The sequence below is a fragment of the Phyllostomus hastatus genome, unplaced genomic scaffold (genome assembly GCF_019186645.2).
Source record: "Phyllostomus hastatus isolate PE091 unplaced genomic scaffold, TTU_PhHast_1.1 phas_scaffold_585, whole genome shotgun sequence".
In the NCBI taxonomy this organism is placed as follows: Eukaryota; Metazoa; Chordata; class Mammalia; order Chiroptera; family Phyllostomidae; genus Phyllostomus; species Phyllostomus hastatus.
Genome location: NW_025334037.1, coordinates 18701062 through 18918163, shown reverse-complemented (window position 1 = coordinate 18918163; position 217102 = coordinate 18701062). Strand labels below are relative to the sequence as shown.

Sequence of the window (217102 nt, the reverse complement as noted above, 5' to 3'; positions counted from 1 at the left end):
TAATCTTCTGTAGGAGGATTGAATCTACCACATACCTATTTAAAATGCCCAGATATTTTCTATTGCAGTAACTGGGGTAGGGCAAAGGGAGGGGCGAATTGCTGCATATTTAATACCAAACATTTACTCTCTGCTACTTTACAAACTGGGAGTATTTTAGAAGGTGCCTTTAAAAGAGAAAAGCATGCAGTTGGAAATTAGGAAGGCAGACAGTTGGAAATAAAATTTTCAAGTAGCAGTTGTTTTCTTCAAGTTAAGGAGGATAACCGGCTGAACTGTCTTCCAAAATAGAAAAACAATGAGTGTCCCTCAGAGCATGGTAGCCATTCCTTTTTACTTAGTGTTATTTACTTTTGATTTTAAAACAATAGTGAAAAGAACTGCCCCCCCCAAAAAGGATGAAAACATTCCTTAAAAGGATAAAGTTACAGTGATAGAAAATAAGTTAAACAGGAAAAATATTCCACTAGAACTTCAAATTTTCAGAATTTTTGCAAAGCATTTCTCTAGATCACCTCTAACTGAAGGCTTCCATTCTCCTGTTATATGGCATTGCTATATCTGTGAAGAAGCTGAAAATGGGAAAGTTTTTTTTCCCCTTTCCGTCCCTGACGTCCCTGACATTGGTATTTGAGACACACGAGACGTTTGTAAATTCCAGGAAGGGTTTCTGTCATCCTTTTCTTAACCATTGCATTGCCAGTGCCTAAGAGAGTGACTGTTTTATAGTTGTATTTAGTAAACGTTGATAAATAAGTAAACACTATTAATTCAAGTCGTCTTCTTTACCTGTTGTCTCAACTTAATCTCCTACCTCTTTCCTCTTTAATCCATTCTGAACACCAACATCCAGGAAATTTTTCAAAGCTACTGAGTTAGCCATTTCATGAAGTTTGTGAAAAAAAAAAAAAAAAAAGGGTGATGTCCTCCCTCCCATCCCCCTCTGCTCCCCCCCACCCAGGTATCTTACCTTTAACTTTATCCCAAGCTCCAAGCGCCTTTCTTTGCCTCTGTAACTTTATAAACTTTCTCTTATATTTTGAAAAAAAAAGGAAAGTTTTTTTGTAGTCTTAAGTTCTTTTTTAAATGCAAGATATAAAAGCCATGTAGGAAAAAAAAGCCATAGAGAGTAGAAATTTTGAGAGACTCAGTTTTTATAGTCAGAACGAAGTTAAATCAAAGCAGATGAGGGTAGAGGGAGAAGCAAAGGTCAGACTGAGGTTTAGAAATTTATTCAACCAGCAAAGGGAGTTGTCACAGGTGGGCACAGGTAGCCAAGTTCTTGGTGTTCGGGACAAAGAATTGAACAGAACACACAGAGTTTTTATAGCAGAGAACATGGGAGCACCAAGTTCAAGCAGAGATTGACCTGATGGGCTGGAGGGATTCTATTATTATAGGGAGGATCCTTCCTGGCTAGTTTTGGCGGGCTTTTATTGCCCATGTGCAAGTAGCTGTATTACTTTAAAGCTACTGCGCATGTGGTCTCCCATGATTTTCCTTGATTGGCCACCAGAGAATGGATCGCACAATGTTACTGAATGGACCCTCCCTTCTCCTGGGGTCCCCCTATACTAGGTTTGCCTTGCCCGCCACCAGGGAATTATAGTTCTCCATGCCAGAGATTGGTGAAAAGGAAAGGAATTATTTATTCAAAAATTATACAGACTTAAGAGTAATGACTTAATGTCTTCATTAAAATCCCAAAGTGCCTTAAAACACACACAAACACACAGTACTTCCTTCCCCCTTTGCCCAGTCCGGGGTTCCGTATCTCAGGAAAAGAAATACAAGTCCATGGCTCAAGTAGCCCCTGGTTCTTCCCAGTAATCTATGCTTAGCTGGCAGGCCTCCCTCAGTTCCCAGCACCATCAACTGTGTCACTGGGATCTCGACTTCTTAATCCAAACCCACATGGCACCTTCTCCTGGCCCACCAGCAAGGGTCCTTTCACCCCTGTCCTTCCCTCAGCGTCTCTCCTGCATTCTTCCAAACTGCTGAGAGCTCAGCATTGCTGCTACATCTTACTTTCCAGCTTCCTAAGCTGTGTGGCAAAGGGAGACCCACAGCCATGTGGTTCTCCCCTGCTAAAGTCACATGGTTCTTCTCTGCCAGAGCCATGTGGTTCCTCTCTACTACAGCAGCGTGATTCTTCTGTCATGGCTGCTGTGCCTGGGTTTAAATCCTAGCCCCAATCTTCCTTAGCAGCCCTATTTCCAACTCCTCTTACATTCAACTACACTTACCAGCATTTCCATATTTTTCCAGCTTTACTGGGCTGCCATAGTAACTGGGCAGGCGTGGCCCTGTGGTGTGGAGCCAATCATCTCCAACCTCTTACACAGCCTCCGTAACCAGGGGGGGTTGCCTCTCAGTTACAGCCTGGGTGGAAGTCACTCCCATTCCCCTAGCTCAAAGCATGGCCACAGCCATTTAACATATCTATGAGACCAGTTAAAGGTTATAGATATGTTAACTGACCATTTCTGAGGTTATTTGCAAAACTATTGCCATGCAAAACAATTCTCAATGGCCCTGCTCCGGTGTGTCCCATCCCCCAATTCAGACTTGTGGGGATGAGGATATCCCATATTTTTAATATTTCCTGGACACCCTGAGTTCTGGACCCCATTACAAATCCCCCTGGCTGCCCCCTCTTACAAAGCTAGTGAAAGATTTTGGAGGGGCACGGTATGACCAAGCTATTGGCTTTGAGTGAGGGAACTGAAAGGATAAAGTTGGCCCTATATGCTATTGTGGCACCATTTGCCTAGCAGGTCTATGACCTTATTAAAGGTGACTGCCATAAACTCTTCTGAGTTTATGTCCCCAGGACTGGAAATTACTGGAAAACAAGAAAACAACCACCCCCTACAGCCACGGGTGGAAGATCCATTGGAACAAATTGCAGCCTAGTGTTACAACACCCCAAGAGCCCAGAGGCCACACAACAGAACCCCCCACCCTTTTTAATGCAATTATAATCCAATAAAAGTTCAAAGCCCTGACCCCTCAATGCTGGTATATCTCTCCATATCCTGCCCCTCTCCTTTCTTAGAGAATGAATAAAAACTTTACTCACTACACTTCCTTGTCTTTGTGAATTTTTTCACAGCCTGCGACACTGACCACCCTAACAGGCACCATCTACTTTTCACTTTTTTTGTGTTTATAAAATTTTCCTTTTAGTCCAGGAAGCTCAGAGAGTCCCAAAAAAGTTGGACCCAAGGAGGAGCACACCAAGATGCATCATAATTAAGTTCCCAAGATTAAAGGTAAGGAATCTTAAAAGCAGCAAGAGAAAAGGGGACAGTTACCTACAAAGGAGTGCCCATCAGATTGTCAGTTGATTTCTCAAAAGAAACCTTGAGGGAAGAAACGGCTAGAAAGAACTATTCAAAGTCATGAAAAGCAAGGACCTACATCCAAAATTACTCTATGCAGCAAAGCTGGCGTTTAGAATAGAAGGGCAGATCAAGTGCTTCTCAGATAAGGTCAAATTAAAGGAGTTCATCATTACCAAGCCCTTATTATATGAAATGTTAAAGGGTCTTATTTAAGAAAAAGAAGAAGATCAAAACTGTGCATAGTAAAATGACAACAAACTCACAACTATCAATGACTGAACCTAAAAAGATGAAAACAAACTGAGCAAACAACTAGAACAGGAACAGAATCACTGAAACAGAGATCACAGGGAGGGAGACCAGCAGGGAGGGAGTTGGGGGGAATGGGGGAAAAGGTACAGGGAATAAGAAGCATGATTGGTAGGCACAAACTAGATGGGGGAGGTTCAGAACAGTATAGGAAATGGAGAATCAAAGAACTTATACGTGCAACCCATGGACATGAACTAAGGTGGGGGGAAATGCTGGGGGGAAGGGGGGTGCAGGGGGGGAGGGGAATAAAGGGGAGAAAAAATGGGACAACTGTAATAGCATAATCAATAAAATATACTTTAGCCCTGGCTGGCATAGCTCAGTGGATTCAGCGTGGGCAGCGAACCAAAGTGTCGCAGGTTCGATTCCCAGTCAGGCCACATACCTGGGTTGCAGGCCACAGCTCCCAGCAACCGCACATTGATGTCTCTCTCTCTCTCTCTCTCTTTCTCCCTCCCTTCCCTCTCTAAAAATAAATAAATAAAACCTTTAAAAAAAGGAAAAAAATAAAATATACTTTAAGAAAAGAAAGTTTATGAAGATTATAACATGCTGGCCTTTCTAGATTCATCATCTTAAGAAGGAATCTAACAATCACTACTCAGTTTCTTACTAGAAACTCAGTTTTTCTAGAGCCCTCAGTTAAGTCTTTAATTTCTCCAAGACAGTGAAGACAAGGTCAAAGTAAGAAGTGTCCAAACCTGTAAGAATTTTTATGCATTCATTTAGGCCAAACTGATGCCAATTGCAGAGAAGCAAGATCTCAACAAAGTGGGAAAATGGCAGTTTTGCACCTTATTTTTTACATTAGAATCAAAAGGTATAAGAGGGCTACATGAAATCCACTGGTGATAGATTAGGGAGCCAGGAGAAAGCAAAACTAAGAAATCTCTGGGATTGGATAAAAAGTGAAACAGAAACATAGTTCTTTTACATTGGTGGATACAGGATAGTAAACAGATAACAATTAATAGAATAACAATATAATGAGGGGCTCTGTGTCTCCTGCTCTGATTGGGGATTGTCCCTGAAGGGTCTGGAAAAAGGAAATTACCCTAACATTCCAAAAGTATGTTATGATAGATGCAAAAAGACAGTGACAGGCTCACTTAAGGTAAAGACTGACCTTAGTCAAGGAAGATACTAGCTGAGGACGTGACTACCCACTATGACTTACTTTTAGTTAGGAAGATTTAATTTGAGACCATCTTACGTGGTTGCTTTAGGTGTCCGAGCTTGTGATGCCTGCCCTACAAGCTCCCCTGAGCTTGTCAGGTTTAGCATGTGGCCCCTTTTTTGTCCACGACACCCAAATAATGTTGCCATGATTGGGGAACCCTTAAAATTCTTGGCGCATTATTTCCATGGGTTTTGCCAAAATGTAAGGCTCTCCTCCAGGTTGGATTGAATCGTTGCCCGCAGACATCAGCTCATGGACTGAAATGGCCTGCCTGCGCCCCCAGTGATTAGGTTGTCCTTTGTCTCTGGAGTTTCTGGAGTTTAATTCCAAATGTCAGAAGCGAAATGGACTTACAATGCAATATAACAAACTCTCATAGTTTTTATGTTAGAAAAAATAAACTTAAGGAAATGCAAAACAGGCAAATAAAATAACCACCCATCTTGTTTTGATCTGGATATTTCCGCACTCACACATTGTCACACTGTTTCACCTACTAAAAATGTCTGTATTTCTTAGTTTGGCTGTGAAGGCACATTACAGTTAGAGACCATAAAACCTTTTTAACCATTTTTTCCTATACAGCCTATTAACCCACTAAAAATGTATTTTTCTCTTTCCCTAGTGACAGCCTTTACTTCTCCATGCGAATACCATTTCCTTCATCAACATTACCCTCCCTCATTGAAATCCCAACCACCCCTCAAAGTCCAAAAAGCTTTGATTTAACATGCCATCCCTAAGTGATATTCATGCACCCCACAAGTATTTTCAGGTCCTACCAACTGCCAAACACTTCTCTGAATGTTTTCATTTAATAACTCAAGGATAACTATCACAATCCTCATTTTAGAGGTAGGGAGATTGAAGCACAGAGAGATTAAGAACCTTGTCCAAGTTACACAGTAAATGATGAAGCTGAATTTATAACCAAACTGTGCGGCCTTAAGCATCTGCCCCTAAATCAAAGATTTTTACTAAATGCATTCTTGAAAATGTTTTTATAAAACAAGTAGTCATAAAGGAGATTATAATTCCCTTTGAAAAGAGTTCAAACTGAAGATTATTTTCCTGACAGGTGTCAACATCAGATCATGGCTATGACGAATATTAAGCTCTAGGAGGAAAGTAGAATTTTATAATTCTCAAGTTCATCAGGAGAGCAGAGGTTCAGATGAGTGAGCACAGAGGATCAGACCAGTTTCATTCTTTACCCATAACTGTACAGGTCTATTCACCCTACCTCAATTATCCCACCGGATTCATTAAAATGACCGTGTTCCCAAAATAGGAACTCCCTGATTGATCCCCAAATTCCTCCTTTTCTTTCTTTACACCTGAACTAGGGAAACAGTCCAGTTCCTCCATATTCAGTATTGACTGCCTGCCTCCAGGTAGTAAATTACCCATGCCTTCTTTCTGAGCTCATGCGTCATAGTGGGATGCATAGAGAAGTATGCAAGGATCAACCAGGAGAATCTGTGCTCACCCAACAAAAGTGGGGTGTTCAGTCATGCCTAGGCAGTTAACAACTGCAACAAAATACAACTACTACAAAAACTCTACCTGTTAACAAAAACCCTAGATTCCTCTAGGTTAGTGACATTTCAGGCATTTAAGAAAAAATTCTCTGTCTTCATGTGACATCACAACCTACTCTGCATATGTGTCAATCAGGTCTTCTAAAGGACAAAAAGTAGGGAAATGCTCCAAGGGCCCTGGTGTGAATGAGGCAAGGGAACACCTGAGGATAGCTGCCTTTGAGATTTTCAGAACAGACAACAGAGGGGGCCTAGATAAAGTTGTGAGGTTTGAATTGGTACTCTCCTATGGACAAACAAAAGGGGCTCTATAATCAACTTTTTTACTGATTGATTTTAGAGAAGGAGAGAGAAAAGAAGGGAGAGAAAGTATCAATTTATTGTTCCACTTATTGATGCATTCATTGGTTGATTTCTTGTTTGTGCCCTGACCAAGGATGGAACCCACAACCTTGGGCTATTTTGGATGATGCTCTAACCAACTGAACTACCCTGCCAGGGCAAGGGACTCTATAATAAATCTAACCAAAGTAAGCTCACAGGGTGATCTGGTGATAAACTCCTAACTTGGCAGGTATTGGTGGGCATTCCCACCTCAGGACTATAACTTTCCTGAAAAAAGATTATCTTTGTGTTAAGCAGGCCTTGTGCGGTGTTGTTTTTGTGCATCTAGGTTAACTTGCCTTTCAAATGCCACCCTCAAGAGGACATGTAATCTTGTTAACAGTCCTATAATCCAATCACAAAGATTTCCCTGCCTTGCTTCTCCCACATTTATGTAATCTTCCTTAATTCCCAATGTATAGAAGAAACTACAAACTGTCATCCGAGAAGCATTTTTATCAGTCTGTTGAGACCTCGCTTCCAGGAGTGTTCTCTGTTTGCTCAAATTAACTCTAACAACTCTTATAAAAATTTTCTACAGGTTTTAACATTGTTTCTTTTAAAGATTTTATTTATTTATTTTTAGAGAGAGGGAGAGACACATTGATGTGAGAGAGAAACACTGATCAGCTGCTTCTACCATGCTCCATCTGGGGATGGAAGCAGCAACCCAAGCATGTGCCCTGACCTGGAATCAAACCCTCAACCTTTTGCTTTGCCGGGTGACACCCAACCAACTGAGCCACACCGGTCAAGGCTGGACAGTTTTATGTTGACATTCCTTTCTTTCTTAGTGCTCTGTTCCTATGTACTTGTGATGCCCCTTATATTACATTCCCTCTACATACCTAGTCTTCTCCTTCCTCTGTTCAATGACACTCCCTTAGAACTGCTCCAGATTAGGCTCTGGCTACCAGAGGTGCCCCACCCTGTGACTCTGCAATTCCCACCTAGCATCCAGAGATCCTTAACATCAAAATTACTTCTTTCCTTGATCAAAATACCCATTCCCCAAGAAACGTCAAGTTTAATCTTAGGGAAATATGCTACTTACAACATTCTTTAAAATTTTATGTTTCAAAATAGCCAAAGCAGCCAATAGCCCAAAGTCTTTATTGAAATTAGAAAAGGCACTTCTCATGACACCTTGCTTCCATCTGTCAGAAAATTGTCTTAATACATTAGTTTTGTTAATGGAACACACTTTTCTGCCGTATGTCTGAAAAGTGCCATAATAAACATACAAATCAGTGGTTTCTGCCGTGTGACTCCTGCATGGCCGAAGCAACAGCCCTGTTGATTTTAGTCTTCTATTTTTGTCCTTTGACACTCCTGAGAAGTGGTGGAAGGAGACTGAACAAGGAGGAATCAGCAGACTGCTCCATTATCTATGAGACTTTGGGCACATTTCATACCTCCCTAAGAGTTTTTCCCCATCTTTGAATTTGAGATAGTAATGCATACATTGCAAAGAAGCTGAGGATTAAATGAGATAGTTTATGCAAATTCAATATATGGCAAACTCAATGTAAAGGTTAGGCCAATATAAATGTTTAAGAATGTTGCCCTGACTGGTGTAGCTCAGTGGACTGAGCCCCGGCTGCAAACAAAAGGGTCGCCTGTTTGGTTCCCAGTCAGGGCACATGCCTGGGTTACGGGCCAGGTCCCCAGTGGGATCCATGTAAGAGGCAACCACACAGTGATGTTTCTTTCCCTCTCATTCTCCCTCCCTTCCCCTCTCTCTAAAAATAAATAAATAACATCTTTTAAAAAGAAAGAATGTCTAATTAGTAACATTTCAGGCTGACTGGAGAAGATATTTAGGGTCACATTGCTCAGTTTATGTCCCCTTCGAGATCAGCCACAGGAGGCAGGGAGAGAAGGGGAAGACGTGAGCTACGAAAGGAAGCACTTGTCTTTCCTCAAAATTTCCCCTCTGCTTGCCTTCATCTTCTCTTTTTAGACTGAAAGGAGGAATTAGTCACTCTTATGCTTAACCCTTTCTTCTTCCCTCTTACTACGTTCAGTTTTATGTGTGGACCACCCTTTTTAGTTGTTGCTCTACTTTGAAAGGGGCAGTTTTCCTTGAAGAAGAAAATTGTCTTGCCATAAATGCAAAAAATTCTGAAGTCTATCCTAGTAGTATCCCCAGTGAGAAAACAGAGAATCCCAACTGTCTGGATTCCTCTCAGTTAATAATAAAATATCAACTGGAATTTCTGCTCAAACCTAGTTCACATTTCTCTTATCTCCATCTAACCCCCAAAATGCTTAAATTGCCTTCAATAAATATGAGTATAGGTATTTATGTCACTTGCTCACTACCGACCCATATGTCTAAGTTACTAGTATCACAATGATTATGGATGTCATTAGATATGCAGGAGATTAATGCTGTGGTACATCTTGTTCATTTCTTAAAATACTGATCCCGATTAAAGTCTTTTCAGTCTTCATAGTTTGTTTTCTTTTTGAGTAGCAGAAGCACCTGCTCACATCTTTGAAATAAATAATGGAGGAAACTTATTCCTAAAATTGCTATTGGGATTAACACAGCAATACGGCAAAACACGTTTGTAGAAAGAAGGAAAAGGGGAAAAGAGGGCTGTCATTCAAAGGCCTATGAGATTATGGGGGAAGCAATCAAATGTGAAAGCAAAAATACAAATGATGTAGTTCTCTATGTAGTGTATGGTTTGTTGGGAACTGCCCTGCCTGATTTCGGGAGCTGTAACCCTGCCATGCGAAGGCTGAGTGAGTGACCTTCGGACCAAAAGCCACTTAGGAAACAAAGCTTATCTTCCTCGTAGATGCACCACCTCTGCCCCCTTTCTCTTCACCAGGAGGATGACGGGTTAGCCAAAAACAGGTAAGATTCCTCAAAAGAGGGACGACCTAAGACAGGCACGATCATGAAGGGGCCCTCAGGGAAGGACTTGGGGGGCTATAGAAAAAGGGGGTGATGGACCCTCACCCCTCAGCTTTGACATAGCCTGAGTCCTCATTCTGTCTGCAAGAAGTCTCCTAATCTCTTGGCTGCCTTACTTCCCCTGCTTGACTTAAACCTGAAACAATGCCTTAAGCCTGAAACAATGCTGGAGGTCGGTGTGGCCCTGTGCTCCTCATATAGGGAACCCGGATAGGGTGGGTTCCCTAGGGCAATCAGGCCTAAGAAAGAATGCATAAAATCCTGTGAAACCTACTTTGCTAAGACCCTCAATGATAAAAGTCCAAGCAGGAAGTGAGTTTGTTCCCCAAAGTTTTATGGCCTTCAACTATCTGACCCTGACTCAGAATAAACCCTCAGGATTCTTTGAATGTTATTTATTGTTTAATCATTACTGCCTGACAATGATGGATGAGCTTTATGTATACACCCTGCATTCCTATGCAAATTGAATCCAGTAATTTGTCCGGGCAAGGGTCCGACGCTCTCCTCTTGAGAGAGTGGCTGTGCTGTCCCTTTTCCTCCACAGGACTCGGTAGTCCATGTGGATTTGTCTCATGTCTCATTCATAATGCCTCAGACACTGCAGGCCAGTGTCTGCATCAATAGTTAGTTCACATTGCAATAAAATTAAATAAAATATGCAATAAATTCTAAACAAGCATTGCTTTTAAATCAGCATAGTAGAATTGCAATGCAAAGGTCATTTTTGATCTGCAATCAGTCTACAGAATTTCATTCAAAATGAAGAAGACAATTGACTCATTCTTTGCATGACGAACAGTAGAATATTTCAAAACTGCATAAAGGAAAACCTACTTTGTTTACATACAGTTTATTTTATTTAAAATAAATTATTTAATCAAGTAAAATAATGGTATGTTAATGTAGTTCTTATATAATTGACATAATACTAAATCATATACATGAACCATCTAGATTCAGAATAAAAACGATTCAGTTGCTTGACAGCACTGCACTAAGTTTTGAGGTTAAAGATATACTTATTCAAATAACTGAAAAACAAAAATAAATTTTTTCATAAAATCCACAAAATATTAAAAATACTCATGATTATCCTTACATTTATAAATTTATTACTTCTTGCTCCAAAAACATTTAAAATAAAAATTTTAAAAACCCTGGTTTTATCCTCATAATAGCAATGTACTTCTATTACTGAAGAAAAAGGAGCGTAGATAAATCATGGAATTCTATAATATCATTGGAATAAACTTAGAATCTAGAGTACATATTTATGAGTATATTATCTTGTATGTCTGTGGCATTATCTTCAACGAATTTAGAGAATCCTGTTAATACCTTATGCTCAAGGGTGTTATGAGTTGGGATCACCAATCAGGGAACATGCAGGCATTGAAATCTTCCCAGCCAGAGCTGGTGTTAACTGTTACATTAGATCATCTTTTGCCTACACTGCTGTTCCTTAAAGTCTCTGCCTTCTTTTCCTCATCTGTAAAATAAGGAAAATAGAATGAAATATATATCATAAGTTAGTTCTGAGGATTAATGAGTTAATGGCTGTAAAGCACTTGGGCCAGTTCCTGGCACAGAAAATTAATTAACAAATGTTGAATTAAAAAATCATCATCATCATCATCATCATCAACCTTGTTTTTTCTGTTCCTGCCCCCTATAGTCCATTCTCCACACAGCATCCAGAAGGATTACATAAACATATAACCCAATTTAGGCATCCTTCCATTCAACAAATATTCATTGATTTCTGTGTTAGTTTTTTAATATGTCCACAAATTCTTGGAAACGTCTCCCTTTAAGAAGTGGACTCTAGTTTCCCCTGTCTGAGTGTGGGCTGGACTTAGTCACTTATCTTTAACACAGAGAATCGAGCAGAAATAATAGTGTGCAACTTCAGACACTAGGTCATAAGAAGGTACTGCCTTGATCAGTGTCTCTCACTCATCACTTTCCAGCTTCTAGGTTGACAGCAGCCCAATGGAGAAATGAAGGAACTGAGGCCTCTGGCCAGCAGCCATATGGGAAAGCTTGGAAGCATACCCTCCAGCTTCACTCAAGCTTTCAGATGACTGAACCCCGGGACAACATTGAAACACCTGAGCCACAACATCCCAGCTTAGCCCATCCTGAATTCCTGATCCGTTAACACTGTAAGATAATAAATCCTTGCTGTTTTTAGCCACTAAGCTTTGGGTAATATGTTCCATGGATAACAAATTAAATTACCCACTATGTGCTCCCAGGGATATCCAACCCGCAGCCCAGGGTGGCTATGAATGAGGCCCAACACAAAACCATAAATTTACTTAAAACCTTTTTTTTGCTCATCAGTTTTTGTTAGTGTTTGTATATTTAATGTGTGGCCCAAGACAACTCTTCTTCCTCCACTGTGGCCCAGAGACGCCAAAAGGCTGGACACCCCTGTCAGTGTCCTAGGTGCTAGGGATACAATGGTGTACAGCACAGTCAAAATCCATGTCCTCATGCCCTATTCATATTCTAGTGGGGCTGACAGCATATAAACAAGAAAATTTTAAATTCTGGTAGCAATACTCTGAAGAAAAATAAAGCAAAAGAAAGATATAAAGCATCCCCAGAGATTGGAGAACAGACATGATGTGTAGGTACAAATGAAGCATTTTTTTTTCAAGATTGTATGTGTGTATGTATGTATGTCTTTATTTATTTATTTATTTATTTGGAGGAGAAGGGAGGGAGAAAGAGAGGGAAAGACACATCAATGATGTGAGAGAGAAACATCAAACAGTTGCCTCTCACATGCCCCTAACTGAGAATCGAACCAGTGACTTCTTGGTTCACAGGCTGATGCTCAACCCACTGAGCAACACCAGCCAGTGTGGGGGGTGAAGCATTTTTAGATAGGCTGTATGAGGAGATGGCTTTAAGCAGAGACCTAAATGATGTGAAGGAGGGAGTCACATCATTATGTAGAGAAATAGTGCTTTTGTTTTGGGTTTTTTTTTTTTCAGGCTGGTCAAATAAGAAATGTGAAGACCTAAGGGCAGAAAAGAGCTTGACATAATCCAAGAAGAGCCAGAAGGCCGGTGTAGCCAGGGAGGAGGAACCAGGGAGAGAGCGGCATGAGCTAAGGCCAGTGAGTAGCCAGGGAGACCATGTAGTTTCCCTGCCTGAACCAGCCCAAAGCCGACCATTGAAAAGGGAGTGACAACATGCTCCTTCCCATGGACCACAGGGTCATAAGGCCTGCCTCTCTAACCTCATCCCCTACTAGATGCCTCTCAATTACTGCATCCTGGCCTTTGCGGGAGGGCACCCAACCAACTGAGCCACACTGGTTATAGCTAGAATAGAGTTTTGAGCTAGATCTATACAGTTATTTTTAGGATAGTTGTGATATAAATGATGATAAGCAACTATTAAGTATTTAAAAGACTGTACTAATGTGTAACTCACCTTAACACCATTTTGGGAAATACCATTCTTCAGTTAAAAATATGGCTATTCATGAACCTTAACCTGAGGATTAATTAACTGATTTGGGAGGGAGCGAGGAGGGGAGAGAGAGAAAGAGAAAGAGAAAGAAACATTGACCTGTTGTTCGTCGTGCATTCATTGGCTGCTTCTTAGGTGTGCCCTGACCAGAGACCAAGCTAGATATCTTGGTGTACTGGCATGACACTCTAACCAATGGAGCTACCCAGCCAGGGCCTAACTCGAGGACTGAAAGAACAAAAAAACACCATCACTGGTTCATTAAAGGTACATAAGTTAAGCCATGGCTAAAGAAAAGGAAATGTATTTAATAGCACCAGGTGTGTCCACTTTAATTCAGTTTCTCTCTGTTAGTTGCAAATGTTTAAAGAATGAATTGACTTTCATACTATTTTTCTACAATCTTCTATTACGGGAGTTCTGGCCAAGATGGAGATGTAGATACATATGCTCCTCCTCTTTGCACAACCAAAAGAAGGAAACAATCAATTTAAAAACAAAACAAAACAAAAAACAACCAGAACTGCCAGAAAATCAAACGGTATGAAAATCCAACAACCAAGAAGTTAAAGAAGAAACATTTGTTCAGGTAGCAGGGGGTACCAGGCAGAGGGGGACAACAGAGAAAAAAAAGAATGGGACAACTGTAACAGCATAATCAATAAAATATACTTTAAAATGAAATAAAATCTTCTATTACATTACGTACATACACTCGGTCCACAGTCAGAGGCATCTATGTATACACACACATGACCTGTTTCAGCCCATGTCACAACAGTCCTTAGCTAGAGTTGACATTATTCCAAATTATGTGAGCACCATGCTAAGCAAATTAGGAAATGTTGTTTTTCCTGTATTTGCAAAACAAACCCAACATTTTTAAAATACAGCCCAACATTGTTCCAACTGTTGAAAGGAGGAAACAGATGACAAGCTTAAGGAAGTCCTACACTAGATATTTATAAATTCCAAAGATATCCCAGTCGTTGTGCTCCTCTTTAAAACAAGCCTTTTCTAAAGAAGTATGACTAATTAGGTGTGAGTGCATGAGCATATGCAGGAAATTGTATAAAAATCCTACAAATCAGGGAACAATCCAGAAAATCTCTTGGGGGTTATGTTCCTTTGCAAGTAGATAAGCATCTTTCTAAAGAGTAGTGTTTTTTAAAGAGTTCTTCAAAACTGGCGTCATAGGAAGATGGCACCATTCAACATGTAATGTTTTGCTATTCTTTTTTTGTCAAAATGAAAAATACTTTGAAAAGCAAATAAAATTAATTTGTAAACATTGAGTGTAAAATGGTTAAAATTTTTTAAATCTGGAGTTGCAGGATCAAAAATAAACAAGCTCCTCAGTATTATCTAACGTGCTACAACAAAAATTTGCTTTAAGATTTTGCAGATCACAACTGCTGTGATGCCAACAAAAGTATCCATGGTTCAGTAGGGCTTAACTTCTCAATTAACTGTTATAGACCAGTAGTTCTATTTGCTGCTGAGATACTGGACTATATTACAGCTTTGCATCTGTCTCTGGGAATTATGTTACACAAGGCTCAACTTTGCTTACGTTTTTCTTTGTTCTTATGCTGTTTAAGAATGTCATTCAGGAAAAAAGATAAATTACTGAAAGTGACAAAGTATCCAGTTGAAAAGAAGTTTGCTCACATAGTGGACAAATACTAAAAGGATTATTTTATTTCATAGGATCAGCACTATAAAAAATTTAATATGCCCATACAGATTGATTCACTGTATTGTAAAGGAAAATATCATATTAAATAAGGAAATTTCAGCTAGTAATCCTCACCTGAGATGTATATAATTCCTTCTTTCCCTCAGAGTATGTACATTCATAATAATAAATTTAAAATTTAATATAGAAAGATTCCAAGCCACTTTGAACACAAATTTTTAAAACTTAGGGACTCATATGTAAAAGGTTAACTTCCTTTATATGAATATACAGCTTCTACAAATCATTAAGAAAAAGACCAACTTAATTAAAAAAAAAAAGAAGATGAAGAAGACAACAAAGTATCTTACAGGCCTGACTGGGGTGGCTCAATGGAGTGGGCATCGTTCTGCAAACAAAAAGAGCACCAGTTCGATACCCAGTCAGGGCACACAGCCTCAAGCCCAGGCACACTCTCCCCAGGCAGCCCTTAGCCAATGACTGAGCATGGTTGGCTTGGGGTCTGGAGCCTGGCCATTTTCATCCAACACAGGACTCCTCTATTCATATTCTTTGCATTCAACTCCCTGTTGGAAGGGCCAAGACTTTCTCAGAGCTGCACCATCTTCCAAAGCTCTTCCTAATCAATTCTCAGTTCTCAGCTTGCTCCTCTTAGAGGTGTCAGACTTTCGTCACAGACTGACTTCTCCTGTTCTCTCCCTTTTGTCGTTCGCAGGACTTATCCCTAATAAATCTATGGCACTTCTAATCTGTCTTGATGTTTGCTTCCAGGGCACAGGAACTGAAATATGTCTATTAAAAATATAATCACTATCTTTATAATACATTTTAATTCACCAATACCAAACACATGATCTTCACTCATCTCTTTTTTATTTTCTTGTTTGGCCTTTGCAAATAATCTAATTTATATAGCCACACTGATATGCTGGCTCCCTGTTGCCCCTCAATTCATTAAAAGGATGCTACCTGATACACCAAGGTTGTAGGTTTGATCTCTGGTAAAGGCACATACAAGAGGCAACCAATGAATGCATAAATAAGTGGAACAGCAAAATGATGCCTCTTTCTCTCTCTCTTAAAAAAAATTAAGTTAAATTAAATTTTTTTTTAAAGAGGCCCTGAACCAGTGCTCTTTTTGATGCAGAACGATGCCCAATCCTCTGAGCTACCCCAGCCATTCATGGTGTGGCTCAGTCGGTTGGGCATCATTCAGCAAGGCAAAAGGTCAATGGTTCGCTTCCCAGTCAGGGTTTGATGTACGGTCAGGGCACATGAGAGAGGTAACCAATTGATATCTCTCCTTCTCACAGCAAGGTTTCTCTCCCTCTCTTTCTCCCTCCTTCCCCCCTCTCTAAAAATAAATATAAAAAAATAAAAATCTTTAAAAAATGAAAAAAATAAGCACCTATTCTGTGCTTGATCTTTTTTTAAAAAGGTTGCTACCTGTAAGCATGTGCAGTTTGAAGAATCATTTCCCAAATAGTCCATTCCATCTTAGCATTACTCTATAGCTCTTTTCTTAACAAAGATACCTACACACTATACTATTTTTTAAAAATATCTTATTTATTTATCTTTAGAGAGAGGGGAAGGGAGGGAGAAAGAAGGAGAAATACATCCATTGGTGGTTGCCTGTCACACACCCCCAACTGAGGACCTGGCCTGCAACCCAGGCATGTGCCCTGACTGGGAATCAAACCAGCAACCTTTCAGTTTGCAGGCCAGTACTCAAGCCCCTGAGCCACACCAGCCAGCCCCACCACCCTTTTTCTTTTATCATGAAAGTGATACAGTCAAGATTTGCTATAAGCAAAAAGTTTCTTTCCATTTGAGACAATAACTCAATATGTTGAAACAAGTGCTTACTGTAAATTCAAAATGTTTATTACTTTTTAAAAAATGTTGGAAAAATTTGCAAAGATGATTTTTTTATTTGTTGGTTGTGAATCCCACATTTTAAATTGTCAAATATTTAAGATTCAAATCAAAAACAGAATGTGGAAATCAGTAGTAATTGAACCAATTTAGTAAACATTTATCAGTATTGCTTACCAAGCCTCCACCTAAAATAGAAATTTCCAGCTCTTCCAGAAACTGCAAACTGTCAGACATTGAAGCATCCCTGTGAGATCCATCTGCCTGCCATGTTCATTATAAGTAAATACTCATTTCCCAGGAAATGGCCTCATAGAACTCCAAAAACACAAGAAAGGAAAAGCTACATCCTTTCAGCAGTACCCTACCAAAAACTCAGAGGTAAGTTTCATTTGAGTTTGTTTTCTGACTGTTGAAAATAGGCTGGTTGCAACAGAGGTGTCAGATTGGTTCTCTGTGTCAACTTCACGTTCAAATTTAGGAAGTTATTCTGCCATCAGAACATGTTGTGCAAATTAACAATAGATTTCTAAGCCAAAAATACATTTTCACAGATCTAAATTTTGCCTAGGTTGTTCTGTCTCCCATCTCATTATAGGTGCTTTGTAAGGGTGGTCGTTACTCCCATGATTCACTGGGGGCAAAATAACTCATCAGAGTTGACATTTGAAAGAATTTTCCAAGAACAACAGAGTATTCTTGGTTTTCAACGTTTTGAATGCTCCTAGCAATAGACAGTCTTGCCAGTAAGATACTGGAGGGAAGTAACAGTTGATTCCCTCTTATAATTATTTCATTAAATTAGGTAATTTGTGTAGCGAGACAATAAAGGAATAGGACAAGGGACAGGTAAGTTTTGACGAGCAGAAAGTGTGAAGCATGCAGCAGTACTGGGAGAGGGAAAACAGTCACAAGAGTGAGTGGAGCCCACGGTGGTAGAAAAGCTTGGGAGTATGAGATGGTTCTGGAAGTTGTATGAACTCACTAGGAAACTTCAATAGGGCACAGTACCCTTTTTAAAAGCTGGAGCTTTATGACAGAGGGTGCAGCAATATGCTTTCTCTGTTTCTCAGCTTGTGTAGGCCTGATCCTAGGAATCAAATTTGAGGACATATTATGCTCCCACTTTGTAAGTGATTTGGTGATGGAGAAGGCACTACCGCCTAATGGTACCCCAGGGGGCCTGGAAGAACTAGTGCCCCTCCCTGAATCACTTAGTTTCCTAAGTTTGGTTTTATTTTAGATTTTATTTATTTATTTTATTTATTTTTAGAGAGGAAAGGGAGGGAGAAAGAGGGAGCAACATTAATATGTGGTTGCTGGGGGCCATGGCCTGCAACCCAGGCATGTGCCCTGACTGGGAATCGAACCTGCAATGCTTTGGTTCACAGCCCATGCTCAATCCACTGAGCTACACCAGCCAGGGCTAGTTTCCTAATTTTAAAAAAGCTGAAGACAAGTATGTTTACTCAAATGAAAAACCTTTAAAGAATCAGACTTTTAAATAATGAATATACAAAAAATATTTTCTAAATCAGTGCATCACATAAAATTTTATTGGCAAGAACATACAAAACTATGCCTAAATAAGTCTTTTGTAAATTTGTATTTATGCATATTAGTAGAGGTTAAAAGTCAAATGCCAGCTTCTGTAGAATATGTTTTTACGAGAAAGCACTACGAAGTGAGAGAGAAATAAGTGTTATGCTCAAATACTTTAAAATGAAATGCCTGAGCTGAACTTGTTTCCAGAGTGTTAGTGAGAACTTAAAGAAGGTGAAATTGCAACTCCATGAACACAGTTATACTGTGGTTACTGGTAGAAAGGGTGAAAAAAAAGCGTGACCCAGGATTGCATATTTCCAGAAGCTTGTTTCTGCAACACGTTTAGGTCATGTTCTATTTTTATAGGAGCCTGAGGGAATCAGGACCGGGAAATATGTCTCTAAGGACACTTATCAGAGTAAGTTGTTCTCAAGTCCACAAGTACTTCTTGAGTCTTTTGTGAGCCAAGCACCATACTAGACACTTTGGGCTTTACAAAAAGAAGCCTAAAATCTAATTTTATGTAAAAACAATAACAACAAACACCCAGAAACTTGATGGTTCCCAAAACCCAAGTTCCCTTTTCATCAGGTGACTCCTATGTTGTAAAGTTTCCCTAAATGTATGTATTTGCTGCTGTGTTTATCAACGTTGAATGTTATGTAACCTCACGTGGCAGCCACCACAGGCCAGTGTAAAAACGGGGCCAGAAATGAGGTTCTGCAACGGCTTAGAGTGCTGTGATTCTAACTAGTATGGGGAGTCACCTAAAAGTTAAAGTGAACATACAGCCTATGACTTTAAAACACTTCAGAGAACAAATTATTGTAAATATGTTACTCAAGAACATAGTTGAGTCCCCAACACTTCTTTCAGAAAAAACAAAAACAAAGGTAATTGCACAACTTTGTGGTTTGATAGAAAACATTGTTGTATGGTTTTAAAATTCCCTCTTCCTCTTTTGGTTTTTTTTGTCTTTCTTTACATTTATAACATGTACTCAGTTAAAACTGAGAGGAACTTAAGTTCTAGTCTACTGTTAATGCAAAATTCAGAAACAGTTATTAATCTTATGGACTCATTAGGAGTTATAGAAAGGTCAGACTTTTATTTAAACTTAGTATTTGCAACATAAACCCCTCCTAATAGTGTACACATTCCTTTTTGTTTCTTTGTTAAATATTTACTGATTTCTTTCTTTGGTCTTTTGAACTCAATATAGCAGGTCTTCACATTAAAGACACTGTTTGGTTCCACTTCATTATAATGTTGACGAGATGCTACAGAAACTTAATTCTTGTTTATATCCATTAGCCTAAAGTAAGATAGGTTCCATTATCCATCATTTTGCCTCAGGCCTCAGAACTTATAGACAAAATTAAGTGAGGATGTACTGTACAAGAAAGTTCTCTTCAAACAAGTACATAAAAATTCCCTAACACCCAGGAAGGAAAGCTTAGAGAAGGTATACGAAAGAAAAAATATCAGTAGTTAAGCTCAGCTATGGTAAGGGTAAGGGACTCTCCAAACAGACTGCACAGACAGGAGCAATATTATATCATAGTTCTACAGTAGGAGTAAAGAAATCAGTAAATATTTAACAAAGAAACAAAAACGAATGAGTACACTCCTGGGAAGGGCTTATGTTACAAATACTAAATTTAAACAGAACCCTGTACTTCCCATAAATCCTTTAAAATCTTTTAAAACCAGCAGTCTGGGTATCTCAGAGGGCCAGAAATATTGTTTATGACTTGCAGCTTCTTCAAGTTCACTCATTTCAAGTTAGGTCCTTTTTCTTTTTTTTTTTTTTCTTGCCCTGGCTGGTATGACTCAGTGTACTGAGTGCCAACATGGGAACTGAAAGTTCATGGGTTTGATTCCCAGTCAGAGCACATGCCCGGATTGCAGGCCAGGTCCCTAGTTGGGGGCCTGCGAGGTGCAACTTATTGCTGTTTCTCTCACACATCAATGTTTCTCTCCCTCTCTTTTTCCTTCCCTTTCCCTCTCTCTAAAAGTAAATAAACAAAATCTATTTTTTAAAAAGTTAGGTCTTTTTCCTTCAGAGGTACAGCTTGACTATTTTTTCCCCTTTTCCAAAAGTTTCAAACAATACAAAAGTTTATAGAATATATCTTAAGGTCCCTCTCTGGTCCTGCCTGTTTATAATTCACTCCCCAACATTAACCACAGTTAACAGTTTAATGGGTATCTTTGTAACTGAACAGCAGTTGGGGTCCTGCTGCCCACTGCCACCCTCTAGGCAAAATTCCAGAGGCAAAGGTTTGGTGATAAAGGAAAGGAGTCTTTATTCCAAAGCTTCACAATTTTGTAATAACAGTTTTCCACATACATTAGTCACTTAAGTATCAGTTAAGGCTAAACTCTTTAACTCTTTAGTTACAGCACTAATCACCTAAACCTATCAATTATAGCTAAACTCTAACACCTGAGTTCTATCATTTCCCTGTTAGTTTTAATTATCTTTTTTCTATAGGGCTAGCTTACAAATTAAAGCAACACAAGATACAAAACCTACACAATTTGGGAAGAATGGAAAGCTTCTGCCTCAGAGCCTGTTCTCTCTAGGACACCCAAAGAATAAACCTGCCATCCTCTGCCAGGCCGGCCTGATCCTAGACTGTGCCTGGAGTTCCTTCCCATCCCAAATATCATCTGCTGGGAAATGCAGGCAGCTGCAGCACGATCATCCAGGCATCCTCCAGGAGGAAGAGCTTCAGAGCCAAAGCTGGCTAGCCCGAGAGCCCGGAGAGGCTGAGATTGCTTTTCTTATTTCCAATCTTCTCCGCCAAAATTCCAGGCACTCTGGAGGCATTCAGCTTCTCAGCCAATCCCATCCTAGACTGTTTACCATTGCCTTGGGCAACCTCCTCCTAAGGCCCCTTCCTACTCCTCCCCAGTGGTCTGAACAGATTTCTCTGTATTATTTAGAAGTTTCTTCTCTATTTATACATATGCACATATACGAGGTCTATCCAGAAGATATCCAGTCACGTAATATGAAAAAAGAGACATTTATTAAAGAAGATACAAGATACTGTTAGGTAAATGAGATGGCTAAGAAAGGACTGGGAGCCGAAAGGTCCAATTAAGGGCTTTTATTCAAGGCGGGAGGCTGCAATCAGGCAGGCTGAGTACTAGCAGATTACAGTGGCAAGGGAAAGGCTGGAAGGGTTTCTAAGGGTGTGTAGCAGACCCCCGGGGAGGGTGCGTCACCCTGCTGATTTGCCCCAGGTGTCCAGGGTGTAGGTGTTTGCAAGACAATGTCCTCTGATCAGGTTGGCTGATATAGCAGTGGAAAGTTGGGGAGTTTTATGGTCTTGTTTCTGGGAAGAGAGGGGAGGGGCACTGAGGATTCAACCTGTTTCCAGCAGGATGCCAGAGGCTATGCCTCAGTAGCTTCTGATAATGGGGAATCTCCTGGTCAGGTATTTAGCCAATGACACATAGCTTCTTAGTTCCAGCATAGGCTATGGCTTAGGTCCTCCATGTCCCAGTACATTCTAGCTGTACCCAGGACAATGATGCCTCAGTCCCCTTCAGAGTAGGCACATTGAGACCTCACACAGTTCTCCCAATCACCATCAGCTCCCTGGTCCTGTTTTCCTGAATCTCATCCATGGACTGAAATCACTTCCCTTTAAAAGGTGATTTTAATTTTGGGAAAAGCCCAAAGTCACAGGGCACCAAATCTGGACTGTAGGCTGAGTCACCTGGGTGATTTGCTGTTTCACCAAAAATTCTGCATGAGACATGATGTGTGAGCAGACACATTGTTGTAATGAAGCAGCCAATCACCAGGTGCCCATAGCTGCACCCTTCTGAGTCATCTGAATACTTTCTGAGGAGGAATGTTCAAGCCTAACACAAAATGTGATGCAGATATGTTGCTCTACTCAGCCATTTTGAGTGTGATAGCCACTCAGTATACATGCTCACTCAACAGCATCTACCACCCCTCTGACAAGTCCAATGAAGTCGTCATTGTTTATGCATGCGCATTCCAGTCCACTCTCCTTGGCTGCCAGGTTACATCAATGTCATGCAAACCATTCTCATTATATTAATAATGGCTGGACTTTTTCAGGACACGCCTCATACTTTTTTCACTTGCTTTTTTTCACGTTATTTATTTTTTAAAAATTTGAAATTTAGAGGAAACTTGCAAGCACAGTACACAGAATTTTTCCCCTCAATCACTAGAGAGTAAGATGCTAAAATAATGTCCCAATCCTGACCCCCCAATACTGAAGTGTGTATATTTCCTAATAATAAGGACAATCTAAATAACCACAACTCAACATTTTAAAGAATTAGCATTAAAACATTACCACCCTCTAATCCTTAGACCCCGTTCAAATTCAGTCAGTTTTCCTAATAATGATCTTTATTGTCAAAGGGGTTGCCATTTGCCATTGCTATTTCAGAGTCACATGTTTCATTTAGTTATGTCTCATTAGTTTTCTTTAGCCTGAAACAGTTCCTAAATCTTTCTTTGATTTTCATAATTATTACATTTTTAAAAATTACAGGACTGTCATTTTGTCTTTTTCTGATTTTCTACAAATAGCTTCAGATTATACATCTTTGATTGACTATGACTGAAGTAATGCTGTATTCTTCTGTTGCAACCTATCGGGTGGCACACAATTTTGATTTTCCCATAAATGATGATATTCGCTCTGGTCAGTTGACAAAGCTGGTACTCACTAGACTACACTGTGAAGTTATTCTTTTCACTTTTGTAATAAATATTTTGTTGGTGTTTTTTGAAACTATGTACATTTCCCATTCCTTTGTGAAATTTTCGATTTATCCATTTATTTATAACAATATGAACTCAAGGTTTCCTATTTATTCAGTGGTTTATAACCTGTTGTTATTATTATTTTACTTAGATGCTTAATTTTCCTCCAGTAGGCCAGTGGGAGCCAATTCACGCTGGCTTCCGTGTCTTTTGACATGTCTCCATTATTCCTTGAACATTTCTTTGTTTCTGACATAAAATAGTCCAGGCTATCTATTACTTCCTCTGCACCATCCCTGCAACCAACCATTTCTTCAACAAACTCTGGTTCCTTTTAGTAGACAATGGTGAAGGGAACCAAGTTTTGTCACCCTGAAGCTGCCTTTTGGGGACACTGATTTTAAGCTGTTTATTAAGAAATAAGACTTGGAAAGAACCTTTTGACAGCCCCCCTCCCCTTTACTGCTCAAGAGCCTCAGACAGAAAAACCTACTTTAGGAAGGAAATCTTAAAATGTGGAGTAACCTAATTTGAATTAAGTATGGTAAATAGCTGAGCTTTAGGCAGGGGTCTGTGAGCTAGATACCTACTGTGTTCCATTGTTTCTGAGTAGCAGAGCTCAGGCAGGGTGGCTCTGGGCAAAACACAGGTGTGCACTGACCTCAACCAGCACCACCTGGGAAACCCCAGAACCTACACACCCAGTGGACAGCTACAGACCATGTCAGAGCACCACTACTCTGCCCCTGCACAGCTGATCCTTCATGGAGGGTGGAGATTGGTAGTCAGTGGTCACAGCCATTCTTTGCAGTAGACTAGCCTGGGTAAATCCCTCCCATTGACCTGCCAACAGCAATCAAGGCTTAACTACAAGAGGAGGGTGTACTCAGCCCATACAAAGGGCACACCTCAAGTACCCAGCTTAGGCAATAGAGGAGGCTGTGCCACTGGATCCTATGGGACGCTTACTACATTAGGCCACACTACTAGGACAGGGAGTCATAGCAGCTCTGCCTAATACATAGAAACAAACAGGGAGGCTGCCAAAATGAGAAGACAAAAAAACATGGCCCAAATGAAATAATAGACCAAAAGGCCAGAAAAAGAGCTAAATGAAATGGAGATAAGCAATTTATCAGATGCAGAGTTCAAAACACTGGTTATAAGAATGCTCAAGGAACTTAGTGAGGACCTCAACAGCATAAAAAAGACCCAATGAGAAATGAAGGATACACTAATTGAAATAAAGGGCAATTTACAGGGAATTAACTATAGAGTGGATGAAGGTGAGAATCAAATCGATGATTTGGAACATAGGAAGCAAAAAAGAACAAATAAGAACAACAAGAAGAAAAAAGGATTAAAAAAAATGAGGAAAGTGTAAGCAACCTCTCAGATAACTTCAAGCATTCTAACATTCATATCACAGGGTGCCAGAAGGAGGAGAGAAAGAGCAAGAAATTGGAAATCTATTTGAAAAAATAATGAAAGAAAACTTCCCTATTCAGTGAAGGAAATAGACATGCAAGTCCAGGAAGCACAGAGAGTTTCAAACAAGATGGATAGAAAGAGGCCCACACCAAGATATATCATAATTAAAATGCCAAAGTTTAAATATAAAGAGAGAATCTTAAAAGCACCAAGAGAAAAGCAGTTAGTTACTACTGAGGGCGTTCCCACAAGATTATCAGCTGATTCTGCAAAAGAAACTTTGCAGACTAGGAGGGGTTGGTAAAAAATATTCAAAGTCACGAAAAGCAGGGACCTATAGCCAAGATTGCTCTACCCAGCAAAACTATCACTTAGAATTGAAGGGCATATAAAGAGCTTCCCAGACAAGAAAAAACTAAAGGAGTTCATTATTACCAAACCATTATTATATGAAATGTTAAAGGGACTTATTTAAGAAAAAGAAGATCAAGACCATGAACAATAGAGGGCCAATAAATCCATATCTATCCACAATTGGATCTAAAAACCAAACCAAGCAAACAAGAACAGAGACAGAATCATGAATATGGAGAGTGTTTTGATGGTTGTCAGATGAGATGAGGGTGTGGAGACATGGGCAATGAGGTAAGAGAGGATTAAGAAGTACAAATAGGTATTTACAGAATAGCCCTGGGGATATAAAGTACAGTACAGGAAATGGAGTACCCAAAGAATTTATACACATGAACTATGGCCATGAATAATGGTGTGGGGATTGCCTTAGGGAGTGGGGAATGCTGGGTGGGTTGGGGTAAAGAGAGAAAATTGAGACAACTGTAATAGCATAATCAATAAAACATTATTTAAAATATAATTTTAAAGGCAAGAGATAAAATTGTTATTTAATAGACATTGAGTTAATGGGGCATATTGCATAAAGGTTTTTTGAAAACTAATGATAGGTTAATCATGTGATCAAAATAAATTATGCTATTGTAGTCACCATGTTTAAAAAAAATCAGCACCTGGTCACACTAATCATGATCATTGCTGTTGGGTTTCAGTGCTCCAAGTTTCTCTCAATGGACAGAGTTGGGCAATAGATGTATGCATGCACACATATATGTGTATATGTACACCCACTTACATCTATAGTTCCCACTCATATCTAAATATAATATATTTATATCATTGAGATATAATACATATAACAAAATTTACCATTTTAAAATGCACAGTTCTATGGCTTTTAGTATCTTCTTTTTTTTTTTAGTATCTTCTTTATGTTGTACAAACATGACTACCTTCTAATCTAATTCCAGAACATATATTCATTCATATCTGTGTGTGTGTGTGTGTGTGTGTGTGTGTGTGTGTGTATGGACATATATTTCAATATAATATATATTTCTACATGTGTAACACTTCTATGGGGTTGAATATAATTCTACTATATTATAATGTATAATATATTAAAAGCCATGAGTTTACATTGATACTTCTAACTCCAGTCTGATAAATAATACAGGATTTATTCAATCTTTCTTTCTGTCCACAGTTGTACCTCCCTTTTCCAATAGCAACAAACTATTCTCTCATTGTCTTTATTACATTACTTTATGGACCCCTGTGTATGACCTATTCCTCATCTCTCCCACCAACCCCTGCCCTATAAGAAGCTCTCTTACCCTGCTCAGGCTCTGACCCCAATCCAGCCTCACCGTAAGTGGACATCTTCACGCTACTCAGTCTTCAGCAACCACCCTGCTGTGGCAGCCACGGCTTTCCAAACCAGCCAGGCATAAGTGTCACCTTGCTCAGCCCTGCCTGAAAGCTCAGGGAAGGAGGGAAAAGAAGAGAAGGGAGGAGGGAAGAGAAAGAACAATGATTGGGGATTTAACCACTGAGTTTTGGGGGTAGTTTGTTAAGTAACGTTCTTTTGGCCTGCTACTCCTGCTCTTATAGTGTAACCTTGAGCCATAGCCTACTCTGTATGAACCAGCTTACCTGGTTTTCTACTTCAGTATCCAACTTCATACATGCATCTTTTCACCCTTAAAGAGAAGGGAGATTAGATAGTCAGTTCTTCACCAAGAACAGTTAATTCTATCTGTTAGATAACTTTGAACAGCTAAATTAGACCTTGGCAGTGGGGGTGGAGCCAGACTAAATCATGTATTATCCCTTGGTGCATTAAAAGGGCTGAAGTCAGACCAAATACTAGAACATCTGACTTAGAGAGTAAGGATATAAAGAGGGAAATATGAATCTTTTAATTATAAAATTATTTAAAAAACCAATTCTCAGCCTTGGCTGGTGTGGCTCAGTGGATTGAGTGAGGACTTGTGAAACAAAAGGTCGCTGGTTCAATTCCTGGTCAGGGCACATGCCTGGTTGTGGGCCAGGTCCCCAGTTTAGGGTGTGCAAGAGGCAACTGATCAATGTATCTCTTGCACATCGATGTTTCTCTCCCTTTCTTTCTCCTTTTCTTTCCCTATCTCTAAAAATAATTAAATAAAACCTTTTAAAAAATCAGTTCTCAGTAAAAGTAACAAAAAGATTATATCAGCATTCATGATATCCAGTGGCAAGCAAGTCTTAACTCAGGATAAAATGTAAGTGTAATGTAGAGATCAAACAGGCTAAAAACATGAGCTGAGGCTGTGTAGCCTAGCTAAAAACATCAATGGGTGAAGTTTCATTAAAATGGAATCAGGAAATTTATTTTGTAAATGACTCTGGTTTCATGCATTTGATTTTATTCTTTGTTCTCTTTTTTCTTATGAAATAAAATCCAACCTTTGGCACTATAAATTGGAACAACCCTTTCACAACTTGGCATTATATACTGATAGTTTTTAAAATGTTTATACCCTTTGATCCAGTAATTCTACTCACTCTTGGCAAGATGTCCTTGGAGGAAAAAATCATAAGTGCATGGGATTGCAGCCCTAATTATGAGTGCTAGGTTAACAAACTGTAAGTGAGCAACAATAGCAAAAGGCACAATTAAATATGGATTAATTTGCAACCACAAAAATTTGTAAATATGGAAACTATGTAGCCAACTTGGAAAAGAGCTTATGAGATAATGTTATTTGAAGTAACCAGGATACATATGTATACATACACCATGTTTCAACTATTATATTTTCTGCTGGGAACTGCCCTGCCTTATTTCAGAAGCTGTAATTCCCCATAGCTAAGGCTGAGTAAAGGACCTTAGGACCATAAGCCACTTAGGAGACAAAGCTTATCTTCCCCATAGAGGCACCACCTCTGCCCCCTTTCTCTTCACCCTGCTTGGCCCCAGGAGGATGACGGGTTAGCCAAAAACAGGTAAGATTCCTCAAAAGAGGGACGACCTAAGACAGGCACTATCATGAAGGGGCCCTCAGGGAAGGACTTGGGGGGCTATAGAAAAAGGGGGTGATGGACCCTCACCCCTCAGCTTTGACATAGCCTGAGTCCTCATTCTGTCTGCAAGAAGTCTCCTAATCTCTTGGCTGCCTTACTTCCCCTGCTTGACTTGAACCTGAAACAATGCTTTAAGCCTGAAACAATGCTAGAGGTGGGTGTGGCCCTGTGCTGGATAGGGTGGGTTCCCTAGGGCAATCAGGCCTAAGAAAGAATGCATAAAATCCTGTGGAACCTACTTTGCTAAGACCCTCAATGATAAAGGCCCAAGCAGGAAGTGAGTTTGTTCCCCAAAGTTTTATGGCTCTTTAACTATCTGACCCTGACTCAGAATAAGCCCTCAGGATTCTTTGAATGTTATTTATTGTTTAATCATTTCTGCCTGACAATGATTGATGAGCTTTACATATACCCCTGTAATCCTGTGCAAATGGAACCCAATAAAATTTTGTCAAGACAAGGGTGGAGGTGCCCTCCCCTTGAGAGAGTGGCTGTGCTGTCCCTTTTCCTCCACAGGACTTGGTAGTCCATGTGAATTCATCTCATATCTCATCCACAATGCCGCAGACCCCAGGAGCCGGGATCTGCATCAATTTTCAAAATGAGACAAAAGGGACACACGTGGAAAAAGAAGAAAATTTGGTTACATAGTAAAATTATTAGGCTTTTTAAAAACAGTTTTGCCCTATTGTTGCACTGTTTTGTTTGTGCTATATATATATAAAAAAAAGGTGGAGTGATGGGAAAAGCAATTTTAGTTTAGCTGAATTAAAAGGATAGGATGGTTAAATTGGGAGTCAGAGTGCCCTCAGTAGTAAGTAATGAAAATTATCATCAGCAGCACTGTAGCTAACATTATTGAGCATTTACCATTTTCCAGGCACTGAATTAAGGGTTTTTACATGCAAGTTGTATACCTAGTCAAGATCTAGCTATAAAACTATAGAATAAGGTGGCCAACTGCCTAGTTGACATCTTTCAAATGTCTTATAAGCATCTCAAACTTATGTCTAAAATGAAACCTGATATTTCTTCCCAGACCTGCTCTATTCACAGTCTTGCCTGTCTCAGTTGATGGCAACTCCAACCTTCCAATTGCTCAGGACGAACCCCTGGGAGTCATACATCCAGTTCTTCGGGACATCTCAAAAATCCTACCTTCAAAATATACTCAGAGTTTGACCACTTCTCACTGATTCCACTGCTAACAAGCTGGTCCATACAATCTGGTTGTTCCCCAGTGACTATAGTAGGCACCTAATGATCTCCCTGCTTTCACTCTTGACCTTTCTCCAATCTACTCTCAACATATGGAAAATATTCAGAGGGATCCTTTTAAAACCTGTCAGATCATGTCTCTTCTCTGCTCAAAACCCTCCAGTGTCTTCATACACAAAATGAAAGTCAATGTCCTGACCCTCTCGGGTAGCTCAGTTGGTTAGAGCATCATCTGGATGAGGCGAGGTTGTGGGATTGATCCCCAGTCAGGGCATATGCAGAAGCCAACCAGTGAATGCATGGATGAGTGGAACAACAAATCAATCTCTCTCCCTCTCTCTCTCTCAAATCAACCAATAAAAAATATTTAAAAAGAGTCAAAATCCTAACAACAGCCAACAAGGTTCTATATCACCTATGTTCCCCTCACTTCTCTGACCTTATCTTTTCATCTTCTCCCTTTCCATCACTTCACGCAGCCACAGCACATTAACATAGCTGATGGTCCTAAAAATACCAGTCATTCTCCTGCCCTAGTACATTTGCCCTAAGCCCTAGCTGTTCCTCTGTTTGTAATAACCTTCACCTATACACCCACGTGGCTCACTCCTTCATTCCCTTCAAATCTTTGCTCACACGTCATCTTCTCCATAAGACTGCCCCTGACCATCCTGCAACCCTGCAGCCTGCCCTCATCCTCCCAATGTACAAGATCTTCCTTACTCTAATTTTTTCCAGAAGATGTAGCAATCATCTTTTAACATGCTACATATTTTAATTAATCTATTTTATTTTGCTTACATCCCTGTTACAAAGTAAGCTCCATGGGGACAGAGACTTTTTTTTTTTTTCAGTTCTTATAGATTAAGAAACATAACCACATTGCTGCCATTTGGCGGAACTGGGAATTTTCCTAAAGGCATAATCCAGAGCCATTATGCTATACCACTTCAACTACTCCAGCTCAGCCACCTGGGACAAAAGTAAAGCTAGGGCAGACACAACAAGCAAGAGCTGCAGACGTGAATCCTTGTCTAGAGTGTGGCCTGTGGGAGTCCTAATCATTAGTCCTCATGCTCTTTCCTTCTGAAGTTCTTGGGTCTAATTGATTGTAAAAAATGGAATGGAGTATGATAAGTTAAAAGAACAAAAAGCAGTAAGTCACTGAAACTTTGTCACTGAAACTTCCTGGACCACAAAGACTGCCTTGACTGGGAAAGACAATTCTGTCTTTCTCTTCAGTCAGGAGCTCTGAAGTCATTAGAATGTATTTTGTGGTTTATGTAAATATCTCCTTCCTCAGTGTGCAGACCACAAGTGACTCTGTCTTAGAGCTAATTTGCCATCTTGACATCTAGATGAACCTGGGGCCTTAACCCCCTCTGCTATCCCCGGGTAGAGCTCTGGAATATGTGCACAGAGCTCTGGGCTGATCACAGGATTCCCATGAACTCTCTCTCCGGGATCAGCACCGTAGATGTTCTGGACTCTGGCACCAGAGCCTTCCAGCACCTGATCCCTCTGATCATCCACATGTTCTCACTGCTTTTAGCTATAAACCACAGAGTCTGGTGGAAGGTGGAGGGAATGGGGATCGATTCAACTTGCTACTGTCCTAGACTGCCTTCAGTATCTAGGTTCCCTATTAAATTCTTTAAACTGACAAGCTGGACTTGCCTGCCTCATTCTTTGTCCTCTCAGCTCCCTCAGCATTCGGGGTCTGCTTTGCTTCAATGGCCCTTTCAAAACATTCATCAAACTTTCAGTTTATTCAATAAATTTGACTACTCTGGATACCTCTGTAAGTGGAATCATACAGTATTTGCCCTTTTAGTGACTGGCATATATCACCTGTCATAATGTCCTTGATATTCATCCATATTGCAGATATGTAAAAATTTTCTTCCTTTTTAAGGCTGCATAATATTTTATTGTATATACCACATTTTCTTTATCCATTCAACCACGGATGGACACCAGGATTGCTACCACTTTTTGGCTATTGTGAATAATGGTGCTATGAACTTGAGTACAAATATCTCTTCAAGATCTTGTTTTTAATTCTTTTTTAAAAAATTTATTGATTGAATTTTAGATGGGGGGAGGTGAAAAGAGAAAGACAGGGTTGGGGGGACATCAATTTGTTGTTCCATTTATTTATGCATTCATTGATTGTTTATTGTATGTGCCCTCACCAGGGATTAAGCAGCAACCTTGGCATATGGGGACGATGCTCTAACCAACTGAGCTATCTGGCCAGGGCTTGCTTTCAATTCTTTTGTGTATATAACAAGAAGTGGAATTGCTGGATCATATAATAATCCTACTTTTACATTTTTGGGAACTATCATACTGTTTTTTTAATAGCAGCTGCAGCATTTTACATTCCCACCAGCAACACACAAGACTTCCAATTTCTCTGCATCCTTGCCAGCTCTCCCTTCCTTCCTTCCTTCCTTCCTTCCTTCCTTCCTTCCTCTCTTTTTCTTTTTCTTTCTTCCACACCAGTAAGTGTGAGGTGCTAGCTCACTGTAGCATTGATTTTCATTTTCCTAATAATTAGTCATGTTAGACATCTATTAATGTGATTGTTGGCTATTTGTATATCTTCCTTGGAGAAATATCTATTCAACTCCTTTGCCCATTTTTTAAATTGAGTTATTTGGTTTTCTGGTTGTTGAGTTGTGGGAGTTCTACATACAGGGTCTGGCAGAACTAACACCTGCTTGATTGTGGTTGGTAGGATAATAATATGGGTGTAATAATTTATAGTTTTCATTTGAACATTTCACCTAACATGTATATGGTGTGCTTGAGTGTGATATTGTTATGTTATAGAGTTACATGCTTTTGATTTTGCAATAACAGATTTTGTAATAAAAAGGGATGTTATTTGTGCCAGACCCTGTATATACTGGATACACTTTGCATCCTTTGATACACAGAAGTTTTTTATTTTGACATAATCCAATTTATTTTTTATGTTTGTTGCCTGTGCTTTTGTTTTCGTACATAACTAACCATTGCCAAATCCAATGTCATGAAGCTTTACACTTATACTTCTTCTAAAAGTTTAATAGATTTAGTGCTGCATTCTGGACTTTGGTCCATTTTGAGTTTATTTTTGTGTAGGGTGTGAAGTAGGCATCCAACTTCATTCTTCGAATGTAGATATCTAGTTATTCCAACACCAGCTGTTAAAAAGATTGTACTTTGTTGGGGACTGCTCCATGTGGTTTCAGAGACTGTAGCCCTGCTGAGGAAAGCCTTGGGAGGGGCCAATAAGTCTCCCTGAAAAACCAGGAAAGTGAGTGGCAGACATGATCTGGTACTAACATGGAGGGTTCCTGTGGGAAATCAGACCTGAAATACACATTGTATCCATTGAAGCCTGCTCTGCCTAGCAATAGCCCTGTTGGTATAAGCCAGATGTTTCAGTTCAAAGGATAAGGAGTGAACTCCTTATCTCGTGATCACACCTTAATGACCACCTGGTGTCAGCATGTCTCCAAGACCTGAGACTATCTCTGTGTTTCTCCAATTGTTATCTATAGATAATACCTGTTTTCTATTAACTATAGCCCTCGGGCATTGATTGATGAGCTATGTATGCATGCTGTATACCCCTGCACATACTGATCCCAATAAGACCAGTTTCAGAGAAGGACTCGGGGCATTCTCTCTCCACCAGAGGGAATCGCCACTCCCTTTCCCGCCAGAACAGCAGATTGTGTCCAGGACAATTTCTTTTCATTCGCCTGGGAGAGCTCTGCTGGGCGGAGCCCCCCACGGTACTTTCCTCATTTAATGGTGTTGGCACCCTTGTTGAAAATCATTTGACTGTATATGATAGGATTTATTTCTGGGCTCTCTATTCTATTTTATTGGTCTAGATGTCTGTCATTATGCCAGTACCACACTGTTTGATTACTGCAGCTTTGTAATAAGTTTTGAAATCAGGAAGTATGAGAAGTCCAATTTTATTTTTCTTTATCAAGACTGTTTTAGCTACTTGGAGTCCCTTGAGATTATATATGAGTTTTAGGGTGTTTTTTTCTATTTCTGAAAAAAAAAATCCCATTGAGATTTTAATACAGATTGAATTAAATCTGTAAATAAATTCGGTAGTATTGACATGTTAACAATATTACATCTTACAATCTATGAACACAGGAGTTTTTTTTATTTATTTGTGTCTTTTAAAATTTCTTTCAGAAGCCCTGGCCAGGAAGCTCAGTTGGTCAGACCATCAGACCCATATGTCCAGATTGTGGGTTTGATCCCCGGTTAGGTCACATATAAGAGCCAACCAATGGATGCACAAATAAATGGAACAACAAATCAATGTCTGTCTGTCTGCCTCTCTCTCACTCTCCCTCTTTCTAAAATAAATAAATAAATAAATAAATAAAATGTCAGCAATGTTTGCAGTTACTGTCTTATTTTGCACAATTATGGAATCTTTTTCCATGTCATTAAATGTTCTTGGAAGATAATATTAAATATTATCTTTAATATTTAATGCTATAATAACTTATTGTGTGGATATACCATAATTAATTTAACTAGTACTATACTTTGTATACATGATTATTTCCAAGTTTTCTCATTATAAAGAATCCTGCCATGAAAAAATCCTTCTATGTATATCTTATCCCTTCTCTAGGATAAATTTTTGAGTCAAGAGCATGCAAACATTATTGCCAAATTGCCCCTCAGCAATGCAGTACCAACGCAGTCTCACTGTGAGTATAAACACATGGTTCTCCCTTCGAGCCGTGGCCTGCAGAGGCTGTAGAGTGCTATCGGAGCACCAAGCACCTCACGTGGCAGACCGCCCTCTACTATCCTCACACTGTTTTATCCTCTCCGAATTCCTGTCAAATGAAATGGCAGCGATTGGCATCCATTATTTTAATTAGCATTTAACTAATGGTGAGATAGAGCTTTTCATTTCAGACCTCAAAAAAGCATTTTATTCATTCGTTCATCTATTTATTTAAGGCGTACTAAATGCCAGCACTGTATTTGGTTCCAGTGTGATACAAATATGAAATAAGTTCAGGCCATGCCCTGGGGTACATGGCAAGGTACCCTAAAATGAGTGGTAAAGCAAGGCATCTTCCTAGAATGCACATGTTTGGGGTGGGAAAGGAGAAGTTGGGGAGATCAGTAGATTGTTAACAGAAACACTTGATTAGCCCTGGCTGGCGTAGCTCAGTGGATTGAGCTCGGGCTGCAAACCAAAGTGTCGCAGGTTCGATTCCCAGTCAGGGTACATGCCTGGGTTGCAGGCCATGACCCCCAGCAACCGCACATTGATGTTTCTCTCTCTCTCTATCTCCCTCCCTTCCCTCTCTAAAAATAAAAAAATAAAATCTTTAAAAAAAATATATCCTATCTTTAAAAAAAAAAAAAAAAGAAACACTTGATTACCATATAAAGGACATCTTTAGCCAATGCTGCTCCAGCGTTTATCTCTAAGACAGAGGAAAGGGAATGCATGGTTCTGATGGTCTGAGGGTGGCATAGAGGAGGGGAGAGGGAGGAAAAAGGATACGCATGCAAGAACATCAAGAACTAGGAATCTCCCTAGGTCACAAGCTTTATCCCAGACATTTGTGAATATTCTGAATTCTATTCCATGAAACCTCCACATTTGTTATCGAATTAAAATATTTGAAAATCACCGTTCAGAAAAGCTGAGGGTCCCAGGAGATACTCCGTGTTTACCCTGTTGCTTCCCCATCACACAGCTGCATGTTTCAAGGGATATGACTTCTAAATGGCCAGCCAACTCCACTTGAAGAAGCACAAGGCTAATATTAGGCTAAGAGAGCTGGAATTTCCTTTGGGGAGCTGCTGAATAATGCCCTGCCCCTCCCCCTTTTAAGCTCCCATACAGTCAAGTGACTGGAACAAGACTCACTTGGAGGGGTCAGAGTGTAACAGCACGGTTGGAATATGGAAGGGAAGGACACTATTGAGTGAGGACAGCCTTCCAGGCCAGCCCCAGGTGCCCGTGTCAGATGTCCAGAGACAGTGACCTGGAATAAAGACCAAATAAGGTGTTCTCCCCCTTGGGAACCTTTTTCCCTCCTCTATTCTCCCAGGTACATTACCTTTGCCTTTCTCTCTAAGCTCCAAGGACCCTTTCTTTCCCTCTGTCACTTGCTTCCTGAGCTTACACAGCCCAGCTGGCTCACTCTTAACTACCCCTGTAACTTTCTAAATAAACTTTCTCTTATAATTTGGAAAAAAAAAAAAGACCAAATCGAATAAAATAGTTGCTGTCCCCTTGAAGGGTGGGAAACTGGAAGCAGAGTCACCCCAAAGGCGACACTTCAGCCCCCTCAGCCAGGCCACTCTGTGAGAAAACCTGAACAGCAGCCAGTGGCCATGGAAATAAGGCAGGGAGCACGCAGGGGCAGGGGTCTTTAGAGGGGGCTAGAGAAAAGGCAAAAACCACCAGCAAGGAAGCTGAGCAGAGTCCCTGGAACCAGAATGTAGGGGATTTCTAGGGGATGGAGGTTAGGATTGGGGAGCTGAAGTTCTAGCAATTTCATTGTTGGGACCTGAGCCAGAGATCTGAAATTTTCCAATGCATTCCCAGTGGAAGGCTATAATGAGCAGGGTGGGGTAAGGCCAAGAGCTGGAACTATTCAAATCTGATCCTTAATGGCTGTGTGACCTGGCACAAATAACTTAATCTTGATGAGCTCGTTTCCTCATTTAGAAAATGGTGGTGGTGTGAAATAATCATTATAATGAAGAAAATATTTCTGGGAAGTTTCGAGTTCCCCTGCCTTGATATAATAACATTTTCTTTAAAGTGGTGATTCTCAAAGCAGGTGGAACTTCTCCAGGGGCATTTTGGCGTCCGTGGGAGCATGTTTAGACGTCCTAATGAGAAGCACTACCGAGATTTAAAGGACAGTTGCCAGGGACCCTGTCCACTCCAAAGAATTATCCGGAGTCCCTCACAACTTTTGATGTCTCTGCAGACATATCAGTGAAACACCTATTTATAATGGCCCGAGTCTACAAGCTACCCTCGTTTTTCATATGAACACAAACTCTAATACACACCAAATGTTCTGAAACACCTTTATACCTTGTAGGTATAATGTGGGAAGGCTGTGTTTTGTTTTGTTTGGAATTTTACAAAGAATTTTTCACCATCTCGAAAATCAATGACAGCCACAGTACTCATGACACTCAAGTCACTTGTTCAACACAGTCGTAGCACTCTGAATTGTTAGCTGGTACAGGCATACTTCCAAGCAAGGGTATACCTGTAAAAACATCCAACTGCTTTATGATCTCATATTGTAGTCATGCCTAAGCATTGATATATCAAAACACATATTTTAGTATAAAATCCTTTCCCTTCATGTTTCTTTTATATTCAAGTTAGGACCTTGATAGTTTTTTAAAATTATATGTGTGAATGGGTTATCGTACCAGTGGCTTTTATTTCAGGATAATAAAGTAGATGTGATGAAGTATTTGTATTTGTGAATGAAGGATAGCCCTGTAAGAACTACTGCCTTCAAAGGAAAACTGCCTTCCTGATAACAGTGGTCATGATACTCGAGGTGCAAATGAATGGTCCTCTGTCTTGTGTAGTCACGTCTGCGGTTGCTTTGTGTACGTGCTGAGTGAATCCCCATGCGGTACACATCGAAGAAAATCACAGTGTTCTCCCATCCACCTGCCAGTCAACGTTCTGAACTTGAGTAACCAGATTAAAATGAACTCTCAGGAGTCAGGTTTCCCTGGTCTGAATGGGAGGCTGAAGCTGAGAATAAGGGGCGGCAAAGAGAGAAACTCCTCAGAGCTCCGGGAACCAGGCAGAAATAATGATAATGCCAGCGAACGTTACTGAGGCTTATTATGTGCTAGGATTTTACCTCACATTTCAAATGTTATCCCATTTTATCTTTATATCAACCTTATGAAACAGGTGCTATTATTACTCCTATTTACGTACAAAGAGACTAAAACTTAAAGAGTGTGAGTAATACCCTCAATGACACACTGATAGTAAGTGCTGGAGACTCACTTCCCCTATGTGAGATGGAGAGCACCATTATTGGAGAATAAGCAAAACTTTACCCAGAACTAGGGAAACACAGTGAGGAGAGTGAATGAAGGGGGCGCTAAACTGGCATTCAGGAACCCCAAGTCTCAGGCTTGTTTTCTGCCACTGACTTGACCCCTGAACACAGGGAGGCAATACCACACAATGATTTAAGAGCATGAGCTTTGTTTGGAAAGTGGACGCTCTGGGTTCACGGCCCAGCTCTGTCACTTGCCATGTAACCTTAGACAAGTTATTAACCAGCTGTTCCTTACTTTTCTCTCTTGGGATATAGGGATCACAGAAAAGCGCCAAACATAGGACAAACATTCAGTGAGTATTAGCTACCATGCTAAGGCTGGCTAACTGAAAAAGAGGCTCTGTGACACATAGACCACTGGAGCAGAACAGAGCTCTGAGAAACAGACCCACACAAGTAGAGCCAACAGATCATTGGCAAAGAAGCAAAAGCAATTCACTGGAGAAAGAATAGTCTTTGGAATAAGTTTGTGCTGAGACATTTGGGTGTTCAGATGCAAAAAAAAAAATTAATACAGTTTTGGTCAAGACAGCCATGTAGGCAGACATGTCTCACCTCTTTGCACAACTGAGACAGGAGGTAGTCAGGAAGGAAGCTCCCGAGGCCCCGCAGGGCTGAGGTAGAAAACATCTATACATGACAAAGACCCCCTAAGACGGGTTGTTCCTGTTTTCTGGGATAACTCTGAATCATAGAATGCGCCTGCGCGCTACTCCCCTGATTCATTATAATATCATTATAATGAAATAACATTGTGGGACTCCCTTCTCCAGTAGCCAATCAAGAAAGTCATGGGAAACCACACATGCACAGTAGCTTTGAAATCCAACTCCTTGTACCTGCGCAGGAAAAGCCCGCCAAAGACTAGCAGGGGGGCTTCTGCCCCTATAAGAATAGAATCCCCCAGCCCATGTGTCCCTTTTTTCCTCTGCTCAGAGCTGGCTCACTCCCGTGTCCTGTGGTATGTACTATCACTTAATAAACCTCCCCTCTTTCTTTATGCTATAAACTTTGTGTGTTCGGTTCAATTCTTTGTCCTCCATCACTAAGAACCTGGTTACCTGTGCACACCTGTGACACAATCACATCAAAATTACAACTCAAATCAATTACAATTACAAATCAAAATACAGAACAACCATCACTCAGGAATGTCAGAAATCAGGTTGAATGGAAGTCTGACAACTACGGAATTAAAGAAACAACATCCATCCAGACTTGCAGTAGGGGTGCGGACACGGAACAGGCTGGCCCCACAGCCATGTGGATAAAAATTCCGGGGGATGGCTTGGGAGTGAGGAGTCCCAGCCCCACGCCAGGGCCCCCAGCCCAGGATTCCAGTGCCAGGAAGATAAGTCCCCACAACTTCTGACTGCAAAAACCAGCGGGGATTGAGTTGGTGGAGGAGGGTGCTGGTACCCTAAACAACTCCTCTTGGGAGCCCACACATGGACCGACTTACTCACACTCGCACCCTCTGAGCTCCAGCACCAGGGTAGCAGTTTGAAGGACACCAGTTGTATACAGGGAGAAACGGAAGTGTCTGGTATCGGGGCGAGCAAAGGCGGTTTTCCCTTTGCTGAGCCCTCCCCCAACAGGCCAGTAGGGCAGTGCCATGTCTGAGATTCCATCAACCTGGCTAACACTGTGTGACCCTCCAGGGAGATCCACAGAAACTCAAGTTGCTTTTCCATAAGAATGGCTGGTAAATCCTACTGGCTCCTAAATCCTATCAAACAAGCAATAGCTGGCTTCAGGGAGCCATAGAAACAGCCAGGTTAGAACAACTTGGCTTCACCTGGGCATCTCCAAGCCCAGCACACGTAGCAGCCATCTCACATTGTTTTACAGGTCAGGCAGGATGGCCCCAGGCAAAACACAGGTGGGGTCTGACCTTGGTCTACACTACCTGGGAAACCCCAGGGCCAGCGCACCCAGTGGACAGCTACAGACCACGTCCAGTGAACCAACACCCTGCCCCTGCACACTTGATCCTCTATGGAGGGCAGAGGTTGGTAGTCAGTGGTCACAACCAGTTTTTGCAACACACTGGCCCGGGAATCCCTCCCATTGATCCACCCACAGCAACCGAGTCTCAACTATAAGAGGAGGGTGTACTCAGCCTATACAAAGGGCACCCCTCGAGTACCCAGCTTAGGTGATAGGGGAGTGCCATTGGACCCTAGAGGACACCTACTACATCAGGCCACACTTCCAAGACACAGAGTCAAAGCAGGTCTCCTAATACACAGAAACAAACAAAGGGAGGATGCTGGAACAAGGAGAGAAAGAACCATGGCCCAAATAAAAGAACAGATCAAAACTCCTGAAAAAGTGCTAAAAAAAAAATTGGAGATAAGCAGTCTATCAGATGTAGAATTCAAAATACTGGTTATAAGGATGCTCAAGGAACTTAGTGAGGACCTCAAAGGCATAAAAAAGATCCAGTCAGAAATGAAGGATACACTAATTGAAATAAAGAACAATTTATAGGGAAACAACAGTAGAATGGATGAACCTGAGAATTAAACTAATGATTTGGAACATACGGAAGCAAAAACAACCACACAGAACAAGAAAAAAAAAAGAATAAAAAAAATGAAGACAGTATAAACAGCCTCTGAGACAACTTTAAGAGGTCCAACATTCACTTCATAGAGGTGCAAGAAGGAGAAGAGAAAGAGCAAGATATTGGAAATGTATTTGAAAAATAGTGAAAGAAAACTTTCTAATTTGGCGAAGGAAATAGACATGCAGGTCCAGGAAGTACAGAGCCCCAATTATAATGGATACAAAGAGGCCCACTCTGAGACACAGCATTATTAAAAGGCAAAAGATTAAACATAAAGAGAAACTCTTAAAAGCGAGAGTAAGGAAGTTAATTACTGGAAGGTCGCTAGATGGGAGTGGGGAGGTAGAGAATAGGTGAAGAGGTGAGAGGATTAAGAAGTACAAATAGGTAGTTACAGAATAACTATGGAGATGTAAAGTACAGTGTAGGCAATGGAGAAGCCAAAGAACTTTATAGGCATGACTCAGGGATTTGAACAATGGTGTGGGGATTGCCTGAGGGGGTGGGAAGTGCTGAGTGGAAGGGGGAGAAAGGGGGAAAAATCAAGACAACTGTAATAGCATAATCAATAAAATATAGTTAAAAATAAAATAAAATAAATGAATCCAGACAAAGACATTACACTTTTCACCAAAGTTAATTCCAAATAAGTCACAGAACTAAATAAAAAATGCAAAACTATAAAACTTCTAGAAGAAAGCATTCCTAATTTCTAGGTGGCTTTGGTTTGGCAATGAGTTTTTAGATACAACACTAAATCCACGATCCATGAAATATATAAATCAAGTTTGATTTTATTAAAATTAAAAATTGCTTGTCCCGGCTGGTGTAGCTCAGTGGATTGAGTGCTGGCCTGTGAACCAAAGTTTCGCCAGTTTGGTTCCCAGTCTAGGGCATATGCCTGGGTTGCAAGCCTGGGTTGCACCCCAGTAGAGGGTGTGTGAGAGGCAACCACACATTGATGTTTCCCTCTCCCTCTCTCCTTCCTGTCTCTAAAAATAAACAAATGAAATCTTTTCTTTAAAAGAACCTGTATCTAAAAGACACAAAGAAATCTTAAAACTTAATTAAATAAATAAACAATCCAATTAAAAAAAATAAGCAAAGGAGTTACGTAGACACTTTACCAAAGAAAATATACAGTGGGAAAATAAGCACATAAAAAGATGCTCAACATCATTAGTCTTTAAGGAAAGCAATGTAAAAACATGATGAGATATAGCTATGCCCTCCATTAGAATGGCTAAAAATCAAAAACATGTGATAGGCTGGCAGTCTCAAACAGTGCTGGTGGGAATGCAAAATGGCACAGCTACTTCAGAAGACGTCTTGGCAGTTCTTAGAAATGGAGATGCTGTGACTACCACCACTGTACTCTTTCGGTTTCAAAAGAGTGGTCTTACGAGGCCAACAATATTATGAGGCCATTACTCCCAGAATGTGATGACATTTTTTATTTACTATCTTGACTGGTAGCTTTAGAACCATGTCCTTCACTATGACAGCTGTTATCCTTAGGCCGAGGATACAAAATCAGAGTTTATTCTGGAGTCTTCAAGAGATTAACCATGGGGAAGAGTAAAGGAGGCAGAATTAGGTAGAGGGAAAAGTTGAAGTGTGACGCAATCACAATAACCCGAGGGAAGCTTTGCGGCTGGAATGATTCTTTAGAGTTACTCCAAATTGGGGAAGTACTTGCAATGACCCCTGCATCCACTGGATGTAAAATGACTGGCCCCGGAAAGTCTTTGGGTGAGTTCTCTCTCTTCAGTCAAGGGCAATTTCTGGAGACAGGAGCTCAGTCAAGGCTGTCATCTGCCAATAATCTCACCAGCTGAGAAAATAAGTGTTTCAGTTCTAAAGGAGGGGAATCTGAGCAGTATACCCCAAAACACAGCAGCTTAAATAAATTAGAGGTTTGCTTTCTCTCCCTCTCTCTTTCTCCCCTTCCCTGCCTCCCCCTCCCCCTTCCTTTCCCCCTCCTTCCTTCTCTTCCTCTTTCTTTCCCTCTTTCTCTAGCTCCAGAGTAGGTGGATCCAGCAAAAAGTAGAATGGTGTTTACCAGGAGTTGGGAGAAGAGAATTGCAGTGATTTTCAACATTTTTTTATCTCATGGCACACATAAACTAATTATGAAAATTCTGTGGCACACCAAAAAATATATATTTTTTGCCGACCTAACAAAAGAATAGGCATAATTTTGATTCATTCACACCAGATGGCTATTGTGTTGGCTGTTGTCATTTTTTTTATTTGACAATCTAAGGGAAAAGAAGTCAGGGCCCTGACTAAATAGTCAGGTATTGCATGTTTTAAAAATTCTTGCAGCACACCAGTTGAAAATCCCTGAGGTATTGTTTAATGGGTTTAGAATTTCAGTTTTGCAAGGTGAAAAGAGTTCTGGAAATGGATGGTGGCAATGACTGCAGAACAATATGAATGTACTTAATAACACTGAACTGTTCACTTAAAACACTGAACTGTACTGTACTTAATAACACTGAACTGTTCACTTAAAATAGTTAAGATGAGGCCCTGGCTGGTGTGTTTCAGTGGGTTGAGCACTGGACTATGAAGTGAAATAGTTAAGATGGCCCTGGTCAGGTAGCTCAGTTGGTTGGAGCATCGTTGTGATGCACTGGGGTTGGCAAATTCAATCCCAGTCTGGGCAGAAGTAGGGAACAACCAATGAATGCATAAATAAGTGGAATAATAAACTGATATGGGGGAGTTTAGTATTTATTTTAAATTTTATTTACTTTTAGACAGAGGGAAAGGAAGGGAGAAAGAGAGAGAGAAACATCAATGTGTGGTTGCCTCTCACACGCACGCTCCTGGCGACCAGGCCCACAACTCAGGCTTGTGCCCTGACTGAGAATCAAACTGGCGACCCTTTGGTTCTCAGGCCAGTGCTCAATCCACTGAGCCACAGCAGCCAGGCAAATTGATGTTTTTTTTTTTCCTCTCTCTCTCCCTTCCAATCTCTCTAAAGTCAACAAATAAAAAAATAAATAAAAATAGTTAGGATGGTAAATTTTATGTTCAGTGTATTTTACCACAATAAAAAACTTGCAGAGGGAAGGGGCAGGTAGAAGGTAGCTATCAGGGTACTTCAGCTTCTGACAACCAGGGACCCTAATTCCTTCTATCTTTGACTCCATGCCAGGGTACTGGTCTGGGCCTGTTGGTAGCTGAGCCACAAAGCAGAAGATGAGCTTGAACATAATGTGCTTAAATGAATCATCCTGAAACCATCTCCCCCACCCTGGTCTGTGGAAAAATTGTCTTCCATGAAACTGGTCCCTGGTACCAAAAAGGTTGGGGACTGCTATGTAGTTCTCTCAATCTTTAATATAACTGCAAATCACATGGGTATGTTGTTAAGTAGTCTGAGGTGGGGCTATTTTTCAAGTTCTTTTTGGGAAGTTCTGATGCTGATACTACTAGCCCATGGACCACTCTTAAAGTAGCAAGATGCTAGAGCATTGTTTTTGTCTGAATGGTCCAAGTTCTGTCACTATCAAGTCTGATTTCCAGTTCGAGAGAAGGAGGAAAGAGAGGAAGTGAAAAATAAGCAACTTCCTTTTAAGCAAGTGATCTGGAAGCTGCACAAATGACTTATGCTCCCTTTCCATTGGTAAGAATTTAGTCATGTGGCCACACCAAGCTATAAACTTATTACTGTGAAAGATGGGGAAATAGATTTTGGAGGATAACTAATAGTCTTCCATGGATCTTAGTGTAGGTCTCAGTTTCTTCATCTCTTGAATCAGGACCTTTAAGCCTCTCATATTTGGGGGTTTTGTGATACCAAATGTCCTCAACTGCATAAACCTGGATTCTGTGTTTATTTATTGCTTTTCTTATGCTTTATGCTATGTTTTATTTATTGCTCTAATGTGACAGGACAAATTTCCATCTTAAAACAAGTAGATTTTAAATTTTGTTTATTACTTGCTTTCTTTGAATAAAAACACCTTATTAGGGTCACAGGGTTTCATAAGTGCAGATACAAAATTGAAGGAACTGAGAGAGTTGAATTGCTCTGTAGGAGAAAAAGGAGAAATTTAGGAGTTTGGAGAGAAGATCTCAAAGGCTGTAAAGCTGATTGTAACAGGATAGACTGCCTGAAAAGTGGGCTAGAAGGGAGGGAAGGTATCTGGTATCCAGAGATGAACTTGGGGAAAGAACAGAACTGGTTAATGGGGATTTTTATTAACTTTTACTATATGTTTTAGGATGTAACCCTCCAATCCATTTTCCCTACAAAATCTCTCCTCTAGTGCCTTGTAGAATGCATTTTCTTTTTGAGATGTAAAGTACTGACTCCAACCCTAAAGGTAGCACAAGGCAAGAACAATGGCTGCCACTGGCTATATAATGCAGTAGATATTCTCATTTATCTTCAACACTTGCTTCAAAAATAAAAAAAAAAAACAGCCCTTGCTGGTGTAGCTCAGTGGATTGATCACAGGCTGCGAACCAAAGGGTTGCTGGTTCAATTCCCAGTCAGGGCACATGCCTGGGTTGTGGGCCAGATCCCTGGTAGGGGGCACATGAGAGGCAACCACACATCGATATTTCTCTCCCTCTCTTTCTCCTTCCCTTCCCTTCTCCTTTCTCTAAAAATAAATAAACATAATCTTAAAAAAATAAAAAAACATACAAAAACAAAAGACAGTCCCCCACACCAGGAAAGCAGGCAGGCTCCACTGCACTCTAAAGGTTTGCTGCAGTATCTTCTGCTGTGATGACTTACTTGAGGGCTTAAGTTTCCTCATCATCCATGACCTAAGGAATAGTTGACTATTAATTTTTAAGTTTCCTTCCAATTTTACACTTCTGTGACTCAAAATCAGATGTTAAACAGAATTTAAGTAAACTAAGTCAACCATAACTTATCAGTTTGGTGGTACCAGAAAGGCAGAAATGAGCAGGGAAGAACTAAGACAATAACATTTGGTTCAAACAAAACAAAATGCAGAGCTAAGATATATGGAAAATTAAAGATATCGTTCCTTTTTTGGCTTTGAAAGCTATGCAATTGCATCAATTCTTCATTTTGAGCATTGAGTGATTTTGTTTGTAAAAAACAAACATCATTCTTTAGTGTGTTTTTGCTCTGACTTTACAGGGGGAAATGTCTTAGAACAAGATTATTGTATGTATGGAATAGATAACAAATTCACTTGATCTAAAAATTTTTAAGATTTTATTTATTTGCCCTTGCTAATGTGGCTCAGTGGATTCAGCGCTGGCCTGCGAACCAAAGGGTTTGATTCCCAGTCTGGGCACATGCCTGGGTTGCAGGCCAGGTCCCCAGTCAGGAGGCACATGAGAGGCAATCACACATTGATGTTTCTCTCCCTCGATTTCTCCCTCCTTTCCCCTCTCTAAAAATAAGTAAATAAAATTTTTTTAAAAATATAGTATTTTATTTGTTTATTTTTTTTAGATAGAGGGGAAGGGAGAGAGAAAGAGCGGGAGAGAAACATCAATATGAGAGAGAAACATTGATCAATTGCTTCTTGTAGATGCCCCATCCAGGGACCAAACCCACAACCTAGGCATATGCCCTGAGTGGGAATTGAACCAATGATTTTTTGGTTTGCAGCACAATGCTGAACCAACTGACCACACCAGTCAGGGCAGTCTAAAATTTTCAAAGTACAAGAGGTTATACAGTGACATATCTCCCTCTGTTTATCTCTCCCCCAGCTCCTCTGGAGGCAAGCACTTGTTTCTTGTATATCCATGAAGAGGTATTCTCTGAATATACAGGGTGGGGCAAAAGTAGTGGTGAGTAGTATTCACTGTTTACACTGGTGAATATGCGAAACAGTTTATTCTTGTATTATTATTTATCAATTATTGTATTATTTTCTATATGAACAACTGTAAACCCCACCCTGTGTGTCAAGTAGGATGTTATAATGAGACCTTTCTGTCTTAATTTCAGCTGCAGCTCCTTAAAATTTGGAAGAAAACAGTATATACCACATACACTCATATTCCAAAGAAAGTGGCCAAACACGACTTAAAAGGCAAAAATAAAAAACTGGCTTTGCAAACTTTAGCCAATCTCAGGGATATTAAAGGCTTTAAGTTGAACTGGCCAGAGAACAGGATTTTCTCTGGAGAAGATTGACTTATTTCTGTGTTTTCCTCATGCCCATGGGGATCAATAGGATGGTGTTCTCCCTCACCTTAAACCCAGAAGATGCCTTCAAAGAGCCCACTTCCAAGGCTGGGCCAGACAGCATTCCCCAGAGTTTGGGGAACATGGGGGAATGGTGTTTGATGAACACTTAGGGAATTTAAGGTGAGAAACTATGGCTTTAGGCCTGAAGAGACAGGAAATGAAGAGGCCAAGCTTACCCAGGAGTGAGCTGAGTTAATGTGAAGGCCAAGTACATTCACGGGCAAAAACTATGTTGAAGTTGGTTTAAAAGCAATATTGCCTAATTGGGCTGCCCAAAGGGGCAGGAGACCCCCAGCAGAAAGAGTGTGTGTGTATAATCATAAGACACTCAAGGGCTAAGGACCAGAGATAGAAGTGGCCTACCAGAAAAGAGCGTCAACCATATTACAGGAACTGCAATCAGAGGTTCCTGATTGCAGAGGTTCCTAGTTCGAGGATCTCTGAGAAAACCATAGAGGAGGTCCAGAATCAGAACCAGAACCTGCTACTCCTGGCAGACCAGAGGAGCTTAGAGAAGCAGAAGAGAGGCAGTAGAAGACCAAGGCTGAGAAGCTGAGAAGCTGAGAAGCCTCCCAGCCTGCCCCTTTCCTCGTGTTTAATAAAGTGCTGAGCTGGAAAAGGAAGAAGCTCTAATCTACACAGGAGTTTGGAACTGCAACTATTTCACTGACTGGCCAATTTAATTACAGAAATGAAACTATTATTGGAAATAAAAGTGCTCTGAAGACTTTTAATGTTCTAAAAGTGACTAAGAAAGTTATGATCTTGCACAAGATTTTCTTCGAGGTTTAAAGGGATAGTGAGGAGAAAGAATGAGGTTGCTTTTTACTTTTACCTTATTTTGAGTGTGACCCATTTAATAGGATTGTTACAAAAGCATATATGTGCATACCATACATTCTGTTCTACAATTTCCTTTTTTATCATAGTATAGCTGGATGCCTGTTCCATATTATTATAGTATATATAATTTTACTGCATTCTTTTAAACAGCTGCTAGTAGACCATTATAAGGATGTATACACTTTATTTTAATCATTCCCTTTTAAATTCTTTTTAAGAGAAGATTGTATTTATTTATTTTTAGAGAGAGGGGAAGGGAGGGAGAGGGAGAGAAAGATCAATGAGAGAAACATTGATCAATTGTGTTTTGCATACCCCTAACCAGGTACCTGGCCCACAACCTAGGCATGTGCCCTGACTGGGAATTGAACTGGCAACCTTTTAGCTCACAGGCCAGCACTCAATCTGCTAAACCACACAAGCCAAGGATAATCATTCCCCTTTAAAGTGTCAATATGTTAGTAAGTCTTAATCTGTAAAGGAAAATGTAGGAAGAAATTTAAAACACTTTAACCCTTCTACTGTACCTAAACATATACTTTCTAAGCATCTATTTTATGTGAAAGGTATTTCCATTTCACTATTTTATTTTTATTTTAGATATTTTTCACTTTAGAGAGGCTTTGTAAAAAAAAGAAAAGACACTATTGACACTCATTGCTAAGCTTCAGAGTAATCCACATCATAATTATCCACTGGATGGTTGTTATGAGTGCTTGAAAGCTGAAACTGAAAGCATTCAATATTGGGCAAAGCAATTATGATTAAATTTATTCTGGAACTTGGCTGAACCGCATAAAAACGTTTTTTATTACAATATCTTAATACTACCTAGGCAGGAAGAAGTTAATCAGTTATTTTAAAAATTACTTTGTCTGTTTAACCATTTTGTGCTTGTTAAGTGTTGAACTCTGTTCTAACTTCATTCTTAGTATAAACTTATTTAATCCTCCTAACAACCCTAAGAAGTATTGTCATTACCTCCGGTGTACAGATGAGAAGACCGAGGTCTAGAGAAGCTAAATAAATTGACGAAAGTCACATAGCTAGAAAGTGACAGAGCAAGGATTTGAATACAGGAAGTCTGACTCTAGAGTTCATGATCATAGTCAGCACACCATATTATCTCCCTGTAGGCTAACTATAAGTCTACCGTGTCAATGCAAAGATTAAGACTTATGGAGTGCTTTCCTAAAGCGGAACTAGTTGTCAAAGCCATAATCTTCAACACCATCATCATTAACAACAAAATTTGATGATGAATGCACATTACACAAAAGACACCATCTTGGCATTGTGGATAAAAGATACAACATGGTTGCTGTCCTTGAAGGGATTTAATCTAATTTTCCTGTTGGGTCAAAGGAAATTGCCAGAGCCAGTATTCTATGGAGTTACCAGGTCAGTTCCAAGGGGGTGTGTGGAATATGAAACCTGATAATTATATGCAAATGAGGAAAAAATAAGAAAACTGGGATGCAAATTCAATCAGCTTTGGACTGGAGAAGAGCTAATATATGAGAGGGTTCAAAGGAGACTAAGCAAAGAGATCTTGAATCCTTACTGGGTGAGAGTTTAGGTGTTGGCCACAGATTGTTACCAGTGACCTTTGCTGTGGGAGTGGTGAGGACAAAGAGTTATAGAGTTAAACCAATGGGAAAGGGTCATGTTTGCCCAGCCCCACGGGAAATCAAAGCTCCAACATACTACTGCCTCCAGGTAGTACTCTTTTAATAGTGTACACAAGAAATTTATAGACATGATTGGCTAAGCTTGATAAGCATTCAGTTGAGAGAGATCTAAGGCAAGAAGGGAAAATTTGAACACCTACAGAGTCCAGGCTGGTGACTCTGAGTGAATGTAGCAGGTCGAGGTAGCCAAGTGACCAGTGTTTACTGCCTTTGACACATTCAACAGCCCCTCTGGGTGCAGCAGCTTAGGATTTTATTGTTTAACTATTTCATGCCAACTATCATTGTGTTTGCAGTAGGAAGCTACTCTAGGCAAAGTGACACTTAGCTGAAAAGTCAAACAGCTTAAAGAGAAGTTAAATAAACATTCCGGTTTTATTTTTTAAGGATTCTAAGGAGTAGTCAGGAACATGAGGGTTGATGGGTCTCCAACAAAGGATATGCTTATGACAAAGGTAGACAGCTGGATTCTGGGTTCATCCTGGCACTTTGTTTTCTCAGTGTATAAACAGCCTTCACACTTATTTTCAGAGACAGAAAGGAAGGGGCAAAGCTAAAGAAACTGGGTCAGACCACAACCAGTCTTAGGTGGGATGGGGTGGGGGAGGAACCCCAGGAAATAGAGCAGGTGGTGACAGCTGTGAGGAGTAGAGGAATGAGTGCCGAATCCCTAGGGAGCCTGCTGAAAGCAAGAAACAGACTTGGGGGGAGGTGGCCTAGAAGTGGGAATAAAGCTGGCACTTCTTAAAAGCCTTGCCCGCGGGGTTCTGGGATAGTGCCCAACGTAAACATTTTTAAAGCAACCAAACTGTAGAAACTATGAAACTCGGCCTGATCGAATACAATTAGTTAAAATTAGCTGGTGTAATGTTTAGGTCATTTGGCTTAATTTGCCCAAGTTGACTCTGCAAAGGATGCCACCATTTAGCATGAAATCATGTTCCACTTGTCTTTAGGGGTTTACTTGCAGTCAAGTAAGAAATTTCACTAATGAATAGCTCAACCATTATCTTGTCTATTTAAAAGACTGTCCTAAATTGATTTCCTTCATCTCCTACATATCTGAAATTTTTGCCTTCATCTTATCATGCCAAAAATAAGCTTCTAAAAATAATGAGCCCTGGCCAGAGTGGCTCAATGGGTTGGGCATCCTCCTGTGAAGTCAAAGGTCACCAGTTCGATTCCCACTCAGGGCACATGCCTGGGTTTCAGGCCTGGTCCCCAGCTTCCTACCCCCTAACCTCCCCCCTCCACTGCCACCCTGTTGGGGAGCAGACTAGAGGCAACTGATATGAAAGGCAACTGGTTAAGCTCTCTCTTTATCCCTACCTTCCCCTCTCAGTAAATAAATAAAATCTTTAAAAAAATAAAGTAGTGAAAAGTCTTAAGGAGGAAAAGAAAGAAGGTGATGAAATTTGTTAGTTTTACAAGATTACAAATAAGAAATCTTCAGGCCTCTAATCTAAGAAGTTTAGACTTTTACGTTTAGCACTGTATTCCTATTTCAGTAGGTTTTGTTTGTTCCAAAAATTCTATATATAAATTTTAGGAAAATAAGTATATATGGCCACCATAGTTATCCTGTTCCATATGCCACAATTTGGAAAAATAAAATACTTATTATTTTAGAGAGCAGGCAAGAAAGTACTTCAGACAGTGACTAAAGTCAGAAATGTAGTTCTTCATTTTGGAAATGTATCGATTTAATCTATAGTGCATTTAAAAAATTTAAATGATAGTCTTAAAGTAGACTAAAAAATTCTGGTAGAAAATAAGATATTTGCAGCTTTCCTCATTGAAAAAAAAATACACTGGGCTTCTAACTAATGGCTAATTATACACAAGTAGATTTACCTAAGAAAGCCTCTGCTTCAGAGATATCTAGAAGTTTGTTTTTTTTTAATCCAAATTCCCTGTTAGATCATTTCAAGGCACAGTACAGCTTATTAAGTAATACTATTTTCTAAAAAGAAGTCAAATATATTATAATGGTCTACCAAATTACTTAATATACATGGCGTTGCCTTCTTAAAATATTCCTGTTGAAAGGGTCCACATATTGTTGGTTACCAAAAGCCCCTGTGGCTATAATTAAAAATAATACTTTAAGATAGCTATCAAAATAAGTAATTTGGTAATCACCTTTTGAAAATAAATTTAAGCAATACCTTTTTAGTTGCGTAGCAAAATATTTATTACAAAAAAATTATGTTCAAAGTAACTATGTGTTAAAATATAGATATTCCTTAAAGGTCTTCCCCTCCCCTTGGATAAATTTACCCTCTCTAACAAAAAGATTCCAGAATGTGGCAGGTGGGTGGTGCATGAAGTCTTACAGCCTAAGCAAAGCAAACTTAGGAACAGATTTTAAAAAATAGATTGAGTGTTTTCTAAGCTACTGCTTGCCTCCACTAGCCAGCTGAAGGCTTTAAATAATTTAATCCCTACAACAACTGCCAGCTCCAAGTGGAAGCCTGAGACAAGGCCTGGAATCACTGAGGACCCCAACAGGTGCAGTCTAATAGTGCTTCCCTAAATCTGCTGCTGACCTATGTTTGCACATGTGTAGGACGCCATATTCTTAAATTCAACAGGACACTAATGAAATCAATCCAAGTGCCTCTTCTTTTGTCCCATCTTCCACTATTACCTAAGACATTCCTCTATTTTTTTTTGTCCTAGAGAAATACTTAGCACAATTTGTGGCAGGCATATGAGTCTGTTTTTAGTGTTCCTTTTCTAAGCAAGATCCCTGTTATAACAGGTTAAGTTTGGGAAAAGAAATTAACTAATAAATTACTTTCTTCTTACTGTTATTGCTCTTTCCATCCAACTAACTTGTCTATATTAGCACTTATGAAGTACCATTAGAATAGCTCAGATATTTTTTCTTTTATACATTTACAAGATGTACCGGAATGTACTTGTTGCTTATGTATTCAAATATATTTACAGAGAAAATTCACACATATCTTTTATATAACCAAACTGAGAACTTTTCCTATCAAGTAATACCAAAACAAGAAAAACCAGAAAAGAAAAGGTGACTATTATGCACTCAATAATCAATATATTGTGATATTATAATAAAATCTTTGCCAGACATGCAAAAAAGAAAGTTTAAAAATCAGTAGCTACTTGGATATTCACATGCAAAATAATGAACCTGGACCCTTACTTTATACCATATACAAAAATTAACTCAAAATTGATTAAAGATCTGCCCTAGTTGAGTGGCTCAGTGGATTGAGTGCTGGCCTGCAAACCAAAATGTCACTGGTTCAATTCCCAGCCAGGGCACTTGCCTGGGTTGCAGGCAGGGACCCCAGCCTACAGTTGGGGGTGTGCAAGAGGCAGCCACACATTGATTGATGTTTCTCTCCCTCTCTTTCTCCCTTCCTTCCCCTCTGTCTAAAAATAAACAAATATATATATATATTTTTAAAAAGATACCACCTCACACCTGTTAGGATGGCCACTATTAAAAGAACAAAAAATAACAAGTATTGGTAAGTATGCATAAATTGGAACCCTTGTGTTCTGTTGATGGGAATGTAAAATGGTGTGACAACTATGAAGAACAGCATGGAAGTTCCTCAAAAAATAAAAATAGTTCTACCATATGATCCAGCAATCCCACTTCTGGGTATACAGCCAAAAGAATTCAAAACAGGATTTCAAAGAAATATTTCCACACCTACTTTCATTGCAGCATTATTCGCAGTGGCTAAGAGGTTAAATAAAGCAATGTAAATGTCCATCAATGGAGGCATGGATAAAGGCAATGCTGTATACACATGACCCAGCTATTCCACTTCCGGGTATTTATCTAAAGAATATGAAAAGACTAATTCAAAAGGATATATGCGCCCCTATATTGCTATATTCACTGAAACATTATTTACGATAGCCAAGATATGGAAACAACCTAAGTACCCACTGATGGATGAATGGAGAAAGAAGATGTGGTACATACAATGGAATACTACTCAGCCGTAAAAAGAAGGAAATTTTGGCATTTGCAACAATATGGATGGACCTTGAGGGTATCACACCAAGTGAAATAAGTAAGAGAATGACAAACACTGTATGAATTCACTTACATGTGGAATCTAAACAAAACAAAACAAATGAACAAACAAAACAAACTCACAGATACAGAGAACAACAGACTGGCAGTTACCAAAGGTGAAGAAGTTTAGGGGGTGGGCAAAAGGGATGAGATGGATCAACTGTATGGTGATGAGTAGTAACCAGACATACAGGGTGAACACTAGGTAGTATATTCAAATATTAGAACATACTGTTGTTCACCTGAAACACATATAATCTTGTATACCAATTTTACCACAATAATAGACAAATTAAAAAAAAAATAGTGGTATCTGCATATAATGGAATATTATGCAGCTTTAAAAAATAAGAAAGTCTTATTATATGCTACAACATGAATGAACCTCAAGGACATTATGCTAAGTAAAATAAGCCAGTCACAAAAGAACAAATATCGTAGGATTCCACTTTTATGACATACAAAAATCGTAGAAACAGAAACTAGAAAGGTGGCTATCAAAGGCTGGGAAAAAGGGAAGGGGGAAATTAACGCTTAATGGGTATAAAGTTTCAATTGTGCGAGATGAAAATGTTCTATAAAAGGTCTATTGCACAACAATGTGAATATAAGTCCTGGAGCATTCTAACTTTGGGAGATAAAGGGTACTCATTTAGCAAAAGAGACAAAGAAGGAAGATCATACAAGTTCAGATCGTCATAACTACCTGGTGCTAAATTGCCATAACTGGCAACCACACTGATCTGGTCTCCATCCTATAGTTTTTCCCTTTTCAGAATGCCATGTAACTGGAATAAACCAGTATGTGGTCTTTTTTAGTCTGGCTTCTTTCACTAAGCATAATGTATTTGAGGTTTATCCCTATTATTCCATATATCAATAGTTGTTCCTTTTAATTGCTGAATAGTATTTCTTTATATAGATGTACCATAGTTCATTTATCTAACACTAATTGATGGACATTTGGTTTGCTTCCAGTCTTTAGACATTATGAACAAAATTGTTATAAACATTGATATATGGCTTTGTGTGAAAACAATTTTATTTATCTTGGGGTAAATACTCAAGAGTGGGATTGCTAGGTCATACAGTAAGTATATATTTAACTTTTTAAAAAGATTGTACTTATTTATTTTTAGAGAAAGGGAAAGGAAGGGAGGAAGAGAGGGAGAGATATATTGGTTGGTTGCCTCTTGTACACGTCCTGACAGGGGACCAAACCCTCAACCTAGGCATGTGCCATGACCAGAAATTGAACTGGCAACCTTTCACTTTATAGAACAACACTACCCATATGAGCCATACTAGTCAGGGCAGTATACATTTAGCTTTATAAGCTATTGCCAAACTGTTTTAAAAAGTATCTCTACCATTTTGTATTTTCACCAGCAACATATAAGAGAGCCATCTGCTTTGCATCCTCATTGGCACTTGGTATTGTCAGATTTTGTAGATTTGCCATTCTCATGGTTTCAGTTGGCCTTTTCCTAATCACTAATGAAACTGAGCATCTTTCATATGCTTATTTGACATCTGTTTATATCCTTTTGTCATGTAGCTGTTCAAATTGCTTGCTCATTTTTTAATCGTGTTGTGTCCTTATTGTTAACATTCAAGAATTCTTTTTTAAGATATTTATTTATTTATTTATTTATTTTTAGACAGAGGGGAGGGAAACACCAATGTGTGGTTGCCTCTTGCCTGCCCCCTACTGTGGACCTGGCCTGCAACCCAGGCATATGTCCCAACTGGGAACTGAACCAGCAACCCTTTGGTTCATGGGCCGACACTCAATCTGCTGAGCCACACCAGCTGGGGCTCATGCCTTTTTTATATATTCTGGATATAACTCTTTTGTCAATTGTATCATTTGTCAATGTTTTCTCCCAGTCCATGGTTTGTCTTTTTTATTCTGTTAATTGGTGTCTTTCAAAGAACAAAAACTTTAATTTTGACAAAATTCAATTTATCAATATATTAAAAATTTTTATTGATTTTTATTTTTAGAGAGAGGGGAGAAGGAGAAAGACAGGAAGAGAAATATCTATGTGGGAGAGAAACATCCGTCAGTTGCCTCTCTCACACCCCCAGCTGGGAATCTGACCCACAACCCAGGCATGTGTCCTGACTGGGAATTGAACTGGCAACATTTCAATCCCAGGCCAGCACTCAATCCACTGAGCCACATCAGTCAAGGCTATCAATATTTTCTTTATGGATTAAATATGCTTTTAGAATCCTATCTAAGGACTCTGACTAATCCAAGGCAAAATTTGTTTCTCCTTTTTTCCCTAAAAGTTTTATAGTTTCACTTAGGTCTGTGACCCCTTTGAAGCTAATTGTGTATAAAATGTGAGGTACAGGTCAAGAATTAGTTTTCTGGCCCTGACTGGTGTGGCTCAGTGGATTGAGTGTTGGCCTGTGAACTGAAAGATTGCCGGTTCAAATGCCAGTCAGTGCACATGCCTGGGTTGCAAGCCAGGTCCCCAGTTGGGGGCATGTGAGAGTTAATAGATGGATGTTTCTCTCCCTCTCTTCCTTTCTTCCCCTGTCTCTAAATACAAATCATTTGTTTTTAAAGATTTAGTTTTACCTATGGATTTCTGAAAATTCTAACACTATATGCAGAAAGGGCTATTCTTTCTCAGTTGAATTACCTTTACACATGGTAAACATCATTTGGCTATACATGCATGGGTCTTTTTCTAGACTCTATTTCCTTCCACTGGTCTATGTGTCTGTGCTTTTGCCAATATCACACTGTCTAGGTAAGTCTTGAAAATCAAGTAGTGTAGGACCCCAATCTTAGTTCTTTTTCTGTACAACCTTTAGATCGACTCATCAACATTCTCAAAAAATCCTGCTTATATTTGGATTATAATTGTTTTGAAACTATATATCAATTTGGGGCAATTGACAACTTCATGTGTACATTGACTTAAACACAAGAAAACACATCTGAAAAATTGCATTACCATTAAGATGCATCAGTAATTGTTGATTTAGAATCATTTAGGAATTGTCCATGTATATATTTAGGCAGTTCTTTTCTGTATTATACTAACCAGTGTCTGGATAAAAATGGTAACTTTATGAATCTACTGTCAATTGGATACATATTTTATTTAATTTAAAGATTTTATTATTTACTTTTACAGAGAGGGGAAGGCAGGGAGAAAGAAAAGGAGGGAAACATTGATGTGAGAGAGAAACATTGATCAATTGCCTCTTGTACATGCCCCAACCTGAGACCAAACCGATAACCCAAGCATGTGCCCTGACCAGGAATTGAAACAGTGACCCATCGCTTTGCAGGACAACTTCCAACTGAGCCACACAGGTCAGGGCTGGACAAGCATTTCGAATTATTTTTCCATTATAGTGATGTATTTTCACAGAATATTTTATTCTCTTTTCAGGCCTCCTTGGGACCAACAAGAGACATTTATCAAACAGTTGGCTGGAGCTATGGGTGCATGCTATGATTAAGGAAGCTAAGCAAAGATAAATAAGCCATATTGGGATGAAAACTATGATCTCATTGACAAAGAGTTCCAACTAACCAGCGCACAGATGATAAATACATACTTCTTGGAACTTTGCTTTCTCCCTTTTCCACAAGTGTTTTCTCTGTAGTCACTGAAGTATGGAGACATTTTTTTCGCTCTAAACTTCCAACAGGACTCTTTGTGCCAGGGATAGCACAACTCCATCCTTCTGTATACCATTACCAGTAAACAGCTAAATGACCATCACAGACTCTAAGTATTTGTTGTCTCGTAAGTGGAATTCAGAAGAGTCTTTGGATGAAAATCACCACACAGAGTATAGTAGAGTATTATACTTTTATGCAGAATATTATCACACCAAAGATTATGAGGCATACTTACTTTACTGAGAGTCTTTTGTGGGCGAAATTCATGTGCTGAAAACAGACATGGCATTTTAGACAATGGAAATTTATGGAGACTGTAGATTTTTTTTTTCTAGAAAATGAATACGTCTTTTATACCATGTACAAGATAAAGGATACTAGTGAAACTGTGGAAGCAAAGTTCTAAAATATTCATTATTTTTCTGCAACATCAATTTGTTTTTGGAGTTGGTAACATCTGTTATAAAAAATTATTTGTTTCAAATGAATTATTTGCTGAACAAGCTCACATAAAAGGTAAGGGAACAGAAAAAGGAAGGGAAAGAAGACATAAATTGATAGCCTATCAAATTGTGGTTTTGTCACACTTTAGGTTGCAAAAAACAGAAGCTCATTTGGTCTTAAGGAAACAGGGTTAACTGTAAGGACATGTATACTTTTAAATTGTTAAGCCATTTTATAACTGAGATGATTCTAGTTCTGGTTGCACCAGGGTCCACTTGGTCTCTCCATGTCTCTCTACCCCTTTAGTGTCTATCTTCTCCCAGCTTCAACTTTTCAAGTAAGGTATCTTTGATTGGATTGTTTAATTTATAACTATGGACTATATCTATTGGGTAGTCTCTAATCCTGTTATGCATCCCTGACAAAAGCACAGCTTCTTTTCTTCAGAGGAGAGAAGAAGCAGTACAAAATCTATGTCCCACCACAGAAGTCAAAATAGTATATACCAATGTTTACTACAATGGAAAAATGTATGCGTATGCTTGAATATAAAAGGGACTTTGAAATAACGTTTTTTTCAAAGTGGTGAGATTATAATTGCTTATTTTTGTCTCTCAGTTTTCACCAATATTATTGTTCTATTGCTTTGACTAATTTAAGAAAGTTTTAAAATATTTTTTATTTTTTTTACTTTTTTAATAAAAATCTTCAATTAAAAAAAATATTTATTTTTAGAGAGAGGGGAAGGGAGGGAGAAAGAAAGGGAGAGAAACATCAATGTGTGGTTGCTTCTCACATGGCCCCCACTGGGGACCTGGCCCGCAACCCAGGCATGTGCCCTGACTGGGAATCAAACTGTCGACCCTTTGGTTCACAGCCCATGCTCAATCCACTGAGCTATATCAGCCAGGGCTATTTTTTAAATTATATTTTATTAATTATGCTATTACAGTTGCCCCAACTCCTACCCTCCCCTACACTCATCCACCAAGCACCCCACACTCCCTCAGGCAATCCTGACACCTTTGTTCATGTCCATTGGTCATGCATGTAAGTTCTCTGACTACTCCATTTCCTACACTGCACTTTACATCCCCATGCCTATTCTGTACCAATTTCTATTTCTTAATTCTCATACCTCTTCATTTATTTCCCCCACCCCACCCATCTGGCAACCATCTTCTCCGTATCCATGATTCTCCATTTTTCTTGTTTGCTTAGTTTGTTTTTCAGATTCAATTGTTGATAGACATGCCTTTACTGCCATTTTATTGTTCATAGTTTTGATCTTCTCATTTAAGAAAAAAAGTACCTTTAACATTTCATATAATAATGGTCTGGTGATGATGAGCTCCTTTAGTTTTTTCTTATCTGGGAAGCTCTTTATTGGCCCTTCAATTCTAAATGAGAGCTCACTGGGTAGAGCAATCTTGGCTGTAGGCCCCCACTTTTCATGACTTTGACTATTTCTTGCCAATCCCTCCTAGCCTGCAAAGTTTCTTTTGCAAAATCAGCTGACAATCTTATGGAAACTCCCTTGTAGTAATTAACCCTTTTCTCTTGGTGCTTTGAAGATTCTCTCTTTATATTTAACCTTTGGCATTTTAATTATGATATGTCTTGGAGTGGGCCTTTTTCCATCCATCTTGTTTGGGACTCTCTGTGCTTCCTGGACTTGCATGTCTATTTCCTTCACTGAATTAGGGAAGTTTTCTTTCATTATTTTTTCAAATAGATTTCCAATTTCTTGCTCTTTCTCTTCTCATTCTGGCACCCCCATGATGCAAATGTTGGAAAGCTTAAGTTTGTCCCAGAGGCTGCTTACGCTTTCTCAGCCTCATCCACTTTACTGTTGTTTCCCTGCAAATTGTCCTTGATTTTAATTAGTGTATCCTTCATTTCTGACTGGATCTTTTTTATGCCTTCGAGGTCCTCACTAAGTTCCTTGAGCATTCTTATAACCAGTGTTTTGAACTCTGCATCTGAAAGATTGCTTTTCTCCATTTTGTTTAGTTCTTTTTCAGGAGTTCTGATCTGTTCTTTCATTTGAGCTCTTTCTTTGTAACCTCCTTTATGCAGCCTCCCTGTGTTTGTTTCTAGGTATTAGGTAGAGCTGCTATAACTGCCTGTCCTGGTAGTGTGGCCTAATGTAGTAGGTGTTGTTGGGAACCGCCCTGCCTGGTATCAGAAGCTGTAATCCCCACCTAGGCTAAGGCTAAGGGAACACCCTTGGAACTGTAAGCCAGCAAGGAGACAAAAGTTTATCTCCCTGGCAGGAGCGCTGCTTCTGCTGCTTCATTCATAACTGAACCCCAAAGCTTGGTCAGTTAGCCAAAGACGGGTAAGATTCCCCAAGTGGGGAACGACCTAAGACAGGCATGATCACGTGGGAGGCCCCCAAAAGAAGGACTTTGGGGGCTACAGCAAAAGGGGGTGATGGACCCTTGCTCCTCGGCTTTGACATAGCCTGAGTCCTCACAGTCTGGGAGAAAATCTCCTTATCTCTTGGTTGCCTTGATCCACCTAAGCCTGAAACAATGACAGGGTGGTGCAGCTCTGTGCTGAAAAGGGCGGATTCCCTGGGTGATCAGGCCTAAGAAAGAACATGTAAATTACTGTGAAACCTTCTTTGTTTAGAATGCTCTCAGTTGAATGAGAAGGGTCCAAGGAGGAAGTTAGTTTGTTCCTTAAAAGTCTTACAGCTCTGACCCTGATTCAAAATAGACCCGCAGAGTTCCTTGTTATCTATTGTTCCTTACTTTCTTGTAATGAGTAATGTGCTTTACCTGAATTATTATGCAAAATGAGCCCACTAAAAGCAGGTTTGGACATCTTCCCCCTCCCCACTAGAGGGGGTGGCCATCCCGTCCCTACTTGTCCACAGAAACTAGTCTGTCTCTGTGCCTGTTTTTTCTCGCATTTTGATGAGCCATCCGCAGTGTTCCGTGCACACTGCTGGCCGGTGACCCACACATCAAGGTGTCCCATAGAATTCAGTGGCACGGCCTCCCCTATCGCCTAAGCTGGGTACTGGAGGTGTGCACTTTGTGTGGGTTAAATACACCCTCCTCTTGTAGTTAAGGCTTGATTGCTATTGGCAGGCCAATGGGAGGAATTTACCCAGGCCAGTGTGCTGCAACAACTGGCTGTGACCACTGACCACCAACCTCCATCCTCCATGAAGGATCAGCTGTGCAGGGACAGAGTAGTGGTGCTGTGACATGGTCTGTAGCTGTCCACTAGGTGAGTAGGTGCTGGGGTTTCCCAGGTGGTGCTGGTTGAGGTCAGCGCACATCTGTGTTTTGCCTGAGCTATGAAGCAATCTGAGTTGGCTGCTACTTCTGTTGGGCTTGGACATTCCCAGGCAAAGCCAAACTATGAACCTAGGCTGGCTGCTGGTAGCGCAGGGCCTGGGACCACTTAGCAACAGGCATGGGGCCTGGGAGCTCACTGAGGCTGGGCTGTTGTTTGAGAGGATTTAGGAAGTTGTGAACCATGAGCCAGGACTAGTCACTGTTAATAGTTTGGGTGGGCCCATAAGTTGGGTGGGACAGAGTCTTAGGGGACTTCCAGGGCAAGGCAACCAGTGTTCTTCAGGTTGATGGGAGTCTCAGATATGGCACTGATCTCTAAGATCTGAGGCTATGTTGGAGGGAGGGTTCAGAAAATAGACAATGGTCTCTGTCCACCTTTCTGTGATGGAGAAAGCTGTCCCCTAGTTTTCCCCTTGATGCCAGACACTTCAGTTCCTTCCTGTAAGCCACTAGGGCCTTTCAAGCTGCTACCCTGCTGGTGCTGGAGCTCAGAGGGAGTGAGTCTAAGTAAGTCCACGTGTGGGTTTAAGGGGAACTGCTTGAGACTCCAGCAGTTTCTTCCACGGACTCAATCCATGTTGGGTTTTGCAGTCAGAAGTTATGGGGACTTATCTTCCTGACACTGGTACCCTGGGCTGGGCACCTTGGTGTGGGGCTGGGACTCCTTGCTCCTGATACATCCCTCCCAAATTTTTATCCACTGGACGTGTATGTGGGACTAGTCCTTTCCACGTCTCTGGCCCTCCTACCAGTATGGATGGATGTGGTGTCTTTAATTCCGTAGTTGTCAGACTTCCATTCAACTTGATTTCTGATGGTTCTGAGTGATAGTTTTTCTATAGTTAAGTTGTAATTTTGATGGGAGTATGCAACAACACAAGCCATGTTTACCTATGCCTCCATCTTGATCAGAAGTCTTAAAAATATTTACAACAATGAATATAATTTAACAATGCCCAGGTATTTTTTAACTGACTTATTCTAGGTATTTTTTTACTTAAAAAAAAAAAGTTTATTTACTTGTTTTTAGAGGGGAAGGGAGAGAAAAGAGAGGGAGAGAAACATCAATGTGTGGATCCCTCCCACACACCACCTACCCTGCAACCTAGGCATGCACCTAACCGGGAATCAAACCAGCAACCCCCTGCTTCCTGGGCCAGCACCCAAACTACCAAGCTGCACCAGCCAGCGCCTAGTTGTTGTTGTTTTTTTTTCTTTTAAAGTCCTTTTCAACTCAAGCAGTAGAGTCAAATTAAATTGTAAGAAATGTGTAAAAGATGTGTTTAATTAACATTCTAGTTCATAATGAGTCAATAGTCACCCCAGGTAGTTTCACAATGTACATGGAAAATTTATTGCTTGGGAGTGTTAAATATACTTTAAAAAATTAAACCACAGATATATTTGTGCCTTTCTTGTACAGCTTTTAAAATATTTGCCCACCCCTATATAGCTGTTGTCATGCACCTATTAAGCCTCTTGCTGAAAAGGTCAAAATATACAAGGCAGGCTGAAACATTAGGAAAATACAGCTGTGAGGGTCAGGAGGTTGGGTATGTTTAATGTATTTATAGCACGTGGGCATATTATATCAAGTACAACATACACTCATTCTTTCATGAGCATTTTAATTAACATGAATTTAAAGTTAGAAATAACTATAGAAAACTTCAAAGAATTTTTAAAAATCCAATCAATTGGTTAACAGAGCTTTTGCTTTATTATCAGTGACACTAAAGAGTTTTTCAGATTCCAAACTAAGAACCAATATTGGCATTCATAGGCAGCAGATACATTTCTAAGTAGTTAGAATGTTGGGTCAGGTGGAATATATATTTATCAGAGTACCTAATTACAATGATTGCTCAGCAATTTAATCATTGTCATTTGTTTCTAATAACATTGGTGTGTGAGTTGTAAAAAGTTAGTTCCTTAATCACATGGTATGCCTGGACTTTAGAATTCTGATTAGTAATTCTAATCATTTACAATAAGGAAGTAATGTTAACTAAATTTGTTCAATCAGTGGAAATTGTATTTGTCTGCCACCTGGGGGATTCATGGAAACATTGCAAGTAGCAAAAGCTCAGTAATAAAATACTACAATATACATATCAATAGTATTTGTCTTGTGAGTGAAGTTGGCTAAAACATACATACACATATATACATGTACATGTAGGTAAACTGTAGCCAATGACATAGTGACAAAATCAAAAAACTTTTATTCTGGATGTCAAGTAACAAAAATGTTTCCAAAAGAAGGGAATGGTTAGTTTTCTAATTGCTGGTAGAGCAAATAAAATGAAGAGAATTGACTACCGACCACTGCATTTGGCAACTGGAAGGTCACAGGTGACCAGAACAAGAGCAGCTTCTGATGTTTTATGTTGTTTATTGCTATTGTGTGCATATCTTTTCATTTATGACATTTGTCTATCCATTACTGCTGGAGTATAGGAAACTAGTAATTTTTTAAGACTGTATTTATTTATTTATTTAAATTTTAATTGTTGTTCAAGTAGTTTTCTGTCCTTTACTCCCATCCCAGCCTACCCACCCATCCCTCCTCACCTCCCTCCCATTTCTACCCCCCTAGTTTTTGTCCATGTGTTCTTTATACTTGTTCCTGTAAACCCTAAAAACATGGAACGCTTCACAAATTTGCATGTCATCCTTGCACAGGGGCCATGCTAATCTTCTCTGTATTGTTCCAATTTTAGTAAGTGTGCTGCCGAAGCAAGCACTGCATTTATTTATTTATATTTTTTAGAGAAGGGAGGGGAAGGAGAAAGAGAGGGAGAGAAACATTAACGTGTGGTTGCCTCTTGAGTGCCCCCTACTGGGGACCTGGCCCACAACCCAGGCCATGTGCCCTGACTGGGAATTGAACCATCAACTCTTTGGTTCGCAGCCCGCATTCAATCCACTGAGCCACACCAGCTAGGGCAGAAACTAGTAATTTTTAATAGTTGATCTTTTGCTCTGGCTGGTGTGGCTCAGTGGATTGAGCACTAATCTGTGAACTAAAGGGTCACTGGTTTGATTCCCAGTTAGGGCACATGCCTGGATTGCAGGCCAGGTCCCCAAAAAGGGGCACATGAGGGGCAGCCACATGTTGATGTTTTTCTCCCTCTCTTTCTCCCTCCCTTCCCCTCTATAAAAAAAAGTTTTTTAATCTTTTATTTGACCACCTTACTAGATTTTATTATTATTTCTAATAGTTTGTCAATTGATTTACTTGTATTTTCTATGTAGAAAATATTGTTTGAAATCATTAACAGATTTATCTTACTTTCCAATGTTTTATTTCATTTCACATTAGCTGGTATCTCTAGTGCAGCATAGCAGCAGAACTGAAAGTGACCATTACTATAATTTAAAATGATCTGCTGTAGATTTCTGGAAAATATATTTAACAGATAGGGAAGTTTCCATTACCAGTGAGAGAGTTTCCTTTCCTTAAATCATAAACATGCATGGGATTTTATCAAATGCTTTTTAATAAATATTAAATGATAAATTTTACTTTTTAAAATTGTTCATATGACATGTAGTTGTTAACCCACCTTTATGGATAAATCTAACTGTCCTGTATTTTGTATTTTCTTTTTAAGCCCTGCTTTTTTTTTTATGCTTGCCCAAGGAGATGCTCATTGATTTTAGAGGCGGGGCAGGGAGGGAGGGAGAAAGAGTGACAGAGAAGTATTGATTGGTGGCCTCTAGTATGTGCCCCAACCAGGAACTGAACCCGCAATGTGGGCATGTGCCCTAATCCAGAATCGAATCTGTAATCTTTGGGTTTACAAGACGACGCTCCACCCAACTGAGCCACACTGACCAAGGCTAAGCTCTGTACTGTTTTTAATTTGATTTTGCTTTTGGATTCTCCAATTTTCTTCATAAGTAAAATTGGCTTTTGGGTTAGTTATAAAGTACCGACATCGTACAGTTTTAGTATCAGAATTATTTTCAGCATTAAAATGATGTGGAAGTCAATGAAAGGAATGTAATCGATACTTTCTAAACTACTATAATACAGGATAAATTTCCAAACTTTAGTGTTGTTTTACACATTTCAAGTGATTGTTAAAACAAAATTTGGATTGCTTTTTAATTCAATCAAAAGTACCCATTGGATTCAATCCACTTGGAAAGCGAGTCTTTACTACAGCTAATATCCATGAGAACTTGGCATTGTATCTGGCCAAGTGCTAAGATACCTAGCCTCTAATGTGACCCTTAATGACCTCCATTTATTTGCTTTCACACCCTTGTGTATTCCTCATCTCTTGAGTGCATTTATCGGCCAGCTTCTGATGAATCAAATATGGTGCAAGTGATGGGATGTCACTTCTAAGATTAGGTTATAAAAGTCAGTGGTTTTTGTGCTGGATATCCTCTCTCTCTTTCTTGGACTGCTCATTCTGGGGAGGGCCACCTGCCACACTGTTAAGGCAGTCCTGCAAAGTTCACGTGAAAAGAAATGGAAGGAGGACTCTGGCCAACAGTCAGCAAAAAAATAAAATAATTAAAAAAAAAAATAAAATGAGGCCCTCAATCTAATAGTCCCGAGGAACAGAGGCCCATATGAGTGAGCTTGAAAGCAAATCTTTTGTCTGGTTTTAGGATGAGACTTCAGACTCAGTCATCAGCTTAGCTACAACCACATGAGAGAACTGAAGCCAGAGACACCAAGTCACGCTGGGCCCAGATTCTTCTACTTCCAAATTATCTTGCAAAAAATCAAACCATATATGTAAATACATACATATAAAGAAACATGCCAAAATGTTAGTCACTGGATCAAGGTGTGGTTATACAGGTATTCATTGTATTATTCTTTGAACTTTTAATTCTTTAAAGTTTTTCATTAAAAATATAGAAAAAAATGGCATTTGAGTTAAACTTTGAACAGTAGAATGTGAATATTATTCTTTTTTAAAAATTGATTTTAGAGAGATGGGGGGAGAGAGAGAGAGAGAGATCACTTTGTTGTTCCACGTATTTATGCATTAACTGGTCGATTCTTGTATGTGCCTTGACTGGAGATCCAACCCACAACCTTAGGGTACCGGGATGATACTCTGACCAAGTAAGCAATCAGCCAGGTGTGAATACTATTCTTAAAGAATAGGTTCTTACATTAGCTCCTACTTAGAAAACAGACAAAGAGAAAAAAATACATGACACAATCTAGGTACTGTATATTATACTGTACATCCCATTTAATGTACACAATTTTTATATTCTGCTTTTTCACCGAACAATATGATGGATGTTTTCTGTCTTTATTGGCTACATGACATTCCACTGTAGAGATGCCATGGATTATATTTAACTAGTACTCTGTTGTTGGATGGTGCAATATACATCTGTTAATATAAATCTTTTGCTCATCTGTCTGATTACTTGGAAGGGTAATTCAGGCTGTGCAAAGGCCAAGGCAAAAACATGGGCAAAGGTGGGACAGAAGTGTATGGATGGAAAAGTTGGAATAGTTTACTTCATCTGGGGTTAGACCACTATAGGCAAGGAGGGTGTAAGGAGACATGATGATCCTTGAATGGAAAAAGTTTGAGAAGACTAGCTCTCACTTATTTTCAGACCAAGCCAGGTACTGTTCTGAGCACTTTTTCACGTACAACTTATTAAAATTGCAGGTACACTGTGGTTATTCCTGTCTATAGGCAAGGAAACTGAGGCAAGGAGAAATTAAATTGTCCAATGCTACCCATCTACTGAGAGATGGAGTCAGGATTCAAAAGAATGCGGTCTGGCTCCACAGCCCGGGAGCTATATATCCATTTTGCAGACAAGAAACCATGGTGAGATGCTGAGCATAATATCTGGGCCTTACTGACTTTAAAACCTTAGACACAATAGTGAATGGTGACGGTATAAATTAACATGTGCTTGATCTGTCCCTCTCATCCCCAAGAAGCGTAAAAAGCATTAGCTGAGACCACAGAAAACCTCAACAGACAATTTCCTTACCTCCAAACTATAGAAGGCATTTAACAGTTAGCATTGCTCCCTAAGATGGCCACTGAGACTGAACTTAAATGAATGGCAGTCAGGCTTCAAAGGTGAAGAACCGGGATCCAGAATTTGACAATTAAATTCCAATAGCCGCGCGAGCATTCAAGCAAAAGTTTCCCGCCTCCTAACCGGTAGCAACCAGATCAGCAACAGTCTCTCCAGCCCAGAGCTGTGACGTCATCGAAGGCAATGACCCTTCCTCTAGTTTCTCTGCATCTGCGCAGCAGAGTAACCAGCCTGTCGTGAGCGTAGCCCCGCCCACTGCCCCGGAAGTTAATGCAGAAGCCACACCTCTCTCCTCCACCGGCAGGGGCGCAGCCATTTTAATTCATATCTGAGTGGGCGGTGGCGATTCGTGTTGGCGGTCTGGCTCCGCCGGGCAGGGGGTAACTTTATTGGTGTGGGGGTGGTTTTTAGTTTAATTTTTCTTTTCTAGCTTCACATCACGGGCCAGTTTGCACGTTCTAATTACCTGAGACCATGTCAGGAGACGCAGCCACGGAGCAGGTGAGGAAGGAGAGTGGTGGGGCCTCGTGGCGACCTCTTTTCACGTTTCTGTTCGTCCTGGCTCTCCAGCCATGTTCGCTTGAGGAAGGGCTCAGGGGTCTAGTGAACCCGGAGGACCTGGTACAGAAAAATTGGGGGAATGGGGAGCAGGACCTGAGATTTAAAGTCATTTTTTGGCTTGTGTTTGAGGCGTTAATATCAACACATTTGATTTAGACAGTAACCCTGGAAGCTGCTTCGTCCAGTTTAGGTTCATGAAACTACTCCGATTGGATGCTTTTGCTATCTTTTTGATGTTAGGGTGGTTAGGAATTGATTGTTTAAACATATACTCGCTGTTTTTAAAAAAGTAGGCAATATTTCCTCTATCCCTTCTCCGATATATATTGAACCCAGAAGTAGGTTACTAGCTTGAGAAATAATTTGAGATTATACTAATTTGGGGTAATAGATTATTGCTAGAGTGAATAAAGGAAATAGACTGGGAGTAGAGAGTGCTTTTGCTGGGTAAGATTACGTTAGGAATTTTGTGGCTTTCTTCTTTCTTCTGTTTACATTTCATTTTCGTTTTACAGCGAGTCAAATGCAAAATTTGATATATAGGAAATGAGAAGCCCTGTAAATTTCGGTCCCTGTAAATAAAAGCCTCTAGTTTAATATTGGACATAAGTGACGTTTAAATATTTCAAAATTCACAATTTTAGATAAATGATTTTTTTGCTCTTCAGAATTTTGTGGTATAGTGTTTAAGTTTTAGTTTGAAAGATGAAATTGATATTTTATAAAAGGTATTAGTTTCTTTTTCGATATAAGTTTTGGTATGTTTAGGTAAATAGTTTTTAAAATGGAGGCTAGCTAGCCTGCAGTCTCAATTTCCTGAAATTTCCCATTGCCATAGCAACGAAATGCACTTAGATTTTTGGTTTCCAAGTCCTCACCTTATAACGTGGAGGTAGTCTAGGTAACTAAATTTCACTACGTCGGGAAGGATTGGGTAGCTGAATTTTGTTGCTGTCGACTGATTTCAGTCCTGAAATCTTGTCAGTGTTTACATTTTATATGATGCCCAAGAAATCAAAGTCTTAAAATTAGTATATGTGCATCTACCCTTTTTCTGCACCCTCTTTTTTGTGTGTTATCTGGAAGTTAAGAGTAATAATACAGAAGTTTTATTGAAAGTTTCCCAAATTCATTCATTTTTTTCTTTTAACATTTTACTTATTTTTAGAGAGAGGAGAAAGAGGGAAAAAAACATCAATGTGTGGGTGCATCTTGAGGGACCCCAGCTGGGGACCTGACCCGCAACCCAGGCATGTGCCTAGACCTGGAATTGAACCTGCGGAAAAAGGTTCGCAGGTTGGCACTCAATCCACTGAGGCAAGGCTGCCAAGGCCCAAGTTCATTGTTAATGCTTAAATTTATCAGAACTGTGGCGTTTTAAATGGGAGAAATGTTGGTGAAAACTCACAGGAAAAAAATCCCATGCAAAAGTTTTATTGTGCAACGTTTAGAACACAGAAAGGCTAAAAGTGCAGTATCACTGGCAGTACAGTTCTTTTACTTAGAATCAACAATTGGTAAACATTTTGCCATATGTGTTTCATCTCCCCTACATATTTATTTGAAAATCAGTGGACACAGATTTAAGCATTCTCATTATTCAGCATCAGCCCCATGTAATTCAGTATCAATGCCCTTATATAACCATCATGCCGTTTTCCCACCTAAGAAAATTAATGCCGTATCATTTCTAAAATCCACTCCGCATTCAAATTTTTGTCCCGAGAATGTGATTCGTAGAGTTTGAGTTTTTGTTTTTGTATCAGAATCTAATCTCAGTTTCCAGTACATTGTTTGATTGTCTTTTGAAGAGTCCCCTGATATTTCATCCCCTAGGATATTGTCTACTTGAAGCTACAGGACAGTTTTCTCATTTTCTGGGATACAGTATCACTTAACTTGTCTCTTCTTTTGACAAGTTTCCTGAAACCTAACCTCAGAACTTTGATAATATTTAGGTTATTTTTGGATAGAATACTTTATAACATTATGTTTAAAGTTACTTTATGCTAGGTAGTTCCACTGTTAGTGATGTTTAAGTTTGATTACTTGTTGAGGGTGATAATGCTGTGTCTCTGTTCTTTGTAAAAGATTATTTTCCCTTTTAGTTAGTTATCTGTGGTGTTTTGTTTTGTTTGAAGATTTTATTTTTAGAGAAGGGAAGGGAGGGAGAAACAGGGAGAGAAACATCCATGTGAGACAGAAACCATTGATCAGTTGCCTCTTGTGAGCTCCCAACTGGGGACTTGGCTCACAACCCAGGCACCTGCCCTGACTGGAATTGAACTGGTGACCTTTTGGTTCATAGGCTAGGCCATAATCCACTGAGCCACACCAGCCAGGGCCATCTGTGGGTTAATACTGTGTTCAGTAGCCTTTTACCTAGTTATTTGTGAATTGATAATCTTTGAATAAATTTATTACACTGGAGGTCGCAAGTGGTGGTTTTAAAAAAATTCTTATATTCTGCCTCTACCCACTGGCTCATATTTTTCTGTCAAGTATCCTCTTTTTTTTTCTCCTTTTCAAAGACTGAGACTGTAGACATGGATTTCTGTGTACTTCGTGTGTTAAAATCATTTATAAGCCGTTTTTCTTTTGGACACTCACCTCGTCCCAATTTTTATGGTGGTTCCTATGTCTTTTTTCTATTAATCTAAAAGCATTTATTGACATCTGATTACCAATAAGGAGTCATCTTCATATTATCTTTTAACTTTTTAATGATACCTTTCAAACATTCCCCCCCAAAAAAACCAGTATAATGTATAATGTTTCTGTCATAGAGTTTCAACTCATGGCAAATCTTGTTTTCACCATACTTTTCAGTGTTTTTCCCATACCCGTTAAAGCAAATTCCAGATACTGTATTATTCACCTTTTATTGAAATGGTAATTAAAAGATGCCTTAAAGAGTGATGACATTAAAATTATGAATCAGCTAGCTTGCTTTATTATGTATAAGACAACTGTCAGTGAAAATTTGGAGGAACAGGAGTGCCTGAAATGACAGACAAGAAAAAAAACTAAAAGGGCAGAAGAATAAAAATAAAATCCACTCTGAATCATGGATTTGCTTTGGAAAGATGCCAGGGATGGGACAAAGAATACTGCAAGGTACAAAGTGTAGGTTTCTTTTAGCTTTTTAGCATTGAAACTTAAAAGTATTTGCTGAATAAACCCAATATTTTTAATTTGTTACTCAAAAATATGGATGGTCATTTCTTGGTCCTGAAACTCTGGATTTATGCCCTTCAAAAGAGTAATGACAACAAAAGTCACTGCTAAGGTTTATTGTAAAATTTAAGTATTTTTTTTACTTACTGATTTTTAGAAAGAGAAACATCTATTTGTTTTTCCACTTATTTATGTGTTTTATTCTTTGGTTGATTCTTGTATGTGCTCTGACTGGGGAAGGAACCAGCAACCTTGGTATATCATGGGAGGATGCTCTCACCAGCTGAGCTACCTGGTCAGGGCCTATTGTAAATTTTTACTCTTTGTTTTAATCATATTTTTTGATTATGCTACTGCAGTTATCCTAATTTTTTTCCTCCTTTGCTCCCCTCCATCAATCACCCCCAACTCCCTTAGGGAGTTCCCACACCATTGTTCATGCCCATGGGTCATTCTTGCATATAAGTTCTTTGGCTACTCCATTTCCTGTACTGTAGCTTATATCCCCATGGCTATTCTGTAACTACCTATTTGTACTTCTTAATTCCCTCACAACCCTCTCCCATCTGACAACCATCAAAACGTTCTCCATATCCATGATTCTGTCTCTTCTTGTTTGCTTAGTTTGTTATTTTAGAAATTTTTTTCTCTTGTAAGGATGTTCCATTTTGCATTTCTAGAGTGATGTAAATTACTTTGCAGTGTTTGTGGGTATTCTTTTGGAGCTTCATGTGTACTATTTTGCTAGTTTAGTAGTGACATAAGTGTGTGCATATAGGTTTCCCCTCTTGCTAAAACAAAAACAAAAACCAAAAAAACAAACAAAACTGGCTCCTATAGGGAATTATGGCTGTATTTTTATCTTGTAGATTTTATTTTTAACTGCTCGATTCGGCTTTTGATCACATTCTTTTTTATCCCTGGTTTACCTTGTGCAATATTCCCTATAGCATTTAGTGGGGTAGAGTTCCTCCACTGGGTTTTAGCTTGGGTGGAAGGTGCTGCTTTATTTATTTATTGTTGCATCTTAAAAACCTAGGAAATACTGTTTCATACTTAAAGGTGTTCTGTAAATAAATGGATGAATTTGAACCAATGCTATATGTGATATGTTACAAATTCTCAAATAACTTAATGGTTTACGTAAACAAGTGCATAAATAATTAATACAAAACAAAATAATTGGGACATAAGAGTTGGGTGGTTTCTAAAATTTTGTTGGATGAGAAGAGGGAGAGAAATGGGTTGGGCCAAGTCAATTCATAAGAACCTTCAATTCCCTAAAATGTGTCTACATTCCTATCTTTTTAGAAATAAGACTTCACTTTTTAGCCCTGGCTGGTGTAACTCAGTGGATTGAGCATGGCCCTGTGAAGCAAAGGGTCACTGGTTTGATTCCCAGTCAGGGCACATGCCTATGTATTGCAGGCCAGGTCCCCATTGGGGGACACACGAGAGGCAACCACACATTGATGTTTCTCTCCCTCCCTTTCTTCCTCCCTTCTCTTCTCTCTAAAAATAAGTAAATAAAATCTTTACCCCCCAAAAGTGAAGATCTTTAAAAAAAAAAAAAAAAGGCTTCACTTTTTAAACAGTCTATATAGCCTATCTGAAAATTAGGAAAGGCTAAAATAGAAACAAAATGATTCTCGCTTTGGAAAAATGCCATGACTTGAAGAAGCACAGATAAATTGCCATTAGTTCTTAAAAGGGGAATTTGAGGCTGTAAATCATTGTTATGTCTTTGGTGAAAAATAAATTTGTAAAGATACAGAAAATATGAAAAGTGCGTTGTTACACTTAAAGAGGAAAGAAAGATGAAATACCAACAATACTGAAATCTGAAGCCTGGTTTATTTTGTTGGGTAGTTATTCATACTTACTAGCAATTAGGAGGAGTCCCAAACAATTTTAAAGGCAAGTTGTGAGTGTTTGTGGATGCAAGGAAGAGAGACAGAAAGGGCCAAGTATGTATGTTAGATCATGCTTTCTTTGGGCTCAATTATTTTTGTTTTTAAGAATGAAATATTTCTGTAATAGCCTTTTCTACTTTTCCCCTGCCTGTTTTTAAAATATTTAGTATAACAGTTTTGGGCAGGCAAATTTGTTTTGGTCTTTATTGTTAATGTTTATTAAGGAAACTGGACTACACAGAATATTTTGGGAATGATTATTTCTGAGATTGATCTGTGTTTGTAGAACTATTGGTTTTCCTTAGAGGTGCAGCAGAGAAGTACTGTTATGAGAGATTGCATTCTTTAACATTAGAGTCATAGGAGGTTCAGGAAATACAGCAGTTGACATCCTGGATAGACCTTCTGGGACAGCAAAATCTATAGTCAGATGTTTGTACTTATTAAGTGGACAGTTGCCAAAAACAATTCATAGTTTTTTTGTTGTTTTTGTTTTAAAGATTTTATTTTATTTTATTATTTATTTATTTATTTATTTTTTAGAGAGGGAAGGGAGGGAGAGAGAAACATCAGTGTGGGGTTGCGGGGGGCCGTGGCCTGCAACCCAGGCATGTACCCTGACTGGGAATCGAACCTGCGACACTTTGGTTCGCAGCCCGCGCTCAATCCACTGAGCTACGCCAGCCAGGGCTAACAATTCATAATTTTAAACTCTTCTGCCATTGTCCCTACATTTATTTCTCTTTAGACAAGACCCAGCTGTAAATTTGAGTCTTTTTGTTTTGCTATAAGTTGGTAATGATGTGAGAACTAATCTAAAAGGGGATTTGGGCTGGGCAAATGTTTAAATTACTTTTAGATTAATGGATATTTTATCATCAGGAAATGTTGAATAAATCCAGAATGGCAAATCGTCCTAATTGATGTTTTTCTGATGTTTCACTTAATTTATCTAGTGAGTTAATAGCTTGGCTACTCTTGGTCTAAAGAAGTCACATTTTTTAAAATTCTAAAGTATTAAAATTTTATTTTTTAAAGATTTTATTTATTTATTTTTAGAGAGAGGGGAAGGGAGGGAAAAAGAGGAAGAGAAACTGATATGCAAGAGAAACATTGATCGATCAGTTGATTGGTTGGTTGCCTCTATCATGCCCCCAACTAGGGGCCTTGCCCACAACCCAGGCATTTGCCCTGACTGGGAATCAACTGGCAACCTTTTGGTTCACAGACTGGCACTTGATCCGCTGAGCCACACCAGCCAGGGATAAAAGATTAAAGTTTTTATTTGTACTTCGTAAATATTTGTTTCCTAGGGGATCAACAAGCAAATTTAATAAGCAAATATAATAATTATTTGGACCAATAACCTTTAGCTTATTTTTTTCCCTAAGTTTTTGGATTGTTTACATGTTTAGTAGAGTTTTAGTTTTTGGAAGGGTGGAAGGGATGATATGCCTGGTACATACTCTGGCTCATAACAGACTGGTTAAACAACACAGGACTAAACTGGCATCAAGTTCCAACATCACTAGTCACATAAAGTGCTTTCTTCTCTGCATATAAATTGGCTCAGGACTGTACTTGAACATGCTCTTGCAGAGTGCTACCTTGGTCTACTTTTAATTTTGAAAAATGTTTATCAAGAGAGACTTCAAATGTATATTCATATACAGTTTTCCTTAATGCTTTAGCAAAAAAACAAAAACAAAAACAAAAAAAACTTAGGCCTGGTGACACTGGATTTTTGTTAAGGAAACAACATTTGGAAAAGATTTATTTACAGAATAGATAGATTAGGTAGTGGTTTTCAACATGGAATCCATGGTCCATTGCATCATAATCACTTAGTTGCTTTATAAGAATATAGGTGTCTACACCCCAATTTTGAGACATACTATAACAGATTCTGTAAGTGAGGCAGACTCATAATAGTCATTTGGAATGAGCACCACAGGTGATTTTTATGTAAATGAAAGCCCGCAAACTACTTAATGTATTTTGCTGTTCATAAAGCACTCCTGTGTGTAATGTGCCCATCATACATGGGATTATTATAGCCCGTGGTATGTAATCATTTTATGTCCATGTATAATATGTATCTTTATTGTTCCCTAAAAATTTTGGGCAAAAAAGTGTGCATTATGCATGGCAAAATAAGGTACTTAGGGATTGATGATTCCTGGACCTTAAAAGTTGTTTTTGAATACATTTTTTTCTTTTTTTGTCTTTTGTTTTTCTTTTTTGTTCTCTTTTTATTTTCTTTTTTTGTATAGTTTATTTTTTACTTTTTTTCTTCTCGAATACATTTCTTGATAAAATAAGTGGAGAAAAAATTACAGAGTATTTGAGGATGGTTAGCCTTTTAAGATAATATTTTACTGATTTTCTTCCCTCTACTATAGTTAGTCATTACCCTTAACAGTGGAAGATACTCATAAAACCAGGTATGAAACTCATTTTTGCCTCTGTTTTGGTTATGGTTAAGAGCTTTATGGGTTTAAATCCTTTACCATTACCCCCTCCCATCTCATACTTACGACACACACCACTTGGGTTAAACTTCCACTGACCTTTATTTTAAATTAATTTTTGTATGATGTCTAGCCTAACAGCCTCCCCATTTACCACAAAAATAGGTAACCAGAGAACAAGGATTATCTTTTCTTCTGTCCAAGTTTTACTTCCCTAGTGGGAATGGGAAGAAAAAAAAGATTATTATTTTTATCACAAATTTACTAGTTTGTCATCTTTCTCCCTCCCCCAGTTAACAACTTCCTAATAATAAGTGAGTTGCCATATAGAAAGTGGTTTGCACTTTCAATAAAGCTTGACTCATAGTTTTCCAGGGTCTATATAACACATTCCACAGTTATATGAAATGGCTATTAAAAATGCTTTTCCTTTCTCCAAATGCATAACTAGTGTAGTCATATCTTCCAAAACAATATATTGCAATAGATTGGAAGCAGAAGCAGATAATGTCTTCAATTCAGCCAGACAATAAGGAATCACCCCAAAATGTAAAGCAGTGCTATTGTTTTCAATTATTTTTTGTTTTGGGAAATAAGTATGACTTCCTTTTAAAATGAATTAAATTATTATTTTAATTTTTAATATATTTTGATGGAAATAACCCACATTTTAAAAAAACTCTTTGTCTTCTCAGTATTTAAGAGTGCAAGGAAATTTACAAAAAAATTTTGAAAATTGTTGAAATGTTTCATTGGGCCTGTGAGGCCCATGTCTTAAGTTCAATTTTGCTGAGTTAGCTTCTCATAACAAAAGGTTAGGTTAAGATAACCCAGGTAAAAATGGGCAAAGAAATGGACATTTCTCCAAAAATAGACACAGGGCCAATGAGAAAATGCTGAACTTTATAAGGATCAGGGAAATGTAGATCAAAACCATAATAAGATACCATTTCACACCCACAAGGATGGTTATAATCATCAAACAGATAGGTATGCCTGACCAGGTTGCTTAGTTGGTTGGAGTATCATCTCGAAAACCAACAAAAGGTTGCAGGTTGAATCCCCAGTTGGGGTCTTATGGCAACAGCAAGGATCCATGTTTTTCTCTCCTACCCTTCATCCCTTTCTCTCTTCCTCCTTCCTCTCTCAAATCAATGAGCATATCCTGGGGTGAGGATTTGGGGGAAAAACAAGTGTTGGTGAATAGGTGGAGAAATTGGAACCCTCATAATACTGATGGGAATGTAAAATGGTTCAATTGCTTTGGAAAACAATCTGACAGTTCTTCAAAATATAAAACATAGAATTACCATATGACTTAGCAATTTCACTTCTGGGTATATACCTAAGGTTCAAAAAAAACCCCAACACAGATCAACACCTAAAAACTTAATCCAGTGTTCATTAATAAACTAATATGTCCAATACAATGAAATATTTTTGGTAATAGAAAGTGCTAATATGTGATCAAACATGAACCTTGAAAACTTAAAAAGTGAAAGACAGAAACAAAAGAACATGGATATCATTTAAAATCATGAAATACCTGCACATCTATGGAGACAAAAGTAGATTGGTGGTTGCCTAGGGCTAGGGAATTGGGACATGGGAATGACTTAATGAGTGCAGATGTCTTTTGGGGGTTGATAAAATGTTTTAAAATTTGGTGATGGTTACACACTTCTGAATATACTAAAAGCCATTGAATTGTGTACTTAAACAGGTGAATTGTGAGTATGTGTTATGTCTCAATAAAGCCATAAATAAGACATTTTAAAAGGTCAGACATCCAGTGGGTTTCCTCAACCTCCATACTTTTAGCTAGTTGTGCATGTGTTGTTAACAAAGAAGGAACTAAAGTAGTTCATTTCTTAGCAATACACTACTAGGAAAATAATTCACAGAAGAGGTGCTGGAGAGTTATTCAGTAATATATTCTCCTTATACAAAAACACATTTTCAAATTCATACTTTTTTCTGATTTTTGTAACCATTGAAGTTGTATATATTGATATGTCGCTCTATACTCCATACAGTTGTATTATTTTTCTGGTTTTTAAAATTGTACAAATCAAAGAAATTCCCAAAGTCCTAATACCATTGGTAACATGCATACCTTGGAAACCAGTCCGGTTTTTGTTCTGCTCATTTGATTTGTGGCCCCCTCTTCCTATTCATACCTAGAGTGATAATGAACCCTGGCCAGGTAGTTCAATTGGTTAGAGCCTTGTTCCCAGTTTGTTTCCCATATAAGAAGAAACCAGTGAGTGCATAAATAAATGGAGCAACAAATCAGTGTTTCTGTCTCTCTCTGTAAATTAAAAAAAAAATTAAGTCTTAAAACCGGTGAAGTGAGAACAGTAGCTCCCCCCACTACACCCATACAAATAACAGTTTTGCATGCGTAAGAGCTGTAAAGGCAAGTATTTACAGTTGCATAAGCTTGATTGCAGTACTTGTAGTTTTGAAAAATCTTTATGAAAGAGAGCTTTGGTTTGTAAAAATAAACGGAGAAATAAAATAAACAGGAACAAAAAGTCAGCCACTTGTCCTTTACAATTTCTGTTAAGATCCTGTATGGTCCTGATGTGATTTTTTTTTGTTTTCTGTTTTTTGTTTTTCCTTCTTACAATTATGTTCTCACGTTTATTTGCCAGATATGTCACTTTATATAAATGCCCTATTACAGGAATTTAGTGAAGTACCTGCAAAGATCTTTCTAATGCAGAAACACTTAAGTTTCAAGTCTTACTATCATGTATGTCTTGTGAACTGAGAATGGTTTTCACCATGGCCTCAGGAGATCCTGTGCTTCAGGAAACAGTGTATCAAGTCAGCAACAATAGAAGGAACAGAAAAGAGAATATGTTAAGAAAAAAATAAAGACCTCTTTTTCTCATGACAAATTTCAGAATAGGTACAGGACAGAGATTTCATTTACAACAGGTATCCTTAAGAAAGCCAGAAAACGTAAAGAAAATGTGCTTTGTAAAGACCTAAGAGGAAAGAAAACAAACATCTTCTCAAGAGTACTCTCAAGAAAGGACACTGAATCCTTAGAAATCTATTAGGACTAGTTTTTGACTCTGACCACCTCTAACTCCTTAAAGTGACATATTGTTGACTTGATTTTGGGAGATGAACACACAATATAGTATGAAGATGATGTATTTAAGAATTGTATACCTGAAACGCATATCATTTTATTAACCAATATCACCCCAATAATTCAGTAAATGTAAAATAAAATAGGCTCTGGCTGGCTAGGTCACTTGGTTAGATCGTCATCCCCATACACTGTGAAGGTTGCGGGTTCCATCCCCAGTCAGGACACATACAAGAATCAACCAGTGTATGCATAAACAAGTGGAACAACAAACTGATGTCTGTCTCTCTTTCTCTAAAAATTAACCCCCAAAATGATAATGGGATTATAGTTTATTTTTTAAAAAAATAAGGTAATGTGATTATAGTTTATTCTAAAGGCAAACACTAGATTTCAGTAGAGTTTCTTATAATGAGTTCTGGGACAATTAAGCATGGGACAGCTGTTCTTTTCTATAGTAAGCAGAGTTCTGAACTCATTCCACTGTAAATAGGCACTGGAAATTTGCCAGAAGTTTTCTTAAAGTGACGTAGTCCTCTGATGTCATCTGATTCAAGAAATAATAATACAACTCCACTCCTTCAGGAGGTGTAGGTTCCTTGCGGATACTAGCAGAACTGTTGAGTTTTTAATTTTCCTTTGCTCTGTAGAAATATGGTAACCAGGCAAGAAAACAAAGATGTGTTGATGGCTACCCACCTGGTTCATACCTGTGAGAATGGAGGACTTTTTATTGTGATAGTTAAATGTGTCCATAATGAGCAGAGTATACTCTTGGTCATTTTGGTTAGCTTCCATTGTTAATTAATGTACTTGATTAAGAATTATCTGTATAGATAACTTTATGAACATTAAACATCTTTGGCCAAAGAAAAATATCTAGGGATGTAACAGATTCTGAAGTGCTGAGCTGTGGTTCTGTTACCTTCTAACTGGACTTTGGGCAGTTTCATGTAATTTAATTATATTTCTTATTATGAAATGGGGTTACTAGTTACTTAACAAGTGATGATTAATGCCTGACAAATGTTTCTTACATCTGATCTCCAACATCCTTTGCGGGGTCCTTAGTCCATAGTAACCCCTTCCCCCAGATGTCTAGATAGAATTTGGGGGGTTACATGAACTTGCATGGGGAAAATAGAACTCTTTAATTTTCACAAATCTCTTATCTCAAATTGAGCCTTTTCTTTAGTCATGAAGACAGGCAAGAAACCACACTAGTGTTAGCTACCGCTGTGATTGGAACATTCGTCATAATGTTGCACTCATCACTAGACTTGCCACTGGATCTTGTTAATGTGTTAAGTATCTATTAGTATATAAAACCTTGTTTTAAAGATATTTCAATAAAATTGGTTTCTTTTGAAGTCCCTCATAGTTTGTGTATTTAAGAATATTATTCTGAGAAAGGGTCGATAGGCTGGCTTCACATAGAATTTAACTGGAAGGTACTGTGGCACCAAGGAAGGCTAGGGAGCCCTCCTGGAAAGCCATGGTTTTCAGCTGAGGCTGTACGGAGAACAACCTGGAGGTTTTTGTGTGTGTGTGTGTGTGTGTGTGTGTGTGTGTGTGTGTTGTTGTTGTTTTTTTTTAAATAGTGATCTTCCAGTCCCATAAATCAGATTATGATTCTGGTTTAATTGATCATTGTAGGGCCTTGCACATCTTTAAATCCAGTTTTCCCCAGTTGATTCCGATGTGCTCCCAGGGCTAAGAATCACTAAAGTAAAGGCTGGCTTCATTTTAGTAAGGAGATATTTACACTTCTTGCTGCGATTATGTTAATCAATTATTAGATGCAGTCTTATGAATTTTCTCTGTTCTTTTACAGACTGTAGTATACATTATCTAGTTTGGTAGGTTAATTTTCAGCAAGTGGATCTGGAGTGATTTGCTCTCCCATTAGACTGCTTTGAAATACTAATCATTAACTTTGACTAAAGCAGTGCATGTATAGATTAGATGTTTTTAGTTCCTGATTAAATGTCATACAAGATTTTATTTATTTTTAGAGATGAGGAAGGGAGGGGGAAAGAGGGAGAGAAACATCGATGTGCAGGAGAAACGTCAATCAGTTGCCTATTACTCACCCCCAGCTAGGGATCTGGCCTGCAACCCAGGCATGTGCCCTGACAGAAATGGATGACCACACTCAACCCACTGAACTAGTCAGGGATATTTAAAATATTTTTGAAGATTTTTAAGAAGTAAACCCTTTAGAAAGAAGTCTGTTCTATTGTATCCCAAGTGCTCTTCAACAGTGTCTAGCACATACTGTAGGCACTGAGCAGATATTTCTCAGGTAAAGAGCAGAAATTCAAACACCAGAAGAGTATACAGAGTAAAGTAAATGAATGTATTTGTGTGTGTGTGTGTGTCCCCAGTTGACCCCCACTTTTTTTCTAAAGCCCATGTGGCTAACTATAGACCTGGGCTTTTTTACTGAGACTACAAATTTTATTATAATATTTATTAAAAATTTTCATCCATGGTTATTTAAATTATTTCTAGTGTTATGCAATAATAAATGGCCTAGTAGGATACTTTGCCAGAAGTAGAACTCAGGTTCATGTTAAGTTTTGATCAGCATTACTACTTGCCCTGCCAACAATGTGCGAACGTTTCCACATAAATACAGTGTAGTGTTAATTATGAAACACTTTTGATCTGTTTTATGAATTATATTTCTGTCAACTGTTTAATGTTTGTTTCTACCTTTTTTCTGGGAACTGTTTTGAGTACTTCAGTTTTGTTTTGTTTTTAAGTTGCTGGTCTTTTATTGACTGAACTTATATATTAATTTTAGTACTTTGCCAGTGTGTTAAGGATTTTTTTTTAAGTTTGTCTTTTGACTTTGATTGTGGGTTTTTCTACACAAATTTAAACTTCATGAATTAAGTTCCCTTTTTTTCAAAAGATTCTGGAAGAAGAGCATTTTCCATGCAGAGCTAAATTTTAGTATGTTTTTTCCTTTTTGTTTTTAATGTTTAAGTCCTTGAGCTACCTGAGTTTTACTTTGGTAGAAAGGGTAAAATAGAAATTCAACTTTATTTTAACACAGTTGACTTCACAGTTGTCCTTTTTTTTTTAATTGACTTCATTGCGGTGACATTCGTTAATAAAATTATATAGGTTTCGTCTGTATATTGTATTGTGTGTTTACCACCCTGATCAAATCTTCCATCACCATTTAACCCCCTTTTCTACCAACTTTGCAGTTATTCTAATAGATGACAATAGTTATATTCTAACATTACTTTGGATCATCTACCATTCTTATTTGAAATATCACCTTTATTATTTGCTAATTTTCTGTATATTCTCTTTCTGAACCATCCTAACTAGTTTGTAACCATTACCAAACTGTTTTATTGTGCCATTTTATGTTTTAAGATGTGGGTGGGGCCAATAGTCCTTCATTAAACTATCTCCTCTTGAATATTATTGTGTAGCAACCTATTACAGATTTCCAGAAGTCTTGCAAAAAGGAAACACAAAACTTTGTATAAATTAACATTTATTTGACTTACTGTGTACCACTTTCTTTTTGTGGTAGCAGTAGTATTACCAATGACATTTGTTTGTTCGTGCATCACTTGTTCCTGCATCACATATTAGCTACTTTTAAAATTATATTTCCAGCCCTGGCCAGTGTAGCTCATTGTTTAGGCATTGTCCTTCAAAGCGAAGGTCTCTGGTTTGATTCCTGGTCAGCACACAGGCCTGGGTTGTGGGTTCTGTCCCTGGTTGGGGTGTGTGCAAGAGGCAACTGATCAGTGTTTCTCTCTTACACCTGTATTTCTCTCCCTCTCTTTCTCCCTCTCTTCCCTTCTTTCTAATAATAAATAAAATCTTTGGAAAAAAATAAAACTACTTATTAAAGGATTTAGAAAATACTAAAAGAAGGGGGGAGGGGAGTCACGTACCTCCATCATCTATCACCCACATGACCACTAAACATTTTAGTACAATCTTTTAAATCTCTTTTATTGCAGATTTATTTTATAGTTTTTATTATGATGTATATAAAATTTGTGAGTCATGTTTTAAAAACGTTTACATCAAAATAAAATTTTCATGTCATTTTATACTTTCTCTTGTGGCTCAGGATGATTGTGCTATAGCAGTGTTTCTCAAAGTTGGTCTTGGGACTCTGGGTTCCTAAGATTTTTAGAGGATTTGTGAGTTTAAATTGTTTTAATAAATTTAAGGCATTATTAGCCTTTTTTCATTTTTAACCTCTTACAGATGTACAAATCCAGCTTTCAGTTTCTAATATGGTAAATATTGAAATAGACCACATAAACAAAAGCTTTTTGACATAATCACTAATTTTTCAGAATAGAAAAAGGGTCCTGAGACCATTAGGTTTGAGAACTGCTGTTCTGTAATATTTAATGTAAAAGATGGGTTTAATTACATTTTAAAATGTCTTTTTAACAGTCTTTTAAAAGTATGTGATAACTTGATTTTGCTTTTGTCTAGTTGACTTAACATATAGATTACAGAAAATGCAGGCCTCTCTTATAAGAGGACATTTTCATGCTTTGTATTGTGATAATGTGCCTGAATTAAATTAGGCATGAGATTTTTAAAAAATGGTAACTTCAGTTTGTTGCTTTCTCTCCCCAGGCAGCTGAGTATGTCCCAGAGAAGGTGAAGAAAGCAGAAAAGAAATTAGAAGAGAATCCATATGACCTTGACGCTTGGAGCATTCTCATTCGAGAGGCACAGGTTTAGTGATAATAGGATTACATTTCCTTCTATATGGGTCCAGTCACACTACTTGGTTCTACAGTAAATATTCTCATAATCCTAACATTGTAAATGCTGTTTATTGGTTTTCAATTTTAGAATCAACCTATAGACAAAGCACGGAAGACTTATGAACGCCTTGTTGCCCAGTTCCCCAGTTCTGGCAGATTCTGGAAACTGTACATTGAAGCAGAGGTTAATATTTTTTTTTTATTTTTCTTATATAGCATCTGATGGGAATTGTAGCATACACTATAGTGGTAAAAACAAGTTAGGAACATAGATAGCACAGCTCAGACAAGGAGGATTTAAAATGTCTCTTGCCTTTATTTTGTAAAATAGGTTTAAAGGAGTAATTAAAATGAATTTTTGAAATTTGGGTCTTTACAAGCTGATGATTGTTGCATTTTGCGGTTGCAACAACATTAAAACAGTTTCAATGGTATTGGAGTGCTTTAGCCTTTTATTTACTTGTCATGTGTCAATTTATTGCCTCCTGTGTCATTTATTTAGAACTCATTTTTCTTTTTATTCCTGCTTACAAAAATATGAACTACTGGTATTATAAGCAAATACTGAAATGTTGACTTAGTTTCGTAGGTTATTTTGAATGCCTGGTGAAATGAAACATTTAGAAGAATAGTTATTTCAGATTTTAATTTTGTGAAAATACATGGTTTGTCAATAAATGTGAGCACTTCAGTAATTTAGAGAAATTTTTTCTGTAGGAGAAAGTTTACATTATACAGTAATAAGCTAATGTGACTTTATGTAATCATAATTTATACCATACTTTAAAAAATTGTTTTCTGTCTTGATACGTGAAGTCAGGCATGTTTATTTTAAAGAGTAAAAATTCTTAATTATGATTAGAAGGTAATGTTCATTTTTGAAGACTGGAGTTAGTCAAGATGATAATAAAGCGTTAATATGTTGATAACAATTGGCACCAAGTAATCATTTTTCAGGTTATAAATTAATGGGCTGGAAGGGATGAGATGAGAATAACTGATACACATTAAGCTGCAAATGATATCTATTTCTTATAACTTAATGAAATACTCTTATTTTGAATATTAATTTTGTAATATAAATTCTCAACATAATCAAGTACACTGCAGCCTCATCATATTTTCCATAGTAGCTGAAATTTGATGATACGTGGGTCTGTTTTGGACCTATTCAAAGGGCTCTAGTCATCAGCAATACTGAACAGACTTCAGCACAACACAGTGTTGTTACCTGTGATGTGCGCCTCAGAGCGGACTCAACCAACGGCAGCTTTAAGTGGAGGCTACAGTGTACTCATTGCATTTGTGGTATAGTTTGTATTGTATTACTTTAGGAGGGGAAGAATTACTGGACAGTAGCAGGAACATTTTTGTGTGTGTGTGTGTGTGAAATATTTTGTATGTGGTTGTATATGTGGTATGTGTGTTTGAATGTTGTGTGAGAGAGGTTGTACCTTATGTGGAGTCTGGTTGTGTTTTTGGCTGAGGACCATATCCTGACGGTTTTATCACTTATCCTTTGGGGCCATTTCTTTCCTTAATATATTTAATCATCAGAGTAGGCCGGCACGAAATTCACCAGGTGAGTGAATAGGTCTGTCTGAAGTATGCTGAAGCCAGTGCTGCTTTATAATACTGAAAGCAAGGAACCTGAATCACCTGTACTTGGTCTGCATTCCAGTTTGACTTTACAAACACAGCTTATACACAAACTCATGAGAAATGAATGTCATTGGTATATAATAGTTTTTGTATAATGACGTAGTACTTTCTGAGTTTTAGAAATTTCCTGAAGTTTCTCAAATATTGAGCTATTATTAATGTGTTTTATCATAGCATAAGTTAAACTGAAATTGGCAATTAGATACTCCATTCTCTATAAACACAGCAAGTCTGTTTTCCCTATTTCCTAATTGAAAATATGACTTCATTTTAATAAGAATTCTAAGACAAGATGTTATTTCAAGGAGCTGAAAGTTGTCTTAGTATCAGACTTTTAGAGCTGCTAGCCATTGCTTGATTTATTGAGTTGGTAGTGTTTGCAGTTATTTTAGACACATACACACAAATATGCATGTAGGTATGTATGTATGTATGTATAAAACATCTTTTGAGAAAAAGTGCTAAAGAAAATGTGTATTTTGTAAAATTTGTATTTCTGGTTTAGGAGTTGAGATGTTAAATTGAATCTTGATTTCAGAAATGCATGTCCTGAGCTGTGTTTTTCTCTTTCCTGATTTACTCTATATTTTAAATTTTCACATTTTGTACTTTGTTTAGCCTGTGAGAGGCTAAAATTTTCTTTGGCCATATCAGCCAATGTGGGCTTTAGTATTTGTGGTGAAGGCACATAACCTATCATAATACATTAAAATCTAAAGTAATAAGAATGTCGTTACATCAAAGGTAGTACTAACCATGTTTGCATAACATCCTGTATGCACTCTCAAGAAAATAAAGATTTGTTGATACGTTTGTTGTAACTCAGTACTTTATGGTGCGAAAATTACAATGTTTCATTTATATATGTTCAACTAAACCAACTTCTATGAGTCTAAATATATTTAGTTCTTCTCTAGTAGAAACTACATACATCTGTCATGACAAGAGATGATTTGCTTCCCCAGAGAAATTTCTTGCTAACCCTATTTAAGTTCAAAGCTACGCAAAAGGTTGTTTGTTTTTTTTTAATCAATTGCATGTGGGAACATATTATAAATAATTCTTAGTAAAAAATTAATGACACTCACTAGTCATACATTTTAAATATTTGCCAGTATTTCAGTTTTTGTGATATCTGAGCATTTAGCAAATACCTGGCTACTTGAATAAATTTGAGCTTTAAAATGTTGTTCTTAGTTCATTACCTACTTTATTTTTTCTTTTTTTGCTAAATCATAGAAACCTGGAGCTAAAATTGTATTGTTCTAATGAAAGGGCATTTAGGACCAACATCTTTGTATTTATGATATTATATGATTTCAAAATTAAGCCAAATTACTTGAGTGTTGTATATGCTATATAGTTGTGTACCATGTAATGACATTTTGGTATGACAGACTGCATGTGCAGTAGTAGTACACCATAGAGCCTAGGTGCATCTGGGTTTGTGTAAGTGAGCTCTGATGTTTGCACAGTGACAAAATTGCCGAAACGTGCATTTCTCAGAAAGTATTCCTGTTATGCCCTGGCCAGTGTGGCTCAGTTGGTTGGGCCTTGTCCTGCAAACCAAAACGTCTCTGGTTTGAATCCCGGTCAGGACACATGCCTGGATTACAGTTTTGGCCCCTGGGTGGGGCACATAGTAGAGGCAACCAATCAAAGTTTTTCTCTTGCATTGATGTTTCTCTCCCTGTATTCCTCCCTTCCCCTCTCTAAAAATAGATAACATCTTAAAAAAGAAGAAAGCATGCTTGTCGTAAAGCAGTTCATGACTGTATAGGCACTCTCATTTTGCCTCAAGTGCATGAAAGATATTGCTTTACTTTTGAATTCCAAAACTCTGCTACTTTACAGGATTTAACTATCATAGCAATTATATGATTATTCTTAAAGCACTGTAGTTAACAAATGTATAGTATAGTTGTAATTGTTATCTGAAAATACTTTTGCTACCAGTTAAAGGAAACGCTTTAATACACCTATAGCCACTTAGGTTATGTATAGGATGTCTTAAGTCTGCAGTGTAGTATATATTTGTTTAAGAAATGAGTTTGTAAATGCTAGAATTAAGTGGAATACCCTATCAGTCTCAGTGCCCTTTTTTAAAAGAGTTTATTTTTAGAGGAGAGGGGAAGGGAGGGAGAAAGAAGTGGAGAGAAACATCGATGTGAGAGACAAACATAGATCTATTGCCTCTCACACACCCCCAAACTGTGGGCAGAACTAACTTAGATGTGGGCCCTGACCTTTTGCTTTGTGGATGACACCCAACCAAGTGAGCCACACTGGTCAGAGCTCAACTCTCTTTAAAGAACCACTGTGTGGAGTGGCCAGAAGGATCACTAAGAATCACAAAATTGAGAAAATTAATAGTTTTGCCATATATAGTTTTTTTCCCTGTTGTGACTGCAGCTTTTCCTGTGGCTAGGTAGTCAGTGAGACAGCATGTAAAGTACAATGTCTTATTGTTAGCAGTTTGTTTTGAATTGGGCCACAATTATAAGAAATTTTTCTATGAAAGGATGGTATATTTTACTGGTAGCTGAAGGAAGAAATGAAGGTAATGCTGCTGTAGGTAAAACTAATTCTTTAATAAACATATAGAGAATTGATTGCTCTTTCTTTTAACAACTTTAAAAACAGGAATACTTTTATACAAATAATGCATTGTAAAGTGTACGTTTTCAGTTTTTTCAAAATAACATTTTCTACTTGGGGTAAAATGACTTAAAAACACATTTCTTCTTGGAAAATGGAAGTGAACTCAGGATGGAACATGAGTAACCTAAATTGAAATAAACTTCTCTACTGTCTTTACTGTTTTAATGCCTCTAAAGAGCAGTTTAAACTGTATTGTTTTGTTGGGCAATGTGATTTTTTTAAATGCAGATAAAATTGCATTATCATACAGATTATGTTTCTTTTTCTGTTCAGCTTGCAATCTTTTTTTTTTAATTGTACTATTTTCCTATAGTTCTGCTCTTCCTGTTTGTAATAAATGTTGGTCCATGTCTGTGTGATTATTCAGATTGTACTCTAAAACACAATATGCTCTGTAGTTTCTTAAATGCATGTGATAACATAGTGTAGGGGTGTAAAAATAGGAATTATTTGCAAACACAGAACTGAGTGATTAAATATCTGAAATGCTTTGAATAACATACTATTTTAAAAACAAAGGCAGTATTTGTCTACTTACAGTTTTATTATAATGTCTTACCAATTTTCCCTTCTTTTGCAGCATAAATGTTGAGGTGTTGTCATTTCTGCCATGGTCTACACCTGTTTTTCCTTGAGAGCCTCTCTCTTCACCCAAGGCATTGCATAAATAAAACTATTTGCAAAAGGATATAGTTAATTTATATAACAATTTTTAAAAGATTTCATTTATTTTTTAGAGAGGGGAAGGGAGGGAGAAAGAGCACCCCTAACTGAGGACCTGGCCCACAACCCAGTCAAGTGCCCTACACTGGGAATCCAACCAGCAACCCTTTGGTTCACAGGCTGGCACTCAGTCTACTGAGCCACATCAGCCAGGGCTAGATAACAAATACCTTTTTGTTTTCTATTTATGTCTTGTAGGTAATTTATTTTATCTGAAATATAGGGGGGGTTGTTTGTTTTTAAGATTTGTTTATTTTTAGAGAGAGTGGAAGGAAGGGAGAGAGGGAGAGAAACATTGATGTGTGAGAGATGTAGTGATTGGTTGCCCCTCTCACGTCCCCAACTGGGGTCCTGGCTCACAACTCAGGCATGTGCCCTGACTGGGAATCGAACCAGCAACCCTGTGGTTCATAGGCTGGCACTCAGTCCACTGAACCACACCAGCCAAGGCTTTAGGCATTTATTTTTTTAAGCCAAACTTTTCATTAGTCAACCTGATTGCCTTTATCCTTATTAACTTTATAAAGCAGAATTACAATCTTTGCCACCACTGATAAACATACTGAAAAATATGGTCATCTTTTTAAACCCAGCTTCTTGTATTCTATTTTTATATGAGTAATAGTTATGGTATATTCCAGAAATGTGGAAAAAGCATCTCTAACCAGATTTGAATAAAAAGTACGTACATTCTAAAATTTGTTTTGAAAAGAGGGGCGCTGCTTGATCGTATAATTTCCAGTTCTCCTGTGGGTAATGTTTAGCCTAAATTTCTTGAGCATTTATGGAATGACATTTGTTGTGCGTTACCTAATAGTTTTTAAAAAATTACTGCGCATTGTTTTCAGTAAGGTTTGGTCTATTACCCCTTATGCCTATCCCAAGAGGCATTAAAGATGTGCTTCAATATGCCATCTTTGAATAAACACAAACATATAAAAGCCCTTCACAAAAATACAGTATAAACTTACATAGTTGGATGTAAAATGACTGTATTTATTGGACCATAAGACGCACCTAGGTTATGGAGGAAAGTAGGAAAAAAATTTTGAAGCAAAAAACGTAAAATATTTAGTAGCATAAATAATATAATACTTCACCAATGTAAATGTAAAGCTACATTTGGACTATAAAATGCACCCCCATTTTCCTCCTGAATTTGTGGGAGGGGGAAGTGTGTCTTATAGTCCAAAAAATACTGTAATCCTAACAAAGAGTTTAAGGGTGCTCTGCATCTACACTTTTGGTTTTACTTGAGCATAAGGGAACCAGGTGGCAATTAATTGACTTCTCTTAAAAAAATAAAAAGATCTAGTCAAAGGCTCAACTATTTTCTAATGGGTTCATTGTGGGGGGGTGGTATTTGTTTTTAGTTTTGTTTAGTGTATGCTTTCAACTTGCAAACAGTTCTTTCTTCCTTTTGAATGAGTCTGGTTCAAGGCACTTCCAAGAAGTGAGGATGTCTAAAATAATAATAACGATATCTATTAACAGCTGTACTTGTAAATGTGGCAAGACTGCATTTATTTGCTTATAAGTAATTTGCTTTTTATATTTTAATTTTTACTACTAAATGGTTTGCTCTTAACTTTGTAGTTGGAGCAGAAAACAAATAGTATAATGGTGTAATCATTTAAAGCCTATAATTTTTTTCCACATAATTCAGAGTACACAGCAATGTCAACAAAATTATGAATGGTTGCTTTGAATACAACTTGTTGAGAAACTAAACAGATTTTTTAAGTCTCAGGAAAGCATAACCTGGGGTAAGTTTTACGATTTTATATGCTAGGAGACTTCCAAAGAAAAGTATTTTATTTGGAAATACTAAGTCATAGTTATAAAAACAAAGGATCTTCATGTCGAAGACAGTATTAAAATGCAATTTTGGAATAATAATTTGAAATGTGCTAAAGTCCAAAGGTAAAGTCCCAAAGCTATTTTTAATCTTTCTAATACTGTTTATGTGACAGAACATTTTCAATTACAACTTTTTTTTTTAATGCAAGATTTTAACTCTGGCATGTGCAGATTACATTATTGTGTGTCTTTGTCTAAAGATTACTATATGAGAAATGGTCAGCCTTTACCAGTTTTATTAAGATACAACTGACATACAACATTGTATAAATTTAAGGTATACAGTATAATGATTTGATGTATGTATATATTGCAAAATGATTAATGTTTAGTTGACATCCATCACCTCACATAGTAAACAAGGGAAATGGTCCTTTATGGTGACAATTTCTGTAACTTTTTATATGAAAGTTGGAAAAAAAAAGAGTATTGACCATTTCGTGATGATGGTTTTCTTGAAATTTTTTGCTACTCAACAAACTGAATGTGCAAATACCACATTTAAAGCCAAGGTGAACATTAAGTTTAAATCAGAAATTTAAAGGTAGAAGATAAAATTAGTTTAGCCCTCTTGTTATACATGAGTAAAATAAATTAAGAGATTGTTGTCCAGTAAACTCAGAGTTTACAAACGACACTTTTTTAGGATCGCCTGGGAAGCATTTGTATACAAAGTTTGCACACAGCATACCAAATTGCTGGCTCAGTCTCCAAAGAATGGACAGATGGAATCTGTTACTATGTGTTTGTGGCAGTCAGTTTTAGAACTGAGGCTTTAGAGGGCAGCATTCAAATGTACTACTCTGAGAATATTTCATACCTTGCAAAATACTCCCTAAATTTGTCTGAACTATAAAAGTGGTTAAAGTCTCCCAGCAAATTCTTTTGAATACACCATGTTGTGATTTATCAGTAGTATGTAATCAAATATTCTAATTGATGTGTAGTATGTGCCTGGGAGTATTCTCAACAGTGTGGTAACTGAGATCTGCCGGATTCAACTGGGACCACTTTTTACTTGCTCATTTTATTCCTGGGTTTGACACAGTTTTTTGGTCCTGTAAACAATACAGGGTGGGACAAGAGTAGATTCACAACTGTTCCTATGGAAAATACAATAATCAGTAAAAAAAAAAGGTATACTAATTAAAATACTATAAAAAATAAACTTTTGTACTGACAACTGTAAACCTTATTTTGTCCCATCCTGTATAACTACCTAAGGGCCAAGCTCAGACAAGTTGTAAGGAAGGCCCATGTATTAGGAAAGGGCCATATAGGCTGAAAAGTAACTGAGCTACCCTTGAGCCAGTTTTTCAGTGTGAATACCACATAATTTCAGATTATTGGCTAACATCCGTTTATTGAATCAGTACTTGAGTCTCTTTTGGGAGGTGAGGAATGAAGTGTCCTCACAAAGAGTCAGTCATTATTTCTAGCTATTTTGTGTAGTCAAGGTTTTGTCCATTTTTGAAATTTTTCCTTACACAGATGAGTGTATTTATCACCGTTTTAACTCATGTCCCCTTATTTAAAATTTTTTTATCCTAGTGTCTTGGTAGTTTTAAAATCGACTTTAAAAAATAGTAACTTCATTATTTCCAGTTAATGTCTACCTTCAAGGGAGTTTAACTTACTGTAATTAAGAATTTAAGCATCAGTGATAATTGTGTAAGTACTTGAGTAGTATCTTAATTTTATAAAATGTAAATGTCAAAAATGAAATCAGTGAAGTATCTTGTGAAAGCATAGACTTTATGTGATAAAAGGGAGCTTAGATGTGGTTGGAAAAGATTGCCAACAAAATTCTGGTACCTGTTTTTGTACATTTAATTCCCTTGTCCACCTTTTTTTATTATTATTGTCAGTTTTAACTACTGTGTAATGAGTGACTTTCAAGATTTTGGGTTTCTTAAAACAGCATTGAGATTATCATTGTTTAGAGTTGAAGATTCAAATTCTGTGTCATTCTCTGGGGGTCACATGATTTAGTGCTCTGATATGGGTTGACTACAGGTTAAAAACACTTCTATTAAAACAATTTTCTAAACATTTACTGTTTTATATTTTGAAAGTATTTTATTAAACTTACAAAAATATTGTAAGAATAATACAGAGAACTCTCATATACACTTCACCTTCATTGGCTAGTTTTTAATGTTTGGCCTATGCTTTATCCTAGTTTTTTCCTGAACCATGGGAGATTGGGTTGTATACATTGTGACCTTTTAACACGTGTGTATTTTCTAATAACAAGGGTATTCTCATACATAAGTACTTACGAAATTCAGGAAACAACATAAATAGAACTTTAACCTGCAGTCCATGTTCTTTCATTATTTGTAGCAATCTCCTTTATAGCAATTTAATCTAAGGCCATTACATGTAGTTATTATCCTCTTTGGTCTTCTTTGATGTTGGCTTAAGCCTTAATTTGTTTGATATTTTCTTATTAGATTCAGGTTATTTGCATTTTAACTGAAAAGGTACAAATGGTTGGGTGTCCTCTGTATCTCACCACGAGGTATGTGATGTTCATTTACACCTTATTGGGATGCCATTGTTGAGATTTTCTTTACTGTGTAATTTTTTTATATATAATAAAAATGATGAGACACACTCTCCCTGGGAGCATAAGCACACCCAAGCCTTTCTTCCCTCTCAGGCTGCATTTCCTAGACCTACGGGTCCCCACGAGATGGGAGCAGTGGGCAGCAGCATGTCATCCCAGGCTGGTCCCCTGACCCTGTCTGCAAGGGCCCCCCTTTCTCTGACTGCAGTGAGCTAAGGCCAACACAGTTTGGCTTTCTTCTGTTGCTTCTTACATGCTGGACCTTTCCTTGTTTCACTGTCCCCACCTTTAATAAATGTGCTCTCAGAATTAAAAAAAAAGTATTAATGGAGAGATACTTTGTAAAAATCATTTCTCCTTCAGTAACCGCCCACCCTGTTTTAATCTATTGATGGCTGTTGCCTGAATCATTGATATTTTTCTGACAAATAAGTGCTTTCTGTTTATTGTTGAGTGTAAATACTCTGTTGATGACTCAGACTTCAAGCTTATTGTATTTGAAAACTATTGGAAATATTAGCTTCCTTCTGTCCCCACTTTTTTTCTTTTGAACAGTTTACTAATCAGTGTAGTAAGCAAAGATGACTTACAGGATTTGAGTGAGTTACGGTTGTATCAAGTTTTCCAAATACAAAATCATATACTGTATCAAATGCCTTTACATTTGTCATAAATTGGATGAGGAATATTGAAAACATTGCTACCTTACTCATAAGGTTATCTAGAAACTTAACTAATTTAATGTTTTTGCAAGAACCATTGTAAGGTATGGCAAATATTGTTGCTTTACTTATTTGACCAAATGGTATATTTCAAGTAAGAATTTGTTCTTTAGAAATCTTGGGATCATTGGTTTTAAAGCACATTATAAGGTCAAATAGATCGCCTCAATATTTTACTGTGTATGCAAATGGTATATTTTTAAAGTAGTACAAAAATAATTTCTTATTTGAGGTATAAATTAGAACACTATAAATTAGAAATAATTTATCTTTTTCAAAAGATTTATTTATTTTTAGAGAGAGGGGTATGGAGGGGGAGAGAGACAGAAAGGAAACATTGATTGGTTGCTTCTTGCACGTGCCCTAAATGGGGCCTGGTCCACAACCCAAGGCATGTGCCCTGATGGGGAATTGAACCAGTGACTGTTGGCTTGTGGGACGACACTAATCAACTGATCCATACGGGTCAGGGCAGAAAATAATTTTGGTGTTAACACTTAAACATTGCATAAACTATAGAAGTATTTTTCAAAAAGTAAGTTGTTAAATGGTAGATTTGAGTTTCCCAAGTTCACAGAATGGTTGAGATTTGCATTCAAAGAACATACTCCAAGTCAAAAGAACTTAACTATGTGTGTGATTTAGTTTTTATATAGTGGGGTGGTTACTTGCCATGTGTCTCAAGTGCAGAGTCTGAATTCTATCCATTACCTGTGTTATTGAAACAGTGGCCTGATCATTTTTTTGTAGTGTGAAAAGATATGTTTAAAGAATTGCTACTCTCTTTTTGAAATGCAGGGGATTTGTAGGTCGCTCTGTAAAGGATAGTATAGAGGAATAGATGACACAATCTGGAATGTGGGGACCTATGATTTTCTACTCAGTTCTTCCATAGAATTCCTGTGACCTTAGGGAAGTCATTTAACCTCTGTCTTCTCCCCTCCCCTGTTATGAAAAACATTTTTAAAAATATTTTATTTATTTATTTTTAGAGAGGGAAGGGAGGGACAAAGAGAGAGAGAGAAACATCAATGTGCGGTTGCTGGGGGCTGTGGACTGCAACCCAGGCATGTGCCCTGACTGGGAATCGAACCTGCAATGCTTTGGTTCGCAGCCCTTGCTCAATCCACTGAGCTACGCCAGCCAGGGCTATAAAAAAACATTTTTTTTTTTAAAGATTTTGTTTATTTTCAGAGAGAAGGGAGGGAGAAAGAGAGGGAAGCATCAGTTGGATGTCTCGTGCTTTCCCTAGCTGGGGACCTGGCCTGCAACCCAGACATGTGCCCTGATTGGAAATTGAAAAAGGAACCCTTTAAGTTCACAGACTGGTGCTCAATCCACTGAGCCACACCAGGCAGGGCTGCTGTTACAAAAATTTTAAAACCAAAATTTAAAGAGTAGTATGAATATTATCATACGTACTTATGCACCTTCTACCATGATTTACTAAGTTTTGCCATGCATGCTTTCTTTTATGCATGCCATTTTTGTATAAATAACATCGTCCTGCATAATAACCATAATATTACCACACTGAAAAGGAACAGTGGTGTCCTAATATAATTTAGTATCTAGCTCATGTTGACCTTTCTCTATCACAGATTTATTGTCCCTGTATCTGTAGTCAGTGAAATCATCTTAATTTTATGTTCTCCTAATACTTTTTGGGCTGTGCCTTCTGTGTATCAGTGTACTGCACAGATTTCGTTCTGTTTCTTTTGTCCCCTTACAACTGAATTAAGAAAATGTGAATTTAAATTAATGTAAATGCACATTAAATTCACATTGTTTGCAGTGATCTGTGAATTGTGACATAAATCAAAAAGTTTTATTAACTGTTCCAGACAAGAGTTTTCTTTAAACTGCCATAATATGAGGAACAGGGTAGGAAGTTTTTATATTTTTACTACTAACATACAACTTATTCTGAATTTAAATATATTAGTAATAAAACTGTTTTGTATATTACCAAAATACGCCCAGAACTAACTGTACTGGAGTTCTTAAAAGTGTTTGTCAGTTATGTTAAATTTTAGATGTAGATCTACAAAACTACTAAGTTTTATGGAAAATGGTACTCTGTGAACATTATATAAGGAAAAGAAAAGTTTGAGGGAGGCATTTTTGAAGGTGAAGTATATTCTACAATAGAGTTTTAGAAGTAAAGAGATAAAATCTACATTTAAAAAACCCACTGTTGATTTTGAGTTGTCTTGTTGATACTACTTTTTTTCTGTATTCTGATTACTTGCCTGTATAGTAATAACCAAAATTTACTTGGTTTTTACTATATTTTCAGTTCTGTGTTTAGTGCCTTATATGAAATATCTGGTTATCCCATTTTACCTTTTGGAGTAGGTATCTTTTCCCTCATTTTCTTTTGATGTTCAGCTTTTCTGAGATTGAGAGGATTTACATAGCTATTCTAAGAGCCACAAAATTCAAGATTAAGCAACTGAGAAGTAAATGGGAAAGGTGGGGGTTTATACTCTGGTATTCCATTCCCTGGGTCTAAGCTCCTAGTCACTAACCACCATACTAACTAACCTAAAGAACTGAAAATAAAGTATATTACAGAAATAACTATAGTAGGTTCATAAACTGACTCCTTTTTTCTTTGTTCAAGAATTTCTTGTATTCTTATTTAAATACTAGGATTTTGGGTTACATTTTAAAAAAAAGATTTAGCTACTCAACCATATAAAATTTCTACAAATCTTTTAGAAGATGACATGGTACATTAATTTCTGTGCATCCTCATCTTATGGTTTGTATAAAATCTTAACTCTAAAATTCTACTTTATTACTGTTTTTTTTTTTTTTACCCTGTATCACAGTTTTTAAAAACTCTTCGTTGTGTATACTTGGACTGGCAGGAATTCTGAACACAAGCAGAAAGTTTTAGTAATTTTGGACTTTTAAGAAGAACACGTTCGTTACAACTCCAAATGCTTATTTATAATCAGTATTAATATGAGAACAATAAACTTTCTGTTTCTGGTTTAGCAATTAGGAATTTTATTGCAATGGAATTTTCTTAAATCAAGGCCAGAATTAAGAATACCGGTAAAGCCCTGGCTGGTGTAGCTCAGTGGATTGAATGGGCTGCGAACCAAAGGGTCGCTGGTTCAATTCCCAGTCAGGCCACATGCCTGATTTGCAGGCAGGTCCTGTGGGGTGGGGGGAGCACATGAGACAACCACACATTGATGTTTTCTCCTCTTCCTCCTTCCCCTCTCTAAAAATAAAGTCTTTAAAAAAAGAATACAGGTAAAATATGTTAGCCTTTGGATATCTGCTAACTAAAGAGTTTTCTTCATACTTTACATTGAAGTTTTGCAAGATAAGTTTTCTGATAGACTACAATTTATTGTGAATTTTGGCTTCGGTGTGGACATCTTTAAATGTTTGATGTTGTGAAACAACTTCATGAAGAAATGAAGGATCGAAGTCAGAGGAGCACAATATTTAGCTTTCTAAAAAAAAAAAGTTTTGGCCATGACCAGTATCGCTCAGTTGATTGGATATCATCCTGCAAAGAGAAGGGTCACTGGTTTGATTCCCAGTCAGGGGACATAGTAAGAGGCAAATGATCGATGTTTCTCTCTCTCCGGTTCTCTAAGAATGAGTACATAAATAAAATCTTTTAATATTAATATGAAAGATTTTATTTATTTATTTTTAGATAGAGGAAAGGAGGGAGAAAGGGAGAGAAACAGCCTTCGGTTGCCTGTCATGCCCCCACTGGTAAGCTTGCCTGCAACACAGGCATATGCCTTGACTGGGAATTGAACTGGGAACCTTTCAGTCCACAGGCCAGCACTCAATTCACTGAGCCAGAGCAGCCAGGGCAAATAAAATCTTTTAAAAGGTATTAAAAGAGGATCTTCACTCATAGTTAATGAGAAAAGCACATTCATTGAAACTGGACTAACAGTTTCATTTATTCATATTTTTTTGGTTTATCAGATACTTAAGAGCTATTTTTTGAGCATATTTTGTCACTGAAAACTGAACTACCTTCGTGCAGCCTCCTGATACCACTCAGCTGATTCTAAATTATGTCCAAATTGTTTACCTATAAAACAGTTTTGCAATTCTAAGTTTCCCAAAATTGAACTGTAGAAATTTAGTGTGAAGTGGTGCTTATTATAAGTTTCAGGATAGGAAGAAAGGTATAAGCTGTATTTTAACCTTTAGGAGATTCTCTATATTAAAATGTGCAGAATTTTGCTAATAAGCCCTTTGGCAAGTGATTTTCTTTGTGGAGTCCTTGAAAGTACCCTGAAGCAGTGGATGTTTAGTAAAATGACTTAAACAGAAGCCTATTGGCATTCCGCATGGGGCAAAAGTAGGTTTACAGTTCATATGGAATATAATAAATAATACAAAAAATAAACTCACCCTGGCCGGTGTGGCTGTGTTGGAGCATCATTCATGACCAGAGGTGGTGGGTTGGATACCTGGTCCTGGCACGTATGGGAGGCAACCAGTCCCTTCTCTCACTGATGTTTTCTCTGTCCCTCCTCTCTAAAAACCAGTGGGAAAATGAATGCCTTTGGGTGAAGTTTAAAAAAAGGTGTGGGTTTTTTGTTGTTAAGGAACTCTTGTGTACTTAAAACTGTAAGCATACTTTTGCCCCAGTCTGTATTTGCTTGGGTTCTGCTGAGATAAAATTGCCCAAAGAGTTTTGCCCTTTTCAGTGATACAATTGACTTGAATTTATAGATTTCTCAAAGTCATCTGGTACATTTCCAAGACCTGCACCATTTCTATATTGTCATGGGCTTTATGTCATGGGAGAAACTACATGAAGTTGTCTCGTTTCAGGCTCTTTCTTTGACTGTATGTATCACAGAAAGATGGGGAATTTCCAAATATCTACTGATTAAATGTATGTTAGACACTTAGCTGCTATAGAAACTTCATTGAACAAATTTACAGTTTCTTATGGAGACAGTTAGCAATACCAGGTGGTATACTGGTGCTGTGATAGAGCAAATACCTATGCTTGATAGAAAACATTTGCCAGACCCTTAATAAATGATGAAAGAGTGCTTTGAGGTATTGAAACAACCTGATAGTTTTTAGGCTGAATTTTGCTTCTAGTTCTTAGTATTTTGAATGGCTGACTTGTGACTATTACATGAAATTTTTCTTAAAGAAACATGAGCTTGTTACTTACTCTGGAATTGTAGCTTAAGTTGTTAGGAAAAGAACTACAGAAAAGGCGTAAACATCTGAAATTTTATAATGACTAAAAAATATGAATGTAATTTTGCCCTCAAAAAATCTTTTTTTTTCCTTAAGAGAGAGGTGAAGGGAGATGAACATCAATATGTGGTTCCCTCTCACGTGCCCCCAGCTGGGGACCTGTCTCACAACCCAGGCATGTGCCCTGTCTAGGAATTGAACTGGCGACCCTTTGATTTACAGGCCGACACTCAATCCACTAGGCCATACCAGCCAGAGCTGCTCTAGGAAAATCTTACGTTGAAATACTTACAATTTGGGGCCCTTGTTTTAACTCAAGTGCCTACATTAATTTAGAAATTAACTGAGTTGAAGTTTCCTTAACAAAGAAAAATTGAATGTTTAGAAATTTTTTTGTTTCATTAATTTTTATTTTGTATTTGAGTCAAGAAACAAAGAATTAAGAAGCTATGAGACCTTTTATTCCTTTTAATAGTCTTTACATAGTTTGAGGAAAATGTTACAGTAATTGACCAGAATATTCATTTGGGGGGAGACAGCTTTTTCTAAAAGGAATTATTTTTTTTATATAGAGATAAAATTTGAGCAGTTTCCTCAAACAACTTAATTCCTAGGAAAATTTTCACCATGAGTAAAATCTGTATTACGTGTCAGTCTTAGGGTGCCACATTGCTAGTGTATAGTAACACAATTTCCAGATTGATTCATGCACAGAAAAAGTGATCCGCATTCATTTTGTGAATTGTATTGATGAAAAAAATTGAACCTTGGGGGTGGGTATCTCCTTATTTCATTAAATGGATATGTAAATGTGGAAGTGTGCACTAAAAGGGACAGTTATACCAAAAGGACAAGGAATTGGGAACCAAGATTTTAAAATACTTTAATTGATTATATAGTATCAAAGATCGAAGCTCACTTAAGAACAAAACCCTGAAACTAAGGTTCTGGCGGTTTGTGAATGTTACTAGAATTGTTAAAGACAGGCTATTAAGAAAAATGAAGGCACAAGAATTGGTTTTCAAAAGTCTGTTTAACAAAAGATTGGTAAGTCTGTCTAAACCTGTAATCCCCCCCCCCCCCCCAAATGTTGGAAAGTCCAAAAATTTATTAGGGAGGGAGTATTGTTTATGGCAATGTTAGATAAGTAATGAAGTAAGTATAAATAAGAATTGTATCAATATGATAGTGATTTATGATATATATTTTAAAAGGAATAGTATTACATGGAATACATTCTTTTTATAGCAGTAAGAGTACTTGAGGATTATAATGGGAATTTAATCACTAAATTAGTGAGTTCCGGTTTTTGATTTGGTTTGGCTACTTTCTGGAACCTTCAACATTAAAATAAGCATGTTTCTATTTCAAGTAGAAATTGTATATAGTAAAAAAGATACATTTTAAATGAATTTACCCATGTTTTGCCATGTATAATGTGCACACCCATGTTTTTGGTCCAAACTTTCAGGAAAAAAAATTTCATTTTAATTTTTAATTCAATTATTTGTATCTAGATACTTATTTTTTGTATTATAAAGGGATTTTAGCCTTTGTTTTTGAACATACTGTAGTACAAGAAATTTTGTGTAACAAATAATTACAAAACACAAGAACCAGATACAAGGTATTTCAGGTACTACCCATGTATAACACACATCCTTATTTTTCCCTCAAAAAATTGGGTAAAAAATGTGCATTATACACAGCAAAATACAATATCCTTCTAATGTCTAGCATGTTTAATAATCAGTTATTAGTCATAAATACAGATAGATTTATATTTTAATAACAGAAATGAGTGTAAGAAGTAACTTAGATACCAGCTTAAGTATAACACTTTGTGCTTGCTGTCTTCATGGTAGTTCACATAGTATTCCATTCTTCAGGCACACGGGCTTTCTTAAACATTCTACACACATTGCCACCTCAAGGTTTTTCTTCACATTAATTTTATGTGCTGTAAACAAATTTGTCCAGTCCTGGCTGGTGTGGCTTAGTGGATTGAGTGTCATACCTGCAAACCAAAGGTTGCCAATTTGATTTCCCAGTCGGCACATGCCTGGGGCGCAGGCCAAGTCCGCACTTGGGGGGCAGGCAAGAGGTAACCATAATGTTTCTCTCCTTCTCCTCCTCCCTCCCTTCCCCTCTCACTGAAATAAATAAATGAAATCTTTAGAAAAAGAAGTTTGTTCAGATTGCTGACTGGCAAAATCCTTTGGTTTCTTCAAATTTTTACGAAAGTGTTACCTTTTCAGTGAGCTCAGCAATGGCTATCCTGTTTAAAATTTGTACTTGTATTTCCAATACCTCAAAACTTTATTTTTTCACCTATAGTACCATCTCATAATACAGTAAAGAGTTTACTGTCACTAGGGGTTGTCTTCTGCAAATTGGTATGTTTTAGGAACCTAGAACAATGCTTGGCATTATACTGGCCCTCTAAACATCGTTGTATGAAAAATCCACAGTGGGAATAAAGTTGAATTTACCATATTTTCTTTTCTTTTTTTTTAAATAAAACCTTCTTTTAATTTTTTAAATTTTTTTAAATTTATTTTTTAGAAAGGGGAGGGAGGGAGAAAGAGAAAGAGAAAACATCAATGTGTGGTTGCTGGGGGCCGTGGCCTGCAACCCAGGCATGTGCCCTGACTGGGAATCGAACCTTGCAATGCTTTGGTTTGTAGCCTGTGCTCAATCCATTGAGCTACACCGGCCACGGCTGAATTTACCATATTTTCAACTTCAATTTTTATTTCTAATATTTGAGTATATCAATTTATAATATGTTAAAAATATTGAGTTTTTCTAAAAATACAAAAATTAGGTCTAATACCTTCAGATACTTGAGTATCTTAGAGTAAGTTTCATTTTTATTTAAAATTACCCTGTTTTGAAAAAACTTATTTTTAGAGAGGGGGAAATGAAGGAAGAGTGGGATAGAAAGAGACATCAATAGGTGGTTGCCTTTCATGTGCCCCCTAATGGGGATCTAGCCTGCAAACTAGGTGAGTGCCCTGACGGGGAATCAAACCCTAACCCTTTAGTTCACAGGACAGTACTCAATCCACTGAGTCACACCAGCCAGGGGTATATTTGGAATGGTTCATTTGTTTGGAGTGTCATCCCATACACCGAAGGATGCAAGTTTCATTCCAGTCAGAGTGAATATGGAGGCAACTCATCATATTTTTCTCTCATATCAACGTTGTCTCTTACTTTATTTCTCTCAAGTCAATAAACATTCTCGTGTAAAGATTAAAAATACATATTTAAGTTATCTTAATGTGTGATACAAGAGAAATGTTTAAGGAATTACCCAAATAAAGCATGTTTCTAATTTATCTAGCATTTGGAAGTACCTTTAAAAAAATGTTTGCTTGTGATTCCAAAATGCTCTCAGATAAAACTTAAAAGCCTAATAGAGAAGATATATGTCCTGCCTGGTTACAATAAACCTTTAACCACATATATTGGTGTAAAATTTTGAAACATTTGTCTGTATATAAGAAATAAAAACCTGAATTTTCGTACATTGTTTTGTCAAATTAGTAAAGCATAAATATTCTAACTCTTCCCCACCTCTTTCACAACTTCGACTAATGTATATGTGTGCAATGTCAACATCAGATTGGTGAGTGGACGTTCATTAAGTCATCTAGATATTAAAATATATAAGTTCCTACTTTAATCCTCAAGCTATAGATTTATTTTTTAATCTCTCACTTTTTAATTTGTATGTATGTATTTTTAGAGGGGAAAGGAGGGAGAGAAGGAAAGAAACATCAGTGTGTGGTTGCCTCTCACATGCCCCATACTGAGGACCTGGCTCGGAACGGAGGCATGTGCCCTGTTTGGGAATTGAACCAGTGATCCTTTGGTTTGCAGGCCAGCACTCAATCCACAGATCCACACTAACTAGCCAGAGCTGTAAACTTATTTTTAAAACAAAAGATTACTCTAGCTTTAGTCTTTAAAAAAAAGTAGAATTGTGTGTTAAATATTATTTATCATTTTTCATTTTCTGTGGCTTTACCCAAACTTTATTTACTTAGGTATAGCAAACATGAAGGGTGAACTTTACACTTGGGAATGCTGTAAAATATACAGGAAATATATTTGATTAATGGAATTACATAACATTTTTACCTTTAGAAATTGAGGGTTTCGATAAACATTGGATTTTAAAGTTTTTAGTTGCTTTTTAAGATAGTTTGCATACATTTTTTTTTCTTATTTTTCAAAAGCTAGCTGTTAATATATTAAAGTTTGGACAACATGGTGAGCTCAGTTATTCAGGTCAGCTGTCATTGAAAACAACTAGGGTGGCCAGACATATTTTAAAAACATCTTAAAAACATTGTAAAGAATTACTAAGAAAACCTAATTGGAAAAGAAACACAAACCAAAAACAAAATAAAACTGGAAGATAAGCAGAGTACCTCAACTTTTTATTTTGAGAGCTTTCGCCAAACAGAACTTACGCTGAAATTTTGAATGATTCTAGAAGCCCAGGCAACAAAAGTCAAAGCCCAAGGTTTGCCCAAGATAATACCCTGACCCTTTAAAGTTATATGCAGACAATATTTAGGGTGACAGTGAACCAGAAGTAAATGTATGCTACCTTCCTAACCTTAGGAGACTGAAGAAAGTTGCAGTGGAGAAATCCTGAAATGTTACAACATTAAGTTGGCCCTTGGGTGGATTTGCAGTTCAAATAAACGTGGGTGGTTCAAAAAGAATTTGAACCATGAATGTGAGGTGGACTCCATCTGAATTTTGCTTCTAGGTACCTAATATGCTTACTCAGACTCTTGGATACATCTTCATCATAAGGCATAGAAGGATCTCCACAAGTATTTTTCCAAGGAAAAGGAATTCAATCATTAAAAACTGGCAATATAAGGAATTATGTGTATTAAAAACAGCTGCAAAAACTTCAAAAATTAGAATTAAGTTTGAAATAGGTTAATAACAGATTAGTGCTGAAGAGAGAATTGAAGTGTTGGAGAAATCCAGATTGAAACTTGAAGAGACAATAAGAGAATAAGAAATTGAGATTAAGAGCTACAAAATGGGTGAAAATGTGTTATTGAAGTTCCAGAAGTAGAAGAGAGATTAATGGTCAAAATCAAAATTTGAAGAGAAAAACCAAGAAATTTCCAGAATGGTTAATGAATTCAACAGATTTGGAATTCTTGACAATTCAGTTTAAAGATTTCAATCGGGATGTTCACTGAATCACAAACAAATTACACACCTAGACATGAAAATGAAACTATAGAAAAGGAAAGAAAAAAATATTACAGAAGTAGCTGGATACAAACAGACGAATAACCTACAAAACATTCACAGTTGATGTCTGCCCAACAGCAATGATGGAAGCCAGAAGATTGTAATTGCCTTTTGAATTTACAGAAAAGTGAAAAATTACTCTAGATTCAGTAAAATAATACGTATTTTGGACATTTCTGATTATAGTATAACTTCCTGAAAACATTCATATGTATATTACAAAGAATATTTTTATTCATTTAGTAAGTATCCAAGTTTCTCAATGTTTATTAATAAGCTGTCTCCTCCAAAGTCATGCTGTTCTAATGAAAGTTCTCCTAAAATGAAAGGACTTTTATTAGAATGGTAATGGTATTTTTTAGCTTTATTTTAAAGAGTTAAATGATTACTTGAAAGTTTAATTATAAATAAATTAGGTAGATCTTACTTGATTGGTTTAGTGCCATAAGTTTATAAGGTTTGTGGCTTCCAACAGTTTCTGAAATGTTGGTTTTTATTCAAATTTTACTAACATACATCACTTCAAGAATCTCATTGTTAAATGTTACAAATACTCTTTAAAGCATTTAAAATATTGAGTGACAACAATGTCTTGTTTCACTAGTCAATATCCATTTTTAGGTTTGAAAATTTTTTATTTTACTTATTTTTAAAGGGGGAGGCAGAAAGAAAGGGAAACATCAGTGTACGCTTGTCTCCAGCACGCCCCCACTGGGGAGAGGATCTGGCCTGGCCTGCAACTCAGGCATATGCCCTGATGGGGAATCAAACCAGTGACCCTCTGGCTTGCAGGCCAGTGCTCAATCCACTGAGCTACAGCAGCCAGGAACGTTTGAAATATTTTTAATTAAATGAGTTAAATCCCAATGATTCTATGTACTTCTGTAGTGTGTATTGCCAGTTTGTGTTAAGGTTGTTTTCTTTTTAAAATGCTTGAATTGCAGGTGTTTAGAGAAACTGCAAAAGTATCTTCTTGCCTTAAGAAATACTTAAGTAATTGAACAATATACATCTAGTTTCTTTGTGTATAATATATATCCTATTTTGCTCATAGAGTATTTGGAATGTTTGTTTTGAGAATTGGCAGTGAAATACAGAAGTATGTTTAAACATAAGAGAAGCCACAAAGGAGATATATCATTTAGTTTTTTAAAAAACACATATTTAAACAGGTACATACTATTCCATATTTTGTTTTAACCTGTTTCCTAGTGAAGGACATTTAGATTCTTACCAAACCCATTTTGTTATACACATTATGGCATTGAAATCTGTGTACCTGTCATTTCCATTTGTGTGAATATACCTGCTTATTACATTTATAAGTGAGGAATTGCTGAATCAAAGAGTTTGTGGGATTTAAAATAATTTTATATCCACATTGCTTTCCAAAGGGGTTGTAACAATTTAAAATCACACTGTAATCCTGGAAAGAGCCATCTTTAATATCCTCTTTATGTAATTTATTATTACACTTTAATTTTTGCCAGTTTTTATGGGTAAAGAATTATAATCTCTGTGTGGTTTTGATCTTCATCTATCTTATAAACGAGATTGAGCATTAATATCTTTAAAGACCCTGTAGATTTATTATTCTGATATTCTGATACCTGGTGTTCTTCCCCCATACATGCACACACACACACACTTTTTTTTAAATTTGCAGAAGTACTATACATTAGGAAAGTTAAGGGGAACTTAACTAGTATGATGACTACGAGTTCAAGTAATTTTGGTATAATTAAATAATATCTTTATTGCTTGTGTTGTTTTTCTCAATGTCAAATTGGAAGGAATGATAAATAGGCTCTGAGAAGAAAGATCAATATTTTCCTTTGTCATTTTGAGTTTTTTGACCTGTGTTAAATATTTCTCTTTCAAATACATGTGTGCTTAGAATTTCATTTAGTTGAACAAAACCCATGACTTCCCATTTAAATCTTGTTTGCAAATTATATTTCTTACACATATTAAACCTTTCATATACTTGCAACTCAACATTAGAAAAATTTCAGAAGACTTGAATTGCCCATCTGTAATGATAATTTTAAATAGATTTCATAAGAGTATGTTTCTGTTTGTAGTTATATTTTTTCCCTTAAATTGGTTTGCCTATAAAATATTTGTGAAGAAAAATCTCTTTTCATAATACACATTTTCTTGAGTTATTCCATAAGGCATTGAAAATGGAAAAAGGAAGGCATCTTTTAAGAATGAGAGATCCCTTTGATGTTTTATGTAGTGTATAGATTATATTTGTACTATTTAACATTAAACATTTTAAAAACTAGTTTTCCCAATGGTGAGGTAATTAAACATTCCATAAAATCTAGTTTTCCAACGTATATGCCTTACTGTCCAACATTGTATCTCAACTGTAGCATTTGAAAGCCCATCCTTAGATTATTTTAATGCTTCATGGGCATATTGTGGATAAGGAGGGGAGGGTAATAGAACAATGGTCTTGTTCTTAATCCTGTGTTCTTTAGGTGTAGGCATGATTGGGAAAGGGCTCTGGGGCTCAGGTTCTTTGGGGAACTGAGCATTAGGAAAAAGTTATTTTCCTATTACTTTTTATATGTCACAGCTTCTGCTAATCTGACAGCTTCACTAACCTATTACGTAAACCCTGGACAAAATTAAACCTGTATATTAGAATCCACTAGAAAGAAAGACCAGTTGTTTATTAGATTACAGGAACCTTCCTCCAGACTTCATTTACAGGATAGATCATTTCTTGATGGACTTGTTCAGGGTTTTTCCCCTTCAACTGTGTTTTCATAAAGAGTTCTCTTTTTTATGGCAGGAGTTCCAGTCTGATCTTTACTTCATTCTAGCCTACTAAAACCTTCATAGGTGTTTCATATAGGATTTGAACTTAATTATTTTTGGTGGCACCACTTTGGGAAATACCATCAAAAGCACATTTAGAGGGGATAAAATGTGAAATATAAATCAAACATTTCAAACTATATAAATCAAATTTTAGAGAAAATCATGCATGTTTTTGTTAAGTCATTAAATGTGACTTGGTTAAGAGAAATGCACTTAGAACTTAAGGAGTACGGGAGAAAAATAAGTTCCTATGAGATTATTTTATAAACATTCTGGAACTAATACTTAATATTTCATAGAGGCAAAATTTCACCTTTGGAATGTGTATCATAGAGAAAGGTAATTCGTTTCTCAGTCTTGATTCTGCTGGAATTCAATGTTTTTTACCTGATTTTTTTCCTTTGGTTTTTATAAGGATAATTTGTTAGGTATATCTACCTATTTAAACTTCCACTTTCAAAATCCTAGTTTCTCATCTTTTACCTTGTTATGTAAGGCAGTGTTAGATGGGAAATCATGTTTTCATTCAAGAGAATGAAAAATGAAATTGATTTGGGTGTTTACATGCAATCATGAAAACCATATAAAAATCTACTTTCAAAATCCATATTAGAGTTTTAATCAGTCCTTATCTATTTTTAAAAATTGCCACCTTATTCTGAACTGACCATATAATATGTAGCACACTTTCTATTGGAGTGTGTTTTTTCAGTTAATGTTTTACCATAAACCCTTTTAGTGAAGTGAGGTTTTTTAATTTAAAGTTTTAACAAGAATTACAGAACTTATAATGAGTTTTCCATAAAAGTTTTTATATTTCATTAATAGGAAAGATGGTATAATATTAGTTCCACAAGCCAATTTTGAATGAATATGCCACAGTAATAGGATTTTATCCACTTTTATTTAACAACTATTTATTGACTGTCTACTATATGCTGGGTACTAGTCTAGGTGCTCTGAAATAAACTGATAAAAATCAGTGAGTTTGTGGGATTTTATTATCTGGGGAGGGGGGAGGTTAATTGAGCTATATCTCGGAAGAATGACCAGGTTCTGAGACATGTAGTCTCAATTACCAGCTGCGGGGCTAGATGGGGAAGACAAATATGTCCTGTGTGATTCTTTGATAATGTGGACTCACTTGTTTTCAGATGACTCAATCGAATAGTACCTAGATGGGGTACTTTAAAAAATAGTTTTTATAGTAGGCTTTCCTAAAGTTGTCACTGAAGCTAAATATGTGGATAAATGAAAATTTGGGGATTAAATGGAGCAATTTTAAAAGGCAAGCATAATGACATCAATTGAATGGAAGTGGAAAAGATGTGAGGAAGGAAAAACAACTTGTCATGGCAATTTAAAAAGGGAAAGAAAACTTTTGTATTTTCCTTATTTAAAGAGTAATATAATAACCCTGGCTGGTATGGCTCAGTGAATTGACTGCTGGTCTGTGAACCTGACGCTGGATCAATTCCCAGTCAGGGCACTCGTCTGGGTTGCAGGCCAGGTCCCTAATTGGGGGCCTGCAAGAGGTAACTGATCTATTCATCTCATACATCGCTGTTTCCCTCTCTTTCTTCCTCCCTTCACCTCACTCTATAAATGAAAATTTTTAAAAGAATAATATGTTTATTTCAGGGAAATTTGTAAAGTATAAGTATAATGGAAAATCTATATTTGCACTACTTTTTACCACTGTTAGTTTTTTTAGATGTCGGTACCCATAAAATAAAAATGTAAAACTTTGTCATAATATGGGTTTTACACTTTGTTATTATTTACTATGTAAAAATCAACTTTTAAATATGCTAAAGTCCATTTTATTTATATTTCATTTATTGGGGTGACATTAATAAAACTATGTAGGTTTCAGGTATACAATTCTACAATTCACCATCTGTATAATAAGGTGTGTTTACCACCTCAAGTCAAATCTTCCATCAACATTTATACTCTCTTTACCCTCTCCTACCTCACCCCAACCCCTTTTCTCCCTGGCTGTCACCATACTGTTGTGTCCATGAGGTTTTTTCTTTTCCTTAACTCTTTCCCCCTTCTCAATCAGCCCCATGTCCACGCTATTTAACCAGTCCTTTATTGTTATTCATTCATGTTTCCATTTTTTGCTTTATAAAAATAAAATTTTACATACATATCTTTAAACATTGGTGATCATTTCTTTAGACTCACAATTTAGAATTGGCATTTCACTATCAAAGGTTCCTGGCATGATTTTTCAAATTGAGCTAGGAAATGATGGTTTTTGCTTTGACAGTTTTGTAAAAGTGGCCAATTCATAGTTTGTCCAAGAGTAGAGACTAAAAATTAAGCAAATGTATAATTTTGGTGAAAGTATGATTTGGAGATTATTTGATCAACATTTTAAAGAAATAATGTATTTTAAGTCATTTTAATTAACAAATAAATGATGAATACAAATGAGGAAACGAGTTGGCTCATAATACAAATGCTGATTCTGTTGGATACAATGATAAAAGGCAGAGTTGCAGAATGTGATTATAGTAATTTCTGGTTTATAATTAAGAGTTTGAATAACATTCATAAAAATTTAATATTTTATAGTCTGAGGAATATATTATAAATTGTATAGAAGCAGGAAATGTTTTTTTATTTCTACATTCATAGTTACTGGGAATAATGGAAGAGTAGGCAAATTGCTCAAAAAGTAGAGAAATTTAATCCAGTTTTTGAAAAGCAATTTTAAGAAACACTAGTTGAAGCATTACCCATGATAGTAAAGTATCTACTATAAAGGTTATGCTTATTTAGCAGTATAAGAGTGTGAAATCAGGTTACTTTTTCTCCTAGTGTTCTTTGACTTTCTAGACAGGATTTTATCCTTTCTCTTATCTCAAATACTTTTGGGGCTTGTGTTCCTTTTCTCTGCCTGCTAATGGATATTTTTGAAAAGTTGAACCAGTGACTGAAATATACACCTTTAATCCCACTCACTGTCTTATTTGAAACCAATCATTTATCTCCTAGCTTTAAAACATTTCTTTTTTAAAATTTCTTTTTTGTATTTTATTGATGCTATTACTATTACAGTTGCCCCAGTTTTCCCCCCTTTGCTCTGCTCCACCCAGCAACACCCTCTCTCTCAGGCAGTTCCCCCCACTGTTGTTCATGTCCATGACATGTGTATAAGTTCCTTGGCTTCTCCATTTCCTCTACTGTATTTTACATCCCAATGGCTATTCTGTAACTACCTATTTCTTAATCCCTCTCACCTCTTCACCCATTACTCCACAGTCCCCTCCCATGTGGCAACCATCATAACACACTCCTTTTCCATGATTCTGTCTCTATTCATGGTTGTTCAGTTTGGTTTTTAGTTTCAATTGTTGATATTTATTTTTGCCATTTTATTCATCGTTTTGATCTTTATTTTAAAATAAGTCCCTTTAGCCTTTCATATAATGGTTTGGTGATGATGAACTTTATTTTTTTCTTGTCTGGGAAGCTCTATTTGCCCTTCTCAATTCTAAATGAGAACTTTGCTGGGTAGAGCAATCTTGACTGTAGGTCCCTGCTTTTCCTGACTATAATATTTTTTTGCCAATCCCTTCTGGCCTGCAAAGTTTCTTTTGAGAAATCAGCTGATAGTCTTACGGGAACTCCCCTGTAGGTAGGTAACTTTTTCTCGTGGTGCTTTTAAGATTCTCCTTATATTTAAACTTGGGCATTTTAATTACAGTGTATCTTGGAGTGGGCTTCTAAAGCCATCTTGTTTGGGACTCCCTGTGCTTCCAGGTCTTGCATGTCTATTCACCAAATTAGGGAACTTTTCTTTCATTATTTTTTCAAATACATTTCCAATTTCTTGCTGTTTCTCTTCTGGCACCCGCATGAAGCAAATGGAACACTTGAAGGTGTCCCACAGGCTGCTTACACTATCCTTGTTTTTTTGGATTCTTTTTTCTTATTGCTCATATTGGTTCTTTTTGCTTCCTTATGTTCCGGATCATTGATTTGACTCTTGGCTTCATCCACTCAACTGTTGTTTCCTTGTAAATTAACCTTTATTTTGACCTAGTTAGTGTGGCTTAGTGGATTGAATGCCAGCCTGCGAACCAAAGAGTTCCCTGTTTGATTCCCAGTCAGGTCACATGCCTGGGTTGTGGGCCAGATCCCCAGTTGGGGGTGGGTGAGAGGCAACCACACATTGATGTTTCTCTCCCTCTCTTTCTCTCTCCCTTCCCCTGTCTTTAAAAATAAATATTTTTTAAATTGTTTTTTATTTCAGTTAGTGTATTGCTCATTTCCATCTGGATCTAGTTTATGCAGCTGAGATCCTCACTGAGTGCCTTGAACATCATTATAACCACTACTTTGAATTCTACATCTGATACATTGCTTATCTCCATTTCATTTAGCTCTACTTCTGGAGTTTTGATCTGTTCTTTCATTTAGGCTGTGGTTCTTTGTCTCCTCATTTTGGCAGCCTCCCTATGTTTGTTTCTATGTTTTAGGTAGAGCTGCTTTGACTCCAGGTCTTGCAAGTATGGCCTAATATAGTAGGTGTCCAGTGGGTCCAAGTGGCACAGCCTCCCCTATCATCCAAGCTGGGTACTGAAGGTACACGCTCTGTGTAGGCTGAGTATACCCTCCTGTTGTAGTTGATATTTGATTGCTGTTGGCAGGTCAGTGGGAGAGATTTATCCCTGGCCCGCAACCCAGGCATGTGCCCTGACTGGGAATTGAAGCAGTGACCCCTTGGTTTGCAGGCCAGCACCCAGTCCATTGAAACACCAGCCAGGTCTGTGTGTGGGTTCTTTGAGGGGAACTGCTTGGGACTCCAGAAATTTCTTCCACAGACTCCTTCCTTGATGGTTTTGCAGTCAGATGTTACGGAGACTTATCTTCCTGGCACTGGAACCCTGGGCAGGAGAGTCTAGTGTGGGTCTGGGAGTCCTCGCTCCTGAGATATTCCTCCTGAACTTTTATTTACCACACGTGGATATGGGAGCCGCCAGTTCCCTGTCTCTGTCCCTCCGAGCAGTCTAGGTGGATGTGGATTTTTAAATCCATAGTTGTCAGACTTCTGTCCAACTCCATTTCTGACAGCTCTGAGCAATGATTGGTCTCTATTTTAATTGTAATTTTGATGTGGTTTTGTGAGGAGAGCCATGTTTATGTATGGCACCATCTTGACCAGAACTTCACCTAAAAAATTTGTATTCAAGTTATTTATGATTGTCTCATTAAATCCAATAAAATAAAAAAAATTGTATATAAGTTATTTATGATTGTCTCATTAAATCCAATAAAAAGTAAACTTTAGCCCTGGCTGGCGTAGCACAGTGGATTGAGCGTGGGCTGCGAACCAAAGCATCGCAGGTTTGATTCCCAGTCAGGGCACATGCCCGGGTTGCAGGCCACGGCCCCCAGCAACTGCACAATGATGTTTCTCTCTCTCTTCCTCCCTCCCTTCCCTCTCTAAAAATAAATAAATAAAATCTTAAAAAAAAAAGAAATGTTAAAAAAAGTAAATGTTAAAAAAAAAGTAAACTTTACTGTGCAGCAATTACCATGTTTTTCATTTTTGTTCCCATGAAAAAAATTACCTGTATTATTTTTTCCTCTGTATTCTTTTTCTCTTGCTGTCTTGCCTTCCCCGAAAGCCCAGGCCACTATTACCCAGTTGAGGATGACGACAACAGCTTCTTTGTTATTTCTCAGGTTGTGTCTTGCCTCATCCCATGACACTGAAAGCCACCTCTCTATCTTCCCCACCTTCACACTCCCTTACCATAGCCTCTGTACTTTCAGTATTGGGTAACATTCAGTTTTTGTGTGTATCAGGTTTAAACTCTGCTTGGCTTTTATTTAGGCCCCCTGTAATGGACTGCCAGCAAAATTAGCCAACCTGTTTTCCTAATACATATTCTTTCTGGTATGGATGCCTTCACTATTCCACAGAAAACTTCAGCAACTGTTATCTCATTGTCTTACACCTTTTTGTTCTCATTCATGGCCTGGATTTCATCTGCTCAGTTAAACTGTCGTTGGTAATAATTTGCAGGGAACTCTTTTTCCTCTGAATTTATAGGACATGGAGCATATACAAAAATAAATTTAAAACTTTAGTTCTCTTTCTAATAATTTCATGTTTCCAGCTTGATTATAAGAACTTTAATAAAATTCAGGTTTACATTCCCATATCCACCTGGTAAATCCAAAGCATACACTGCAAGTAGTTTTTAGTTGGTTCAGAAAAATGGAAGATTAATACCTAATTTAATTAGGACAAAGAATCAAAGTGAATGTAAACTTAAACTAGAACTGTATTTTTGCTTATCAAATTTTAATTTGAATTATAATTACACTAACAATAGTTTATATTTTCCACTGATACTTAACCAATAGTTCTTTCTGTAACACATTTTAAGGGCCACAAGGAACAAAATTTATAGGTCATCAACAAGTTTCAGTCAATTTGTTAAATCTTAATCTGTGTAAATGTAGGTGGGATACATTTGTACCTACATTTAACAGGCAAGTTATAAATTACAGAAATAATACAATATGTTGTAGGAAAAATAAGGAAGTACAGATAAAGATTTAATTATGAAGTTTATTTACCTGACTCCCTTGTTGAAAAATATAACTGCATAAAACTTAGTTATATATAAAACAGTATAAGCCACTACTGTATTTCCACAGCTAGTAAGAGCCTGCCGCATAGGCACACAATTTCTTGTTGAATAAAATGAATTGGTTTGCAGACAGGCCTTTTCTGATATCTTTAAAATTGAGACTGGGTGGTGGAAAGCAGAATGTTCTATAGCCACTGTAGCAACTTAAAAATGTTTGTAGGTCTTAAAGTCCAAGTGCCATTCTTTAATATTTCCCAAATTCCTTAAACTACTTACATACTGTAATATTTCCAAGACATATTTTTCAGGATTTAATGGATGAGAGAGCAGCAGAAAAGAATAGTGAGAAAGACTAAATGATGGACCACAAGGTTTGTGTTTAGGACGCCATGTGCTGCTGCTTTCAGGTTTCAGAATTGAGGCTAAGCTTTTGAGATAATTAAGACAAGCAGAAGCAGGCAGCTTCTGTGGCTCAAACTCAATCTAAATTGATTGTCTTAAATTCTGCAATAATGCATATGCTATACTTTAGAGTAGAAAAGATGTCAGGAATAAATTAGGAAGCTATGGGTTTGCAATTCATTTATTTATCACAACTTTTGTAAGAAGCTGCTATGTAAACTCATTTGAGATGGGGCCTACTCAGTAGTGTGTGAAAACGAGCATTGGCTTGTCCCAAGTGGTTCTTATATGGAAACGTGAACAAGGTATGTAGAGACTTTCTCCTTTAGATTGTTAGGCTTTCTTACTTTCCTCTATAGAGTTATGTGGGTTCATTTGTCAGATATGTTTTTGAATTATTTAAAATTATACAGTTACTCATTAATGACTTGATAATTCTAAAAATAACTTTAAAAATACTGATGTTATGGAATTTCTCCCCCCAAGAAAAAATTGATTTTGAGGTAATCAGGTAAAATGCTGTTTACATGTAAAGGTTTCTCTGTTAAGAAAAATGTTAGTTTTCTAGGCATTTTCATCAACATTTTATGAAATGTTTGATGAGATATAAAAAACATTCCTAACACTATTTAGGGAAAACTAATTTGCTTTTTTAAGATTTTATTTATTTTTAGAGAGAGAGGAAGGGAGAGAAAAAGAGAAACATTGATTGGTTGTCTCTCACACGTGCCCCACACTGGGGACTGAACTAGTAACCCAGGCATGTTCCTGACCAGGAATCGAATCAGCAACCTTTCCCTTTGTGAGATGACATCCAGCCAGCTGAGCAATACCGGCCAGGGCAAGGGAAAACTAATTTATTTTTGAACCATTACATACTGTGGCTTCTTTAGATTGTGTAAAAATGTTCCAGGTAAAGGGCACAGCTAATCTGAACTGGTCAAAAATGGATGTTACCCTGTTAGTCAAAGATTTATTAGATATTTGTTCCGATAAGGTTTACATTTTACAAAATTAAATAATCTGTTTTAGGTGGTCATTAGTTTCAATAATTTCTCAGAAAGTTGATTTTAGTTTTAAAAGATAATTATTATTCAATTAATGCTTGGGAAATAATTTGGAAGTTAACAAAGGACTGGAATTATAAAATGTTTAAAAGTATCAGGAATAAGCCCTGGCCGGTTAGCTCAGTTGTTTGGAGCATTGGCCCAAAAGCACCAAGGTCATGGGTTCGATCTCCAGTCAGGGCACTTACAAGAATCAACCAATGAATACATGAATGGGTGGAGAAGCAAGTTAATGTTTTTCCTCTCTTTCTCTAAAGTCAATAAAATAGAAAATTTTTTAAAGTATCGGGTTAGATCGTGTTTATTTAGTGTCGGACTTGAACAATTAGTATTTTTATAATTTAAAACATTCCACCGTGGCTGGTGTAGCTCAGTGGATTGAGCTCGGGCTGTGAACCAAAGGGTCGTCAGTTCAATTCCCAGTCAGGGCATGTGCCTGGGTTGCAGGCCAGGTCCCCAGTAGGGGCCATGTGAGAGGCAACCACACATTGATGTTTCTTTCCCTCTCTTTCTCCTTCCCTTCCTCTCTAAATAAATAAATAAATAAATAAATAAATAAATAAATAAAATCTTAAGGAAAAAAGTTACCTTCCTAAAAAATAATAATAAAACAAAGCATTCTTTTTCCTCAAAAGCAACTTTTCACATATTGGTAAAATTGAAATAATTCATAAAAAATAATATTGCAAGTGTATGACATTTTGATGACTAGTAGTAGATATATCAGAAGGATAAGTATTAAAAATTATCCTCAATCTTGTAATGATTTTTTAAATTATGAAAATAATATTAACCACATTATAGAAATTTGGAAAAGATAAGTATTCCATCACACTACCACATACATTGTTCATATTTTGGTATATTTCTAATAATTTTTTAAATCTTTGCATTAGACTAACTTGGAATATTCCTGTTATAAAACAAAATCTACATTTACCTCAGATGATAGCACATTAATGTTTGAAAACTGAAAACAATTTTTATGAGCCTGTCATTTATAACTATATAACATTACTTTTAATACATATGAGCAAGTTTCAGTATGCTTTGTAAATTATTTGTATGTATATAAAGGGCTTTAAATGGCGGTGTTTTTGATTGGGTAATGATAGACTCAAGATCTGTGATGTCAAAATGAAATTTAAAGCAGTATCAAGAATTAAAATTTTTTTTTAGTTACTAATTTTAGAGAAAAGAAACATCTATGTGTTTTTGCATTTATTTATACATTCATTGGTTGATTTCTTGTATGTGGCCTGATTGGGGAACGAACCTACAACCATGGGGAGTGATGACGACACTCTAACCAACTGAGCTACCTAGTCAGGGCTAAGATTTTTTTTTAATATGTATAAATTTAAACCAAGCTTTGGTTATCAAGTAGATCCCTGTACAAGTGTACATAACTATGCTAAATATATTTAAGAATATTTAACTTAGAGGTACGTTGTTTTCACATAAATACTAGTAAACAATACCCAGAAAATAAATTTTTTAAAGAAATACGGTGCAGTAGTAGAGGGACCCAAGGAAGGCTGTTCACATGTTTTTGTACAGTTTCACCAATAATGGAACTTGAATGTGACCTACATCATAACCTTTGTTTTTCTCTAATGGGGTCAATTATAATAATGACATTAGTTTTCCTGGCTACTTTGTTTACATAGTTCTATTTAGAGAAGATGTAATGAAAAGTTTATACTCTTTTGATTCATAATTTTGTTGGTATGATTTATGAGCACCTGGGATGTCTAGATGCTTTTCAGTTTTTGGAAAATCATTTATAGTAGTTGTTTATCATTCCCATTTTATAAGTAGGAACACTGATGCTGGGAGAGATTCAGTGGGTGATACAAGGTGATCAGGTTCTTTTTATTTTATCACACTGCTTCTCCAAAGTAGGTTGCTACTTTAAAAAATGGAGTGATATTTAAAAATAATGAGATTATACCTGCTATGATAATTGCTACCACTGTAGGCTCTTATAAAGGGGCTGGCAGAGAAGGAATATTGGTGAATTTATGAGTGACAGTCCGTGTCCATGTGTATTCAAGGCCAGAGACTCTTCCTGTATTAGAAGTGTCTTTTTCCACATATGTATTGAACAAATACTGATTAAAGCAAATAATTGATGAGTCCAAGATGTAGGACCAATTTGTGTAGAAAAGAAATATAAAATTCTTTTGATTTACATTTACTACACATACAGAGATGTGTAGTAAATGTAAATCTACATTTACTGAATGAATAAATGAAATTATATAACTGATCTTCAGTCTTTTTTTTTCTTGCCTCTATTCCTCCACACATAGAACTCTGCCCATAACTATATTAACAACTTTATTGTCCATATTTCCTCCATTCTCATAAAATAACATATAGACATACATGTATATAAATAAGATATATATTTTTTATCCTGTTTTACAAAAATGAGTTATACAGATTTTTATGTATTTTTATTCCATAAAATCTTGTGGAAATTCCCCCAAACTACCTGTTACTGTCCTAATTAATTTCATGTAGATATATAATATTCCATGATGTGAATGTACCATAATACATTAAACCATTTTTCCGTTAGTGAATATTAACTTAGTTAACTGTTTTTGTTGCTGGGAAGTTTACAGTTAATAACTTTGTACAACACCTTTATATCCTGGTGCTTTTATTTCTACAGAGTATATTCCAGGAATGGAATTGCTATGTCAAAATTTGTGTATTTTTATTGTTTGAATAGCTTTTACCAATGGCTTTCCATAAAGGTCATAACAAATCATATTTCCTTCAGCAGTGTGTGAAATCCCTTTTCCTCATATTGCTTCAGTAGTGTTAATACCCTTTTAAGCTTTTACCATTCTGATTGGTGTAAAATATCTATTTGTTTTTCCCATTTTGTAAGTTAGTTTGTGTTGCTTTATTGTTTTTAACCATTTTCATTTTTTCTTCTGGGAATCACCTATTCATATTTTTTGTCAATTTTCCCACTAAGTAGTTTTAGTTTTTCTAGCCTAGTGTAAGAACTGTGTATAATCTGTCATTGTATTTGGAAGCTGGTGACCCGACTTCGCTCCCGCTCCCATGTTAATTTACCTCTACTGAGCCGAGCGGCTGGGTGCACGGAAACCTCAGGTTTTATGGCTGTCTCAAAGAAGATGGCTGGTGGAGAGCCTAGGGCAAGCAAGGCTTAAGAAACTGACCCGTAGAGATACTTGGAACCCCTCAACTGCCTTTACCCCAAAGGAATGTGGACATCAGGCAGGCTAAATCCTCCCTTCTCTTGAGCAAAGATTTCTTTCTGGATTTTTGTCAGAGGATTACTAACAGCCTGTTTGCTCTTGTACACTTGCTGCATAGCTGCATTGGTAGGGGAAGAGTCAATTATCACTCTTAAGACTGCCAACACAGTTTCAGTGAGTAGATAGTAAAAATAATTGGACAGTTAGTGATCTAGCAACTGTTGGGATAGGCCCCCAACAAGATAGAGCTGCTGCTCAACAAGGAGACAGACACTAATGAGTAAAATAATGTGAATGTAGTGAGATTGGAAGGACAGTATTTAAAACTCTGGAGTCAGAAACTGTTATTGTTTAACCAACTCCAGCAATAGGTCAAGTGGAGGAAGATTGTTGCTTGGAGACTTAAATTAGTGTCCTGGAGGAATCAAGTGGAATAAATATTTTTAAACCTAGAGCAAAAAAAATGAAAGAATGGGTAAAAAAGTTTTAAGGATAGAATAAGGAGATTTAATGTGTATAATAGGAGTTCTAAAAGGAAAATGGAACAAAAGGGAGAAGATGCAGTAATGTAAAAAAAAACGTTGTCAAGCTCAAAGACTCTTCAGAGTTCTTACCTGTAGCATCTTAAGCCACAAAACCAGGAAAATTTATATATACTAGGAGAAAAGGAACATGAGCCAAGATTTCTCTAACCAACCAAATTATTCACTTATCAGGGGGAAACAGACTAATATATCACAGTTGACTAATCCTACCTACCATTTGATGAAAATAGAAAAGAAAATTGAATAATATTTAACCTTGGTCTTGGCACACACTCTTCTTCCTGCGGGGAATAACTCTTCCCTTTCTTTACCAGTGTAACACCTCATCCTTAACACCTGAACTTTTTCCAGGAAGTCTTGCAGCTCCCCAAGTCTGAGCTTCATGCTCCTCTTAAATGTTCCCATGGCGCCCTGTACTTACCCTACCTGAGTGCTTATTTTCCCTGTAAGATCATAAACTCTATGAGATCGTGGGCAGACTGTGTATGTCGTGTTCACTGGTATCCCCAGTGCCTAGATTGCAGTGGTTTGCCTGAGTGACTAAAAAGTTTATGTATGGTAAAAATCAAGATTTTTTTCTGTCCTACTATGCCTTGTATATCTGTATTCATGTTGTTGACTATTACAAAATTTTTAATTCACACAATTTCAACACGAGTGCATGAAAATCTATTCATACAGGTTCGATCTACATAATGCATATTTACAATGCATATAGCTATGTTGGGTTCAGATGTCTATTTTTGAAAGGTAGAATTAATAGGAAAGTATAGAGGTGAATTTGCAGGATTAATTTAAAAAACTGAGAGGTCATGTCTTAATACTCTCTAAAGAATGATGTTAATCAGATATTTTTCTGTTTCTCTTCAGATCAAAGCTAAAAATTATGACAAAGTTGAAAAGGTGAGTTCTATTGAATATACTTTGACTTTTATGCTGAAGTTTCACTTAAGACTTACCATATATATGACAAACAGTAAATTTAACAGTTATTAGATCTAGGTAGTGATTATATAGGAGTTGATGGTACTTATTCAAATTTTCGTTATGCTTTAAAATGTTAGTAAAAAATTTGGAAAAGGAAAAGAGTGATTATATTCTATTGACAATGAGAATGCTTTGATTATCTAAAAGTAAGAAATAGGAAGGGAATTGCTATTTACTATTTATTTGTAAGAAGATAAATACATGAAAGGAGCTGAGTTTTTGAATATTCCATATCACCCATGTACCTGTGAAATTTAACCATGGATTCTGATAATATTTTTTTTTGTATTTATAGCTATTTCAGAGATGCCTTATGAAGGTTTTGCACATTGATTTATGGAAGTGTTATCTTTCATATGTCCGAGAAACCAAGGGCAAACTACCAAGTTACAAGTAAGTTAAGTCAGGATCTTCAGAGAACACAAGTGACCCGAAGCACACAGTCAATCCCACAGTAACTCACAACTTCTCTTAACTCCAGGGAACGAGATGGGCTTGCTGTCCAATGTAAGAAAAAGCATCTTATTACTTGTCACAGCCTCACTCTTGGCAGGTTATGGTGCAGTGTGCTAAATTAATGTCATCACTAGGCTAAACAAAAGAACTTGATGTACTTCTAAAGAAGCCTTAAAATTTTTGTTTACGTATACAAAATGTTCAAATAGTATTCTGATCATATGATCAGGAGTTATGATTATGTTTTAGTTATAGATACATTTTAATAAACACAATTTTTTAAAACATGTTTTTCACATTTATTTCAGAGAAAAAATGGCTCAAGCATATGACTTTGCACTGGATAAAATTGGGATGGAAATTATGTCTTACCAGGTAGAGTTAAACATTTTTTAATATATACACTTAATAAGTTTGAAAATGTGAAGAAAGTAACATTTTATTTTATTTCTTAGATTTGGGTGGATTACATCAATTTCTTAAAGGGCGTGTAAGTATTTCTATGGTTTTTTTTCCCCCACTGTGCACAGTTGATTTAGCTATAGTTTAATTGATGGCCTTTCTTATCCATACCAGGGAGGCTGTTGGGTCTTACGCAGAAAATCAGAGAATAACAGCTGTCCGAAGGGTTTATCAACGAGGTTGTGTTAATCCGATGATCAACATTGAACAACTCTGGAGGGACTATAACAAGTATGAAGAGGTAAATTAGGCCAGAGTAGTTATTATAACCAAGTCAGTTTAATTTACGTGCCTTGTGGATTTGGGGTTTCTAGCCTTTCTGGTATTAGGTACCTGGGTATCAGTGCTGCACATGTCTCTTTTTATGTTAACTATAATGAAAGAACACTCTTGATGTTTTTGCAAGGTTTTGAGAGTCTCATATTATTGACGAGTTGTTTTCAGAGGATAGTCTGGAAAAATTGAAATTCTAACAACTTTTGTTCAGTGCTAAACTACCCACACAATCGTACACATACATTGCCGTGGCTCTCTTATGAAATGGTATTTTTTCAAAAGTGTTTTAACAGCCCTGGCTGGGTTGATCAATTGGTTAGAGCATCATCCTAATACCTGCCAGGGTTGCAGCTTTGATCCCTGGTCAGGGCACAGAAGAATTAGTCAATGAAGTGGAACAACAAATTAAGGTTTCTCTCTCTCTCCAACCACCCCTCTGCTACATTCTCTCTAAAATCAATTTTTTAAAAATTCTTTATATGTTCTGTGATTTGGAAGAACTATGTAGAATATTGAAATCATTCCCTCATAGGTATGAGCAGTGGTTCTCAAAATTTTTGGTCTTGGGATTTTAAAAATATCGAAGACCACAAAGAACTTTTAATTTTAATATAGGTGTTACATGTCAAATGTAGCATATTGAGGTCAAAACTGAGATGTTTTAAATACTTTTTTAGTCATTTAAATTTTACAGTAATAAATTCTTTACCTTTTAACATAAGTAGCATTAAAACAAACTGTATTTTCCAGAACAAGAAAAATTTTAGTGAGAAGAATGGCATTGTTTTGTATTTTTGCAAATTTCCCTAATATCTAGCTTAATAGAAGAGAGCTAGATTTTATCAGCTTCTAAATTCAATCTGCTATGGTATTGAATGACATGTAGCCTCTGAAAACTCCAGTGTGTTTGTAGTAGAGGCAAATAATGTCTTAGTATTATATGAAAATTTTTTGATATCAGAGACCCCACCGAAAGGGTCTTGGGACACAGGAATCCTCCGTCTACTCTTTGAGAACTCCTAGACATGAATGATAATGTTCATGTCTATCCCCTACCTCTGCATTTATTTTTTTATTTCTTTTTTCCCCCCACATGGCTGTTCACCCACACGAATCTCTACATCAGTCTTTATTACTGATATTAGAATTGTATGGGAAATAATGGAGTTTTTCGAAATCATTCCCTAACTTTAGAAATTTCTGAGATACAGAAATTTTATTGCCAGTTCAGTAAATGAATAAGTGGACCATTGTACTAATATTAAAATATAGTTAATTTAAAACTAGTATGTTTTCCTTTGTTTTTTCTTAGGGTATCAATATTCATTTAGCTAAAAAAATGATTGAAGATCGGAGTAGAGATTACATGAATGCTAGACGCGTAGCAAAGGTACAAAATTCTATCAGACCACTTGTTTTACTGATTGTTTTGTATATATTGTTTACATAAGAACTTTTCCTGTCTGGTATTACCCTTTTAATATTTTCACTCATTAAGAGTCTTAATGACAATTACATTGCCTGAGCCAAAGATAGATTTGAAATGAAATACCTCTTTACATACCTGTAAAGGGGCAAAATAGAATAAATCAGGTTTGGAAGAAAGTTTTCAAATATAGAATCAGGTCATAGAGACAAGGTTCCAACTAGAATTAAAGAAGTTTTTATCCTTCCCTCCTGTGTGCTCATACGTATCTGAATACTGTCCCACTCTGTTGTCCAATAACAGCTGTCAGGGACAGACTTTTGTCCTGTGAACATACCTTTCCATTAATTGACACCATGAGAAGTTAGGGAAAATAGCCTGGTAATAGAAACTACTGAAATTTAAAAAGACAGATAGTTTCTGCACAGGTGGCCGTAACGATGCCACCAGATCATCAGTCAAGTTGCTCTGTCCTGGACAGTGACCCCCTAGATTACCTGTAGAGAGGGCCCAAGGGTGTTCCCTTACCCAGTCCTGATAACCTGTTCCTGGGGAGGTTAATCTCTGTGATCTCTCTCCCTGCTCTTAAATAGTTTTTAGATTATGTTAACGAAGTGCCATTTGGAAGAAATAGACATTTTAGCAAAGTATTCCAAACTAATCAACTCCATCCTGTTTATCTGTACATGTGAGTTGTTCCTATGCTCATCACAGAACACTAAATGTCTGTTGTCTAGGAATATGAGACAGTAATGAAAGGTTTGGACCGCAATGCTCCCTCAGTGCCTCCTCAGAATACTCCTCAAGAAGCTCAGCAGGTAGATATGTGGAAGAAATACATACAGTGGGAGAAGAGCAACCCTCTTCGTACAGAAGATCAGACGCTTATAACAAAAAGAGGTAATAAGATTAGACCTCCTGGGACTCCAGTTACATGTGTGTTAGTCCACTTGATACTGTCCCATAGGTTACTGAGGTTATTTTGTACCCCCAGTCTTCTTTTCTCTTATGGTCTTCAGCTTCAGTGATTCTTACAGGTCTACCTCCATGTTCACTGAGCTTTATTTTATCATATCCGATGTCCTGTTTAGACCATCCAGTAAATTCTTTACTTCAGATATTTTACACTTCAGTTTTATAATTTCCATTCTAGAAATTTTGGGGTTTTTTTACAGTTTCTATCTTACAGTTTCCTTTTCTCTGTTGCAATTCTGTATTCATTACCATCTCTTTCTTTATGTCCTTGAACATATTTATACCAATAGTTATAACATCTTGGCTAATTTCAACAACTGGGCCATCCTGGTGTTGGTTTCCTTTCTCTTGACTGTGGGTCACATTTTCTTTTGGACTTTGTACATATGTACAAATGAATCACTGCAAAGCTGGATTTTGTTATCTTCCTCGGAAGAATGTTGAGTTTTATTTTAGCAGGGAGTTAAGTTACTGGCAGATCACCTGGACCTTGTGGTGGGTTGGATGGGTCTGTTTTAGTTGTGCCCTTAACCTCAGGGTAAATCTCATAGTTCTGGGACATAGTCTTTACTCCTAGGACATAATGGAAAGTACAGGGTGTTTACCCAGACCATGTAACTTGCTGGGGCTCAAATTCCAGACTTGGTCTCCATTACAATGGGCAGCTGCTGAGATATCTGTCCAGCTCTTTCAGCCTTCCAGCTTTGCTTTCTGCTTGGGCTCTTTGTATTCTTTCCTGTGTATGTATATTTTGGGGGTCAGCTAAAGATTTGAGGGCATATATGCCTAGATTTTCAGGCTCCACCATCTGTGGCTATCTCTTTTGGGGAATTTCTCCCCTAGTTTTCAGCTGCTCTCATAGCTCAGATCTCAGTGGTACGCATCTCAAGCCAGTAAGACTTCAGCATTTGACTTGGGTCCTAGATATCCCTGAGCCTGACACACAGGGGCACACCCTTGAGGAGAAACACCATATTAAACACCGCTCTCACCCAGTGTGGTTCTGAGTTTTTAGTAGCTCAGTCTTCTCTGGTTTCTGTTGTTTTGGCCACTCTCCAGTGCTTTTAAATGGTTGCTTCTGTGTTTTTCCCCTTATGAATTTTATTTCTAGGAGAGTCAGTCTAATACACACTACTCTGCCATTGCCCGAACTGGAATTTGGAACTTTCAAAGATTCCTCACTCTTGCCTTGCTTGCTCTCTTACCCTTATGCCTTTGAAATACTGGGTTTTGTTTTGTTTTGTCTTGTTTTGTTTTGCCTACACTGTTTTTGTATCTACTCCTGACACCCTTGGTTTCCGCTTGCTGTGTCATCTGATCAGCTTCTATCCCTTCAGGTTTCTCTTTAGATGTCAGTTCCTTAGTGAAGCCTTTTTTGAGTCCCTAAGCTATGTTAAGTAAGTTTCAAGAGTACCCTGTACTTTCCTCATCACAATACTTCACTCTTTTTATGATTGCTCTCAATGTTTTGTTTTGTTTTTTCAATATACTGCAGACTTCTTGAGTATAGGAAGTCTTACTCACTGGTGTAATCATGGTGCCTTTCACATTCCTAGCATATAGTTGGTGCTCAATAAATATTAACTTAAATGATGGATGGCTAGATGGGGCTTGGGAGGATGATGGTGCCAGATGTCACTAAAGCTTTTATTTCTAGTTATGAATCATTATTGAGTGCCCTATCTTAGCTTAATAATTTAATGGTGATGCCTGTGTTGATAGTTTCATAAATAATATTTATTTTAATTGAGTGTTGTACCTGTCTTTCCTTAGTTATGTTTGCTTATGAACAGTGCCTGCTCGTGCTGGGCCATCACCCTGACATTTGGTATGAAGCCGCCCAGTACCTTGAGCAGTCGAGTAAACTGCTAGCAGAGAAGGGGGTGAGTATTCCTTTTAGTCCCTCCTGGTCTTTTCATGGTTTTGGTGTAGAAGTAATTTGCTAAAAATGTAATGCTGAATTTTGGTTATAAAGAGTGAATGTTGGCCCAGGCTGGTGTGGCTCAGTGGATTGAGTGCCAGCCTGCGAACCAAAGGGCTGCAGGTCCGTTTCCCTGTCAGGGCACATGCCTGGGTTGTGGGCCAGGTCCCCAGTAGGGGGCTCATGAGAGTAACCACACACTGATGTTTCTCTCCCTCCCTCCCTCCCTCTCCCTCTTTCTAAAAATAAACAAACAAACAAACACAAACAAATAAATAAATAATTTTTAAAAGAGTGTTAATAACTTTATGTCAATATGAATTTTAGTAACACTTTTATATAATTGGACTTCCTTAGTCAGAATTGAAATAGATTTTTAAATGTAGTATAGTGATGAATCATTTAGAGTACTTTATGATTTTTGTATTAAAATAATGGAATAAGTCTTTGGAATATTTTTAAAATCCAGAAGTGCATATGTGTCTGAATGTACATACATAATGAGTGTGTATTTTATTCTTCTTAAGCTATATGAAAATTATTGAGTGTGAACTTTTTTTTTCCTTCTAGGATATGAATAATGCCAAATTATTTAGTGATGAAGCTGCTAATATATATGAAAGAGCCATAAGCACTTTATTAAAGAAGAATATGCTTCTTTATTTTGCATATGCAGATTATGAAGAGGTGAGTAAAAATAATTACAACTTTCTTATAAATGGATTTTTTACTGCAGGACTGGATTTTTTTTTTTTTTTCTGGCTATCTCTTTGCCAAGAATATTGCTTTGGTAGACAAAGATGATGCAAAATGAACACTTACTAGTCCTCAGCTTATTATATATTTATGCTCAAAGCAGGTGCCACTGTGGGGTGCAGCCTCTGGATTCCTCAGAGCTCAAATCCTGCTTGTTTAGAGTACATATTTATACCCACTTCTTCTCTACCACCTTAGAGTCGCATGAAGTATGAGAAGGTTCACAGTATATATAACAGACTTCTGGCAATTGAGGATATTGATCCCACCTTGGTGAGTAACGTTACAGATCTCTTTCCCACTTGCAGTCTGCTTAAACAAACAAAGAAAATGTATTTGTGTACAATAAAATTCACTGTTTTTATTGTGTAGTCCTATGAATCTTGACCAATAACATTGAGTCATGGGACTGCCGTCATAATAAGATATAAAACACTTCAATCACTTCCCAGAATTTCCTCATGTGACCCTTTGTAGTCAACCCGTCTACTTTCCCAATCCCTGGCAATCACTGATCTGTTCTCTACTCAGTTTTCTTTTTTTAATGCAGCAATATGAAACAGCCACAGTGGGGCTTTCTCTATCTAACACCTTCTTTGTGATCATGATTTGAAGCCATTTATGCCACATAATTACCTCATAATAAATATTTCTTTTTAAAAAATGGAGGAAGGAGAAACCAACATCCTGAGAAGGGATTGGACAGAAATTCACTTTGTCCTGAATTCTGCTCTGTAATAATGGTTTTCAAAGCCCTGAGTTTCTGTAATAGCGCAACAGAGCTCTCTCAGCCAAGGGAAGTGGGGACAGGCCAATGCATGGGGCTCTGGACCCTCTGCCTCGAGTCAGCTACAGCTATACTGCTCTTTTGTTTGTTTGTATTGGCATTCCACTGCTGTAATTGTTGGCATTTATTAATCATTTTTTAAAATTTTTATTTATTGACTTTAGAAAGGAGGAGGAGGAAGGTGGGGGGTTGGGGAGGGGGGGAGAGAGAGACAGTGATTTATTGTTCCACTCATTTATGCATTCATAGGTTGATTTTTGCATGTGCCCTGACTGGGGATCGAACCTGAAACCTTGGCATATTCAGATAATGCCCAAACCAACTCATCTACATGGCCAGGGCTTAATAATCATTTTTAAATTCATTTAGCAAACTGCTCTGTACTGTGCACTGTGCTGGATTCCAGTAGTATAACGGCAAATTAGATAAATTTTCTTTTCTCAAGGAACTCATAGTTCATTCATTTTAGCACTCATCTGTCAATACTGGGTAACAGTTTGATGTCATGAAAACTGGGCAGATAAGGCCCTGGTTAGTGTGGCTCAATTAATTGGAGTGCTGTCCTGTAAACCGAAAGATCGCAGGTTTGATTCCCGGTCAGGGCATATGCCTAGGTTGTGGGTTTATCCTCAGTGGGGGCGGGGGCGCGGGCACATCCTGGACGGCAACAGATGGATATCACTCTCTCTCACATGACTGTTTCTCTCTCTCTCACATCAGTCTTTCTCTCTCTCTCTCTTCCTTCCTCTCTTCTCCTTCCTCCCCCTCCCCCCCGACTTCCACTCTCTCTCAAATCAATAAACATATCCTTGGGAGAGGATTAAAATAATAATCATCATCATAATAATAATGTTAATACCAGAACAAATTGGCTTATGGATTTAGATAGTGCAATATCTATAATTTACTTTCTCATTTCTTGGGTATACATGATTCCTTTCTTATACAGAAAAACATACTAGTATTGGAATAAGGTAAATCTGTTTTGGATGCTACACGGATCCCATTCTACCTTAACTGATAGAAAACAAATACTTGTTTTTGCATAGGTATATATCCAGTATATGAAATTTGCAAGAAGAGCAGAAGGTATCAAATCTGGAAGAATGATATTTAAAAAAGCAAGAGAAGATACCAGAACGCGCCATCATGTCTATGTTACTGCAGCGCTTATGGAGTATTACTGTAGTAAGGTAAGGGTGGCACTAGAATAGAAAATAGTTTCCTTTATCTGAGATACATTAATTAAAAGAAAGGTATTCCTAGTTTTTGTCATTACTTTTTTTTAAGATTTTATTTCCTTATTTTTAGAGAGGGAAGGGAGGGAGAAAGAGAGAGAGAAACATCAATGTGTGATTGCTGGGGGCCGTGGCCTGCAACCCAGGCATGTGCCCTGACTGGGAATCGAACCTGCGATGCTTTGGTTTGCAGCCCACTCTCAATCCACTGAGCTATGCTAGCCAGGGCTGTCATTAAGTTTTAATTGGTCATGTCATAAAGTATATCTAAGTGTATCTGTGTACAGTTGCATGGAGCATTAATTCAGACCCCCACTGCCTGCAAATTTCTGCCTTAGTAAACTGCGTATTTCTGAATCTAAACCCCCTTGAGTGGTTTCTAGCTCAGCAATTTTAACTTAATATGATTTTAATTCTTATTGTACCTTATCATGTTTAGATATTATAGTTTTAATATCCCTTTGAGTATCTTGTTTGTTGTTTTGTGGAAATAACTACTTCCCTCTCTTTACTTCTAGGACAAATCTGTTGCCTTTAAGATTTTTGAGCTGGGGCTAAAGAAGTATGGAGACATTCCAGAATATGTTCTGGCCTATATTGACTATCTTTCTCACCTCAATGGTAAGTAGATTCTTGGTCTATAATGATTACTTAATATTAAGCCATCAGTGTCATTCTCTGAAATTATGTTGCTGGATTTTTTCCTTTATAAATGTGTTATAATTAGATCCTCACACCAGAATCAGGTACTTGACAGGCACTCAAGAAATATCTGTGACCTGTCAACCACGAATTTATATTCATCAGGAAATAGTAGATGCCTTTGACTCTGCATAAAGAATGGTCTGTGTTGCATCATCAGAAAGTCCCATCAATAGTAGGATAAAGCCACAGGTTTAGAGTTGGGAGACACAGAGTTGTTGATGCTCATCTCTGATGACTCTGGGCAAATCATCCCTTGTGCCCAGTCTGGGGTTGAGGATGATAGGATAGGACAGACAAAAACAAACAAAAACTCTAGCCACCAAAATTCAGAGATGCTCAAGTAGTAAAGTAAAATGCTACTGAGGAAGCAAATTAAAAAAACAAACATTATGTTTATTTAACATCTTTAGTTTTATTTCCCTGTTCTATAATAATAATAATAATAATAATAATAATAATAATAATAATAATAAAATAGCTATCCTCTGTTGTGTTCCTACCTTATACCAGGCACTGAGCTAGGAGATTCTTACGTACATGTATGTACCTCATTTAGTTCAGTTAACCCACAGTCAAGGATGTGTAATTTTTTGACTAGAAATTATCTCATTAAAATTGATTTAAGAAAACAATACATAATTATATGCTATATAAATGATTATATAACTAGATAGCACAGGTATATATCAATGAAATGAGAGTTTTCAGAAAATATATAGCATTTTATATACCTAAATAGTAGAAAAGAATAAAAGTTAAATATGATTTTGTATTTCAGCTTAGTGATTCTACACTCTGGAAGAGGACTTAACTCTTAAAAAGTGAGACAGTGGAGCATTTAATTAAAAATCTTTTTTCTTGTATGAAATTAATCTTCCTCACCAATTTAAATCTTTTTGCTTTTTTAGAATAGTTACTAGTATGTACAATATTTGTTGTTCTAAAATGGAAACTGATATCTGATGTCAGCATTTTTGTCTTTTAGATAGTCCATCATTCATTCATCCATCCACCCATCTGTCCATCATTTATTCAGTACCTTCTGGTTACTAGGGTCTGAAAATACAAAGGTGAATAGGACCCCTTTCTTCCCCTCAGAGCATTCTCATGGGGGAGTCAGATGTGTAAATGTAATTACACCATCAGCTAGTCCTTAATTGCAGCATGAGTTCTGGGGTTTGGTGTGTAAACTTGGTTTAGCTTTCTCACCTGCAGAACAGTCATAGAGTACCTTTCATAAGGTCGTTGAGAGGATCATACGGGGTTTGCATGTGTTTGACTTACCTATGGAATATGGTACGCATATTATATATAAATGTTAACTACTTCTGATAGGGTGGCAATGATGAAAAATGTGCTAAATACTTAGGAGTCACAGAGAAGAGAGTATAATGTAAGTTCTGAGTACTGAGCACTGGAAATGTGGCTAGGCCAGAATGAAATGTGGTACACAGGCAAAATACCAGACTTCAAAGAATAGGTCTGAGAAACACTGTAAAATATCTTAAATTTTCAAATAGATTACATGTTGAAATGATAATAACTTAGATATATTGGGTTAAATGAAATAGATTAAAGTTAATTTCACCTGCTTTTACTCTTTTAAATGTGGCTAGCAGAAAATTTAAGTTACTTATTTGGCTTGTATCATATTTCTATTGGACAGTGCTATCTAGGTGCCATAAAAAAGGGGACAGGAGATGAGCAATAGTTCGTTTGCCAGATAAAGATATAAGAAAATGCATTATTCCAGGCAGAGAACCACGTAACAAGCAGTGGAAAGTTACGTGCAATGAATGGTAAAGAATGTGCCTTGAGCAAAGCATGGAGCACAGCAAAAAGAATAAAATGCAAGATTTACATACCATTTTTCAAAGTATAGTATGCTAAGTTTAAAGTGAAAGCCAGGGTATGGTGTCATCTTCTTTGGTTGAATACATAATGCACTCAATACATATTATTTTTCTCCAAAAAATTTTATTTTTCAGTATAAATTGAGTTTACATTCAGTATTGTTTGTATCAGTTTTAAGTTACAACATAGTGGTTAGACAGTCATATACTTTATAAAGTGATCCCCGATATTTCCAATGTATAGTTATTACAATATTATTGATTATATTCCTGTGTTGTACTTTACATCTCTGGCATTCAGTATGTTTTTAATACATGTTCAGTACATTTTAAACCTCGTGGTTTCACTTTGCAGGTGGATGTATAGTAAAACTGAATAACTACCCTGAGGCAATAACAACCAGCTACTCTGCTGGATTTTTTTTAATCTTCACCCAGGGATATGTTTATTTATTTTAGAGAAAGAGGGAGGTACATTGATGTGAGAGAAAGACATCGATCGGTTGCCTCTCGCACATTCCCTGACAACCCACAACCTAGGTATGTGCCCTGACTGGAAATTGAACCTGCAGACTTTTGGTGTACTGTGCGATGCTTCAACCAACTGAACCACTGGGTCAGGGCTCTGCTGGATTTTTTTTTTTTTTTACAATTTTATTTAGGTATAATTTATGAACCATAAATACACCCATTTAAAATATAATATTTAATAATATAATATATAATAGTAATTGAATAGGATCCTTAAATATTAATAGATCCATTAGAGCCTAGCAAAAAGTATCATTTTCCCACTTCAAACTACAGAGGACCTCCCAAGACAAGTTTTAATCCATTTCTAGTGATCATTCTTTTTTGTTTGTTTTGAATTTTTATGAGTTTTTTTGAGCCAGACTGATGACATATGCCTGGGAGCAAGATCTCAGATGCTCCTCTGGTGACCATTCTTAATTCATTTTCCATTTGCATATTTACCAGTCTAGATATTATTGGACCAGTACAAGAATTTAAACTTAAATATAGTGTCATCCTGGTGTTACAAAATAAGAAACTCAAGTGTATCTAAATTTGAGCTTGCCATCCTTCATATTCAATATATTTAAAAATTATCAATAGTCTGACACTTCTAATGTCAAGCAGATATGTAATTTTCATTATTTTTAAAAGGCAGATAGGGCCCTGGCTGGTTTAGCTGAGTGGATTGAGTGCTGGACTGCAAACCAAAGGGTCGCTGATTTGATTCCCAGTCTGGGCACGTGCCTGGATTGCAGGCCAGGTCTCCAGTAGGGGGCGCTTGAGAAGCCACCACACATTGATGTTTCTGTCCCTCTCTTCCTCCCTTCCCCTCTCTAAAAATAAATAAAAGAGGATGCCGGACTCAGATATGACAGTGTTATGGTTTTACATTACAACTGCAGTATACTAAGGAGGACTGAACTACAGGTAAAAAGACCTGGCTTCTAGTTATAACTCTATTACTCAGTAACAGTGAGCCAGATCTACTCACCTAATTTTTTTGAACCTCAAGTTTCCTCATCTATAAAAATTGGGTATGATAATAGTTTCCTTTCTGCATAGGGTTTTTATGAGTATTAAACAAGATAATACATGTGCACATATACTGTTGAATTGTAAACCTGATTTAATATTTAAAAACTCTTCTATCATCCTAGAGGACAATAATACCCGGGTTTTGTTTGAACGAGTTCTAACATCTGGAAGCCTTCCTCCTGAAAAGTCAGGGTAAGCCATTGTGAAAACTTGTTGGTCAAGTTCTAATGTGGCCTGTATATTTGAATTGTGATCTATGGAATGAATGTTTGTTTGTTGAGTGTAAGTTTCAGGAGAAATTCCCCTTCTCTCTTGAAACTTAACTTACAAATGCCTGCCTGTAATATTTCTATGCCTGTTTAAGATAATTATAGTTTAGTTTTTGCATACTGATAAGAATTGTTTTGAGAGATTTCTTAGCAATTTATTATTGAGTATTTTAGTATATCTTCTAGTTTACTATATCTCTAGAAATTGATGTGAACAGATTAGAAGTGTTCTGAAATGTTTACCTCCCTTGAGAGCACAGATTTGAGTCTCTGAGACTTAATTTTGGCTGTTTAGAATAGTGGTGAGGTATAAATTGATTTTCAGTGATCCATATTAAAGGGAAAAAATAGAGAGCTTTTATATTTTTATTCATACATTGAATGAAGAATGAATTCTACATTATATTTAATGCTACTCAACAAAAATGGCAGAGCCACATTTTTCTGGAGAAACTGGAAATCTATCCAGATTCATTTTTCTATTCTTCCACCTAGAGTTTACCTTTTCCAGGGTAAACTATCACTCTTATTGACCACAAAGGATGGGGACATATGCTAAATAAGTAAAAACTCACAAAAGAGCTTCAGCACAGAAGTATTGAGGGTGAAATATTACATCTATAATTTATTTAAAATATTTAAGCAAAAACAAAACTATGGCAAAATATTAACAATGATTAAATCTAAGTAATGATATATTTGTTACACTATTTTTCTGTAATTCGGAAATCTTTATAATGAAAAAGAGACATACTTTTCAAAATGGAGAGGGGGAACTTAAGGCTTTTTTTGTAAATGGACTCCCAGTCCCAAACCCAGAATAATTAAGTATTGATTATTTTCTTACAGAGAAATTTGGGCCCGATTTCTAGCTTTTGAAAGTAATATTGGTGATCTAGCTAGTATACTCAAAGTGGAGAAAAGACGGTTCACAGCATTCAAAGAAGAGTATGAAGGAAAAGAAACAGCTTTACTGGTAGATAGATACAAGTTCATGGATTTATATCCTTGCTCTGCAAGTGAACTAAAAGCACTTGGTTATAAGGTATGTACTTAGGATCAAGATGTGTGTAGTGTCCTGACTTTTCCAGCGTTCTAGAATCTCATGGATAAACTTTACTCTACATTCTGAAGTACAAATTAATCTAGTTTTAGGATAGATTTGCTCAGTTGGTTGGAGCATCATCCCATAGACAGAAAGGTTGCGGGTTTGATTCCCGGTCAGGGCACATACTCGGGTTGCACGGTGTGTACCCCGCTTGGGGCACTTACGAGGAGGCAGTCGATTGATGTTTCTCTCTCACATGGATGTTTCTCTCACTCTCTCACTTCCTTCCCCTCTCTCTAAAAGTAGCGAGTGTTCTTGAGTGAGGATTAAAAAAAGGAAAAAGAAGAGTTCAGGGATTGTCCTTGGGTTTATGAAACATTGAGTATCAAAAGTGCTGAACAAAATGAGTATTAAAATGAGATTTAACAAATGCTTTCATTCTTTCCCTGAAATTGTCAATGCCTAGTGTCTGGTGGGCAGATGGAGGTGTTGGGAGGGAAGCAAAGCAAAAGAAATCTCAATGTCATCTTAGGCATTATACTTTTTCTAATAGTTCTTAAAACTGATGAATGTCCCTGGTGACCAGTGTGGCTCACTTGGTTGGGTATCATCCCACAAACCGAAAGATTGCTTCTTTAATTCCTTGTCAGAGCACGTGCCTGGGTTGTGGGTTTGGTCCCCCATTGGGGCATGTATGAGAGGCAATCAATTGACGTTTCTCTCCCTCTCTCTCTCTCTCTCTCTTCCCCTCTCTTTAATTAATAAATGAATAAGTAAAATCTTTTTTAAAAAACTGATTAATGTATTTTGACAGGAGATCTTACCAAATGTAGTTCCTGTTGCATATGTGTAGGTATAATGAAGAAATATTACGGCTTGATAAATAAGTAAATTTCTTTGAGGAATCTGTATCTTTAAAACAGTGCTTCTCCATTGGGGCCCTGAGGAAATTAGCTTATCTAAGAATGGAGCTCCTCTGTGTAGATCACTTCATCATACGAAAACAAATCTGGCTACCTGAACCTGTTCGGACAAGGGGGAAGAATTCATGTTTATGCAACCCCAGAAACAGCCCTTGCTGAGAAGAGCCATTCTTCTATTACTTCTTGAGTTTTCTCTGTCATGTTAAAAAAGACCAAGATGGAAATTCTGAGGGAAGAGTCCCAGATCGGTCCATTGACTCTAACCAGCATTATAATGGGTACTCCTGACCATCACTCTCCTTTCCTCACTGCCCTCTTGTGGCCTGGGTCTCACCGTGCTGCTGTCCAAGCCAGATTAAAGTGTTTGAGAAAAATCACCCATAATTAACCTTTAGACCCTTTTAATAATGGAAGCTTGAGTCCTGTGCCAGCCCCAGATTCCTTTTCTGAGCTCTATGGGGTTACTGCTCAGGGCTGAGCAGGTTCTGCTTCTAGTTTTTAACTATTTCTTAGTGAAAAGCCAAAGGCATTTTAGACTGTGTGGATTTATTAGAAAAGGCTATTTCAACTTTGCCAAGATGAAAATGGAAATTAAGAAAGTTAATGAAAATAAAGAGCTATTTCCAAGTAGAACCACATCTTGAATATGAATTTTCCATCTTCTGTTTCTCTTTGTACTCTTATTTATTTTGGAAGGATTAATGTGCTGCTGTGTGTGTAGCATGAGAGAGGAAATGTGAGAAGAAAGTAATTTCCAACAAGCCTGCTAATTTAGATTTGCCACCCACTGCATTTGAGCACATTTTGAGAAAGTGAAATGCTCTTATTATCTCTTGATGGTGGCAAAATGGGTTCTTTTGGTTCTAGATGGGCAGATTGACAGGCTGCCTGTAGCAGAGAATCTTCTCTGGGGTAGGGTCTCAACAGGTGGCTGTATCGCTCGCTCCCTTTGGAGAGTGGTTCTCAGGCCTGTGCTCCCCATCCTCTCTCTGCTTCCCGGCGGTGGGACCTTGGAAACGGCAGAGCCTCTGTGAGCTCCACTCCCTTCTCTACAATGGAGATGTTGCTGTTTGCCTCATCAAAGAAGGAATAAATGGCTAAAATTGTTTGACAAAAAGGGATTGCTCAATAAGTGTTCCTTCTTCCTAGAATTGCGTGTTGGGGATAATTTTTTATTTAATTGGCAAATCTTATTAACTAACATCATCAATAAAACAAACTTTATTTTAGCTTTCATGAAGCAGATCCTCACTTAATCTAGCTTCCTCACTTAAACTGATAGATGTTGTTCAGTCCCAGTGGAAGGGAAGTGTCAGAAAAATACTTTATAGATTTTCTTCCAAATTACTCCACTCTAGTTGGTGCCCAATCTTATGTATTTACCCACAAAAGCCTGTATCTATCTGACAAAAGTCCCACCTGGCAACATTGGGTCTAAATGATTGTTAACTGGGGTTGGGTAAAGTTATAAAACACCAAATCTTTAGAGCCTTTTAGCTTTCTTTGTTGAGTGTTTAACAATCTTTACCATCAAGTTCTTGCATATTCCTCTCCATTCTTTCTGTGATTTTTACCCAGTTATTCAGTGTATCCTCGAGATTGTAGAACTGCACAATTATACTCTACAAGTCCCTTTTTCAGGTTTAGGATTCTTCTGTTCTGCATTTTCAGGATGTCTCGCGTGCTAAGCTAGCAGCTATAATTCCAGACCCAGTTGTAGCTCCTTCTATAGTACCTGTTCTGAAAGATGAAGTGGATAGAAAACCAGAGTACCCTAAACCAGACACTCAGCAGATGATTCCATTTCAGCCACGACATTTAGCACGTAAGCCATGACTTTAGATCCAGTACTGATTTCAATCCAGAGGTGTGGGGGGGCAAAGCAATGTGACCTTTCCATTGTAGGTTATTTATTAGACAAGGGTCACTGTGACAAGTGACTGGACTGTAATCTTTGAACCATATTAAGAATGTCTTAAAGAAAAAACATAAAACTTGGTGACTCAGGTTCCAGTAACCCTTTTTGGCAGTGATACTTAGACAGTTTTCAGAAATGCTGCTATGTACAGGTTACCTGTACAGATGGAAACTTACTTCAGTGATGTTATTTGCTATTATTTATGCTTACTAATGGGCACTAGTCTATCTAGATCCTATTTGAACCAGGCCCTTATGATGAAATGTTGTTGAGTAATTGACTTTAAACAAGATTGCTGAACAAATGACTTGTGAGGCTTACAAGGGGTGTTTGACAAAAATGGACTTCCGTTTAGACCCTGGGTTGTCTTATGCAAAGTCACTTGTTTATTCTTCTGCCTCCTGGTGGCTGTGAGGTTGAGACGGCTCTCACTGTCTAATCCTGTTGAGTTCGGCAAAACATGTAAAACACTAAACACAACTTAAAATGTCCGGAACAAAGCAACATAGACATAGAACATCTTTGTGTGCAAGTGATTTATGTTAGCTCTTAAATGTATAGAAATTCCTCCATCCCACCTGATTCCTACTCTTCTCTCTTATAGCTCCAGGTTTACACCCAGTTCCTGGTGGAGTATTCCCAGTACCGCCTGCAGCTGTTGTTTTAATGAAACTTCTCCCTCCTCCCATCTGTTTCCAGGTTAGTTCACAATTTTCATGATAGATGCTTGTTCTGTGAGTTCCAGTACCTGTGTGCTTTTCCTTTGTATCACAGGAAATATAAAGTAGTGCTATTTTAACTTGTCATATTATTGGGGATTAAAATGTATTTGTATTAATGTCACTAATCATCAGAAATGCAAATTAAAAGCATAATGAAGTATCACCTCACACTTGTTAGAATGGCTATTATTAATAAATCAACAAACAACAAATATTGGTGAAATGTGGGGAAAAGGGAACCCTAGAGCACTGCTGGTGGGAATACAGGTTGGTACAGCCACTGTGGAAAATAGTATGGAGGTTCCTCGAAAAATTAAAAATAGAATTACCATGTGATCCAGCAATCCTACTTCTGGATACTTACCCAAAGAAATTCAAACACTAATTCAAAAAGATACATGTACCCCTATGTTCACTGCAGCATTATTTACAATATCCAAGATACGGAAGCAACCTAGGTGTCCATTAGTAGGCAACTGGATAAAGGAGATGTGGTACATACATACAATAGAATATCACTCAGCCATAAAAAAAGAATGAAATCTTACCATTTGTAATAATATAGATGCACCTAAGGATATTATGCTAAGTGAAATAAATCAGACAGAGGAAGTCAAATACCATATGATTTCACTTATATGTGGAATCTAAAAAACAAAATAAGTGAACAAACAAAACAAACTCATAGATACAGAGAACAAATGATGATTGCCAAATGGGAGGGGAGTTGGGGGACTGGGTGAAAAAGATGAAGTACAAATTGGCAGTTACAAAGTAGTCGTGCAGGATGTTAAATACAGCATAGGGAATGTAGTGAATAATATTTTAACTATATATGGTGCTACATAGGTACTAGACTTACCAGGGTAGGGTAATCACCTCGTAAGTTATGTCTAGTCACTATGCTGCACATGTGAAACTACTGAATGTCAGCTATGTCCTGGCCAGGCAGCTCAATTGGTTAGAGCGTCATCTTGATACAATATTGCAGGTTCAATGAATGCATAAATAAGTGGAATAGCAAATCGATGTTTCTCTCTCTCCCTCTCTAAAAATCAATAAATTTTAAAAAATTTAAATAATGTCAACTGTAATTGAAATTTAATTTTAATAAAATTTTTAAAAATAAAATAAAATTTGTATCAAAATAGGGTCCTTTTGTACAAGTGGATGAACTGATGGAAATTTTCCGAAGATGCAAGATACCAAATAGTAAGTGATGGAAGCTCCTTTTCTTAGAGTAGAATTCTCATTGTTGTCTCCTATTTGCCTGGTTTTGGAAGTTTCCAAAACCAGCTGGCCATCTTGTGGAAGTACAAGAAATCAGCAGTGGTTCGGGCCTTCCTGGGCACAGAGACTTCTTTGTAATCTGATTTCACTAAGTAAAATGTCATAATAGCTTATCTTTTTAAAAGCTTAATCTTTTCTATTCATGTGAACATGCACTATTACATTAGACTTGGCTTATGAAAACAATTTTATTAATTTTAACAGCAGTGTTTGTCTTTTCCTTTAATTATTTAGTGTCAGTACTATCCCATGCTTTGCTAATAGTAGGCTATGAAATGAACCATAAAGTATCCAAAGTAGCATGTACATATCTTTTCATAGCAGTGTAATTTTCAGCATCTTCCAAAAGTCCGTTTCATTTTGTTTCACTAGCTGTCGAGGAAGCTGTGAGGATCATTACGGGCGGAGCCCCAGAGCTAGCTGTGGAAGGCAACGGCCCGGTGGAAAGTAACGCGGTGCTCACCAAGGCCGTCAAGAGGCCCAATGAGGACTCGGATGAAGATGAGGAAAAGGGGGCTGTCGTCCCTCCCGTTCATGACATTTATAGAGCACGGCAGCAGAAGCGAATTCGGTGAAACGGGCTCAAAACCTGCCTCTGAAAGAAAACTGTTACCCAGGATTCCCTTTTGCCTCTTAAGTCATATGTTTAAAAGAGACAATGCTTTGTTACAAGCTTCTTGGAAACAAAGTTGTATTGTCATTGGTGCCTCTATCATATGGTTCTTGAGAAAGAAAATAAACCAACCTGTGTGGACTTTAGAACGTGGAACTTGCACTCTGAGCAAAATTGGGTTTTCAGATGTGAGAACAGTACAAAATAGCAGAACTGCATTTTGTTCCCTCTTCAAGGGTGTCTTGTACGTGCCGCTTGAAGACTTGTGAGTTTTCAACAGTTTTATTTTAAAAACTGGATGGCTTATGATTGTAAAGCATTTTATCACATTTTTCTGAAAAGAGTTGTTCTCAGTCTGCTTATGTAGAGTCCTGCCTTATTGTTTGTTTTTTATTTATGGCAGAATGTATGGGATCTGTTTTGTAGTTTAAAATTTTAAAACAATCCTTTAAAAAATAAAAGGATCTCAAATATGTCTTGCCTCCTTCTGCTACTTTCATTCAGAATTTACTTAAAGTAGCTAAATTATTTTATGTTATTCAACCAATACAGTTTAAAAATAATTGTCAGCCCTGGCTGGGTAGCTCAGTTGGTTAGCGTGCCATCACGATAAGCTGCAGTTGCGGGTTCCGTCCCTGGTCAGGGCACACACAAGAATCAGTCAGTGAGTGCAAGAATAAGTGGAACAACCCTGGCTGGCGTAGCTCGGTGGATTGAGCGTGGGCTGCGAACCAAAGCATCGCAGGTTCGATTCCCAGTCAGGGCACATGCCTGGGTTGCAGGCCACGGCCCCCAGCAACTGCACATTGATGTTTCGCTGTCTCTCTTTCTTTCTCCCTTCCCTCTCTAAAAATAAATAAATAAATAAATCTTAAATAAATAAATAAATTTTTTAAGAATAAGTGGAACAACATATTGTTTTCTCGCTCGCTCTCTCTGCCCCTCTCTCCCTCTCTCTCTCAAATCAATTTTAAAAAGTCAATACAATGAAAAGTCATACCTACTGTGTTTAACTTCGTCCTCCCTGATCTTTCTTGGTACTCACTGAAAACATGAGGGATCCATTTTTAAGGAACAAATGGAACATTTTAGAAAAACTCAATGCACTTCCCCCAATTAACCTGAGGCAGATTGAGATATTTTATCATCATCTCTCTCAAAAACAATTTGTGGGAATTCTTTTTACCACCCATTGTCTTGTTCAAACATAACTATATTTCAGAAGGTGCTCCGTACTCAGAAACATGTTTTTCATAGATTGCACTGAAGAAAACTACAACTAATTAACCAAATTCAATTACAGGGTGTACAAACTTATCATGCAAATAAGTCCAAAGCATTAGGTTTTGCCCTTTGTTAATTATATTTCCTCCTCTTGACTTATTTCTAGAAAATCTATACAGAAAATTAGGTGAGACTAAAGGTTGTGATTCAGCATAAAAGCAAAAAAAAATCAGGAAAAAATGAGAAAAGTATGGCTATAATGAAACTATCTTACCTACTGGATACACAATTTAGAATTTGACTTCAAATGTGATTAAATATTAATCTTACAATTTAAATTCATATTCAAATATTTATATAAAACAAAGTGGAGTGAAGGTTACTGAGTCACTCATATAAACACATGTAGTAAGGTTATATTTACATAGTTGATCACAAGCGTGTGTCTACTGTTTTTTTCCCATTAAAGCTAAAACTGCCTCAAAACAGTCAGCTGGCTTTCATTCAGATTTTGTCATCCTCAAGTTCATGGTTATCAACCAAGCAATCCGAATGGCACAGGTGTCCCATATAGCATAGATCTGAAAATAGATTACAGAGGTAGGGAATCTTGCCTGAAGGGCCCTCTTTGGACAGTGTTTTGAAGAAAACAAAATGGTTTCAAGTACCTATACTTGTCTACAATAGTGTTCCCATGAGTGACAAAACAGTGACACAAATGTGCATGAGCATGTTTTTCCTTTTAGCATTTGCAGTACAGAGAAAACCCCCCTCTACCACCTAGGTGAGAAGTGCCACGAAGTACTTTGTGTATCATAGTTGATTCTACTGCATTTGTTTCTAAGGTATTTTCCCCTAGAAATTATTGACCTTTAAACATAAAAGGGATTATTTCTTGTTAGAAGAAAACATTGTCTAATGTTTTAACTGCTACAGACATATATGAATTTTTAGTTTTTAATATGATTCTGTCTGAATATTTGACAATTCCTGTTGTGAACACAGCTGAACAGTAGCGAGTTAGAAATCTGGGCTTGCCCTGGCTGACGTAGCTCACTAGATTGAGCGCGGGCTGCGAACCAAAGTGTCGCAGGTTCGATTCCCAGTCAGGGCACATGCCTGGGTTGCAGGCCATGATCCCCAGCAACTGCACATTGATGTTTCTCTCTCTCTTTCTCCCTCCCTTCCCTCTCTGAAAATAAAAATAAATAAAATATTTTAAAAAAAAAAGAAATCTGGGCTTACTTTTGGAAACTAAAGTGCAAACTCTCCATGGCACAGCCAGTCTCACACGCCTAAGTTCCCTCAGGTATCTGTATTGCTGGACCCAGAGAAATTGCCCCCCCAAATCCATATTTTTCCTTTTTATAAAAACAATGACAATATCCCTACAATTCTAGAACTGCATAAAATTTAAGGACTGTAAGTCCTTTATGAAAAATTAAACTGTCCTATGGCAGTACATTTCAAACAAGAAATTACAGCTATGTTACCACAGCTACCTGGTGAGTATAAAACGGAATAACCAAATTGTACCACTGGAAAAGAAGGAGAAAACAGACCACTTAGTCCGCATTTCGACTTTGGTCAATGATTACAAATTTATTTTGTGATTTTATAACCCTCCATCATCAGCCTTTACTTGATAAAACTAAGAATTCATTTACACGGCAATAACAGTATAATTACCATGTTCCTAAATGTTGTTTTTTACATTTCAATTCCCAATAAACCATTAAAGTTGGTAGTTCTTCCTTGACTTTGACATTTGTCAAGTAAAATTATATTTTTTAAAATAAAAATCTCTTAAGTCTTGAAAGATAATTCACACCAAGAACAAAACTCCAGGTACCATGTTACTGATTTAAGTAAAAATCTTAAATATTCAACAGAGGTGTTAGCTTACCAAGTTTTCAGAATAAAAGTCAAGGAAAACAATTCAGCAGTTTACTAAATTTTCTCTGTCTCAGCCTTCACCAAGTTCTACTCCGAGCACAAAAAAACAGTACTTTAAAAAGCAGAGCAATGTGAATGAGAGGGGGGTGGGGGGCAGAAGAGTGTTACTTCCGTTTTAAGGTTGCTTTTAAGTCAGAAGTTGCACTTTAAAGGTTCTCAATGTTTAGTTAAGATAAGACAAATCTAAAAATGGTGAAATATGACTATTGCTACCAACTAAAGACACATCTGATTTCAAAACTAAATGAGCCCTGGCTAGTGTGGTTCAGTGGACTGAGTGCCAGCCTGCAAACCCAAGGGTCACCAGTTTGATTCCCAGTCAGGGCACATGCCTGGGTTGCAGGCCAGGTCCCCAGTGGTGGAGCGTACAAGAGGCAACCACACACTGATATTTCTCTCCTCCTCTTTCTCCTTCCCTTAATCTCTGTCTAAAAATAAAATAAATAAAAAAACAAAACCCTAAATGAATGATACTGACTTCCAGCCAAAATGGAGGTGTAGGTAGATACACTTTGCCTCCTCGCACAACCAAAAGAAGGGCAACAACAAATTAAAAAAAAAAATAACCAGAAAAATTGAACTGTATGGAAGTCCAACAACCAACCAAGGAGTTAAATAAGAAACATTCATTCAGACTGGTAGGAGGGGCGGAGACAGGCAGCTGGGGTGGAGAGGATGCATGGCAAGGCAGCAGTTGGCGGACAGGAATAGGCAAGGTGGCGACTGGTGGACCAGGTGGCCCCACATTTGCGTGTGCATAAACTAGGAGGAACAACTGGGGAGTGAAACAGACCCGCAACCCAGGGATCCAGCGCAGGGAAATGAAGCCTCAAAACCTCTGACTATAACAATCGGTGGGGGTTATGGCACCTGAAGAAACTCCCAGCCTCACAGGAGAGTTTGTTGGAGAAACCCACAGGGTCCTAGAACATACACAAGCCCACCCACCAGGGAATCAACACCAGAAGGGCCCAATTTGCTTGTGGAAAGTGGGGTAAGACACTGAAAACTGGCACAGAGCGGAGCAAGTGGCATTGTCCTCTCTCAGACCCCTCTCCCACATACAGCACAACGACACAGTGATATGGTTGCCCCGCCCTGGTGAGCACCTAAGGCTCCGCCCCTTGCTACTAACAGCTGCACCGAGACAAAAAAATATGGCCCAAATGAAAGAATAGATCAGAACTTCCAGTCAAGATGGAGGCATAGGTAGATACACTGTGCCTCCTCACACAACCAAAAAAAGGACACATTTAAAAACAAAAAATAACCAGAACTGACAGAAAATTGAACTGTAGGGAAGTACCACAACCAAGGAGTAAAAGAAGAAACATTCCTCCATACCGGTAGGAGGCGCAGAGATGGGCAGCCAGGCAAAGAGGACTCGGCAAGGTAGCAGGTGCCTTGTGGGGCGGGCAGTCCCACATCCGAGTGCAGCTAAACTGGGAGGAACAACTAGGGAGTGAGATAGACCACGCAACCTAGGGTTCTAGCTCTGGGAAATAAAGCCTCAGACCTCTGATGGAAAACCCCTGTGAGGGTTGAGGCAGCGGGAGAAACTCCCAGCCTCTCAGAAGAGTTCATTGGAGAGACCCACAGAATCCTAGAACATACACAAAACTCACCAACCCAGGAATCAGCACCAGAAGGGCCTAATTTGCTTGTGGGTAGCAGAGGAAGTGACCAAAAGCCAGCAGAGAGCTGAACAAGTGGCATTGTCTCTCTCATACCCCTCCCCCACGTACAGCTCAACAATGCAGCCACACGGGTTGCCCCACTCTGCTGAACACCTGAGGCTCCGCCCCTTACTATGTAACAGGTGCCCTGACACACACAAAAAATGGTCCAAATGAAAGAACAGATCAAAGCTCCAGAAAAAATACAACTAAGCAACAAAGAGATAGTCAACCTATCAGAGGCACAGTTCAAAACACTGGTAATCAGAACACTCACAGAATTGGTTAGGCAGTGCCACAAAATAGAGGAAAAAGTGAAGGCTATGAAGAGTGAAATGAAGGAAAACATACAGGGAACCAACAGTGACAGGAAGGAAACTGGGACTCAAATCAATGGTTTGGAGCAGAAGGAAGAAATAAACATCCAACCAGAAAAGAATGAAGAAACAAGAATTCAAAAAGTGAGAGGCTTAGGAACCTCCAGGACAACTTTAAACATTCCAACATCCGAATTATAGGGGTACCAGAAGGAGAAGAGGAAGAACAACAAGTGGAAAAGTTATTTGAACAAATAATAAAGGAGAACCTCCCCATTCTGGCAAAGGAAATGGACCTCCAGGAAGTCCAGAAAGCTCAGAGAGTCCCAAAGAAGTTGGACCCAAAAGGGAACACACCAAGGCACATCATAATTACATTACCCGAGATTAAAATAAAGGAGAAAATCTTAAAAGCAGCAAGAGAAAAGGAGACCGTTACCTACAAAGGAGTTCCCATAAGACTCTCAGCTGATTTCTCAAAAGAGACCTTACAGGCAAGAAGGGGCTGGAAAGAAGTATTCCAAGTCATGAAAGGCAAGGACCTACATCCCAGATTGCTCTATCTAGCAAAGCTTTCATTTAGAATGGAAGGGCAGATAAAGTGCTTCTCAGATAAGGTCAAATTAAAGGAGTTCATCATCACCAAGCCCTTATTGTATGAAATGTTAAAGGGACTTATCGAAGAAAAAGAAGATCAAAAGCATGTACAATAAAATGACAGCAAACTCACAATTATTAACAACTACACCTAAAACAAAAAGAAAAACAAAAACAAACTAAGCAAACAACTAGAACAGGAACAGCATCACAGAAATAGAGATCACGTGGAGGGTTATCAGCAGGGAGAGGTAGGGGGGAGAATGGTGGGGAAGGTACAGGGAGTAAGAAGCATAACTGGTAGGTACAAAGTAGACAGTGGAAAGTTACGAATATTATAGGATATGGAGAAGTCAAAGAACTTGTATGTATGACCCATAGACATGAACTAAGTGCGGGGGAGGGGGGAATGCAGGTGGGAGGGAGATGTAGGGGGGTGGCGATTAAAAAGGGGGAAATGGGACAATTGTAATAGCATAATCAATAAAATATATTTAAAAAAAACCCTAAATGACACTCCATCAGACCAGGCCTGTAGACAGCTCTAGTTCTTAGGTTCAGAAGGCAATATAATGTGTGGTGGTGAATCTACCGTTTTCTGAGGATAAAAAAAAAAAAAAAAGAAAGAAAGAAAGAAGGCAATATAATCAGGTATAGCAGAAACTCATACTAGCGGCAGTTTTAAGCAAAATTGTGCCTGTTAAAGTTTCTAATGCTTATTTTCTAGGACTATTTCTGAAACTATCTGTGAACATTTAATAGGTTAACATAACTTATTGGGCTCAAAGGCTTTGCCCTTCAGTTTCTCTAAATACTATGAATGAAAGGCTACCTATTAGAAATAGTTCAATAATACAAAATCCAGTTTAAATTCACAATTGCAAACACTTTGTAGTTCTTTAGGTAGATTATATTTTCAATAAGATAATGCCTTTAAATGAGTATCACAGCCCACCATCCATTGTCGTCCATTCATTCATTCAAATAATAACATAGAGGTGGCGATGGGGAGAAATCACTGGAGTGAATGTGGACGTTGGCGATAAGAAAAGGTAAGACTGCAGCTCTAGCAGAGAGATGGTGACAGAGAATACATCCTGGGACAGGGAAGGAAGAGCTCCCTACAGGCCTATGAATGGACTTGCCTAAAAGGAGGTTGAGCACCAACAGTGGGACCTCTCACAATAATCGACGTGCACCTACAGGTAGAGGGTTATATGCTCTCTGTTGTTGTTGATAAAGCAATTTATAGTCCTTTTCCACGTACAAAGCATTCTTATAACCGTTATCAAATTTAATGCTCACAGAAAGTGTGAGCTAGTGAATGTTGCCATTTTATAGACGAAAATACTGAGGCCCTAGGGAGATTGACTAGCCAATCAATATCATGAAACCAGTAAGAAGGCAACAGAGGAAAGACTCAAATCCAGATCTTCCTCTAAATCGGGAGCTTTGTGCACAATCCTACTGCAGTCTATTAAGTTTCTCAAGTCAGATGTACCACAGAACATCACAACTAGAAAGGGGCTTAAAGGTCAAGTCTAGTCCTTTTCCTTTATAGGTGTTGGGAGTGAGTCCCGATTAGCCCCAGCTAGTATGTAATAGTAATGGGATCAGAGCACTGGTTTCTTGACAGCCCCCATCTTTCCACTCTACCGTGCTGCCCCAAAATTAAGAAGTACAAATGTTATACATACAAGTCAGGGCAGGCCAAACGATTGCTGGAAATTCACCAAGAAAACTGGGGGCAGCAGCCCTCTGTACTTCCAGACACTTGAAGGCTTGGAGAAATGAAAGCAAGCACTGCCACAAAAACAGAATTTCTGAATCGCCCCTTTAGAATTGTCAGACAGTAGCTGCAGCTTACAGGAGTAATATGTCAAACTTATTAGTAACTTTTCTTCACAGAGAAGAAGTTCTTACACACCTGTCTACTTCATTTAACCGGTAAGACATCTTATTGTGGTTCTGACACTGTTTCCACAAACACGTTGGGCAGGAAATCATGTCAAATCTGATCTGCATATAGTAAATAGAACCACTCAAATTCTGAAGGATACTTTACATGCCACAGGACATTTTGTCTTCGGGGGGAGCAGGAGAGCTGTAGGGAGGAATTCCACATAGATGCTTAAGAAACATTTCCTGAGTGACACAATGAACTAAGTGAATTGTCCTGGCCCTTAGTGATAATCCTATGAGATTCCAGGGACAAAATGAGCTCACTTACCTTCAAAGAGCTACAACAAAATGATTCAATATAAACATTGTGTTTCTGAACTTTGCCTTGTCCACACTTGGCTTTTGCCACTTGTAGAAGGAACTCCATCAGTGAAAAGTGAGGTGGGGGTGGGGTGGGCATGGGAGGCTGTGAAGCTCCCTGCTATACAATACGCATCACGATTTCAAGCAAACTTTGTCAATTTAGGAACTTAGGAAGGAAAACAAATCCTGTGAGTTAACTCTTACCAAGGAAGGCAAAAAGAATTGTTGAGATTTAGAAAGAATAACTACAGGAAGTGTATGTGGGGTAGAGTTCCCTTCCTTCACCCTTGGAGGGGGGAGAATAAAACCTCAAACACTCTGAGGCGGAGGCCGGCAAAGGAGCGCCGCCCCTGGGTGCTTGGGCTTGAAGCTAGTGCCACCCAGGCCATAAGCAACCTTAACTACAGAGCCAGTTCCAGAAGAGACCTCACTGAATGCACTGGAAAAGACGTGATTTTGTTCTTTAGAAGTTCTACTTACTGAACTTTGGTCCCTTTCCAAAAAAACCAGGGAAGATTTGTCCTTGAGTCTAAACTCTTAAGAATATATGGCTTCTGACCACATAATGCAGCATACATCTCTGGCTGCAATAAAAAACAAAACAAAAACAAACAAAAAATGGGTAACACGTATTTGGAGAAATTACATTCCCCCACAATATAACCCTTCACTCCTCTGAAGCCTGGTTTCACAACACGGTCTGTGGCAGGGTTGTCCAACCTGTGGCCCATGGGCTGCGTGCAGCCCAGGATGGCTGTGAATGCGGCCCAACACAAAATTGTGAACGTACTTAAAACATTGAGATTTTTTGGTGATTATGTGTCACAATGTATTTAATGTGTGGCCTAAGACAACTCTTCTTCCAGTGTGGCCCAGAGAGGCCAAAAGGTTGGAAACCGAGTCAATGTTCCTCTGGTCACTCCCAACCCTGTCCCTTACTCCACCCCACCCCTCACTGCCTGTTTCAAGGTATCTTTTAATTTCTTCCTTGACATCATTGTTAACTCATTCACTGTTTAGTAATGCTATTTAGTTTTTGTCTTTGTTTTTGTTTTTTTTTTCTTGTGATTAATTTCTAGTTTCATACCATTATGATCAGAGAAAGTACTTAATATGATTTCAATCTACCTAAAGATATTGAGACTTGATTGTCCTAACATGTGGTTTATCCTAGAAAATGTTCCATGTGCACTTGAAAAGAATGTACATTCTGCAGGTTTCGGATGAAATGCTCTGAAGATATCAGTTAAATCCATGTGATCTAGTGTGTCGTTTAAGGCAGCTGTCTCCTTGTGGATTTTGTGACTGGAAGATCTATCCATTGATGTAAATGGGGTGTTAAAATCCCTTACTATGACTGTATTACTGTCAGTCTCTCCCTTTATGTCCATCATGATATACTTTACACATGTAGGTGCTCCTAGGTTGGGTGCATAATGTTTACTAGGGTTATATCCTCTGGTTGGATTGTTCCCTTTGTCATTACGTAGTGTCCTTCCTTATATCCTACTGTAGCCTTGGTATTAAAAGTCCATTTTGTCAGATGTAAGTATTGATACTTCTTTTTCCTTCCCATTTGCATGAAATATCTTTTTCCATCCCTTTACTCTTAGTCTCTGTATATCTTTTGTTCTGAAGTAGGTCATTATAGACTATATATATCTATATACATCTATATCTCTCTTATGGTCTATATATCTTATATATATCTTGATCACAGCATTTAAGCCATTTACATGTAAAGTGATTCTCTTCTCTTTATCCTTCTCCAAACAGACCCTTGAACATTTTGTAACACTGGTTTGGTGGTAACGAACTCTTTTAGCTTTTTCTTGTCTGCAGGCTCTTTATTTCTCCTTCAGTTCTAAATGATAACCTTGCTGGGTATAGTCTCGGTTGTAGGTCCTTGCTTTTCATCACTTTGAATATTTCATGCCAATCCTTTCTGGCCTGAAGTGTTTCTGCTGAGAAATCAGCTGACAGTCTTATGGGAGATCCCTTGTAGGCAACTGTCTTTCTTTTGTGGCTTTCAAGTTCTTTGTCTGTAACCTTTGCCATTTTAATTATGATGGGTCCTGGTGTGGGCCTCTTTGGGTTCATCTTGTTTGGGACTCTCTGTGCTTCCTGGACTTGTGCGTATTATTCTTTCATGAGGTTAGGGAAGCTTTTGGTCATTGTTTTTTCAAATAGGGCCTCAATACCTTGCTTTCTCTCTTTGCCTTTTGGGTACCCCTATGATGATGCTGTTACTCACCTCATTTTAAAGTTCTGATTGCTGTTTGCTGTTCTGACTGCTTTTTCCTACCTTGTCTTCCGCATCACTGAGTTGACCCTCTGCTTCAACCAACCTCCTGTTTGTCCCTTCCAGAGTGTTCTTCACTTCTGACTGGTCCTTTTTCATGGTTTCTACGTCCTTTTTCATGCTGTTGAACATTCTTATAACCATTATTTTGAATTCTATATCAGATAAATTGCTTGCCTCCATTTCATTTAGTTCTTTTTCGGAGATTTTTCCTATTCTTTCACTTAGGGTCTATTTGTCTCCCCATTTTGGCTGCCTCTTCATGTTTCTTACTATGTCTTAGATAGGTCTGCTATGACTCCCAGTCTTTGTGGACAGGCCTTATGCTGTAGGTGTCCTGTGGGGTCCCAGTGGTGCAGTCTTCTTGATCACCTGAGCTGGGTGCTCCAGGAATGTCCCTTGTGTAGGTTATGTGGGCCCTCCTGTTGTAAACTGACTTTTTTAAAAAAATAAATATTTTCTTGTATTAATTCTAGCAGAGGGGAAGGTAGGGAGAAAGAAAGGGAGTAGAACATCCATGTAAGAGAGAAACATTGATCAGTCACCTCTTGCACGCATCTGGACCAGGGACCTAGCCCACAACCCAAGCATGTGGTCTGACCAGGAACTAAACCAGCAACCTTTTGGCTTGCAGGACAATGCCCAACCAACTGAGCCACAACAGCCAAGGCATAATTGAATCTTGATTGCTATTAGTCCATTTGTGCATGGGATTGACCCTCAGTCTGGCTGACTGTGAGGCTCAACCCCAACCTCAACATGCAGACTGCTGTGCTCGCCACAGGAAGCAGAATTCACCTCCATAGGGTGTGGTGCCTGCCAAGGTCTCCCAATGGATATGCTGTGTGCTAAGCTTATCCAATCCTGCTCTAATGTCAACTGAAGCTGGCCACCAGGTGTTTGTTCTGGATCTCTTAGAAAGGACTCTGGTGCAAGCCAATGTAATACGCTGCCTGTGACTGGCCTTCGGCAATCTGTTTGGGGCTACAAGTGATCTACAGTTTATGGCTGCCTCTGCTGGGCCTGGGTGCATGCAGGAAGGACCAAGCTGTGCACCAATGCTGCTTTTTACCAGTACTGGGCCTGGGGATAGGCCATCAAAAGCCCCAAGGCACTGCAAGATCTGCCTCCACCTCATGGTTGTCTTTTAGGCTCAGTTGTTGGAAGAGTCTCTGGCTGTACTCCTCAGCAGGTGTAACCTCCAGGGTGGGGTGAGAGGGAGTTCAAAGGGTAGGGCTATTGCTTTCCCCCAGGCCGATGTCACAGGGAGGAGAGTGTTCCCCCCAAGAAAGATGGCTTTTGCAGTGTGGGGAATGACAGCACAGGGATCCTGGCAGCTGTCCTTTCAGCTCCCTCCCAGAGCCACAAACCCCAGGCTCTTCTCACGCAACTTTAGTCGACTCTGCCATCCCTCTGCCAGAGCCCAGGGTGAGTGGCTGCAAAGGAAATTTTATGTGTTGGCCCTTCAAGAGGGTGCCTGTTTCTCTTGCAGACTCCCATCTCTCCCTGACGGACAGAAACCCTGCAGCTTTTCACACCAGGTGTTATGTGGGCACCTCTTCCTGGCTCTGGTGTTCTGGGCTGGGGAGCCCAGCTTGGGGTTTAGATCCCACACTTAGGGGGGAACTCCCCCCGACCCCTGCAGCTGAGATATCCCTCCAGAACCTCAGCCGCCACCTGCAGAAGTGGGGGCAGCCCTTTTCATGTCTCCGCCCTCCCCACCAGTCCCAATGTGGATTCTTCATAAATCCTTGGTATAAGACTTCAGCTAGTCTTTAGTTGTTTATTCAGGATGACTGTTCTATAATTCAGTTGTAATTCCAGTTTGGTCCCAGGAGGAGGTGAGTATAGCTTCCACCCACTCTGCCGCCGTCTTGGACCTCTATCCTCACTGCCTTTAGTCAAGGGATTCCTTGCATTGTTTCATCCCCTGCTGTTCTGGCAGCTGGAGATCCTCCAACAGCCTCATGGCTCTGCCTCTGATACAACGTCTCTGTCTGACATGCACATGCACACATTTAATTTTTTTAGTAGAAAGTGTCATCTATGAGACCCAAACTCCTCTTTCAGTCACAAGTTACATCACAAATTCTGGACACTGAAGTTCCTCAAAAAATACTGCTCAATACCCAGGGATTTCTATATGAAATATAGAAATTCTATATGAAATTTCTATATGAAATTTCCTTATCAAAGAAATAAATGAGTTCATACTATTTTTATCTGAAAAGACTTAAATCTAATTCCGGAACTCTAATGCAATCAATACATCTGTATATCGTATCACAGTGAATTTGTCAGTAAAAACTCCAGATATTTATTTCCTTTTATATTACATCAATATATATTTAAAATATATATTTATATATATATATTTTCTTCTTCTTCATCTTTCAAAGCTTAAAAGTCAAAGAATCTCCTCTCTCCAGATCCCTTAAATTATAACTGCTATCGTTCAGGCTCAAGAGTAATTCTGTATAAAAGAATAAGCTTTTAAAAATCAAGTAACTCTGCTCTAGAGCACAAGGGCTCAGGGGCTCTGCTGAGGCAGGTGGGGGAGAAGCAATAAATAGGGGCAGCAGGGGGCTGGCAGTAAGACTATGTACAGCCCTTCTAACACAAAACACCTGGAAGGAGGCGGCGTGGGAGGCTGTGTCAGAGGGGCAAGAGTCTAAACAAGGTCATGGCTTATTCTCTTCCATTCTTGGGTGTCTGAAAGAAAAATGACCCAGGTAACAGAAGACAGGTCCCAGCCTCCTAGGGGAGACAGCCACAGTCGTGACAGAGCGTGGGGGGGGGGGGGGTGGAGACGCATGACAGTCAACCACTCGAAAGCTGGGTGCTACCTACGAAACTCAAGTTAACAAGAAGCTCCTTTGATTTGTAAACTTGTACTCATGAAAACAAACCCTCAAAATAGAGTTCAGTGCATTTTTCAACAAGTCTTTTCAACACTGATACACAATAAATATTCTTCATTTTGGAATCAATGCTATTAAATAGAAATGTGCTAAACAGCCATTTTCCAAAGCCAGATAATAGTTGAGGACAGGTATTCTGAGTGGAGTAGATAACACTGCTGCTGTAGGGAGCACACACATTAGGAGCTAACGAGGATCTTACTGAGGACTGCATCATAGTAGGGACTGAAGACCATCTTGTTATAGTTGACCAAGCGAACGAATTTAATAGCAACTTCCTCCAGCTCTTTTTGGACGGGACCCAGTCCCCCAGGTACCGTGGGCAGTGGCTTCTGATGACCCGAGGCAAGGCAGCTTTCTAAGAAGGCCAGGATTCGGGAATCTGCGATATAAAAGAAAGCAGTTGGTTGTTTCTTGTGCAGGGTGACTTTACAAACGTCTGCTTACACTTCAGTTTTTAACGTAAACACAACCTTTTCAGAAAAGGCTTTTCTGACCACCCCCTAGATCAGGTACCCACGGCACCTTGCACTTCTAAACACTCATGCCATCTGTAATGTTTCCTCCCCCGCTGTAGGTGGGTAGTTTCATGAGAGGAGGAACGAAGGCTTATCGCATTCATCATTTTCCCCTCAGCATCCAGCTCAGTGCTTGGCATGAAACCTGGCCCCTGTGACAGCTCACAATTCATTTGAAAAGCAAGAATAAATGTATGAACATGAAAAGGGAGACTACAGTGTTAGCAGGTTCTGCTCCCAGAGGAGCGCGACACACTGAGACCAACATTAACCACGGTTGAAGATCATACAAAAAGTGGGGTGAAAAATAAAACAAACTACAGACTCAAAAAAGAAAAGAGTGCACTAGCTGGGTGGCTCAGTTGGTTGGAGCGTCATCCCACACACACCAAAGGTTGTGGGTTCAAACCCTGGTCAGAGTGCATACAGAAAGCAACTGATCAATGTTTCTCTCTCTCCCCCTCCGCCTCCACACTGCTTCCTCTCTCTAAAATCCATAATCATATCCTAGTGTGGGGATTTAGAAAAAAGAGAAAAGAGAAGATTCCAGCACTGTTGGCCTGTCATCTGTCTTTTCCCACTGAGCCCATATGAAAAAACCATGAACTTCCTGCTTTAATGCCTATAGTGGAAGGCCATGGAGTTGGGGGCATTTGTAAAGTTGTCCTACTCTGAGGAATAATTTAGGTTAATGCTTTTTTTAGCCCATTCCCTTCTACAATACTTCTGCACTCTCCTGTGTATCCTCATCAGCCAAAAAAAAAAACTGTTAGTGTAAGCCATGTTTCTTACAGATTTTCTTACAAAAGCAATAGTGACATTTATATTGAATGGCCTTTCTCCCACTACTTGCCCACCCCCTGCCCTGGGGAACCCTCTCGGGTGCCAATGACTCACCCGTCAGAACACACTGACAGAGAAACTGCTGACTAGAGGGGTCCGATCATCTCTGTTCCGAAGTGAGTTTGGTTTTCTAAGGTTCCCAGAGCTGGGAGCGTCACCCAGAAGTACTGAGCCTCGTTTCATTCCTACCTGAGGGCTGGTTTTTATCTCCATGCCTAGAACTGGCTGTTACTAAACAACCAGGATGGCAGGACAAGGAGCAGCTCGTTAGCCAGCGGTCTGTTTAAGGCACTTTCCTGCATCTCTACCAAGGTCGATGATATTAATCTGGATAAGCCAAGGACCTGGCAGTATCTTCAAGAGGCTGCTCCGGAGTGATGCACAAGTGAAATTGTGACCAATGTAGGGCTGGGATAAAATAATTTTTTAAAAAACACTAATCCATGTAACTCTTTTTTTTCCCATAAATATGAGGAAAAAGTTTAAACTATTCTTTTAAGAATAATTTTTTAAAAAGTCATAGCATTAGAAGCAGGCCCATCAGTGGTCCAGCTTTCTACTCCAACCTGAAATCGCACCACACCACGAATCACTCAGCGTTCGCTGGAGCAGGCTTTTGAACCAAGCTGCAATTTCAAAGTTGGAGCCTTCAGAACAATGACGGCTGCCTGTTCACTTGCCCAAACCTTTGTGTCCCTCTAATCACATTGTGGTTGGTGATCCCTGCTTTCTGCCTTCCCCCAAACATACCCATGATCCTGCGGATGGGGTCATCGGGATTGGCCACAGCCTGGATCTGGCCCTTGAGCACGGTCTCCTTGTCCGTGGTAAAGGGAGCGAATCCACACAGGGAAAGGCGGCTGCTCACCTCCTGGCAGACCTTCTCCCCGATGGTGGTCAGGGCATCCCTGAGGTGGAAGGAGCTTGAGCAGAGAAGGAAAAGGAAAGGCCAGGGGAGAAAGAACAGATAAACATAGTGCACACCTGCCCTTCCCTGGTAAGATCACAATAACCAATTCATGGACTGATGTGATCAAAGGGAACATTTGTGACTCTCCTCCCCGCCCCTAACCTCTCAGGCTGTGCACACCTGATTCAGGGACTATCTCTCTCCCCTAGGCCCTCTCCCCCTCCCTTTTTCTCTCCCTCCCCAACCCCAGAAAGGACAGTAGGAAGGGGAGAACTCAGACTATTTCAGGACCCCAAACCCAGCTTCTTTCTAGCATCTGTGTGGTGAAACAAGCCTGGAACTGACTTAGGAATATCTTGACTATCTCTGGAACAATACATAAGGAACCAGAAATTTGGTAGCTACGGGGCAGAAGTGGGAAACTTTTCATTCAATACCCTTTTACCCTTTTGATTTTCAAAACATGTGAATGTACTAACTACTTTAACAGAATAAACAAAATTGAAATCTAAAAGTTAGGAAAACTGGTATCTGGGGTTCCTGGAGCCTCCAGGCTACTCTCGAGAGTCCGCTGGGAGCCCTCCTGCTGCTGCATAGCCTGTGAGAAGGCAATTAATTGCCTTGTTTCGGTGTCTACATTCTTGGAGCAGTAGGATTAGTGAGAAGCAGTAGGTTGTGCAGGCCCCGGGGCTCACTGCTGGCACCACCCCTGACTGCAGGGCGAGCATGGCAGTGCAGGGCTGGACTCCTAAGGAAGCACCAAACAGGGCCCCTCTCATCAGCAACTCTGACAGCGCAGCTCTACTGGAGGGGGACCGCAGCTCTACTGGAGGGGGACCGAGGCAACAGCTCGGCGTTCCACCTGTACAAGGGGCTCAGGCTAGGCCTCGGCTCAGCATACACCCTCCTGGCCTAAGTCAGGACTCCTGAACCCCTAGTTACAACATGTGGGCATGCTCCTCACGCACCAAACGCAAGCGTGCTTTGCAAACTCAGCAGTAAAATGCCTCCATTTTGTAAGGATGAGAATGTCTGAGGACATTCCTCTTGAGGAATCCTTTGAATTGGACCTTGTCAGACCTTGTTTACTTAGAACCATTCTAGAATACTCTATATGCTGTAAACCACACAAATCACCTAATCTGATTTCACTGCAAGAGCAATTAGAGCAGCTGCCCTCGAAAGTGTGGACTGGTGCTGGCTGATAAAATAGCCCATTGACACCCAGCATAAAATGTCCATGAGGGATGTGCAAAGGGCAGAACACTTGAATCTCGTGCCATATTTTGCTGTGTATAATACACTCCCACGTATAATGTGTACCCACATTTGTGTGTGCATTGTACATGGCATTATTATACCCATGGTAAGTAATCATTACACCCATGTATAATGTGCATCCTTATTTTTCCCTCAAAAATTTGGGCAAAAAGTAAGCATTATACACAGCAAAATACGGTACATACAACTCTGGGGAACACAGCTTGTTTCTTATATGTGCTTCCCTTAGGGCTGTGTTGTCCAAACTGTTCATTGGTTGTGAAAGCTATTTGGTGGGTAGCAAACAGTATTTTTTAATGGAATAGAACAGAAATATCAGGGTGTAGTTAAGTACAGTTAGGATAAGTTTCCCTTCATGAAATTTTTATTTCAGCTATACAACAGAAAATAAATTTTAGTATGGGTCCTGGTCAAAAACCTTTGAAAGACGCTGTCCTAGAGCCTTGCAAACCCGAGTTGAGTCTAACTTTGACCGTATGGCTCTGGGTAAGTTCTGCGGGGGCAAAGAAAGTTGGAGGGTAATGCTTCCTCTCGGCCCCTAGATTCTGCTCTACATTCAGACACCCCACTTCCAGTGTGCTCCCTGCCCACCCACTGCCTCCCACCCACCCATTAAAGGTCCACCCCACAGCTTTTAGCCACTTACGGCAGATGCAGATCTGTCAGCAGGATCTTCACGATCATCTTGAGTTTCTCAGCAAAGCTGGCCTGGCTGGAAATTCCCGAGGCTGCCATGCTGAACGTGACCAGCAACACGGCCCCCAGGATGGCCACCTGCTCCAGCTGGAGCTGGAGCTCTTGGAAGCGGGACTGGTCCATCAAAACTGTCTGCAATGAAAACAATAGAAATCACACCTGCGCTGTAGACTTGGGCTGGCCAGCAGAGGGCGGTGGGGCCACAGCCAAAGTTTCCCTCGGAGTTTCTAGCCATTTTGGAGCCATCGAGGAATCACGTGTGGATTGTTCCTCCATCTCAGAGCCCCTTCTTCCTTAAAGAGGTGGCAGGAGAGCACACTCACGAAGAACACGAAACAGACTGGGTGTGATCCACACTCTCATTTAATAGCAGCATGACCTCACGCAACTTTTTTCAACTCAGCCCTATGCAGAATGGGGATTCCTACTTCACAGGGCTGTTTTAAAGACGGAAAAAAAAAACAACAACAAAAAAACACATGCATACGAAGTGGCTGGCAGAGCCAACACTCAATAAAGAGAAGTTATATCATTACACAGGAAAGGGTAATGAGACACAGAGTGAGGGTGGCCTACTCGCCCCAGTCTGTCCAGAACTAAACCGGGTTTAAAACCGAAATTCCTAAGTCCAAGAACACCACCACCGCCACTGTAGGAGTGCAACGCTCCCTCTCTGACTCCACCTGGTTCGGGACCTCCAGGCTCCCAGCCCCAGCTTTGTCTGGCACACAGACACGCTACACATGACAGGAATTCTGCTTGTGGCTTGAGTTTACCAAATCAGTCCCTCCTGTGTTCCATTTCCTTGATGTAAAAGAAGCCTGAACTCTGTCCTTTCTGAAGATAGATTTGAAGAATAGGTCTCCCATCTTCTTAGTTGCTACGTTCTGGGTCAATAAACCTTCCCTTACCACAGACTCTGACGTTTTGAGTTTTGCCCTTTCCAAGTGTCAGGCACACGGACTTTGGACAGGAACACCACCGCTTCCCATAAACACACAGCAGCCCTGGGCAAACCGGTCAGCTAGTTGCCCTATCCGGAAATGGGGCAAAGGAGGGGAGAAAGTCCTTGAGGGCAGAGCCTACACTTACTCACCCTCAGTACCTAGCATGAAGGAGGCACTCAAGACCTGAGTAAGTGAATAAGGAAAGAGGGAAATGAACAATAAAAAGAAAAGGTGAGAATGACATATAATAATCCAAAACCTCCTGGAAAGTAGTCAGTGAGTGAACCTCCCTGACTGTCCCGGTGTTAAAGACACCCCTGGGTCCTACCAGGGCGAAGTCCCCCGTGTAGAGGGAAAGAGCAATAGAGAGGCTGAGGAGATAGGACTCGTGATCTGATTTTTTACAGGTTAATCAAATAAACTTGTATAAGAAACTGATACACCAAATCAAGCTATAGTAATTTGGGGTCTTAGCTCAGAATTCTTCTCAAGAAGTAAAAACTATCTTTGAAGACTGAGACTCTACTGTTAAACATAGACACTTCAACCGACTTCTCACCAGCCTCTTTTATTTTTACTTCATTTTGCTAGGCAGCAGTGCCCCTGCTTTGATGCTTCCCAATGCTCTGCAGCAGGTGACTTTAGGATGCAAAAGATTTCCAAGAAACCATTCTGAGAGCAGACATCTGTCCCCAGGGAAAACACCATCTTCCTCACAGCCATTTTTTTTAAGGCTGAGAATGGTCCTCCAGGAGAAAACATGCCACTATTCAGAGAGCAACTGTCCCCTATCCCCTGCCCCCAATTCAGCACCCTCTTTAGAGCCTCCTCTGGCTCAAAACACAGAACTCAGATACAAGAGGCGAAACCTTAGACTTAACAATGAATGTCTTGAAAACAAATAATAAGGAACTTAGACATAAGGCTATTTAGAGAAGTAGCAGCATCTGAGGCTAGAGATCAGAAGCGTGAGTGCCCTCAAAAGGGAGAGGGGAATCTACACACCAAACCCACTGTTCGCAGACAGAATGGGGAAATCCCGTGGTAATCATCTCTGTAAAGGGCCACTGCGACTAAAAGTGCTTACCATGAAAAACACACGAAGAGAGAACACTGCTCTGCATGGAAGGGGAAGAAGTCTCTTCAGATAAAATTGAAAGGAGACATTGCTGCTACTATTTATAATCAAGGTGAGTAACAACAGGAGAGTTGTTCAGCAGCACAAGTTGGAAGCCCCGTGTGTGCATTGCTGATGGGACTGTAAGACGAGCAGCTACTTTGGAAAACAGCCTGGAAGTTCCTCAAAATGCTAAACTTTAAGAGTCACCACATGACCCAGCAACTAATCCTAGGTGCATACCCAAGAGAATGAAAACGTACATACCACACAAAAACTTGTGCACAAATGTTCAGAACTGCACAAACCACAACAGCCAAGAAGTGGACCCAGTCCAAATGTCCACCAACTGATAAGCAAAGAGACAAAATGTGGTAGAGTCATACAACCTTAAAAAGAAAAGCTGACACACACCACAAAGTGGATGAACCCTGACAACATTATGCTGAGTGAAATAAGCCAGACACAAAAGGACAAATACGATTTCACTCACATGGGGTAGCTAGAGCCGCCAAAAGCAGAGACACCAAGCAGCATGGTGGTTGGCGGGGGAGGGAGGGAGGGATGGGCCACTGGGCAAAGGGCACAGACTTTCAACCTGTGAAGATGGAAATGCTCTGAAGAGGAACACATGTGGCGAGGGCCACAAGGCAGTGTGGACGCGCTTGATGCCCCTGAACTGTTCGCCTGAAAATGATAAATTTTCTAATGCATATTTTACCCAATGAGGAAAACGCAACTTAAAAAAAGGAATGACGGCCCTGGCTGGCGTAGCTCAGTGGATTGAGCATGGGCTGTGAACCAAAGTGTCGCAGGTTTGATACCCAGTCAGGGCACATGCCTGGGTTGCAGGCCACGGCCCCCAGCAACCGCACATTGATGTTTCTCTCTCTCCCTTTCTCCCTTCCTTCCCTCTCTAAAAATAAAATAATAAATTTTAAAAAATCTTAAAAAAAAAAAGGAATGACGTACTGACCATACTGACACATGCTACGACACAGATGAACATAACTAAGGATACTTTCGTGAAGAAAGTGACACAAAGGCCAGTTCTGCACGGCTCCGTTTATTTAAAATGTCCAGAGCAGGCACGTCAGTGGTTGTTGGGGGCAGGGGATAGGTAGTGACTGCTCATGGGCACAGAGTTTCTTTCTGGGGCAATGGGAATGTTCTGAAATGAAATAGTGGTCACGGTCACATTACTCTGTGAATATACCAAAAAAACCACTGAACTGTACGATTTAAAAGGGGAACTTTTGTGGTATAATGAAATATTATAATAAAACTATTATTTTTTAAAAGTTCAGCAGCTGACAAAGAAACGAGCAGTTAGGCCACTCCGGGGCACTCACCTCAGGGAACGGTCTCCGGAGGTGGTCCCATCTCAGAAGCCTCAGGTACGCGTAATTCTGGACGGCAGCGGGATTTGGCAGGAGACTGTCCCCTGAGCCAGCAGCCCCTCCCTCAGCTGGCAGGGCATTTTTATACCTCTGATTCATAAGGTCCTCTGCAGCTTCTTCCAACCACTGGGTGACGAAGTCCAGGGAATCTGTGAACCACAAGGCTGTGAACATTACTAAGACACTCGGGAGGGATGCTTCTTGGAACTACCCTAGGGGAGGTAAGATCATCCTGCAGGTGTGGTACAGTGCAGAGTATGGACTTTGGAATCAAACAGAACCTGGTCCAAATCACAGTCTCGCTAATTACTGGCAGAGTGATTTTAGGCAAATCACAATCTGTCTGAATACTAGATTCCTAAAACAAAGAAATGTACGTCACACCAGTCAGTTGTGAGGATTGAACAAGGTTGTCAAGATAAAGCACCCAGCCAGGACTTCACCTACAGATGTCCAAAAGACCTTCGCTCTCTTCCCTTCCACCCTGGCTTTTCCTTGTCCAGACCTCAGTCTCATGTCAATCTGCTTTCCCATCAGCCTTGCGGGAGGTGAGCTCTGTCCTATGTTTGGTGTGCACTGCACGGCATTTGGAGCACTGTCAGGGGGACTGGCTGTCTCTCACTCACCATCACGTTCTCCTTACTTTTCTAAACTGAGTAATGCACCAGAGACCCTGAGGGACACAAGACAGAAAATGAGGTTTCTGTCCACATTATCTGAGCAAAAAATTCCTCTGACAGGTCCTGGAATGTGATGCAGCTCCGCCAGTGGGATCCACCTTGAAACCAGGTGACAGTTAAGGTCACGGCTGGAGTCCACTGTTCGTTGCTGCGAGAGGACACACCTCTGCTTCTGTCAACACAGTGAACACACTGAGCTCTTGGTTCTGAACTTTGCTCTTCCTTTAACCCTCTGCCAACAGCATTCTCTGTAGCCCACCAGCGTTAGGAAACCTTGGTACTTATTACACTGTGAGTAATAAGTTCTAGACTCTGATCGGCTCGGGGACTGTTGTAACGCTTCCACTCCAGCAGTGTGTCCTTCGCTGGGCCCGGACTGCCCACACGAGGTTCCTGCACTAAGGCTCTTCAACCTGTCAAATTTCAACCCCGAGTGTCTCCTGAGGGGCGGTACAACACTGCTTGAGGAAGTGAGCTGTGTGTGTGGTCAATCAATTCTGGTCAAAAATCTCTCAAAATCTATGTCCACATCTGTAAAATGAGGTTAAAAATAGGGCCTACCCCATAGGCTCAGTATGTGAGGGTTACATATGTTAATGCACATACATCCTTGGCACAAGCCTAGCATGTAATAAACATTAGTCAGTCTTCCTCCGGTGCCGATACTTCTACTCTGCCCTTTCCTTCTCTTCCTGGCTCCTGCACCATCTCGAACTTCTCTCTCTGGGGCTGGATGAGCAACTGTTCAGACAACACGACCTATGCCGAGACTGTCACCTTCCTCTGACAATCAGCACAGTTAGAGGTCAAGTGGGACTAGTCATATAAACTGGGCCTGAAGATTGCAATCTACCCAATTTACAGCTGCCACTGTAGAGACCCAAGAAGCGCCTTAGAAATGCAACACAGTTTTGGATTCCACAGTCATCTGTTTTCCTGCAGTTGTCTGAGAGGTTATAAAAATAAGACTTTTTTGGGGTCTGAAAATGGAAGATTTATGAATATAAAACAAAAGCAAAGTGAAATTTAAAAAGTGAATTCGGTGGTCATCCTTGTCATGTTTTTAAAACCAAGGCCAAGCATACAATTTATCTCAAACCAGTGTCTTCATTAAAAACCTATTTAAGACTTCTTCATTCCTTCAAATTTCTATTCTTGAATCCTACTTATATTTCTCTTGCTTGTCAATTAAACTTTCTTTTCAAGTAATAATGTCTTGTGCTCTTCTGTCTTCAAATGAGACCACTCTCACACTAAGTTTTAGTTTTGTTTTGAAAACAATATTGTTATGCAACAAGCTACAGCAACTAAATGCAAAAACACAGACAACAAAAGAGCACCACTAAACATTAACCGTACTTGGCTGCTTCTCCAAAAGCTCTTGAAACTTCTTCCTTTCATATTCAACTGACTGCTGCATGAGATGTGGCCTAATGCTACTGACAGCAAAGTTCGCCATGTCCACTTTCATTAGGTCTAACACAGAAAAAATTGCCCTAAAAAGAAAAAAGATAAAAGGATTTAGAACTAGACACTTGTAAACATTGTCTTTACAAAAAGAGGTGAGCTGATCTGAGACAGTCTTTTCACCTAAGAAAAGGTGGCAAGAAAAGCTAGAAAAATCATGAGGAAGTAGATTAAGAAAAACAAATTAAAAAACCACATAAGCTTAAATAATAGATTGAAAAGGCTGCAAATTTTTAAGCAGCTCTCTGTCCCCACCCCTCCACCCCTTGCCCCCAAGCAAACACAGTTCCCCCTGCAATGGCCTGTCTAGACCAGAATGCATTCCTTGGTTTTGGGTCAGCCCTCAAGGCAGCTGCAGAGGAAGGAAGGAGCCCCAGACTCTGTGGTTAAGGTCAAAGAGCTCACCACCTGGTAGCTTCCTTCACATAGGTTAATTCACTTTCCTAAGAAAAGGAAAAGTAACTCTCCTTTCTCCTCTCCTCTCCCCCCAGTCTCTTTAGTTGCAGGGCATGCTTTATATTCTAATTCTGGTGGTGTAACTGCTGTTTTACTCTCTGAATGTACCCAATGAACAGACTTGACTTACTCATCCCATTTAAGAACCCATTTTTTTGGAAATAACCTAAAATACAGATATAAGTTTTCTGCAGAAAGATGTTCAGTGCATGGTTAAATAGTAAATAATTACACATAATCTAATTGCCCATTTTAACAAAAAAAGGTTTTATGTGGAAATAATATTTTGCAGCCATTGAAAATGCATACAGGAGTTTTTTAAACAAGTTGTTTATAAAAGGGCAATGCAGGAGATCCTTGTGGCATTGAAACCATTCAGTATCTCTTTTTTTTTTCATTTTTCAAATCCTTACCTGAGGATATATTCATTGATTTTAGAGAGAGAGATGGAGAGAAAGAAAGTGAGAAGGGAGAGAGAGAGAAACATTGATGTGAGAAAGAAATATTGTTTGGCTGACTCTTGTATGCACCGTGGCCTGGGATCAAACCCACAACCTAGGTATGTGCCTAGGGATTGAACCCACAGCCTTTTGGTGTGCAGGATGGTGCTCCAATCAACTGAGCTACCTGGTAAGGGAAAAACTGTTCAGTATCTTGAATTTGATGGCAAATACACAAACTTAGACAGGTTTTTATATGATAAAATCATATTAAAAAAGACCTATATATATTTTGTCTCCAAGAGACCCACCTTAGAAATAAAGATACACAGACTAAAAGTAAAGGAATATAAAAAGATATTTCATGCAAATGGAAAGGAAAAAAAGTTGGGGAGCAATACTTATATCTGACAAAATAAGACTTAAAAATCAAAGCTATCATAAGAGACAAAGAAGGACTCTACATAATGATAAAGGGAACAATCAAACAACAGGATACAACTCTAGTAAACATTTATGCACCCAACATAGGAGCACTTAAACATGTGAAGCAAATCTTGATGGACATAAAGGGAAAGATCAATAGAAATACAGTCATACTAGGGGATTTTTAACATCCCATTGACTTCAACAGCTGGATCTCCCAGACAGGAAATCAACAAGCAGACAGTGGCTTTAAATGACACACTACAGCAAATGGATTTACTTGATGTCTTCAGAGCATTTCATGCCAAAGGTGCCAAATATACATTCTTTTCAAGTGCACATGAAACATTTTCTAGGGCAGACCACATGTTAGGACACAAAACAAGTCTCAATAAATTTAAGAAGACTGAAATCATACCAAGCATCGAAATCAGTCACAAGAAGAAAACTGAAAAATACACAAAGACATGGAAGCTAGATAACATTGTTATTAAACAATTAATGGGTCAATAAGGAGATCAAGGAAGAAATCAAAAGATACCTTGAAGGAAGTGAAAATGAGAACACAACAATCCCAAATCTGTGGGACACTGGGAGAGTAATGATAAGAGGGAAAGTCATAGCATTACAGACTTATCTCAAGAAACAAGATAAAGCTCACATAAACAATCAAACTTTACCCTTAAAGGAACTCCAAAAAGAATGACAAAATCTAAAGTGAGAAGGAAGGATATAATAAAGATCAGAGCAGAAATAAATGAAATAGAGTCTAAAAAAATACAAAAGATCAAAGAATCCAAGAGCTAGTTCTTTAAAAAGATAAACAAGATTGAGAAGCCTCTAATAAGGCTCATCAAGAAAAAAAAAGAGAGGGCCCAAATAAATAAAATCAGAAATGAAAAAGGCAAAATAACAACTGACACCAAAGAAATACAAAGGACTTAAAACAACATTATAAACAATGATATGCCAATAAACTGGACAACCTGAACAAAATGGATACATTCCTAGAAACATAAAATCTTCCAAAATAAATCAGGAAGAATCAGAGAACTGAATAGATAGATCATACCTAGTGAAACTGAAGCAGTAATCAAAAAACTCCCAAGAACAAACGCCCTGGGCCTGATAGCTTCACCAGTATTTGCAAATCAATAAATGTGATATACCACATGAACAAAATGAAGGATAAAAATCACATATCATATCAACAGATGCAGAAAAAGCATCTGATTAAATCTAGCACATTGATAAAAACTCTCAGCAAAGTGGGAATAGAGGGAACATACCTAAACATAATAAAGGCCATATATGACAAACCTACTGCCAGCATCTTACTTAACAGGCAAGAAATACAAGCATTCCCATTAAGATATGGAACAAGACAGGGATGTCTGCTTTCACCTTATTCAACATGGCACTGGAATTCCTAGCCATAGCAATAAGACAAGACTAAGAAATAAAATGCATCCAAATTGGAAAGGAAGAAGTAAAACGGTCATTATTTGCAGATGACATGATACTGTACAGAGAACCTGAAAGATGTCACCAAGAAACTACTAGGACTGATAAATGAATTCAGTAAAGTAGCATGATACAAAATTAATATCCAGAAATCAGATGAATTTTTATATGCCAATAATGAACTATCAGAAAGGGAAATTAAGAAAACAATTCCATTCATAGTTGCTTCAAAAAGAATAAAATACCTAGGAATAAATTTAACCAAAGAGGTAAAAGACCTGTACTTGGAAAATTATAAGACACTGAAGAAAGAAGTTGAAGAAGATACAAATAGGTGGGAGCACATACCATGTTCATGGATAGGATGGATTAACATCATTAAAATGTCCATACTACCCAAAGCAATCTATAGATTAAAAGCAATTACTATCAAGATACCAATGACCTATTTCACAGAACTACAACAAGTATTTCAAAAATTTATATGGAACCACAAAAGGCCCCAAATAGTAACAGTAATCATGAGAAAGAACAACAACATTGGAGGAATCGTGCTAATATCAAAGTGTACTACAAGGCCATAGTAATCAAAACAGCATGGTACTGGAATAAAAACACACACATAGATCAATGCAACAGAACAGAGAGCCTGGAAAGAAACCCATGCCTTTATAGTCAATTAATATTTGACAGAGGAAGCAAGCCTATGCAATGGGCTGAAGATGGTTTATTCAATAAATGCTGTTGGGAAAATTGGACATATACATGCAGAAAAATGAAACTAGACCACCTTCTGATGCCACACACAAGAATACATTAAAAAATGGATCAAAGACTTAAATTTTAGACTCAAAACCATAAAAATCCTAGAAGAAAACAGAGGCAGTAAAATCTCGACACTGCTCATAGCAATATTTTTTTCAGATATATCTACTCAGCAAGGGAAACAAAAGAAAACAAACAAATGGGACTACATTAAACTAAAAAGTTTTTGCACAGCAAAACAAATCATCAACAAAAAAACAAGACAACCCACTGAATGGGAGAAATATTTGCTGATATATATGATAAGGGTTAATATCCAAAATTTATTAAGAATTAAAACACACCACCCAAAAAAACCCCGATCTAATTATAAAATGGGCCAAGGATCTAAATAGACCCTTCTCCAAAGAGGACATACAGATGGCCAATAAACACATGAAAAGATGCTCAACATCACTGATCACCAGAGAAATGCAAATTAAACCCACATGAGCTCTGGTTGGTGTGGCTCAGTGGACTGAGCACCAGCCTGCACACCTAAAGGTCACTGGTTCAATTCCCAGGGGCATATGCCTTGGTTGCCAGCCAGGTCCCCAGTTGGAGGTGTGTGAGAGGCAACCGATCACTGTATCTCTTGCACATTGCTGGTATCTCTCCCTCTCTTTCTCACTCCTTTTCCCTCTCTCTAAAATAAGTAAATAAAATCTTTTAAAAAAATAAATAAAACCACAATGAGATATCACCTCACACCTGTCGGAAAGGTATCATCAATAAATCAATAAACAAGTGCTGGTGAGGACATGGAGAAAGGGGAATCCTTTTGCACTGTTGGTGGGAATGCAGATTGGTGTAGCCACTGTGGAAAGTAGTATGGAGTTAGCTCAAAAAATTAAAAATTGAACTGCCTTATGACCCAGCAATTCCACTTTTGGGAATTTACCTGAAGAGACAGGATACATTAATTTGTAAGAATATCAGCACTCCTACATTCATTGTGGTGTTATTTACAATAGTCTATATTTGAAAGCAGCCCAAGTGTTCATTACTAGATTAGTGGATAAAACAACTATGGTACATTTACACAATGGAATTCTACTTGGCCGTTAAAAAAAGAAGAAAATTTTACCTTTTGTGGCAGCATGAATGGACCTGGAGAACACTACGCTAAGTGAAATAAACCAGTCAGAGAGAGACAAATACTCTATGATTTCACTTTTATGTGGAATTTAATGAATAAACTGAACTAACAAGCAAAATAGAGACAGACTTGTAGATAGAGAGAGCAGGCTGACAGCTCTGCGGGGTGGGGGGGTGAGGGGTGGAAGGATTGAGCAAAAAAGAAAAAGGACTCATGGACAGGGACAATAGTGTGGTGATTGTGGTGGGGGGAGTGAAGGTAGAAAAGGGTATAAGGGGATAAATACTAATGGAAAAAATACAATAAAAATGGTTTTAAAAAATTCTCAGACACTATGTCAATTCTTTGCCCATGTTAGCATAAAAATCATATAAATTTAATCATAACTATATATATTTAAATATAAACATGCAAAAGATTGATCAAAGTTACTATGGACAATATGTTAATAGGATTATATTAATGTTAAATTTATTGAATGTCTTGTTTGTATACTGATTATGTAGGAGAATATCTACATTTTTAGGAGATACTTGCTAAAATATTTAAGGATGAAATGTCACAACATTTGCTGTTACCTTTCACAAGGTGCAGGAGCAAAAAATATATACACACATGCATACATACTCACATATATATAAAAAGAAAGCAAATTGACAAAACATTAAAAACTGGTGGATTTACATTAAGGATATATGAGTATTAATTATACTGTTTTGGTGACTCTTCCGTAGTTTCAGAATTTTTAAAAAATATATTAATGGTAAATAACTAAAAATATATATATCAACATAACAACAATGATTATGCCTTTTGGTGGTAAAATTGTGGGTAAATTTTTTCCTTCTACCTTTTCTGTATTTTATAAAGTTTGCTTTTTAATTTTTTTAAATGCATGAGTATCTATACTTAAGTCTAAGCTTGAAAATACGCTGTGTATTAGGTGCACTTAATGTGATTCACACAATTCTCGTACCTGAAAAGGGGCACTATTTCCTTAATGTCCTTTAGTTTCCTAACTTCCTCATCTCGAGCAGGTGCACACAGTGTCCCCATCATACCAATGACAAATTCCGCCAGCTTGGAAATGTCTAGGGCCCCATTCTCCGCCTCCTGCTTTATCAGCTCCAGATCCAAAACTTCTGTAATCTGGTTTCTCAGTCTACTGTGACCAGGCAGCAAGAAAGATAAGAGAGTCTGCAAAAGAGCACAGCCAAGTTTAATCGGTTTCTTAGTCAGATATTTTTGATTATATAGAGAGGAATTTACATCTACCCAAATGAGGACTTACAAATTATTACTATAGTGCTGTACATTTTAACCTTATTCAACAAACATGTCTACAAATCATTTAGACTATCTAAATTTTCATTTAAGCTCTAGGTAGCAATCAACTGGATACAACGTGACTAAAAGTGAGAAAAGTAAAGCACAAGAATTAACATGAGCCTATGCCCCACCCACAGATGCCAATTTCCATGGATACATCTTTCCTTTGATACTACTGCTAACGGTACTGCAAAAACAGCCCGGTCTGCCACTTAGCGCCTTCTCTGTTCCACAGGCTGAATCACTTTCTGGCCACTAAAAAAGGAATGTGTCCACACCTATTAAAAATTGTATAAATCACCTGTATTTCATAAAATATTTTCTTTAAATAATTCTGTTTTTTAAAATACTAACTTTTTCTTTGTGTACAAAGGAAGGCCTCAGATAATCATAGCTTCTCTGAAATTTAAAAAAGGGCGTTAAGCCAAAAGTACTCTTAATCCACATTTTGGCAAGTAATTGAACTCGATCCTTCGATTTCTTTAGTCTTCTGGCACAGTCACACAGAGAGGCGGAATATTCCTAACACCAGAAGAGCACCACAGTTTGTTCTTCGCATTACCTCTTTGATCTCTCCAACAAGTTTTATGGCATGGTCATATGTCGGGGGGTCTTCACTGAGCTGGACACTCAAGCAATCCCAAAACGCTTTATGTACAATCTCCTTTACTCTCTTCTCCAAACTGGGGGCAAAAAAAAAAAAAGCAAAAATAAAATAGTTGAGCCTCAAATCACTTTCTTTAAAATTAAAAACAGCTTTCTTGAACTGTGATTTACATACTGTAAAATTCCCCATTTTAAGCATACTGTTCATAGATATTTAGTGAATTTATCAAGTTATGCACCCATCACCACAATCTGACTTCGAAACCCTTCCATCACTCCAATAAAACCCCTTGCGCCCAAATTGTGCACCAAGTTCCCAAGACATCATTCCCTGAGTACAAGCCATCGTGCCTGGCCACCTCGCTCCCTACCCTCGGCCCAGCTGAATACAGCACATTTCTGTAAACCCAGAAGGCACAAGCCAAGCCACTGGCCATAAGACTCCAGCTTAAAAGGGAGTACCTGCTTCGGTACAACAACTCCAGCCACTGAGCGCCCATCAAAAATCCTGCTTTGACTCGTTGGACCTACACAAGGTTAGCAACTGTCTATCCCAATTTCAGACCCACTCCTAAGACCTTGCTTTTAGGAGCTGTGATTAGAATTGAGCCCCTCTCCTTCTGGCATTATGTTTTTAAAACTGACAGAAATATGGAAGAAAAATGAATCCAGAAAGAAAAATTGTACTGAACATTCAAAATCTCATATTAAGTCTGGCAATTATGACTGTATATCATTAAAAAAAAAGACCCCTTGTGCCCAGTCGCTGCCAAGTTCTAGCCCCAGCACCAGGAAATGATTAATCTACAGTCTGCCTCTATAGATTTCCATTTTCTGGATGTTTCATGTAAATGGAATTGTACAGTATGTGGACTATGTGTCTGGATTCTTCTACTAGGCAAAATACTTTCAAGCATCTCACCCATGTAAATGTATTAGTGCCTTGATCCTTTTTATGACTAAATATATTCCATTATGTGGACATACCGTACTTTATGCATCTATTTCTCATGTTGGTGGATATTTGATTATATCTACTTTTTGGCTATTATCAAATCACGTTCAAAAACACAAACTCCATGGATTTAGGGTGAGATATTTTCAAAATAATATGGATAAAGGAAAGATTTACCAGATATTCTTAAATAAATCACATACCTTATGTTTAGTTAATGATTTATCTCAATAAGTACCTCACTAGAAAGAATAACTTTCAACAAATCTGACAGATAGCATTAATCCAATTAACAGCATCTAATAGTGTTGTATGATAAAAAGAATACTGGAAAGCTCAGAGCTGTTAATTTTTAGTTTCCTGACACCATCAAGTTTCCTAAGGTTTGTATGATTAAGTACTTTAAGATAACAATTCAGCATGTATACAGGTTGAAGGACTTTATTTTCTACAAAAAATCCTATTCCCATGTGATATATGAGACAACTGCTTAATGACATACCAAACTATAACACCTCATTAAAACAAGTAATTATACCATGAGAGCAAAACAAGTGATTCTTCATGATTAATGCAAAAAAGTACCATCTTTGCAGAACACACAAGAAGTGTCTGTAAAGTCACATTTAGAAGGCTGTCGTAGGAGAGCCTGCCAACTCAGCAGCCACTCCTCCTCCCTTCGTGAGAGAATACCCATGGCTTCCACGACACTTTCACAATGACAAGGGGCAATGTTTTTTCTTTCTTGTGACAATACACTTTAAAAGGCACACCTTACAGTCAACAGAGAGTTAGACTCGGTATGACATTTGCCAGGTGCTAGGGATACAGAGAGTAACGTGCAGTCCTTGTCTGTGCAGGGTTCACACCCTGGGAGGGAACACAAGGAGACCAACGACTGCAGCACAATGTGACAGTTACAAGGAATGAATGAAACAACATGATGAAAACACATATGAGGCAGTGAAGTCCTATGGAAAAGGGAGAAACTAACATGAAAGATTCCCACAGATTTCCATACGTTTTGTTTACATTTTGAAGGATTAGTGGTCCTTTGATCCACTTTCAAATTCTAGTGATTCTTGGTATAGGAATATTTTTTAGCAACAACATACTAAGGAGAGTTGTATTTGAATATGGTAAGATCAAGTGAAGAAAACATTTCCAGAACTGGGAAATGACAGTATTCTACTAAACAAGTATCTCAGTAACCATCTTACCTGTCTTCTGGTAATTCAACAGGTTTAATCCGGAAGTCTCCATTTACTACAATTTCATGGGCTAGAACCATGTTAGTGACTCCTTTTGCTGTCTCTAGGAGTTCTTCTACTGTCACAAAACGAGGAGGACTGGCTGTAACAAGAACCCAGTGTAAGAGACTTGCTTCCCTAGATTATAATTTCTACTGAAGTTAGAAGAAAGTGGTTTGGGTACCAGTTAATAATTTTGGTTATAGCCCTATTTATGAAAATATTCTGGCAATTTCAAGCAATAAATCTATATTATTTTTTTCTTTTAATCTAGAGTCCTAAAAGCAGAAATCACTCACAACACTCAAATCAATGTTTTCGCCCTAATGGGTGTAGCTCAAATGGTTGGGCATTGTCCCTCAAAGCGAAAGGTCACAAGTTCCACTCCCCGTCAGGGCACAAGCCTGGGTTGTGGGTCCGGTCCCAGGTCAGAGCACAAGCGAGAGGCGACTGATTGATGTTTCTCTCATACACTGATGTTTCTCTCCCTCTCTTTCTCCCTCCTCTCTCCTCTCTCTAACAATAAATAAATAAAGTCTTATTTAAATTTTTTTTCTAAGATTAGTTAATGGAAAATTATTACAATAAACTGAGACTTAGAAAAACTTTTATAGTCTACCAATTCCCCAATAAGCTGAGGGTTTATTTTCTGATCCCTTTGCCTCCTATCCATCCTAAATGACAAAAGGGAAACACCAGATTCAAGGTTTCCTGTTTTGCTTCCATGAGCAGTTGACATTCTGCTCAACCATTAACACCGTGCTACGAATGAATTTCCCCAAATTAAAACAGCAGTGAGTACTCCGGGGTGCCCAGGTGTTTATACAAAGCTAAAGCTACTACCCTGTACAGACACCAGGAAAGAATGTGAGTTCTAAAGCTGAACAATGAGGAAATCACAGGGTGTGTGCCACAAGTACTTTGAAGAATGCAGGCACACTGTATTAAAACCTTGAGATAGCTCTGATTTCTCCCTTTGCACTGCCCTGATATCCAAGTCCTGTAGATTTCACTTCTGTATCAGCTGCTGCAGTAGTCCCACAATTGGTCTCCATACCTCTCTTTCCTTTGAAAAAGTTTGAGATTTCTCTTCCAGAAAGAAAAGTCTCATACAAATCTCCCCAGGTGATCTGAGCCAAGGAACATTGGGTAATTCCTATATTTTAAACATGTTTAATAAATACATGTACTTTTGGTATATCAGTAAGGCTGTTTTTAAAATAAAGTCCATGATAAATAAAGTTCTTTAGCCTGTAACAGAATTGGGGGTAGGGAATGCTTGTGAAAACAGATTGCTGGGCTCGCCTCTGAGCATTTCTGATTTAGCAGGTCTGGCATGAGGCCAGAGATTCTGAATTTCTCACAGAAATGCAGAATCTGATGGTCACAGAAATCATACTTTGAAAAGCACTGGCCTAGAAGAGGACAATATTAATTTTAAGTCATTTGATAGGATCTGGGCTTAAACTGAGATAATGTCACTGGTTTGCACAGAGTTTAAGAGTCACAAATATCTTAGGTTAGTGAAAAGTAATTTTCCTTCCTCTTTCATTTTTTTTCTTTTGCTTATCAAAAAAAAAGGGAACTAAATCTAAGAGCTGGTCATATCCTGTCTGGCAAAAATTTTTATTTGGTCACATAAGGGGAAGTTGAAGAAAAGAAAAATTCTAAGGATTTCCAGAAAATATTAATAAAAATAATAAATAAAAATTTCCCTCATAAATATTGAAAAAATATAATATGTATCCAAAATCAAAGCCAAGACAGAAATTTAAGAAGTCCATTTCTGCCAAAGTGATCTATTGTTAAATGCAATTCAAGTCAAAATCCCAACAAGATTTTGTTAAAATCGCCAAACTGATTCTAAAAGTTATATAAAAATGCACCAGGCCTACAAAAGCCAGTATTATTTTGAGGGAAAAAAAGGAATTAAGTTGGAGGACTCACACTAACTGATTTCAATACCACTTAAATACAGTGCGTTCTTGGTACCAGGGTAAATACGCAGATCAACTGAAGAGAGCAAAAGATCCAGAAACAGACTGATACACACACGCATACATAAATGTACACGTGGTTAATAAGGCAAAATTAGCTTCTTTAAATCAAATGGTGCTGGGACAATTAGAAAGCAATATATAAGAAAGGACTCTCAGCCATATCTCACATGATAAACAAAAACTAATGCAAAATGGACCACAGACCTAAATATAAGAGCTAAAACTATAAAACTTCTAGGAGAAAACATCGGGAAAATTCCTTAGGTAGGGCACAAAAAGCTCAAAATATAAGAGGAAAAAACTGATAAACTAAACTTTACCAAAATTCAAAACTTTTGTTCTGTTACTCTATTAAGAAAATGAAATGGCATGCCACCAATAGGAGGAAATATTTGCAAATGATCTGCTAAAGGACTTACAGTGATAATATAAAAAGAAGTCTTACAGCTCAAAGATATAGTGAAACACAAATAAGAAATGGTTAGAAGACCTGAACAGACATTTCTCCAGGGCAGATACACAAATGGCCAGTAGGCTCATGAAAAGGTGCTCAACAGTGTGCAGAAAATATACACGTCAGTCTCTACCCCTTGGTTCCTGGCACAAATCTCTTATAATGTCTTAAATGCTAAGAACACTAGGAGCATCTCTTGTTCCAATGAGGTGACTCTGAGTGGGCCCCTGGATAGCCCCTGGATGAGGGCTAGTCATCAGAAAGACCAAGCATAACTGGTAGTTTGGAATTTCAGCCCCAGCCCTCATCCTCCAGAGAGGGGAGAGTGGTTGGAAATGGAGTTAATAACTGATCATAGCCTCCATAAAATGCCAATAATATGGGTTTCAGAGAGCTTCCAGTTTGGTCAACACATTCATACGGGGAGAGTGATACACCCCAACTCCAGGGGGACAGAAGCTCCTGAGCTTGGGATTCTGCCAGACCTCATGCTATGCATCTATCTCTTCATCACGTTGTTTATCTGCATCCTTCATCATATCCCTGAATAAACTGGTAAACATAAGTATCTCCCTGAGTTCTGTGAGATGCTTAAATTAACTAAATTAACTGAATCCAAGGAGTGACAGCTGGAACCTCCAACCTACAGCAGGTTGGTCAGAAGCACAGGTAATAACCTGAGCTTGCAACTGACATCTGAAGGCAGGGGGCAGTCTTGTGGGACTGAGGCCTTAACATAAGAGATCTCATGCTGTCTCCAGGTACACGGTGCCAGAATTCAATTGCACTGTAGGATACCCAGCTGGTATCACTGAGAATTGGTTGATGGGGAAATAAAACCCCACACATTAGTGATCAGAAGTTAAGTGTTCCGCATGAGTAGTAAAGGTAACACATGGGAGAAAAACACAAGAGGATGGTCTGGGTTTGTATCCACACAGGTAGAAAACTGTAGGGTTTTTCTTTTATAATTAGGAAATGCAAATTAAAACCACACTGAGATACTACTACACACCTGCTAGAATGGCCAATATTGAAGAGACTGATCATACTAAGTATTAAATAGATGCGGAGCATCTGGAACTCTCGTACACAAGCAGTGGGGATGCAAATGGTACGGTCACTTTGGAAAACAGTCTCTTGGTTTTTTATAAAGTAAACCATACACTTTGCACATGACCCAGCAACACCACTCCTAGGGCTTCACCCAAGGAAACTGAAAACATATGGTCATGTGAGGACTTGTACACAAATGTTAGTAGCAGCTTTATTCATAACAGTCAAAATCTAGAACTCTTCAAATGTCTGTCAACTGAAGAATGGATAAACAAAGCGTACTGTAGCCATACAATGCATTATTCCTCAGCAATAAAAAAATGAACAAACTACTGATATCTGCAAAGACATGGTTGAATCGTAAAAGCATTATCCCAAGTGAAAGAGTCAGATACAAAAGGCTACATACAGTATGATTCCATTTATATTATAAATTCCATTTAGATTATAAAATGGGCAAAATTACAGAGACAGAAAGCAGATCAGTGGTTGCCAAAGGATGGTGGGAGGAGGGGAAGATTCACTGATAAAGGGACAAGAAAATTTTGGGAGGTGATGGAAATGTTCTAGCAGCACAAGATTGTAATGGCAGTGAGTGACACAACTGTAAATATACTGGTCAAAACTCATTAAAATGCACACTTAAAGTCGGTAAATTTTATTATATAGAGATTATACCTCACCCTAGCCGGATGGCTCCGTTGGTTGGAGCATCTTCCCATACACCAAAAGGTTACAGGTTCAACCCTGGTCAGGACACATACTTAGGCTGCGGGTTTGATCAGGTTGGGGTGTGCACAGGAGGCAAGCAGGCAATGTTTCTCTCTTACATCAATTGATTTCTCTCTCCTCCTCTCCCTCCCTCCCTCCCTCTCTAAAGTCAATAAACATACCCTCGGGTAAGGATTTAAAAAATTATACCTCTGATTTTTGAAGTTGATTAAAAATTAGAAGGCACTCAGTAGTGATTTACTATATATACAATGACTATTAAATTTCTTCAAGCTAGTATTTTCTGTTATCATTTGTCAGAAAATGGAATTTCCACTGTGGTATATCAATATCAAGCATCAGGAGTTACTAAACTCTGAGTTCTTAATCTCTTAAAAAGAAATTCAGAGATTGTCACCAGGGCTTCCAAGGTTTGTTTTAACCTTGGTTTTGAAAAAATCTCCAGATGTCTGATCATCTCAAATTTACAAAAATAACAGAAACACACCAACTCCTCTGAGTAATAAAACTGGGGTCCACTAATGCTTGCTATATAATGCTGTAACTTTTGTCTTGGCTACTGACACAGCATCCAGACTGAGAAAGACTTAGAAACTTCAGGGCCACATGAGCCAGAGCCACAGCCACAGCCTTACTGGCAAGCACCGGAAGCTCCTGGGAGGCTGAGATAATGCTGGTGGCACGCATCATCACAGGATCAACTTTGACAAATATCACACAGGATGCTTTGGAAGGCATTACCACCTAAAGAGGAACCAGAGCTTTTGCCCAACTGTCACACTTGATAAACTGTGGACCTTGGTCAGTGAGCAGACACAGGTAAATGCTGCCAAAAACAAGACCGCAGCCACTGCTGTCATCGTTGCCATGTGATCGGGCTACTACAGAGTTCTGGGGCAGAAAACGCTCCCAAAGCAGCCTGTCAACATGAAAGACAAATTCTTCAGCAGAAGGGCTGAAGAGAAAACTAAGGGTGGCCCTGACTGTTGTGGCTCAGTTGGGTGGGCGTCCTCCTGCATATCAAAGGGTTGCTGGTTGGCTCCCTGGTCAGCGCACACACCTGAGCTGCAGGTTCAGGCCCAGTTCTGGCACCTAAGAGAGGCAGCCAATTGATGTTTCTCTCTCACATCAGTGTTTCTTTCCCTCTCTTTCTCCTTTCCTCCCTCCCTCTCTAAAAATAAATACATAAAACCTTTAAAAAAGAAAAAAGAAAATTAAGGGAGTTGGGGGAGTCCTGTGTCCAGATACCTTAAAGCCAAATGAACAAAGTTCATTAAGTGCTCATACATGTGTGTCCCCCACACCCAAAGAAGAATACTACGTTGATTAATAAATTACCTGGGTAAGGACTTTGGTAATTTTAAAAGAAGCACACCTCAAACACAAAAATGTCTGTACTTCTTCCAAATATGAAGAATTACTGATCATCTATACTTTAGAGAGATAATATCAGCACTGACATTCTTAGACTATGACATTTCCTCTTAAAACTTTCATTTTTTGGACTCACTTCAAAAAGCTTAAGTGTTCTTAATAAAAGACATGAACTGGGGCAACTGCTTGGAATCCATGCAGAAACTGCCACCCTTTCATCTCAGAGACCTGCTCCCTGCCAGGAATCTGAGGTGACTTTACCACATACATTCAGCAATCTGAATCCCCTCACCCTGTGGGAACTCAGCCCCGAGGCAAAGAACTCAGGGTGTGGTGAAGTCACTCCCATTCAGAAAACCCCCCTTTTTTTTTACCTGCACAAGCACAGTCCTGGCTGGAACCTGCCTCAAACTTTTCAAACACTCTTCTAATTAAATCCGCAATTGTACTCCACCCTCCTATTTCTTTTTTTTTTAAGTTTATTGTAGTTTTTTCCCATTACCATTTATCCCCCTTATACCCTCTCCCACCTCCATTTCTCAGAGTACTTCAGAGAAATTGGAATGTTATTGAAGCTGGAGGAAAACAGGAACATTCTGGACATTATACTAAAATTTTAATATCTCATGCAATTGAAAACCCACAAGTTGAGAAGCTGTTGCTATTCTTAAATGCTCATTATTGGCAATGAGCATTTAATCATTTTATTAGAACCTAGCTCAGGGCCACGTGCACAAGGAAGCCTAATAAAAATATCATCTGAAAATAAGACAGTATCACTTCCAACCAAAGTCACATTTGCTTACAGTGAGGTCTTTGCACTCTTTGGGCGCTAGGAGAGCCCGACTTTATTTTTTCCCGTGAAGCTTCATCAGAGCCTTCTGCAGCATCTTCAAGGCCTTGCTCAGAATCATTTGATTTTGATTTTCCTGCTTCATTTATACTGGATTTGTTCAAGTTTTCAGACATTCTCAATTAAGTTTATTCACTTTCCTAAAAAAGAAAAAAAAATGAACCTAGGAAAGAAAAAAATTGAACCAAAATGTTCTAGCTGTCAGTAGCTAGCAGTGAGACTCGAAGAAAATCAGTAATCTCTTTGGGTTTCAGCTTTCTCATCTGTAAAATAGATAGGCTTGCTAAGATCTTATCCAACTATAATAGTCTGCTTCAATGATTAAACAGATACCTGTAAAATGACACTTGTTATTTATCACATTTATGGACCTGTATCTCAGATAGCAAGCAGCAAGTCTGCATATTTTTGTCTCCCTCTTAAGTACCATGTCACGAGAACACAGGGCTTTAAATTGTTAGAAGATGACACCATAAAGTGCCTGCTTATATTTTAATTCAAAGACTGATTCAATTTTTAAATTCTTTACTTTCATTCCTGAGTGCTGGTAGGAAAACTTTGGAAATAATGCTTTTAATCAGGCTCCCAAGTGAATGTTGGGAGCCAGTGAACACAGTGAGCTGGGGCATTGGCTTCCCGATCTCATTCTGTGAATAGGACACCTGGCGATGACAGACAGAAGGTAGAATTTTATGAAGCATTTAAAAAGAATGTGTGGGGCAAATAGTTTTATTAATTCCTTGCCAGTCAGCAAAAAAAGATGGTGACTAAAGCAGGAAGTTGGAAATAACCATAATATGTGTGGTTGGGTGGGGCTTTAATTTTTTCAGTTGCCCATTAGAATAGAAATAACACGCTGGTTTGGGCCAATAAATAAAGGTCTGGAATAGTAATCTCTTATTTACTGTATAAGTTTTTGCCAAGTTGTTCCCACCCTTGGCTAGCCCCGCCCTTACCCCCTAGTTTTAGGGGTCTCTATGCTAAGGTGTTTCCAATTAAGAGAAAAGAAAGATGTAATGTTCCTGCATTTACACTACTGAAAAAATTAGTATTTGTGCTATTAGCACTTGAAGATCACAAAACACTTTAATAAACTCTAATTAGACTTTATCACACACCTGGGAGATAATCCAGGGATCCAAAACAATGTCGACTGCTTTGGGAAGGTTTGGTAGACTCTTTTCTGAACATTAGAGAAGAATCACTTGATGTAATCATATAAAATTTTAGATACCTCCATTAAATAGAATGAAATTACTGGAATTTACATTTTCAGGTCTGTATTATTAACATGAAGATTGCTTTAAAGCAGTTTCCCTTTAACTTCCGGCATCTCACTCCAGACATCCATCTCCTCTCTGTCCTAAATCCTATTTGCCTCTGGAAATGCTCCAAGATCCAAACGATAACATTACCAGCACATCCTATAAGAAAGGACGCACAAAAACACTTCTAAATTTATCCTCTTCACATGCTGGGAATGAGCTCAGAAAGGATGAAGTAATTCATTCTGTGCAGTGAAGAGGAAAGGCAGGCTTCCCAGATCTCTAATACTCAGCTAAGTAAACTAACCCATCCTTTTAATATCGGCTCAGGTCCAAGCTCCTCCCAGGACACTTCCCCATCCTCGGCAGTATTTGCACCTTTCTCTGAACTCCTGTAGGACTGGTTACTAGACATCTGGCATTCATCATTGCCCTAAATCCAATTCAAAATACCCTTATTGAATAGTAATAGAAAGAAGAAAAGGCATGGTCTAGAGGGAGAGACAGACATTTTTACACGGAAACACAGGGAAACGTAAGCCTTAATAGCATTATGAAATCACTAAGGAAATATAGCAGAGGGAGAAACTAATTCTGCCTGGAAGATGTTGGAATAGCCTTCCCAGAAAAGGGGACATTTGAGCTGGACTTTTTGAAAAGAGTAGGATTTCATCCAATTAAAAAAAAAGTCTGGAAGGGGAGAGGCGGTAAAAAGAGGGGCACTTCACTCAAAGAGCACAAGGCGAGGCCCGAAAGTGAGCAGAAAAACAAGTGGCAGGTGCTGAAGATGAAAAGATGGGTTAGGGTCAGATTGTAAAATGGCTAGTTTTTATTTAAAACAAAACAAAACAAAACTCTTCACCTAGATTTTTAACTTAAGGGCCAAGACCAACCATATTCTCCTCCACAGGCTCCACACCTATAAGAATATCCCCCAAACAGATACCCATTTGGGACGTTGACAGCTGTGTCATCTCTGTGATGTCGGTGTATTGGGGAGGGACGGGAGTTGGTCCCAGACATGCACGGGTTCCAACTCTGGCTCTCTACTAGCTGGGAACTTCAGGATCCTCATCTCTAAGATGCAGCTAACCTGCACCTCTTCAGTGGGGGGGGGGGGGCAGGGGGCGCGGGGGGAGTTTAAACGATAGAGCGTGCATAACAACACATGGCACACAACTGGTACTTATAGTTACAGGGCTACAGGATGCATTTAATTACTTACAGCGTGCTCATTCATTCAACAATCACCAACTCCTGCTACGCCTAAAAAGGGAACCGAGAGTAGGAGGATCCTCGCACTTGCCGTGAACACGTATATCTGAGCTTCACGCCGGGCCCAAGCGGGACACTAGAGACTCCGCAGCAGAAAGGGCCTTTCAGCAAAATAAAGGGGCTCCGTCCACCGACGCCGAGATCGCTTTCTCCGGCCCTCAGCGCCGCTCTCTCCCAGCGTCCAGATGCTGTCGTAAACAACTGTTTGGGCCGGGGAGGGAGTGGCCCCGCCGGGAGCCGGCGGCGGACGCGGGGCGCGCCCGGAGGACGGCCTCGGGGGGTGGGACCAAAGCCGCGCTAAACCCGCCCGCCGTACCTGCCTCTTCCTCGCCTCCACCCGACATCACCCGGGCCAGACTCGACGGGAGAAGAGGGCCGAGAACTGCCAGTGATTTCCACCTCGTGCTTCCAGCCTCCGTGCCCGCTGCCCTCACCTGCCGCGGAGTCGGCGCTCTCCGTGCTGCCGCTGGGGCGGGGAATGAGGCGGGGCAGCGCCGCGGTGGCGGCGGGGAGCGCTGCGCGGCGGGCTTGGAGGTTCGCCTTCTGCCCCGCAGAGGCCGCGTCCCTCGCCCGCAGCGGGCCGTGCCCCGGACTGGGCTCTGGTGGGTAGCGGCCGGCGGGGTCGCTCCTCAGCGGCGGGAAGGGAGGCAGTGGTTAACTAGCAGGTGCAAGCCCCATGTGGGGGAGGTGCCATGATTCCGTACGCAAAGGCGGGAGGCGGGGCTCCGATTGGGAGGCGCCATGTTTCCGTACGGAAAGGCGGGCGTTTGGTTGGAAAGGAGCGTGAGGTAGAGGCGGTGCAGCGTCTGGCAAGCGAGGGAAAAGGACAGGTCTCTTCTCCGAACCGGGTTCAAAGCCTTCCTGCCCAGGTTTTCAAATTTAAATGTTACTTCATGTGTGTAACATGTGTTATAGGTGCACATACTTTATATTCCTCTCCCCTCATTTGGGCTGTTAAAAGAAGTGATGGCCACTGCGTGGATGGCCAGGCGTTGAGGCAGGACAGTGAGAAGCTAGGAAAATTCCTTGGTAAGTGAATAAGGAAACAGCTAAACAAACTGGCCAAACCATTTACAGCCAAGTACAGGTGGAGGTCACCCCCCTAACCCAACCCCACCCCCATCCCCCCAGATAACATCTAGGCCTCAGCTGTATTTCAGCTCCAGGCCCAGAAAAGCAGCAAAACCAGGTGGGTAACACCAGGACCAGCTGCAATGACCAAGGACCCCCTCCCTGGCACTGACCCGTCAGTGGAGACCGCAACCCTTAAAGAGCACACCTGGAAAACAGATATTTTCTGGAATCCTCCTCTCCTAAGACCTCTCCTAAGATTACCCCCTGCAAGTGAGAGAGAGAAAAACTCAAAGACGAAAGACCCAGCCGGCGCCATTCTCTTCCCTTTCTTCCCACTCTTCTTCCCCAACAGGCATGTTGCTCCTAAAATCAAAGGGTCGCCACAATAGTTGCAACCAGAGGAGCAAGGGGCAGTGGCACCTTGTCCCAGGCTACTCCCTTGAACCTGTCCCCAAAGCCCCCTTTTCTCTGATTGCCCCCTTTTCTCTGAGAGCTAAGGCAGCCCAGCCTAGGCTCTCCTGTTGCTGCTTCTGTGCTAAGCCCTTCCTTATTTACATGTCCAGCTTTAATCAATGTTCCCTTGTAAGGCACCTGGGGGAAATCTTTCTTTCATGAAATCAAGAACCCACACTCTACGCATTAGCCCTAGGCTCACGCACTCAGGGCCAGGCCTCCTGTCTGGTAACAGCTTTCATGGCACAGATGAGGTTTGGTTTGGGGGGGTCATCTCTTAGATGTAAGTGGCTGTTACACTTTGTGAATGGGAAGAGCCAAGATTTTAGCCCTGAAAAGACTGAAGGCCAGGGGGCAAACAATTCCACAAGGGTTCAGCTCGGGTTAGGTAGTCCATAAACACAGGGAGCCCGCGGAGCGTATATTCCATCTGAATTCTAGAAAGGAAAACTATGTTAGGACAAGCTCATTTTGGAGCTTTGTTCTCCTCCATCTCAGGTAGTGGGAGTAGAAATGATCATGGGGCTATTCCAAGGAAGCCATGCTTCCCCCCTTCTAGCAGTAAGATAGCAAACATGACTAGTTTTTGTGCCTAATCTTAAAAAGTAAAAGGTGTGTAATTCCTTACTGCTCATTTGTAAGGAATACTTTAAGGCTGAACATAAATCACATGTGCCTTAAACAAAATAAGGTAGTAATTGTCTTTCACCTAATGAATTAGAACAAGATGGAGTGAAATTGGTGCTTTCAAATGCCACTAAATAGATCACGTGTGAGCAGTTATTGCTGGCATACTGAAGGCTAAGAATGCAATACAACACCCTCAAGCCATTTGCTAAGTAGCACATTATTTTTCCCTAAATACACATATACGTCCTCAGATGAGTATTCACTAAGAGGAAAAAAACCCTTAAGATACTCAACTAACTGGAACTAAGATTCACAAACATTCAGTTCTCAGGTCTGAGTCCAGGTTGATGTACCATAGAGTCTCCATATTAGTGGTTCTCAACCCTGACTACACCTTAGAATCTTCTGGGGACAGTCTAAAACTATCATCTTAACTTGGTGTGGGAGGGTGGGTGATACCAGGCAAGAATTTTTAAGCTTCCCAGGTGATTCTAAGATATAGCCAGACTAGAATCACCTTCCTAGCAAGATCCACCTCCTACCTCCAGGCCCCTAGTGAGAGTGCCCTACCTTCTTTGGATTCATATAAACAATTTTGACATGTGGAGAGGACACTGTGACAATACAAAAACTACTGATTGGACTTGGAATGCCTTGTAACATTTTGATATATTCTAAGTTGTTTCCTTTAAATATTAAAAACCTACTGACACATGTTTCAGTTTTGGCTGCAAAGACTAGAAACTCAAATTGCCTCAAAGTAAAGGGAGTTCACTACAAGGCTGCATAGGGCTTGGGAGGAGAAAGCTGGCAGCTGCCCTGGAGATCAGTACTCCTCTATCATCTCAAGTCACACAGGATCTCTCATCACATCTCTGCTTCTTGCTGCGGTGTGCTTCACTCCTCTCTCTGCACTACAGACTGGTTTGTTTTCTTAGTTGTTGTTCCCTCATAGTTTAGATTTCATATACAGAATTTGATTGGCCAAGATAATTTTGTGCAAAGTCTCTCTCATTTGACAGGTAGGCTGTCTCAGCTAGGTTAGTGGTGAGTCTTACAGACACCTGCAAATCAGGTGTATAAGTGGGGATGGGTCCCCAGGAGGGCATTCTGAGTGAATGAGGGCACACAGCAAATGATTTGACAGTTCTGATACAGAAGGGTTGCCAAGGCATTCGGGGTGCTACTGACAGTGCTTGCAGTAAACATGACCGGTATTTCTGAAAACTTGATCCTATTCTTATGAAGTTTGAGGTCAACTGTGGTTTTACTAGACTTTCCATGAAATTATTAGAATGCTGTTTTTTTTCTAGGACTGTGAATATAATTAGGCATCTAGTTCTCCCTTGCCCTGAAGGAGAGGTGTTAGTTTTGGCTACCAAATAATCATGCCATTTGAATATGTGCGAAATAAAGGTTGCAAGTCAGGTAGCGCACACACAGTTGCTCTGCCAACTATGGTCTCACCACTTGAAGTAGTTTGTTTCTGAAAACTTCATCACGTTTAAACCATGAATTATCTTCTCTTTCATTTCACTTCATTGTAAAAAGAGCTGCCTTCCCTTCTTGCATACGCAAACAAAAAGCCCACATGAAGTTACGAATTTCTCCCGTGTAAAGACTATCAATTATATCTTAAAAAATATTTGACATATAGCATATTGGTGCATCATTTTAGTTTCCCCTACCTTTCATTAAAGGTGTAAGTTTAAACAGATGAAGTTCAGTCTTGTTTTAAGTTGTTGGTTTTATTGTAAGGTTGAACAACTTCAAATTGTATTTTATTGCTTGTATATTTACTAAATATATCTTGACAGTCCAGTAGTTCCAAAATAATTATTAACATGGATGAAAAGATGTTAAAGATTTTAGCTCTAATGACCAAGAAATACATGACATGAACAGATATGAACTAGTGACCAGGCTAAGAGGGAGGGTGGGGAGGGGAAATGTGAGAGTAAAAGAGGAGGAATAAAGCAAAGAACTTATAGATTAAAAGAGACTTAAGAAGCACATTAACCAATTGCAAGTTTTGGACCTAAGTTGGATCCCTATTTCAATAAACTGTCAAAATCATTTAAGATGAGAAAATTTGAACACTGACCGCACATTTGATGATATTAAGGAATTGTGGGTCTGTGTATGTGTGATACTGTGGTTATGTTTTCAATATTCATATCTTTTAGTCAAACATACTGAAATGTATAGGTGAAGTTATAAGATGTCTGAAATTTGCTGGGGTGAGACCAAGGAATGGGTGGGGGTACAGATGAAACAAGACTGGCCATGAGCTGACAGTTGTTGAAACTGGGTAAGTGCATGCGAGTTCAATATTCTATTCTCCATATATATTATTTGGAATTTTCCACAATAAGTTTTAAAGGATGGTAAAGTTTTCAAAAGCATTAGGAAAGTTCAGTTTCTGACTTGTCTACAGTTTATGGTAATTAGCGAATTCATCAAATCGTGTATCAGTAAGGAAACCTGTTAAGATACAAACCACACTCCTATTGATTTATAATTATGGAGATCATTGTTTAATACTTATGTAAACACTATAATATATCATTAAATTCCTATGATGTTCTAATAATGTATTGTGCACAATTATCAGCTCACCTAAGAGAGGTCAATACTCAACAGCAATATACCATCTAATAACTCAGTTTCAGACACAAAAGGTTATACCAAAAAAAAGTTTTATTAAGTAGAGTTTCATATTTAGAAGAACATTCAAAATTACAAATGTGATTGGATCTTTAGGATACATAACGCTTAAAATACACAAATTATATACAGACATTAGAAACTCAGTCTCCAAAATATTCAATAAAGATGTCTGGGTGACACTTATAAAATTGACCTAACAATTTTTTCTTCTCTTTGGCAGGCAATTTTGGATCCTTATCAATAGTTTTTAATAAATTCAGTAGCTCATCCTTGGTTGTCTTCTGTGTATGGTCAGAATAATCACTTTGATCAATTCTCTGGCAAAAAATATATCCTTAAATATTAAAAGTAAAAAGTGCAGTTAATAAATTGATTCTTTAGATTTAAGGACAAAAATCAAGCAAAATCAAGCAGTATCTTTATATTTATGTTCCCCATTTTGTAAAATGCACTGAAGATGCTAAGCACTGCTGATTTCTAACCCTGGTCAAGCAATTTTTGAGCAAAAAGAGGCTCTCTACTAAGTTTGAGGAAATTGTTTAAAGTTTAGTTGTAATTAAAGTACAACTACTTCTAGCAAAACACTTTCAAATAAACAGTAGGAATATATCTTTGGAAGATTATGAAAATAGTATTTTTCAGGTTACCTGTGTCTCTGTTTGGATCTCTTCCATTCTGAATGGCCATGAGCTTAACACTGACAATTTTATGTAGAGTTCCAGGAATCTTAAAAAAAAAATCAGACAGAGAAAGAGAAAGAAGAGACATCAGACATTATTCAAATTCATTTTAATCTAGTGATCTGTTACATAAGCTCAGATTAACTATCATAGTTTTACCTTAAAAACATCTTTTTGATGATCCATTAAAAAGAGTACCAGAAGGTCAGTTTTGCCTTTAGATAAATTTTTATTGTCAACAATAGCTTTTGAGAATATCCTTTTCACAACCATTCGGTTGTCACTCTATAAAAAGAAAACAAAAACATGCCCAATGGTAAATATTTAGAGATTCAATATAAAAGGCAGTATCAAATATTAATAGCTATTATCCATTTCAGCATACATGATGCTGATGATGGAATAATCTGACATGTGGGTCCTATAGGTATTAAGGATACTGAATACAATTAATATTTAGACAAAAGACTTACTTCTTTCTGTAGTTTAAATTCAGAATGATGTGCTGCAACAGCCATGAAATACAGTAGCCTTCTAAATTCTTCTCTATTTTGGGAATCCAGAAGCTTTATAAAGAGCTGAGTAGCTTCTAATGCTATTTCAGTCTTCCCATTCACTTTAGCCAAAGGAAAAAGTACTTTTAATTTTGACCAAATATGACTATATTAAAGGGAACAATATTCAAATTAAAGCTTAAGCTAAAAAGTAAACTTAAAACAACTTTCAAAAGTAAAACAAAAAGACTAGGATTTACAATAAACAACCAATACCGTCAAGGAAGAGTATTTTCAAATTGGCAACTAATACCCTACATCCTTGTAATACAATAATTTTAGGATGTTACATCTAACTCTTGGCTTTGTACATAAATTCCCAGCCTGTTTTTCATTATTCAGTACATTCCAAGGGTACCCTGTTTGTACAATATTGATGTATCCAATTCTATCTGAGAAAAATAGAAAGGATCTGCAAATCCCCCAATTTGTTTTCAATAAACCATGTGGAAGAGTCTGGTTTATCAGTAGAAAGACAAAGCAGAGTGTCTGCCAATTCTGAAGAGACTGGAGGGGGAGTGGTGGTGGTACTGGTGGTACTGCTTTAGAAAGAAGAGAACTGCTGCTCTGTGCTTAATAAGCTTCCAGTGAATGAGAGCAGCATTCTCCTGTGGCCACCAGAAGTTAGAGCCAACTTTATAGCTTATTGAAGTCTTTTTCCAAATGGTCCCTAGAAGTTTTGGAATAAACGTACTTTCCATGAAATCAATCCAGATCCACTCCCAGCTTGAAGTTGTAACATTCTGATTAATTTTGAGGGCAATTAACTTTTTCTTGTTTCACCCAAAAGACAAATTCTAGTATCTATTCAGATCTTACTTACCTAAGAGTTCTGCAATTCCATTATGAACATCACATAAGTGATTCAACAGAGGTTCCCTGTTACTGTAATATTGGCCAATGGCATTAAACAGAAGTTCTTTAACTAAGTCTATTCTATCTGGTTGCTCAGGAAAGTTTCTGCTGATGTCCACCACCATCTGGTCTGGAAGGTATTCCAAGCAGTCAGTTGCTGCAGAGAGCCACTCATCTTCCCTGTGAGCGGGGAGGAGGAAAGAACCATTTTAAAAAGCAAAGAGTAACAGATACACATACAGTACCCAATTTACTAGCTATTTCAAGTTTGCCACCAGGATAAATTTCTATACACTTAGATCAAGATATGTATAACTGTTTTTAATATATAGCTAGGTCACATATCACGGATAAAAGGTGTGGCTTATTATGTATCTTTTTCTTACATTTAAAAAAAGTGAAAACACAAGCTATCCAGTACAATATAGAACAGAAAAGGACATCAAAATTTACATTCTATTTTTTACATTTACAGTGAAGACAAACTCTAAGTTACTTGCTCTGAGGGTCTCAGGCAAGACGAGAGCCCAGATCTAACTTCTAGACCACTGTTTTTCTAATGTAGTGTTTTTCACTACAGAGCTTTGTGTATGACCTATCATCTCCCACTTTGGCTAGGACAGAATAGAGAAAGATAAGGTAGAGTTTCAGAATAATTAAATATTTATTACCATTTCTAATAAAATACCAGCTGCATAACTTCAGAAAAATGCTATATTTCAAGATATAAAATAACTTCTAATATTCAATTTGTTAAAATATGTAGTCTAAGAAAAGAGTCATATACTGTACTCTCAAGACAACTAATCTACCACCCAGGTGCATTATTGTGGGCATCACCTCTCTGGAGACCAGTTTCATCAAATTTATAGTAAGATGCAGCTAGACAATCTTGAATGCTACTTCTAGCACAATTTCTGATTCTGTATTTAAAATTTAAGGTAATAATGTTTTCACATTACTTTAGATTGAAGAAATGTAATTTAAATTCTTATAGAATAATAGGCTTCCTATTATACATGCAGAGTTAAATAACTAGTATGTTGGGATTAACTTTTTCACATAAGGTTTTTAAGCTAGCTTTTGACATTCAACTGTTTAATAGTTCATTGAAATGTAGAGTTGGTGAAGTACTAAAAATGTAAGTTGTACTCCTTTCTAACATTTCCATCTTCCTAACTACTGGAACACTATCTGAACAAAATAGTTAAAAATCACATAAGCTTAAAAAGATAAGATTTTAACCTTTAGTAATTTTATTTAGGAAAGGAGCTTCAAAATTATAAGGAATATAGCATTCTTCCTTAAGGAAATAAAAAGCATAATTCACTTATCACCTGAATTTAATTTAAGCCTTTAAACCTTAAGATTTATATTCAGGAGAATAGTAAACAGAGGTGAGAATGAAAGTTACTTTCATTATATTTCTTTAATAAAATTAGTTAATTTAAAAATACATATTTAACATGTATTCCATAGGCATATAAAAGCATATGTGGTCAAAGGAGTCAAAGGATTCTAAGAATTTGCCAAATCTGTTCATTTTTTCCAGGTTTCTTTGAAGACCAGACATCTCTAAGAGACCAGACAGGCCTACATTTTAACAAAGATAAGAAGATGGAGAATAATCATTTTGTTCACTTGATGTGCAAGTAAGTTATATGTGAAACAAAAATGAATATGAAAAATAATGGAATATAAATCACCTTTTCTAATTTTATCAAGGTGATTTCGTTCTTCACTTTCCAAATACTGATAATATCAACTGACAATGCATATCTGATTGTACAGACAGAAAAATTCAAAAGATTATGTTAAACCGTTAGCTATGATCATTTTAAAGCACACTCGAATTATTATATGTATTTCCACATACTGAGAGTCACCATAAGCCTTGAGAATCCCTCGATCCAGATAGTTACTGTTGTTAACCAAGTCAGGCTGCCTCTTAGGTAGAGGAACTTTAGGTGCAGCCTCTTGCTGTTTGAGTAAGGAGTCAAGCAGTGGAAGGTCTACAAGTTGTAGTAGACGCCCAATGGTTTCTTCTTGCCATACTTCATTAACAACTACACAGGAAAAATGAGAGGGTGAAAAGTAACAATAGTTACTAAATGTTCACCACAAATTTGTGTAGGCAGGTCTAAGGTAATAAATGTGTAGCAAGTAGAAAAAAAAAAGAGAGAGACAAAGAGTCAACCTTATGAAGTGGTTTCTTAAAACAATTTAAGATTTGTTTAAAGTGTAGGAGAACAGACTTTGGACAACAGGAATTCTTTTCATTTTTGTACTATAAAAAGCAATATGGCAGAGATAAGCCATCAAGTCATATAACATGTTAATAAGGACTTTGGAAGAAAGAATGATTCATTCAATCTGAAAACTGGTTTGAAACTCTTGGCTGCAAATTATTCCACTCAGGGTTTCCACAACTTTAGGAGGGGGGAGGGAAGGTGGAAATCAGTCATTAAACTATATTCCATTCCTACAGACAAAGAAGAACATAAGATTTATGTTACTATTTTAATGTAACTTCCAATTTTTTATTTAACCTAATAAAATCTCAGGGAAAGAAATATCTGAGAACATATTTAAAATAAAAATCTGCATGCAAAACATTTCAGATTTGAACCTCAGCCAGCTGATAGGACAAAAGTCAGTGTTCAAGAATTGCAACACTGATCTATTTGTTAAAGATAATAGACTTCTGTTAAAACTTAATATAAACAGCTTTAATACACAGTGCGCTCTTTCTTTGTGCTTTGCATATTTAAATTCTAGAAAGGTTAAGATGGAAACATTTTAAATAACTTCATTTGAAGTTAGCCTTCTGTTCCTTACTTGTACCATCTTTACCTTACCTTGTGGAGACAGAGTTGCAGAGAGATTTACATGAGGGGAGTTAGCCGGCTTTAAACTCAGATTTTCCCAGAGATCCTCTAAACTTGCCGATTTTATGTCAGATGATTTAAATAGTGTATCTGTAAACCTAAAGTGAATTATTTCATAAGTGAGTGTTTATTAGTAAGCCTATGGAAATATTTCAGTATGCAAGAGTCAAGAGTTTCTGGAAAATTTATGTGTTTCAGAGCAAAAACACACCCCATTTTAGAAGCATATTCTAAAAACAGAATAAAATACAAAACATCCCACCTTTTTCTAAATCCAGTCTAAATATACATGCACTAAATTCTCCTTTGAAAATTTAGACTCAAGTAATTCAATGAATAAAGTTTAGTCAGAAATAGATATACTTGATAAAAATAGTAAACATACTAAAAATTTAAAAAGCTTTGCTAGGCTCACTGTTTTTATCAGGTATGTATATTTCTGGGACATTCTTTGGTAGACTGTGGTAATCTTTTTCCAAATAATTTCCAAAGATCTACATCCTTTACCCCTAATTCTGAAACCTTAGAAAAATCTTTAGTATATTCAGAACTCATTTGATGACAAAAATCTGTCCTGAGACTACCATAGCTTTTATTTATACCAGTTAGTATGAATATTTTGTTTACTGAAAAAAAATATTAACAAGTTGATTACTACATGCTATCCTAGATCAGTCTAGGGGTATTATGTATTATATATGTACAAAATACCTTTCTGAAATCTCCAAAGTTCCAAATTCCTAAATGCATGAGTCAGGTAGCAAGGTTTTCACATAAAGCATGTGGAATTGCATCTGGAAAGTGTTGACTATGCCCTACCTTATCATATTTCCTTCCTACATACAGTGGAAAATTTTATCATGTTTTAAGTATAGAGTTTTAGCCCTGGCCAGGTAGGTCAGTTGGTTAGAGCATTGTCCTGATACAGTAAGGTTAAGGGTTCAATCCCTGGTCAGGGCACATATAAGAAGCAACCAATGAATGCATAAGTAAGTGGAACAACAAATTGATGCTTCTCTCTCTCTTTCTCTCTTCCATCTCACCCTCTAAAATCAATCAATAAAAGAAATTAAATTAAATAAATATAGAGTTTGAAAATATTTGAAAGTCAATATACCAAAACTCTGACTTTGGGTCAGCTCTGAATTATAAAAGCTTCAATGACCTCTACATAGGTTAGCTGAGGAGAATAAAAGAAAAGTTTTGTTTATAACAAATAACTCAGTCATTCTATAGTCATCACCTACATCCATTCCAATCACTGGGTTTTACAATTCTGTGCTACAGCCTACCTTCAAATGATGCCCTCATCTCCACTACTTCTGCTTCTTCACCCTCATCAGTAGACTGCACTGTTGCCATAGATTCTGAACTACCTGTCCCCCTTAAGTTGACCATACAGCTGCCACGATGACCTTTCTAAAATGTAATCTCATCGTGCTTAAAATCTTTCTGTGGCCTCTCAAAACGGTATGATGGAGCACAAACTCTTTAATATGTCACATGAAACCTATGTATCCTGGCTCCCACATGCCTTTTATACTTCTCATCTGCCAGTCTGCAGAGTCTAGTGATACCCGACCTGCCTGCCTTCACCTTCTGTGTTCTCACACCACTTTGTGCATAAACTCTCTACCTTTACATGATAATTTTAACTTGAAGCAGGAAAAAAGTTTGATTGTTTATATTTTATGTTTAGCAGAAACAAATAAATAAAAGTCCACTTTATCAAATATATCCACAGATCCAGATTTTTGCCTAATTTACTAATTCAAAAGGAACATAAAGCCAGTTAGCATCTCATTAAAAAGTAGACAAAATCCTGCCAATATCCCCATGACACTCTTACGTTATATACTAACCTGGAAGGCAGATGTAGTTCGTTCTCTTTGCCCAGCTGACTGTCTTGGTTAGGTATTGCTGTGAATCTATAAAGGCTGCAGCTACTGTCTTCAAACGTAGGTTTTTTGTCTTTTCTAAAGACTCTGGTTGGAACTGCTTCAAATACTTTGTAGTCCATAAGTGCTTGACATACTCTTACCACTTTGGCCCGAGGAATGTCTACGTCACCAAAATATTTATTCTGAATTAGGTGAGAAAAAATGACGTCCACAGCTTCCGAACCAACAAAGCAGTCATTGTGTCTTTTTAAATGGTGCCTTCGTTTTTTCACCTCCACTTGTGTCCGAAGAGTGTTTATAATGCTGCTCCATACATATGTGGCTCCAAATGGTTTCTGGGCCACACTGAAACCTGGAATGGAAAAAAACATCAGAGTAACCTTATTCATTGGTGATAAGGTCCAAGCAATCCTTCAGCAAAAAGTGACAATTTCCAAAGTTACTAATCAGAAGCAATTATGATGTCAGCTTGTTATTAAAATATTGAATTATTAGTAACAATTCACTTAAAAATTTAGTTTGTACCATATGCTAAACACTGACATATGTGCTTGCATACAGCAGTGAGCAAAAAAAAAAAAACCAAAAAACCAGTCCCTGTGACGGATTTACACGTTATGGGGAGATACTGACAATACATATGTGTTACATCAATGCTAAGGAGAAAAATAAAGCTAGTTGAGGAAGAGAATGCCGTTATAGATGGGATGTCAGGAAACGCCTCTCTGATAATGTGATGAGTTTCTGGGCACCATTTTAAAACCAAGGAAGCAAGCTGTGCAGATACCCGGGGAGAGAGGACAGAGAACAGAAAGAGCAAAGGTCTTGAGAAGAGGAAGGAGACCGGCCAGCATGACCTGAGTGGGAGACCAAGGGAAGAGAACAGTAGGAAGTGAGATCAGACAAAAGTAGAGGTGGGTTTTAGGGATGGGAGGGTACAGATCAAGTAGGATCTTGTGGCAGTTACCAATTATGTGAAGGGAACTCTATTTAGTGCCATTTTATGCATAAAATGAACTAATTTTCATAGCGACTCTACGAGGCTTCTTTTTGAAAGATAGAAAACAGATTCACAGAGGTTGAGTGTAATTCCAGACATTGTAAGAGGTAATACTAAGATTTGGCTCATGTTCTATATAATTGTATTTATTTTTTCTTTGCATTCCTACCCCCATGTTCTATATTAATTTTAAAGCATTTATCCATCAGATAGAATAGATACAGGTACAATTATAGATACACACACACACACAGTTGTTGGAATAAACTAATACCTTTAAAGCTTCCTACTATGCAGGCTTATGAGTTAAGTACATTGTAAGCAGGGAAAACTAACAGTTTGGTTTCTGCCCAGCAGGAGCCTATTGCAGCCTATTGCAAAGATAAGAAAAGCACAGAAATAAAACAAGGTTTTAGCTTAACAAAAAAGAAAGAAAACTTGCTTTCAAAGATTTCTTATCATATTTTCCTCATTGTAACAAACTGATATTTGGCAAAACTACAAAGAAGGAGAGACCACTGAAAGAAAAGGAAATGGACCTTTGGTTTAGTAAGCTGATGGAACTGTAGCTGATCATCCTTGGTGGCTGGCTTGCTTGCTCTTTGCTTTCTCTCTCTTTTTACATAAACACAGACTATGCCTTTTTATGTGTCATACTTTTCAGTGATCCTCTGAATATTCAGTGGTTCTTAATTTTTTAAGTCCATTTTTGTTAAATGTATTACTTCCTTTATTTTTAGGATATTTTGACAGAGAAGTTGAAAACTTATTACTTCCCTTAAGGGAATCTAAGATGGAAAATAATATGTGTCACTACAACAGTAAAGAATAAGGGAATTATAATTAAAGAAATAGCTACTGGAAATTACCTTTCTGCCTTCTTAGATAAAACAGAGTATGTAAGGTGAAAACAAAGATAAGTTCCTGAAGGACATTAAAACTCCCCTTAATGCACTAGAGTCATAAATTTTAAATGGGTCAATTGGAATTCACCTTTTGTGTTGCAAGTAATATAATGAGCATAGTGAACCATTACACTTAATTTTATAGCTACTAGAAATTTTAACATCTGTACCATGAAAATTACTAACATACAAACACACACACACAAAGCCCTTTACTGTTTATTTGTGTATTTCCAATACCAAAGGCCGATGGGTAATTTACTATCTACCCACTATTATATTATTTTAAAGTAATCATTGATTGTTCTTAATTATAAAAATTCCATTTTAAAACTCAAGGTACATAATTCAGTAATAAACTAAGATGGAAGAAACTGATGCCAGTTTTCCAAATATCATGTGAGCAGTTTTAAGAATGAAATTACAGACAATCAACTGGATAAATCAAGGTGGAACTAGATTGACTACTGGTACAGTATTTAGTCTCTACTGAATTAAGCCAGAATCGGGCATTTGATGGACTCTCAAAATATGTCCAGGTCATTCATGGTGTTGAGAACCCCGGGACAGCTGCACTGTTTCCAACCACGATGACTAAACAAAAGGAGTGTTAGCCATTACCATGCTTAACTTCCTAAACTACCAGAGATTATAGTGAAGATGCAAATGAACCTCAATCTGTTCTTCAGTCTTTTTCATATCTTCATCATACTGTTAATAGCTAACATTTAGTACTTACAATATGACAAGCTCTGCCTTCTCTCATTTAATCCTGAAAAACTTCTCTGAAATAGTTATTAATAATCCTATTTTGAAGTAATTAAGGCTTAGTGAATTAAACTAAGTTTCCAGTTTCACAGTTAGTAAATATATACAAACTAGCTTTCATAGATATATATATATATAGATATATATCTATATATATCTATATATATATATATATGTATGGCCACCAACCAATGTTACCCCAATAAAATGAATTTATAAAAAAGCAAGCCACCAGATAGTTTTAGCATTAACTTTCACTTAAGAATTGGATTAAGTGAAAGAGCTTTAAGTGAGCCAATGAGATCAGAAGAAACAAAATACACAACTTTAAGATTTATGAACCCTTAACCGAGCTGTTTTAAATACACTTGGTAGTTAATACTCCTTAAATAAGGCAATATATCATAAATTTTATACTATGTATTGTCCACAGTACACAGGGTAAAACAGGAAAGGAAAATAGCCAGATTCAAGCTTGTAACAATCAGATTGCCCTTTAAGTACCAGTGAAACAGACTTCTGGGCTAGTGATAATTTTAATGATGAAACAAATAAGTCAGCTGAGCTACAAGTAGGTTAGCATACAAACTCTAAAAGATAAGGCTGGGTCACTTATTAATTTGAGATCAATAAGACAACTGAAGTAGGTACGAGGGAAGGGATACACAGCCTCAATGACGTGGAAAAGGCTAATCTGCTCATGGGAATTAGGAAGTAAAGAATAAATTTCCCCGTATTAACTTGCTGCTTAAATATGGGAAATCAGGAAGTTTTGAAAATTGGATAACACAGTATAAAAGATTAAAGAACAGGTTAGAGCAGGATAGTAGGCACCTGTGAGCCATTCAGTGTTTCCACAGTCCTCCAGGCATGATACAGTTCAGCCCTTTCAGGTCCCTTCTGTTCTCACTGACCATTAATTCCCCACCGGTGAATCCTGGGATATTTCCCCTCAAGCATCACCACCCACAGACCCAAACTTGTTCATGTTCATACAGATACTTTAATACATAATATACCCTGGACCTAACAAGTAAATGTGCCAAAACCCACACCAGGATAACCTGTTTTTTACATGCTGACTTCACCAGTTGAACACAGATCCCCCACATGCTGGTTTGAAACTTCTTATTTATCACCATCTACTAGCTGAAATGAATATTGGTGTAGCAGACCATGTTCAGTAAGATGAATTATTGGGATTTCTAAACAGGGTTGAAGAGATCAGAAGTATACAATGAATGCTTTGTAAGCCTAGCAACTAGAATCGAAACTTCAGCTTGTTCTCAAACATCACTTGCATGAGCTTAAAATTCTTTAAAATTTATCACTCTCTACATCTTGATGCTTCCTTAGTTATAGTTGGTCAAGTGTGTTTGAGAATAGTTATGACCAAAGGATCAAAGAATTTGCAAACCAGCTGCAATCACCCTGATAAGAGATTTAACCTCCAGAGGTTGGTTTCTTCATTTACTGCTACAAGAGCTGATGCTATGGTTAAGGCTGGTTTCAGGTCTAAACTGATTGTAGGATTTTAGAAGCTGAAATTACACCTCTCCGTTTAGATATGAATATTGAACACCAAATACAATGTAGTAAGAAATGAAGCATACAAAAATTTGACAATCCAGCCCTGGCTGGCGTAGCTCAGTGGATTGAGCGTGGGCTGCGAACCAAAGCATCGCAGGTTCGATTCCCAGTCAGGGTACATGCCTGGGTTGCAGGCCATGACCCCCAGCAACCGCACATTGATGTTTCTCTCTCTCTCTCTCTCTCTCCCCCCCCTTCCCTCTCTAAAAATAAATAAAATCTTTAAAAAAAAGAATCACTTAAAAAAAAACTTATAAAAAAATTTGACCATCCCAGATAAAAAGCTTTTTGGAAAATGACCTAACAAGAAACTCAGAAATTGTTTTAAACTAGATCTATAACATACTATGCATGCTTTTAAGCACTATATAAATCTGAGCCAGTTAACATTCATTTTTCAAACAGCCTCATCTTTATTTGCTTGAAAACAGTATCTGTTTTTAAAAAGCAAAGACCTGCCCTTTTATGTATTTGAAGTCTACCAAAGAGTTACCAATAATGAAAAAGTTAAATTTCTAACATTGAATTCTGATGTATATTTGTAATGCAACAAATAACTATCTTCACTTCTAAAAATACACACTAAATAATCAAGCTATTACTGAAGTAATTTCCTAAATATCAAGTCATAAGACAGGCTTGTCAGGAAATTACACTTACTCAAGAGTTACAAGGGGATAATCAACCTCAACCATGATCTGTGCAGTCAGCATCAACTCTGGTCCTGCTGCGAAAGCCTCTCAAAGGGCTAAAACACTTACATAATCATTTTGAATAGAGAGATTATGTTAACTGCTTAGAAGATCAATGTACATGTTATAAAATTAGATCCCAGTGTAATATATACACAGAATTACTAAAACATGTTAAAAACGAATATGCAAGAATTTTATTTTCATTTTCAGTTACTAAGCTGTGCCCCCTCCAAAAAAAAAAATTCAAATAGCTCATTGTTGGCAGTTACCACAAAAATTGAAGAACAGTGAGCTACTGCTTTATTTCTTTCAAATTTCCTTATAGCTTACAGAAATTTAAATTATTTAATTGCCTTATAAAGTGCTTTACATAATACAGTTGGTTATTCAATACTTGTTAGTTGTAGATTACTGCCAACTACTAAAAAATTTTAAAGAAGGGTTAACTCAGTAGTTCACAGTGGGTGGTTTTACTCCCCACTAGACATTTGACAATGTCTAGAGACATTTAGGTGCCACAGGCTGAGCAAAGGGGAGTGCTTCTGGCATCCAGTAGGTTGATGGTGCAGGGATATTGCTAAACACCCAATAATGCATAGGGCCAGCCCCCCAAACAAAGCAGATGTCAATAGTGCCAAAGTTCAGAAACTTTTGGTTGATCAAATACTGTTTACACATGGAAACTTGTGTTAATGCAGCAGACACAGTGCTAGGTTCTGTGAATACAAAGCGTAAAATAAGACCATGGGTTTTGGAGTCCCAGAAACCTGGATTCCATTCTTGCCTCCATCATTTACTAATAATGCAGTCTTGGGCACACTGCCTAACTTTGTTTCAAAACAGAGCTAATTCCACTTCTCTCAGTTACTGGAAGGATCATATGAGACAATATAAGTAAAGAAGCTAGCACAGTACCCAGCAATTAATAGCTGTATAACTACAAACAAAGGGGGAAACTCACAATCTAGGAGAACATGATGACATGTGGACTCAATGTTATGTAATATCCTAGATGGAATTCTGGAATAGGAAAAGGAGAACAGGCAAAAACCAAGACTATCTTAGTAAAGTATGGTCTTAGTGAATAAAAATGTATCAATATTGGTTCATTAACTGTGACAAATGTACTATACTAATCTCAAATGTTAATAAAGGAAACTGAGTGAAGGGCATATGGGAACTTGATATACCAACTTCGTGACTGTTTTGTAAATCTAAGTCTATTCTAAAATTTTAAAGGTTAAAAGTAAAAAGATATATAAGAATACTCTAAAACATTTCCATGCACATACAATAAATGAATAAAAAGAAAAGGGAGGGTATCTTTCTTCCTCTTTCTCTGAACTAAGAGGACAGTCTCTGCCCTCAAAAGCTTACCCCTCACCTGTTCATGCCACCTGATGTTGATGTCAAGGTTCGAACAGTATTCAATTAAATAAAGACCACTAGCAGATGTGAAGACAAGATGTGATATATGCCAGAAGATTTAAGTCTGTATCAGAAAATAACAAATATAAATATCCTAAATCATTTAAGATATGAGAATTTTATTTAAGGATTATTTTTTTCAAAAGAGATTTTAAAACATTACTTAGAGAATTGTCAAGACAAAGGAAAAGGACCACATTTGTTGGGCACTAACCCAAACCTGACAATAGATAAACCTGGAGAACTGTGTTTTGAGTGTTAAAACTAGGCAGCTGTGACTAAGTATATAAAAATTCCTGCACACTGATACCAATATTGCAACACTTTTATTGCATATTGGCTTGGAAGTCCAAAGTTTGTTTTCCTCTTATATGGTATTAGAATTGTCATGCTGAATGAAAACTGAGATTGCCTCTGACAAGAAGGCTGCAGGCCTGTAAAAGTATGTAAATTAAATCTCTACTAATAAGAACAATGTAAAAATATGGTAAGAGACCTATCATCCAAAGTAGGCATTGGCCACTGCTTTAATTCATACAGATTAATGAGACAGCATATGGGAAGTACTTTGAGCTCCCTGGAAAAGTGACACCAGGTGAATTCAAAGAATTAAGTTACAGTATTGAGGGATAACAGTATAACATACCACTTTCTCATTTGTTTGTATTAAAAGACAAGTATCTTCGAAGTACTTGCTGAAAGTTAACATACAGACCTCATTTCTACATAAATCAGGCCCCTGGTCATTACAGCCCCTTTATGGTTCAGACGAGTTACTAACTGGTAGAGAAACAAAAGTACAAAGCTGGTTGCCGGAGCACATAGAAAGGGAATGGCAAGGAACCAAGAATGGAGGCTCCTATTACTGTGCTCACTGGGACTGTGACAAGGCAACTAAAGTGTGGAAGAGGGATTAACAAATGCTAACAGGTAGGGTTCCAACTGTAGCAAGCAAAATAAATGAGAAAAGGCTACTGCCTTTTTATTGCACCTGGTATACAGAGAACCAGTGGTCTTTTCCTTGGGTTCAAATCAGCTAAGCAGCACTTCAACTCTTCTCGAGTCATCTACTTAATTTTGAGTAGATGATTCTCTTTTACACCATCTAAGAACCTGTTTACAAATGCCCAAAGCTTAGAATTGTTATTTCATCTATTGGGGAAAACAGGATGCCATATTTTTAATCATGTAAAACTTGGGAATGTCTTTCAGTCAGAAAGTGAGCCTAAAGGTTTCTCATGACTATTTCCAATATTGTTTGATTTTAAATTTTCAAATGAAGTATTTCCCTTCATTTCACAATGTAAAAAAAGAAATTCTGAATGTAGTTATCATGGGCTTCTCTGAATCCTTTAACTTGGTTCAAAATAAGGTCAGTGTTATGATCGTTCTTAGAAAAGTACAGATGAAAAGTAGTTCTATCACAATTTATCACTGGCACTTGAGGATGAAAAGGAGCATTACTAATTGGAAGTCAGCACAAGCCAGGCCTGCCCCCATCTCACCTAAGTCAATTCACTGACCACTGTCACCTGGCAGCATTTTACAAATGAAAAGCTTGTTGTCAGATAGGGAACCAATTCCTATAACACGCCACACTGCAGAAGCAGAAAGGGCAAAAAGTTGTAACTCATCTAAAGGGGGAAAAAAGCCAAGTGTTATCTGGATCTCTTAACTATATTTACTGAGTTATAGACACACTAGAATCGGAGTTTTATAACTGATTATCCTATTCCTTTCATTTTTGGGCAAGAAACCAAGATGATAAGCAAACTGCCCCCAAAGATTGATTAAAGCTGGTGGCAAAATTCATTGTCTTTCCTAATGTCATGTAATTATTATTTTTAAAAAAGTCCAAAACTTTTATCTACTGAAATACTGCTTATCCAGAAAGTGTCTCCCGTGCAAGAACCGTAGCCCCAGCCTGCCAGCCTACCCGGTGACCCCACCCTCTCCGACAGGGTCTTCAGATCTTACCAGGAGGCCTCTGCGCCGGGCTGTGGAGAGCGGGGAGGTTCAGCCTCGCTGCCTTCTCCCGCACGGTGGCCATGGGCAGAGCCGCCTGGACACCACCTCCTCCGACCGCTGCGCTGTGAAGTCGGAGCGGGCGGCCGCCTGTTAACTGGCCCGAGACGGGGCGGGGCTCCCGCCAGCCACGCCTGGGACCGAAGCCTGGCCCAGCAGCCCCGGCAGCCCAGCGCCGCACAGCCCCGGTCACGTGCCTGTCGGGACCGCGAGTAATTCGCGGCCCTGCGCACGAGGAAAAGGTGCAGACCACGCCCTCAAGGACAACGCTGGCCACTCTATACGCGATGTCCAGGTAGAAAGTCTTTCGGTGTGTCCAGCCCTGTGAGTTTACCCCAGTCCCCACGCGGCCCGCATCCCACCGCCGCTCAGCACCGTCCGAGGGCAGGCGAGGGAAAGTGCCCGGCAGGCTGGGACTAGCTGAGTGCAAACCACATCGCATCGGAGATTAGCTCTGCGACTCGGCTAGTCATTTAACTGCTCTGTGCCTCAGGGTCCTCACCTGTGACGTGGGGGTAGTATTAGAACCCGCTTCACGTTGTTTTTTTTTTTTTTTATGAAGATTACATGAACTGTTCGTGTTCAGCGTTTTAGTAGTTGGGTCTGGAACATAAGCGCTTAAAATTATCTAAAGGTAGTAAATGCATCTAGCTTTTCACACATCCTTCCCTGTAAAGAACAAACCAATCTTTATCTGGCCCAGGAGAGCAGTGCTTAGAGGTCATAATCGGGAGGGCATCTGGCAGGCCTTGAGGCTGGCTGCCAGGGTAATTGTTGCTGCCTCCAAAGTAACTGTCAATGAGAAGGGTAGGGACAGAGTTTGCCATGGAAAGAGAATGAAGCCAAGTAAAAAGGGGAGGGAGGGCTGTTAATGCAAGTTGAAACTAGGGAATCCTGGAGTCCATTGCTGGATCTCTGGAAGAATGAGTGATCTAAGAGACCAATAATTTAATTGCCAGATATTTGCCCTTTTTTTCTTTTTGAAATTTGGGAAATTTGCAATTGTTTTAAACCTTTTGGTCTTGGAAGGAGAATGCCTGTGTGATCGGGTTATTATAAATTAGAATGGTATTTAAGTGGGAGTTGATTACTTACTTAGCTTATTGGAATAAGCTCTACATGTGGTTGTTTCAGAGAATACATATTTAAAAGGTGTGACCCTAGGGGCCTGAGTTTACTGGGCAATTGCTCTTCCTAAGATCTAGAAGACTAAGGGCTTGGCCCCGCCCCCCATTTTTTTAACGTGCTGTCTCCCCCTGGTGGTTGTAAAACCCGGACTCACTTCCGTTAGAGGAATTTCCTTTGTAATTTCTCTGTTGGTTACTGCTCAGAGATAGAATTTAGGAGCCGTTTCCAGGATGCAGTAGGCCTGTTATCTCTAGTCTGTCCGATGTTATAACAGCATGAATACACAATTCCATCCTCTCTACCTAGGAGAGCAAAAGCTCATTCTTTTTCTGAAAATAAATCTTGACAAACACCTACATTGGGTCTTTGAAGAGGCTGGTAACTTCAGTGGCCATTTTGATAATTTATATCAAAGAACTTTTGGTAGCTATATTTGTTTACCTCACCTGAAATGTTGTTATTTCCTTTTTTCTACCCAACCACATTCTGTGTACCCCAGAGTCCTAATTCAAATCCCACCTTCTTCACTGGACATACTTTTCTAGGTCACCCGATTTCTTCTGTGACTACTGATGGAACTTATCAAGTACCTTACCATTTAGCCTCCTCTCCCCTTGTGTAACTAGGTACTGTCTAATTATTTCAACACACTCATCTTGATTATCTAACAAGATTAGAGAATTGTCCAGAGCAGGGAACACACTTTAACCTTTTAGATTTCTTTCAGTATTTGTGGTGTTGGGCACAAAGTAGATGTATTGATTTTCTTCATCAAAATACACAGTGCTGCCCTGGCTGGTGTGGCTCAATGGACTGAGCACCAGCCTGTGAACCAAAGGGTCAAGGCACATGCCTGGGTTGTGAGCCAGGCCCCTTGTAGAGGGGCACAAGAGAAGCAACCACACATTAATGTTTTTCTCCCACTCTTTCTCTCTCCCTTTCCTTCTCTCTAAAAAATAAGTAAATAAAATATTTTTAAAAATACACAGTGCTTTAAAATATATCAGCATGATACTTTTTAAAGTTGAATGGTTAGAAACCTCTATTAAAAGAAATTCATAAAACATTATTTTAATCTCCAGCAAGTATCACAGTCAGTTTATGATATGAAAGAAAATTTCTCCCATCCCTTTCTGATCAATCTAGTATATTGCTGCATAGCCTGCAAACTTTTTTCTTTCTTTTAATTTTTTTTCTGTACTATAAAACTACCACTAGCATGCACCCAAGTGGTAATTTTTGCAGGATTTTTTTCACTTCTAATGCTTCAAAATTACTTTTATTGATTATCTCAAATAAGTGTGGCAAGTCAGTATTATGTTTAGCATATGGGAAAACTTCACGTAATCTAAACTTGTCTAAACTAGTCAAGAGGTAGGAAACAGGACAGGAAGTTTGTTTCACTAATCTGTTCTGGCACAATCCTAAATAAAAAAATTATAAACAAACAAAACAAAAAATCTAAAAACCCCCAACACCTCTGGTTTCTCTAGCAATGTAAACCAATGATGAGAGCACCATCTTATACAAAAATAAATTCAAGGTGGATAAAAGACTTAAATATAAAACATGACACCATTAAAGTCCTAGAGGAGAATGTAGGTAGGAAAATCTCAGATATTTCACACAGAAACTTTTTTACTGACATGTCCCCTAGAGCAAGGGACATAAAGGAAAGAATAAACAAATGGGACCTCATCAAAATAAAAAGCTTCTGCACAGCTAAAGAAAACAGTATCAAAATTCAAAGAGAACCAACTGTATGGGAAAACATATTTGCCAATGATACCTCAGACAAGGGTTTAATCTCCAAAATATATAAAGAACTTACACGACTCCACTCTAAGAAGACGAGGAATCCAATTAAAAGATGGGCAAAGGACTTGAACAGACACTTCTCCAAGGAAGACATACAGAAAATCCAAAAACACATGAAACAATGTTCAATATCGCTATCAGAGAGATGCAAATTAAAACCACAGTGAGATACCACTTCACACCAGTCAGAATGGCCATCATAAACAAAGCAACAAACAACAAGTGTTGGAGAAGTTGTGGAGAAAAGGGGACCCTAGTGCACTGTTGGTGGGACTGCAGACTGGTACAACCACTATGGAAAACAGTATGGAACTTCCTCACAAAACTAAAAATGGATCTGCCTTTTGACCCAGCAATTCCACTGCTGGGACTTTATCCTAAGAACACTAAAACACCAATCCAAAAGAACCCATGCAACCCAATGTTCATAGCAGCACAATTTATAATAGCTAGGTGCTGGAAGCAACCTAGATGCCCATCAGTAAATGAATGGATCAAAAAACTATGGTACATTTACACAATGGAATTCTATGCAGCAGAAAGAAAGAAGGAGCTCCTACCCTTTGCAACAGCTTGGATGGAGCTGGAAAGCATTATGCTAAGTGAAACAAGCCAGGCAGTGAAAGACAAATACCATATGATCTCACCTTTAACAGGAACCTAAACAACAAAACAAAGAAACAAGCAAAATATAACCAAAGACACTGAAATAGAGGACAGACTGACAGTGACCAGAGGGGAGAGAAGAGGGAATTTCAGGGGAGAATGGGTAGGGTTTACAGGAACAAATTTAAAGGACATATGGACAAAAACTAGGGGGACGGTGGTAATGGGAGGGAAGAGGGGAGGGTGGGGTGGGTGGGCTGGATTGGGAGTAAAAGGGAGAAAACTACTTGAACAATGATTAAAAAAAAAAGAAAAAAACCAATGATGAGTAAAAATGTTTTGGAGTTTTAAAAAGTGTATTATTAAGGTGGTAATCTGCCATCTTTTCACTATTAAAACATTGAAAGTATAATTTTTAAATTTCTACTTCAAATGTTGGCTAATTACATTTCAGTCTCATCTTAACCAAGGTTCACCCTACCAAAAATTGTTACAGTAAGACTATTTGTGTTTAGGAATTTATCCCTCTCATAGTCATTCTCATTGTTTTTGGGGGGAGCAGGGGGCTGCCAAGTGATAGGGAAAATGGGGAGGAGGGCACTGAAAAGAGAAGGAAATTACAACTTATTTTCTGGAAAGGATCTAACACATAATTGATAAATTTGTGTGAATTGGTTAGTAAGTTACCTTTCCCAGGATTCTTCCATTTTAATCTTAATTTTTAATAGAATACAACAAGATTGTCCTCCATTAAAGACATTTTGAGCAATAGTATATTACATAATGAACATATCTGGGAAACAAAGGGAGCCTTTTTTTTTTAAGATTTTATCTACTTATTTGTAGACAGAGGGGAAGGGAGAGGAAGGGAGGGAGAAAAAGAGGGAGAGAAATATCAATGTGTGGTTGCCTCTCAAGTGCCCCCCTACTGGGGACTGGCCTGCAACCCAGGCATGTACCCTGACTGGGAATCCAACCAGTGACCCTTTGGTTCGCAGGCCAGTACTCAGTCCACTGAACCACACCAGCCAGAGCAGGAAACCTTGATATAAGGCAGCCTTGAGGCTGACCCTTTAACATGATTGACTATTACAGGGGAAAATTTTTATAATTTCTTTTTCTCTCTTTCTTTAATTTTTGGGGTTTTTTTTTAAATTTAGACTATTTCAAAGTCTTAAAAGATTAAATATACATCATACTGAAATGATCCTCTTCTGTCCTTTAAAAAGAAGATTTTTCTTAGAGGTAATTTACATTGTTTGGTATAGATTAATGTCCGTTCAAATGAGTATATTTCAACAGGTCTGAATCTATCTGCACATAATTTAAAAGAAAAAATTTAGACTTTTATATCCTTACAATGGCCTTTTAGGCTACCAAAGACCCTGGGTGTATGAGGACTTCAAATATACTCTAAAAATTACATTCTAAAAAACTTTTTTTTTTTTTTTTTTACTGATAATGGCTTCTACCACTACCTGCTTTTTAAAAATACAGATTCCTGTCTGCCACACCACTTTTTGATTTTCTGCTTCTGAGAATCTCCATCTTTTTTAAAACTGTGGTAAAATATACAAATCTTAATAATTTTTAACATGTTCCACTGATGATTCAGAGAACCACATTAAATTTTTTTTTAAATTTTAAATCTCCATCATTTTTTAAAATTGGTAAATCTCCATCCTTTTTTAAAAATTGTGGTAAAATGTGCAACTCTTAATCATTTTTAAAATGTTCCACTGATAATTCAGAGAACCACATTTTGAGAAATACACCTCCCAAAGTTTCCTTTTACCTGGTAGGGTTTTTTTCATAGGATGTAATTTCCAAGACAGCAAGAATTTTGTCTTTTTAGTGCTATATCTGTAGCCCTTAGTTCGGAAGTGGGTTCATATAGGCTCTCAATAATTTTTGTGAATGCCTGAAAAACTAAAATATATCAGATGCAATAAGTATCAAGCAAAAAATGCATTCTACATATATAATTTTCTATATTCATAATATATTTGATGTAATGGTATGCCTGAATTTTTATAAAAAATCATAATACTGGTGTTTGCTGGGGGCAATGGGGTGGGTAGAGGTGGAAGAGGGGATGGAGAGATAAATAGTAATGGGAAAAATACCATAATTAAACTAAATACATATTTTTAAAAGCATAATACTTTTAATGTTAACTTCTGTACAATTATACTTGTATACTTTAATCATAAAAAACAAAGAATAGCCCAGGCCAAGTGCGTCAGTTGTTTAAGAGTGTTATCCCAATATACCAAGGTTGTAGGTTCCTTCCCTGGTCAAGGCACATACAAGAAGCAACCAATGAATGCATAAATATGTGGAACAACAAACCAATGTTTTCCTCTCTCTCAAACCAATAAATAAAAAAAACTTAAAAAAAACTATTTGAGGCTCTGGCTGGCGTAGCTCAGTGGATTGAGTGTTGACTGCGAACCAAAGTGTCAGAGGTTCGATTCCCAGACAGAGTATGTGCCTGGGTTGCAGGCCATAACCCCCAGCAACTGCCCATTGATGTTTCTCTCTCTCTATCTCCCTCCCTTCCCTCTCTAAAAATAAATAAATAAAATCTTTAAAAAAAAAGTCTTCCAAGCCCTTAGGAGTTGGGACATTTAAAACACACACACACACACACACACACACACACACACACAACAAAACTATTTAAGGACTCCCCAAATTACATCTGTACTCTAAATAGTTTATTAAAACTTCAGCCTCATTTATCTTGCTGCCAACTCTGTATCTCCACTTAGATGTTCAGTGGGCATCCCTAACTTAACATGCCCAAAACCCAACTCCTGATCTCCCACCTCTAAATCTGCTCCACAGAAACTTTCTCCAGACCAATTAGTAGCAACTCTATCTGTCTATGTAGCTCAAGCCAAAAGTCTTGAAATCATCCTTGACTCTTCTCTTTCTCTCACACCCTATACCGAATTCATGAAATCTCATGAGTTATCTGTTTTTAAGATATATCCAGTGATTAAAATTAAAAAAAAGAAAAAACAAAACAAAAAAAGGCTGGAATGGGAGTAAAAGGGAGGAAACTGTACTTGAACAATGATTAAAATAAACAAAAATGGAAAAAAAATGATATATCCAGAATCTGCCCTGGCTGGTGTGGCTCAGGGGGTTGAGTAATTGGCCTGTGAACCAAAAGGTCATCTGATTCCCAGTCAGGGTGCATATGTGGGTTTCAGGCCAGGTCTCCAGTCGGAGTGCGAGAGGCAAACAATGGATGTTTCTCTCCCTCTCTTTCTTCCTCCCTTCCCCTCTCTCTAAAAATAATTTTTTAAAAAAGATTAAAGAGCTGGAATTTTCAGTTCCCTCTCTTCTGACCTCTGTGGAAGGAAGAGGGGCTGGTGCTCGCAGTTGAATCTGCCCCTAATGGTCAGTGATTTATTTGATCAGTCTTGCCTATATAGTGAAACCTCCATAAAAATCCAAAAGGATGGGGTTTAGAGAACGTTCAGGTTGGTGAAAACCTAAAGATTCAGGGAGACTGGTGAGCCTGGAGAGAGCATGGAAGCCCTCTGCCTCTTCCATCATCATTGCCCTATGCATCTTATATACTCTTATAATAAACCAGTAATTTTAAAGATTTTATTTTTATTTATGTAGCAGAGAAGGAAGGGAGAAAAGAGAAGGAGAGAAACATTGATGTGTGAGAGATACATCTATCAGTTGCCTCTTGCATGCCCCCATCTGGGGATCTGGCCTGCAACCCAGGCGTGTACCCTGACTGGGAATCAAACTGATGACCTTTCGGTTTGTAGGCTAGCACTCAGTTCCCTGAGCTACACCAGCCAGGGCTAAACCAGTAATTTTGTAAATAAAGTGTTTCTCTGACTTCTGTGAGCCACCCTAGCAAATGCATAGAACCCAAGGAAGTGGTGATCAGAACCTTTGATTTGAAGCCAAGTTAAACAAAGTTGTAGCTAACTACTTGCAATTGACATGTGAAGTGGAGGGCAGTCTTGTGAGACTAATCCCTTACTTACCCTGTAACCCAAGGAGGGTGCTGTTGGAACTTTCAGACTATAGCCCATTGGTCAGAAATACGGGTGACAAGCTGGGCTTGTGAGTGGCATCTAAAGTGGTGGTGAAGGGTAATCATGTGGGAATGGGCCTTCACCCTGTGGAAATGATGCTATCTCTGGTTAGATAGTGTCAGAATTGAGTTGCACTGTAGGACGCTCAGCTGGTGCTGGAGAATTGCTTACTTGATGGTGTGTGAAAGCCCCCATACACGTTGGAATTGGGTGCAGAATCTTACTGACAGAGTAGGTACTCAATGAATATTTGATGATTTAAGGAATGAAAAGTAGATTCTTTCCTCCTTGCTACTGGGTTCTCTTACTTATATCACAGAATTGTCCCATAGGCTCCTCTAATATTTACCTAAAAATAGGAGAAAGGGATCCTTCTTGGATCTCCACATTATACATTGTTGTGTTGTTGAGCACCTTCTCTCCAATCTTTAAGCAGAAGAGTTTATTGGTGTAACCTAGGTCTATAATCTAGCATCCCAAGAGTTTATTTTTCATGTGTGGTGAAATCTCTGTACTAGCCTCAGTTTTCTACTTTTTAATTTTATATACATTGTGTGACCTTATTCATTGTCTTTCCTGTTGCAACTTCCTAAGAGGGGAAATTCCACATCACCTGCTGGCTTATGCTTGGTGTGGGTGTGCTTGCCCTGAACCTTCTAATTTTCGTGGTTTTCAGCAGCGTTTTAAAATCTTGTGACCTCTTCTTTCTGCCATTCTTTATTCCTTTGAATTAGGGGTTGACAGTTGCATTCTGCCAAGATCTTTTCTATTTACTTACCATACTGTGGATGAACACCCTTGTTCATACTAAACCTGACATACTAAACCACATACTAAACCTGACAAACTCAGGGGATACCTGCATGGTGGGCCTTACAAATTTAAAAACCAAAAGCAACCATATAGGACGGTCTCAATATAAACATTTCTAACTAAAAGCAGTTACTAACATCCTAGGTCTGTAGCTTCCTTGACAAAGGTCAATCTTTACCTTAAGCGACCCTGTCTATTGTCTTTTTGCATCGAAGATAGCATCACTTTGAAATGGCAGAGCAATCTCTTTTTCCAGATCCTCAGGGCACATCCACTGCACCAGAGCACCAGACCTCAGAACTGCTCCTGTTACTTGTTCCCCGAACACCATCTCTCTGTGCTGTAAATGTTAATTATTAATTATCCTGTACCCACCAATGTAAAAGTAGTATGTGTTTCCCCACTTTACTTTAAAACGCTCCCTGTTTTGCTTTATCCTGCCTCCAATTTGGATTTCACATAAACCTCTTTATATCTCCTCCTTTGATTTTAGTATGTGAAGTACTGGCAAAACTGGCATTCTTCAGAGCATTTTCTCAGTTCATTGAAATTTTGCTTCCTGGCTGTTATTGTCAGTTTGGTGCAAATATACTCATAAAAATTATCTACAGGTTTGGACATTTCTTACGTCCATTTACTTGGCACAATTGGCTGGCTTCCAAAGAAGCCCACCCAGGACCACCCTGTGGAGCTAGACCCAGTACTAGGCCCATTGTGCCCAACTGGCCCCCCACTTTTCATCAGGTGAACTTGAGTTTTTCTTGGAATTCTGGACCTCATTGTTTTAAGTAGGAAGCCTTGACTTTATTTGAGCTGTGTTTGTTCTTAAACAAACAAACAAACAATAAAACAAAATCCTTCAGTTGGTTGGACACCATTCCACAAACTTGATTCCCAGTCATGGTACCTGCATGGGTTGCAGGTTCGGTGCCTGGTTGGGGCACATAAGGAAAATCAATGTTTTTCTCCTTCTCTTTCTTCCTCCCTTCCCTCTTTTAAAAAAAAGTCCTTGAGGTGGGACCAAACATTACGAATCGGATAACCCAGGCCAAGGATAAGGGTTGAGATAACTCAAGGACAGGAGAAAAAAATGGGTGGCTGGTTTTTAATTTTGGCTTTCATTTGGGATTGCTGAGAGTCTGACCAAAACCTTTTGCTAGATAAGGAGAGTCTGAAATCTTCTGGTCCCGAAGATCAGGAGCACTTACTCCCTCCAGCTCGAATCTTGGGTATTCTTAGGTGACTAAGAATCTATGTAGAGGTGTCAGAGGTTACTCCTCAAGATAAGCAGGATCCCAGAGAAAATTCCAGTGCAACTGTAATTAAATAATTGACTCTTCTGGGGCTGGTTACCTAGTGCTCTGAGTACTCATGGTTGTATTAGACAGTCTGGGAGAGAAACTGAGACACATAAAAGGGTTGGGGAGACTTGGGAAATGACAGCCTTTTAGTGCTCAACTCATAAGGAGCACACTTTAACCCACCACTCAATATCCCTAGAAGTTTGCTCAGACTCTGCAGATCTCAAAAGAAAACTAAAATTAACATGGGAAGTCATACCTCCAAGGCTGACAAGCTTCCACCTGCCAGCCCCCATTAATACTCCTGTTAGATGCACAGTTTGTAGGGAGACTTCACTTGCAAGTACTTACAGAAATGGGAAGATTTAAGTAAAAGTGATATCAGTTCAACATGGTCAAAATGAACTCTTTTGACAACTAAGTTATTTATTTAGTTAGTGCACAATAGAAAAAAAGTTGGCCCTAATATCAGACTATTAACAGTATTTTGTCTCTACCTAGTATTCACCAATATCATTTAAGATCTGATGCACTAGCTGGAATTAAGTACATTCTACAAGATTACTTGAAAAGGGCCCCCTGTATTCTCCTATCCTTTCAGTAAAGAAACCCAATGGGAAAATATGGAAATTGGTTCAGGATCTCACAGCTATAAATAAAAACATCCTGTGGTTCCAAACCCACACCCTATCAGTTATTCCTATTGACTAATAATTTTTCAGTGATAAATTTATGTAGTGCCTTTTTCAGCATTCCTGAAAAACAAAAAAAGGAAATACCTCTTTATTTTCACCTGGGAAGATTGTGAGTTTACTTGGACTATAATGCTCCAGTGATATACAGAGAGTCCTACCTATTTCTCTCAGATTCTAAAAGCTGATTTGAATGATATTGAATTTCCCAGAGATTCCACTCTAATCCAAAATGTGGGTGATTTACCTTTATACTCTAGGACAGATTAGACCCAAAGAGGAGACAATTTCCCTGTTATATATAACAGCTAGCCATAAACTGACATAGGCTACTAAAGGACAAGCTTCAATTCCATTTTACCCCAAGTAAAATATCTTAGTCACCAAATATCTAAAGATAACTTGTTAATTAACCCAGAAAGACCTAGAGGAATCTTATCCTTTCCTCTTCCAAAAACAAACAGACTAAAAACAGCTCAGAGGGTTCCTGGGTCTGACTGGATACTGTCACAGTTTGGTTCCAAATTTTTCATTAAAGGTCCAGCCTCTATACGTCTTATTAAAATCAGATCAAACTGATTCAATTCAATGAAACCCTGAAGGGAAACAAGCTGAAGAAATTCAGAGGAAATATTACCTAAAGCTCTTGTTCTGGGATACCTTCATTATAAATGTTCTTCCTTTTTAGAAATAAAAATTAAAAATGCTTTAGGAGTTTTAACTGAAAAACATGGAGATCATTATAGACCTATAGAATGTGATAGTCAGCAATTAGACTCAGTAGCCAAAAAGCTCTCTCCTTGCATGACAGCCATGTTATGTAAGCAAACAGAAGAATAGTTATGGACTCTTCTTTATTTATGGTTTTCATTCTGTTGACTCTCCGATGAACTCTTATCACACTTAACACTGTCAAATGACTGGCTTCTTATAAAGTACTTTTGCTTTCTGTGCCTAATATTACTTTAACTTGATAACAGTCTAGTAAATGTTCAGTCTGTCCAATATATAACCCTGGAAAAATCACATCATGGGTTCCAAGAACATTTCCCACTTTCTGGAGGTCCATTTGAGCTATGGTAATTGATTTTATCCAAATTCCATCATCTCAAGGATACAACTATGTGTTAGTTATGATTTGTATGTTTTCTCACTAGGTTGGGGCATTCCCTTGCAGTAAAACAACAGCTTTGAACAGACATTTCTCCAAGGAGGACATACAGAGGGCCCAGAGACATATGAAAAGATGCTCAGCATCACTAGCCATCAGAGAGATGCAAATTAAAACCATAATGAGATACCACTTCACACTGGTCAGAATGGCTATCATAACCAAATTGACAAATGTTGGAGAGGATGTGGAGAAAAGGGAACCCTAGTGCAGAGTTGGTGGGAACGCAGACTTGTGCAGCCACTGTGGAAAACAGAATGGAATTTCCTCAGAAAATTAAAAGTGGAACTGCCTTTTGACCCAGCAATTCCACTGCTGGGATTATATCCTAAGAGCCCTAAAACACAATTTGAAAGAACCTGTGCACCCCAATGTTCATAGCAGCACAATTTACAATAGCCAAGTGGGGAAGCAACCTAAGTGCCCATCAGTAAATGAATGGGTCAAAAAACTGTGGTACATTTACACAGTGGAATACTATGCAGCAGAGAGAAAGAAGGAGCTCCTTCCCTTTGTGACAACATGGATGGAACTGGAGAGCATTATGCTAAGTGAAATAAGCCAGGCAGTGAGGGACAAATACCATATGATCTCACCTTTAACTGGAACATAATCAACAAAAGAAAAAAGCGAACAAAATATAACCAGAGACATTGAAATTAAGAACAATCTAACAATATAACCAGAGGAAAGGGCAGAGAGGACAACAAGAGGAAGGGTTTTCAAGAATTACAGTAAAGGACACATGGACAAAACCAAGGGGGAAGGTGGAAGCAAAGGAGGGAGGTGGGTTTGGCTGGGGTGGAGGGAGTGGTGGGGGTAAAATACAGAAAACGGTAATTGAACAACAATAAAATAATTAAAAAAACAAACAAACAGCCTTAACAGTAGGTAAATTATTATTGGAAAAAAATAATTCCCATTTGGGTAATTCCCTCTGAGTTACATAGTGACTAAGAGACTCATTTCACTGGGAAAATAATACAGTCTAGCTCATTCTATAGCATTTAAAAAATCTCCAACCAAGGATGTGTTCATTAATTTTTCGGGAGAGAGAAAGAGAAACATGGATGTGAGAGAAAACTATTTTCCAGTTGCCTTCCATAAAAGCCTCAACTCAGGACTGAACCCACAACCTAGGTATGGGCCCTGATCAGGAAAGGAATCTCTGCAACCTTTTGATGTATAGGATGATGCTCCTACCAACTGAGCCACCTGGCCAGGGCTATTCTATTGCATTTTTGTTGTGCTTATTACCACCAGTCTTCTGAATTGATGTAACATACAAATGGTACAATTAAAACTCAACTAGGTAAATTTTCAGAAGCTTTTAATCTCCACTGTCCAAAGGCTCTCTCTATAGTGTTCCTCAACCTGAGATCTCCATTAGGTAAACATAGCCTTTCTCCTCATTAAATAGTCACCCTGTGCATCTGGATTAAGAGATGTGAACCAACCTTACTAAAAAGAGACATTCTGCATTATCATCAAGAACTTATTAACCAGCTTAAAGAAATTCATAAATTAGTAACTGGTTCACATACAATGTGCTCCCAGGAGAGAAAGACTTCAAAGACCACAACTTACAACCAGGAAGTTTTTTCCATTGGAAAAGATATCAGTTGAAGACTCTCTCCAATCTTATTGTGAAGGACCTTACCAGATATTAGTAACTAATCCATGTGCAGCTAAACATCAAAGTGTTACTTCAAGAATTCAAATTTCTCATAAAAAATTAGGGTGCTTAACCCCAAATGGACATCTGCTCCTGACTCAGACACTCAGCTCCATGTACAGTGAACATCAAAGACTCCTCAAGGATGAGAAGCAACTTACATCAGAAGTAGACAGCTTTCCTGCAACATGGAGAAGGCCTGTATACCTAGATAAGTTATGTTGAACTTAAAAAACCATTTGTTTGATTGTCTTTACCTGTCTGCTAATCATATTAGTCAAGGTTGGTAGAATATCCTCAAATCAATTAACATAAACAAAATGAAGGATAAAAATCATACGATATATCAATAGATGCAGAAGAAGCATATGACAAAATCCAGCACCCATTTATGATAAAAACTCTCAGCACCATGAGAATAGAAGGAACATATCTCAGCATTACAAAGGCTATATATGACAAGCTCAGAGCTAACATCATATTCAATAGGAAAAAAACTAAAATTGTTTCCCTTAAGATCAGGAACAGCAGAGGGATGTCCACTTTTACCAATCTTATTCAACATTGTACTGGAAGTCCCAGCCACACAGATCTTTTTTTTTTTTTAAGATTTTATTTATTTATTTTTGGAGAGGGAAGGGAGGGAGATAGAGAGAGAGACATCAATGTGTGGTTGCTGGGGGTTATGGCCTGCAACCCAGGAATGTACCCTGGCTGGGAATCGAACCTGCGACACTTTGGTTTGCAAGCCCGCGCTCAATCCACTGAGCTATGCCAGCCAGGGCTAACACAGATCTTAAAAAAAAATAAAAAGCATCCAAATTGGAAAGGGAAAAGTAAAACTGTCATTATTTGCAGATGACATGATACTGTCTATAGAGAACTCTAAATATTCCACCAGAAAACTACTAGAACTGATAAATGAATTCAGTAAAGTAGCTGGATACAAAATAAACATTCAGCAATATTTATGCACCAATAATGAACTGTCAGAAAGAAAAACTAAGAAAGAAAACAATCCCATTTACAGTTGCATCAAAAAAACTCCCTAGGAACAAATTTAACCGAGGTAAAAGACCTATACTTGGAAAATTATAAGAAACTGAAGAAGATACAAGTAAATGGAAGCACATCCCATGCTCATGGATAGGAATAATTAACATCATTAAAATGACCATACAAACCCTGACCAGTGTGACTTGGTTGAGCATCATTCTGCAAAGTGAAAGGTCACCAGTTTGATTTTCGTCAGGGCACATGACTGGGTTGTGGGTTCATTTACTGTTAATATCTTGTATGAGAGACAACTGATCAATGTTTCTCTCTCACATCAATGTTTCTCACCCTCTCTCTAAAAATGAATAAATAGCCCTGGCTGGCGTAGCTCAGTGGATTGAGCTCGGGCTGCAAACCAAAGCATCGCAGGTTCGATTCCCAGTCAGGGCACATGCTTGGGTTGCAGGCCACGGCCCCCAGCAACCGCACATTGATGTTTCTCTCTCTCTCTCTCTTTCTCCCTCCCTTCCCTCTCTAAAAATAAATAAATAAAATCTTTTAAACAATACTTATAAAAATGAATAAATAAAATCTTTAAAATTAGTAAATAAAATGACCATATTACCCAAAGAAATGTATAGATTTAATGCAACTTGTATCAAAATACCAATGGCGTTTTTCACAGAACTGGAACAAATAATCCAAAAATTTATTTGGAACAACAAAGTACCTTCAGATAGCCACAGCAATCTTGAGAAAAAACAAAGTAAGTGGTATCATGCTAACTGATATTGAACTATACTACAAAGCTTTAGTAATTAAAACAGTATGGTATTGGCATAAAAAATGGACACATAGATCAATGGAACAGAATAGAGAGCCCAGAAATAAACCCACACCTGTATGGTCAATTAATATATGACAGAGGAGGCAAGAACATACAGTGGGATAAAGACAAGTCTTTTCAATAAATGGTGTTGGGAAAATTGAACACATTCATTTAAAAAATGAAATTAGACCAACTTCTTGAACCATATACAAGAATAAACTAAAAATGCATTAAAGACTTAAATGTAAGGCTTGAAACCATAAAGCTCCTAAAAGAAAACATAAGTTGTAAAAATTTCTTAAAAAATTTTTTTTCTGATATTATCTCCTTGTGCAATGGAAACAAAAGAAAAAATAAACAAATGGGACTACATCACACTGAAAAGTGTTGGCTTAGCAAAGAAAACCATCAACAAGATGCAAATTAAAACCACAATAAGATACCACTTCACACCAGTCAGAATGGCCATCATAAACAAAGCAACAAACAACAAGTGTTGGAGAAGTTGTGGAGAAAAGGGGACCCTAGTGCACTGTTGGTGGGACTGCAGACTGGTACAACCACTATGGAAAACAGTATGGAACTTCCTCACAAAACTAAAAAATGGATCTGCCTTTTGACCCAGCAATTCCACTGCTGGGACTTTATCCTAAGAACACTAAAACACCAATCCAAAAGAACCCATGCAACCCAATGTTCATAGCAGCACAATTTATAATAGCTAGGTGCTGGAAGCAACCTAGATGCCCATCAGTAAATGAATGGATCAAAAAACTATGGTACACTTACACAGTGGAATTCTATGCAGCAGAAAGAAAGAAGGAGCTCCTACCCTTTGCAACAGCTTGGATGGAGCTGGAAAGCATTATGCTAAGTGAAACAAGCCAGGCAGTGAAAGACAAATACCATATGATCTCACCTTTAACAGGAACCTAAACAACAAAACAAAGAAAAAAGCAAAATATAACCAAAGACACTGAAATAGAGGACAGACTGACAGTGACCAGAGGGGAGAGAAGAGGGAATTTCAGGGGAGAATGGGTAGGGTTTACAGGAACAAATTTAAAGGACACATGGACAAAAACTAGGGGGACGGTGGTAATGGGAGGGAAGTGGGGAGGGTTGGGTGGGTGGGCTGGAATGGGAGTAAAAGGGAGAAAACTGTACTTGAACAAAGATTAAAATAAAAATATTTAAAAAGAAAACCATCAACAAATGAAAAGACAACCTACTGAATGGAAGAACATTTCACCAATGACTTCACTTCAACAAATGAAAAGACAACCTACTGAGTGGAAGAACATATTCACCAATGATTTCATTTCAACAAATGAAAAGACAACCTACTGAATGGAAGAACATATTCACCAATGATTCAATAAGGGTTAATATCCAAGTTTATGAAGAAGTCATACAACTGAATACCAAAATCACAAACAATCCAATTAAAAAATGGGCAGAGGACCTGAATAGACACTGCAAAGAGGACTTACAGATGGCCAATAGACATATGAAAAGGTGCTCTACATCACTAATAATCTGAGAAATGCAAATTAAAAGTACAATGAGTTATAACCTCACATCTGTCTATCATCAATAAATCAACAAGTGTTGGTGAGGATGTGGAGAAAAGGGAACCCTCGAGCACTGTAGGAATGCACATTTATGCAGTCACTGTGGAAAACAGTATGCCATTTCTTAAAAAAATTAAAAATGGAACTATTTTATGACCCGATGATTCCACTTCTGGGACTATATTAAAAGAAACCCAAAATACGAAATAAAAAAAAGTATTCACCCCTATGTTCATTGCAGTGCTATTTACAATAGCCAAGATTTGTAAGTAGCCCCAGTGTCCATCAGTAGGTGAGTGGATATAAAAGCTGTGGTACAACCCTAGCCAGTGTGGCTCAGTTGGTTGGTACATTGTCCTATAAGCCAAAAGGTCAAAGGTTGGCTTCCCGGTCAGGGCATATTCCTAGGTTGCAAGTTTGGTTCCTGGTTGGAGCACAAATGAGAGGCAACTGATTGTTGTTTCTCTTTCACATTGATGATTCTCTCCCTCCCTTCCTCTCTCTCCAAAATAAACAAACATCCTTAGGTGAGGATTTTAAAAAAAAGTGGTACATTTACACAATGGAATACTGTTCAGCCATATAAAAGAAGGAAGTCTACCTTTTGGGACAGCATAGATGGACCTGAAGAGTATTATGCTAAGTGAAATAAGCTAGTCAGAGAAAGACAAATACCATGCAATTTCACTTATACGTGGAATCTAATGAACAAAATAAACAAATGAGCAAAATATAAACAGACTCATAGATACAGAGAACAGACTCTGTCTCAGAGGTTGTCAGAGGGGAGGGGTGTTAGGGGGCTGGGTGTAAAAGATGAAGGAATTAAGCAAATAAAACAAAACTCATAGATACATGCAACAATATGGTGATTACCAGAGGGGAAAGCAGGGTCAGGGGGAGGTAGAAGAGGGTACAGGGGGGATAATGGTGATGGAAGGAGACCTGACTATGGGTAGTGAACACACAACACAATATACAGATGATAATATTATAGAATTGTACACTTGAAACCTACATAATTGTATTAACCCGTGCTACCCCAATAAATTCAATAAATTTTTTAAAATGACCCTTTATAACTGCTGCTGTGACACAGAAAATTTACTTATAAAACTCTTGCTGTCCTCCTGGCCTATGGAAATTTTTACATGGTAATTGTAATTTATACCATCATGTTCTTACAGTCTTGGCCCAAATTAAACCTTAAAGTTACAGTTCCAATTGCCAATTAGCAGGAATCAGAGTAATAATGAGTGACACTTGAGTGATTCCAATGAGTAGATGTATTACATTAAAATAATAATAGTAATAATAATAAATATCACAAGAGTAATTGAATCCATCTCATGGTCAAGTGTGAAAACCAAAGAATTATATGGTATACTATGAGTAAATGTCATTCTAGAAGCAAAATACAGAAAAACGAGACAGACAGCAAAACTTGGATCATGATGTGATATACATTAGAAATGATCCAGAGTTAGCTTGTTGGATTTTTTTTTTAAGATTTATTTGTTTGTTTATTTTTATTTTTTTTAAATGTATTTATTTATTTATTTTTAGAGAGGGACGGGAGGGAAATAGAGAGAGAGAGAGAGAAACATCAATGTGCGGTTGCTGGGGGTTATGGCCTGCAACCCAGGCATGTACC

At 38.2% G+C, this 217102-nt stretch overlaps 3 protein-coding genes and 1 non-coding gene across 12 annotated transcripts; 1 reads left to right on the top strand and 3 right to left on the bottom strand.

Annotated features, from left to right (window-relative positions):
- Positions 1-62697: 62697 nt before the first annotated feature.
- Positions 62698-62804, bottom strand: LOC123810242. The gene has a single exon (XR_006784206.1). It is a non-coding gene; the product is annotated as a U6 spliceosomal RNA (small nuclear RNA).
- Positions 62805-66404: 3600 nt separating this feature from the next.
- CSTF3 (cleavage stimulation factor subunit 3) lies at positions 66405-138174 on the top strand. The gene is made up of 21 exons (XM_045825590.1): positions 66405-66606; positions 81969-82070; positions 82191-82286; positions 118396-118428; positions 118808-118905; positions 119277-119343; positions 119424-119458; positions 119545-119671; positions 121019-121096; positions 121870-122032; positions 123881-123990; positions 124599-124715; positions 124983-125057; positions 126621-126764; positions 127328-127430; positions 131041-131110; positions 132037-132232; positions 134830-134983; positions 135681-135775; positions 136950-137010; positions 137461-138174. The coding sequence occupies exons 1-21, from the start codon at positions 66580-66582 to the stop codon at positions 137661-137663; spliced, it is 2154 nt and encodes a 717-aa protein (XP_045681546.1). The 5' UTR covers positions 66405-66579; the 3' UTR covers positions 137664-138174.
- A 5523-nt stretch (positions 138175-143697) lies between these two features.
- TCP11L1 (t-complex 11 like 1) lies at positions 143698-179108 on the bottom strand. 9 transcript variants are annotated; one of them, XM_045825211.1, is made up of 12 exons: positions 178973-179096; positions 178607-178844; positions 176070-176256; positions 169618-169750; positions 167399-167519; positions 166484-166704; positions 160711-160847; positions 158624-158820; positions 155158-155339; positions 153071-153243; positions 151162-151341; positions 143699-145575 (listed from the first exon to the last, which is right to left on the bottom strand). In XM_045825211.1, exons 3-12 carry the CDS (start codon positions 176230-176232, stop codon positions 145514-145516), a joined length of 1569 nt encoding a protein of 522 aa, XP_045681167.1. In that variant the 5' UTR covers positions 176233-176256; positions 178607-178844; positions 178973-179096; the 3' UTR covers positions 143699-145513. The 9 variants fall into 9 exon arrangements, 8 of the variants coding, with proteins under 8 accessions (XP_045681174.1, XP_045681167.1, XP_045681168.1 ...); XR_006784163.1 differs by lacking the exon at positions 178973-179096 and adding an exon at positions 146217-146320 and having other exon boundaries at positions 145558-145575; positions 178607-178956; XM_045825212.1 differs by lacking the exon at positions 178607-178844 and having other exon boundaries at positions 178973-179108.
- Positions 179109-183495: 4387 nt separating this feature from the next.
- DEPDC7 (DEP domain containing 7) lies at positions 183496-198849 on the bottom strand. The gene is made up of 9 exons (XM_045825219.1): positions 198725-198849; positions 190323-190713; positions 188431-188558; positions 187449-187638; positions 185541-185752; positions 184637-184779; positions 184323-184448; positions 184131-184209; positions 183496-183817 (listed from the first exon to the last, which is right to left on the bottom strand). The coding sequence occupies exons 1-9, from the start codon at positions 198795-198797 to the stop codon at positions 183624-183626; spliced, it is 1536 nt and encodes a 511-aa protein (XP_045681175.1). The 5' UTR covers positions 198798-198849; the 3' UTR covers positions 183496-183623.
- Between the last annotated feature and the right edge of the window lie 18253 nt (positions 198850-217102).

Coding starts and splice junctions, on each gene's coding strand:
- CSTF3 (XM_045825590.1), top strand. CDS start 66,580: ATGTCAGGAGACGCAGCCACGGAGCAG. Junction 119,459..119,544: donor ATCAATTTCTTAAAGGGCGT/GTAAGTATTTCT, acceptor TATCCATACCAG/GGAGGCTGTTGGGTCTTACG. Junction 135,776..136,949: donor CTCCTCCCATCTGTTTCCAG/GTTAGTTCACAA, acceptor GTATCAAAATAG/GGTCCTTTTGTACAAGTGGA.
- TCP11L1 (XM_045825212.1), bottom strand. CDS start 176,232: ATGTCTGAAAACTTGAACAAATCCAGTATAAATGAAGCAGGAAAATCA. Junction 167,520..169,617: donor GTTGAATTACCAGAAGACAG/GTAAGATGGTTA, acceptor TTTTGCCCCCAG/TTTGGAGAAGAGAGTAAAGG. Junction 158,821..160,710: donor GCTTTTGGAGAAGCAGCCAA/GTACGGTTAATG, acceptor TGTGGTTCACAG/ATTCCCTGGACTTCGTCACC.
- DEPDC7 (XM_045825219.1), bottom strand. CDS start 198,797: ATGGCCACCGTGCGGGAGAAGGCAGCGAGGCTGAACCTCCCCGCTCTC. Junction 190,714..198,724: donor CCCGGCGCAGAGGCCTCCTG/GTAAGATCTGAA, acceptor TTTCCATTCCAG/GTTTCAGTGTGGCCCAGAAA. Junction 184,449..184,636: donor AATTTAAACTACAGAAAGAA/GTAAGTCTTTTG, acceptor TTCTTTTTATAG/AGTGACAACCGAATGGTTGT.